This window comes from Xenopus laevis, chromosome 9_10L (assembly GCF_017654675.1).
Source record: "Xenopus laevis strain J_2021 chromosome 9_10L, Xenopus_laevis_v10.1, whole genome shotgun sequence".
Classification (NCBI taxonomy): Eukaryota; Metazoa; Chordata; class Amphibia; order Anura; family Pipidae; genus Xenopus; species Xenopus laevis.
In genome coordinates, this window is record NC_054387.1 from 78,988,819 (window position 1) to 79,206,967 (window position 218,149).

Sequence of the window (218,149 nt, forward strand, 5' to 3'; positions counted from 1 at the left end):
TGACTCTTTAACAGATTATAAATCTGTTCAGACATATCCTCTGTAGACTCTGAGACAATATTGTAGGCAATATTGTTCTTAGTTTTGGTTTTAGGTTCAAACCAACGCTTTAGTAGATTTACATGATATACTTTACTGGTTGATTTTTTACCTGGAGTTTCAATTTCAAAGTCAACAGGACCAGTTTGACGAAGGACCTTATATGGACCTTGCCACTTAGCCAATAGTTTATTCTCACAGCTAGGAAGCAGGAGTAAGACTTGATCACCAACTCTAATGGTCTTATTCCTGGCATGCTGATTATACCATTTTTTCTGATTTGTTTGTGCCTTCTCAACATTTTCATGTGCTACTTTTACCAAGATCTGCAACCTCTCTCTCATTTGTAACACATAATCAATAACATTTTTCTGATGACCAGATTTATCTTCCCACACTTCTTTTATAACATCTAGAAGACCTCTGGGACGTCTACCATACAAGAGTTCAAAGGGACTAAAACCAGTTGACTCTTGTGGCACTTCTCGATATGCAAATAATAGAAATGGCAACCATTTATCCCATTGTTTTGGATCATTATGCACAAATTTCTTAAGCATTTTCTTTAAAGTCTGATTATACCTTTCTACAAGGCCATCTGTTTGTGGGTGGTATGGGGTTGTTCTAAGTGGCTTAATACCCAAAAGTTGGTACACTTCTGACAGTAAGGTAGATGTAAAATTGCTACCTTGATCAGTAAGGATATGTTTTGGTAGCCCAACTCTACTAAACACATTCAAAATCTCTTCAGCAACCCTTTTAGCTGTAACTGTTCTCATTGGTATTGCCTCAGGATACCTTGTGCAGTAATCCACTATTGTAAGAATAAACCGGTTACCTTTTGAGCTTTTCTCCAATGGACCAATTATATCCATGGCAACAGTATTAAATGGCTCATCAATTATGGGTAGTGGTACCAAGGTAGCTTTAGGGGGTACAGAAGCAGTGTACTGGCATTCTGGACAAGAACGGCAATGAGCTATAACATGGTCATATACCCCTGGCCAGTAGAACCGATAAAGGATTCTAGCTAAGGTTTTCTTGTAACCTAAATGACCAGCTATGGGAATATTATGAGCCAAACTCACTATTTGCTCTGTAAATTTTTTAGGTACCACCAACTGTTCTACACGTTCTCCTGTCTTGGGATGAACACATACCCTATACAGTTTTTCATCTTGGACTAGATAATAGGGTGGCACAAGTCCCTTTTCATCTGCTTTACAGTTCTTTAAACCCTGCTGATATAAAGATTTTAAACCAGCATCTTGTTTTTGTTCTAAAGCAATATCAGTGTCCCATAGTCCGATACTTATATAGTCACCTGTATCCTTGGCAGGATTCATCACAAGTTTCTTCCTATGGACATTAACTTGCTGTGCTGGGAGAGTCTGTCTCTTTGGGGAGGGTGATACCACAATATCCTCATGAAAAGGAAAAATATGTCCCAAGGCATCGTTGGGATCTTCTTCCTTTTTCTCTTGTGATCTGGTTGTCACAGCACAGAGTTGTTCTTCACCTTTCAATAAGTCATCAAACCCAGGAGCGGTTCTCCCAAGTATAACTGGAACTTGAAGATTAGGAATAACAGCAGCTTCTACTGTGAAGATCTTTTCCTGAACTTGTAAATCAATGTGTGACCTTGGGTAGGTTTTTGTGTCACCATGCACACAAGTGATTGGAATCTTTGGAAACACTTTCTTTTGAGTGACCAAATCAGCCTTTACCAAGCTGAGTTTACTTCCAGTATCCAACAAGGCATTTACAGGGTGTCCATTAAGTAGTGCCGGCATGGTGTAGTCACTGTAATCACAAAAAGAGGAGTGAGTTGAAGCCCTTTTAATCTTCTTGGGACAGAACTTGGCTATGTGTCCTCTTTTTGGCATTCAAAGCAAACCATTCCCATTAAATCAGATTTTGCTGGTGCCTTAGATTCCTGCTTTGCTATTTCACTTTGCACTTGTGGCTGCTGGAACCTCCTGGTATGTCTACCAGCATCTTTCTTGGCAAGTAGGTAGTCCTCAGACAATGAAATAGCTTTCTCAGCAGTTTTTGGTCTGTGTTTCTGCACCCATGAACCGACATCCTCTGGCAAAATTTTAACAAATTGTTCCATTACAATTGTCTCTGTAATTTGTTGATGGGTCTTCAGTTCTGGCTTCATCCATTTTATATACAGGTCTGTGAGACGAGTGAAGACTTCCCTTGGACTATCAGCAGCAGAGTATTTTAACTGACGGAATCTCTGCCTGTAAGTCTCCTCACTAATATTATAACGTCTTAGGATTGCCTCTTTCACCCGATCATATTGTGCTGCTTCATGGATCTCCATATTACTGTAGGCCATTTGGGCTTGGCCTGTAAGGTATGGAGCAAGCCTTACTACCCAATGTTCCTTTGGCCACATACAAGCAATTGCTACCCTCTCAAATGTTGTAAGGTAGGCCTCAATGTCATCTTCTTGAGTCATTTTTGTTAGCTTTGGGTCTTTCCAAGGAGACACTGCTACTTGTCGAGGAGGGACTACAGGTTGCTCTGGTCTCAGCATCTGGATCAGATCTTTCCAGCGTTCATCCTGTTTGTGCAATTCAGTCCGATACATCATTGTTTCCTCATGATGTCTCCTCTCAGCTTCAGCTTGCTGCACTGTCAGCCATTTCATCAACTCAGTAATACTCTCAGATAAAGTCTTTTCTGGAAGTGCAGGATCAATCTTTTCTGTGGCACCAGAAATAGTGGTTTTACTTTTCCTTGGAACAGCGCCCTCTAGTTCCACTTCTTTTTCAGATCCACTTGCCATTTTAGTCTGCTTTACTTTAGGTCTGGCACCTTGGCTCACAGCTTCTTTGCCTGCTACAGTACGCCAGGTACGGGTCTTGTACATAATTCCTCTAATTTTAAGTTGATGTATTTGGAGCAATACTCTTCATTAACCATCCCACTTCTGACACCATATGTGAGGCATGGGGACATTTTCTCAAAGAAAAATACTCTTCTTGATGAAAAAAAAAATCAGAGGTTTATTTAACTTTCCAGACCTCCATAAAAAACAATAAGAAACTTTTTGTTAACAGTTCAAAAACTTGCAAAGCAGACTGTTACACATAAAAAAAATGATTTCTGCATCATACAGCACCACTTGTTTAAGCCAGCACTTCCAACTTGTGCTTTACAAATGACTCCCCTGCTTTCTAATCACTCCAGCCTTTTATAGGAGTCAGAACTCCCAACATGCACTGCAGCATTCCCTTTAAATTCCAGGAAGTGCTGCTGGCCTGCCTCTTAAGAGGTGCAAGCCACCACACCAGGCTGTATCACAGGTAAAACTTTTAACTTCAAAGCTGCATTTGCAATCATGCTGTATTTTAAAATCCTTCACAATATAGTTACCACAAATTACATTTCCTATGCATATGTGTACATTGTAGCATTTATCTTACACATTTAAATGTAACACAATAGCAGTTAGGTTTTTTTAACACAAGCTAGTTAATTACATGCATGGTTCACAGGTGCTGTCAGATTTAGAGTAGAGAAAGGAAAGTGCATTAGGTGGCCAGCCTAATGGAGAAGAGGAAAAGTAACAGAAAGGAATACCATTCACCCAGCATAGGTCTGTCAGTCCATGTGAACACTTGCATTAAAACCAGTGTGACAGATTTTAGTACATATTATATACAATTTGAAGCTGTACCATTCACATCTCCACACCCGTAACCCAGGCATAAAATCTAAGTCAATAATATTTTGCCTTCCCCACTGCTATGCCTCAGGCACAGCAATTACTTTCAATTTCATTTCTGCACTTCCTAGATGCTCTTTGCCTCATTCCTCCTAAAATGCCTATAATTGTGAAGCCTGTGCATGGGCATAGATCTTCTTTTGGGGACAGCCAATTAGAGGAGTGTGTCTGGGCCATGTCCGACCCTGCTCCTTTCTAGCATATAGTTTGAGAAGCAAAATTAATCTAAAGATTTTTTATATTTCATGAAGGAAAAATCTACATTCCTGAAGAACTTCATCTTGAAGCACTTGAAGTACAAAAATATCCATGATTCCAAGTTAGTTGTCCTTGGGTCTCAGTCTACTTGGATTTTATCTCTGAACTTCCACCTTCTTTGGGATACTCAACTATTGTTACTAAAATGGCCCATTTTGCTGCTTTGTCTAAATTTCCATCTGCTTCTCAAACTGCTGAAGTTTTTATTAAAGAGTTTATTAGACTTTATGAACTTCCAGGCAAAGTTGTGTCTGACCACAATCCTCAATTCAGCTCATCTGACTAATTTTCCTGATCTTAATGATTCTCATGGTGTTTTGAACTCTACGCATCTTAGGCACCAACCTATGAGCTTTTATTTTCCAGAATCTCATCTTGACCATTACCTTATGCAGACTAACTCTGAATAAGTGGGGAAGTTGGACTACATTTTTTTTTTTAAAAGTTTTTATTTTTGCATTTTGCTTTTAACAGGAAAGGAAAGAAAGGAAAGAAAAGAAGAAGACATACAAGCATTGTTTTTGCCAGTGGAGCCAAATAATAAAAATACAACTTTATCTATTGTAATATCATTGTCATACCTTTGTTATACATTGCTATACATTAACATGTCTCTATTCAAATTAGGATTATCATACATTACTACCTGAACGGGTGCCCTCCATGTCTAGCCACATGCCCCAGATTGTATCAAATTTTTTTGGACAACCTCGGGCTATATAGGTCAGTTTTTGGCTAGGGAGGGTGTCATTTACCAATGCACACCAAAAGGCAAGGGTTGGAGGAGCAGTGGATTTCCACTGTAGCAGAATAGCCTTTTTTGCGTAGTAGAGCAGTTGGAGGTAGCAGAGCTTGACACCGGATCGAAGCCCTAAGTCATCAGCTATTCCTAAGAGACATAACAGTGGAGTCATAATAAACGGGACAGATAGAGTGCTGGAAATGTAGTGCAGAACTTCACCCCAAAATCTCTGGATAAGTGGACAACTCCAAAACACATGCATAAATGAACCAACCTCACGATTACATTTCACACACTGGTCCAAAGTCATTGGGTATATCTTTGCAAGTCTATACGGAGTAAGGTATACTCTGTTCAAAAATTTTATTTGTATGTATCTGTCCCTGATCGACATTGTGATGTCAGGAACCTGTTTGAGTGTGTCTACCCACATTTCCTCCTCCAGTTCAGGGATATCTCTAACCCATTTCACTCTCACTTTGGCCAAAGGGTCTGGGCAAGCCTGACACAAAATGTGATAGAACCAAGACGTTGGTTTCATAAGGTCTTCCCTACGCAGATATTTCTCCAACGTGGAGTCCACTAGTTCTATGGGCCTATTGGGAAATTGGGTCCTAAAGGCATGCCTTAATTGGAGATAGCGAAAAAACATAGAATTAGGTAGATTGTAGCCATCTTTAAGGGCCTGAAACAACTTAATATCTCCATTCTCCACAATATCCCTGAGGCATTTAATCCCTCGGCTGGCCCAGTTGGCGATGTCAGGTAGTGCACCGAAGTGTGGAAGAGATCTATTGCCCCACAGGGGTGTCCAACTGGACCACACCGGCCTCGCCTTATGAACATGTTTAAGTGCTTTTTTAAAAACCTCGACCACTGTAGCCATTGGGGTGGTGAGTGTATAGTATTCAGTAGGCCCCCTGTATAGCAGTTTGGCCAGGGCTTCGAAGGATCCGATTATCGTAGCTTCCAAGGTAGTAGAGGGGTTATCTGCTTGAGGTATGATCCACCAGCGTGAAAAAGTTAATTGACTAGCCAAAAAGTAAAGCTTAAGATTAGGAAGTGCCAGCCCCCCACCCCTCACCGGAACCTGGAGCATCTTAAAACTCAAGCGCGGGTGTTCTCCTGCCCATATGAACTTGCGTAATATTGTGTCTATTTGTTTAAACCAGTGACTCCTGGGTAATATCGGTGAGTTGTGAAAGACATACAGTATAAGAATTTGGGTAGAAACACCATTTTAAACAGGTTTATTCTTCCCGGGGGGGAGAGAGGCAGCTGTTGCCAAACATCTGTCCTGGCTGTTAAAGCTGCAACTATTGGGGTCAGGTTATGCTCCTCAATTTTTTTGCAGTCTAAGTGAATTGTCATTCCTAGATATTTAAAGGTCTGTGTCACCCGTAGGCTGCTTATTTGTGAAGATGAACCCGCGGGTAGCGGATCAATTGGGAATATAACTGATTTGGTCCGGTTAATGCAGAGGCCAGAGAACTCCCCAAATTTTTCAATTACTCTCAGTGCTGCCTCCAGAGCCCTGTGAGGGTTAGCTAAATAGAGTAGCATATCATCTGCATATAAAGATATTTTCTCTACAGTTTTTCCGTAGGGCAAATAGCAACGGGGAGAGAGGACAGCCTTGTCTAGTCCCTCTCTCAGGTTGTATAGTATCAGTAAGTAGGCCATTAACCAGAACTCTTGCTCTAGGGTTGTGATATAATGCTCGTACCCAGCCCAGAAACCGCTGTCCAAATCCAAACCTGTTTAAAATTTCCCATAAATAGGTCCAGGAGACTGTATCAAAAGCCTTTGCAGTATCTAGTGACACCACTACTCTGCTTCTACTATTATCATGTTCTAAGGCCAAGTTATTGTACAGTCTTCGAACATTTATATCCGTGGCTTTATTTGGCATAAATCCGGTCTGGTCTGGGTGTACGAGTTCTGTTATGACCCGTTTGATTCTGTTTGTACTTTTGCAAATAATTTAGCATCGCAATTTAGCAGGGAGATGGGGCGATATGAGTCGCAACTGTCCGGTGGTTTTCCTGTCTTAGGTATTATTACTATATGAGCCATATAGCACGATTCTGGGAGGGGAAGGGCTTGAGAAGTCCTATTAAAGAGAGTACAGAGTTTAGGAGTCAGAGTTTTGGAGTGGGCTTTATACCACTCGGCTGGAATGCCATCTGGGCCAGGTGACCGTCCAGCAGGCATGTCAGCGATAGCATTCTCTATCTCCTCTACTTTTATATTGCCCTCTAGATCATCTAACATTTGTTGGCTATGGTGTGGAAATGGTATCTTGTCTAGGTAGGAACTGAGATGTTGAGTAGGGGGTGATGGGGGAGCTGTGTAGATACTTTGGTAGAACTGTCGAAATCGGTTTGCTAGTGGTATCTTATCAGTAATCTCCACCCCGTCTTCTCCCCTAACCCCATATATAACTGTATGTGGGGTATCCCCTTTGGCTAGTAGGGCTAGCAGTTTCCCGTTCTTGTCACCCTTGTCAAACCATGACGCTTTCCGGTATACCTCTTTCTGGGATGCTTTTTCAGTAAGCAGCAGGTTTAAGTGTCTTTGCGCTGCTGCCAGGTCCTGTTTGGTTATGTCAGAGGGGTGTATAATCAAACTCTGCTCTAAGGAAGCTAGATCGGTCCTAGCGGTAGAAATGTTAGCCTCATGTTCTCTCCTAGCAGCTGAGATTAAAGAGATATATGTGCCTCTTGTGTGGGCTTTACATGCATCCCAGACTATGTCTTCAGAGGCAGTCCCTGTATTGTCCTGCCAGTAGGACTCTAATAGTGGGGAGTACTTCTCTGCAACTTTAGAATTGGAGATCCACTTAGGGGGAAGTCTCCATAGTCGTGAAGTGGTATCCTTGCCTGCTAACATTAGTATTACCGGGGCATGATCTGAACATACTCGGGTGGAGAAATGGATTTTCTCTAGGACTTGCAGTACGTCAGCACTGACTAAGATGAGGTCTATTCTGGATAGTGCCGAGGAGGAGATAGTATAGCAAGAAAACTGCTGAAGATGAGTGTTTCTCCATCTCCAGGTGTCTATGAGGCCAGCTGCCTGAATCCATTGCGCGAAAACTGTAGAGTCGCTCGCTATGGGCCTAAGTCTATCCATACTAGGGTCCAGGACCATGTTAAAATCCCCAGCCCATATCATGGGGAAGTTACCTAACATGGCAACTTTTTCCAGTATCTCATTGAGGATCTGAATGTCTGCAGGTGGCGGAAGGTATACATTCACAAATATATATGTGGTACCATCTACTTGTCCTTTAAGTATTAGGAACCTACCTACTCTATCTGTGATTAGGCGCTCAAATTTGAAGTTGAGGGGTTTTCTGATCATAATGGCAACACCTCTAGAGTGGTATACATTACTAATCCAAAACCTTTTCAGAGCCCTAACTCTCTGTCCCACTAGGTGTGTTTCTTGTAACAGGATAAGGTCTGCTCTCGACTCGACCGTATCTGCTCTAGAACTACTGACCGTTTAATTTAATCATTTAGACCCCTTACATTCCATGACAGTAAAGTAAACTGCTGTTGTACCGCCATTATCATTTGTGTATTTGTGAATGTGAAGGGCAGCTCGGGAACCATAGCCTTATTATGAAAGTCACATGTAAAGACGTTAGGCGTATAGGGATAGGCCTTGCGCCCCAGGGCAACCCTCTTGCCCCTGCTGCACAGCATATAGTTATACAATACCCATAAACATTGCATATCCGGCTTCAACCTGGCGAAGAAAAGAAAGCTAGAAAGACATAAACATCAAAATACCCCATAGCCTTGTCCCCCCACCCAGTATCCTCCCCCCAACTTGGAGATACATTATTCCCAAACAAACACTAGCCCCAAGAGAACGTGGAACTTTCTCAGAACAAACAGGACCAAGATGTGTCAATAGAGTGAAACCAAAATTTACTTTACGTGAAAACAGTCAAGTGTTCCATGCTAGTAAAGTATCAGCCTTTGCCGGTCGTGGAATCTCATGCGAGGTCTCCATCAACAGGTGAACTTGCAATTAGCGAGATGGGGATTTCCGGGTTCTAGCCTCCAGCCAAGCAAGAGCCTCTTCTGGTCTTATGAAGAAGTGTGAGCGATCCTTTTCTTGGACCCAAAGTTTAGCTGGAAACATCATCACATAAGGTAGGTTTTGCAGTCGCAGTTTTTTTTTTTGACCTCGGTGAATCTCTGGCGCTGTTTGCGGACTTCTATCGAAAAATCAAACTTTTGCATTCTCATGCAGTATTTCTTGCTTTTTGCGAGCCTCATCCAGCACTTTGTCGCGGTCCCTGTAGTTGAGCAGGCGTGCTATAAGAGGGCGCGGTGGGGCCCCCAGGTGGAGGTGGTCGAGCAGGGATTCTGTGAGCGCGCTCCACTATGAACGTGGATGAGAAGGTGTCTCTGCCCAATTTTTCCCTTAGCCAGTTCTCTACAAACATCTCAGGAGAGTTGCCCTCTGCTCTTTCTGGTAGGCCCACCAACCGAATGTTGTTCCTGCGGAGTCTGTTTTCCATGTCATCCGCCTTTGCCTCCAAGGCTTGGATTTTATGCGCCATGTCAGTAATACTATTGGGTATAGGCGCCACCGTGTCCTCTACGGTGCTAATTCGCCTCTCCGCTTCTGCAGTGCGGTCTCTTATTTTCTGCACGTCATGTTTAAGCAGGACAAAATCTGATTTTAATTCATCAATTTTCCCTACAGTAATGACATGGTTATTGCTTATCAGAGCCACCAGCTCTGCCATAGTGGGTTGAGGTGATTGGTGCAGTGTTTCTGTATCCGTATTATTAACTGGTGAGGGTACTGACGTTTCATTTGACCCCTCATGTGTACTGGGGTAGCCTTCCTCCGGTGCTGGGCTGTCCAGCGGATCCCTGGCATACTTGCCGCTGTTGCCGCAATAGATCTGCGCTCTGACCCCGCTGCCGAGTCCCCCTGCTGTTGAGAGGGGTGATGCGCTCTGTGTGTGCAGGCAGCGAGGCGGCGCCATCTTGGATGTCGGAGGTGGAGGCCACAGTCCCTTGCTTAGTGCCGACTGCACGGTTTTTCCCCATCCTGCTGTCTAATAATGCACCGGACTAGTGCAGGTGTGAGATGCGGGTCGGCCCGCTTATTATTTTGCCGGCTTTACAGGGTAAGTGGCTAGTTGATCCAGAGGAAGCCAAAAACCCAATCTGAAGCCTCTTTAATTTGCCTCAGAGGGGAAAAAAATTCCTTTCTGACTCCAAAATGGCAATCGGACTAGTCGCTGGATCAACTTATGTATCAACTTCCATAAGCGTGTATTGACTCACTTGCTAAAAAGCCATCCAATCCCTTTTTTAAAGCTAATTCACAGCTCTCACTGTAAAAAACCCCTTCCGAATATTTAGGCGGAACCACTTTTCTTCTAATTGGAATGGGTGACCTTGTGTCAGCTGGAAAAACTTACTGGTAAATAAAGCATTTGACAGATTATTATATGATCTCCTTATGTATTTATACATAGTTATCATATCACCCCTTAAGCGCCTCTTCTCCAGCATGAACATCCCCAATTTGGCCAGTCTTTCCTCATAGCTAAGATTTTCCATACCTTTTACCAGCTTAGTTGCCCTTCTCTGTACCCTCCCTAATTCAGCAATGTCCTGTTTGAGCATTGGAGACCAAAACTGCATAGCATATTCTAGATGGGGCCGTACCAGTGCTCTATAAAGTGTAAGAATGACTCCTCCTCCATTGAATCTATGCCCCTTTTAATACAGCTCAAGACTTTATTTGTCCTTGATGCTGCTGACTGGCGTTGCTTGCTACAGCCAAGTTTATCATCTACAAGGACTCCAAGGTCCTTTTCCATAATGGATTTGCCTAGTGCATTCCCATTATGGGTATAAGTGGCTTGGATATCTTTACATCCCAGATGCATGACTTTACATTTATCAACATTGAAGCCACTTAGCTGCCCAGATTGCCAGTTTGTCAAGAACCTGTTGCAAGGACACCCATCCTGGATGGAATTAAGTAGGCTGGATAGTTTTGTATAATCTGCAAACACTTTTACATTACTTACAATACCCTCCCCTAAGTCATTAATGAACAAGTTAAATAAAAGTGGACCCAATACCAAGCCCTGAGGTACCCCACTAAGAACCTTACTCCAAGCAGAGAATGTACCATTAACAACCACCCACTGTAGCCAGATTCCTATCCATGTGCAAACAACTTTATAAAAGGAGAGCTAAACCCTTAATAAAAAAAAAACCCACCTCCCTACCCTACACAGTACCCCCTCCCTGCTTCTCACCAGCCTAGCTGTTACCCCTGGTAAATGCCCCTAACTCTTTACTTACCCCTCTGTGCAGATTCAGGGCATCAGAGTTCATGGGCGTCATCTTCTTCTCTTCGGTAATATTTGGGTCTTCTTCCAGTACTTCGGCAATTTCTGGCAATTTCGGCACATGCGTAGTTGGCAAAAACCTGAAGACTGCTCCAACTGCACATGCGCCGATACGGCACTTACTGCCCCCGCACTTACTTACCTCATCATAAAAAGCAATCTATTTGTCTGACATGACCTATCCTTCATAAAGCCATGCTGATTGCTGCTCATAATGCCGTTCAATAGGACAAAATTTTGAATGTGATCCCTTAGCAAGCCACCACAGATGTCAAACTAACTGGCCTAAAATAATTATAATAATTGTATTCTCCCTATCACATTATTCTCCCTTAGCATCAACACAGCTCCTTATGCACTTTGCCTAATCATTATATTCATAAACATATTGAGGGCTCACCCTCAATATCTCTGTAGGCCTCAATTAACAGCACATCCTCCTATCACTTTGTACTCATTCTCTTGGTTAATCATCATAATAATACTATATGCAATAGCATTGGGTCTGATATTTTTGGCTGTCTTGACTTTTTTTTTCTCTGCTCAATTTCCAATACACATGCTCCTGTTCTTGGTCGAAGTCTGCTTCTTATGCATAATGTGCAATCATTGCTAGCTCATATCTGCAACATTACTATTTTTCCAGAGAATTAAACTATAAAAAAAAATTATGTTTAAAACTGAATTGTGCTAAGTGAAACTTATATTAGCCATGTCTATGAATTATGAATGTAAACTGTCATCACTATGTTTTAGTATGGCTCACTGCCCAAGTCTCTGTCGTCATGTGCTCTAATCTAAACTAACACTAATAAAGTGCCAAGCCATAAACTTGTCATCTGGGCATATACAAACCTGCACCTGCTTGGGCAATGATGACTAACATGTCCACGAGAAGGAATTTCATATATGAATGGAATGCCGATTGCCCTGTCCAAAACCCCAGTGTTAGGACCATATTAACCAGCAAGAAAGAAAAAATTGCCTATATACTTGTCAGATTTGCAGTAGTGAGGGGACAACAGCACAAGTACAGTATGATTAACTGCATCATCAACAGTGCCATGGGCAGCACCAAAACCTATAATTGTGACAATACATTCGGATGTCTGCCCCATGAACATTCGATGGTGCTTTCTGCAACTACCATGTTGACCACAGGTAATGGGGAATCAGGGTTCAATTTCGGAGAGGAAGCCTGAGAAACTGCCACATCCAAGGAAGGCAGCAGGTGCGCAAATTACCCACTCAGAACCTTCTGTGAATAAATATGAGCTGCGCAAACTTTATAAATGACCCCCTGTATGTCCTGCGTGTTTATGTTTTGTATGTGTTTGTATTTTGTGTTTAGTGTCTGTGTTTGGGTTTAGTGTGTATTCTGTGTGTGTGTTTTGCATGTTTTTGTGTGTTTTGTGCATTTTGTATGTATGTGTTTTGTGTATGTGTATGTTTATTCTGTGTGTAATTTGTATGCGTTTTTGCGTGTTCTGTGTGTGTATTGTGTGTGTGCTGGCTGGTTGGGGCATTTGGGGTAGTAGTAATGGCTAAAGATTCAAACCACCCAGCAATAAATATCATACAAGTATGAAAGTGGATACTCTGAATGAGAACGCCTTTGGAAGTCTGCTGTTTATTGCTGGGTGGTATGTATCTTTATGGCCTTGATTAACATTGTCATCATTAGGGATGGGCAAATTTTTTCGCCTTGTTTCGCCGTGGAAATGATGCCCATAGACTTGTAGGGTGGCCTGCGTAAAAAAAAAAGATGAGCGGCAAAAACATTTCGCCGCGTGACATTTTTTTTCACATCCATAGACTTTAATGGCCGTTGGCGACAATTCGCCAGCGCCGAATTTTTGGCGAAATGAAACAGGTCAAATTCACCCATCCCTAGTCATCATATACTAAATTATATATATTGTAATATATATTGTAATGTTTGTTTCATATGAATCTTTACTAAAGAATTTTTAATTGCAGTACCACCTGCCTTTTTGTGCTTGATTAGTGTTCAAGATCATACTATGTACCTCACTTTATGCAGCCAGGCTCATTGTGGGGGCAGCTGGCGCATTATTGTTGAAATGAAGAAGCCGCAGTAAAATTTGGTAACTGTTTCGACTCATGATGGCAGAGAAGAAAGGGAACCCCAATAGACGTCTATGGTGTTGGCTTTTACGAGCCCCATTGCTAAGGTGAGTGCCCAAAACCATCAATAAGCTTTGTCTTTTGAGCAATATACTTCTCAGCATATAAACTGATGTAAAGAACCAACTAAATCCTCTAGGATGGCCTCTGTCACAAATAAATGGAAGAAATCTAGAAGGTCAAAGTCAACAGTGTCAGCCTTATCTCCAGGGACTCCAGTAATAGGGGAAATTTAGGGGGCAGAGTTACCAAGAGGCCCCCACACAGGCTCTCCGCCAGTTGCAGCAGACTCCTCTGCCACTGCTTCCCAGGGACTTCTGGGGCACTCCGTGTGCTACTGCTACCTCTACCTTCTGATGCATAAGTAGACAAGTCAGTTTATAGGTCACACGGCACATACTCCAATGAAGTTTAATAATGCGGATTCAAACTAGAGGCCTCTGCAGCTTTGCAATGCCTTCTTGCCATCATGGCCTCCCCAAGAAAGAAAAAACATAAAACAATATATTTCAATTGCAGAATGAACTACAGGTGGTATGGCATATGTGTCTGTGTGTAGCAGTGTGAAAACCTGTTACAGTCAGGCAGGATCATCTACCAATGCAAGTAGGCCTCTGGGAAGCAGCAGGAGAGCCCCAAGATGCAGAGGGTGCAGAGAGGAGTGGGGGAGGAGCAGGTAAGTAAAGTTTTATATAGGGTAAACAGAAAACTGCAGCAGGATTATAGCCTGGCACCTGGTCCCCATTGGCTGCAGATGTGTCAATCAGGTTCTGAACCCGGATGTGACGTGATCCAGACGGGATGCAGCTTGTGACATACATCACTTTGAGGTTACAGCCTGACTCCTGGTCCCCATTGGCTGCAGATGTGTCAGTCAGATTCTAAACCCAGATGTGACCGTACCCAGACTTGACGCAGCTTGTAACATACACAGCCTCACATTTACAGTGTGGCTCCCAGTCCAATTGGCTTCAGGGGTGTCAGTCAGGTTCCTAACCTGGACGTAACGTGGATTATAATAAATGCCACTGAAGGCAGATGGTGCATTATTGATGTGATCATAAATTTTACAATCTATTGTTAAAAAGGTAAAAAGTAGCAATAAAAATAAACCTGTAGCCTCACAGAGCAAAAGTTTAGTCCAGGGCTGTCCCTTGTGTGGCCCCACACCTACCTGCTGTGTTTTTTTACCATGTTGAAGATTTAAATGGTATAACTACAAAGATTAACTGGCCCCTGCATTGTTTAAACCTCAAATTCAGACTAATCCCCTGTATTGTTCACACCTGTGATCCCCCTGCATTGTTCACACTTGTGATACCTCCTAAAATCCTGTACTGTTCACACCTAAAACCCAGACTGAAACTGCCTACATTGTTCACCTGTTCACACTTTATACAAAATGCTAATGGGGCACCAGCACCGTGTCACTGTATGTAGTACATATTAGACTGGTCCTGATAGGTTTCCTTGTCTCTTGCTCGGTTCTGCCTTCCCTATGCTCCCTGTGTGTTCCCTGCTCTGCCTGTGTGTGACATAATCTGCCTGTGTGTGCCCTGCTCTGCCTGTGAAACATAAGCCTGGTATTTTTTCTAGGGGTTGGTTAGTATTTGAAAATAAATTATTGTTAGGGGCCCCTAAGGTGTTTAATAGTGTGATGGGGTGCTGTGTTATCCACAGGGGAAGAGGAGGTAGATGGATTTAAGGGTATGTCTTAATATGACAACTTTTTTCACATATGAGTGATGCGTGATATCCCTGCAGTGAGCACCAAGCATTTGGTTTTTTGGTGTGATACTACAATTAATGTGAATATGGTCTTGTGGTAACATGGGTGTGGTTTAAAGTGCGTGTGGTTTAAATACAGGGAGTGGTCAACACTGGTTTCCATTATTGGCCCTCCACCATGTAGGCCAGAAAAATTTCGGCCCTCGATAACACAGAAGTTGGACAGCACTGGTTTAGTCTAATGCTAGCAGGAGAGGACATTCAGATGTGTGCAAATCCTATGCAAGCCTCCAAGTGAAGCACTGGTGATAGTGGCAGGATAATGACACAAGGGGAGGCATGGTGCCATGAAGAGAGTTGAGCAGTGACATTAATGGGCAGACCGGCATGATCTACAGCCAACAAAGCACACACCAGGCTTCATGTTCTTTATTCATGCTTGAGCTCGAACTAGTCAGTGGCTGACTCAGGATATGGTTCATAAAGCTATACTAAAAATGAATGTGAAAGGGACCAGAGCAAGATGGCATACATCCTCAGGTACTAAGAGAGCTTAGTTCAGTTCAGCCTCTATTTCCGATGTTCTCAGATTCTCTTTCATCTGCAAAGCAGATGTCCTTCCTATACTTAAAAAGGGATTAAGATCTCAGCCTGGCAATTAAGTTTGACATCCATGGTGGGCAAACCATTTGAAAGCTTGTAAAGGGATCACATTCAATATTCTGTCCTGGTAAATGGCATTATGAGCAGCAATCAGCATGGCTTTATGAAGGATAGGTCATGTCAGACAAATTTGATTGCTTTTAATGATGAGGTAAGATTCTAGACAGTGGGGGATCAGTAGATTTGATCTATTTGGATTTTGCCAAAGCGTTTGATACAGTGCCCCACAAATGACTGCTTTCTAAACAAAGTGCTGTTGGGCTTAAGTTGTTTGCACATGGATAGGAAAATGGCTACAGGATCGGGAACAGAGGGTGGTTGTTACTGGTACATTCTCTACTTGGAGTTAGGTTCTTAGTGGGGTCCCTCAGGGCTCTGTATTGGGTCCACTTTTATTTAACTTATTCATTAATGACTTAGGGAAGGGTATTATTATAGTAATGTATATCCAGCCCAATTAGTTCCATCCAGGGTGTGGCATTCTTGCAGCAGGATCTTGACAAACTAAGTGGCAGATTTAATGTAGATAAATGTAAAGTCATGCACCTTGGTTGTAAAAATACTCAAGCCACTTAATGGGATTGTACTAGGCAAATCCATATTGGAAAATGACCTTGGAACCCTTGTAGATAATAAATTTGTCTGTAGCAAGCAATGCCAGTCAGAAGCTCCAAGGTCAAAGAAGGCCTTAGGCTGTATTAAAAAGGGCATATATTCTAGGGAGGAGGGGTTATTCTTTAACTGTACAGAGCACTGGTAAGGCCCCATCTAGGGTAAAAAGTAGTGTAGGACCACGCACACCCTATAGAAGTTGAGAGACGCCTGGTGCACAATGGTAGAGGCTCGGCAACCTCACAGCAGGATACAAGTCAGCGACATCCAATGGCACACAGGTCTACAGGAATTCTTCCAAAAATTCTTTATTTACGGATTGCAAATGCAACATTTCGGGGAACAAAAATCCCCTTTTGGATGTCGCTGACTTAAGGCCCCATCTAGAACATGCTGTACAGTTTTGGTCTCCAGTGCTGAAACGGGACATTATTGAATTAGAGAGGGTGCAGAGAAGGGCAACTATGCTGGTAAAAGGTATGGAAAATTTTAACTATGAGGAAAGACTGGTCAAGTTGGGGTTGTTCACGCTGGAGAAAAGGAGCTTAAGGGGTGATATGATAACTATGTATAAATATGTAAGGGGGTCATATAATAATCTCTCTAATGCTTTATTTACCAGTAGGTCCTTCCACCTGATAAGGGGGCACCCATTCCTGATTAGAAGGGGTTCCGGCTAAATATTCAAAGGTTTTTTTTTACAGTGAGAGCTGTGAAGATGTGGAATTCTCTCCCTGAATCAGTCGTAAAGGCTGATACATGAGAAAGCTTTAAGATGGGGTTGGGCGGCTTTTTAGCAAGTGAGGGAATACAGGGTTATGGAAGATAGCTCATAGTACAAGTTGATCCAGGGACTGGTCCGATTATCATATTGGAGTCAGGAAGGATTTTTCCCCCCCTCTAAGGCAAATTGCAGAGGTTTCCTTCCTCTGGATCAACTAGCAGTTAGGCAGGTTATAGATAGACTAAAAAGGTTGACGTGTCTTATTTCAATCTAACTTACTATGTTACATTACACATACATGAACCTGGTGCTCTGAATATCTAATTAAAGCGGCTGTCCATTCAAATAATGAAAAAAAAGTTTTGTGCACTTTGAAAGAACACATATTTCTAAAGAACTTTAATTTTTTTTTCATTAAAGATGTAATTCATCTTTAAACTAACTTTCAGAGGCCAATTCATACATTTTCTTGTTTTAATAGGGCAAATCAGTACTGCCAATTCCCTATTTATAATCGTATCTCTTAGTTTCTGTTGAGGTCTGACTTGAGTCAGAAATAATGAATTTAACCAGTGATTTTTCCAAAGAGGAAGTGAAAGCACCCCACAGAGACTAGATCTTAAATCTATAGTTACACGTTATTCTCTCCTCTAACCACCACTATAATACATTCAAGTTGGGGATAAGTGATATATATTGCGGCCTCAACCGTGGTAATTACTATTATATATAATTAATTTGGGATTATTAATTTTCCCTTGTACTATAGTGTCACTTGTATGATTTCCTTAAGAGAAACCAACGAGGATTCTCTAATATTAAAGTGCAGTGCTTATAAGTGAAAAATCCAAATTAATTATGATCAAAGTTCATCTATATAAAATGCAGTGCAATAAATACCCCTATAATAAATATACCCGATTAAAATACAAATGGTAGTAGGAGAATAAATAATTCATGTAACCAGCACCAATATGAGATACAATTGATACCATTTGCTCCAGTTCATGGAAATAGATTGGAAAATGGAAGAGAAAGAGTTGTGAAGTTGTCCCAAAGTTTAACTACCTGTATTTTTTCTATCAAGGGACATCACAAAGCAAAGGCAGGCAGGATAACCATGACTGTGGTCTCGATAGTTAACACTAATCTATGCTTGGATAAGAGGCTATCTACAGCTAAAAAAACACAAATCAAGGCCCGTTGTAAATTCAGTGCAGAAAGGAGAAAGGTTAGAGCTGATCAATGGATAATACAAAGGCCCCCCTGAACAAGACTGGTTTTAAAGCTCGGTCTTGTAATTTAAATAAAACAATTTTTCCTTAGATTAGTTAAAATTAGACGCCTTTTTCTTGGTGCCCGGTCTAAATTTAACTAATCTAAGGAAATTGAAATTCTTTGGAAAATGGCAGCTGACTTCTCCTATCAGTGAATGAAGAAGTGGCAGCGGAGAATTGCAGTGGGTGAGTCTAGAGCATTGCTTTATTTTCTCCCAAAAACAAACTAATGCTCTCAGATAACTCATTATGTGCAGCTAGAGCTGGAGGTGCTGTCTCATGGTGCTCATGGCATAGTGTTCACAGGGGGCATTTCAAAAATTTCCAGATTTCCAAATGACAGACTCTATTAGACTGCACCTCTTATGGGGGGGGTCAATTTTTCTTTGATAGGATTCCTTTAAGGCCTAGTCTATAGCAAGTGTAAAATATAGAATATTGCAATTGCAATACATTCTAACATTAAAATTAACCATTGGTTTTACCAGCCAGACTCTAAAGTACTGAACAGGTGGCAACATTATCGCCGGGACTTACTTGCTACATTTGGAAAATGACTCCAGTGAAGTAAATCATAGATTTACATTGCTGTTAGCTGTTCTACCCTCAGCTGACAAGAACAAAGCTAAATGCTGAATGGTTGCTATCAGTTAGTCCACAGGGACAAAGTTGCCTACTCTTTACAACTAAACCCCAATGACTCTTCCCCTGTTAAATAGCTGAAACGTATTTCCAAAGTGTAAAAATGAGATCTGATGTACTAATACACACTGCAGTACAATAGTTCATAGTCCTGTGCGGAACCAATTTCTAAGACCCGGACCCGACCCCGCAACTCGAACTGCAACCCGAATATTTACCCACTTTGAACCACTACCCGACCCAGACCCGCAACTGCCTTATCTTCAACCTGACCCGCAACCCGCCGACCACCATCAAACCGGAAGTGATATCATCAAACGTGGCCGATAGTCGAGCGGGACAGAAGCGCGCTATGTGATGTAAGAAAGCTGTGCCGGAAGTCAGATGGGAGGGGGAGATGAGTGGAGGGAAAGCTGCAGTAGGAAGAGACCCGCAACCCAACCCGCGTCACGCATCTTTACCCGCACCTGAAAAGCCTACCCTCATTCCGCAGGGTATCCCCTATTTTTGCGGGTACACGACTCGCTGCAGGACTTCATTGCACTGGAGTCCTAGGTGAGATTGTGTATGTTCTCCTTGTGTATAGCTTTTCTCTGGGTACTCTGGTTCTCTCCCACACTTCAGTCTCATACAGTTTGCACATTTACACACGTGTGTCACATCAGATCACATAAAATTAGGCTTCCCCGAAACTGCAGTTACAGTGAGCACTTATAAATGAGTCAAAATGCTTTTGTACATTGTACAGCAGCAGGTGAGGGTTTAGATTACCATTCAAGGCAATTCTGAGCATCCATCAGCCACACTAGCAACAGCTCAGTCTCCCATTGAGAGACTTTACTATATGACCTCTAGGAAACATGGCCGCTATGTCAATCCTGCACATCTCCAGCTGTTACTAAACTACAATTCCCAGAATTCATGACGCTACAAAGCACATCCCCTGACTGCGACTGATCCAAGTTCTCCAGCCACAGTGACTAAATGAAAAGGATAATTGACCCGTTAATTCTGAAAGCGTATTCACTATTGTACTCACAATTAGCATTCACAATCCCTGCACTATATAATGTCAGAACAATGCGCAGGTACATAGTGACAAGCAGTCTGTGAGTACAGCAGCAGCAGCAGGATCATGTGACACAAAGGTCACTCAGTAGTAAACGCTGTGACCTCAGCCAGTCACCGCTCGACTCGCTACAATAGCTGTCAATAAAGCTGTTACAAAGTGACCTTGAGTGGATTCTCCGCCCTCCTTTCGAGTCTTCTTTATAAAGAGCGTTGTGCGCTTGCGTGCTGTCCTCCGTTCAATTCGACCTCTGGTGCCGGTAAGAGGAGGGTTGCGAGCAGGCCCCCGGGCATCACTAATCCGCCGCCATCCGTAACAGTTCGGTATTTTAACAAGACACCCTTCCTGTTTACCTGCCAGGGGGCCTGAGGCTTTCTTTTGCCTTTTGTATTTCGCGCGAGGGTTCCACCATTTTCCTGTTTTCTCATCGCTTTTCTCCATTTTCTCACTGCAGAGGGGCTTTGACAGACTTCTGAGCCGATACCCTCCCGAGGAACACTCACTCACATACAACATGTATGCCTGCGCGAAGTTCGTCTCCACACCCTCCCTGGTGAGTAACCCCTCGTCCTTGTCTAACGCGGCCTGTGCCGCCCGGCAGGGGAGTCCTAGGGCCTAGTTGCAGAGATCCGGCCCTTCTAGGTCAAAGCCAATGTCCTTTGACAGCCGCTTCCGCCCTGGAATCTTTCCGCGTTATCCACGTTGGTATTTCAGCGCTGCTTTTATACTGGTGACTTTTCCTATTCAGAATTCGCTCTTTATTAATGTACAGGCAACATTTTCATTGACCTTTAAAACTCTGCAGTCCAAGGGCACACACAGGCCTCCATTCAAACGCTGCGGATCTCATTAAGCGCCCTAAAGAATCTCGAGCTCTGCAAGAATAAACTCATTATTCACTATTTTGCTTTTTTTTTTATCATTCTAATAGACTGCATTGCAGTGATTTCTTGCAGACCAACACCTAGTTGGGAGTACAAAGCATTGTAGCACCAAGGATAGCAATAATGTATATGTAGCTATTTTGTAACTATTATCCAGCCCAGCTTTTAGTTTTAGTGGTAATGTTAATGGTTAAAAGGTAACCAATGCCCAAACTTGAAAACCTGACTGCCTTCCTGTTCCTTGCCATTTAACTTCTTTATTTATGACCAATGCCTATGTTTACTGTGTATAAGATCTCTTTATTTAGTCCTTGTGTTTTCAAAAAAAAAAAAACTATTCATAACTGCTAGAAGCTGTTGGTGGTAGTGATGTAAATGTTGTATATTTGCCTTGCTAGATCCGAGCTGGGTCCAGAGCTCTCTACAGACCAATTTCTGCATCAGTGTTGTCTCGGCCAGAGGTCCGAACTGGAGAGGTAATTGACTTGATGCTACACTTTTTTTCATAAGCAGTTTGACTTCTTTCACCTTCAGAGTCTTAACACTTGACACTTTAATGATATCATTTACTTCCCATTTAAATGTAAGCTTCAGTCTCTATTCCTTATCTATATTCTTCTTTCATTAGTTGACTGCTTTAAAGTAACTTTTTGTACATTAATTTAATGCCAGTTAACTAACCAATAGACTGGTTTGCCAGCTATAGCCCATAAATGTTAAAGAATGAGCATAAATGGAAGGTTTAATCTAAAGGTTTTAAACATGCAATTTATGTTAACTAAATGTTGGTGTGAATGGAAGTCAGAAAAACTTGAAGGGTTTAGCTTGTGAATTTCTGACATACCATGAACTTGAAGGGCACCCTGAATCCATGGCGGACTAGGTTAAACCAAGGGCATGTATATTTTTCCCATTTCATGATATAAAATGTATGTTAAACCAAAAGTACCTTGTTGAAGGCAAGTATTTATTTATTTTCCAGGCAAATGCCACACTCCTCAGTGGAACTCCAAACCCCTTCACACAGTTGGCGCTGAGGGAATTCCAGACCAGTGCAATCAGCAGGGACATTGATACTGCTGCAAAGTTTATTGGTGCTGGTGCTGCCACAGTCGGAGTGGCTGGCTCTGGTGCTGGTATTGGAACCGTTTTCGGCAGCCTCATTATTGGTTATGCCAGGTAATGTCTTCATCATTGAATAATTAATTTTGTTTTCTTGTTCTCAATTCAGTGAAGGCAATGATTATGCCTCCCGAATAGGTTTGCAGCCAGCTACCTTACCCTTGTTTCTATGAACATGGATCAGCTCCCAGTGGGTTAGTCTACAAGCCTTTTGGTAGCCTTGCTGTAAAAAATCAGTGCTGCTTGATCCCTCCTATAGCAGCTGTTTGGGCCAGAAGCCCAAATACCCTTGGCAAATAAAGCATACCAGGTTTTGGGTCAAAACTGTCGACATCCTATCTGTTCATTATCCCAAAAATCTGACACCACTGCATCAGTCTTTTTGAAAGTTTAACATGACCTAGTAATGCGCCAGTCTACTTCATTTCATGGAAAGTTCTATGCAGAAGCCTTCATAATATGTACCATAAAGAAAACTCATGCATTTACATAGTACTTGAATTTTCTATTGTGGATACATTTGTTTACAAATATTTCTATAATTTAGCTAATCCTGCAGCTTCATATGGAAATGTTGTACACTTTAGTCTTTACCCTAAAGCATGAAGTCCTTGAAAAACTAACTTTGTAAGTGATGCAAGTAACTGACCAATTAATGTGTTGTCTGCTTTGCCAAAAAGGACATTTTTCAATCTGTCCTTGTGACTCGCGTGAAATCATTCTGATTAAATTTCTATGCCCATATGTTTCTGAACTAAAACTACCAGCAAACTTCCATCCCTGATTATATATTGATCTCTTGAGCTGCCCCACAGGCATATCTGGGGTCTAAACTTTAACTGTGCAGTAGTCAAAACTGTGGCAACTGTTTAGATCAGTAGCTGTTTTTTTTTTTTTTTTTTTTTTTTTTTATATTCACTAGTTCAATTGAACTGCAGTGGGCTAATGAGGTCATAGTGGCAGATTTATTGAGATTGCATTTTGTGCATGGACCAGCCAATTTCTTAACTAATGGAAACATGCAAGACTGTAAGCAAAGCCCTAGTACTTGTGGCAAGGCACCCATTACTACCAAACGGTTAGTTTTAGCCAATAGCAGCTCTGCTAACACCCTTTTTTTTTTAAAATAACTCCAGAGGTATACAAGGCAAAATATGCCTGAGCTTCCAGCTGGGCCACTCACTGCATTGTTCCACCATAGGGGGCCAGCTTCACACTTTGGGGACAACAGCCTTTGGTCCATAGCACATGTGGCATCTACTGCTCTATATGGTTATGGTAGGCTGTTTTGACTTAATTTTTTCTGAGCTAAATAGTGGTCAAAATTGCCCTCTGCCCGTTACTGTTGGTAATGTGATTTTTAATCAAACACTGATTTGGGCCTCTGAAATTAACAGGCAAGATACTCCTTGCATGGTAGATCTAGTACATAGATAATCCCACTGCAAACAAAAGTCACAACAAAGATTTAAGGGAGTTGTATACTGTAATTTGCCATTTATTATTTATCTGGGTTACTATTCACTTTAGGGTTTAAAAGAAAAAAGTCTATTATATGTGCTAATAAATTTTAGACTGGTTTGTAAAGTCCAAAAGTGTTCACAGCTAATCTAGCTTTGATTTCAGCAGGAGCCCTCTTTAGCCAACTGCAGGCTGGTTTGCCCCATTTGGTTTACCCTTATGTTTGAAGAATGTGTTCTTGCGTTGAAGTTGTACTAATACAAATATAGAAGTTGCACATACTAAAGATCAACCTTTTTTTTTTTTTTTTTTTCTCTACCCTACTAGAAATCCATCACTGAAACAGCAGTTGTTCTCTTATGCTATCCTGGGATTTGCCCTGTCTGAGGCTATGGGTCTCTTCTGTTTGATGGTTGCTTTCCTGATCTTGTTTGCCATGTGAATGAAGAAACGGTCAGCGTTTGAGAAATCGACTGTAATAAATATTTTATTGTGGCTCCCACGGAATGTTGTCGTCGTGGAAATGTACAATATTTCCAAAGTCCTTTCATTAAAAATAGTAAAACTTTAAATATACTACAAAGTTTGTACTGTTTTTGTGACTTCACTTATCTTGTCCCTAGGAAGTTACATAATTCTGTAAAAATATACATATTTAGGGTTAATTCCAAGAAGCACTTTTTGAAATGTCCTGCCACTTGAAATGCATTAAAGAGTCCTGATAGCTAACTGGTTCTGTGGAATTCTTTGCTAAAGTGTTCAAGCCTAAAATTGAGTGTTGCACACAATTGCAGCACAAATGTGTAATTGGGGGTTTTCTTTAGTAGTGATGGGGCCCTAGAACTAGATATATAAAGCAGGTTGGTTTGTACTGCTGTTCATGGTTTACCATATACAAGCATGTCTCTGGGGCACTTTTCAAGTTGAAACATTTCATCAAGTGACCCTAAGGATGGTCCTTAACTAAAATTTGTCTGACAGGCTGCAGTCTCTTGCTCCACTGTGATAGAGGGAGTGTTGTTCACTTTATTTAAATTCTTTGCTGTAGACAGTCCTGGCATATTTAACTATAAGGGGGTGGTAGTAAGTTCTGCCTGCATTACTTCAGGTCTATGCTAATCGGGGAAACTGCTAAGCTTGCTTGATGACCACAAGCTACTTGGGTAACTACTGAAATAAAATAATGCTGTGATTTGGGGCTTCATTGTGTGCCAACTACCCAAAAAAGCATTGAGCTGGAGCTTTTTTTTTTCTCTATAAAAAGATTGCGTAAAACTCTGCTTAAATAAACCATTTTCATAAAAAAAATTTTAGTATGGGCCTAGGGTAATCCTACATCGAAAATTCTCATTTTAAAAAAAAATAAGGGCTGTCCCCTGAGATCCTAGGATTCACGGTGCACACAAACAGACCAAACAAACTGTTAGGTCACATGAGCCAATTAACGGACAGAGTTCTGTCTTGTTGCCACACTTCTTATTCCACTTCTTTCTGTTAAGAATTGTAGTATTTCTGGTCAGGTGATCTCTGAAGCAGCACACAGAACATCATGAAATGGTGGTTCAAGGCAAAAGATGTAAAGACCATATTTACTTAAAAAAATATATATATATATACACACCAGATTGGTGAGATTCTTTAATATGCCACTTAATTTGATATAAACTCTGTTGCTTAAGTATTCATTTTGGGGGTTATAGTTAGTTTTCCTTTAAATTTTGTCTAGGACAATTCCCACTGACTTCTACATGAACTCGCTAACTTTTTTTTGATGCCAAAGCTGTTCAAGTTAGAATTTATGAGCTTTAGCACAAAAAACTTGAACACTGATAAATTGGCCCCTTAGTGTTAAAAGGTAAGTTAATGCCAAGAAACCTTTTAAGGGGCCCATTACTAGCAATCAAATTTAGTTTTTTTTTCCATGGATCTCAAAAAATGTGGTATTTTCACTTTTTTTTATTTTTAGAACGTGTAAAAACCCACAAAAACATCTAATACAAAACAATGTCAAGTAAAAGTTGTCGAGGTCCTATAGAAGTCAAATGGAGCTGTGCTGATCCTATTGGACCGCTTTAAAACAATTTTGGACTTTTAAAGGATTTCAGATTTTTTTTTCCGCTTGGAATTGTCCTAAAAACTTGAGGTTGGAGGTATTCAGGTTTTTTTTGATTGTTCAGTGTAATTTTAGTGAGTTTAGTTGTGGTTTCAAAAACCACTAAGATCCAACCTTGGATAAATAGTCCTCCAATACATTCTTGTACAAATGTTGAATGCTCCCATATCACTAAAAGCTGGGATTTAGTTAAATAAAGCAATACAAGTGTTTAAAAAATAGAGGGCACTCAGCATCAAATCTTTGCTCAAGGCCCTACTAATTTGTAGTTAGACTGCTAAACAAAGTACAGAACTTTCAGACCTCCAAAGGTTTCTTCAAGGCAAAAATAAATAAAATGACTGTGATGCTCCACACGGTGCAAGACTAAGGCAAAAAGGTTTCAGTTCTTTTGCGGAGGCAAATGCTCATTTCCAACTTTAGGTACATTTAATGTTGTAGAATGGTTTCCCATGATGTGCAGCAAATGGTGCAAGTGACCCAAATATCAGGGATCACGGTTCTAATTGCAGAACAACCCACTGGACTCATTTATTTGGTGACAATCTCTTTAACCCCAGGGATACATTACAGCTACGTGGAAGCTTACTGAGTTAAATGAAAAGCCAGCAGGATCTTCGTCGAATGCTGTGAAAAGAAATATAAAATTGCATGTGGTTCAGAAACTGCAGAAAAAATAAATTTCTTTAGAGACCGTGGGCAAGTTCTACCAACACAATGTCATGCTCAAGTATTTACTTTTATTTACATTATAAAAGGAATTATTATTCCACCTGAAATAATACCTGGTATGTTTGTACAATATTAGAAGGAGCTTTTAGGCCATTTGATTGTGGAAGACAAAGGAAGATGCCGAAAATCGGTGAACTAGAAGCTCAGAGATTCACCCTGCTTTCTTCTAATCTCAAGTGATGCCCTCTACTGTTGAATAACAGTGCATAATAATGGAGAGCTCAACCCACCATACAGCTTACACTTATGGAAGTGTTGGGTGCTTGTCCAGAAGACCCTTGTAGTGGGGTCAGTATGAAAATAAAAAAATCCAGTAGAACCAATAAATTGAGCAATGTAAAGTGATTTAATCAGTCCTATACATATGCACAAAGTGTAAAGTTTCTGGCCCCTCCAGGCCCTTTATGAAGCCTTGACACATACTGAATTAAACATACTGTATGGATTTAATTGTTCTGCAAAATTATGTGCCACCTGCAAATGCAGAAACATTGTTTTTCACCCCCCCTCCCTTTCTAAAATACAGAAAATATTTATAGTAATGTTATAATTGCTGTGATTCTATCCACTTACACCCAAGTACAAGCACATTCCCCCATTCTGGATTGATTTTCAGTTTCTGTTGCCCAAAGAAAACTTTTAGGAACCTTTATGAGAAAAGGTAGGATATGTAGCTCACGCTAACATACTGTGCATTTTACAACCTTTCTGTTTGTGATTTGTGCACTTTGGAGATTTGACTTTTCCAACTAAGATGGGTTTCTAATGTAAATAAGCATACACTACACACTTTTAATCAGTGTCACGGTCAAGGTCACAGCATGTCTAAGTAAGGAGCATTATATCACTGTCAGTAAAAGCTGTATGTTAATGTTATTAACTGTACTGTACTGTACTGAAAATAGTTTATGTCTAAGCATTGCACTTTCACCTTCTTTGTTGGCATTAAACGTTAAAGATAACCATATTCCTATCAATTAGGACCCACCATCAGAGGCTGGAACAATGAGATGATGCTCTAATACATATTAGAAAAATCCTTTACATATAGATGCATAATATGTAATACAATAAATTTAATGTTTCTATAAAATAGAAGTTTACAAGAATGATTCTATAGAGCAAAAATGAAATGCTTATTGCCATACTATATGTTTAGAGTGTGTGTGGTTCTTTCTCAAGTTTGAAAAGCAAAGTGAATTAACATACTAAAGGAGGTTTATATGCAACCAGGGCAGTCATCAGGGGGACAGGGGGGACAGTCTTTCCAGGGCCCAGCAGAATTTAAGGTTAAAGGGAGTGTGAAAGCTGAAGCATCAAAGAGCCCAATGGGCGAAGCCCTGAAGCTCCAAAGACCCAAAGCCGCAAACAGAGCCGAAGCTGGGAAAAGACCCGAAGCCAAGAAAGGAGCCGAAAGCCATTGACGAAAACCGAAGAACTGCCATCACCAAGGACAAGGAGGAAAAACCTAAGGTAAGTTCCGCTGAACACCAATTTTTTTTAATTAAACCATTTAAAAAATATATATATTTTCTATGGGGCCCCTGACCATCAATGGTGTTTTTAACTTGTAAGGACGGGACCTGGCCACCATTTTTTAAATTTTCTATGGGGCCCCTGACCACCAATGGTATTTTTAACTTGTAAGGGGGGAAGCCTGGCCACCAATTTTTTTTTAACTTGTAGGGGGGACCCTGGTCACCAATGGGCTCTTTTAACTTGTAGGGGGCCCTGGTCACCATTGAAGTTTTTTCATCACTATTGAAGTTTTTTAACTTTTATGGGGGGGTCCCTGACCATCAGTTGTTTTTTTTAACTTGTAGGGGCTGGCCACCAATGGGTTTTTAGTGTTCATGTTTTAGTGCCCATGTTTGTGTGACTTTTTTACTGTGTTGGTGGGCAGGGTGCAGAACTTTTTGTCGTATGGGGCCCCTGTGAATTGTGATGTGGTATAACCACATCCCACTAAAGGCCAGGGGGGGCATTTAGGGAAAAATTCGACCATGAATTCTAATGGTGCCAATGACAGCTAATACTGTTGGGCCAATGGGGTGCCATTTGGTGAGCATGTCCAGTTTAGTCTGAATGTAGGATCCAGACAGCACACAGCTCTTACAGGGGGTCACTTGGGGACATCAATGTGTATTGAGTTACAGAGGGTTCTGGTTTGTTTGCCCACCTAGTAGGGGTCAATTCCCTGGGGATAACAGGAATCCTGGCTGGCTTAACAACATTAAACCCATAGACCAAAGGTTATTAGTTACATACCATATGGTGCACCGGTGCAGAGGGTGCTATTGAAATACATTTAAGAATTGACATATTATAGAATTTCCCCTCAAGATGAAAAGTTTTTTTTATCACATAACATCATAAGTACAAGTTCCTTTAGTGTAAGTTCAACAAACATTTAGTCCATTAGAAGAGTCCCATTATTGCAAAAGTTCTTTAGGTGAATAAAGTCCAAGTAAAATGTTTAATTCATACACTAAAAAAGTAAAAAGCTAAAAAAAGTAGTCAGGGGATACTATTAGTATTGTATACATTTTATTTTCCAAGACTTATTCAGACCATTTAGATAAACTACTTATTTACATAATCCAAAACATTTCTCGCTATTTTAAATTTAGTTATGTGTTTCCACCTTTAAGTGGTACCTGTACATCTTCTAACCATTTCTATTAGCTCAGGTTGCGATCTATTTATGAGAAGTGTCTTGCTACAGAAGTATTGGTATATGTATCTTTTTTATGATTATGTATAATTCCGTGGTTTTCTTTACTTAACCAGGTTTCACAAGTAATGTAAACATTTAATTGTATAGTGGTGCCATGTAGTGGGAGGTGAATTTTGTCCCCTTTGATAATGGATGCAACAAGACTTTACAATGCATTACACTGCTTTAAAACTTGTAGTGTGTCAATAAACTCATTGAGTGATATCACTCCCTCCCTTTCCCCGCAGCACCCGAATGGGAAGGTAACCAGATAGCAGCTCCCTAACACAAGCTCCCTGGCAGATATAAGAACAGCACTCAATAGTAAAAATCCAGGTCCCACTGCGATACCTTCAGTTACATTGAGTAGGAGAAAAAAATACACTTGTTGGTTCAGGCATTAAATTTTATATGGTAGACTGAATTATTTGCACTGTAAACAGTGGAATTTAGAAATAAAAACGACACCAAAAAATCATGACAGAAAGTCAAATTTCAGGCAAAAGGGTCAGGACAGGCAGAAAAGCAGCATAGTCAGAATTAAGCAGAAGGGTGAGGAACCAAGAATCAGTCAGGAGTATAATTAAATACACCCAGAAACTCACTGTAGTAAGACCTATATTCAGGCATTGAACCCAGGCCTCTGGCATGCAATTTTTAATTTTCACACCGATGATGCGGTGTGATGATTCCATGAGTTGGCGCATCACTATGTGGTAAAGACCCCTAGAGGCAGATTTACTAAGGGTCGAATTTCGAAGTTAAAAAAACTTCGAAATTCGACCCTTGAATTGAAATCCTTCAACTTCGAATATTGAAGTCGAAGGATTTTTAACGTATTCGAATGATCGAATAGAAATTGTACGATCGAACGATTCAAACGATTTTTGGCGATCGATCGAAAGATTTCTATTCGACCAAAAAAAACTTAGAAAAGTGCTGTGGAAGGTCCCCATAGGCTAACATTGCACTTCGGTAGCTTAAATTTGGCGAAGTACATAGAATAGTCGAACGATTTTTAGTTCGAATTGTTCGAGTCGAAGGTCGTAGTAGCCTATTCGATGGTCGAAGTACCCAAAAGATTACTTCGAAATTCAAACTTTTTTAACTTCGGAAATTCACTTGAGCTTAGTAAATCTGCCCCCTAGTGTTTTATACCCAAGTTGTTATTTTGCTGTACAACCGTATCAGACAAATTGATCTAATATCTGCTTGTACACTGATGTAAGATACCACCAATATTTTGTGTGACTTTATAAACTCTATTGTGTAAACATTTTTCCATTAAACCCCTATTAGAGCTTCAGTGGCAGAAAAGATCAGTAGATGTACATTGCATTGGTACTATATTTATCCTGCTACCATGTGTTATGGGGTATTATATCAAAAATTTAGCCTTACCTGAAATTTTCCTTTTCTATAGTCCGAAAGGCAGCACATCACAATTGGGTAATAGATTCCATTCCCCCTGATAGGACAGAATAACAAACAAGCTTAATTAACCCCTATAAGAGTCACCTCCTCCCTCCAGGCATCAGAGTTCATTTAGCTTCTTAAATAAAAACACACCACAACTTTAAATTTATCGGGAGGGATTATTGTGCTGCCTTTTGGACTAAAGAAAAGGAAAATTTCAGGTAAGACTAAATTTTTGATTTTCTTTACGTCCTACAGGCAGCACATCACAATTGAGATTTAGCAACCTAAACACAGGGAGGGATCATTATTTCTCAGCCAAGGCCGATACCCAAACTGTACTGCTAAAGGCTTCTTCCTGAGAGGCTGCTATGTCAAGCTTGTAGAACTTTGCAAAAGTATGTACATTACTCCAAGAGGCTGCTCTGCAGATATCTCAAATATGCACTTGTGATCTTTCTGCCCAAGAAGCGGACACTATCCTTGAATGTGCTTTTAACTCTGCTGGAGGTTTCCTCCCTGCCATATAAGCTTTTCTATCCAAAGGATCTTTAAATGGTGACTCTTCCACAGGAATTGTTGTTCTTTTTAGAAAGTCTTGCGATCAAAACATCCACCTGAAGTGGCTCCTCCCAGGGTGCCTCCTTAGCATCTATAGGAAACATCAATTAGAATCTTTTTATTAATTTGGGTGTCTTTTCCACCTGAAATAAAACTGTTCCTTAGATTTGTGTTGTACTGATGAGGAAGAATCACTATCAGCAACTGAATCAAGATCCTAAACTAGATTACAAATCTCTAGAATGTCAGCAGGTGACATACGTGTATTAATATTTGATCTGACTTCATCAAAATATTTTGACAACAGTTTCTTGAATCAGCTAACAAACTGTTCCGTGTTATTTACTGGGTCCCCACTTGAAATACATGATTCACAATTTGACTGAGAATAATCTTCAGGCAATGGCTGATAACATCCTGAACAAATATTATATCTGGATTTTCTCTTTCTTTTCCTGGAAGATCTTTCTCCAGACACCTAAAATATATGAAAAGTGAGCATAAGTACACATATTAACTTTGTAAATGTGACCCCAGTAAATCTGTTACACATAGTACCTTTAGCAGCCTAATCACAGTCTAGCAGCTTCCGCAACAGGAACGGACACACAAATGGCAAATGCTGCAAAATACCTGCTTAAGGTAAACCCCACCCTTAGCTGTGAGTTTCCTGGAAATATCTTAAACTCCTCATACTCACCATATTTTGCATGCATGTTGTATGAATGATACTCCCTAACCAGTACCAGTTTTATACTGGTAAAGATAATAGAATGCAGGACAGCCTAGGAAAGGTAACAGCAATGATAATTTGCAATCATTTGAATATCACATTATAACAGATTTCTAAGCACTCGTTTGAAATGGTAAACTGCAGATGCAATACCATTAAAATATAACTGTAAAGGAGTAATAGGATATTTGCAACCCCTATACCTTTGTAATATAGACAATAAAATGCAAAGTTTCCTGAATACATTGCCCTTGTACTCTACAAGGTCATGATTTAATGGTGGTGAACTGCAGTGCCGTATAAAAACTAATGCAGTGTAATGGACAAGGTACCACTAGCTACAATCTACACCTGCATACCTCGCATGCTGAGGGATTATAACTACATTATATTAATAACCCCTTAACTAGAACATTAGTAAAAGTACAGCTCTGTATTCTGTATGTTTGGATCTATATGTCACTTAAAGCTAGTCACTTACAACTGGGTAGTTGTATCATTAGAATAAGACACAGCATTATCTATCTAGTATCCATATACTTTGGAATTAACAGATAACCTGCCAAACCCTGCATCCATAGGTGTAATACAGTTAGTATTGATATACTTAGCTATTGAGCATAGTCAAGATAACCTACAGAGTACACCGATAGAAACACGGAAAAAGCCACAAACACAGTACAAATACTTCAGAAGTTGGGATGTGATAGTAGCTGGATTGACCTAGAGAGATACTAAGTAGTTGTAGAAGGAAATAAAAAGACCTGAAGCACCATGTTAATATGGTGCATAAACCAAAAAATTCAGAATATCCATCATGAAACTATTTTCACCGCTGTAATGCCATAGCAATGAACTGCCGAAAATGTTTACTTTTAACATTTTACATAGCTATTGTAATAGTGCTCATGTCTGCAGAAATTGCAATGTGGTAAACACATTGTATTTCTTGAGGGCCCTTTGTATTCATCTGCTTAAATGCTGTCAACTGTAAATATTGCAATATGCTAATATATCGAATTGCACAATACAAATAATTCAGCACCTTGAATGGTTATATGATAACTTTGGTTGCAACCTAACTTGTAGTATAGTAAAAGTGAACTGCAGTAGTGCACATAAGATCCGTAAATTGAATGTCTACCTTATGATGGACAGGTTACATGCAGATGCCATAGTAAGGCAACAAGTGAAGTAAAGGGTGCCCTTAGTATATTGCAAGGGTATGTTAGTAAAACTGAATGGTTATATCATGATAATACTGATGTTTGCAGACATATAGTTGTATGAACTGCAGAACTTCAACTGGCCTCGCAATCAGGTTACTAGTGAGGACTCCGCATTGCCTAAGGGAGTTTTTCCTGCCTCCCCAAAGTGACCCACGCTGGCGTGGTTACTTCTACGGCCTTCAAGCTATCAAGCCTGGATCTTCAGCCTTCCGGCCATCTTCTATGTCCTATCCTGGAAGGACAGAAAAAAACACTGATGCCTGTAGGGATGAGGTGACTCTTATAGGGGTTAATTAAGCTTGTTTGTTATTCTGTCCTATCAGGGGGAATGGAATCCTTTTACCCAATTGTGATGTGCTGCCTGTAGGACGTAAAGAAAAAATGGATTTCACCTGCTTTGTGTAGTTCTCACTTATATTCATTTGGCAATATATTTATGCATGTTTTGAAAGAGGCAGGGTTGCCAGGTTGGCGGTATTATAACCAAATTGGGCCACTGTTAAAAGTTACTGGCGGGTTGTAAAAGTCCAAACCCACTAGGGTTGGCACCTTTTCCGGAAAAAAAATTATTAATAACATTGGGATCAACAATCATTTTTACTGGCAATGCTTGTAAAATACCGGTCAGGTGGCAACCCTAAAACCCACCAATGTACAGAATTTGGCTAGTTTTGGAAGTTGCCTTAGGTTTGGATTTTAAAAACCAGCCCAATTTCCCAGCCCAGCTTTCCTGCTCTTATTATCTGTGCCTTTTAATTTAATTTAAAAAATCTCCTTATTCCCCTCCAACACTGGCAGTTTCAGTTTAGACACAGATATTCATTCCCGAGTCTGCCTGCTGTTAGTTTGGGGGACTTGGGGGAGTGAGGCCCATCACCTCCAGTTCTGTGCAGCCCTCCCCTCCGGACTCCAGCTCAATTTGTTTCAGTGTATAAATTGGGCTATTTTTAAAATGTCTTTTGGTTATTTTTTTAAGTATTTGGCTGATTTTGAAACGTAAACCTGGCAATCCTGGTTAAGAGGTATTATACATGAATTTGTCACTCTCCAGGAGAGAGGGGACTTAGATTTACAATATCTCTTAAAATGAGGAGTTTATATGTTATTCCAGGTTTTAAGCAGCATTCCATATGTAAAGCTATAGCATTCAAAGACTACAACACTGACAAAAAGACACGATAGGTAAGAAAGACTTCCGGCACAAGCTCCGCCTGACCGCAGCGAACACCTATAGCGCCATCTTTAGTCTTGGTGCCAGAATTTGATTCGATGACGCCATCCAGTTTCTTGCGGGTCCGTGTCCCGCCCTTAGCCCCTCCCCAGCAGCAAGCGCCGCAGATACCAGCAGAACCAACTTCCCACCGTCTGTCTGTCAATAGAGATATCGCGATAGCTGACAAAAGCTGGTGGGACTTGGCCCTGAGTGAGGTTCAGCCCTTCTAGGGGGTAAGTTTTGTAAGCACTGGAGGATTGAAGCGCTCTCAGCCTTGCGGCACTGGTTGCCACGGTAGGACTGGGGTTGGGAATGTGGAAGACGGGCAGAATGCCAAGGCTTGTTATGGCAGTGACCGCTCTGCTTGCCTGTGTCCTGTAACATGGCGCCGCCGTAGGACGGACTCTGAATGAGTACTGGATACTGAGGTCCTGCTGGTGCTGATAGACAAACAAGGAAGACGCCTAATCACTCGAGCACAAGTACTGGCCAGGTAGGAAGGAGGTGAGGTCGTTGTGAGCAGAAGCTGCAAAACCAGCAAGCCTTCCCTCAGGCTGCCATAATGTCTGGTTACCAAGGCAGCAGCATCCTCCTCCTCCTGCACATAGAGCCCTGGACCAGATCTCTCGCCTCTCAACGCCTCGTATCAGTGCCCATATTGCCTCACTGTGCTCCATGCATATGTCCTATCCTTTAATTCATACATATGGATATATATATATATATATATATATATATATATATATATATATATATATATATATATACTCCTTACTTAACATTAAAGGTCCATTCTACATAGACTTAAACAAGAGACATAAACTGTATGTCTGCTGAGACATTTGACATTTTAGAAAGGCACAAGCCTGTTAATTTAGGAAGGTTGGGGATTTATCTGGGGGTGGAACTTGTAAAAATAAGTTTATGTCCTCCTACCAGCAGCACTCTGGCTCTTGTTACATAGTTAAGTTGGGTTGAAAAACGACCAAAGTTCAACCCCTGCAAAAAACCCCAGTCCACATATATACTCACACTAATACCCACCTATCTATACACTTACATATATTAAATATATAAATCAATACCTATACTAACTAACGATAGATCTTAAGATCACAATAGTGTTGGATATTATGCTTGTTGAAAAATACTCACTGCCCTCATTATAAAGTACCATCTACACTGCTTCAAATGAAAGTTCTGTTCCTCTAGTCCGGTGATCCCCAACCAGTAGCTCATGAGCAACATCTTGCTCCCAGTGGCCTCGAAGCAGGTGATTATTTTTCAATTTCCGACTTGGAGGCAAGTTTTTGTTGCATAAAAAACAGGTGCACTGCCAAACAGAGCCTCCTGTAGGCTGCCAGTCCACATAGGTGCTACCAAATAGCCAATCACAACCCTTATTTGGCATCCCCAGGAACATTTTTCATTCTTGTGTTGCTCCCCAACTTTTTATACACCTGAATGTTGTTCCCAGGTGAAAAAGGTTGGGGACCTCTGCACTAGTCTATAGGGTGGTATCACTTTCTTTTATCTTTTTTTTTTAAGAAGAAGATCATCCCCATTTATCTGTCTATAATGTCCTTTAATGTGCTTTTAAAGAGTAGTCATGACCCCCTTGTAAGTGCCTTTTCTCCAAAGAAAACAACCCTAACAGTCTACCCTCATAGTTTAATCTTCCATCCCTTTTATCAGTTTAGTTGCATATCACTGCACTCTCTCCAGCACATGATTATACATCTTAAGGACTGGAGCCCAAAACTGCATATTCAAGGTTAGGCCTTACCAGGGACCTATAAAGAGACAAAATTATGTTTTTCATCCCTCTAGTTAGTGTCCTTTTTATGCCAGACAGAGCTTTAGTGGCCACAGAATAACACTGCCTGGAATTACTCAGCATGTTATCCCCAGATTCTTCCCAAATAAGGATACTCCCGATATACTACCATTTAGTTTATAACCAGGATATATGTTATTTCTACCAGTACACATAACCTTGCACTTATCAACATTGAATCACATTTGCCAGTGTGCTGCCTAGTTTAGTCAAATTGCACTTGCAAAATGACAGCATCCTTCATAGAACTTATAGCTTTGCACAATGAATGATCTTCACCAAAAATAGAAACAGTACTTTCAATGCCCACCACATTAATAAACAAGTTAGAAAGCAAAGGTTCAAGGACAGACCCTAGGGGTACTTTACTAACAACACTGGTTCAATAAGAAAATGTTCCATTTACTCCTCTTTGTAATCTATCCTTCAGCCAGTTCTCTATCAAAGTGCTTATATCATATTCCATGTCAATATGCCTTAATTTTTCAAGTAACCGTCTGTGTGGTGCTGTATGAAACGCTTTGACAAAGTCTGAGTAATTAGAACAACAATTTCCAGCATCACAACAGTCTGGCTGTTGAACTGTTCCAAAAAATGCTACTGATCGTAACTCGAAAAAAGGAAAATGGAGGAAAAAAACAAAAAAAATATATAGTGCAGTGTTTTTTTATAAAATTACACCTCAAGGTGATTCCATTTACACAATTATCAGTGTAATATTCTCTACCTCAGACCTTTAGTGCAGGTGAAATTAGTTTCATATATACTCAAACACCATCAGAACCACTTTTATAAGGTATCACTGGGTTGAAGAACGGTAGTTAGAGAAAAGAAAGAATATTGACTTGCTTCTTTCAAACAGCATATTGTTCTACCTTATATAGAGACATTCTTAAAATGAGTAGTTTACCTTTAAAATAATCATTGTATAGCTAGACAGTTGGTCTTCCGATTTTTTCAGCTGCTCTCTAGGTTGGAGCAGGTATGTGGCTGCTTGGGCCCAATTTATGTAGAACTACAGGCCTCTAAAAAAAGGAGGTATTAAAAAGTAACAATAATACAGAGCAAACATTTGGCTGCTGTGGTCACTGACCCTTATTTGAAAGCTGGAGAAAGTAGAAGGCCAATAACCCAAAACTATAGAAAATAAAAAAAAAGAAAATCTGACAGCATGTGCACTTATACACATACTGATCAAACTTAACAACTAGATTTGGGAATCCATTCTTTAATACGTATTGTTTGGGAGCGTCATGCTGCATATGGGGCTGGCATGGGTACAGGGTTCAAACCATTTTAAATTTGTTGCAATTTGGGGCCCACTTTCTAGCAGTTGATGATTTTGCAACAGTGTATTAAAGGGGTTGTTCACTTTTGAGTTAACTTTTAGTACGATGTAGAGAGTGAAAGTCTGAGACAATTTGCAATTGGTTTTCATTTTCTATTATTTGTGGTTTTTGAATCATTAATATTTTTATCCAGCGTGTTTCTAGGTTGCTATTTGAGGAATCTGGTTGCTATGGTCCAAATTATCCTAGCAACCATGCATTGAATTCAATAAGAGACTGGAATATGAATAGAAGAGGTTCACAAATCTTTATCAAATATTATGGTGATCCCTCACTCACTGTGTTTAGGGTATCTCCGACAGAGTAGCAGCCCGTCCAGCCACAAATCTTCCAAATCAGCATTCAAATAAACTCTGGAGAACCACAGCAAATTCAGTGTATCTTTATTTTTCCACACTAGTGTGGAAAAATAAAGATACACTGAATTTGCTGTGGTTCTCTAGAGTTTATTTGAATGATGAAAAGAAGAGGGTCTGAATACAAAGTTGAGTAATAAAAAGTAGCAATAACAATACATGTGTAGCCTTCCAGAGCATTTGTTTTTTTAGATGAGATCAGTAACCCCCATTTGAAAGCTGGAAAGAGTCAGAAAAAAAGTCAAGTAAAAAAACCATAAAAAATAAATAGCAAAGACCAATTGAAAAGTTGCTTAGAACTGGCCTTTCTATAACCTACTAAAAGTTAACTGAAAGGTGACCAACAGCCACCAATCAGACCTCTGCTTTCTGTCTCTAACTTACAGTCGACTATTAAAAATGAATAACTGATTGGTTGCTATGCTAGTCTAAAATTGCCTAGTTTGAGTAATTGAGTCTCAGCATAAATAAAGTCCAGCTACAGCTACTTTCACACATTTCTTGTGTCTCTAAGGAGCTAAAGGTGTTAAAGTAACGAAAGTCACTTTTAGCATCTCTGTTAAAAATAGCTGGGCACATGATTTCTGTTTTTGTTAAAAAAGGCATCTGTGAATCGAAAGAGAGCAAAATGGGTGCTTAATCTATGATATAACAGGGTCTGTTTGGCTCACATAGCTGTAACTCCTCATTACATACACACTACTAAGGCATAGAGGAGGGGCAGGCAATATTTGATTGACAGCTGAGATTTTTAAATTTTTACAACAGCTATAAATTCTTAATTAAAAATAAATAATTTGGGTTTCATGTTTAATATGAAAAGGACATTTATTATACAGCTTTTTATGTCTGGGTGACAGACCAAGATGAAGAAGTTAAAGTGGACCTACCACTTGTCTGTAGTTGCCTTAATACTCCCTTTTCTACTTTTTGTGAATAGATACATAAAAGTATGGTTTTAGCTGTTCTACAGTCTTTAGGAACCACTCCTTCCAATAGTGCTCAGTGAAGTAGTCTAAGTACTATGTAGTGACTAAGCAGGGCTGGAACTAGGGGGGGGGCAGAAGAAGCATGTGCCAAGCGCACAACAGTGAGGGGCGTATTGGAGCCTTTGGCACCCACAATCTTAGGCTTGGTCTGTATAGCGTATTAGTGTTTTTAAATCCCTTATATCCTTTGATCACAGAGTGACTGCAGTCGTAATTTATTCATGCAAGGCCTGTTATCGTTAGTGATTAAGCGAAGTATGTGTTCTGCATCTGTTTAACATGGTGAAATTTGTATTAAAGAGATATTCGAGGTAAACAATATTTAGATAAACCTAACAACAATGAACATTGAACTGTACTGTAATTTAGTAGAAAATGTCACCTGCACACTTCTTCCACCCTTGATGTTTTAGTTCCCTCAGGGTTTGCAGGAAGGTAGGAGTTGGCCCCGAAACCTTGACTCAGCTTTACTAGTCACTCTGTACTAGTACAATAAATTGGCACAAGTGACTACAGAATCCCAGTGAGTGCAGTTCCTATCTGTGCTGCAAATCCTGCTGTACTGTAGTTAAAACACACCAATAATAACTTTTGCCTTCAATCTTCTACCATTTTAATTCTAATTTTTAAGCACACATTTTTTTAAAAAGTTCTATCTCTTTTTATGCTTGCATATTGGAATGTATTCTTTAGTAATCCCATTTGTGGTCTCATTTAAAATAATGAGAAAAGCGCTTATTACAAACGGTGCTGGTTGTCACTGCAAGCTTCTAATTCAAATTGTTCTTAAAGGGGCTGTTCACTTTCCAAACACTTTTTCAGTTGAGTAGTTTTCAGATTTTCCAGAAAGACTTTTTTCAATTACTTTCCTTTTTTTTTTTTAAGTTTCTTCCAAAAAGTTTAAAGTTGAATGTTCCTGTGTCTGGTGTTTGAGTCACAGTAGCTCAGTAATTCAGGCGCAGACTCTAAATGGTTACAATTTTGCAACATGTAGTTGATACATTTCTCAGCAGCATCTCTGGAGTATTAGCAACTATTGTATCAATTCTAACAGCTGCCTTTAAGGAAACTAAGGGATTCTGCCCAGCGGGACAAAGATAAGAAATGTATCAACTAAATGTGTCAATTTAGAACAGTTTAGGGAGTCGGCGACACCTTTCCCCCCCAGCATCTTTAGAAAGGTGAAAAATTATTTACACTTCAATATTAGAACGGTCACACATAGAAAATAGAAAGTAACTGGAAAAAGTCTTTATTTCTGGTGAACTTTCTGAAACCAACTGAACTGAAAAAAGTGTTGGAAGATGAACAACCCCTTTAAATAAAGATAGACAATAGACAAATATTCTATTATAAACATACTGAGAGTATGGCCATTAAAATGCACATATCTCATATAAGCAGGACTAAGCCTTGTGTTGTTTGGCTCTGCATGCTGCTTTCAAAGTCACCAAGGACAATGTTAGGAAAATTGAGCGGATTTTTTTGGAAATGTTTTTAGATATATAATGTGCCAGGTTTGATTCCGTTGTGCTCCAAAATTTAAATAATGGTTTAAAAGCTGTACAGAAATATGTCTTTCTTACGATACATATTATTTCTGACTGATATTATTTTAATGCATATACTTCCAAGTATTTTGTACATTTAGATCACAGCTTGTTTTTATCAGCTGGGCATATTGTTAACAGTAGGACGTAAAGATGTGCAAAATACAGGCAAATACTGCAAGTTTCAGAAACCAGAGCTTGGGTAAAAATTCAACTTTTAGCAATACAACAACTTAGCACCAGTTCAAAGCAAATACCAGAGTTGCTTAAAGGGACATCTCACCTTTACAAATCTACCTTTTTTTAAATAGAACACCACTAATAATTACTTTTTTCTGCTGCTTTCAATCTTCTACCGTTTTTTTTAATTCTAATTTTTAAGCCCACATATGTTTCATTATACCCATCTACTGCTTCTCAGGACAGTTGACATTTCAGTTGTTGTTCTGTGTTGCTGAAAGCTTCCACAAGACTATTTGATTCATAAAAAATGAAAATCTTGTTTCAGGGCCTTGTTCTTTAACAAGGTTTTGTTCATTTAAAAATTAACAATAGGAGCAGCCAAGTAATCCAGGTGGCTGAATTCTAACTTGTTACAATTCAATGTATTAGTTGATACATTTCTCAGCAGCTGAAACCCCTACTTTTCCAGCTTTCTGAGCTTGTCACAGAGTAACTGTTAGATACATTTGTATCTCGCATTTCTTTGATACTGCTGAGAACTGTAGCAACTAATGTTCATAGTGGATGTTGAGGTTATGTATAAGCTCATGCCAAACACTGTGAACTTCCAGGAGTAAATATAATTTTTTTTCTATGAGCTTTCTGGGACCAGTTCCCCACCCCCTTAGGTTTAAAGTGTAATGCAGCATGTCCTTCACCTTGTTCTATTGTGAAGTGGTAGATTCTGCTTTCCATAATGGGTTGTACACAAATTCTCTGCAAAGCATAACAGGCCCTTGCTGAATAGACTGTTGGGGGTTTGTACAGCTACATCAGTTGTGCCAAAACTAAGCTGATCCCTGCTAGGTAATCTTTAGACAAGCATCTGATAATGAAAAGGGGAGCTCACAAATATTCTGCAATTGGATTTTTAACACTTTTACCAAAAGTCATGCTTCTCCACCCAAAAGATAAGTAAATAAATGCCCTGGGTTCAAATGAAGCATGACAATTCCAGGCAGAGCTCATAATATCTGTCAGCAAGGAGCTAGATGTAGCTTGAGTTAGAACAGAAATTAATTCTACTTTACAGTTCTATGTTTATTATATGTACCCCACACCGAAGCACAGGAGATAGGTATGTGTTTATATGTGCAAGTACTCTTATGTACAAACAATGGGTGAAACCCTTTCATTACGATTATCCTTATCCTCCTTTAGCCAAAGCACAGAATAAATCATGAGAAAAAAAATAATTATATATATATATATATATATATATATATATATTTTTTTTTTTTTTTTTTAAGTTATTAAGCTTCATTTATTTGTCTTTATAGTATAATTTTTATGTTACTCATCACTTATCGAGACAAAAACAAGCAGAACAGTATATTTTCGACCCTAGTATACTCCACTGTATCACTATCCGTTGCTTAAAGGAACAATAACAATAATAATATGTAGTGTTGCCCTGCATTGGTAAAACTGGTCTGCTTCAGAAACACTACTGTAGTTCATATAAACAAGCTGCTGTGTAGCAATGGCAGAAATTGAAAAAAGGCTATATGGCACAGGTTAAATAGTGGATAACAGATAACATTATGTTCTACAGAGCTTATCTGCTATCTGCTGTGTAACTTGAGCCTTTTTTTCCTTTGAATGGCTGCACCTATTGCTAGTGTAGAAAGAAGTGCTAATCCACACTACATTGCTTGGAATTGCACCTATTGCTACACAACAGCTTATTTTTTAATAAACAATAGTAGTGTTTCTGAGGCAAACACAGCAGTTTTACCAGTGCAGGTCAACACTGCATTATATTTTTATTACTTTAAAACACTTTTATTTTTTGATGTCACTGTTCCTTTAAGTCCTGGTGTGTGTTAGTAACAGCACCAGACTCAAAATACAGCCCCAGCCCAATTATTTGATTTTGCTAAAACAACTTCTCAGGATCTTTATGCAAATAATATGGCTTTGACTAGAATCACTCTGTTTTCATCTGATTTATGCGCATTTAAGGCAAAAAGCTCTATTTTGTAAGATGCCGTTTTTATGTAATGTTAATTTTATGTCATGGCAAGTTTTCCAAACAGTAAAGATGTGCAATGCATGTGTCAGACACACTTTAATGAAGTGGTAAGAAGTATGTAACTCTGAATACCTACATGACCAATGCAAATACGTTTATTAGTACAATTTTGTAATGCTTAAAGGCTTATAAGTCTTGCAGAAAGCTGTGTGTAACTTATCATTTAGCTTTGCCTTGAATTTTCTCAGTTCTAGGACCCAAAGCTTCATTGCAGATCTAACAATAATTTCTGGTGGTCTGTGTGCAGCTCCATAGATATTTTTTTGAATTCATGACTGGAGGGATTAACTGCATTGCTCAAAGCAACAAATGTATAAACAATGCAGTGTTGGTCCTCCTGCTGTTTGGTTACAGTGTAATGATGGTAAGCCCACTAGACACACTAATCTCCCCTTTTATCAGGAATTAGACTGCAGATGTTGTTATAACATAGGGACATTTTTGGGAACTGCAGACTTGCCGACATTACACTATAATCAAACAGCAGGAGTGCCTGCAAAGCATTGTTTGTGTTTGGCCCTATAAGGAAGGTATTTAATCCACCCTGCACTAAAAAAGAGCATAGAGCCTTCATTAAATGGGATATAAAGGCTTTAAACCATTTCTATTAATTAATTATTTTTTTTATTCTAAGCACCAGTTTAGGAGCTTTGTTACATCTTTGTCCCAGAGGAGGCTAGGCATTAAGGCTAAAGGGATCTGAAGATTTACAACAGAGATTGGAGGAAGGCAATGGAAGATAAAGATGTATAGAGAAGAAAGGAAATATTACAGTAGTGTACTGAGACAATAACTGGAAGTAAAAGGAAATGAGTGTGGTATTTCAATAGAGAACGTATAACTGAAGCAATGGGGTGAATAAGTTGGAGACAATTATTTTGTTAGGAAATGTTGCGCTTTATCAGTTTGTTTATTCACCTAACATGCACAGAGTATAGATTATCTAAATTCTCTTTCTGTACTTATAGGCAATACAAGGACCTGAGGAATATGAGTGATGACAAACCTTTTGTATGCACTGCCCCCGGATGTGGCCAGGTATTTATACACTCATCAAAACAAGACTATATCGTATTTAGCTGTTTCCAAAATTTTATAGTGTAGTTATAAATCAACTCACACAGCAGAACTATGCATGTTATATGAATTTTGAAATTGATATAAGGTGTATTCCTTCCTTAAAACTGTATTTCTGTGTAATCTTCAATCTACCTCGTAATGATTCAAGCATTTTCTGTGTCTCCCAAACACAAATTTATAGTTAACATAGGCAGTGCTGTAGCATTAGCCTGTGTAACTTGTATGATGTATATGACTTAAAAACAATAGCTTTGTTCTTATAGTAGTATATGCACTTGAAAAATGTTATCTGTGACCAGTTCCATTTGATTAGTTGTCGTTTTTTTTAATATGGACATTAACTACTGAAAAATAACTTAACAAAAATGAAAAAGCTTATAATAATTGTATTTTTACCCACAGAGGTTTACTAATGAGGACCATTTGGCTGTACATAAGCATAAACATGAGATGACACTTAAGTTTGGACCTGCTCGGAATGACAGTGTAATAGTTGCAGGTTAGTGAACATGAATAGAAGCTGTTGATATCAACTCAAGTACTTAGTATTTTTGCACAGGAAATAAAATTGATAAGGTTTACATTACAACAACAGAAATTTTTATTTCTTTAAGTGATGGAAAATAGGGATTTTGCTTCGCCTGTCTGTTCCCTCTTAATATTCTTCCCCCTCATTTTTCCATTTTTTATAATAATTTTGACCTTCTGACTCCTCTATCTGTATTTTCCCCTTGTCCGCACATTGCTCTCTTTTTCTCTCTCGCTTCTACAAAACCTTTCCTTTTATCGCAAAGAGGCATATTTAACAAGCATTGTAAAAAAAAAATGCAGTTTTGCTACACTATGGGGGTTATTTAAGTCCAAATGGCAGTCCAAATGGCAAAAAATCGAAAAATTCAAGTTTTTTTTTATTTTTTTTACTATAATATCCAAATTTTTACTGGAATTCTTTTTTTTCCTGAATTTATTAAACCCAGAGGGTGCTAAAAGTCAGAATAACAAAGTACTCCAACTTAGAGTTCATGTAAAAGTCAATGGGAGAAGTCACGAAGATATACTGATTTTGCTGGGTTGCATGCAATAATCCGACGATTTCGTGGTTTTCGGGCGTCAAATCCGAAAAATTCATACAATTCGAAATTTCCGCAATTTTTTCACGTTTTTTCCCGCACAGTAAATTTTCAGAAAAATGTATTGATAAATAATGGGGAGTAGTTTTCAGAAAATAATGAGATATTTTTGGATTTTGATAAATAACCCCCTATGTATTTATCAAGCTGTGTACTGGATGTGAAGTGGAGTGTATTCTGGTATAAAAATTACACTGCTTTTTAAATCACTTTTTACTCAAGAATTTCTTCTTTCCCTAAACTTGTTCTCAGATTAAATCTAAATAGATTTAAATAAAGTGTGGGATCTCTTATCCAGAAACCTGTTATCCAGAATGCTCAGAATCACAGAAAAGCTGTCTCTCATAGACTCAATTTTATCCAAATAATCAAAAATTTTAAAAATTATTTATTTTTTCTCTGTAATACTAAAAGAGTACCTTGTACTTGATCCAAACAAATATGTAATTAATCCTTATTGGAAACAAAACCAGCTTATTGGGCTTATTTATTTACTAGTAGACTTAAGGAATGAAGATCCAAATTATGATATACGTTCAGGATAACCCCAGGTCCCAAGCATTCTGGATAACAGGTCCCATACCTGTACATACCTTCATATAAATCAACACTCGTATCTTTGTAATGGGTTCTGAATGCTTATTTTAAAATGGTGATGAGTAAAGGTAATAACCCAGTGTGATAAATATCGCCACCACTTTTTACACCCTTTTTAGGTATAAAATATTTTGCACAGTTTGCTAAATAGGCCCAAAGTGTGTAGATACTATTCAAATGCTTGGAAAACAAACATATTCGGACAAGGACCAACACAGCTAATAATAATTTAAATATACTTTCTTTGCTACAGGTACACCACAACACTTCTTTTTTCATTTTGTTGTTTAATCTTGCTAAAGTAATGTTGCTTGGCCATCTGTGTATTGGAGTAAACAGAATTGCACACATCTGTTTGTTGTCTTCACTTCCCAGGTTTAATTACATAACAATCTTTAAACATTAAGTAAGAAAGCTGGTCAGTGTTATTAAAAATTCCATGAGCTGGCATAGAGAATTTGATAGCTTCTTATTATGAAAAAGTATTAAGGTATGGAATGAATTATCTGCAATATTGGACCCTGAGTTCCTTCACATTAGGGGTTTTTCTATTATTTAGAACAGCATTGCTATAACAAGATATACTGAATCTATGTGATATGCAATAGTATTTTTTTATACTAGTTTATAGTTGACGTTATTATTTATGTAATTACTGTATTTTCATACATTTTATTAGAACTTTTCATCCATTTAACATTTTCCTGGATTTTACACCATTTTTTTCTGGTCCCCTGGAAAATGTAAAACGGGGGTTCTACATTATATCATACATTTTATTAGAACTTTTCAGCCATCTTTCAATGGTCCTGTAGTTCTGTAGGGTCATTATGCAAAATGCATGGCAATTTAGGAAGGCTGAGAATATAAATAACAGCATGCAAAAAATAGTTTCTCATCATATGTTCTGCAAATTTTTTGTCACTTAGATCAAACACCAACGCCGACTCGTTTTTTAAAGAATTGTGAAGAAGTTGGTTTGTTTAATGAACTAGCAAGTCCATTTGAAACTGACTTCAAAAAGGCCTCTGATTATGACATAAAGAAGGTAGGTTATATAGAAATTCTGCTCTCGTACAATTACATATATGTAAATATCAGCTGAAGGGCTCATTTATAAACAATTGTACAAAGTTAGAAACCAACAATTGAACAAAGTTAGAAACCATGAGAGAGATCTAATTCTCACTGGCGTTTTTTTACATAAATGTTTTTTCAAAAAATAATAATAATAATAATAATAATAATAAAAAAAAAGCTTTCCAGGTTTTCTTTGCATTGGCTGAACCCAGCTTACAATAATGAATCAGCCCAAGATTAAGTTAAATATTCAAAACTATTTTTTTGTAATAAGTTATTGAAACCATTGCTCTTCCAAAAAGCTATAAAAGATGCACATTGTAAATACTTCACACAGTAGCTTAAATGTGTTGATGGTTTAACAAGTAGGGATGACACCAAATATAGAATTTAGTCAAATTCCATCATTTCTTGGAAAGAAATAGATTTATCTGAATGCTTAATAGTCAGCCAAACTGGATCAAAACTCATGGAGCTGATTTATGGAAGATAAAAATCCTGAAGGATACCCAGAATTTTGAACTGCTTATAGATTTAGGAAAACTTTCATGACTGTCCAGAAAATTTTCCTTATCCAGGAAAGTTTAAAAAAAATTGACACGTTCACATTCTGACGCACTAATGCAAATCCCATGTGGGATTTAGACAATTATTTTTCCATTGTTGCTGCAAATTGTTTTAAAAATGTTGTTTTAAACATGTGGCATGCATCTCTGCTGCTCATAATAAATTAATAACAGTTTATAAATCAATCTCCATTTGACTGTGAACAGCTGATGGTGAAAAAGTCTCTTTCACAAATTATGCAGTTTTATCTCTCAATTTTATACACCGTTTTGTATTTTCAAATTAGAATTTGGATTAGGTAACATAGTAAATAAGTAAGGTTGAAAAAAGACAGATGTCCATCAAGTTCACCTTTTATTTATTTATTTTTTTATCTGCCTAACTGCTAGTTGATCCAGATGAAGGCAAAAAACCCATCTGAAGCCTCTCCAATTTGCCTCAGAGGGGGAAAAATTCCTTCCTGACGCCAAAATGGCAAACGGACTAGTCCCTGGATCAACTTGTACTATGAGCTATCTCCCATAACCCTGTATTCCCTCATTTGCAAAAAAAAAGCTATCCAACCCCTTCTTAAAGCTATCTAATGTATCAGCCTTTACAACTGATTCAGGGAGAGAATTCCACATCTTCACAGCTCTCACTGTAAAAAACCCCTTCCGAATATTTAGTCGGAACCTCTTTTCTTCTAATGGGAATGGGCGACCTTGTATTCAGACAAGTATTTGTGGTGTATTTGGTTTTCTTCCAAATAGGATGGATTCATACATGCTGTATTATAAGTTACTAAATATAGTTATTAGAAAAGATACACATTTTAAAAATACATCTTAGTTTATAATAAACGCTCAACTCGAATGTTTGCTTATTTATGAAAAAACTCAATTGAATGCATTCGGGAGAAAAAACTCAAATACCTCAAATTTATCGAGTTACTGTATAGGGTAAAACCCATGAATACCTCCAGTTTTGAGCATAAACCACCGTTAATTATGAAGGCAAAAAAACCTCTTCATATGATTCAAGGGACATCTGCCATTGACTTCTACATGACATCGACAGGTTTTAGCTGGAGTATTTTCGGATTTGGGGCACAATAAATCTTGAAACATTCAAGTATTTCTTTTATTCCAAAACATTTGAGTTTATAGGGGAACTGCCCTTGAAAAACTTTTTAGGAAAAACACAACTTGACCTTTAATAAATAACCCCCTAAATGTGTTACAATGGCATTTAATTGATATTGAACTAGTCATTGTGCTGTAAAGTGCTCAGCTATTTCTTAAATACATACATTTGTTTAAATAAACTGAATGTGTGTGTGTGTAAACAGAAATATGCAGACACCATTTTCTGTGTACACAATCAACTGCATCTCATACTTATAAAATATATCTCTTAAATAAATAGTATTTGTGCTACAATATCTATCAAACACTTGTTTTTTTTTTAACTTGATCCTAAGACATTTTAATTGGTAAAAATTCAGCTGGATGAAATCACTACTAAAATCTGATTTTGATGCAGCGTTAACAGCCCATTTTAAAATGCACAAATGATGAAATGCACAGAATTTCTTGTTTTTGTCGACTTAGGATGCTACACAAAAAAATGAGTCTGAAATGTATTTATATTTTGGGTTTCTTTAACAAATCAACAAATGTTCTTGTAATTTTATTTCAGCTGCCCTTAGATTTGTCTCCTCTTGTAACACCGGTTATACGGAGCAAAATTGAGGAGCCGGTTATCGTAGAAACAACGCATCAAGACAGTCCATTACCTCACCCAGAGTCTACCACAAGTGATGAAAAGGTGTGAATGTGTCTGAAAATCAGTTTGATGTAAATGTTATTCTAAGCAACTTTTCTAATATTCATTAATTACATATTTTCACTGGTAATAAAATGTATTACATTTCTGCTTCTGTCCAGCTAATTAACAGCCCTGTGAAGAAGCATGCTGATTTTTACAAATTTTTCAAGAGACAGAACCAGCAGTGCATAAAAAGACAGACAAGTAACTTTAAAAACCACTTAAAATATTTAATGCATGTTTAGTCAAAAGTTGCGTAGAATGAAATTACATTAAACAACATTTTATTTTTGGGTTTATATCCTCTTTATTGTGTATGAAACGGCTTTAAAAGTAAATAATCTCAGAGCAGTAGAATGAGAAATATATAATAAAATAACAGACTCCGGTAGGGGTTCAGAGCTGAACTTTTTTGTTTTGTGCAAAATATGTTAACGTTCTTCATTATTTACAATATGCCGTTCTCCATGTATCTGTGTTGATTGCCATCTGTGTCATTTCTGGCATTAAAGGAATGTACAATGCAACAACAAATTCATATTTAGTCTATTTCTCAACCTCCAGCTGGGTGTTTTCTGAATCACATTTGAAATTTAGTAGCACCTTATATGTACTGAAGTTTTATATGCATCCTTAACCCTTCTCTTCATGTTTTACTGCCACACGCTACTTCAAGCCAAGCTTAATGTTATCGCAAAATAAGTTCAAAAATATGTTTCTTTCTGGTTATCTTGTCCCTATCATTTGACAAAATGGTAAAGTAAACATCTTCATATATTTCTGTGGTCTGTGCCTTGTGTCAGACTTGGGCCCACAGGACACTTTGTTCGCCACTACCAGTCCCAAAGTGGCAATTTTAAGATACTGGCAAATGCCATAGGGACTGCTGTAAGATGCAATAGACAGTGGGGATGCACTGAATCCAAATGCTTGGCCAAACCTAATCCAAAAAATCATGTGACTTCACACAAACAAGGAAATCAATTTTTTTTACTGTTACCTTAATTTACATATGCAAATTAGGGTTTGGATTCAGTTCGGGATTCGGCTGAATCTTAACAAAGGATTTGGCCGAATCCTAAAATAGTGGATTTGGTGCATCAATTTATTGGGGGGGCTTTTTGGGTATCTGTGTACCAGGAAAATTAACCTCAGACAAAATGCACCTCTCTACCTGTCATCACTCGGAATGATACTGAATGACAAGCACAGTGCACAGTGCAGTTACAGGCAGATGTCACTGCCCTATTTGCAGCACACATGGTGCCTTCAATTCTGCTATATTCGGGTCAGGTTGAGGGGGTGTTTTTTTTTTTATCCACTTTTGTTCTCTGCCAGAGGCCAGTGGAAGACAAAACTCCCTGAGTACCATAAGCCTTAAATGATAAGCAAGCTTTCAGAATGATCTCAAAAATATTTTCATGAGTGAAAGTTTGTCTTTTAAATTCCTATCTTCTAATCAAGTATCTCCTGCTGTTTTGCAAGTATCAAATATTAAGATTGTGTTATTAGAAATACATATGGGGCCATATTAACAGACTTATTTAATTTTGTAGGAAGTGCCATTGCCCGCCGCACAACCAATATCTACCATTGTACGCCCTGCGTCTCTTCAGGTTCCTAATGTGCTGCTTACAAATACAGATTCAAGTGTCATTATTCAACCAGCAATACCTTCACCAACATCCAGCACTGTAATCACGCAAGCCCCTCCCGCTAACAGACCAATAGCGTAAGTATACCATAGTGTTGCTTTGTAATTACAATACAAACTACCCAAGCCATGTGTAACTCTGTGGTACCCAGCAGGTTTTACAATAATGGTTTGTAACCAAAGTCAGACTTTGTGCACTATTATGTAGAATATGATTTAGGTCAGTGGTTGCCAGCTAAGAATACCGGGAGCCCTTTCAAAATTGCAGAGCTTTGGGAATCACCAGTTACTAATGGTCTTTTTGCAGCCCTTGGCACGACAGACTAACATGAATAAAAGAACAAAAGTTAAAAATAAAACTAAATAAGCAGACTTGTAAGATGTCTGTAGCAGGCTAGAGAAATGAGGATAGCCTGTAATAGAAATGTGGAATAAATGCTGGAAAACCTCTGATTCTCCCAAAGGAAAGATGGGTCTGCGAGAGGAAACTAGCAAAACACACAGCATTGCTTTTATAACATCCTGTGTAAAATAAGACCCTTTTTTTGTGCTTCTTCAGCAAATCAAATTATAAAACAGACTGTATGTTTATGCCAAAAGAGAATTGAAATATTTACTTTGGTTGTAAAAGACAAGTTTTCAACTGCTCAGCTTTTTGTTATATATCCCAGAATAAGTGACACATGCAAACACAGATGCGTGCATTTATAAATATTTTATTATATAAATGTTGCTAATGAATGTATATACCATAGAGATTAAAAGCACCCATGTTTAGGGCAGCATCCATATAAGGGGATGGGGGGCAGCTGGGTTACCAAGTGTGCAGGGCCTAGGATATTGAGTACTACTGCAGATGTGTATTAGTCACACATCACACCCAACATGCATGTGACAAGTCCTGGCCATTCTCGTGCCAGGAAGTATGTCTTTCTTGAATAAAGATTGTATACTAACCAAGCAAGCCATAGAAAGTGGCATAACAGTCCTGTGTCCTAATACAACAAAAAACATAACTTTCCTATTAACAATTTTCCTATTAATAAATAGATCATTTTGGATGTGAAGTAAGGTTCAAAATTAATCACAAAGTAACTGCTCACAGAACTGATCTCATTGGTAGATTTCATGGAAATATGGACGAGATCAGTCTACAGGTCTGTTATATATGTGCTACTTGCAGGTGTGCCTAACATTTATTGATAGAGTGTACACCAAAGTGTGTTATTTAAAATACTAATACTTGTTTGCCTGAAAGGCTATTTATGGCAGTTAATTAAATAGATTTTTCTCCAAGAAAAACAGGTGAGATGAAGTACTGTCCGTTATCGAGCACTCTGAGTTGTACTGTATTTCTGCTCCCTGATATGGCAGGCATGTAGTTTAAGGAGCTGTAGGAGTTCTAACACGTTTCTATTTGGGCCATACATTTTTAGAGATTTATTAAGGGTTGAATAGTAAATTCAAATTTTCGAATATTTTTTTGGTGTTAAAATTCACACATTGTGTATATGTAATGTAAATTTTAATGTGAGATTTTTCACACTTGAACCATAGAAACAGTTCTAATTCAAATATTCGCCAACTAAAACCTTCATTTACTAGTCAATGGCAGAGATCCTTTCAACCATTTGAATATGTTAATTGCCTTCCTGACATTAGAGTTTTTTTTCATAGGGGAAACTGAATTTGAATTTGATTAGAATTTTTGGGTCTGTACTATTCGATCAGACTATTGAATTTTTTCTTAAATAACCTCCCATTCCAATTTTGAGTACCGGTATATTCGAATTTATTAGAGTAAAAAAAAAATTCACATTAATTTGAAATTCAACCTTTGATAAATCTGTTGTTCTATAACAAATATGTAACAGTACAATGATATGTTATACTAGATTTTTCAACAAAAAACAAGATTTTCTTTCAAAAGGTTACAATTCTAGCTTTATGTGTGCTGGCTGTGACATAGATTCATTTTTTGAAAGGAAACGTATATTTGATCACTTTCTGGATGTGCGAAGTCTGTGGTCTTGTTTTAAAGGTTAGCATCCCTGCTTTTTTTCTATCCTCAGACCAGTTCCAGCTCCTTTTCCTCTATTGTTACATCTTCCTAATGGACAAACCATGCCTGTTGCTATTCCTGCCTCAATCACAAATTCCAATGTACACATACCTGCTTCAGTCCCAGTAAGTTTGTATGTGTGTGAATATTCCATATTCCTAGTAGTGTTATTGTGCTGATCAACCAGTCTTCAGTGTATGCCATTTCATTTCTGTTGTTCATCACAGACTAACATTGATGTTTTCCAGTTCTTTTTTCCCCCAAAGAGACTGATTTTTGTTTGTTAATACATTAAAATCTGTTCATTTAACTATCCATCAACACTACTTTGTACAACATTCGAGCTATTTGTACCTTGTGTTGTATTAAGTACTGTAATGGGGACAATTTGTCTTAGTTTTGAAAAATGTAGCATAGGAGTTTAGTCTTATTTTGCTTTATGGCTCAGTGCAACATCAGTGACCCATGTTTATAGTATTTAATTTATTATATTTCAATTTCTGCTGTCGAGAGATTTTAAGGACACTGTCATGCCGGTCCATTAAGGCGTTCATTGATACCCCCAGGCACAAGCACTTATATGTGCAGACAAAACAACAGAACTAGATATATGTATTTTAAAATAGCCTAACACAACTAACACATTAAAACACAGAATTGATAATGATTCATGTATGGGATCTATTATTAGGAAACCTGTTATCCAGGAAGCTCTAAAATATGGCACAAATCTCAATTTTTTTCGGCATCTCAAACCTGTCGAGGTTGCATAAAAATCAATGGGAACTGTCCCATTGATTTTTGGTTGTGTCTGGGGTTTCATGCAATTTCCTGAGTTTTCGGGGAAAATTCATGAAAAAATCGTGAAAATCAGAGCTTTTCTCGCAAAGGTAATTTTCGGGATAATGTAATAATAAATAAGTGTTAAAAACCTTAGGCTGAGATGAGTTTGTAGCAGTCGATATAAAGCCGAGATAAATTCGGACCTTGATAAATAGCCCCCAAAGTGTTCCCTTAACCTCACACTTTTATCAAGCTGGTTTACGATTTTACCCAGTTTACTGGATTACAACATTTGAGGTTAGCATGTATTTAATGCATACCTTTCCTGCTTGGAAAACCAAAATATCAGAACCCTTTGCCAATTGATCTTGCAGTCCATTGGAAATTCAATTAACTTTACTCCAACAACCTGCTCCCTGATTTAAATTCCATTACAGTACATTATAAAAAATATCTGTTTTATTAACAGGCGTTCTCTCGTTTACCCCTAGAAGCCAGTAGACTATCGCATAGCCTACCCTCTATTATTAAAATGTAACGCCCTGTGTCTCTCTGTAACCTTTGCCTATTAGCAAACTCAGAATTAAAAATCTGCACAACAACTAGATGGCCGCAGGATGGACATCCCTGAGCTAGGGTTTCAGAATATGATCTTGCTTGCTGCTAATTGTTTCTGGGTCAGAATAGGTAGAATGATGTAGACATAGTGTTAGATGTCAGCATTAGTCTAGCAAACGAATTCCCAGGTGTAGCACTTTTACTCTGGCTTCCTTAAAGAACAATGCCCTGGTTTTGTGCATTTGTTCCACTGTTTAGGGATGATTTATGCATACCCATTTGCAGCAGCTCAATGCGATAAATAGTTACATCGCAGAAATACTGGAGGAATATTTTACACAGTATTTTCAAATTGCTGTACACAAAATACTTTTTATTCTGCTTCTTTTAAAATGCATAACAGCATCCTACAGTACCAAGTACTGTAGCTATTTTTACTAAGCGTCTGTAAACGGTTTAAATTAAAAAAACAAGGAAACTTACTCCCTCTTCTGGGTGTTGGAGGAAGTACACCATTGCAAATTAAATTTTCGTAACACCATAGTATTTTAATCCCTTGGTTTTTTTTTTGTTTTGTTTTTTTTGGTACACATTATCTCCCAAAGATGAAAATTATTAAACTGAATCCATATGCAAATTGTAAACTGCCAGACTTTCTAGCTGGCTTTGGAACTGTTTAGACACTTGCCACTGTCATTCACCCATATGTAATAAACATGCATAAGTAAATCTCACTGGCGCTGCATTGAGAACTTGTACAATATATTCAATCAGAAATAAACATTAATGTGGTGTTAATATTTAGCACAATATAGCCCCAGTTTACATTAGTTATCATTTGAAGATGACACTGCAGTTAGAGTTAGAGCGAACAATGGTTGTAGAATTTTGCTCAGTGGTAGGTGAAACATAACTGCACTTATTTTTACTACCACTTTCAACTCCAAGTTTCTGTTAAATGCGCTGTTCTTGGTAGGAATTGCCCCACAGTAACGACTATGGCAATGTAATATCGCAAAATCACCTGTGTGAATGATCACATTCTGAATGTACCGCATGCAGCAGAATGTCACCTTCATGTTATAGTTGTAATATAGTTGTATTGCAGTCACCAAGCAGATTGTCAGCATGTTGTGTGTATATATTTGCAGCAATGCAATACATTTTGTAACAATCCTTTTTATTTTGCATTTTATTTTACATGCAGTGCATGCGGTTATGTTAAGACTTTTCCGTTCTGCACAGGTTTATAAAACTAATTCTGTTTTACGCACAGCTCGTTAGACCAGTCACCGTGGTGCCTACTATACCAGGGATCCCAGGTCCTGCTTCCCCACAGCCTGTCCAGTCTGAGGCAAAACTGGTAAATATACTGAACATATGCTTTTTGGAAAACTGCTTGCATATAGGCAAATCAAGGCTATGCCATATGACAGGAAATACATCTTAAATAGTCAATTCATGGGCAAGTCAACCCCCAAAATAAAAATTGGCTTATAAAAGAAAACATAATTTTAAGCAACTTTACAAAATACATTCATTACAACATTTCTATGATTTTAAAGTTATTTATAACTATTGCTATTGAAAGCAGTGTTTGTCATATTCTCTGCTCTGATGCCTCAGACTGTTTATACAATGTAAGACAATGCAGCTGATTAACAGACCTGTCTTTGCTGGGGAACTAAGACTTTAGCTTTAAACATTGTTTAAAAAGTAACAAGCAGGAGTTAAGATAATGCTGCTTTCAATAGCAATAACTTTAAAATAACAATAACTTTAAAAGCACTAATTTGTTTTAATAAATGTATGTTGGAAAGTTGTTTAAAATTATGTTTTCTTGTATAAGGTAAACTTTTATTTTGGGGCTGCCTTGCCCTTTAAGTTAAACCCACACTAAAATTATTTTTATTCTATGTACGGGGTGTGATGTACTGTAGGGAAAGTCTTTAATGTACTATAGAAGGCAGGAGGAGGCTGCTGTACTGTATTGCATGAGGCACTAGAAACTTCATGATAGACAGTGCGGCCCCTGGAATACTGATGTGTGTTGCATAACGAGTAGCCTTCCTAGACATATAAATCACCATCTGCTTATGGTTATGTGAAAGAAAATATGGGTGACACAATGGGAGATTATTTGTTGGTTTCAGTGTGTCAGTTTTTTACATTTAGGAGTGATTCATGAAAGCAGATGTAGCACTTTGAGTTGGGCAGTGAGAGACAATTAGACATTGGTGAATTTGTCTGAAGTGTGCATATGCTTTCCTTCCTCCTTTAATTATGTTTACCTTTACATTTTTAACAAAACATCTAGAAATACAATATGGAGACTGGGTTATGTGCATATTCCTACTTATTTATATAATGCAGAGCAACCATATTATTCCTTATTAAAGCAACCCCATAATTATCATTCATCAGTGCTTGCTGAGAAATTCATTTTAAAATAAAGAAGTACCCTTAATTTACTACCCAAGACAACTAGATATACTTTACAGACAGTAAAGCATGATCTCACAAGTAGAAGCAACCAAAGTTTATATGAGACATAAGCCAAATAGGCCAAGTTCCAAGTATGCAAGTCTGTTTGTAGAGGATCAATAGGTCAATCTGGCATTCTGAAAATGGGATTTTAAACCAGTCTGATGGATATCAGAGGGGCATATGCTGCCTGTTTGACCACATACACAGTCCAAGAGGTTGCTGGTAGCTAAATACCATGTATGGTCATCTTTAATATTACAAAGTCAGAAGCAGTAGATTTCAGACATTATCTATGCCCACTTAAGATAAGGGGTTCAACTTGTGCTACTATTGGTACCATCTTTCTATATCATATTCACTTACAGAAACACAAGAAAACATGTAGCACTCAAATAATTCAGAATAACCAGCCAAATATATTATTTCAGACTTCATCTGGCTGCATGGCTGGGTCTGCTTTAGTGGCCTAATAGGCTAAAAATGAACGACCAAGCAGAAAAGGAACATTAAAAAAAAACCCTCAGCACCTGTGCAGATAAATAATGTAAAAATAATATCCACAGTTATTCCTTTATATAAAGCACAATAAATCAAATAAATATGTGTTGTGTCCCTTTATGAATGCATGGGTATTCTGCAACAGGAGCAGGTCTACAAACTCAAGGTATACTTTAGCAGCAAGCCAGCAGATGCACTTTGCACTGGCAAAAGCTCAAAACACTGGCTGTGAATGTCAGTAGGGATCACTGGGTAAATTATATTTAAATATTTGTCTTAAAAAAAATGTATGGGACCTGTTATCCAGACTGCTCGGGACCTGGGGTTTTCCGGATAACGGATCTTTCCGTAGTTTGGACCTTCATGCCTTAAGTCATGTAAACATTAAATAAACTGAATAAATTGGTTCTGCTTCCAATAAGGATTCATTATATCTTAGTTTGGATAAATTACAAGCTACTGTAATTGAAAAAGGAAATAATTATATTTTGGTTATTTATATAAAATAGAGTCTATGGGAGACAGCCTTTCCGTAATTCGGAGCTTTCTGGATAACGGGTTTCCGGATAAGGGATCCTTAATCTGTGTGTATGTACACACACACACACACACACACACACACACACACACACACACACACACACACACACACACACACACACACACACACACACACACACACACACACACACACACACACACACACACACACACACACACACACACACACACACACACACACACACACACACACACACACACACACACACACACACACACACACACACACACATATTATATATAGATTGCCCACACACACACTTATTATATATAGATTGCCAGCTTGGTGGTCCTTCAGATAGAGGGTTACAGGTTGGACTTCTGTGTTAATTAAATTCTTATTGAGTAAAAGCTTCAGCAGATTATTTAGGTTAATTGGTATTCTGTACAACACTTTGCAACCATGACAGCCCTGGAGTGCCACGTCTGTATTGGCATGCCTGAATCGCTGAATGATTCAGTATCCTGCAGTTCCCTCATAGAAACATGTACACTTCGACATAGTCATATATAAACGCAATCACTTGATACCGGAGTGTTCTAGTTAAACTAACTAAAAGAGCTCACGGGGGAGGGGAAGCAATGAGGAGAACATTAAATGAAGTTCTGCCCTGTGGGATTCACCATGCACAGACTTTTTGTGACAAACTGTGAATTATATTTATGCGTAGTGTGAAACCAGTAGGTTTTCTGCAGGAGACTTCTGTTGAGAGCTGACAGAGGGCAGCTTGGCAAGTGTTCAGAAAGCTCTATTAACTTGGTTAAGCCCGGCATGGAACCTTGTGTTCAGCAGAATTCTTCTGACCTGCCTCTCTGCATGCCAAGCTCATCAGCAAACACCTAATGAGCCCCCCTCTACACAGACCCAATCCCTACCTACTTCAATTGCATATGTTCTCTGGGGAGGAGAGACAAGATTTCATGAGGACTGATGATGCTGCAAAGACCACAATAATGATAATTAACTTGCTGAATTTAGAAGATTATGCTGTTAATTAGTTGCAAAATAAAGATAAGTAATAGAGCAGCAGATGGTCGGATAACACCCAGGAGAAGGAGGGTTATTACTCTGATGAGTTTTTGTGGCAGATATGAAATATGAATCTGACTTTTTCGTAAGTTGTTCCTAGAGAATATTACCTTGTTTCTGTAAGCTCATGATGGAGTGACCTATCCCTACCAAATTTTGACAGATGTGAGAGGTTTTTGTTTTCAAGGGTATGCAAGCTACACATTTGAGGCAAAAAAGTGTATTTTGTGTTTTGCAAAGTGTTTGTTAATTCTGTCTTTTTAAAAAATTACAAAGCATAGTTAGATTTTTGTTAAGGTAAAATATCTCTTCTGAATATTTATTATCCAGTACTTCCTCTCCGGAATAATTTTTATACAGTTCTAACTCTATATACATCCTACATGAAGCATGGCTCCAAGCTATTAATTGGTTTAATATAATTTATTGTACATGTGCACACGTCAAGAGACTATGGGGTTTATTTATTAAAGTCCGAATAGCAAAAAACGAAAAATTTGTGGGGGTTTTTTCACTATAAAATCATAATTTTTAGTGGACAAGAAAAAAACCTCGAAATTTTCGGGATTTTTTTATACCCTGAAGATGGAAAAAGTCCAAATCCAAAAATCCGGCAAATTCGTACAATCTGAATTTTTCATTTTTCTTTCCCGCACAGGAAATTTTTGGGAAAATGTATTAATAAATAAGAGGGGAAAACCCGTGCGGTAGTTTTCAAAATAATAATAAGAAATTTCGGACGTTGATAAATGGGCCTCTATATGTGGAAACTGGGGGTTATGTTATAAAAGGTGGGTTGGAGTACTGTAACCGTAAAGCAACAACTTTCTTCTAAAAATCTCTCACCTTATGTCACCTTATGTTCTGTACTGATCATCTTTTTAGAGCAGGGACCCCACTCATGTTACTTACTTTATTGATATGACATCTTTTTATACCTTTGTTAAGTTTTGTTTCCATTCTGCCATACACCTTCAAATGAAATATGGTTTAATGTGTTGTGGGTCTGGTTTGCTTTACCTGTTACAATATCTTAAAAAAAAGATTATGATTAATAATGATTTATTTATTAATCTGCAGAGCTGTATTATAGAAAGGTTTATGCATTACTCATATAAAGTTAACCTGCATGTATGGCTGGAGTGTGAGTGGAAACCCATGCAGAAAACAGGAAGATCATACAGATTCTTTGCTATTGTCCCAGACTGGAGTCAAACTCAAGAGCCAATAGAAGTGCTAATCACTGACCTATCATGCTGCTTCCAAGCCATAATACAAGTTTAGTTATTAAAAATTGATACCGAACATAGCTGAAGTTTTGATAGCAAGCACTCCCAGCACTACCAGGTGCCTCTTACATGTCATGTAAATCTACATACACTTACTTAAGCTAATGGCTCAGTGTTCATTGAGCTTCTGGGGCTCATTTTCTAATGGTGAGTCAGAAAGGGACTGTTGGCAGCTGCCAGATAAACACCTTTAAATGAATTAAGGGACTCGGGAAAGTTCCAGCTTGTTATTTTTAGCTGAAAAGAAACAAGGCAAGAAGTTAGATCGTACTGCTAGCTAGCTAGCTACACTTTTGATTTCTGTAATAAGACAAGAACATTGGTGGCACTATAAGTCGATGATTGCCCATATAACTTGCAAGCATTTGTAGATAGTACATTTTTTTATTTATTGTTAACTAGGGATGCACATTGTGCCTGGCACAACTAAATCCTAATTTGCATATGCAAATTAGGGTCTGGAAGGGAAATCACGTAACTTTTCGTCACAAAACAAGGATGTAAAAATGTTTTTTCCATGTTTTCCATTCCAGTATGAAAATTAGGTTTGGTGTTCTGTTGACTCTTTCATGAAAGATTCGGGGGTTCAGCCGAATCCCAAATAGTGGATTCAGTGCATCCCTATTGTTAACATAACTTACGCATGTACGCACAAGCATTTCACCCTGCGTTCCCCTGCTCCCAATTCTCCTGTGTTTGGCTGCAGGGGAGCACAGGACTAAATGCAGCCTAGTCTGTCTTACAACCCTGTACTGACATAGGTGCATCCAAGCACCAAAACAGGTGGACCTTTTAAAGGAGAACTAAAGCCTCACTAACTAAAGAAATAGGGTAGAAATGTAGTTCATTATGTTTTGGGCTTCTGTACCAGCCCAAGGCAAACACAGTCCTTTAGCAGGGAAGATCTTTGTATCGAAAGATGCCCCAGTAGCTCCCCATCTTCTTTTCTGCTGATTCACTGCACATGTTCTGTGCTGCTGTCACAATATATAGTACACATAGAATATAAATGTCACAATATAAAGCTGATTAGTAATTAATACAGACAATTACTACATGGCAGCACAGAAACCAGTGCAATTAACATCAGACTTTAATAAACATAATTTGCGACAACCCCTAAGCTTAACTTTTCAACAGCTGATCAGAGCCTACTGAGCATGTGAGTGTCGCAGACTTTCCAAGATGGTGACCCCTGTGACAAATATGAAGTCCTGGATCATTGCTGCTATTGAGAATCTGAAATTTTAGGCTGGTGCATTAAGTTCCATATATAAAATATGGCATTTTATAGCCACATTAATTTTTATGGTTTAGTTCTCCTTTAAAGGAGGACTAAACCCTTAATTTAAAAAAAAACCCTACTCCCCTACCCTACATAGACTCCCCTCCCTCCCAGCCTAGCTGTTGCCCCTGGTAAGTGCCCCTAACTCTTTACTTACCCCTCGGTGCAGATTCAGGGCATCTGCGTTCACAAGCGCCATCTTCTTCTCTTTGGGAAGAGAGCAGCGCATGCACAGTTGGAGCAATCTTATGTTTCGAGACAACTGTGCATGCACCGAAAGTCACAAAAATTGCCGAAGCGCCAGAAGAAGACCCGAAGAAAAGAGGATGGCGCAGTAAAGAGTTTGGGGCATTCAACAGGAGTAACAGCTAGGCTGGGGGGTAGGGTTTTTTTTAATTAAGGGTTTAGTTCTCCTTTAAGGGTGAAGGGAAGTCTTAATCTCCTGGGGGTGCCAAATGTTAGTTACCCCCTAGTGATTGTAATCACTTACCTGATACCCTGGGCTGGTGCTCCTTTTAGAAGAAAATTGCCCTAGCCCAGGGTACTTTAGAGCGAGCACCACGGATCAATTGTCTTCCTGCTTCTTTCTTTAAAAGAAAAAAAAACATGTGCAGTGAAGTGAAAATCCCAACATTTTTTACTCTGCTTGCATGCGTAAGCTTGGGGGTATTTAAGAAAGAAAACGCGAAAGAAGAGGGTTGTTTTCTGCTAACAGGGGTGCTTACCTGATACATGATATCAGGTAAGTGATTATAATTTAGACTTCCCTTCACCCCCAGTGTACAAAAATAATTCAGTCATCCAAAAGTCATAATCCAGACATGCGTCTGTCTAACTTTGTCCAGTTCACAATAAAACCACTACAGTGGTCCTGAATATGCCTTGCATACTGATATGCGTTTCTCTTGGGGCATATCTAATGAGTTTTGTAGAGTGAACACAACAGAACTATGCCTGGCTGAGTTAATATAAGATTATATAGCGCTGTCTGGTCAACCCCTAATTGGCATTGTAAGGGAGCCTCAGGAAGAAAATATGAACTGAAACCTTTCCATTTTAAAAATACAGCACATAACATGAACTTAATGACCATTTACAAGATTAATGTTTCTTCCTAACACAAAAAAACCTGCGTGTCAGCTAATAAAAATAATGAGCAAAAGGTCACAGATAACAGCTTAACCTCCATACAGCATCTCTGGTCTGTGTGCCTGCTCCTAGCAATCCTACAATTACAGGTGAACCTTTGCACGATTACATTTAAAGGGCTTCACGCTATCATTTAAAATTACAAACATTCACTGTATTAAAGAACTGTATAAATATTGATGTGGTAAACATGTTTACATCCAATCAGTTTATACTAGATCCCCTTTAAGGGATATAGCAGATTTAAAGGGGCTGTATAAAAACTTATGGGCAATTTTAGAACTATATTAAGCACCAAAAACGTAAAAATTACGGTATATAAAAGTTCATGTAGAAGTTGTCCAAGGCAAAATATAAGCAATATTTTTCGATTGGAGTTTTTCAGAGAGTATGTAGACCCACTAAAAGTGATGGCTAGAATAGGCATTCAATGTATTTGAGTTTTTTCCATTATTTTATTAGGTCATGTTTTTTAAAAAAAAATTAATAAATAAGCAAACATTCGAATTTGCTAAAATTTCAAGTTTATTTGAATTGAGAAAAAAACAAAGTTCATTTTTGATAAATAAGCCTCTAAGTCACAATTTCTTAAAGAAAGCTGCTGAGTTTTATAGACGTCAATGGCAATTATCTCCAAAGATGTCACACTCCGCTATTTTATAAATATATACTTTTTAAGTTTAATGAAAGTCGAAATTTTCTGCCTCGTTGAAAATGAATGGAACAATGTTATTTTAGTTTGTGTGCAACCTTTTTTCAAGACAAACTACTACTATTCTGTCCCAGTTTTTTCATAAATATAGTATTGCTTAAGAGTAAAAAAAACATAAATAATTAGGGTTACCTCCGTAGTTACAGTATATGTTTCTTATACTAGTGCATTACTCTAAGCAACAAAGCACACTTTTTTATGTTAAGACTTCCTTCACATTATTATTATAGTTCCTCACTTCTTCTGGGCTTTATAAGATTATACATGATTCACATCAGTCTCTTCCTCAGTAGAGTTTACAATCTGATATCTCTGTCACTATCACACGTAGTATTAGATTATATCAGGAGCTAACTAAACTGCCTGTATGATTTTGTTGTGTGAAAAGAAAGTGAAGTAACCAGAGGAAACCCGCAAAGACAAAGAAAAATCATACAAACTCCTTGCATATAGTAGACTGGAATTTAACCTAGGATCCCTGCACTGCAATGTAGCAATGCTAACCACCCTACAGAACTAGGCTTGACTAATGACACAAACACTAGTTTAAAAACCAGGCAGTTCTGCTAAAACTGTTACCTTGATTGTTTTTGTTGTTAACGCTACAGATCAACTTGGAAATAAAACAAATGTATAGAAAATTTTGTGTGTGTGCCATAAATATGAGGCGTTTGCCATACTGTATTTATGTCTGTTTAGTAATTATTTAACCTTTTAAATGCCACAGATCGTAGAATCTACGTTCTGTGGCAAAGGTACTTGAAATGCCACAGAACGTAGATTCTACGTTCTGCAGCATTTCCTGTTTCAGGAGCGGAGGAGCGGCTGTTAGAGCCGCTCGCTCCGTTCCTGCTCGATCCCCTGCCCCTAGGCAACGAGCAGAGCAGGGGATCGAGTGGCCCCTGGGGCGCGATCGCCCAGGGGCCCAAAAACAGCAGCAGGCACGTGTTACTTACGTGTCCTGCTGCTGCAGCCTGCACCGGATCGTCGATCTCCGCCCCCACAGCACACAGACAGGAACCACGAGGCAGATGTCTTCCAGGGGCTCTTCCTGATCGCCTGCAACAGTCTCCAGCGATTTTTTCAGGTTAGTGCAACAATTACACACACAAACACACCAACACACACTTATTACAGTAATACACACTTAGATTCACACTTACACACACTTACACATACATTTTTGGGGATTGGGGGGGTCACTTACACTCACTGCACTTACACACATGTGCACACGCACACACGCGCACATAACATGTAATTTACCATTTGTACACACGCACACGCACATACATGGCATTGTGGCCTTTTTTTTTTTTTCTTATCGCATCGTTTCTTTTTTGGCTGAAAAAAATGTTTTATTGCCATTACGCATAGCGTATTCGCTAACCGTACTGTGCAATACCTTTTGTATGTTATTTCGGTGATTATATTGCAATTTTGGGTATTTTGGTGCATTTTTAGCCATTTTATTGAATTTTTAGCCATTTTATTGCATTTTCAGCTCTGCATATATTGTGTTCACTTTTTTCTAGCCGTATAACCTGTTTGGCCCATCTAAAATATTCAAACTGTGATTCTGACAGCTGATAACACTAGTCTGGAAAAAAAACATTGATTTTTGTGGTTTTATTGGATTTTTTTTGCATTTCACCCTTTACTGCCTTATTTTGTTTTGCCTTGTAAATTTTATCTACTATATATCCATTTGGGGGTCTCTGTGCGCCACATAGTTTGGTATATCTATGCATTTTGGGCATCAAAGTGTTCAGTAGACCTCTGGCGTTCATATTTAGGATGTTTTATGCTGATACGTTACGAAATGTGGGGCATATAATGGGGTAAAATTCAAGCTTTCTGACAATTTTCAGAAATTTGATAAAAACCGTTATGTTCAGCATTGCTTTGCAGTTTGGCAGTTTGCAGTAGAAACACTTATTTACCCATATTGGATTCGTCAGAATGTGTACTTTCTGAAAATATATGGTTTTCTGGGGTCTTTGTACTGTTAGGGGGGTCTAATGTCGCATAATACACACACCAGGTGCTTATATTGCAGCAGCCAGCGCGTCAGCTGTGAAAATGTATATACACTATTGTCATTTGGGGGTCTCTGTGCGCCACATAGTTTGGTATATCTATGCATATTGGGCATCAAAGTGTTCAGTAGACCCCTGGCGTTCATATTTAGGATGTTTTATGCTGATAAGTTACGAAATGTGGGGCATATAATGGGGTAAAATTCAAGCTTTGTGACGATTTTCAGAAATTTGATAAAAACGGTTACGTTCAGCATTGATTTGCAGTCTGGCAGTTTGCAGTAGAAACACTTATTTACCCATATTGGATTCGTCAGAATGTGTACTTTCTGAAAATATATGGTTTTCTGGGGTCTCTGTACTTTTAGGGGGGTCTAATGTCGCATAATACACACACCAGGTGCTCATATTGCAGCAGCCAGCGCGTCAGCCGTGAAAATGTATATACACTATTGTCATTTGGGGGTCTCTGTGCGCCACATAGTTTAGTATATCTATGCAAATTGGGCATCAAAGTGTTCAGTAGACCCCTGGCGTTCATATTTAGGATGTTTTATGCTGATACGTTACGAAATGTGTGGCATATAATGGGGTAAAATTCAAGCTTTCTGACAATTTTCAGAAATTTGATAAAAACCGTTATGTTCAGCATTGCTTTGCAGTTTGGCAGTTTGCAGTAGAAACACTTATTTACCCATATTGGATTCGTCAGAATGTGTACTTTCTGAAAATATATGGTTTTCTGGGGTCTTTGTACTGTTAGGGGGGTCTAATGTCGCATAATACACACACCAGGTGCTTATATTGCAGCAGCCAGCGCGTCAGCTGTGAAAATGTATATACACTATTGTCATTTGGGGGTCTCTGTGCGCCACATAGTTTGGTATATCTATGCATATTGGGCATCAAAGTGTTCAGTAGACCCCTGGCGTTCATATTTAGGATGTTTTATGCTGATAAGTTACGAAATGTGGGGCATATAATGGGGTAAAATTCAAGCTTTGTGACGATTTTCAGAAATTTGATAAAAACGGTTACGTTCAGCATTGATTTGCAGTCTGGCAGTTTGCAGTAGAAACACTTATTTACCCATATTGGATTCGTCAGAATGTGTACTTTCTGAAAATATATGGTTTTCTGGGGTCTCTGTACTTTTAGGGGGGTCTAATGTCGCATAATACACACACCAGGTGCTCATATTGCAGCAGCCAGCGCGTCAGCCGTGAAAATGTATATACACTATTGTCATTTGGGGGTCTCTGTGCGCCACATAGTTTAGTATATCTATGCAAATTGGGCATCAAAGTGTTCAGTAGACCCCTGGCGTTCATATTTAGGATGTTTTATGCTGATACGTTACGAAATGTGTGGCATATAATGGGGTAAAATTCAAGCTTTCTGACAATTTTCAGAAATTTGATAAAAACCGTTATGTTCAGCATTGCTTTGCAGTTTGGCAGTTTGCAGTAGAAACACTTATTTACCCATATTGGATTCGTCAGAATGTGTACTTTCTGAAAATATATGGTTTTCTGGGGTCTCTGTACTGTTAGGGGGGTCTAATGTCGCATAATACACACACCAGGTGCTTATATTGCAGCTGCCAGTGCGTCAGCCGTGAAAATGTATATACACTATTGTCATTTGGGGGTCTCTGTGCGCCACATAGTTTGGTATATCTATGCATACTGGGCATCAAAGTGTTCAGTAGACCCCTGGCGTTCATATTTGGGATGTTTTATGCTGATAAGTTACGAAATGTGGGGCATATAATGGGGTAAAATTCAAGCTTTGTGACGATTTTCAGAAATTTGATAAAAACCGTTACGTTCAGCATTGCTTTGCAGTTTGGCAGTTTGCAGTAGGAACACATATTTACCCATATTGGATTCGTCAGAATGTGTACTTTCTGAAAATATATGGTTTTCTGGGGTCTCTGTACTGTTAGGGGGGTCTAATGTCGCATATTACACACACCAGGTGCTCATATTGCAGCAACCAGCGCGCGTCAGCCGTGAAAATGTATATACACTATTGTCATTTGGTGGTCTCTGTGCGCCACATAGTTTGGTATATCTATGCATATTGGGCATCAAAGTGTTTAGTAGACCCCTGGCGTTCATATTTAGGATGTTTTATGCTGATAAGTTACGAAATGTGGGGCATATAATGGGGTAAAATTCAAGCTTTGTGACGATTTTCAGAAATTTGATAAAAACCGTTATGTTCAGCATTGCTTTTCAGTTTGGCAGTTTGCAGTAGAAACACTTATTTACCCATATTGGATTCGTCAGAATCTGTACTTTCTGAAAATATATGGTTTTCTGGGGTCTCTGTACTGTTAGGTGGTCTAATGTCGCATAATACACACACCGAGTGGTTATATTGCAGCAGCCAGCGCGTCAGCCGTGAAAATGTCTATACATATTGTCATTTGGGGGTCTCTGTGCGCCACATAGTTTGGTATATCTATGCATATTGGGCATCAAACTGTTTAGTAGACCCCTATGTTTATATTTAGGATGCTTTATGCTGGTAATGATACATGGACAATACGATGCTGGAAAGTTGAAGCTTTGAGGCAATTTCCAGATATTTCACCAAAACCGCCAAATTTGGCAAAGCCTTGCGACTCAGTAGTTTGGAGCAGAAAGGCATGGGTACCCATTTTAGATTCCGTAGAATGTGTACTTTCCAAAAATATATGGGTTTGGGGGGTAAACATATATTTCTGTGTTTTTACCCCGCAAAAATGCAGTCAATGTGTTGATTTTTCATTAGCTGAAGTTACCCACGGGACTGTTTGTATGCGCTAACTTCATTTTGGGGCCTCTAAATGCCAGATACTTTGGTAAACTTATGAACAATGGCCACCAAAATGTTCAGAGGAACCCTGGCAATCATATTTAGGGTGCTTTTTCTTAGTACGTAATGACACATGGGTGATATGGTGCTGGGAAGTTGAAGCTTTGAGGCAATTTTCAGATATTTCACCAAAACCGGCAACTTTGGGAAAGCCTTGCGACTCGGTAGTTTGGAGCAATAAGGCATGGGTACCCATTTTAGATTCTGTAGAATGTGTACTTTCCAAAAATGTATGGGTTTGGGGGGTAAACATATATTTCTGTGTTTTTACCCCACAAAAATGCAGTCAATGTGTTGATCTTTCATTAGCTGAAGTTACCCACAGGACTATTTGTATGCGCTAACTTCATTTTGGGGCCTCTAAATGCCAGATACTTTGGTAAACCTATGAACAATGGCCACCAAACTGTTCGGAGGAACCCTGGCAATCATATTTAGGGTGCTTTTTCTTGGTGCATAACGATACATGGGTGATATGGTGCTGGGAAGTTGAAGCTTTGAGGCAATTTTCATATATTTCACCAAAACCGACAAATGTGGGAAAGCCTTGCGACTCAGTAGTTTGGAGCAGAAAGGCATGGGTACCCATTTTAGATTCTGTAGAATGTGTACTTTCCAAAAATGTATGGGTTTGGGGGGTAAACATATATTTCTGTGTTTTTACCCCACAAAAATGCAGTCAATGTGTTGATTTTTCATTAGCTGAAGTTACCCACGGGACTGTTTGTATGCGCTAACTTCATTTTGGGGCCTCTAAATGCCAGATACTTTGGTAAACTTATGAACAATGGCCACCAAAATGTTCAGAGGAACCCTGGCAATCATATTTAGGGTGCTTTTTCTTAGTACGTAATGACACATGGGTGATATGGTGCTGGGAAGTTGAAGCTTTGAGGCAATTTTCAGATATTTCACCAAAACCGACAACTTTGGGAAAGCCTTGCGACTCAGTAGTTTGGAGCAGAAAGGCATGGGTACCCATTTTAGATTCAGTAGAATGTGTACTTTCCAAAAATATATGGGTTTGGGGGGTAAACATATATTTCTGTGTTTTTACCCCACAAAAATGCAGTCAATGTGTTGATTTTTCATTAGATGAAGTTACCCACGGGACTGTTTGTATGCGCTAACTTCATTTTGGGGCCTCTAAATGCCAGATACTTTGGTAAACTTATGAACAATGGCCATCAAAATGTTCAGAGGAACCCTGGCAATCATATTTAGGGTGCTTTTTCTTAGTACGTAATGACACATGGGTGATATGGTGCTGGGAAGTTGAAGCTTTGAGGCAATTTTCAGATATTTCACCAAAACCGACAACTTTGGGAAAGCCTTGCGACTCAGTAGTTTGGAGCAGAAAGGCATGGGTACCCATTTTAGATTCAGTAGAATGTGTACTTTCCAAAAATATATGGGTTTGGGGGGTAAACATATATTTCTGTGTTTTTACCCCACAAAAATGCAGTCAATGTGTTGATTTTTCATTAGATGAAGTTACCCACAGGACTATTTGTATACGCTAACTTCATTTTGAGGCCTCTAAATGCCAGATACTTTGGTAAACCTATGAACAATGGCCACCAAATTGTTTGGAGGAACCCTGGCAATCATATTTAGGGTGCTTTTTCTTGGTGCGTAACGATACATGGGTGATATGGTGCTGGGAAGTTGAAGCTTTGAGGCAATTTTCAGATATTTCACCAAAACCGACAATTTTGGGAAAGCCTTGCGACTCAGTAGTTTGGAGCAGAAAGGCATGGGTACCCATTTTAGATTCGGTAGAATGTGTACTTTCCAAAAATATATGGGTTTTGGGGGGTAAACATATATTTCTGTGTTTTTACCCCACAAAAATGCAGTCAATGTGTTGATCTTTCATTAGCTGAAGTTACCCACGGGACTGTTTGTATGCGCTAACTTCATTTTGGGGCCTCTAAATGCCAGATACTTTGGTAAACTTATGAACAATGACCACCAAAATGTTCAGAGGAACCCTGGCAATCATATTTAGGGTGCTTTTTCTTAGTACGTAATGATACATGGGCGATATGGTGCTGGGAAGTTGAAGGTTTGAGGCAATTTTCAGATATTTCACCAAAACCGACAATTTTGGGAAAGCCTTGCGACTCAGTAGTTTGGAGCAGAAAGGCATGGGTACCCATTTTAGATTCAGTAGAATGTGTACTTTCCAAAAATATATGGGTTTGGGGGGTAAACATATATTTCTGTGTTTTTACCCCACAAAAAATGCAGTCAATGTGTTGATTTCTCAGTAGCTGAAGTAAAGTCCTGATCAATTTGGATGTGCTAACTTCATATTGGTGTCTCTAAATGCCAGATACTTTGGTAAACCTATGCATAATGGGTATCAAACTGTTCAGTGGACCCCTGGCAATCATATTTCAGGTGCTTTTTCTTGGTACCTAATATAGTTTGGGATATGCGGAGCAGCAAAATAAAACCTTTGAAATGATTTTTCAGAATTTTGAATTTTTTTTTGAAAAACCGCTATTTTCAGACAAGCTTTTATGTTTGGTAGTTGGGAGTAGAGAGACATAGTTACCCATTTTGTAATCGGCAGAATGTGTACTTTTCAAAAATGTATGGTTTTCTGGGGTAAACCTACGGTTTCAGGATTTTTTGCCTTGGAATCTAAAGCATGCCGTTTTCTGCCTTAGTGCTTTCAAAATTCGGTAATATACTGCCGGGAGTTTTTGCTGTACAGAAATCCTAAATCTCCCTAAAACTATACATATCTGGTATTGGCACGTTCGAGAGACATAAGGCTTTCCAAATCAGTTGGATTTTCATCCCTAAAATGAAATATTTTTCTGGTATAAATTGATATACGATGAAAAATGGTAATTTTTCATTTTTTTTTGGTATTTAGCACTATAAATTTTTTTGCACAGGTGGAAATACATGAAAACTCCGGCAGATTTAGAAAGCTCAGTTTCTACCGAAAAAAACAATGTATAGTTTTCCTAGGTAAACTATAGGTTTCCCCTCAGAAAATGCCCCTAAAGTGAGAGAGCACAAAATGTTTCAAAAACGGCTGGCATTTCGCGTAACCAAAATGTGAAATTCTGCTGGCACTTAAAGGGTTAATCAGTTGTGTAATAAGAACATAGTTTGATGCCAGTGTGCTTGAAAAGCTTAATGCTTATACCTTAGCCATAATCTTAAAAACAAAATTTGTATATGTGAAAAAAGAGGTTCTTTTTCAGTTTACCGAAACCGTTGTATACTGGTAATGAATGTTCCTGCTGTATGTTTATTTTTTGTTTGTGTTTTTTCTCTCTTTTAATCAGAGACTTAAAGCTGCTTTGACTCAGCAGCAGAATCCTCAGGTAACAAACGGTGATGCAACAAAAGGACAAGGCAGCGGAACTGCAAGAAGTCGGCCAGAGGAGGTTCAGCTTCAATCACTGCAGCAGCCTGCAACATCCACTACAGAAACACCGGTATGGGAAAAAGATTCTCCAGTGCTGTATTTGTTCTTTCTCATAGACTGACATTAAAGTTAATAGCATAACCCTATACCTAAAAATTGATATTGATACATAAAGTTTATGTACACCTTTTTCATATGATTTAACTGGCAACCAGAAGGTGCTAGTAAAAGTGTAGGTTAGGCATATTCTCTATTGGTCTATTGCCACCAGCAAGGAAACAGCAGTGCTACTACCCATTGACGGGAGTGAAACAACTATCTTTAGGAGGAACTGGAGAAAAGCAGGCCAGAAATACCCTGCTACACATTTGGATGCCAATATTTGCCTGTACCATCTGTGTCAAGTAGTTTCCATTAAAGCCAATAAGAAGCAGAACAACTTTTGCCTAAATATATTGGCTTAGAAAATGCCTTGTCTGACAGAAGCCTAATGGTGGGAAATTCATAAAGATTAGAGACAAGTATTAACACCTGCATCATATATGAGAAACTAGTAGCCTTTTTATACAAAAAAGGCTTATTTATTAGACTAACCCGAAAAAGCCTAATAAAACAAAAAACATTGATGCTCGGCTTCTTTTCTGATAAGGTGAAATATTATGGTAAATATAAAACAGGTATTGGACCGGTTATCCAGAATGCTCGGGATCTGGGAGTTTCCGGATAACGGATCTTTCTGTAATTTGTAATTCATACCTAATCTACTAGAAAATCATGTAAACATTAAATAAACCCAATAGGCCTTTGCTTCCAATAAGGATTAATTATATCTTAGTTTGGATCAAGTACAATGTACTGTTTTATTATTACAGAGAAAAAGGAAATCGTTTTTTAAACTTTTGGATTGTTGGATTTTAATGGAGTCTATGGAAGACCTTTCTGTAATCTGGAGCTTTCTGGATAATGGTATTCTGGATAACGGACCCCATACCTGTATTTATATATTAGAAAAGGAATGCTACTTAAAAAGTGCCCAATATTTAAGCAGAACTTCTCCACTTTTAGTTTTTTCTTTAGAAAAATTGTATTGAATTTTATAAAAGAAAAAAAATGTTACCTTGTACTTTATTGTTCATGCCTTCTTTTAGGTTCGGCAGATTTTCAGGAAACGTGAAATAGCTGTCCTTGCAACTGGCTTTTTATGTCTTATAATTTACACAAAACAAATCACTAGAACTGGTTTGTCTCCTTTTCTGTTTTTAATTGAATCTTTATTAAATTCAAATTGATTCAAATAAAGTGAACAAAAATTTAAGCAATTATCAGAAAGCTTTTATTTCTCTGTCATCTAAGACAAGTCAGTTTCTAATTCTAATCGGTTTAAAATGTCAGCATTGTAAGAATAACTGTACCCTGTGCTAAATGTCACATTTAATCCAAGACTATGAATTCCTCCTAAGCCTTTTTTAAAATTTTATCAGCAGTCTGTTGTCACAGCAAATTACATAAATATAATTCCCAAATATACAATTTCATCTAAAGACTGCCAATATAAGAGCAGTATAATAACATTTGTATATGGCTAAATTGTAGTTACCCTTTTACAGCAACAATATTGGCTTGGCTTCTCTGCCCCTTTTTTTTTTTTTTTGCTTGAGATTAAAACTTGAAATTGCTCTATATGGGGAAGTATCCATGGTATTATCATGTCAATACAATTTTAATCTTTTGCATAGGATACATAAATATATAAAATTGCTGAAAGATGTAGAAATTGGGGAGCTCAACCCACTGTATATACGCCTAAGTAGGCACCAGGTGCCAATACTGGAATAGCCCTACTTTGTATCAGTATACAGCTGCGACTATACAGTAACATACTGAAAAGGTGCTACCGGATTTTTGCAATTCGTGAAAACTGCTTCTTCATGGGGACTTTTCATGCGTAAATCATTTTTCGAAAAGTATATTTGATTGCTGCGGGAATAAATATAGCAGAATTACCCCTTGCATCTAATTTTCTGTAAATGTATGTTTTGCCATGTACTTTGCTATTTAAGACAAAGGTGTGCTATTTCAATAAAGTTGTTAAAAAGTAAAGCAAGTTAAAACATTGGTTGAAAATCAACAGTGTAATAATGTTCCCGTGTGACTTAAGAAACACCTCTAAACTTGAAGAGGTGGACTTTCTAAACATCTTTGTTTGTTGCAGGCTTCCCCTGTTCCCCCCGCTCCACAAACTCAAAGCACAGGGGGGCGCCGGAGAAAAGCAGCAAGCGATGACCCAGATGAAAAAAGGAGGAAGTTTTTAGAACGGAACCGCGCAGCTGCTTCGAGGTGCAGGCAGAAGCGAAAAGTTTGGGTGCAGTCTCTAGAAAAGAAAGCCGAGGACCTTGGTTCTTTCAATGGGCAGCTACAGGTACATTCACTTTGGTCATTAAAAGTTGAATTTTAACAACGACAGAGAATGTTCTCTTACATTAATTTGTATAAGGTCCTTTTGCAGGTGACTTTTAAATGTTTATTATTTTTTATAACCTGTATAAAACACATAATAATGTAGATATTAAATATGTTTTCCATACTGTTTGTTTCTTATAGCGAATATACACTTTTTTTTTAAGTTGAGACTTAATTAGGATTTTAATTGTGCAATTAGGTTGGCCTATAACCCAGCTGTATAACAGTACCTGGTTCCTGATTTTGCATTTTCCAGCATGTTTAAGTCATTCGGTAATTGGTTACTATGGGTTTAAACGAATCAACTATGCCACACGGGGTTAAGTAAAATGCATATTTACAATTATGTGTACAATCTAGCATTATGCACAGCAGTTTTCACTATATTATAAAAATGACCATATACAGAATAGCCTTTAATTATTTAAAAATGTTCTGGTTCCTTTGGAAGCAACCAGACAGTCCGTGATCGCAATGCGTGGTAGCAATGTAATCATTTCAGTGGTGTGCAGATATTCTGCATTCTTCTGTCTTTTTCAAAACTTTTTTGTGGTTAGAGGATTACTATGATAATTTGATCCATTCGACAGAATAAGAAATAAGATGCATCTTATTTCCAGGCATCACCAATGAAGAAATAACATTTACAAATATATATACATGAGTAAATTCACATAAATTGATTTGTTGCCTTATTTTGTAGTAATTAAAATGTGGTGGTTTATTGTGTTTATTACAAGAAGCATATTATTGTCTTGGAAACACACATCATAATGCCCCAAAGGAAGGTAATCATGCTTTGTGAAAACAATCTTGCACCCATCTCTGTTTATTTACCTGGAATGCAAACAAGGAAATCCAAAGCCTGGCATTTTCATTTATTTTTTTAACAGACGGATTTCTTATATCAGCCTTCTGTATTTTTAAAAATAGTTATTTGAATATGAAGATTTTCAATTCTTATTCTAAGTATTCTAGTTAAAGAGTAAAGCAGTTCTTTGTTAGTTGTTGTGGATGGTTAATTCATTATTAATATTTATTTCATATAAAAAGGACAGCTTTGCTAGTGCTGCCCAAATTCTTCTTTCTTTTTTGTTATGTTCCCAAATATAAAAATAAAAGAAAGCTATGTAATTATAAAGAGTTGTCATAACATTTCTAATTTGCAGAGAGGTTTAGAAAATATTAAAGGGCAAGTCAATCCCAAAATAAAAATGTGCTTAATAAAAGAAAACATAATTCTAAGCAACTTTGCAATATGCATTCATTAAAAAATTTCTATGGTTTTTAAGTTATGTGTGTGCATGTGTATTACATATGTTATATGTAATGCTACTAAAAGCAGTGTTTGTCTTTCCGTTTTTACTCTCTGCCCTGATGGCTCAGACTGTTGATACATTGTAAGGCAGCTGATTAACAGACCTGATTTTGCTGGGGAGCCAAGACTTTTGCAACATTGTTTAAAAAGTAACAACCAGGTGAATGCTGCTTTCCATAGCAATTGTTTTTACAAATAACTTTAAAAGAACTGACAAGGTATTGGAAAGTTTCTTAGAATTATGTTTTCTTTTATTGGGCATCTTTTTATTTTGGGTTGACTTGCCCATTAATATGGGCCTAACATTTCTGTTTTCTAGTGATTGGAGGTCCTTCAGCCAAAAGATTTTTTTTTGTTCTGAGGAAACTTTTGAATATATATTGTATAATAGTGTTCATTAACTTTAAAGTTCTTTGTAATTGCAAAGCATTATCTGCCTGAATTATATTTTCTTGCAGTTAAAGGGGTACAATACAAAAATTGCAAATTATGTATTGTTCATTTTAGTGTTGCTGCCGTTTAATCTTGCTGCACCACAGAGTGTCAGTAATTCAGTGTCAGTGAAGTGAACGGTGAACAAAGTGGAAGCTCTATTAATTACTGTAAATCATTTCTAAAATCAGGCTGGTTGCGCCTGTATTGCACCAGTTTTGTCTTAATTAATTGCCCGATAAATCTGCAGATTGTGGTCAAAGTTGTGAAATAAAAACAAGTAATGACTATATTACATTTTGCGCATTTTTTCAAAAAGTAGAATAGTAAAGTGAAAGGGTTCACAAATGGGATTTGATTAGCAGAGCATGGTATTAAAAAAATAATTTTATACGTAGTATTTTTGTGACCACTGACAGATGGCTGGCCTATATTCTATACAATTAATACTCTCCTTGTTTTACTAGTTATTTGTTTTGTTGTGATTTCAAAGATACCGTACAAACTTTAAAATGCCAAACATTTTTATTAATCGGAATTCAGTTCAACTATCATTCTCTAGTCACTCTAATAAACATAGGCATGCATTGACGCTCTTATGGAAACATATAGTACACATAGCATTATATGTTTTAAATGTGTTGTCTGCCCAATAAATAATATTTTGCTGTGCTGTATATATCTTTTATAGCATTGTCATCAGCCTTATGATCTCATTTATATGACTGAAGATAAGAAAGTCTCATGGTTTATTAGTATGAGAAGTGTATGTAGGCTGTACATCAGGTTATAAGCTTCCCATCACAGTACACAGTACAAAATTATGAAATACAACATATACAACCCTTGTTGAACAGCGAGAATTTCCCTTGGTTGAGGGGTTTGCAAAGTTTGAATGCAACAAATTGCTCTTTTCTTTCATACATAAAAACCATATAATACTCATGGTGTCAAAAAGGAACTTTGAACCCCAGCAACAAGAAAGAAAAAAAAAAATCTTTTTGTTCTTCATTAAGTGAAGTTCATTTTGCCATTTGGCTCTGACTTCTTAAGATTAGGGGAAAAAAACATCTATGCAGATAAACTCTAGACAGACATCGCTGCGCCAATCACTTACGCCTTGGGAGACTCAAGGAAGCACAGGACTTTCTTTTTTATTATTTATTTAAAACCTGTGGTTTTGAGGCATAGCAAACCTTAAGGAGAGAAACAGACAAGCTGGTGCCAATAAAAAACAATCTAGCACAATATGGAAATCGTGTAAAAGCCATATGGCTACTTAAGAGCTCTATTAGTATTAACACTTTCATTCCTGCCAAAGGATGCTCACATTTATTGTTTCTGTTGTTTTTCCATTTGCTGTATAGGAATATAATTCAAAATGTTGGTTCCGCTCAGTCCCTAACTTGAGATACCTTGCTTTATATCAGTGCATCAGGAAAGCATAGGACTAGAAAGCACTAAAATCCTTAAAGTATGGAAAAGTAAATACTGTACTAAATAAATAACAGTGAGACCTTAAAATGGTCCTATAAATGCAAGGGGGATCAGCAAGCTCCAAGGCACCTCCACGATCATAGCAATGCTTCCTCTTTACAAAGGCACTATTTTTATTCATACTGTGTAAGTGCTCTATTTTGGAAATAATACGTGAAATATAATTTTATTGTACATAAGGGCTTCAAATGCACACTTATATCTGTCACTTGATGTACGAAAAAGACAAATATATAGGGAAAAATGTACCGCTTATTGTAAAATATAAGAATATTATATGTCACAGAGGAGTTGTTTTACCATATAAAGACACAGGTGTTATCCAAGGTGATTTCTAATATGCTCATATTTTAGCACAGGGAGTAATTATTTGTTATACTACACAAGTTTCAATGGGTCAAGTGACACAAATGACATATCACTAAGCACAGGTTATAAATGAGGGCATCACTAAGCACTGTTTCTAATGATAAAATGACTCTTGTGCATTATAGGAAATATAATTTCCTCCACATAGACATCTGTGCTTGAGGCACCTGAGCTAACCTCCATGTCATAGTCAGGCCTTGTCAATCAATAGACGACATGCACAGGGATTGTTTTAGGAGTGGAAAGTAGGTAAACATTAAGCAATGCATTACCATCTAGAAAATTACAGATGGTCAATTTTAAACTACTGGCTTCTTTTTATTTAACATGTCACAGACTGCTTTAAGCGAATCAGTCTTGCCTCTTTTATAGAGCTTAATTTCTGGATATACTTTATATAAATGTGATATAATTCACAAGTACCTGCAGTATAATCAGCATAACCAATGAAAGGTATTTTGCTTTCTGTGATGTCAGACAGTGACAAATATGGTATTCCCATCCCTGCTGCTTCAACGACATAAAACACAGTCCCTAAATGATACTGGCTAAGGTCTCACACCACCCTTGCCCCAGATTTAATAATAACAGACACCCATTTTATACTGTGTCAGAGCCAACACACATTTAGTAGTGTATAAAAGTAAAAGGAATAGAACATTAAGCTTACATGAATTCTAATTAGCAACTAATGCACTGACATAAAGTCTGCAAAACCAAATGTGTATTTTCTAGTGGCTTTGTACCTTTAAATGAATCGTGGCAGTAACTAGTAATATCCTACATACCTGGTGATTGTCCACTGTAGGATTGTAGTTTAATTGAAGTTAAAGCTTGGTTATGTGAGCTGTTAAAGGAACAGTAACGTCAAAAAATAAAAGTGTTTTAAAGTAATGAAAATAAAATGCACTGTTGCCCTGCACTGGTAAAACTGTTGTGTTTGCTTAAGAAACACTACTACAGCAGATAGCAAATAAGCTGTCTGTCTGTCTAATGGTGTTATCTGTTATCCATTAGTTAACCTGTGCCATATAGCCATTTTTCAATTTCCGCCATTGCTCCACAGCAGCTTGTTTATATGAACTATAGTAGTGTTTCTGAAGCAAACACAGCAGTTTTACCAGTGCAGGGCAACACTACATGATATTTTCATTACTTTAAAACACTTTAATTTTTTGGTGTTACTGTTCCTTTAACTGAAATTCTCATGTATGGAGAAATGTAGTGTTAAGACGTATGGCCAGTAAATTATTTGAGACAAACTCGGTATTCCACTTATGATACAAAAAACCTTGTATGTGTTTGCTGTTTGTGTTTACCTGTGGATTCAATTTATACTGATTTAGGACACTGCACACTATCAATTTTACATCCACTGATTTTAAGTTTTCCCTAATTTGACATATATATGATGCATAATACATTTCCCTGATTTTACATTTTCCTGGATTTTACATCATTTTTTTCTATTCCCCTGAAAAACATAAATGGGGGTCTACTGTATATTATCATAAATATTTGTGTACTTGTGCTTAGCCTGTCATACTTGTAGTTTTCGGTTGTAAACAAAATACTGTTAACAAGTGTTAAGAAGTGTGGGCATTGCATTTAAATATATAATATAAATAAAAATGTGGTGTAAAATGTTGGATATACAAACAGGAAAAAAGGAACGCAAACTGTGTTTGTATTATGCTTCCACTATTAAGGGATTTTAATCTTGAAAACTATGGTTTAATATTGTGTAGGCTGCAGACCCCTAAGATCATTTGTGTTTGTTACTTATTTGTATGTGGTTTCTGAATAATTTAATTTGTCACCACTGCCAGGTTTGTATATTCAACTGCTCTGTGGTTGCTAAGGGGTTAATTACAAAAGATTAATAATAGACAAGAAAAAGAAAGAAAAACAGCAATATAGAAGACTAAAAATAAAAACAGAAACTTCACACACTAATGTTTGGTAGGTCACATTTTCAGCTGCAGGCTATAAATATACAGAATAGGAAGCCTATTAATTCATACGTAGTGAGTAATGAAGACTATCCGTACTAAATGTTTCATGTAAATGTGAACTCCCCCTTTAATAGGCTAAAGGAATTATAATTTACATTATTTATGTGACATTTTGTAAGTGCATAAAGGTGTTCAATACATCAAAGTTGATCCGGTAAGATATCAGAGCAGCGAGCCAGCTTAGACTTTTGTGAGGTTTCAGGGGCATAAGTGAGATCATGAGAAAACTAGGAGACAATGCTGCACAGCACTTTTTATCACCTGTGGGAAAACAAGATCCTCCCAGACGAAAACCTGCCCCAAAATACCTTCTAATACAGTAACATTACAATCATGGCATTCTAATCAGTTGATTGCATGTAGTATGCAAAATATTCAACTCTTTAGGATAATACAAGTTTATTATTAGTCTGTAGGAAGATATTTTCGGGCATTTTGTTGCATTCAGGGAGCACAGTTTCCCCGTGGGATGACAAAACACCTCTTTTGCTATTGCCTTTATACAGTATACTGGCCCTTTATATTACATGGCCCTGCCTACATGCCCAAAATATTTACAAAATACCAGAGATGGTGGGAGAGGTGTACGAAAGTAAGGAATTGTATGACATTTGTTTGTATAGATGGTACATTCCGAAAAGAGTGTAGCAGTAGAGAATTCGCCTTGACTTTAATTTTGGTATATATGGCATGGTAATAGTCAGTTAGCACTGCCATCAGCTTGCATGCTGTAGAAATGGGTGGTGTATACAAATTATATATTCGCATAAAACCACCTTGATTAAATGCAAGCTAAGGATTTATCTCCCTCCTCCACTCTATGAAGGGTTAAAATGGCCACGTTGGCGGCGATTTGAGAAGAACAAAATTTCTTTCAGTCTGCCAGCAGCGGAAACCATTGGCTGTGAAGAACAAAATGACTTGCAAAGAAAATTGAATGTCAAAGAAATAATTAAACCGTTCTTTATGTGAGCACATTAATCAATCCTGCGCTTTCCTTAATAACTCTTCACTTGACGTGCTGGCAAAGCTGATCAGCATAGTGGGCAGTAATGACCCATGATTACTTTTACGTTGCATTTAATAGTAAAAGTAATAAGTTTGGAAGGCTGCCTTTAGCATGGCAATTTAGGCCACAAAAAAGTTTCAGTAGCAGCCACATTTAGCTCTGGAAGATGTTACATCCTTATCATACATTATTAGGACTGTTCATATAATAAACGGTTGAAAACTGCATTCATATACTTCTTAGCCACAGCCAAAGAAAAACTGAAACAGTGGATTTAAAACAAACTATATATACTGTTTACTGTACCAGTATTCCTACCCAAATGTATATAAAATACATTTGAATTATTAATCTAATGTCACATGGGGTAGGTTTACCACTACTGCATTCACACAAAAAAATTAGGTTGGGCAGAAAGCTCATGCAATGGGGTCCTCTGGTCACCACTATATGTGCGTCAGGTACCATATTTACAAGTTGAGGATTCAATTCTGGATTTGACCAAATCCTACTTCTTTTTGCACTTAACCATTGTTTTGGGGGAGGAAAATCTGTAAACCGAGCTCCACGCTCTTTGTTTATTGTAAGCTCTATGGGGCCGAGACTTCCATCCTCTTTACCTTTGACATTTAGCTCTTAATCTTTATTGTACTTTGTATTATTGTACTTTGTATTTATCATTAATTTTTATTATTCTGCTGTACAGTGCTGTGTACATACGTTGCACTTTACAACTAAAAATATACAGTACATATGCATGCAGCACATTTACATTACCAGGGCAAAAAATCATGACCATGGCTGCACACCCTTTAGAAACATAGTACAGGTATTGGATCTGTTATCCGGAAACCCATTATCCAGAAAACTCTGGAGATCTAAATTATGGAAAGATCCATTATCCAGAAAACCTCATGTCCCAAGCATTCTGGGTGACAGTTCTGATACCTGTAGTGGTTAAGCACTGGGTTATACGATATCCATTAAGATTGAAAAATGTAAAGGAAAACGTAATGTCCCTTCAGAGTATTCAGTTCAGTTACTCTTATAAAGACAAACAGCATACATTACATGCATACATAATATAGTTATAGGATCTATTATCCAGAATGGGACTTGGGGTTTCCAAGGGGTTATTAAACAGCATCTTGTACTTGATGGTAACTAAGATGGATAAATTTGTATTGGTGGCAAAACAATCGCATTGGGAGTATTTAATGTTTAAATGATTTTGTAGGTGACTTAAAAGTATGGTGATCCAAATTACAGAAAGATCCCTTATCCAGAAAACCCCAGGTCCCAAAAATTTTAAATAACAGGTCCCATACCTACTATGGAGTAAGTCTGAATTTGAGGTTGGGGGGGGGAGGCCTGTTCGGGGCTACTGGAAACACCCCTGCATGTACAAATTTCTCACAGTAATTTATTGATTACATTGACAATACAAATAACTATATGGTGACATATGCAAGCTTAAGTCATATATACATTTAGCTCGAGTGAAGGATTCGAATTAAAAAAACTTCGAATTTCGAAGTATTTTTTGGGTACTTCGACCATCGAATTGGTTAAATTCGATCGAATTCGAACGATTCGAAGTAAAAATCGTTCGACTATTCGACCATTCGATAATCGAAGTACTGTCTCTTTAAAAAATACTTCGACCACCTACTTCGGTAGATAAAACCTACCGAAGTCAATGTTAGCCTATGGGGAAGGTCCCCATAGGCTTGCCTGTGATTTTTTGATCGAAGGATATTCGACTCTTGATGAATCGGCCCCTTACTGTCATTTGTGAATTAGTAGGTAGAAAGACTTCACAAAATTCACCCTATAGCTATTTTTTTTGTATTACATTTAAATGTATTATATAAAAAAACATGCATTATATGTATGGGATCCGTTATCCGGAAACCCATTATCTAGAAAGCTCTGAATTAAGGAAAAGCCATCTCCCATAGATTTCATTATAATCAACTAATCCAAATTTGTAATTTTAATTTTTGATTTTCTCTGTAATAATAGAACAGTGAGTGCCTTGTACCTGATCCCAACTAAGATATAATGTATCCTGATTGGAAGCAAAACCAGCCTATTGGGTTTATTTAATGTTTACATGATTTTCTGGTAGACTTGAGGTATGAAGATCCAAACTATGGAAATATCCGTTATCTGGAAAACCCCAGGTCCCGAGCATTCTGGAATCTGGATAACAGGTTCCATACCTGTATAAGATTAGATATGAACTGACAGCATCCTGTTGGTTGTTTGTCTACGAGTTGTTACAAACCGTGAGGACGGATTTATCAAAATTCGAATTCATGAAAAAAAAAAAAAAGCTAGCTTATTTAAGCAAGAAAAAGGGCAACACAATATTCCCAGTGAGAAAAAATCTCGATTTATTATTAATTTATGAAAATCTCAGCTATTTTAATAAACTGTGTAAATAAAGTTATTAGATAATATTCCCACTGGCTTTTATATATATATATATATATATATATATATATATATATATATAAAATATATATATATATACACACACACACACACACACACACTTTTTCTGGTGACTTTTCGAAGGATTCAAGGATCAATACTTTTCACGTCCGTGTTTCTCGAATCGAGAAAAAAAACACCAACTAGATTTTTCATAAATTAGCCCCATAGAGTTTGTGTATGAAAGAACTAGGAGCATGGATTAGTTTTTGGCCTAAGTTCTTGTTTGGATGTATTGATCGTGCAAGCTGCTTCATAGATTTTAGAGGAGCACACAAGGCCTAACCTATACCTATAATTCAGCAGATTTATATGAATTCCAAATATAAGGCTGATTGAACACAGGGAAGTGCACATTAATAGCCATAATCCTTGTTATTATTCCTTCATGAAAGCCTTTGCTACAACAGTGCTGTGCAGAATATTGTAAAATGTATAAAACTACCTTATTTCTCCCTAGTTTTGGCTTGCAGTGTGGTCGTTTTAATTAGGAAAATGTCCCTGCAATTACTAATCTAACAGAAAACAATGGGTTCCTTTAAGAGAAATTTGTTTTAGCAGGCTTCCAAATGCATTACATTATATATAAAAGGTACAAGTCTCCAATAAAGCAAATGTCTTCTGCTGTGTAAGGGTGGGAGACTAATCTCCTGAGCAAATCCCTTCCTGGGGCCATTTGCAGCAGTGCATGTGGGGGTCCATTGACTCGAGAGGGGAGCAGTGTTTCTCTGTCTGCCGTGGGAGGTAAAAATTATAGGGGGGATAAAATGTCATCTGCAAGCTTAATTGTCTGCTTCTTAAGCAGAGGGTATAGACAGGGTGACAGACAGGGGAACCATTTCCATACATTTCTTTGGTAGGGATCTGTAAACTCCAGGGTGCTCTGTGATTTGCTTTTGTTCATGACTGTGGCTTGGATCATTTAATGCTACACAAGTAGCAGCAACCCCATACAAAAGCATCAGAATATACATCGTCAGGTAATGAATAAATCTGTTATTTAGGGCAACAATTGTGTTCTGTGTATCACCCCATTTAGCCTTTTCATTTAAGTATAAACAAGCTTTAAAGTTCTTTCTATACATTTCCTTACTAGTCTGACTTACAGACAGAAAGCTTTGCTCTCCATTTTATTTGCATGTTGCCAAGAGAAGTAGGGAAATTATAAGCCGTATCCAAATAACAATAGTGTGAACACAATATAATATTGAGATAAAATCACTGGGTACTTTTGTTCGTGCATTCATAAATTTTAATTATTTTCAAACACACCGTTCAGTCTCTGCAGTCTGTTTCGCTTTCTATGGTTAGTGTCATCTCCTGTAATGATTTACCTTCAGTTTGCAGCCAGTTTTCAACAGCTCATAAACATTTTATTTGAAAATTAACCCATTGGAGCTGTGCCATATTTGCCCTATTAAAAATACCTTTCCTTTGAAATTCCCTGTAATAATTGCATACCAGGGTATGTTGTGCAGGCCCATAAGGTGTTAACCAGCATGGAATTTATTGGTGGTTAGTTAGACATTCTCAGAATTACTAGTTATTAAACCTACAGTAAGACATTCTGAAGAAAGACCCAACAGTTTACTGCCCTAAACCCTCTAGCTGCCTTCCTGTATCACACTGATGGCTGCCTATGTTGGGGCCTGGAATCTCCAAAATATGTAGGGCCACATATAGTATAGTATTTCTGTAGATAGGTAGTGTAAAAGACATACTTCTTTATAAAGTAAACAGCGGACAAAGGCATTCAGAGGCACATTTATCAAGGGTCGAATTTCGAATTCATGTGAGTTTTTTTTAAACTCCCATAAATTCGAAATTCGACATTCAACTAGTTTAAATTTATTAATAAAATCGATGTATTTATTTATTTAAAACTCGAACGAATTTAAATGACCTGGAAACTTGAATTGAATTATAAAAACTCGATTTGAATTTAAAATACTTGATTTGAGTAAAAAAAACAGGAAGGAAGGCTACAAACATCACAAATTGATCCCTGGACCACTCCCATTGACTTATACAGTAATTCGGCAGATTTTAGGTGGTGAATAGTCTAATTAGAGTTCTTAAAGGGCCAGAGTATGATAAATCTCTAAATTCGAATTTGACGTAAAACTTGAATCGAGTATGGATAATTCACGATTCGAATTTGATAGTTTTGACCTAAAAAAATTTGAATTTTCACTTCGACCCTTAATAAATTTGCCCTTGCTTTCCATTGAGGGCTTTAATGACAGAAACATTAATGAGAGATTCTTAGACTAGGGCTAAAAATCTAAACTAGCCCTAATGCCCAAGTATCTTTTCTCAAAAAGAACCAAAAGTTTACTTCTTTTTACAGTGTCTATATACAGTAGTGTCTAAGATTTCTGCTTTCTGGCACTTGAGGAAGTACGTGAGCAGCACATTGGTGCAATACTTAGCGCTTCTGCTATCTACAAGGATTTTGTTTGTTCTACCCGTGCTTGGGGGGATTTTCAGGTACTCCAGTGTCCTCCCACACACAAAAACATACAGGCAGGTTAATTTTTGCCTGATAAAATTGACGTAGTGTGAGTGATTGTAATAGTGACTTTAGAGTGTAAGTGTCTTTGGGGCAGGGACTGATGTAAATGATCTCTCTAAAGCACTGCAGAATATGTTGGAGAGGAATAACAATAATAAAGTACACTAATATGAAGGCGACAGTACAGTTTGTGCTCTCTCTCTACACATACTATATTTTATATAGCTGCGCTTATAATATACATGTTTTTAAAATGTATCACAAAATGCGTAGTTTAGTTGCTATCTTTAAGCACATAGCCCACTACTGTTATTGCTTTGCAATGAACTTTGAGGATTTGTTCCAGTTGGTTCTAAACAGAAAGTTTCCCCTTTACCTCCAGAATGAAGTCACCCTGCTGAGAAATGAAGTGGCGCAGCTGAAACAGCTTCTTCTGGCTCATAAAGATTGCCCTGTAACCGCGATGCAGAAGAAATCTGGCTATCATAGTGAGTAATGTTCCATTACCCATGGCCTTGGGCTACATCAGTGAAATACTGCCAAAATGAACCGTGCTACCATTAATATCGGAGTCACACACACACACACATACACACTCTCTTAGTGTTTAAAATAAAATAATGAAAATAAGGCAAGGTTATTGCTGGATAAGCTAGAAGCGTATTTAATAAAATTATTTTCCACATTCCACTATGAAAAATTAATCTCACCGCACATGATTAAATTCAATGCAGGCTTGTGCAGCATGGCAGGAAACATTTGGGATTTTTAAAAAAAGATTTGTTAGAATGAGAACCATCCCTTAACAAGTGCAATTACAACATCTCTGTATGTTTATTGTATGTACCTAGTGCAGTGGGCAACTTTACCGCTGCCAAAATATCCACTGGATAAAATGTATAGTGACAAAGAGTGGAAGTGGGGTCTGTTATATTTATACCTCTTCTATGGACTTTAACCCTTCCTAGCAATCAGTCACATATTTAATAGTTTCCTAGCTTATGCCTTATTTTCGTTAATTTATTTTCCTGTCCTAACTATGTAAAAATTTGTTTAATTAGGCTGCACCGGTAAGAAAATCAAGTGTGAATTTCAAAAAGTTTTAGGATATGTTTACAGTCTTATACATAACTACTATCTGGAATGTTTAGCATAAACAAATGGTATTTCTGTAATTTGGAGCACCATGCCGTAAATCTGCTTAAAAATATGAACAGAAATATACTGCAGCCAACATGGGTTTATGTTATCTTATTCTTATAGTCAAGTAATAATGTATTGTTTTAATACTACAGAAAAAAAGTAAACCATTTTATTTGCTTAAATAGGACTCTGAGAAATAGCATTTCCATATTTTAGAACTTTTCTGGATAATTGGCTTCAAGATAATTGATCCAGTAACTGTATATTAAGGTGTCAGGTGACTGTTGCCATATTCACAAATGAAATTAGTGCAGAGACCTGCTACCAACCTGTGCAATATGTCTCTCTCTCTCTCTCTCTCTCTCTGTCTCTCTCTGTAGGTGTTGTTTTTCTAAATTAAGCCCCCAACAATTGCATTGTGTTAATTTTAGGTATTGGGAGTTAACAATGCAGTGGGTTAGAGCTCAGCATTGCCCCTAGAACTAGGGGTAGGCAGAAGAGGCGCATGGCTAGGGCACTGCAGTGGGATGGAAATTCGTAATTCCCCACTCTCATTACCAAGAATGTGTGGTGGGAGGGACGGGATCCAGGGCACCTTACCTAGGGTGCCCTTCCAGTTTAGGCTGGCACTGCTGCCCCTGAGCTCTAACATCCCATTGTACAGAATACCAGTTCAACTGCTCTAACAATTGACACATTGTTTGAAGCACAACATGTTTTGTTAAATGCATTAGTCCATTAAAGGTTTCCTGTGAAGAAACTGACCATAAGGATTTCCAAATATATTTGCTTCTCTGTTAATGTTATATTCAAGGAGTGGATAAAAAAATTGTAGAAGCTATGTTTATTAATAACTTGTAACGCCATTTACCTCTTTGGCATTTTGTTAATTGGGCTTTTTCTCCTGCTCCCTTTCTTTTTTTGGCCATAATATACAGTATATCAAGCAGCTGCCGCTGTAGAATAAATGGCCAATTTTGTCCCTGGTACACAAATTTGTAACAAATAACAAAGCTGGGATTGCATTAGGCAGCATTCATAATATATAACAGCAGCTTTCTCCTTTATGATTTAATGATATTCCAGGATATTTGTAAATGTGAAGATTGTTTCTGCCATATGCAGCCACTTCATTTTAATTTGCCAGTGTCAGTAATTCCGGAGGATAAAGAAACATTTTGAATTGCATGCAAACAGTTCCTCAGGTGCTTGCGATAAAACTTAATAGCTTCCATCTTTACTTGCAGTCATTCTAAGCTGTTTTATCAGAGCAGGCAATATTTTTTAATTTAAAAGAATTGAGAAGTAAATGCAACTTTCTATCGCTATATATATTTAGAGCGCTGATTTTGTCATTTCTGAGCTGATAAATCTTACTCTGTGGATGCAAAGGCATTTGACAGGGTAGAGAATAACATTTTACAGTAAATTGGAAGAGCATTGGCATATGCTGGAGATAGGTATTAGCAATGATTGCTGCATGGATGAGGTTATTATCCTTCTCATCTGATAAACCCACACAATGGAGAATGAATGCTTCCAGGAATAAGAAGAGCATGTATTGTTACACAAAAACATCTTTAATTTACCCCCCCCCCCCTTTCTGTGTACTTATGACACAATAAATTACATTAAATGTGCTTTATAGGGCTCTGCAGCAGTATGTGATGTCACGTTATCCGGTTATTACCACATACAATCTCCTGACTTTTCATCTGGCTAAATCCCAAATGTATGTTTCCTTTATTTTCTTTATCATAAGTGGCATTTTGCCGTGACTGGTATCTCCGACATGACTCGTTTTTGCAATTTAGATATTCATTTGTAACAAGGATGCTCATTTTAAATATGGAAAGAAGTATGAATTTAAATTGAAGTCCTCCCTGAATTAACCATAAATCTAGTGGTAAGTCGAATAAACTGGACTTTTTTAAAAGAGAGCTAAAGCCTAACAAAAAATATGGCTAGAAATGGTCATTTTACATTGACCTCACTTATACCAGCCCAGAGGTTTAACAACTCTATAGCAGTAATAATTTATGAATCCCCCTCTTGGATCCTGTTAGGCCCTCTTGTACACGCCAGTAAAACTGCACATGCACAGTATGCTCTGTGCAGCTATATACAAGCTAAGGTTAGGGGGTCATAAAAACATTTGCAGAAAGTGAGGTTGAGATATAAAAAAAATTATATAATATATATATCGGATTCAGTTCGGGATTCGACCAAATCCAGGTGCCTGACTGAACCGAAACAAGGAAGTCTAAAAAGTTTTACTCTTATTTTTACTCTCTTTCCCCCTCTTTTCCTTCATTTACATATGCAAATATTATATATATTATATAGTGTGAGTGGGTCCCTAAGCTCAGGTAACTAACAGCAGCCTAGATCATGTGCAGGGAATCAGCAGAAAAAAGAAGATGGGGAGCTACTGAAGGCATGGGCTGTGGTTGCCTTAGTTGAGCTTACAGATATGCAATCAGCATAATTATTAGCCATGGAAATTAATGAAACGAGGTGAGGTATGAAAATGACCTGGAGGTAAAAAGTAAAATTAATCTCACAGGTTTAAATACTTGGAAAATACTTAACCACGGATTCACTGAGTAATTCTATTGGATGAGCAGTGAAACATCCCCAAGGCTGAAGTCAGACTTGCGTATACACGGTGTAGTAAGTTCATTATACATTACACCAATGCTTTGGCTTAGTTGGTAACATTGATAGATACAGGCAAAAATACAGACATTATATAAAATATATTATATAATATATATATTAAATATATATATATATACACACACACACACACAGAAGAAGGCTCGCACTCACAGGTCTTACGAAGAATGTAGAGGTGTTTATTAATCAAAAAATAGCTAATGTTTATATATATATATATATATATGTATAAATATATATGTATTTACCCATACTTTCTGCAAAGGAACATATTTTAGGGCTTTAATTTAATATCTATTACATAAAAAAACACCATTGCATTGATATATTTTCATTGTCTGATTAATAAAAATGACTAAATTAATAGTCAGATTTAGTGCAAGGTGTTTGAGATTTTTTGCACACCGAGCTCATTTAATGTGTGAATCCCTGGAACAGCTGGTGGTATTTAGACTAAATATTGCTTATTCTCCAGGGTGCACATCATTAGAGTCAGGTGCTGCAATTATCAGTTGCTTCACTTAATGGATAAGCAGACGCACGAGGATGAAAACTCATTTTTATTTGCAGCGGAAGAATTTCAGGATTTGTGTCTGTACCAGTTTTAATTAATGTGAAATGAAGATTGTTTGCACGTGAAATTGCCCCGGACAGCAAGTCTATCCGTTCATCTACGCATAAGGCAATTTATAGCTTAGTAAATGAGCAGCGAGCCTTGCTGTAAATAAATAAAAGCACCTTGTATTATTTAAATGGGAAAACTTTGAAGTTAACAATGCATTGGTTACTTCTAAGAGAAGTTTGTTGTGTTGGGATACCAAAAAAAAAAAAACAAATCTCCAATCAGCGGCATTTGCTGTGTTCCGCACAACCTTCCGTTGCTGGCAGCCAGGCCCTGCCCATTGCCACATCACCACATTTTCAGGCTGGAAGCATTCGAAAAGGGAAGAGAAGCAGCGTATACAAATATCTGTTCATATCCTCTAAACCCTCCACGTTGGAGTTTTTTTGAGCATCATACATATACTTGTCACCAGACAGCAGCTTTAATACTGTGACCAAAACCTGCTTAGTTGTGCCAGAAAAAAACTAATTTTTGCATAATGTAGTTAAGATGCTTGGAAAGAAATTGTTGTTGTGTTTTTTTTTTTTTGTCTTGGGGAACGTGTTTCCATGTATTTGCTCCTGGCTAGAAAGCAATCGTTTTCTCCAGCTTTATGGATGGAATTATAGACAAGAGTCAGAATCTGAGAAGCATTCTTTCTAAGCTCATTTTGGGATGAGTTAACCTTTATCTCGGGTTATTTGCCCCCCCACACACACACACCTTTAGAGGATCCTGAAATTACTAGACAAAGCTATACATTCCTAAAACATGATGAGGTGCACAGTCTTGTAACCTTATAGCTTTTGTTGATATCAAAGGGGGTCATTTATGAATGCAAGGACAGTCCGTTTCCCATTTATTAAAGGTACTTGGTCAAAATGTGCTTCTTGCACTTCTGTATACTTGTGCTTGCCGCCACTGCCTGCCTCCTGTTACCAGCTGAGTGGAGCTACCACCAGCTCCAATCCAGGCAGTAGCTCCAGAGTCGCACCTAAAGAATCAGGCACACGCCACTTTCACACAAAACACCAGATATTATGCCAACTGGGAAATGTTCAGTGCAATTGCATCTGATTTACTTTGAAGTACAAGCACAATTGTGTTAACTTTGACTTACGGCCCAAATTGTGTCAAGCACAACTCCCCCTGCTAAGCACAATGATACTGGAATTCTGGGGAAAATGCCCATTGCATGTTCATTGCATTGCAGAAATGCACTTTGTCTCAGATTTACATACCAACATTCTCTTTTGGCTTCATCCAAGAGTGGGGATGGGCACATTTTGCAACAATACAGAGGCTGGTAGCATCCACAAGACAAACCAATTGATGTTTATATACCTGTTGAGCAATAGCAGGCACCTAGCTAATGAAATCAATGTACATCCTATATTTCACCTTGCTTGTTCTTTCCTTTAATGTAACAGATGCTGAAAAAGATGAGAGCTCAGAAGATCTCTCAGTGCCTAGCAGCCCTCAGATGGAAGCGATACAGCACAGCTCAGTCAGCACTTCCAATGGAGTCAGCTCAACGTCTATGGCAGAAGCAATAGCCACATCAGTTCTCACCCAGATGGCAGACCAGAGTACAGAACCAGCAGTCTCTGAAGTTGTAATGACTCCGCCTCCTGCCCAGTCATCAGGAAGTTGATCAAAACATCTTTGTAGCACTAGGTCTTAGTAGTCACCAATGACTTTAGGGGGGCAAACCATTGGAAGGCCAATCTTTATTTTGAAGGTTGCAAAAGCCTAAAAAAATGTTTTGTTTTTTGTTTTTCTTTTTGTGTTTTTTTTAATTTAACAATAACCACTGAAGAGCGGGTCCTACTCTTGTCCAGAAAGATTATTCTTCTTTTTGGATAAAGTATGCACTGGTCTCTTTCCCTAAACTCACAGTTGCAGGAGACAATGTATGGCAATGTGATCCTCTTGTTTTAGGAGATATCACATTGACTTTTTTGAATCTCATTGTAGAGGTTGTGCTATGAATGCATCGTGACATTTATACCAAAGTTCTGCATAGTCCCTTGTGACCTTCTCGACAAGGTCATAATGCACTAGGCAGGAGAGAAGAAAGATCTTTTTGCTTTTAATATTTTTGCCTTTATTTTGCACATTTGAAGGAGGAGACTCTTGGGGGGAGAATTTCCTATAAATTATATATATATTTGTTTTGTGTTTCGTTTAATTTTCTTATGTTTGTTTGAAACTGCACAAGTTATACAATTTCATAAACTTCCTACAGATCGGTCACCTCACTTCAAAACTGTAATATACCGAAAAGGAAACACGTTTGCTTTTTATTTGCAAAAAATGTAGTAAAAGTGCAATTCTTTCATTTTAGTGCTTTATTTGGGCGTGCCTACCTAAAATAGTGAAAACCCATACTGTGCAGTGTTAGTTGGCTAGTACTGAGTAGAATAGGTTTTTGAACTTTTGCATATTTATGTGCTTCACTAGTGTCCCAATCTGCTGTTTACCATGAGGGACGACTGCCAGTAAAGCCTAAAAATAATTAAAAAAACCCATCATACAAACGCCAACATCGGACAACTCAAAACATATTTTTGTCATTGTATTTGCGAGCTACCTTGTACTTAACTATTGTGTAAGCAGCGTCATATTTCAGTAGCAAAATTTTGATACCTTTCTTGTGAAGAAACAAATCAGTATATATATATATATATCTTGCAAAGGTTAATATAATGTGAGTGTGCGTCCAGGGTAGCGGATTGGTGAAAATGGATCAGTAGGGGGCGAGAATGGATCAGTAGTTTTCCAGCAAACTATTTTGAATGTTTTAAAGATGCCTTCAATGTTCCGCTGGTTTATAGCAGATTGTGGGTTATACAATAAAAATGTGTGTGTTATTTGATAACTAACATTCCATGATGTTTATGAGAGTGGAGCTGATTGTAGGGTACACATTCTCACTATCCACTTGTCTGCAGGATATTGAATCTTCTCAATGTGCCATTGTCTATTCTGATTCAAAATGCAATATTTCAAGTAGTTTCACTATAGTAAATCAAGTGTTTACATGGTTGTAGTACCACATCTCTTTTACAGGATTTAAAAGCTTATTTGCAACAACGGTCATTTTTTTTTTTTTGTTTCCCCGTCTATAACCCCAAACACTCACAAATTACTTATCAAATAAATATATATATTTTAAGCTAAATGAAATAATTTATTGGGTATTTTAGACTGAATAAAAAAAAGTAAAAAAAAAAAATAAAGTCCATCCGTCATGTTCTATGAAGCTGTCAGTAGACAAATTAATCAGAAATGATCTTATTTGAAGACAATGCACTACATTTTCTTTTTTACAATCCCTGACAGTGATATTCAGCACATTTTTCGGGGGTTAAACACGGATGTGGTACAAAATGTGAATTCTGCAGGAAAGCGTTGGCTTTGTGTTAAACGGGGGTCTGCAATTAACACATCATTAGAAGGAAAAATAATGCAAAGAATGTTTGTTTTTATTTATACATTTCAATGTTTTTTAAATTCTGAAATTTCAACTTGTAAATGAATCTCGTGACTTGTAAGTATGAAGAGAAAATGTTCATGGTGAATGATTAATGATTATGTTATATAAAAAAAATGGAAATGTGTTCAGCCAATGTACGAAACTGAATGGTTATACAATCTCCAGTCTGTATGTCACACTTTAGGTCTTTGGATTTAGCATTTCACAGACTGTTTCATCTCCAGTACAGTTTGCATGAGGAAATCATGTATGAAATAAAATCTATTATTTAACTTTGTTTATTTTGTTGGCTTGCAGATTCTCGTTCTTTTCTTGAAAGGATGACTGATTTCTATGTCCTGGAAGAAAACATATAAATATTTAAGAAAGTGATTTCTTACTTGTAGGATGTATTATTACACATATATGACAGGTGACTTTTTAATCATATTTTAGTTACAATATCTAGAGGTTCATGTTTCATGTTAACAATTCAGCTAATATTACCCAGGGTATTAATGGTGAACACACAATAACATGGACTAGAAAAAGCACTTTTTATAGTGAAGATCTTACCATCATCTTTCAGCACGATTTCCCCATTCTTTCTAAATGCATAATCTTGTTGCTGCAAAGCTAGAGATAGTCAAACAAAAGCTTTCATAGCAAGCAACCATGTTGGGTGACACCTAGCTCACTCATTATGGGCATTCATGTGATGTAGGGGTGGTGGATGTGCCCCTGAACTTATGTCACATGCATGCACATAATGAGTAAGCTGGGGGCAATTGCCTATTATGTACATTCTCTACTACTGTTTCCCCACCATATTGTGGGGTCTATTTGTCTGCACCTCTGGTTAGGGAAACATTTTTTGGTGGAATGTGTCCTTTAATCCATAAGTTCTGCAGTAACTGTATGCACATGATATTTTTCCTCCATATTAATTTTATCTGAAAAAACACTTTTTCAACATTAGCTCAATGAATAGGGCTTGTACTTGAACATATTTTATTTTTTGTGCTTTAATTCAGAAAGATGTTTTGGTTTTTTTGTACACTCAACAGGGTCACATTCCATCTCTTGTTTGTTATGAGCACACTCAGCTGTGTTCTGAGAAGCCACTGTATAATAAGTTGTTTATTGTCACAAAGCCTAACAGGCTCTATGTGGGGACATGGAGGGGGTTTGTTTAACTATATTATATTAGATATCACTAGACTATTGATTTGTTTTGTAGGAATCAGGAAGAAGAAGGTGGCTTTGGTATTAGAATACAAAAAGTATGTTCAGCACAAGTACTCGTTGCACTCATGTTGAAAAGGGGAGTTTTTCTGGATTGGGCATCTGGGCACCTGCTATACCTCTCTGTGTTTGTCCACTAAGTGTCAGGGGTGAAGACATGAAACTTGATAAGGATATAGGGGCAGGTGTCCTATTTGGCCACCCACACGCTAGATATTGATTGGAAAGGCAGCCCCTTACATAGGACTGTAATCTACAATGAAGAATCACACTCTAAACACAGAAATATCCTATCATTACTGCAGGCAGCAATTACTCTAAAGTTTCTAATTCAACATAGATTCCCCTTGATTGCAAATGTGATTTATAAGCCATTCCACTATAATGAGCTTAAGGTATGAACACGCTGGAAAACTGTTGAACCTGCAAACGTCTGTGAAATTATATCTCCAGAAAGACTTTATCAGGAGGTTCGGCTAACAATTTCCAAATAAACAAAGAGAAAATATGCTACAGACAAAAGCCAGCAGGGAAATGTACCCAGTTAAAGCACAGTGTCTATGCTGGGCCTAAGGTATTGGTTGCAATCAGTACATGGTTCAAAAAAGGGGACATTGGCTCTGGTATATATACATATAAGTTCTATGGGCCTATTTTGAGTGTCCTCTCTGAGATGTACCCCTGGTGCAATGTCCTTCTAGATATCAGCTTCTGTAGTAAAGTGAACTATTATAAATATTAAGTAGATTGTAGACTACAATGGCATAGAAAGAATAAAGTTGGACTTTTCCAAATGTCTGTTACTTTTTAAAGATAACGTAGCAGAATCAATTCTAAGAATCAGCTGATTTTTTATTCTTTCCCATTTCAGAATGTGTTTGCTATCAGCCATCATGTATTTGATGTCTAAGCAATGCCCTAACTGTATTAATGGAAATTTACATATTTATATGATCTGGCAGCAAAAATTTATAAAAATCTTTACATAATTTTGAATATGCCAGAGTGGCTGCTGTAAGATGCCAAAGACTATTTATTGGTCTGTGGGGGTTGTTTGGGCTTATATGTACTTGAAATGCCAGGGCCTATTTTGAATTTCAGTCCAGGCCTGCTTCTACATCTACCGCTAGTTTGAACATAAGAGTCAAAGGACCTGCGCCAGAGAACTTGCCAAGAAATGTGCCAAAGGGTTAGAAGCATATAAGAATATCTCCAAACAGATGAGCGCTGTCCAACAATGCTGCAGTTCTTTAAACGAAAAATATTTTCTTTCCTCAAATTGCCTCCAAAAACAAATCAAGGCTTACTCTTCAGAATGGGCTCAAGGTATTAAAATTTTACACCAATTTTAGGTATAAATTGGGGTGCAGATGCAGAGAACTCCTCTCTAGTATACACTAAATATAGCCTAATCTAGAGGTTTCATCTTTTTGTCTTAACTCTGTCCAAGAAAGCACCCACATCCCACAGGCAGAGAGTCCTTAGCTTCAAGCCATTGGTCTGTAGAGACTAACCAGGCACAGGTCAGAGAAAGTATGATAAACTGCACTTTCTAACTTTGCATGTGTCCCCGACGAAGACCCTATTTTAAAGGTTTAAAACGCATTTAGGGGCCGATGCATCAAGGGTCGAATATCGAGGGTTAATTAACCCTCGATATTCAACTGGGGAATGAAAAGCCGACTTCGAATGTCGAAGTCGAAGGATTTTGCGCAAAAAGTTCGATCGAAGGAATAATCCATCGATCGAATGATTAAATCCTTTGAATCGAACGATTCGAAGGATTTTAATACAACGATCGATGGATTATCCTTCGACCAAAAAAACTTAGCCAAGCCTATGGGGACCTTCCCCATAGGCTAACATTGGGTTTGGTAGCTTTTAGGTGGCGAACTAGGGGGTCGAAGTTTTTTCTTAAAGAGACAGTACTTCGACTATCGAATGGTCGAATAGTCGAACGATTTTTAGTTCGAGTCGAAGTAGCCCATTCGATGGTCAAAGAAGCCCAAAAAACACTTCGAAATTCGAAGTTTTTTGACTTTGAATCCTTCACTTGAGCTTGGTGAATTGGCCCCTAAGTGTTTATCATCTATATTGTATATTTTTTTGCTAGTTCATTGTACTTGGCATGATAAACAATGGGATGACAAGTAAGCAATGGAGTCAATGTTCGGTTTCGCTGAAAAATAAAGATCACCGTATTTTGTAATCTAGGTAAAAAAACAAAACAAATTATTGATATGCAAAATACCAAACATATTGAAGTGCATTTCACTAGTCTATCCACTAGGTGCCAATCATAACGCGCATTCCATTGTGTTGCTATACCAAATATACCATAGCAACCGTGCATTTTACTAAAATACACATTTTCTATTTTCTAGTGTAAATGTTATATATTTTATGCATACATATATATATGTGTGTGTATAATTATAGTTACATTTAAAATTAAGTTAAATTAATTTTGCTATTCATAATTTCTAGGGGACCACATTCAGGATTTACCACCTCTGGGATGGCAGGAAAGAAGGCAACCTGTACCCCACAGATGTGGATGACTTCCTGGGAAGGGTCTGGATAGTGAGCATTTATATCAGAGCTATCCAACTTCCAGCCTTGGGCTATAGTTCAGTAACAGCTGGAGAGCTGAAGGTTGGATTATAAATATTGGGGCCACACACATACTTTTTTGCCCCAGGCTCTGTCCCCACTAAGGACAAGCCCTGCATGAGCGCAGTGATTGACTTGTACAGAATTCTTACAGTCATGTCTTCTTACATCCATTGTGAATCTGCATGTCTGACATATGATCAACAATAGTTCTAACTATATTAGAATATAGATACATCTTCATGGCTAGCACTTACTGTATGTACGATTCAGCAAGAGGCAGGGAAGACACAGTGAAGCTTAGCACAACTATACGTAAATGCAAGCACCCTGTATGAAGTCAATAAGCACAATATATTCCTTCATTTTAGCACACTTACAGGTGTGTATGTAACACTTCAAGCCTTGTAAGTGAACAGAGGCCATACCTTTTATTTAATCTCCCCTGCAGACTTACTGGCACTTCCAGGGTGCTATCAATTGTCCTTCTGCAAGTCAGAGCCAACTCACAATGCCTGCCTGGTACTGTCCTGGTCTGTGGCGAGACTTTCCTAGAAATTGCCTTCATTACAAAATGTATTAAGGCATAAAAGCATTTTAAAACTGATGTGGTTATACAATTCTGGAAATCTCCTTTCAGTCTTTCTATGCGTTATAATGCCACCTCAAAGCCAACAAACTAAATGCTTTAATATTATTTTGTTTTAAAAAAAATTGCAAAAATGACACTTTTGTACAAGAAAAACATGAGAAAATATTTTGACATTTGTACTATGACACTTCACGAATACACAATTTGCCCTTTAGAACATTATTTTAATTTTAAAGTACATTATTCTAAAATATATGTACATGGATATTAGTGATACCATCGCTGAATAGCTATTTCAAGCATGCATTTGTTTTTTAGGCTTGCTGTATCTTAAAAATTAACATAAGTTTGAGTAAAGTGCCATCTAGTGGCAATAGAGTAAAGTTTTTGTGATTTGGTCAACATCGGGTAGGATTCACAGACAGGTAACCCTCGACAAATACAAGAGATCCTCTGCACATTATCAATATATTAAGGACACTGAGACATTTTGTGCCTTAAACTACTAAAAATGCCTTACAGGGATTTTTTGTCCAAATATTGCAATATATTTAAGCTGGCCAACTACGTCAAAGTCATTCCTGGTATGGCCAGTCCAGCTATATTCAGGTGACTTCAGTGATGGCTAATAAAAGGGCAATCATGTTTGGGAGTTTTAATCTTGAAAGCAGCAAGTTAGTTGCAGGTAAAACTTAGTCCCTGTGTAAAATGTATAATGTAGTTGGCCAGCTTAAATATATTGCAATATATGGACAAATAATCCCTGTTTTGTTCAAAGGGTAAGTTTAGTAGCTGTATGCACAAAATATCCTTAATATATTTATAATGTGCAGAGGACTCTTGTATGTGTCTATATGTATTTTGTGGTCACAGCCTCATTGCACCCCAGCCTAATGGTTTTAAAAAATAATGGTGAGCACAACTTTCCCTTGTTTGTTATAGTTTATACAGGAGCAGTGACCAGCTCTATGTTGTAGCTCCCACCCTTCCCAGCTATAGTCAGGTGATCCCACTGGTGTCTAATAAAAGGGCAGCCAAGTGTGGAGGTTTACTTTGAAAGCAGCAAGTAAGTTGCAGGTAAAACTTAGTTCAATGCATACAGTAGTTTGTGGAAAAACTTAGTCCCTTTGTAAAATGTATAATGAAGGAATAGAATTCTTAATGAATCAGATGAAAATTAAGCGTAGGACTGGCCAGATATGGGATGACTTTGGCGTACCTGTATATACTCAAGTATGAGCCGAGTTTTTCAGCATCCAAAATGTGCTGAAAAAGTCTACCTCGGCTTATACTCGAGTCAGTGAAGCTGAGATTGCAGTCACTTTTAATCATTCCTATACCAACAGTTCGCTTGGAGAGAGACTGCAATATCACACAGCGCCCTCTGTTGGTTATATGAAAGAATAACAGTGTGCCATCTGTTGGTTATATGAAAGAATAACAGTGACTGCAATATCACACAGCACCATCTGTTGGTTATATGAAAGTATAACAGTGCGCCCTCTGTTGGTTATATGAAAAAATAACAGTGACTGCAATATCACACAGCGCCCTCTGTTGGTTATATGAAAGAATAACAGTGACTGCAATATCACACAGTGCCATCTGTTGGTTATATGAAAGATTAACAGTGATGGCAATATCACACAGTGCCATCTGTTGGTTATATGAAAGATTAACAGTGATGGCAATATCACACAGCGCCCTCTGTTGGTTATATGAAAGATTAACAGTGATGGCAATATCACACAGCGCCCTCTGTTGGTTATATGAAAGAATAACAGTGACTGCAATATCACACAGCGCCCTCTGTTGGTTATATGAAGGATTAACAGTGATGGCAATATCACACAGCGCCCTCTGTTGGTTATATGAAAGAATAACAGTGATGGCAATATAACACAGCGCCCTCTGTTGGTTATATGAAAGAATAACAGTGACTGCAATATCACACAGCGCCCTCTGTTGGTTATACGAAAGTTTAACAGTGATGGCAATATCACACAGCACCCTCTGCACATGGTAGTGGGACAGTGGGACAATGCACACAGTAATCCGTTTGGCAATTCTCTGTCACCATCAACGTTGCAAAGAAGTCCGGTTGATCGCTGGGGGGGGTCGCTTTGGCGGAATGTGCGCTGCTGGGAGACAGGGCTATAGTTGTGTCTAGGCTTATACTAGAGTCAATAAGTTTTCGTAGGTAAAATTAGGTACCTCGGCTTATACTCGGGTCGGCTTATACTCGAGTATATACGGTAGTTGGCCAGCTTAAATATATTGCAATATATGGACAAACAATCCCTGTTTTGTTTAAAGGGTAAGGCATTTTTAGAAGCAGTATGCACAAAAAGTCTCTGTCTCAAATATATTGATAATGGGTTGAGTGCAGAGTAACTTCTATTCTCTTTGTCTATGTGAATTTTGTAGTCACAGCCTCATTGCACCACTACCTAATGGTTTTAAAAATAAGTGGTGAGAACAACTTGTTTGTTATACCTCACCATTCCTTATAATGTCAATAAAATGGTTCCACCTGTCACACTCAAATATTCCTGTTGCACATTTTGGGGGTTATTTATCAAAGGTCAAGTTTGTGAGGTTTGTGAGTTTCTACCTCCAATAAACTCACAACTTGAATGTTTGCTTGTTTATGAAAAAACCCTGAATGGAAAAATTTGAATACTTCCAATTGATCGAGTTTTCATGCAAAAACCACGAAAAAACGATAAAATAATGAAGGCAAAAAACATCTTCAAATGGTTCAAGGGATTTCTGCCATTGACTTCTACATGACCTTTGACAGGTTTTAGCTGGAGTATTTTCAGATTCTGGCTTTTAGCAGTTTGGGGGCATAAAAATCTTGAACAATTCAATTTTTTTTCCTGAAAAATTCCAGTTTTTAGTGATACTACCCTCTAATTTTTCGGGAAAACACAACTCAACGTATAATAAATAACCCCCTTTATGTGTTGCTGTGAATTGCTGGTTATATCTGCGTTGCACATTGGGATTTATGACAGAAGAAAGAGAATGAGAGCATGCTTGGAGAATAGAAAGAAAGTCAAATTAGGCCTGAGGTATAAATAATCCTTTCCATGCTGGGCTAAATGCCTCTTGTGTCCACTCCGTACATGTTCTGGACATTTTTAGCTTGAACATTAGAACAGCATATACAGTAGATAACACCACAAATAGGTCCCAATGCAACAATGACACAATAAAGTGTGGATGTTTAATCATTAGACACAGCTCATTCAGCAAAGGTACCACTACATGATACAATTACATTCTTTTGAATTCCATGTTTCCTATTATTATTATTATTATTATTATTATTAACATGTATTTTTATATAGAGCCAACATATTGCGTAGCACTGTAAAGTAAATGTGATTATACAACTAAATCACATGAATTGTATACATAGAACATATGGAGTTACATACATCACAATCAATACAGGTACAAAAAGGTGAGGAAGGCCCTATGTTCCTACTATGTGGCAACAGTCTGGGGAAGTTTCTTTCCTGTTTCAGCAGCTATTCTTTTTTGTTTAACCCCCTCCACTCAATAATTCCTATACAGAATTGGTTTGCAGATATGGGCAAGGTTGTAGGCTTGACCATGACCTTGAACCACCCAAACCCTGACCTCCCACATCAACCAGGCCCCTGACAACATACTTTTTGCCACAATGGCAGCCATGGAGTTGGGAATGAAAGAACTTGACTAGACAGCAGTGAGCCCTGACCTCAACCCAACTGAACACTGTGGGCTTGAACTGGAACTGACTGTAAGCCAGACCTAATCCACCACCTAACCACATCAGAATAAATGAAAGCAGTCTCCTTCCAAAAATGTTCCAGCATCTAGTGGAAAGCTTTCCCTGGGGAGTAAAGGTTAAAGGCTGTTAAGCAGCAAGGAGAGTACTAACTGCATATTATTACCCTTGGGATGCATGCACAAAAGTCAAGCAAAATGTAAAATATTATTGAAGTTAAACTGGAGTTAAAAGAATGGCAAATTCACAGAACCCTTAATCTATTTTGTGAATGTGGCTGTTTGAGTCATTCCAGTTAACCACTTTATTACATTTAAAATACCAAAATGCTCCATATAAATCTGCATTGCAATTGAAGGCTTTTTTATTATTAACAAAATTTTGCTGAAATTAAAACATCAGATTCAGAAAGATGGAGCTACAGGAGAAAGTGAACTTATCTGATACCCGAGCCAGTGCACCAAAAATGTCACCAGCCGAGGTTCTTCTCAGCGAGCACCATGGTGCAATCCTAATTCTTCTTTCTTTACACAGGTGTTCATGCACAGTAGAGCAAATAACCAAACTTTAACAAAAGAGCTGGCTTTACTCTACTCTACTGAACATGCTTCAGCCCCAGGGTAGTGAAAAAGAAGAAGTGATGAGAAGAACCTCTGGTGCCCGGGTGCTGGTTCAAAATACATACATAATGAATAGCCAATAACTGCACTCACAAGTCTTGCTCATGGTGAAAAAACAAAAAAGTTTATTGCATATACAATTATTACAATTATCACTAGTAATAAACTTTTTTTTTTCACCATGAGCAAGACCTGTGAGTTCAGTTATTGCCTATTCGTTATGTGTATATATATATATATATATATATATATATATATATATATATATATATATATATATATATATATATATATATATAGTTATTCGGAAACCCTTTATCCAGAAAGCATCTCCCATAGACTCCATTTAATCCATATAATTCATATTTTTAAAAATGATTTTCCTTTTCTCTGTAATAATAAAACAGTACTTTGTACTTGATCCCAACTAATAATTTTTGACCATGCCCATTTTATGGTCACATCCCCTATTTTACAAAATTTGGCAGGTTATGAAAGTTTGAACACATTTCTGGGAGTTATAATGTTTTAGGTGTTTTAACAGTTTTGCTAATGAAAATGAATTGAACTTTAAACTGTGAATCTCAGTTCTCCCACGAGACCTGCTTATCTTAAATAGTTACAATAATTTATTTGCTTGTCTTAAATTGTTACAAAAGTATCCAAGTGCAGCTGTTTAAGTTTCAGAAACTTTGTATCCTTTTCTCGAGTCAGTGCAGGAGATTAAGAGACAGTCGGGACATTTCAGTAAGAAACCCAAGGACTGCAGGCTGAGCTGTCAAAATCAGGACTGTCCCGCAGAAAATTGTACAGTTGGATGACAGCAGTCCAGAAGATTGCTTCAAACAACTTATTTATTGAACAATTGGCAGTAAATCTTGGTCATAGTATTCAGGCAGCACAGTATCTTCAGGTACCTTTAAGGCAAACTGTGGAAAACCTTCACACATTGAAGAATTGCAAGTAGATCCTTCCTAGAGGCAGTATAGCCTGTCTTGGTGATTCGCCCCAACACTAGGGACCCCATGGGGTATCTTGCTCCTTGTCACTTTCCCTGCTCCTGCTCTCACCCACTCATGTCCCTATCTGGCAGCTTGTCTGTCCAGGGTCCACCAGGGCTGCCACCTGGGGGCCCCCGCCCCAGCCACAAGTGCCACTAACCCCCCAACGTTGCACTTCCAGTAATAAATCTTAGCAAGGTTTTCACCTGCATTCACAACTTGTGTGCCAGTGTGCCTTTTTCTTAGCCACTAACCCCCAGCCAGGAGAAGTAGCAGACTTGGGCCGATGGAGTGTTCCACTGGCCCAGTCCAACCCTGTTACTGAAGGATCCCTAGAATGTTGCTCTGCTGCTCTCTTGCCTTCCCTATTGTTTGGATGAACTTTTCCCACCTCTTTGATGAGACCTTCCAGCCCTACTGCCATACTGCCCACCACCTTTCCATACACTTTCATTATCTACCATACCATTCATTTCATGACACACACACTGGTAGAATTCATGTAATTCCAAAGATCCCAATGATATTGGAAACAGGGTCATTTTAGATATACCCCAATATTCCCAGACTATTGTCAGTTTGAGCAATGTTCATGACCTGGCCACCTTTTAGCTTCACTCCTTTTTGGGTCAGTGATTTAGGGCTGCTATTCAAAATATGCAGACTTGTCCCTTCAGGAGTTGTCCATATTTATATCCCTGTCTGGACAAGTAAGGGGTATAGTGTGGCATCACAGCACATGGAATAAGTCACCAGAATCTAGAAGTTAATGTCTCTCAGTATGGGGGAATCCAAGGGGGTGGGTGGCCTGATATCAGTGAGGATATTGTCATCTGAAGGAGGATGAACATACCTGATATAGGTATTAGTCCATTCTAAGCACATACCAGCAATAGCGGGGACAGATTTATTGAATGGTGAAAACAATGTCTTCATATTTTCACTAGGTATGCACCTACTCCAGGGTTTGTTTTGGGTTTTGGTTAAATCCTATTCAACGGAGACGAAGACTCAGTATACTAAAGAGGGCTACGCTTCACGCTAGATAAGCAAGTGACTGATTTCCACTGAAGGTTTTAGCTTCTATTTGAATGTGGGCAGATTCACGATCGTTTACTGGCGATTGCCTTTTGCAAAAGTAAACATAGGGACATAACCATTGGTTAATATATGTGAGATCTTGCAGCCTACACGACAAAGATATAACCAAAGTCATATATCGTTTACTATTGACAATAAGATCATTCACGCAGCACCGACTAAATCTGCCTGTGTAGGGCCACTTTAGAAAGACGATGTTTGTGAGTGTGTATGTCATTTTGGTGGCTGTTAAGAGTCTATTTAGGGATTTTAAAATACAATGGCTTACTTATTCTTTAAAGGGGAAGTCCACGCCAAAGCTGATTTTGTATTATGAAAGAAAGTGTAATTCTAAGTATTATTACACATTTTATGACACTAACAGCACAATTATTACAGTAGGCCAGGAATCAAATCTTCGGTGCTTCCTGGAGTACTTCAGCAGCACTTAAAAAGAGAACTAAAACTTCCAGAATCCATTGGAAAATGTTGCCAGTTATAGTTAAAGCCAGCTTTTCAAAAACTGGGGAGCCATGCTCACCTCCTCAAGGTAGCATACATAAACAAACATTAAGGAATTATTCTAGCTAGCTCAATTTATTCACGCTTAGGCTGGCCATACACGGGCAGATTAAAGCTGCCAATATTGGTCCTTCAGGGCAGAGACACATGGTTAGATTCAGGGAGATTAGTCGCCCTACGACAATTATCCTTTTGTTCGGGTCGACAAATATCCCTGAACAGCCTTCCCCTGCCTTCCCGCCGGCTAGAATGTAAACCCCCGGCAGGATGCCACTCGGAGAGCTTCGTTTTCCGAAGTCGACTGAAGTTTCCTAGTGAGGCAACTTCGGAAAAGGAAGCGAGCCGAGTGCCATCCCGTCGGCTAGGGGAAGGCAGTTCAGGGAGATTAGTCATCCAGAAGAAGAGGAGATTTGTCACTGGGCGACTAATCTTCCTTAATCTGACCGTGTCTCTGCCCTTAGACCAATTCTGCAGTTTATCTGAAAGTGTATGGCAGATAATCGATATCTTGGGAGGTTTGAATTTTTCTGGCAATCGAGGACTGCACCGGCTACTTGATTTCTCTTCTTATAGGGAAATCTGCTCTTGTTCACTTTGAAAAGGGAGAAGAATTTGTAGTTTGGAATGTTAAGCTTTATTGGCTGCATTTTGAAAATAAATGTATGTCCAGTAGATGGTGCTCTGCATACAGGAATCAAGATAACATATACATAGTTTATATAGCGACTCTAGTCTGCAAACTGTATTAGAATGTACTCCAGCCACTAATCACAAATGTTAAATTATTATTACTCTACTGAGATTCAATAAATGTCAACGAAAGTGGATATTCTACATTTTGGAATGGCTCATAGTACTTACTCTCATTTCCACCTTCAGCAGTTACAGGGTGCAAGTTTAAGCAGAATAATGGGCATCCTTTCTACCCTCAGTCTATGCACTTGCTTTCCTAGGCTGGTGGTTACGAAAAGGGTACTATCTCTTTGGGGGAGTTGGCCCCGCCTTGACTTCCAGATTGATAGCTCAATATGTTTAATCTGCATTGACCCTAAACCTCATAAACTGAACTGATTATTGGCCTCCAGATTAAATTCAATCAGCCTGAGTTGCCCCATTACTTAACTACTGACCATTATTGTGGTGAACTTGGCAAATGGGCAGAACTTGCAGTGCTTATCTTGTGCTCCTAGTGTGCCATATTGGGATCTATCCCTTATACCAGCAATCCTCATTGATGGGGTTTTCTAGTTTAATTTGTGTTCCATGGGCTCAGGACCAACATCCTTGCTTATCCTGGAGGTAGCTCATTGCCTTGCTTCTATGTACTGGGGGGGGGGGTCACTTGATATAGACTTCAATAGTGGAGGAGTCCTATCTCTTCTGTTTCCTGGGCCCCAGGAAAACAATGTACTGATTCTGCATCCTATATTTTTCAAAGAGAACTGGTATACAGAAGTCAGAGGTATAATAGTACTTGAAGTGCAAAAAAATCAAAAGAGCTTGAGCAAGAAATTAGCAGATTCTGGAAGGGATGTCAAGATTGCTCAGAGACTGCCAGCAATGGGATCACTGAGTATTCAACATTAAATAATAGCTACTAAATATACTACTGTCGATTATAATCTATTATAAAAACATTGTCTTTTGGTTTTTTAATTTACGTTTTACAGTTCACAAAAATAATAATAATAATCAACATTTTACAAGTAATGAATAATGTTTCAATCGTCACTGGGGCTTGCCATAGGCACGTGGAGTAAGTAGGATGTTCATCTGTAAAACAACCCACAAAGCCTGGACCAAATAAATTATATTAGGCATAAAACTATAGAAAAGAAGAGCACTGATGGCTCTCGTAATCCTGAGCATATAACTGTCAGAACAAACAGACTGGCAGTGGAGCAAGCAGGGGAGCTACTGTCATGAGGCCAGTTAAGTAACTCAGCTCAGGTCAGTGGTAGCAGCTTGCACTCTTGAATACCACTGCAGCCTGGTGGGAAGCAGCAGCATTAAAAATGCCCTCTACAGTATGTGCGATTCACCAATCTTATGTTATGGACATTTTATCTACTGCTACCATCTAGCATAAAACAGCAGCCGATAAAGCTCTCCTGTCCTCTCCACGTGCCAGGACTCCTAATACTATGTAATGGAAAGCCCTCTTGCAGGCACACATGGAGTGGTAAGAGCTGCACCTCTGCTCCAGAACTTTGTACCACTGGAGTATTTTGTTCCATGTTGTGTCAACCAAGTACCAGTGAACAGAAAACATGTCATTAGCCTAAGCAGTGGTGTCCAACTTACAGCCTGCGGGCAACATCTGGCCCACCCTCCCCCCCCGTTGTGTTGCCCCTTGCATTAGTGTGGCTACTGCTTACCTTGTGTGTTGTTTAGAAGGCATCAGTACTGATATTAAATGGCTTCTACATTGTTCACACCTGTAAGATCCTGCATTGTTCACACCTGTACGCAGATTGCATTCTTCACATCTCATACTCGGATTGTAAGTATCTGTTCACACCTCTTTACTCTGCCTGCCCTTCTCTGCCTGTGTGTGTGCAATACTCTACCTCCCTTACCTTGCCTGTGTGCCATACTATGCCTGCCCTGCTCTGTCTGTGTGTGCCATATTCTTCCTGCCGTACTCTGTCTGCCCTATACTCAGGGGAGTTTCCTCCTCATGCACCGCTTCTAGCGTTGGAGGGTCAAGGGAGGGCCGCATCGCTAGTGCAGGGAGCGATATTGCCCCCGATGCACTAGCAGAGCCGAATTTCCATTTTAAAAAGCAAAGGCAGCTTTTTGCCGCCCCTTGTAACTGGCCGATCAGTGCCCACTGAGTCAAGGTTCTCACATTGACTCATGGCAGGAGCGGCCCTGCCTATACTGCCTGTGTGTGCCATATTCTTCCTATCCTACTCTGGCTGTGTGTGCCATATTCTTCCTGCCCTACTCTGCCTGTGTGTGCTATATTCTTCCTACCCTAATCTGCCTGTGTGTGCCATATTCTTCTTGCCTTACGCTGCCTGTGTGTGCCATACTCTGCCTGCCAAATGCTCCTTGTGTGTGCCATACTCTGCCTGTCTTATGCTGCCTGTGTATGCCATACTATGCTTGGCCTGCACTGTCTGTGTGTGTCTTTAAGGAACAGTTCACTGTAAAAATAAAAACTGACTGGATATCTAACATAACAGAACAGAACACTACTTCTTGCTTTTCAGCTCTCTAGCTCTGAGTTAGTCAGCGATATGAAGGGGGGACACATGAGACATAACTGTTCAGTGAGTTTGCAATTGATCCTTAGCATTTAGCTCGGATTCAAAAGCAACAGGTATGACCCATGTTGGACCCCCTTAAGTCTCTGATTGGTTAGGGCTTGGTAACCAAGGTAACCAATCAGTGAAAACCAAGAGAGCTGAAAAGCAGGAAGTAGTGTTCTGGCTGTTATGTTAGACATCCACTCCAGCCTTTCTACATTAACTAACTATATTAGAATTTTTTTTTATTTTGCACAGCCTATCTATTTACCCAGTTTTTATTTTTATACTGAACAATTCCTTTAATATGCCTGCCCTACACTGTCCATGTGTGCCATACTCTGCCTGTCCTATGCTGTCTGTGGGAGGTGAGCCTGATGGGATTTTGCTCTGGGTATTTACCCCTAAAGTTCATCCCCTAGAACAGGATTTATACTCTCCTCGGGCAACAGGATTACATTCTCCCCATGGTAGCCAACCCAACATATATTATAACATATAATATACCCCATAATATAATGCTTTTATACTGATCATGGAAATCCTTGGTGAGTTAATACATATAATGAAAGTATATAACATTTGCTACAAAGTGCCATATATGGCCAATGTATGTTTATATACTGCTCCCCTTTGATGCTTAGGAGCAAATTCCCTTTCTTGCCCAGCCTGTAGTTTGGCATACCTAGAATATGGTGCCAGTGCTACATACAAGTGTGACCTTACTCAGCCCATCAAGGGAGAAGGAGCAAGGATTTCCTGTTACCAGGGTGGTGAATATAAATAAAAGAAAGGGGGTTTCCCCACTGCAGAAAAACTGGTGTGTGTGGATCCATAATTGTTGAATTGCTGTTGCTGAGGGGCCTTGTCGGGTCGGCGGATAACCAGCACCACTAGAGCAGCGAAAGTGAGTAAATTTCCGGGTGTGCGGTGTAATCACTACAACACAGACAGCTGCCAGCCTGACCGCAGCCTCTGTCTGAGGAGCTGTAGCTGGTCATGTGGGGGGGAGCAAGATGGAAGGTTGCAGTGTAGTGATGTGCGGGTAAGGGTTTTCCTGACCCGCACCCGACCCTAACCCTGCTCCAACCCGCGCCCGCCCGCACACACGCTTCCGGGGTCCTTTTATACACCCGTCCCGCCGATGGCATCACAATGACATCACAAAAGGGGCGGGGCAAGCAGACGCAAGACTATAAAACCGGAACCTGGGAGTCGGAAGCCGGCATTTGAAGGGGGCAGGAGAAGAGCTCAACACGCACCCGTGAGGAGCAGTGCGAGGTCGACCCGAACCCGCCCGACCCGTCAGCCCGCACATCACTAATGCAGTGTGAGTTGCACAATCCAGTTTCACCCATTCAGAGAGCGAGCGATGTTTTAGGACATCCTCGCTAGAAATGCAAGAATGCCATGGAATATCACACAGGTTCTACCTCCGCTCTGTCTTACTTTTGGAGCCATTGTCACAGAAATCTGTGATCTCAACCCTCCTCCCTCATTTACAAGCTGTCCTTAGTTCCCTTTTCTGACAAAATCCTTGTTAGCGTGCAAATTCAATGAGTAATTAAACCTTTATTTAAACACAACCCCAATACTAAATGTAACTAGTCCCAGGTCCTTGTCTGTAAATTTATGATTTAATTTATGTTGGAATCATTAAATTTTGCAGTTTGTAAAGCTGGCCATAGATGTTAGGACTTTAAAAGGTCTTTTCGTTATAGTAAGATCAAGCTTATCTTAAAGCACTGCGTATCTTGACAGCGCTATATAAATAAATGATGATGATGATGATCTTAAAATGATCGTTTAAATGTACGATTTGTCCATCAACTAAAAAGCAATGTTGTCTAGTTGAAGCCAGGAAAACTGTGGGTAGCTGCCTGCTTGGCCCTGCAAACAATTAGACAGTCCTGGTCTTTTTTTTCCATCATTGGTGATATAATGCCAGTAAGACGTTTGTGCGATGATTTCTGGAAGATATGTTTGTCCTTTGATCATTTTCCTGGTTTATAGTTTGGCATATATACCAAGGCATTTATTTGAAAGTTTGTATTGTAAGGTATCTGAGAGGTATAGGGAGTGAGCGTATCTATATTTTCCAGGTTTCAAAGAGTTTTTGGGAATATTGTTCTCTTTTTGATATTGCTTCTAGCCAATCCATATGGAGTATGTGATGTAATTTCTGTTTTGTTAGTGTAATAGATGGAGTGTCAGTTGAAAGCCATTGGTGTAAAATCGTTTTACTAGCTGCTGCTGCCATTCTCATTGCCAATTGTTTTTCAGATTTTGTTAAGTGATTATAGTGAGTGGTATCGCTAAATAGCACCCGTTATTTGTGGCTGGATTGGTTTTCCGGCAATCTGTGTCCAATAAGTTATAACCTCTTTCCAAAATATTTTCCTTTGACGGATTTGTCAGATCACACAAGAATTGGTCGCTCGGGAGAGGAAAATATTTGGCCACCTTAAGGACAGAGACACATGGTTAGATTAGTCGCCCGGCGACAAATCTCTTCATCTTCGGGGTGACTAATCTCCCCTGCCTTCCCGCCGGCTAGAATGAAAATCACAGATGGGATGTGGCACAGTGTCGGACTGGGACACCGGGGGCTCACCCAAAAACCTTAGACCAGGGGACCACTCTCAGTACTAATATTCTTCATCTCCTCAATCAACCTCTATTCTCCTAGTCTGTTTTCTTTACATACTATAATCTATTATTCCATCTATTTAGCCTCTTTGTTCTCATAGAAATAGGGAATGGCCATGAAATAGGCCAAATGTTTAGCAGCATGAGGGCCCACTGACACCTTGGCCCACCTGGAGTTTTCCTGGTATCCTGGTGGGCCAGTCCGACACTGGGATGGCAATGGGAATGCTTCGTTTTCCCACATTTCCTCGTGAGGCAACTTTGGGCGACTTTAGAAAACGAAGCTCTCCGAGTGCCATCCCGCCGGCAATTTTCATTCTAGCCAGCGGGAAGGCAATTCGGGGAGATTAGTCAACCCGAAAAAGAGGAGATTTCTTCTTGGGCGACTAATCTCCCGGAATGTGATTGTGTGTCTCTGCCCTAATGGTGTGTTTCATAGACCATTTACTAAATTAAACTTGGAATATTTGCAATTAAAATTAAGCATGCATAAAGTAATTAATTTACAGATATGGACATGGGACTTATTACATTTAATATTGGGGATGTTTTCAAATTAAAGATTAATAGGATTTCTGTTGAAATCATTTAATTCACAAGCTAACAAGGATTTTGTGAGAAAAGAGAACGGATAGCTGAGGGAGGAGAGAGAGAGAGGAGGGGTGATGACTGAGGGAGGATGTCTGGGGGAGGAGGGAGGATGTCTGATAACTGAGGGAGGAGGGCTGAGATGAGAGCGGAGATTTCTGTGCCAACGGACTCTAAAAGTGAGAAAGAGCGGAGGTACAACCTGTGTGATATACCATTGCACGCTCGCATTTCTAGCGAGGATGTCCTAAAATGGTTTCCATATCCGTATGTCAGTGACACAGCCGGATTCCCCCCACGCCGGCCCCTTCCATTCTCCCTATACTTGTTCCTTCATAGATGAGTCCCTGTCCCCTTTCCTTGTGCACAGCCGCCCAGCCTGGAGACTAGCACTACATGCCGCCCGGGGGCTTCACTCTCCTGTGTCACTTTCATCTCTGCAGTGGTCACCAGTCAATGCTGTGAGCCTCCAATAGCCGAGCATTCCCCAAGGAGAAGCTACGAAACAAGGCTGCCATGGCTCTCACTTTATTCGGTGAGTAATATAGCAATTGCCAGCCTCTCTCTCATTTCTTTCTGTAAACAACGTGTCAAGGTGCGAAACGACATTTCCCACAATCCATTGTTCATGCCCAGGGTTGAATGTTCCATGTGACTCTGTTTTGATTATTAGTGTATTTGTCCCTCAGAGAGACCCTTCTCCATTGTTACCTTGCAAGGCACAGCCTATGGGCGTGTGCGGCTCAGCCTATCTCCCACTACTCCCATATACTCTACTCACGATGTGTATATATATATATATATATATATATATATATATATATATATATATATATATATATATATATATATATATATATATATATTATATATATATATATATATATATATATATATATATATATATATATATATATATATATATATATATATATATTGGAAGTTGTGCCCTTTAATGTTCTTGTGCCTCTTTATCATAGGGAACAAGTATAGTTGATGTACTGGCTATTTGCAAACTGCATATTATAGCCGTGTCTTAGAGCAGTGCAGCCTGGAGAGGCATGTGATTGGTAGAAGAAGCAGGAGCCATAAGCAAATCAAGCACCTTATTGGTAAAGCAGTGTTTACTAACACCAGTGCAGCTAGCTATCACAACCAATCAGATGTTTAAACCAGAGGCCTGATAAAAACAAATGGCTGCTAATGGTAACTGCACTAGGGCAAATAAAATGTAGCACCTGTGTTAGCCAATTGGCCTCCAGATCTTTTAGAGTGCTACATTTCTAGGCTTCTAGTGAAGCTTTTCTGACTGGCATCACTCTGAATGCTGTGATATTACTAGGCCCCTGGTGCTCATAGGTCAGCGCTTACAGATGCATGGCGCATATAGTACATATGGAAACACACAGAGGCAGTGTTGGACTGGCCCACTCGGATACCAGGAAAACTCCCGGTGGGCCCAGGTGTCAGTGGGCCCTCATGCTGCTAACCATTTAGCCTACTCCATGGCCATTCCCTGTTTCTATGAGAACAAATAGGCTAAATAGATGGATTACTATTTTATAGAATGTATAACTAAAAGAGACTAGGAGAATAGAGGTTGAATGAGGAGAGGAAGAATAATAGTACTGAGAGTGGGCCCCTGGTCTAAATTTTCTTGGCGGGCCCCTGGTCTAAGGTGCCCCTAGTGTCCCAGTCCGACAATGCACAGAGGCATCTTGTTATACAACAAAAGCTTGGCCATCCTTTGGCCAATGCTCTGCTACAATTTATTTCTTTAACTTTAGAACCTAGCATAAGTAATTTCTCCTCCAGATCTGCTGGCTTCTGATACATTGTTTCTGGGGTCAGAACCAGAAGCGCAGAGAAATGAAACAGCCAAATGATGCTTTCATTCACAATTACATTAAAAACACTGCGTTTTTATACTATTATATGTTGGAAATATAATAGTAATAATAGGAGTTGTTATGAAGCATTCCCTATAGCCTCCGTTTTATAGACAGTCATGTAATCGCTTTGATAGTTTATACATATTATTCATATGTTTAGCATAACCGATCATGTGATGTTAATTGATTGTTTCTGTTGAGTCCCACTCTGCTTCTCAGCAATTCTAAATTTATTTGACTTATAAGATCCATCCAGCTCAATTTAGATAGTGGGGTATTGGCCCATTATAACAAACATATATATATATATATATATATATATATATATATATATATATATATATATATATATATATATATATATATATATATATATATATATATATATATATATATATATATATATTTGTCTATATGTATTGGCCCATTAGCCAGACTGGGTCCCTGCAGCTCATGGATGATGTCTATGCACAAACAAAATCAGAAGTTAATGTTTAGTGAGCACAGTTGCACTTAATCTCACTCAGTATTGCTGGCAGGGCTTGAGCATGTGCCACAGTAAAAAAGTCAAATGGCATCTGACAGAGATGCCCATTGCATGTGCCCTATAGAGGACAGCATGTGACCACTACAGCTTTTAGTATACATCAGCTTTGGTGCGACTGCTAAAGCTTTGCTGGCTTTAATTTTAGTGACTTGGGTCAGTCTTTTGTAGCAGGAAAGTTACAAGTGTATATTGTGCAACTCATTGTAATATACACGAAAAGAAGTAACAAAAGACATGAAGAAAATAGCAGTAATTTGAGAAAGAGTTCTATGACTAAACCCTCATTCATCTCTCTTATCTGTCCATATGTCTTTGTACTTATAACCACTCAGCCAGACATGCAGAGTAAAATAAACAGATGGTCTATGTACATGGGCCTGAAGCACTACGTTCAGCAGAGCATTTTCTGATAAAGAGGGTGGCCATCTTAAAACTATAATTTCTCTAATTCAACACCCAGACCTCACACATTTGAAAAATCCCTTCCAGATTTACAGAGGTAAAGCTACAGATATTTTACATATATTTACATGTACAGGTATGGGACCTGTTATCCAGAATGCTCACAACCTGGGTCTCTCCGGATAATGAATCTTTCCGTAATTTGGATCTTCATACCTTAAAGGGGTTGTTTACCTTCCAAACACTTTTTTCAAATCAGTTGTTTTTAGATTGTTTCCCAGAAATAATGACTTTTTTCAATTACTTTCCATTATTTATTTTTTAAGTTTTTTGCAAAATCTAAGTTTAAGGGCTCTTACTCATAAGCGTTTTTACCTGTGCTCCCCTGCGTTCCGTTTTTCGGCGTTCAGCCGCAGGGGAGCGCAGGAATAGATGCATTTCATTATTTAAAATGGGGCTGTACTCACACAGGCGCGTGTAGGCACCGAACGCAGGTTGAGACACAACATGCTGCATTTGTCCTGCGTTCGGCGCCTACACGCGCCTGTGTGAGTACAGCCCCATTTTAAATAATGAAATGTGTCTATTCCTGCACTCCCCTGCGGCTGAACGCCAAAAAACGGAACACAGGGGAGCGCAGGTAAAAACGCTCATGAGTAAGAGCCCTTAAGGTGAATGTTTGTGTCTCTCATTTAGTTGATACATTTCTCAGCAGCATCTCTGGAGCATTAGCAACACTTGTATCAATTCTAACAGCTGCCTGTAATGAAACCCAGAGATTCTGCTCAGCAGGGACAAAGATAAGAAATGTATCAACTAAATGTATCAATTTATAACAGTTTACAGAATCGGCGACCCCCTCCCAGAGCTGCTTCAGAAGGAGTAAAATTACACTTTACACTTCAATATTAGAAAAACCGTCACACATAGAAAATAGAAAGTCATTGGAAAAAGTTGTTATTTCTGGTGATCTATCTGAACACAACTAGTTGTTTGAAGGTGAACAACCACTTTAGGTCTACTAGAAAATCACGTATGAAATCAACATGAAATAGATCCAATAGGCTGGTTTTGCTTCTAATAAGGATTAATTATATCTTAGTTGGGATCAAGTAAAAGCTACTGTTTTATTTTTCTTTCAGTTTTAATGATATAAGCAGTTTTACACTGTTGACATCAAGAACAGAAGCAAGAAAGTCACATTACTGATATAAGAAGTGTTGTACTGATGCTTCTCTGCTCAGTTCTAATGCTTGTGTCACAGTGAGTGATAGAACAGAGCAAAACACAAATTGCCCCTCTGTTGTAATCACATGGACCTTTTGCTGTGTCTCCAAGGCAACCAAGTAGTGTTAGGCTGCTGGGAAATATATATGGCGATAACAATTGCTGTGGTTCTTTGGGGGCTTCATTAGTGATATCCTAGCAGTTCTTCCCTGTGCCTACCTTATTTACTCATTTTTCATTGCCCCCCATTGACATAGACTTTATATTAGAACATAGTTAGAATTTTTGATCTAATCTATAATTTCTTAGTGACATTTTTGTTTCCCATAATCAGAGCTCTTAGAGTAGCTAGATCAATTCTACAGATGCACAAACCTTGAGCTGCGGCTGAAGACGGGTCTTATTTTTTTTCATTCCCTAGCTGCCTTAATTTCTTTTTTTGTGTCTGTTTCCTTCACATTTCCTTTTCTGCCCTGTGGCAATATAACAAGGGGTGGGTTAGTGAAAGTCTTAAACAGCATTCAAATTACAGGAAGGGATGTGCTGAGTTTGCTGAAAAGCTAACAAACACCAAAAGCCATGGGGAGAAGGAAATAATCACTAGTCCAATCTGAATGCTTCCTGTGCTTGCAGCTCTTGTTCTGCCAGCGACTCCCTTGGGTACAAGGCTGCAGTATTTAATATGATATTAGCACAAGGGCCCTCCAGCTCTTGCTTATTACATTGCCAGTGGGGATTGGAGTGCTGGGTTTTTAATACAAATCCATTTTAGAGTACAGACCCTAATGAGCAAGGGCCCTTATTTAGCTCTTGTAACAGTCAGAATTTATATATACTTTGTATGTTTCATATATATGCCCTTCTGTTGTACAGCACTGCAGAATATGCTGGCTCTTCATAAGTACTATTTATAAAGCCTTCTCCATAGCATATTCCTAATTATACATTTAACATAAAGCAGTCTTTACCTTAAAGGGCTATAGTAAACCATGCTAATAATTACTACAGGGGAATAGCTATGCAGGCACCAACTATGTTCAAGCTATAGGCAATTTAGGGTGTTCTGCAGCAGCTATGTCTGTATAGTTCAGCCTCAGATGTTATGTAACATCCATACCCCAAATAATGTAAGACTAGATTGACTAAGAGACATTGGGATGCATGTGGCCTGATAATAAAGGCACATTCGAACGACATTGAGAAGAAAAAAGAGGAGGCAACAACACTAGGCACAACAACTGAGGAAAGCTGCTATCAAAAGCTGTTGTTAAACTGCAATTTACAGCATTACAGACTGGTAAAAGCCTGGGCCATCATTGGGGGGACAGATGTCGTTACTCTGAAGCGACGTGTATGTTTTCTTACTGGCAAATTACAATATTGCCAGTGTGAAAGCATTTTTAGGAAATGAGTCACCAGTGGTAGAGCAGATGTATTGGGGGCAACTTATCTCCACATTTACCATCACCTTTACATTCAATCTGCTGTCCTAGCAAACCCCAACTTATTGCTAGCTGATCTTTTGTGTAGCCGTTACAAGGGGTGTGGTCCCTACGTGATTGTGTACTTGGGTGGGGAAGACTTTTGATGGCAGCCCTAAGGGCAGAGACACACGCTCAGATTCGGGGAGATTTGTCGCCCCCAGCAACAAAACTCCTCTTCTTCGGGGTGAGTAATCTCCCCAAACTGCCTCCCTCATGGCTAGAATATAAATTGCCCACAGGGTGGCACTCGCCACCGTTTTCCGAAGTCGCCCGAGGTTGCCTCACGAGGAGACTTCGGACGACTTTGAAACGAATCGCTCCGAGTGCCATCCTGCCGGCGATTTCGATTCTAGCTGGCAGGAGGCAGTTCTGGGAGATTACCTGCCATGAAGAAAAGGCGATTTGTTGCCAGGCAACTAAATCTCCCAGAATCTGAGCGTGTGTCTCTGCCCTAAAATCTGCCAGAAAATTCTGTAAATTTTAGTTTTAAAACAGCTGGGGGTGTAACAATTTTGTCAACTGTTCCAAGCTTTATCGCTGGGTCACTCTGAGGAGGAAAGTGTGGCTTCAGGGAGAGATCCACCACGTAAAACTGTACAAAATCTGCTCAGTCTGCTCCACCAGACTGGTCCTGGAATGGAGACCTCTGTGTCACCTGTCCAAAAATTGTACAGAAATCTTTTGGGCAAGTTTGAAAATCCCATTGTGCCAGGATTGCAGTTGTGTATTTATGAGGTCCTTGCCCAATAAATCTCCATATGCAAACAATATGATCTGATCATTGCTCACGCCAACCCAACGATTGTATCTGATAGATTTGGCCCAGTGCATGGATAGCCAAATTGGGCAAATATCAAGCAGATCTTAAGTGTGTGGCCATAGACGTACAGATAATATAGTACAAAACAAATTTTCGTACGCTATTCGGTGCATGTATGGTGGGAAATGAGTCAACCGATAATGGCAGAAGACTTGGATATCGGTCGGCTCGTTGATCGGGTGCCTTTGAAGGCTGAATCGTCAGATACAGGTAGAATTCTATTGTTTCTACTTGTATAGCTGATGATTCAGCTTTACACGTGTGTATTGAAATGAGCAGTCTTTCTTGGAAAGCTCTTTTCCAAGAAAGATCATATTTGTTACGTTTATGGCCACCTTTAGGGCAGATTAACCAAATCTTATGGTGTTCTGTAAACAGGAGAGGAAGGGAGTGGGTACTTGCAGTTCTGTTGGGCATAGATAGTTTTTAAAGTTGCAAGGGCCTGAAAATATATATGGCGGTTTTGTGTCTTCCTTGCCAATTTCATGCCATGAGTGGGATGCAACAATCATTCTTGTCGTGACCCATGTGCTGGGTGAAGTTTGTGTACATAAAGACTTACTACACAATCTCAATATTTGCCCTTGGATAGGGCCAAGCCACAGTGATACTGCTTTACAGATGCAGCTGCTGGCTCAATCACGTGGCGCTGCATATTCCTGGAGTTACATCATTGCATATAAAAAAACAGACCCTTTGGCAATTTCCTTATATGCTGGGTGATCTAAATGATCACTAATCACAAATTTTTATTGAAATGGAAATATAATCATTTAATAATAAAATTTAAAAATCTGATATTGTAGACATACATCTAAAACCTTACTTCATTTGATTTGGCTTTAGATATTTGTTTTGGTTTATGACTTTTGGAGGCACTAGGACGCTACTTTTAACATGATGGAATAAAGTTACTACTTTTAACCTCAATTGCCATGGCTGCAGGAGTGCGTGCATATTCATTTTCGAGGATTTGTTTCGCCTAAAGCTACGGGTTCGGGGCACGGCACCCCGGCCACTTGACAAACTTGGTGAGTGACAAGCATTGCTGAATATCTACCATTTTTGAAATAAAGTGTTCTTCTTCAAGTGAAGGGCCTGGGGTTTGGACACCCAGGTCACCCCTTTCCACTCGGTGAGAATTACCTAGTGGTTGCTTGCTTTTTTGTTGGTGTTTGTTGTTTATTTGCTTTTTGCCTTTTTTATTTGATGTGTTTAAGTATCCAACAACATTAAAGCAAGTTTATAATGGAGGTTGTTAATTAGTTAGTCCATTTAGAGATTGGAGCCAGCCACCTGTTTTTGTGTATTCGAATTTCAAATTCGTATAATTTTTTTTGTAGCTAAAATAAATTTGATTTTCCTCGAAATTCAATTGGGGGTTATTTATTAAAAAATCTAATATCTTAAACTCGGACAAATTTTACCGACCCGAAAAATAGAATCTAATTTGAATCGAATTTGACCAAGTGTGAATCAAGTTTTTTCTCCGAAAAAAACCTCGAAAGTCAGGAAGGCTACTTACATTTTCAAATTGGTCACTGCCACTGGAACCCTACCATTGACTTATAAATGAATTCAGCAGGTTTTAGGTGGCGAATAGTAGAATTTTAATTCTTAACGGGAGTCTCGAAAATCAAATTTGAATTCTTTAAAAAATTCTAAATGAGTTTGAATAATTCACTAGTCGAATTTGACAGTTAAGACCAATGAAAAAAATGTGAAAATTCGAATTTTCTATTTAACCCTTAATAAATATGACCCTTAGTTTCTATAACATTTATTTAAATAACTCCAGGTCACTATATGGCTAGTATGCACTATATGGCTAGTATGAGACTGGGGGTTGCTCTACTGTGTTTAATGGAGAAGGTGCTAATGATTATTATTATAGTTGATATGCACCAGCATATACTTCACTATTGCAGAAAGCTAACCAGTTCAGCAGCTGCTCAGTCATTGGCCCAAATTTGGCATCTCACATGTCAGCAGTCTGACCACATAGGGACCCATGCAGAATGGACAGTGCCTGAATAGCTTCAAGCAGATATTGACTGGGCTGGTAATTTCTCCCATCCACAAGGAATGGTTAAGAAAGGCAAAGTAGTCCGTTTTGTGCTGGGGCACCGTATATGCCGGTGGATAAGGCAAATGCCCAGAGCAGGTGACTTACTGTATTAGAAATGGGGCCAACAATGCATGGGGCAATGCCTGCAGGCTATTATAACAGTAAATTATAACAGTTATTATAACAGTAAATGCATATATGTACCATGAACTTGAACTCATATTAGGCATCATAAAGTATTTCTATAGCACCATCGTACATACAATACTTGTAAGGGGAACACTGACAAGGAGCTCGCCCAACCAGGTGAGGGGTGAGGGAAAAGTTTTCTTTTAACAAAGAAAATAAAGATGATTTTTTAACTGAGGAAACAGGGCTTCCTTTGCTCCTCAAATACTGTTTTGCTATTGTATAGCACCAGCATGTTATACATAGCTTTACCAAGAAATGGTATTAACAGGACCTTAGAAAAAAAGGGATATAATAGAACTCGTTTATGTCCAATACTGCTTTTGCCCAAATTTTCCTGCAATCTATTTTGTCTAAAACCCCATTCATTAAAGGGTGCTCTTTACATTTCCATATAATTGTTCTTGGCTTCACTCAGTTCTCTTTGCCTCCTGTTCTAAATTGAGCACAGTTGCACTTATAAATGCAGGGGAACATTGGAGCTACGCCACCTCCAGCTCAGTTGGTAACACCAGGGTTCTCTCACTCCCTGCATCAATAGGCACAACAAACTTGTGTCTAATGAATCAAGGACACGCATGCACAAGACTCTCAACCAGGCAACAACTTTCAGTTCAACTACATCAAATTTACAGAAAAGTGCAATTGCATTATTTATGGTGCATCAGCCACTGTTGCGACATTCATTTTTTATTTTTGTCTTGAAAAAATAGTCAAAGACCACTAGAGGGCACTGAGCAACCAACAAAGCTTGCAGTGTATGCTTCAGAAGTTGTCACTGGATATGTTATCAGTTTTTACAAAGATTTTATAAACTTAAGCTTCAAAAATAAATGTAATGTTTAGGTTCAAATGACCCTAGCAACCATGCGAGGCTGGAATATGAACAGGAGAGGGTCTGAATATAAAGATGAGTAATAAAAAGTAGCAATAACAATACATTTGTAGCCTTACAGAGCATTTGTTTTCAGCATTTGAAAGCTGGAAAGAGTCAGAAGAAGAAACTATAAAAAAAGAAATAACGAAGTCCAATTCTATAACATACTAAAAGTTAACTTAAAAGTGAACTACCCCTTTAACAATTGGGCTGATTCTGACTGCTGACTACTCCACAGTATGTTGGTTGTATATGGTTGTATATGAGATGGAAATGGTGCCATTCCTGCTCATTATTTGACTACTTAGTTAATAATTTCATTCTAATGGTGCTCTCTTGGGCCTACTGGATATTTTCTAGGATTCCCTGTGAATTGAGTCATCTGTATCCATAGTACCTTTTCATTCGATGTTTGGTGGACACATAGAAAGACAGCAGGCTTAGAGTCCTGCCCTGGTCTAATCTGGTGGTCTATTAGCCTGACTTGAAACTCACATTTTTAACTTCTTGATAACCAACCCTGCCTAGAAACACCAAAATAGTGTGGGAACCAAATCTGTAATGGCCCAGTAAATCACTTTTTATGGTATTTGGGGGCAGTAACTTTTGAATGAAGTGTCTGTCTGCAACAGAACCCAGGCCAACACACACAGGGGAAGGTAGTGGAAAATGAGTCCTAGTCCTGCTGCTCATTGGGATCCTGCAATAAATTGGAGCAGAAGCTCAGTTTACAGGTCAGAGGAACCATTAAGTGCATGTGAGTGCAGCTGGAAAGAAGCATTTGCCTCTATTCCCCTGCCATTTAGTAAAACAGCAGATTGTCCTATTCCATAATATTTATATACAGTCCTACTACACCTTTTGCTTCAGATGCTTTTAGCTGTGTGTCACCAAAAAAATGGAATTTGTTGAGGGGTATGGGATGTTTGTGTGCTCCCTATGTTGGTTTTCTCCCCACACTCAAATGTACAAGCAACATAATTGGCTTCTGACAAAGATTGACCAAAGTGAATATGAATGTAAGAGGGACTTAGATCGTAAACTCCACTGGGGCAGGGGCTAATGTGAATGATGTATAATCTCTGTAAAACCTCATGTATCATTAAAGGGTAACGAGCAAATCTGAAGAATAGCACCATCTAGAGTTCAGTAGTGATATGTGCCATTTAGTTAAAATTCGTGGAATTTCTTAGTTCATCATCATCGTGATCATTTATTTATAAAGCGCCGACAAGATACGCAGTGCTTTACCTTGGTTATAACAAACAGGGAATAAATAGTGGATGACAAACAAGGGTTTACAAAGTACTATAGGATTAGAGGGCCCTACAAATTAGAGTTTCCAAACTAAAGATTAGGGTACAATTGAGACATTAGGATTTTAGTTGAGGCCAGCAATATGTCAGATTTGTTTCTACCTGTATATCTGACAATTCAGCTCAATATTTGCAGAAAAGATTGTATTTTTTACATTTATGGCCACCTTTAGTATGTCACATCTCCTCCTGTTTTCCTTTTCTTCCCCTTCCCTTTAAACTCCTCTTTTGTGCTTTCCACCTTGGCCTCTTTTATACAAGTTCGCAGCAATGTGCCAATTAGAGGTGCTCTGCTAAAAATACATTCTGATGCGTGTCTTGCCATCGGCTCTGACATTCATTTATAAAACTCATTTAAAGACAGTATGCTTACCCTTAAAATAGGCCTACTCCATGGAAAAGAACTTATGTCTTGTTAACAACACTTCACTTTGTTTCCTCTTACTGGCATGGTGGTAGGAATATTCCTTCATTGTGAAAGGACATTTCTTAATTCACGGAATGCTGTACACAAAGCTTTAGTGAAAAGATAAATATCTTCAATAAAAAGAACTGCCATAAATGAGAAGTTCTTTAAGGCAAATGGGTTACAATGTCAAGTCAAGGGGCTTTTCAGGGGTCCCCAGCTCCAGGCATGATGGGTGCTCACTCAGACACATGCACAGGTGTTGATTTGGGGAAACTGGGGTCCTGAGCAGCTGCTGGACATTTATCACATAGGCATTGCTGTCACCGTAGTCCTGTTTTACTGGTCAGCTTTAAATATAAAAGCAAATGTGAGCATTGATTTATTTATAAGATGGGATAATTATTTTTTCAATCATTCATGAGTTAATATCATGCTACATATAATAGTTACAGTCTTCATGCTCTAATACCCAACAGGTTATATGTCTATTATGGTACAGTAGAATATTAATGGAATGATGCTATGGAATAACTAGTACATACGTACTGGGGTTCACTTGCTTTTCTGTTACAGTTATCAGTGTCAAGTGTTATTCCATGGAACACACTTCTCCATACTGGCCAGGCAGAAGCCATACCTCATGGCTGAGCAGACTTTTACTTTGTGTTGAATTGTATTTATCTTATTTTATTCTCATTGTACCCAAGGCATCAGGCCTTTTCAAATTCTCTTGGGCAGGTTGGCAGGTAATTAAATTACTGTGTCCCATGATAGACAATATCAGCAGTACTAGGGTATTTACATATACAGGCACACACATCATTTTGCAGTCCCTATAATGTCGTTTCTGTAGCAGTGTTCTCACCCAATTTAGTCAGGTCATTGCCAGGCTGTTTTACCCTAACCTCTTGGCTCTGCTCCACCCCTACATTGTGCATAAAACAAACATTTTCATATAGAAACCAGTAGGACTCTGCTCTGTATTTACTGAAGTGCGTAGTTTTATCAACATTTAAACTGCACGCTGGCAAATGTCTCACAGCCAGTGAGTGCCCTGCAAAGGGTACAAAAATGCCTCCAGTGGCTCCCATTGACTTAAAAAAATCTAATTCCAGATTGGGCTGAAACTCAGTCTGCCAAGTATGAAACCTTATCTAGTTTTAACCCCTGTGGTATTAACCTAAATTGAATACGTCTGAGAGTGCCTGTGCTGATACTTTTCACCTTGAAATCTCTAATTTTGTGAAGTTTTCAGTGGGTTGGAAAGCAACATGTGCCATCAGAAGTTAGTCAAAGCTCTTATTTGCCAAAGCAGGTTAGAATAGCAGTTCAACTGTGATCCTGTTTTTTAGTTTGTAAATAATTATCTTTTAAAGCAATGTAATTAATATATTAGTGCTTATTTCTCTTATAGACAACGACGAATACCGGCCTCCTGTATGGAAATCATACTGTAAGTATCCAGCAGTGTCCATGTAGAACTTTATACTATTTTGTTCTGAAATAATCTCTGTACGATTTTTATCTTCTCACCTTTAAGTGCTTTGCAGCTCATATTATCATATGTCTAAGCTGGTAAAGGAAAGTGAGGTGCACAGCAAAAAAGGACACTCATTGTTGAGGAGACAATAGCGAGACTAGAGAGTCACTGTATATATAGCAGTATTCCGCTAGGATTCCATCATAAAGTGTATAAAAATGGAAAATTTCAGTGCTAATTATCTCAGCAATGTTATACAAAAGTAGCACATTTTGTCAAGCCATTTTGTATTGCCGTTTGGTTTTCTCCGCTTGCTTGTCAGCAGATATCCCTAAAAATAAAAAAAACCCAGGCATAGCATATTGGATGGTACGCAAACTGGATTATTGAATTTCCACTTCTTTTTCTGTTATACTGGAGTTGTGGACTCCTCAGGGAGTGCATGGCCTGATGGTAAGAGCTCTTACAGATGATCGTTTTTAGCTGTGTTCCCCTGCGTTTCAGTTTCATGCGTTCAGCCGCAGTGGATTGCAGTAGTAGACGCACTGAATTACTGAATTATTTTCAATGGGGCTGTACACAGACGCATGTAAGCGCCAAGCGTTGGGACGCAGCATATTGCATTTTTCCTGTGTTCAGCGCTTACATGCGTCTGTGTGAGTACAGCTCCATCGAAAAGAATTCAGTGCGGCTACTCCTGCGCTCCCCTGCAGCTGAACGCATGAAACCGGAACGCAGGGGAGCACAGCTAAAAACGCTCGTCTGCAAGAGCGCTTAAAGTCAGATTAAAATATGAGTTCTGTCATACACTGGTCCTTGACAAAAAAAACTTACTTTATTGTATTGACTTATGTTTATGAACTCTCTTGTCATAAAAGCTATCTGCATATATATGTATGTGTTTTATTCTAGTGTATCAGCTGCAGCAAGAGGCTCCTCACCCCCGGAGAATTACTTGTACTCGAGAGGTAAGTATCCTGCATCAAACTATATCCTTTTAGGAGCTTTGCTTTGGGGAATTGCATTTTTTTCACCAAGAATAATATTTATTTTTCAATAGTTACAAAACTGCATCATGCATGTTATAGACTGTAAGTGTAAGGTAGTAATACAGCTCTATTAGTGGTCGGTCTACCCACTGTGACAGACCGCTCCCTAAGGCTGATTGGACACACAGCATATATTAGATTTCTGAAAATCTCACAAAAGCCCCACCTTCACCTGCCATTAATTTAATTGCAAAAGATTTTTCAGACCTAAATGCTCACTAAGGGCTAAATTACACAGGATATTTTGTAGGATGGTGTTAGATGGACAGATAGCATCCTACAAATCGGATGCAGTTTTATGGGTCACAATATAATGGGATTTATACAAAAATCTGATGTGTAGTAAACTACATAGAAGATTTGCCATCTTACACTACATGCCTGTCGGACGGAAGCACAGTATACTACGTCTTAATCCCAAGAGATAAAAAAAAAAATCTCATTGAAATACGCTCAGGGGCAGATTTATCAAGGGTCAAATTTTGAAGTAGAAAAAACTTCGAAATTCGACCATGGAATAGAATCCTCCGACATCGAATGATTCAAACGATTTTATCATATGATCGTACAATTTTCCCAAAAAAATCCTTCGACTTAAAAAAACTTAGCAAAACACATAGGAGGTCCCCCATAGGCTAAACAGCAATTCGGCAGGTTTAAATTGGTGAAGTATTGAAGTCGAAGTTTTTTTAAAGCGACAGTACTTCGATTATCGAATGGTTGAATAATCGAACGATTTTTACTTTGAATCAAAGCCGAAGTAAATTCAAAGTCGTAGTATCCTATTCGATAGTCGAAGTATCCAAAAAATTACTTTGAATTTCGAATTTTTTTACTTCGAAAATTAAAAGTCGAATTCACTTCGACCCTTGATAAATCTGCTCCTTACTGTTGAATGTAAACAAATGAACAAAATACCCCATCTGACTTTATATGACCCGACATTGCATTACACTAATGGGGGATCAGATTTTGTAGCATCCTATAAACCTCATAGTGTTGCGTGGCGTTGCATGGTGCCTCATGACAAGATCAGATAAAAAATCTCACCCACAAAATCTGATCATAATCTCTTGTGTACTTTAGCCCTGAGGCAGCTTCCTTCCCCAATGCTATCACGCTGGAGCGGTTTAAATATAGGCTTGGTGATAAATCTATCTGCCAAGAATCAAATTGCACTCTGCATGAATTCTGATGCTAATAACTCATATGCATTAGGTGGGGTAAAAAGAGCTGCTAAACCCAGATACGGCATATTCAGTGTATAGTAAAGCTGATTTCCATATGAAGGAACTGTATGTTGCAGTCACCTGTGCTGTGTGTCCCTTTATATCCTGTGCTTGTATATGTCCTTCTGTAGTTCTATAAAACTATCTGTCAATGCTAACAGTAGTGGAAAAATACACTTATCAGAACCAGGACATCAAACGATTGGGCAATAGTTTCCAGCAAAAAAAAAAATCAGATGACATTTCCTGCTCTCATATGTTACTGGTCATTTACATTTTGCGCACATGCTAAACGTGGGTGGTTTTTTATAACAGATTTACGCAATACTAAAACATCAATCTGTGGCTTGCTACAAATTACAAACATCATGGCACATTGCACTCAGATTTTAAACATTGCACTAGTTTTTTTGCACTGTCCATGGCTTTGTGAGGACAAAATCTTGTTACAGTAAGGGTGTCGCATAAAAACGTCAAACTTTGGACTTGTGTAACTGTACATGTGTCTTCACTTGCATTTGTATCTGCAAATCTGTTGCATTATTGTCCTTCTGGCTAAATGTTTCAACACAGATGATTTTTCCTCAATTCATTTTACTGGATGCATCTGTGATTTTTGTTGCTTGGTGATGCAGAAAGCCAGAGAGTAGGTGTACTGCAGAGCCAATTCAGGAAGAATATAAGCAACCCATTAAATAGTAAAAGAGGACACATTTATATTTATTCATGCACAGGGGCAAAATAGACATTCAGTCCATTCAGCTAAAAGGAATTTGAGATTATATTGTGATGTCTTCCTTGTCTGTTACTGTTTCCCTACATGTATTTTTGATCTCTTTAAAGTGCTTTGTACATAATTGGTACTATAGAGATACTTACATAACTCATGTAATGTAGAACTTCACTGCATGGCTATGTGAAAAGGAACTAGTGCTTTTAAAGTGTAAAGGGGCAGTAAAGGGACATTTTTACTATAGTACATAAAACATAGAAAGCTATAAAAATAGCACTTGTTATAGAGCCTGCTTGGCCTCTTCTAACCACTGTTTGATCTTCAAAATAAGAGATTACTCTTAAGGTTGCTGGAATAGTTTGTTACACTTGGCTGTAAAGTTTGCCACAGATGCACTGACAATATTCGGTGCGTGTATGGTGAGAGACGAGCTAACCAATATCGGCAGAAGACTTGGATATCAGTTGGCTCGTTGATCGGGCTGGCCAGTATATTTTGTTTGGGTACCTTTGAAGGTACCTGAACATTGGCCATCTTTAGTGCTGAATCCTCAGATACAGGTAGAATTCTATTATTTCTCGCTGTATATATCATGATTCAGCTCTACACATGTGTATTGAAACAAACAATCTTTTCCAGGAAAGATTGTTATTGTAACGTCTTTGGTCACCTTAAATCTAGGCAGGACATAAGGAGAAAGCCTGCAGTGTTCTGTGTTTTACCTGCTGACCGTATTCATGCTGGATACGGCAGCCTGCTTCTGCTGGAAGCTACATTAGATAGGTTAGAAAGCTTGGTGATTTGTGTGGCTTTGTTCTAAAAGTTGTAGTAATTGCGTAAGAAATAATCTGCTATATGGTACTTGTGTAATGAGGAATATAATAACTTAATTAAGTGAATTCTAGGATAACTGCTGACCGTATAGTGCTTATTTATGGAGCACTGAGAGACTTTCCAGATTCCAGACTCTGTGTCTTTCCAGCTATGATATATTTTGGTTTCACTTCCAGTTACTATAAAAAGAATAGTTAGAGATAACAATATCTTTAGTAACAATGGGGATTTGGGGACATTTCCACCGGGGACATTACCACTTCATTCCTCACTACCAGATTCATCTGACACAGTCTGTCATGAACTGTAATATTAATATCCATTTTGGGATCTATTTTTAGTTTACACAATAGATAAATGTTGTTTAATGTCATGTTTTCCAGCCTGTTTATTTTAGCTTAATAGAAAGGTTGGGGGACAGAATGCAGGCAATCAGAATAGCTTTTATGTTTAAACCAAGATCTGTTGAAGTAAATGTCTTAACACTTTCCCAACTTCTTATTGAGATTATCTTTTGTCTTTAGGTGTTAAAAAGACCAAAGTACTACGGAAGAGAGTAAGTAACGCATTCTAGTCTAGTCTGTAAGAGCTGTTTCAGCTCTATACCTTCTTGGCTTCTCCTGACTTTCTATCTCTTTATTTCTGTCCTCGTACCCCACTTTTTTCTAACTTCCCTTCTTTCACTCACCATGTCTTATTTTGCTCCTTCCTTTGTTAATTTGCTCTTCAACCCCAATTCTCAAATCCTTCTCAAGTTCTGAGACATGTTTCTTTTCTACCCAGTAACACACTTGATGGTTAAAAGTCACAAAGGCTGAACTAGGACTAGTAATTCACAGCAAGAAATCATCAAATAGCATTTATTTGTAAGCAACATATAACTGGTTGTTATGGTTAATGTGTTACTAGATCTGATGCACAATTATGACTTTTATTACATTACCCTAGCCACACTATTCCCTGGCAATGCTTTAAAACCCAGAGGGAAATCCTTGACCTATACATTATTTCATGGGATTCAAAATTTTAGGAGCAAAACTAGGTATCCTTTCTAAGATTCCCTATGCTTTACATTAAATTGAGGAGAGAGAACTATTCCTCACTCAATGATTTTCAAGTAACAACATTTCAGAAGGTCCTTATCCAGCAACAACTGATTTTTTTCCCACAAGAGCCACATGCTTCTCTAAAATATATACAACATGCTAGCAATTACAACATCCTGTGAGACAATCTCCCATGGTGCCCCTGGATTCATAGTGAGACCTCTTGAAATTGATTAGAGAAGATATCAGTAAACACTTTATCAGTTATATAACATAAAGTAGACAAGACCAGCAAACCTAACAACTGGAGATAGTTTCCGTTAAATAGACCTAGTTTCAATGGTTTACATTTCTTTCACCAAAAAGGTTAAAATCATTATTCAATATTGAAGTTAAAATCAGAACAATGTCAGATTTCAAATCCAAATTATAAGTGAGTTGCAATAAATTATCAAATACTAGTGCTTTTCATTTGATGTTATAGATTTTTTGGTATGATTTCAAGAGAGGAAACAGACCAATTGTTAAGTGGGGCAGAAGGAAGTTATCTCATTCGTGAGAGTCAGAGGCAACCTGGAACATACACTTTAGCACTGAGGTGAGTAAAAAAGCTTAAAGTGAGCTGAGCTGTAACCAAGTCTGGGAGGTAAGCACTATCAATGTGAATTTAGTAATTTTACAAAGAATTGAGTTCAAGCTTCTGCTTAACACTTAAATTGTGAGGTCCTCTCCTCCCTATAGGGACTTCTGCCCAGGCTTCCCTTACAGCTGAACGCAAATCATATACAAGAGGCAGGTCCTATGTCAAACTTGCTCTTCAAGTGCTTTGTTGCTTGCACAAAACATTTCACTGGCAGATTAAGTCTGCCACAGCCATACTCTTCTCTAAATGATTTGAATCTTGTCATTTGCTCTTACAGTATATTGTATTGATTGTGCATCAATCCTTTAGTCATGCCCTATGAAAGAAACTGTATCTCTTTTTACAACAGCAGTTGTTGGTGTGTTAGTTAGTCAGTCTTCATTCCAACTCACCCACAAATTTCTCTATATAAGACCTTAATGCTAAGGTTGTAGGAGTATCTGGAAGAGTAAATAGGCATTCTCAAATCTAAATTAACCCATATTTTGGTATCATAATCATAATTTGTCAGCTTATCAGATAAACGTTGGCTAGAGTTCAGTTTGATCCAATCCTTTAACAACAGCCTTTTCTCTTGTAAATTTGTATCAGTCTCATGGGTCTCTTCAGTCCTAAAATTTTCTGCTGGTCAAGTACAGATTTAATAAAATGTAGTGTAAACTGTTCCTATCTAAGTGCTTTTGCAGCAAGTAAATTTATAAAGTGCTATGCCAGTTCAGGTAATTTTTTTAAATAATAAACACGCTGATGAGATTTTCTTTTATGATAAAAGAATAAAATTATATTCAAGGACATGACAATTCTGCTGAGCTTGAGCAATGTTTTTCATTCAGTGAAACCTTTATTTATGACTTGCTGAACAACATGTCTTTTCACTTAATAACTTTTTATTTCTTAGCATTACTCACGGCTTTAAATACCTCAGCAAACTGCGTTGCAGACCTTATTCATTGTCATGTCCAAAACGCTAATGGTCAACTGTTCACTGAGCATCTCAGCTGGAATTTCCACCTCTCACTATATTAGTATTTGTGGACTGTAAGCAAATCTTTCACTGAAAGCCATACACAGTTGCTGAAGTCAACCAGCTTATGGCTATGGTCTGATAAAGATTGATGGGCAATGGATGTTGCTATGTTCTCAGTATACTTTATATTGCATTGTTAAAATAAATATAAAGTGGAACCCTGCATTTTATGATGTCTCTACAACCATGGGGCAAATTGTCATCACTTGTCAGTCTCCATGAAGCACATACATAAATCTGTGAAAACAAACAAGAAATGTAAAAAGCAGTATTCATGTGAAACCATGGACAAACAAACTGCTGTTTTCTATCTGTAGTTAAATAAGGGAAATGGGAAGCACTACTTACTCTCTTCAGGTGTTGTACATGGTGGTGCTGTTCCTTAGATGTACTGCCAAGTCATCACTTAGCAAAGTATTCACAGGAAAAACAAGCACTTCACCACTTCTTGCTGTGCAATTATTCCTTTATTTAAGCCAGTTTTTCCACTCCTTCTTAAATAAAGGAAAAATTGCACAGCAAGAAGTGGTGAAGTTCTTGCCTCTGAATACTTTTCTATCTGTAGTCAAACATAAAGCCACTGTTGCATAGGTAGCTTAGACCCTGTTCTGACAATGGGTCACTGCTGCTAGTCTAAGTAATAATAATGATGCAGCTTATAGTTATAAAGAGAGAGAGAGAGAGTGAGTCAGAACAAAATTTGAAAATATTTTTTTTATACAGTTTAAAAGGGAATTTAAAAAGGAACAGTGAGATTAAAGCCCCATAGTTAGTTTGCTGGTTGGTTGCTAGGGTCAGTAACCGGACAGGAAAAAGCAATATAAGGAAGGCTGGAAATTTCAATCAACCGCCGTCCACATCAACATCAGTGTACACAAGCACAGTATCTGCCTCTCCATGTACACATGGGCTGGATTTTGTCATAAAAGGATGTTGTGTCTGTCAGTGCACACTGATAAAGTGTGGAAAGCAGCTGGTTTGAGTTTTCAATAAATCCCATCAGCTGAGGACCACATTTATGGCACTGCTTAGACCTGATCATCAGCCTGGAGCTGCTTTGGCCAAGCACATGGGTGGCCAAATCATATATGGCCAGTTTAAGTAAAGTTCCATCTATAACATACTTAAAGTTGTCTAAAGGCTACCATCCCCATTTAAGGGTTAAACTTGATGAGCAGTTGTCTTTTGTCATCCCAAAGTATCTATGCATGTAATTTTCTACTGCCATCATTTCTGAGCAAGTAACTGGAGTCTTGATTTGCAGAACGAAATGAGCTTTGTATAAATATATGTTTCTGTTACAACTCACGTCAGATGCATGGCGTCTCTATTGCTCGGCCTTAACCAGCGTTTATCTCAAATTACACACAGTTCTTGTGAAAGTAGGCAAAGCAAATTAGATATAATCACTTCTTTACAAAAGTTTAATTGCTTAATTACATGTGCGTATTCTACATGGCTTAATTAGTTGGACATTTTAAAAAAGAAAATCCCTCTTATAAATGTAGTGAAGATCCCATAGAAGGCAGTTTAACTGCAACTCCCTCAGAATGCTATCATTATTTTACTCATTCAAACACAGAGTCACAAATTGACCAAATCTCCTCTTAATTGCTTTAAATATCAATTTTGTCAGCAATTAAAACTGAATCATATGGTACAGCTGTTGGCATGAGATTCAGACCTGATGTTAGTTTAAATACTGTGGGGGAGGGGTTTAAAACATTGAACGTGGGTTTTCCAGATAATGGGTTTTTCTGTTATTTGGATCACCATACCTACTAAAAAATAATTTAAACATTAAAAAAATCCAGTAGGATTGTTGTGCCACCAATGTGACTTCATGCAGCTTAGTTACCATCAAGTACAAGGTATTGTTATAGAAAAAAGGAAATAATGTTTAAAAATGTGAATTATTTGATAAAAATTTAGTCTATGAAAGATGGCATTCGTGAAATTTTGAGCAAATCCAAATAGTAAAACATCCATATATTATTTAATTATAAATATATAGTGCAATATGGACTTGCACTATACATACATGATTATAATATGCAGATGTTTTACTATTTGGATTTGCTTGAATAATGAAGGTGGGGGGATCAACTCACATCTGGAGCTATTATGACTAAAGTTCTTTTAATTGGTGTACTAACTGTTTGAATTATATATGAGGGGATGGCATTGGATATACAGTTTGGTTAATTAATGATGGAATTTTTATATAAATAGCCCCCCCATTCTATTATGCTATTCATTTCATGAATAATTTGAATAAAGGTACCCTTCTGTAATCATCTTATTACACTGGAAGGCAATGTAAAACATAATGTTCTGGTTTGCAAAGGGTAATCAGGCAAACATGGCAGTGTCTCCTCCTTTTGGTGTACCCTTTCTGTACTAAAGTGTCGGTGTTGCCTTTTAATGTTACAGTACCTTCTGTTCTCTGTGCTTATAAAATGATTAGAGAATTCTTAGGTTACCATGGTTTCTAACATTACAAGGCTATACTGTGACAAAGATAAGGCATAATAATATTCAAACTCAATCACATTTACTGGGTCTGTATTGTATTGCTTCACCTCCCAGCTGAGCTGTTTGTTTACAGGTACTGTTTTTTTTGAAAGGGTTATTACTTCTGGTTTTGGCTCTCACCATGGGAAGAGTAGTGTGGGGTGTTATAATGTTAGAGAGGGTTGCCGTTAGTGCCACCCCATCATGCGATCAATGAGCAAACTATAGAAAGTGACCATACTGTGTATTTCCTCTCGTGGCATGGTATCCGCCCAGCCCATGGTCTTGAGCGGTATTGATTAAAAATTTAATAATGCACTGGTAGAAGTTGAAGGGGTGGTTCACCTCTATAATAATATTTGTATTTGGCTTTCTCTGCCCTGAACAAGCATTTTTCCAATATACATGCATTACCAAAAATAAATGATTAATATCAACCATCAAATATTCAATGGACTGCAATAAGTCTTTTTAAATATATTTCTCATTAATAGCCACTTCTCAGCCCTCCTAAGCGTGTCTTTTATCATATGTAGTTTGGGCACTGTCTGCTTCAAGCTCTGACACACGTCCCCATGCCTCTTCAGTCATCTTCAGTCATTGATTTCTATTCACTGGACTGCATCAGTACTTGAAACAGGTAGTGCCAAAACTACTTGTAATGAAAGACGGACTTTGGAGGACTGAGAAGGGGTGTTGGCGATCTCCTGTATCAGAAAAATTGTTGAAAAGGCTTATTGCGGTCCATTGAATATTTGCAGGTTGATATCTCCTAATCCATTTATTTTTGGCAATGCATGGGTATTGGAAAATGCTTGTTTAGTGCAGAGAAAGGTTTTGAAGGTGAACCCACCCCTTAATTGAGCAGAAAATTCTCTAACCTGGAGCTAGCCCTTAAAAAGCTGGACTGTTTTTTTTTTCATGTTTTGCTTTGCTTCTAACTTGTTTTATGCCCCTGCCATTTTTATTTATTTAGGGTTATTTAGTTCACTTATAACCAAAATTAATTGAGAAATTTAGCTACCTGCCCTGCTAAATGCATGACTACAGATTCCCATGGGGATGAATCAAGATGCAAATCCTAATCAGTGCGACTAGTTGTAGATTGTCACAGCTGCTGGGATTCATGGTGTGAACTGAGCAATGTGATTGTCCTTAAAGTACATTGAGAGACACTGTTCTAGTTCCACTGCCCAGTGAACAAATTTGCACCAATGCAGTAACCCATGGTAACTCATGCCCATACATGGGCAGATTTAAGCTGCCGATTCGGGTTCTTAAGACAGATTCAGCAGCTTATCTGCCTGTGTATGGGGTCCTCCGTCAGGCCTCCCCAATCGATATCTGGCCAGAAATCGTGCAGATCTTGGCTCATTGATGCGGCCCTCGATCTGACTTTTCGTATCCCCTTCATTATAATGTGATGAAGATGAAGATTTACCCAGTGCTAGTTAATCAACCTGACTGTGTTTAAATTCTGAGGAGGAGTAGCATTCCATGAGACCCCATTATTTTCACAGGTGACACATATGCACTGTTTTTACAATTTGGTAGGTGAGTCTGAACATCTGTGCAATTGTTAGAGATCCCCTAGTCTGCCTAAATAACTAAAATAACTACTGGAGGACCCATTTTGTCAGTTACCACTTCAATTTTTGCTGCTGCACATAGTAAGTATTTGCCCTCATAGGTGCTTTCTTAATACTGTAAAACTTTAGTAGAATGTGTTTAAACCAGAAAGGTATGCTGCTGTCCTTGAGTGCTAATACAAGTATATCAAATGGTTTGGCCTGGGAGACATCTTTCGGATTGCTGGGAAAGTTGGGAAGTTCATTGCCCTCTGCCCTTGTGCATAGCTACATGCTTGCTCACATTATGGTAACGTCTGTAAGCCTAATTACTTCTATTAGATAGTGATGAGGGGCCTGACACATTGGACTGATTTGGAATTTGTTCTTGCTTAACGCTTCCAATTGCAGATAAGAAGTCTTACCCTTTACACAGTGGCCCATCTGTTTCCCCTGACCCTTGTGTGACTGCAGCGGAAATGTTGTAAATATGGAATTGATTGTGGGCTGTCTGCTTGCTAGCTCATAGGATAGTCTCTGCCAAAACAGAAACCATCTGATCTGGTGGAAAATGAATTTGTGTTACAGGTATGGGACCTGTTATCCAGAATGCTTGGGACCAGAGGTTTTCTGGATAAGGGTTCTTTCCGTAATTTGGATATTCATACCTTAAGTCTATTAGAAAATCATGTAAACATTAAATAACCCAATAGCCTGGTTTCTCTTCCAATAATGAATAATTATATCTTTGTTTGGATCCAGTACAAGATACTGTTTTATTGTTACATAATAAAGGGAAATTTCCGTAATCCTGAGCTTTCTGAATAATGGGTTTCCAGATAAGGGATCCCACACCTGTATTGTGAAAGGAATTTTATCTGCAGACTAGTTCAAGCATAAATATACTCCATCTCCTCTTAGAATCTCATGGCTGACTATTCTGTTATCACACTATGGGGCAGATGAATGAAGGGTCGAATATCGAGGGTTAATTAACCCTCGATATTCGACTAGGAACTAAAATCGTTCGACTTCGAATATCGAAGTCGAAGGATTTAGCGCAAATCCTGCGATCGAACGATCAAAGGATTATTCCTTCGATCGAACGATTAAATCCTTCGAATCAAACGATTCGAAGGATTTTAATCCAACGATCGAAGGAATATCCTTCGATCAAAAAAACATAGGCAAGCCTATGGGGCCTTCCCCATAGGCTAACATTGACTTCGGTAGCTTTTAGCTGCCGAAGTAGGGGGTCGAAGTTTTTCTTAAAGAGACAGTACTTCGACTATCGAATAGTCGAACGATTTTTAGTTCGAATCATTCGATTCGAAGTCGTAGTCGAAGGTCGAAGTAGCCCATTCGATGGTTGAAGTAGCCCAAAAAACACTTCGAAATTCGAAGTTTTTTTAATTCGAATCCTTCACTCGAGCTTCATGAATCGGCCCCTATATGATGCACATGCTCTTTTTCAGCAGAAATGCAATAAATAGGGCATGTTCTGAACATATATTTCTATTAACAAATATCTATGGTTTTTGTTGTTTCTTGCACAAAGCAGGGCAAAATCTGAATTGAAGACACATTGTACTTAGTGTTTGCATGAGCTCAATCAAACCTCCAGTCCACTGAGGACTGTATAAGAACTCTGTATAAGGACCTGCTGCTTCTCTCACCACTTTCTATCAGGCTACAACTGGGGGGGGGGGGGTAGGAATTCTTAATTATACAGCACCAACCTGTTTCACATTGCATTACAGAGATTGTAAATCATTTAAAGGAAAACTATACCCCCCAAACAATGTAAGTCTCTATAAAAATACTGAGAAAAACTCTATGGGGCAAATTTACTAAAGGGAGAAGTGACTAAGTAGGGACGTCAAGTTAGTAATTTGCCGATTTACTAAAGGTTGCTGGCGTAACATCGCTAGCAAAGGAGATAGACTCTAGCAGTACTTCACTCCCTAACGGCTGGCGAATTTGCATTCTGGCAAATGGACGTAACTATGCAAATTCACTAAGATGTGGATTTTACTGAATGTTACCTCTTGCAACAGACTTGCCTTTGCCACCTCAGACCAGGCGAAGTGCAATAGAGTAGATAGGAGTTCCTAAAAAAATATGTTTTTCTTAATTTTTCTAAGTTCCAAAAACGCTAGCGTCTTTTCCTTTTTCAGGGTGATAGGCTGAAAAAGAGCGCAAATTTTTTTTGGGGTAAGCGGCTTCCTCCCTACATTTCCTAACATATGGCACATAAACTATACACTGGACTTATGTGTAGGGCAATATAACAACTTTATTTTATTTTACTAAGGTTTCCTGGGCTTGTGTAGTGTAATGTACAACATATACGTCCATTGAACTTTAACTTCCCACCTTATTCAGATAAGGCAACACTAGCACAACTTTGCTTCGCTTGGCGCAGTAACGCTAGAGTAACTTCGCCATCATTCCGCGGCCCTGGACGCAACTTCGGATTTTAGTGAATTAGCGTTGGCCTGGCGAATCTACTCCTGGCGAAGTGTTGCACTGTAAGCGAAGCCGTCGCTGATGAATTTTTGGAGGTTAGTGAATTTGTCCCATTGAGAGCTGTAGCATTTTCTCCCACAAACTATCATAGATACTTAAATAGACAGCATGGGTTCCATTGGCAATAAGAGACAGCAGGACAGTCTGTTCAGAAAGCTTTGGCAGTGCAGAACAGTTATGAATTTAGAATTCGCAATTCTAAAGCTAGGACCAGACTATGTTTCTCAGGCCCTGTTTTAGTTGCCCTGATGCTCCCCCTTGCCTTTTCAAGTGCGGGGCTGATTTAGTTGCAAAATGTTGCGTTCCCGCAACAAAATCTGCCTGAAACCATACTTCCGGGGGGGGGGAGGCAGACCAGGAGCCGAAGGCATGGATCCACCATCGTCTGGACCTGGCCTTAAAGTTACTGGTAGTAGCCTATCAACAATTAGCTTTGATCATTACATTGCCATTGGTTACTGCACTAAGACAGTTTAACATTAATCATAGTAAATTAGCCCCATATTGTTACTGCTTTCTATAGCCAGGCAAAACCTGTTCTCTGGTCAGTGTTGGACTGGCCCACCGGGATACCAGGAAAACTCCCGGTGGGCCCAGGTGTCAGTGGGCCCTCTTGCTTCTAACCATTTAGCTGATTTCATGGTCATTAACTATTACTTATGGGGAAATATGCTTAATAATGGAAGAATATAGGAAGTAGATATAAGAAGAATATAAGTAGATCCCAGTCCGACACTGTCTCTGGTTAATGATAATGCAGCCATTGGAGGACAGTTTGTCTTCAAAGTCCTTGGATAAGGTTAGCTCATAAGTGAATCTGTTCCCATTCATATGAATAAGCACAACAAGGCTCCCCATGGAGAATAATCCTGCTTATATATAGTGCACTATTTCCATTTAACTGATGATGTTAAAGGAGATATATTGTTCCAAAAACAAGAATGTGCCAGAACATAGAAATTTGTAAGCAGAGGTCCTACCAAAAACACTTCAGCAGAATTTTCATTAATAATGCCCAGATTTTTGTACTAGATGTGGTTAAAGTGCACGTAGGCGTGACAGGTGATCCTCCTCTGAAAAAAGCTTGCTTAACCACCATAATGCTCCGATTGACCTGACATTTCCCATAGGTCAGTGGTTGTCCACTGGTTTTGTCCAAACCTCTTTCTATTCTCCCCTAACTGACCTTCAGGCTGAACCCCCTGAACTGCTCTCTTGTTGGACCAGTCTCATAGTTTTGGACCACTGCTATAGATTTATATGAGAAACTGTTACAGGTTGAGAGGAAGGTTTTTGACTGTTGCTACAGTTGAGCATAAACATGCCAATACAGTCTTCAGCTGAATGGATTGTCTAACCTGCCTAATTGGCTCCATTTTTTAAACAAACGATTTGTCATGGTTTTTTTTTTGTATGCTAACACGTGTAGAAAGGCAGCCAAAAATATATGCCGAAGCTAGCTGGGGTTGTAGGCTGCCATTACTGGAGACACAGTCAAAAGCCTTCCAATGGCTTTTCTTGCAGCAGGAACACATGCACTTTGAATTGCTCTTCTCCTGTATTATGGACGGTTCAGCATTAACATATCAACACACAGTGGCCCAATTAGCTAGAGGCAGTTAATAGCTAAATATAACCAACCAAACATATGTTTTCCATGTTACATAACTGTTCTATATAATTACTTTATCATTCCATGCTCGAATGCCATTTTTAGAAAGGTCAGATCCAAACAACAGCAATGAAAGAGATAATGGCCTTAGTCTATGTTGTTAATTCATTGCATTAGGAGAGGTTCTCAGAAATGTCCTTTTTATAGCAGGCAGCCCACAGAGGGACTTTTTTTTTATCAAACACCAAAGGGTTTGTGCTTGGAATGCAGCCAGAAATACAGAATACTTGATCCCTTGTACTGTTCAGTCCATTTGTTGCTGTGGTTCGGCTCGAGATTTTGCTGCACAATAATTGCTGGCATTGTAGCCAACAGGACCCATGAGATACATGGCAGCCCCATACCACATCTCTCTATTGATAAACTACAAAAGAGGAGTTTGTCAGGGCTGTGCTGGGATTATTGAGAGTGAAATGAAAATATCAAATGTACTGTAGATTTTTTTTCCTGTAGTATTCCCACCAATGTAGTGCTGTGCTTTAAACAAGTGTGCTTTTACTTTGTCTGTTGCTAGGCTGCTTTCATCAACCATATAACACATTTTTTACATTATTTCTGCTTACAGAAAAGATCTTGTTTCTCCTCTTTCTCAAACATATAAAATGCCTTTTCCTCTTTCTCTGAGGCAGATTTGGGAACCAGACCAGGAACTTTAGGCTCTACTCTGATGGGAAACACTTTGTCGGAGAGAAAAGGTTCGAGTCCATTCATGACTTGGTGACTGATGGCTTGATTACACTCTACATTGAGACTAAGGCAGCGGAATATATTGCCAAGATGACGATAAATCCCATTTATGAACATATAGGATACACAACTCTAAACAGAGAGCCAGCACAGAAAAAGCAAATGCCTGCCCTGAGAGAGGCACATGTGGAAAAAGACTGTCCAGTAGAAGATGGCTTATCAGAGAAAAGGGTAAGTAATTCAATATCTAAACAACCCTTTTTAATCATTAGCAACATTAATTGTATGTAATTGTACATTGCAGTGGAATAACTAGATATTACTGGGCCCCACAGCAAATTATTTTTCAGGCCCCCAAAATGTCTAGAGGCTGACCTGTTTTACCTATTGAAATTGTATATGAATTAGGGCCTCATGGGACCCCTATATCTCCTGGGCCTCCTGCAGCTGCAGGGTCTGCTTCCTCTGTAGTTACACCCTTGGTACTAAACTACCTATCTGCTAATCACTCTGTTGAGCAATGTGATTTATAAAAGTGCCCATGCCAGCCCTGTTGTGACTTTGTAGGAGGATCTGGGGGAACAGGAAGCTATAATTCTTCTATGATATGTTACCAGACATGCCAGCTCTCATTGATATTTATGTGTCACACTGTTTCACCCCACCATCACTTGGCCACCCACAAACACCCCAGTCCTCCACCCCCTGTAATTAACATTGTAAATAATGTTAATCCCTGCCATTGACAGGACCTTAAATGCACCTACATATACCTTAGAAACAGGCAGTGCTAGGGGCACAAAACATGGGCAGGTAAATAATATAGTTTGGGCATAACAGAGTATGACTAAGTCAAGCCTTAAATACAAAAACTTGGGCTTTGTAGTATCTTTTCTACAAAAACATTGTTCAGATTTCAGATTAGGAGCCAAGATACTACACTATTGTATAAACACCCAGATGGTTTTATTTCACTCCTTATAGTCACGCTCCCTTAATTACCTGGAAACTTGTTTTAACGTGAAATTAATTAGACATTTAAAGCAAGTGATCTCTCTCACCGGAGACATTTTATTGCCCTTAAAACACTTTTGTGAGTGATTATAATGATGCTAATGGTTTAATCTTACTTAACCCAAGCTCCTAAGAGCCATGCTATAGTATATAAACCATGGACATTCCTTTCATACCCGATAAGTCATTTTGTTAAGTGCAAGCTAGTTTTATCTTCCCTTATACTGAACTCTAGCAAATCATTTATGTGCTTCAGTAGCAAAATGTTAGAGTTAGAAAATTGGCCTCATAATTTCTTAGTGCTGCTCAGCAGAGACCAAGTCATAATATAATCCTTTTTGTGATTACATGACTGATATAATAATTTATCATTTTATAAACCAGCAATGACAATTGTTGCTGTGGGACAGGTCTCAGATGCTTTTGCGGAGAGTTATATATTACTTCATTATGCAAAAAATATTTTTGGGTGGGACAATTAAAATAGGTTGAACAATAAAAATCTTTACTAGTAATAAATCTTCTCTTAGTGGTTATTGGTGTCAGTCACCCTTGCAGCTAAATAGTATTTTAAATTGGGCCAGCTCATTCTTGACAGAATGACTAGGCCTTCAGCAGAAAGGGATTTCCCTGGTCCATAGCAATTCAAAGTTACAGATATAGATTGATCACCTATTAGGTTTTATCAGTCTGTTTAGTGTGTTGTTTATCACCCAGGATATACTCAGAGCCTGCAGTGTAACTCCTTCCAGCATTATTTAGAAGTAAGGTTGCTTGGTACAAGGGGGGGGGGCAACTTTTACCTTAGGTGGGCTGCTGTTTCATCTTGACCAACCTAGCTATATTCCCCGAAAGGAAGGGGCAACCACCTACTATAAGGAGACGCTTTAGACCCCCTCTGAACTGATAAAGATAATACGGAGAAACAGAGCTTAACACTGCTGTTACATCGATACTGATATGTTATTTGACATGTTATTTTTTCCCCAAATTGTGTCAACCCAGGTACTATGGAGAATTGTACTACATTCCTGTGTTATATACCCCAAAGTTAACTGCCCACGGGCAACCACACCCCTGTTTACAATGTTATGGGAAGAAAACCTGCCAAGTTTTAAGGTCAGGTCAGGTGGGATGGGAAGTATGGGATGTTATAGGGTTAATGTCTATTTGTTGTCATGGTTGCTGCATATTTACCTCCAATACTGTGTTATGATGTATATGTTGATGTATTTACTAAGTTTCTCCACCCCTCCAACAATGCCCCAAATTGACACTCATGGGGGGCCCACTTAGATGCCTTTCTTGGAACATCAGGGGCCTGAACTCTAAGTTCAAGAGAGCCTTAATGTTTGACTACATAAAAAAACATGTCCCTGATGTCCTCTTCTTGCAAGAAACACATCTCGTGGGCCAAAGACTCATGGCACTTAAGAGGCAATGGGTGGCTCACACCTACCATTCCACCTTTTCCTCCCACGCCCGGGGTACCTCCATACTGGTCCGCAAAGGGGTGCAATTTGAGCTGATAGACTTGGTCACTGACCACTATGGCCGATTCGTGCTTATGGCGTGCACGATAGCAAACCAAAGTATAACCATAGTTAATATCTATATGCCCCCACCATTTGACAGTACCTTACTGGATACCATAATGGGAAAGATAGCAAATTTTCCACCATCTCCAATGCTCCTGATGGGAGATTTCAATGCCTTAGTAAACCCTTTAATAGACAGACTGAACCCGGGTCCACACACTACACCAAAATTCTCTCGCTGGGTCCAGGCCATGAACCTCACTGACATCTGGCGCTGGAAAAACCCATCTAAACGAGAGTATTCATGTTTTTCGGCCACCTACAATACCCTTTCCCGTATTGATCTGGCCTTGGCCACAGCAGATCTATTACCCCTGGTGGTTACGGTAGAATACCTGCCTAGAGCGATATCTGACCACTCACCCCTATTGGTGCAGCTCAACTTCACCCCAGGACCTGGCGAACGCCTTTGGTGACTCAGCCCATTGTGGCTTTCACAGCCAAATGTTGCAGAGGCGAATGAGGCTGCCCTTACAGAATATTGGGAACTTAATAACGGCACTGCATCCTCCGGTATTGTATGGGAGGCTTGTAAAGCCACAATGAGAGGTGCACTAACCACAGCAATTAAAGGGGCTAGAATGGAGGCAGCAAGGGAGTTGGAGGAAAGGCAGAGGGTGTCAGCTGAGGCAGAAAGACACTACATAGAAAAAGTGGGGCCTGACACGCTCGGTGCCCTCAGAGCAGCACAAAATGCTGTAGAAGAAGCTAGAATCAAAGTGACCCAAAAGAGGCTGTTATATGCTACCCAGAGAACATTCGACAAAGGGGAAAAGAATGGGAAAATCCTAGCTTATCTTTCCAGGTCCCAAACCCCAATCAATACTATCCCCAAAATTGTCTCCCCCTCAGGTGTAATGGTCACGAACCCCTCCCAAATAGCTAACTCCTTTGCCGAGTACTATCAAGACTTATATGCCTCCAATGTCAATTACACAGCAGCTCAATTAACGGCCTATCTTGATGCTATACCTTTTCCCCAGCTTACACCCCACTCGGTCACCTCCTTAAATGCACCCATTACCCTAGTGGAGGTGCAGGACGCAATTGCCTCCCTCCACCACAACAAGACTCCCGGCCCAGATGGCCTCCCCTCAAACTGGTATAAAACTTCCAGGGAACTCCTCTCCCCCTGGCTACATAAAACCCTAATGGATGCCACAGAGGAGAATCAGCTCCCCCCCCTCATTTAACGAGGCTCTGATAGTGGTGATTCCAAAAGACGGGAAGAATCCTCTTAATTGCGGATCCTATAGGCCTATCTCCCTTCTCAATACGGATGCCAAGGTGTTTGCGAAAGTACTGGCCACTAGGCTTAAACAGGTGATAGGAGAAATTATAGAACCAGACCAAACTAGATTCATGCCGAGTAGATCTACCAATCTCAATATTCGCAGGCTATTCACAAACATACATGCAAAACATAGTAATCAAGGATCACGTATCATAGTGTCCCTAGATGCGGCTAAGGCCTTTGATTCTGTTGAATGGGTATACCTTTGGGGGATATTGAAGAGATTTGGTCTGGGGGACCAATTTATCCAATGGGTGAAGCTACTATACAAGCAACCAACAGCAAGAGTAAGATCCAATGGCTGCTTATCATCAATTTTCAACCTGTACAGAGGCACTCGACAAGGGTGCCCCCTATCACCGCTTCTCTTTGCCATAGCGATAGAGCCCCTGGCAATCCTGATTCGACAGGCCAAGAATATCACGGGGCTCCTATTGGGGAGATTGGAGGAACGCATATCCCTATACACCAATGACATACTATTATACCTGGAAAACCCGGATGACTCCTTACAGGCGGTCCTGCAAATAGTGGTCCGATTTGGTCAATTCTCAGGTCTAAGGATCAACTGGGGGAAATCCAGCATTTTCCCTATTGACAAGGACACTGACCCCAACTCATTCCCCCCCACCCGTCTAGTCTGGGTGGACTCATTCAAATATCTGGGTGTCAATATACATAGAAGCCTTGATGCCTTCATACCCTTCAACCTAGAGCCAATTCTGCTCACCATGACAGAGAAATTGAAGGTGTGGGTGAACCTTCCCATATCAATTTGGGGTAGGATCAATCTCCTAAAAATGGTATTCCTTCCTAAATTCCTCTATATCTTTCATCATCCCCCGTACATTCTGCACATCTATAGACCCCACGCAAACAGACTTTCTCTGGGCAAATAAATCCCCCAGATTTGCTAGAGCCAAACTACGAGCTTCGGTCAGGGAGGGGGGTCTAGGCCTCCCACACTGGTATTTCTACTCCCTGGCTGCTCAGATCTACTATATACACTGGTGGTTTAACCCAGACCCAAACAATCCGAACTTCCCCTTCCAGGCCACTCTGGCAAGCTCCATAGAGTCGCTTGCCTGCATCCCATTCCGCAAGCTCTGCGACATTCACACAGACCATCCAGTTATAATAACACCCTTCAAAGCATGGATGACAGTACTCAAAATCTTTAAGTTAAAGTCTCCCCTTCTCTCACCAAACCTACCACTATGGGGAAACTCTTTTCTCCCGCACCTGCAGAGCATAGTGGAATATAAAATCAGGCCACAATGGGGCATACGGACACTGGGGAATTTGCTCGTGGATGGGAAAATTCTCCCCAGGACCGCGATAAAACATACTCAAACTCACCAGGTCCTCCCCTGGTTCTCCTACTTTCAACTGAGACAAGCTCTGCAAACACAACTGCAGGGGAACAATACTCCCCTTACAATTACAAAAATAGAATCAACCCTAAGGGCTCCCTCAACTAAGAAACTAGTCACCATACTATACGCATGTCTCCACTCTACTGTCAAATCCCCATTCAATACAGCAGGGGCCATCTGGACTAGGGACATCCCAGATCTGGAGGAGGATGATTGGGAAGAGGCAACGGATAGGGCCTATGATTACCTGGTATCTACCAAAGACAAGTTAATCCAATTCAAAATTCTACATAGACTCCATCTAACCCCAACCCTGCTGTTCCGCATGAACAGACGCGAATCATCCCAATGCCCCAAGTGCAGCATGGCAGAAGCAAATTATTTGCATCTCATTTGGTCATGCCCTATAATTCAAGCATTCTGGTCACAAGTCCTAACTTATATTCAGGGGAAAACAACACTCCCCAAAATAGTGACTCCCAAGGTATGTCTTTTGGGAGTAATAGATGAAGTCGCACCAAGGGCAGCAATGAGAATTCTATATCGCACTCTACTGTTCTATGCAAGGAAATGTGTTCTCCTGAATTGGATGTCCCCCCAGCCCCCTACACTCCAAGGCTGGCTTAACCTCATAAGGATAACACTCCCGCTGATACAACTTACCTATGCGGCGAGAGGGTGCCCCCAGAAATATGAAGTGGTATGGCGGGGCTGGTTAGATGCCACAGAGCAATTATGACCTCCAGTAATGCTAAGCCAATAATATCCGTCTACAGTTAAGGGTTTTTCTTTTTTGTTTTTTTTTTCCCCAGCGGGGAGCATTACTTAAGGGCCCGAGAGTCTGACCCAAAAGAGGTCAATATTTCAATGGATGGGAAACTGAATAGATACACGTGTCATTGAGATTGAACTGATAAAGAAAGCAACCATGAAAATCGTATTGTAATGTTTATTGTTGTGTTGTTTAAAATGCAAAATAAAAAAAGGTTGCTTGGTGAGGATTGCATATCATGGGTGCACCAAGTCCTTAATTAAAGGGTTAATATACACCAGTGCCCAGCAACAGACTAATAATTAGGCCTTGTACTTTCAAATTTCAATACAATCCATATCTATTTTCATATGCTAATATAAAAGTTAGGTACACTTTCCAGTTATTCCTTGCTGTGACTGGTAAATAAATGTTTGACCCATTTTCATGGGAAGCATTTGTTTATGAGAATGGTTTAATTTTATCATGAAGTTTCCAAAACCCAGTTCTGTCTACACATCTTGTGTGGCAGGAGAATTCACCTGCCTATAAATTATTCTTATTCATTAAGACAGGGGTCCCCAACCTTTTTTACTCGTGAGCCACATTTAAATGTAAAAAGAGTTGGAGAGCAACACAAGCATGAGAAAGTCCACGGGGATGTCAAATAAAGCCTTTGATTGGCTGTTTGGTAGCCCCTATATGGACTGGCAGCCTACAGGAGAGTCTGTTTGGCAGTACACCTGGTTTTTATACAACCAAAACTTGCCTCCAAGCCTGGAATTCAAAAATAAGCTCCTGCTTTGAGGCCACTGGGAGCAACATCCAAGGGGTTGGAGAGCAACATGTTGCTCGCGAGCTACTGGTTGGGGACCACTGCATTAAGAGATAAATTGTGTTATCTTTACTCTCCACTAGCTACTCCCTGTCAGAACCTAGCAGCTCACAAAAGTTACTTGCATTCTTCCTTCTAAATTTCTCATATCTCTTTATAATTTGATTGTGTTTATTTAACACCAATACTTTTGGGCTCACTGAGCTTTTAGCCTTGACAATGTTCTAAGGGATCATATCAGTGGTCAAACTATCTTCCCAGACCCCCCAAAGCCTCTTCCTATTTATATGAATGGGAAACTCACTACCTATGGCAGAAGGTGCTACTAGAACACTCAGTTCATATGAATGGAAAGTGACTGTTGTTAAAGGAATGGTTCAGTGTAAAAATAAAAAACTGGGTAAATAGATAGGCTGTGCAAAATAAAAATGGGTGTATAACGTAATAGCCAGAACACTACTTCCTGCTTTGCAGCTCTCTTGGTTTACATTGACTGGTTACCCTGGTTACCAGGCAGTAACCAATCAGACACTTGAGGGGGGCCACATGGGTCATATCTGTTGCTTTTGAATCTGAGCTGAATGCTGAAGATCAATTGCAAACTCACTGAACAGATATGTACCATGTGGCCCCCCTTCAAGTCGCTGACTAGCTCAGAGTTATAGAGTTGAAAAGCAGGAAGTAGTGTTCTGGCTATTATGTTACACATCCAGTCACTCCAACCTTTATACATTACATTTTTGCCCAACTAACTGTATTAGAAACATTTATTTTGCACAGCCTATCTAATTACACAGTTTTTATTTTCACATTGAACTGTTCCTTTAAAGACAGGTGTTTTAAAGTCCAACATATGGTCATAGCCCCACCTTACATTATAACATGGTTAAAGAAATATGGAAACACTGGTGTATCAGCCATTTAGCAATTGTTCCAAGAATATCTAGGAAAGCAAAGAAGCGTTCTTCACATATGTCATTCTGTTTAACCTTCAAGCACATCTTCCAGAAAAAATAGGCCTTCTTCCCAAATTTCATCTTAAATGGCCTTTAGGCTGGGCCCTTCCAACCATGGCTCTGGGTTTACTAGTTTGGGAACCACAGGACTAAATACTGACACATTACTAAAAAAAAAATCCACAGGAACATGTCAGTATTATTGGGGAGTTTAGGCATGATCAATATTTTTCTGGTTACAAATGCTCCAAGGCTGCCCCAGTCCAGCAGTACCTGCAATTCAGGACTTTGATCCATTGCTAAACAGAAAAATGTTTATGCCTAAACTCCTAGTAATATTGACACATTCCTATGGATTTTATAGGAACGTGCCAGTACTTCTTTAAAACAAGTCTTTCACACCCTCCCTGCTATAAAAGTATATATATAGGTAAGAAAAGAGATTTCATCATCATTAAGGGGCCCATTTATTAAACCTTGATTTTTTTTTCTGGTCGAGGTTTTTAATGGAAAACGCTAATTTTTTTGTGGAAAAATAAAAACTTTTTTTACGATTTTTGAGATTTATTATACCCCAAGCTGCTAAACACCTGTTGAGGTTATGTAGAAGTCAATAGCAGATGTCCCTGAAGTTGTATTTTGACATGGTGATCTGCATTGGATAAACCAACAAAGTCAGGGTTTTCGTCTGATAATCCGAAAAGTAGAGTTTTTGCAGCTAAAATGCAACATAATCAAATTTTCGGAGCATTAATTGTACAATATGAATTGACACTCGGTTTTATTGCAGAATTTTTTTGAGAAAAATTATTGATAAATGAGTTCAATTCATGGAAGGGAGTTCAGTCGACTTTGTTTTCATAAAAAACTGATATTAATTTGAGTGTTAGTAAATTACCTCCTTAAAGTGCACCTATCAGGGGAAAAATTGTTTCTCCCACAAGAGGTGCGGGCTAGTAGAGCCTGCACTCCAGTTAGTAAAAACGATACTATTTTTTGAAAAAACAAGTATTCCCTGATAGATGTCCTTTAGAGTTGTGGGAGTAGTGACTTGTTGATTTGTTCCCTTAATCTACTGTTTTAAAAGTAAGTTTATTTTTTGATAGGGACTTAATTTACTTCAATCTTGCGATTTGTAACAATGTATCATAGTTATTAAAAGTGTCTTGTGACCTCACATCCAAAACGTAAAGTCTAATCCTACTAGAAGCATTTGTGGTATTCAGATTCAGTGGAAGATACAGATGCTAAGGGAATGGACTGTTACTTTTTCCTTTTGGAGCTAAGCATATAAACTCTGTATGTGCGTGTGTTTGTATGTATATGTATATATACAGAATATAAATACTGTCCTTTCCTTCCTACTGTCTGTTTATAGACTTAAGTCCCAATGAACCTCCAAGTGATATTGATTTAAAGTGCAAATCAGACGGTAACATATGGAGAGCTTTGGGCCAGAAGGGAGTGGGTGGTATACTGGTAGTTTAATTATCTACCTCGCAATGACCAAACATGGAGTCATTTTAGATTCCCTGATTAGCTCAAGAAATACATAGATTTTTGTGATTAAAGCAATAGGCAATTCATTAATACCCATATTCATGTTGAACAAGAGGGTATACTGTTCTTTTAATGTACAATGATGTTAGTGCAGCAGGGATTTCTGTCACTTCCAGGTGTTTTTAAAGCTCTCTAAACACAGGTCATTTTTTGGGATATCTGACCCATTAGCCGAATCCTGCAGACATTACCTTGCCTTAAAGGGTTCGCCTTTAAGTTAACTTTTAATATGTTATAGAATCTCCAATACTAAGGAACTTTTCAATTGGTCTTCATTATATAATTTTTATAGTTTTTGAATTATTTGCCTCCCTCTTCTGACTCTTTCCAGATTTCAAATGGGCGTCACTCACCCCTACAAATGCTCCTTAAAGCTACACATTTAGGGGCATATTTATCAAGGGTCGAATTTCGAAGTGAAAAAACTTTGAAATTTGAATTCAAAAAGAGGAACCGAAATTAAGTTGAAGTTTTTTTTTGGTCGAATAGGTCCATTTTCCATCGAATAAGTCTGTATTCAGCCGAATTCGAATCGTACGAATCAAAGGAATATCGCATTTGTATATTCTTTATTTTCAAAAAAGCAAAGAAATCATTGCAGGGCATATAAGTACAAGGAAATGCAGTATGATAACACATGAGGAAACAATACAGACATCAGGTTCAGCAAGTCTAAAGCAAATTCCAGTGAGAGCACATTTCCGTCAGTACGAATAAGCATCTGTAATAAGCCATCAATCAAACCAAAAAACATAATAATAAAAGAAAAAAGAAAAAATGGAGAAAGGAAAGAATGAGAGAAGAGAAGAAGAAAGGGAGAAGGAAAAGTCACTTGGTCACTCGCCCAACCATCAACAAGATGCTATCGACAAACAGAATAGCAAAGTAGACACAGAATAAGACAGTCCATAAAATCAAGCAAGCTCCTAGTCCATGTGTGGCTATTTTCAGCGATTTTGCTCCAGGTAAAGTACCCAAGGAGACCATGTACCCACAAAGGCCTCTTGCGTCATGTAGAAATAACTGAGTAACTCCTCCATCCGCATGATGTTACCCATTTCACAGATCCATTCAGCTATGGTCGGGGGAGTAACAGATTTCCAGTGGCGGGGGATAACAGATCTGGCTGCACCTAAGCAAAACCCAATTAACGATTTTTTATATTTCGTAGCAGAACCTGGTAGGATAGACAACAAACCCACAGCCGGTGTTGGCTGCCAATCTAATCCGGTTAATTTACCCGTTATATGAAATACAGAGGCCCAAAACGGCTGTAGGCTAGTGCAAGACCACCAAATATGTGTAGGAGAACCAGTTTCCCTATTGCACCTCCAACAAAGATTTGAAACAGTAGGGTAAATTGCATGCAGAATATCAGGACATCTGTACCACCTGGATAATATTTTATAATTAGTTTCCTGAGTTTTGCACGCAATGGAGAATTTATGTGTCAAGAAAAAACTATTTTCCCACTGCTGCCTCGTAAATAGTGTTTGCAACTCATTTTCCCACTTAACCGTATATTTAGGTAACACATTATCCAATCCAGGATCAGGTAAATTGTATAACACAGATATTGCATGCTGCACTGGTGAGTCTTGAGAGCATAGCATTTCAAAAGGAGAAGATGACAAATTGCGAGGCCAAGAACTCAACCGCTTCTTTAGCCAGTGTTGGAGCTGTGTATATTTTAATCGCAAAAGGAAAGTGTCAGCCTCTAGAGGGCATAGGGTCGGCAAAGAGATAAGCTTTTGGTTCTGTAAAACTTGAGAACAATAAAGACTCTCATTATATCTCCTCCCCAAGAAGAGACCTCGGGTCATACCTGGAGGAAAATCAGGGTTTCCTATTATAGGGGAAAGAGGACCATTACGTACAATAAGAGATGGTGATACTTTAAGGAATTGATCAGCTTGCAAGAGAGTATCCCTACATATCTTGGGAAGTGTGCTAGCATCAGGGCGCAATAAGGGATTTAACCACCATAAGGCCTGTAACGGTCTATCCAATAATGATTGTTCGATCTGAATCCATTGTTTAGTCCCATGGTGGTGGAACCACTCTAGAATCCTATTAAGTACAGTAGCCCTGAAATACTTTCTCAAACAGGGAAGACTTAAACCTCCACGCGATTTATGTCGTTCTAAGATATTTTTACTGATCCTGGGTTTCTTGCCCTCCCACACAAAATCAATAAAAGCAGATTGCAATCTATCAAAAAAACATTTAGGAGGTCGGATGGGTATGGTTTGGAAACAATAAAGAATTCTCGGCAATACATTCATTTTTATTGTGTTGATACGCCCAAACCAGGAGATGTGAAGAGGTCTCCAATGTATAAGATCTTTTTTGATTTGGGTAAGCAAGGGTTCATGGTTAAGTTGGTAAAGCTTATCTAGATCTGCCGAGACATTGACACCCAAATATTTTATTGATGTCGCCCTCCAGCGGAATGGGTAGTTGGACTGCAGTACACGTTGCATATTGGCTGGTAAAGAAACATTCAATGCCTCAGACTTATCCATATTAATTTTAAAATTACTAAAATCCCCATAGGTCTTAAATTCTGACATCAATACTGGAAGAGATACAATCGGATTGGATATAAAGGTCAACAGGTCATCTGCGTACAAAGCCAATTTATGTGCTTTCCCTTTTATAGCGATACCAGTAATGTTTGGGTTATTTCTAATTGCTACAGCCAAGTGTTCCATAACTAAAGCGTATAATAACGGGGACAGGGGGCATCCCTGTCGCGTCCCATTGTGTATTTTCACTGGTTCCGACAGTGTCCCATTTACCCTGATTCTAGCTTGGGGGGTCGAATAAAGTGCCATAATTCGTTGTTTAGCCTTGGGCCCCAATCCGATTTGCGACAGAGTTTCTTGCAGGAAGGTCCAATTGACTCTGTCAAACGCTTTCTCAGCATCAGTAGACAGAGCCAATATAGGGACCCCCTGACGCTGCGCAATATCCATGATTGTAATAACTTTCAAAGTATTGTCTTTGGCTTCTCGGCCCGGAACAAAACCAACCTGATCCGAGTGAATAAGATATGGAAGGTGAATCTGAAGTCGCTCTGCGAGTATCTTGGCATAGAGCTTAGTATCTACATTTAAAAGTGATATAGGCCGGTAACTCGAACAGGCCAAAGGGTCCTTCCCGGGTTTATGAATCAGAGAGATATGAGCATCCAGCATAGTCATGGGGGTTCTAAGAGGAGAATCAAAATTATTGAAAGCAGAGAGTAAAAAATCTGAAATATCATCCTGTACCGTCTTATAAAAGAGGGCAGTTAGCCCATCTGGGCCCGGTGCTTTCCCTGATTTGACATGTTTCATAGTTTGTAACAATTCTATCATAGTTATCGGGTCCTCCAAGGCATCAATATCAGTCTGCTTTAGACAAGGGAGCGCAGTTCGCTGAATATAATCCTTCAATTTGACTACAAATTGTTTATCCGTATGCTGTAAAGGGTTCTGAATGTTATATAAATCCGCATAGTATTTTTGTAATGCAGTGGCAATTTCCTGCGTTTTGAACACCACCTTGTCATTACGGGTTTTTATAGCTGAAATAAAGGAGTTGTTCATTTTCTGCTTAAGAGCACGTGCTAGAGCTTTCCCAGGTTTATTGCCATGTTCATAAAAATAACATTTAGATTTCTGCAAACCATAAATCGACTTCTTATGTAATTCAGCTTTTAATAATTCCCTAGCATTAATAAGCTCCCTTTGAACATTGTCAGATAAAGAGGTTTTATGCAACAATTCCAATTTCGATATGCTAGAACATAGATCAGATATACGTTTAGATCTAGCTCTTTTCAGTCTAGTGCCATGCTTTATAAAGATGCCTCGGAGGACCGCTTTAAGAGCTTCCCATTTTGTCACCGGGTGGGTAGTATCAGTTTTATGTATGTCCCTAAAACAGGCAATTTCAGTCTTGATTTCATTTACACAATCCGTGTCTCTGAGCAAGGATTCGTTTAACCTCCATGACCATGCTTTACGCTCTAATGAGGGGATAACGACAGTCAGAAATATGGGTGCATGATCCGAAAGCAACTGAATGCCTATACTGCAGTCCACCACCCAATCCAGAGCAAAGTGCGACACAAACAAATAATCAATCCTGCTATAAGTCTGGTGCACTTGCGAAAAATAGGAGTAGTCCCTATCAGTGGGGTGACAAATTCGCCAAGTATCCATCAACCGGTTAGTGTAGAGTTGAGATTTTATATTTTTAATTGTGCTAAAGGGTACACAGGATTTCCCAGTCGATGTATCAACCCTAGGATCTAGAGAGACATTGAAGTCACCACCCATGACAAGTACCCCCTCAGAAAAACCATCAAGTCGGGTCAATAAACTCTCCATAAATTTATGCTGGCTGTGATTTGGCGCATAAGCATTAATCAGCGTCAAAATCTGGCCTGAGATATTAACTTTAATGCAAAGGTACCGTCCCCTGGGATCCACGATCGAATCTATTACCGAAAAATTAAGATTTTTATGGAAAGCAATTGTCACTCCTTTACTTTTAGAATCAGGGTTATCGCTGAAGAACCATGTTTGATAATACCTATTTGTAAATTGTGGCCTGTGACCCGACTTGAAGTGAGTTTCCTGTAACATTGTTATCATAACTTTTTGTTTATGCAAACCTGTCAATATTTGCGACCTCTTTGTTGGAGAATTAAAGCCACGGACATTGTAGGAGCAAATCTTAACGTCAGACATAGTTAGATAGATATGCATTCATGTAGACAGAGCAGTGACCAAGTGACTGAAAGAGAGGAATAGGCATTAACATCAAAAACAATGTTTTCCCAAAACATTTTAACTGTTTGAAAAAATGAACCAAACCATCAATAAAAAAGCAAATAGTAAAGGCAAACCTTACATAAATCTCGGATGGTTCAAATACCCTATGTGGGGGAGTAGGGTATAGTATGGACTGCGACATTAAGATGGTTATAGAAATGTGGCAGCAACCTAGCCGGGCTAGTGCAACAGAGTAACACAAGAAAAATGCAACATTAATATGTAATGCTTCTGGACCCTTAGAGTGTCAGACAAGCATGGTACTTGAAAAAATAGTAAGTACGTTCAAATGGAACAAAGAGTCACATAACGCTTTCAGGAAGTTACCACTCTTTTCTTGGTCGGAGTACTGGGGCCACTTCGCGGTGTATGTTCTCTGACTGGGCGATTCTTTGAAGTAGCAGAGTTGCTCCGTTGATCAGCGGTAGACATGAGCCATTCCCAGGAGTGCCAATTCGGGACCGAAATCTGTGGAAGGTCCAGGTGTTGCAGGAAAGTGGGGACATCCCTAGGAGCCCTGATAGTAATCGGCTTACCATTTCTCAAAACAGACAGGGCAAAAGGGAATCCCCATTTATAGCGTATGTCCCGTTCTTTAAGAAGATCCAGTACAGGTTTAAGAGCTCTCCTCTGACGTAGGGTATTCCTGGAAAGATCTTGGAATAGCCTCACTTTGGCATTAGCAAAGTCGATCTCATTTTTGTTTCTGGCTTTCAGCATGATGGCCTCTTTCACCTTATAAAAGTGGACTCTACAAATAACATCACGTGGAGAATCAGATAAAAGATCTTTCGGCCTCAATTCTCTATGAACTCTGTCCAGTATAATAGATTTCTCAGGTTGTTCGCCCAAAAGCATATTAAACAGGGCAATTATTGCAGTAGAAAGTTCTTGTTGGCCTACCGACTCAGGAAGGCCTTTGACCCTAATATTATTCCGTCTAGATCGGTTTTCTTGATCATCCAAAAGAGTCTGCAGATGGCAAAAGCGGGCCTCATATTGAGTGATCGTCACATCCATTTGAGCGATGTGCTCTGAGTTAGTGAGAACTGACGTCTCCAATTGAGAATATTTCTCCCCGACGTCAGACAATTTACCATGCAGGGCGGCAATCTCTATCTTTAATGCAGATTCAGTATCATGAACAAGCATCTCAATATCTCTCCGAGATGGTAATGAGAGAATATGTGCCCTTAATTCCCAATCCATCTGCGTGGTAGCGGTATCATTGTTAGTGGGCGGCATGCGCTGTCCTAGACCGCCATTTTGAGGTGACTGCTGTGACGCAGTTTGCTGTGGCTGGGGAAATACAGGCTCGGAGGCTGGTTCAGGCCTAGAGGCCAAAATGACCCCTTTATCCGATGGAGGATTAATGGAAGCCATTGCAGTAGGGGGAGATAGAGACAGTTGCCAATCCTCCCCACTCTCCCAGTGCGGGGAGGCCGCTGTAGGTACGGCAGTGACGGGGTCAACGGCAGTTACAGGATCAACAGAAGGTAAGGGCACTATACCTGCCGCCATATCCGATTCTGCTGGACAGTCAGTGCTCGTCTCGGGGTCCTCTGGGGAATCAGGCAGATCCTTTCCCATGTGCGTCAATGTCAAAGATGGCGCCTCGTCGGGCGAACCCTCGCGGACATCTGAGCAAGATACAGACCGTCTTTGAAAAAATCTCGTCAAACGAGTTGTCTGAGCAATCTCCAGGTCATCAGGACTCTTCCGACCTCTTTTATTCTTGCCCATAGCGAAATACAGGTCCAAAAGCAAGCTCAAAGCTGACTCTGTGCACGGAGCTCAAACAGCTAACGTCTGCTCGCGGCCATAGCCAAACCACGCCCCCGGAATATCGCATTTGATTGAATTCAATTCGAAGTTTTTCCCAGAAAAAAACTTCAATTTTTCAAAGTTCACCAATTGACTCCAAACAGGTCCTAGAGGTCCCCCATAGGCTAAAACAGCAATTCGGCAGATTTTAGATGTCGAATGGTCGAAGTCGAATTTTTAAAGAGACAGTACAAATTTTTTTCAAATTCTAATCGAATTTGGACTATTCCCTAGCCTAGTTGAAGTACTCAAAAAATAGCTCAAAATTCAAATTTTTTTCATTCTAAAATTCACCTCGACCTTTGATAAATCTGCCCCTTATTGTTATTGTTACTTTGTATGACTCATCTTTCTATTTACACCCTCTTCCATTCATATTCCAGTCTTTTATTTAAAACAATGCAAAGTTGCTAGGGTAATCTGGACCCTAGCAACCAGACGACATTGAAATTGCAAACTGGAGATCTGCAGAATAAAAAACTAAATTACTCAAAAAACAAATAATAAACAATTTGTCTAATAATATTACTCTCTATGTCATACTAAAAGTTAACTCAAAGGAGAACAACCCCTTTAAACAGAGACATTATGATCAATAAATTCACACTGCTCCAGTTACCTAAAATATGTGGACATGGGATTTTCTGGATAAGAATGTTTTCTGCAGTATGCTTAAAAATGCTTTTTATTTAAACATTGAAAACATAATATGATTTTGGTTACCATCAAGTACAAGGTGCTGTCTTCTTATTAAATGAAAAAGCAAATGATTCCATGAAAACGGGCTCTGTGGGAAATGGCATTGTTGCATTTCATATTGTTCTGGATAAGAGAACAGCTGTCTGTCTGTACTTGCAATATGCTACATCATGAAATAGTGATTTTTTAGTAACATCAACAGGGCCACAATGCTGGTGCGGGTGGGCTTGATTAAGTTGTTACAGCACAGTTTAGGCACGTTGCGTTGTCCATCTTCGCAAAATGGCCTCTTAAAGAAAAAAAGTGAAATCTAAAAAGTTCTTGGAGTGAATTTTTTGTGATGTGTGGCTTAGAGAAAACACGAGTGTTGCTGTCCTGTGTGTGCACAACTGAATCATGTCTTTGTCCTCTAGCAATGATACTGTCATTCTGGATGGCAAGGTGACATGCTAGTTATTTTCAGGAATCCCTGGGGTATATGCTATTCTTGTATGAGTGGAAGCAGGGCATGAATGAAGGAATGTTATAATAGTTAAAATGGTATTGATAACTCTAAACTAATGACAGCGATGGATTTCTGACATAAAATTATCCCAAAGTAATGCTGAGTTTAGTTTAAGCTAAAGATTGTGCCTGTCCTTTTGTGTGGCACTCTAAATCATTTGGATCACTGGCACACTGTGTATTACATTGCATTGACAGTAATGCAAAGCAGCATGTGTAACTACCCTGCACCCACACATATCCCTTATACAAACTTTAGGTGCATGTGTTCTGAAAAGAGATCTGGGAACATTCTGGAGCATTTCCCATTGGAAAATACCCATAGTGAGGCACATGGGGCTACTGTTGCTCAGCACTTACCATAGCTAACAATCAGGAGCAACCCAAGATAGTTACAGGGGTTTTTAATGTTTTTTGTTCAGTGAGGATGAGATCAATAGGCAGTCACTCACCCTCATTCAGTAACTGAAGGACTCCAAATTGCCCATGGCCCATATTAATAATAATTATTTGGGCTGCATTGGTTCAGGACCCCTTAGCTCATAGATAATGCCTTGAATCATTTTTAGTAGCAGACACATTCAACTATTTTCAGGGTAGATGTTGGCCAATTTGCATTTAACCTCTTATTTATCTAGTGGGCCAAGAGTGTATCGAGAGGGGAGGGGTTAGTCATTTCCAAGTTAGAGCCTGGCCACCCTTTCTCCAGAGCAAAGTTTTATGATGACACCAAATTATCTGTCTAGACTCTTGACACACAGCAATAAAGTGGGATCACATTGCTGTCTCTCTAAACTGCCTACAAACGGGCCACCTTATTAGAACTTTGATATTGCCCAGCCCTGTCTCTCTATCTATCCCATCCCATTAATATCTTCTAAAAGAACTATACCATCAACTTCTGCTTTGCTTACCCTTTAGTGTATGGCGGATAATTCAATGCTTGGCCGAGTGAAGATATTTGACTCAGCTTGCCTTTCATGTTTTTAAAAGCACACTATTAAAAGGGTGGTTCACCTTTAAATTAACTTTTAGGGGCAGATGCATCAAGGGTTGAATATCGAGGGTTAATCAACCCTCGATATTCGACTGGGAATGAAAATTCTTAGACTTCGAACATCGAAGGATTTTGCGCAAATACTTTGATCGAACGATCGAAGGAATGATCGTTTGATCAAACAATTAAATCCTTCGAATCGAACGATTCGAAGGATTTTAATCCAACGATCGAAGGATTATCCTTCGGCCAAAAAAACTTAGCCAAGCCTATGGGGACCTTCCCCATAGGCTAACATTGGGTTCGGTAGCTTTTAGGTGGCGAACTAGGGGGTCGAAGTTTTTTCTTAAAGAGACAGTACTTCGACTATCGAATGGTCGAATAGTCGAACGATTTTTAGTTCGAATCCTTCGATTCGAAGTCGTAGTCGAAGGTCGAAGTAGCCCATTCGATGGTCGAAGTAGCCCAAAAAACACTTCGAAATTCGAAGTTTCCTTCACTCGAAGTTAATGAATTGGCCCCTTAGTATGTTACTTTTACAGAATGATATTCTTCAATATTCAATATTTCTTTTTTTTATTTATCTTATTCTTCTGACTCTTTCCAACCTTCATATAGGGGTCACTAAAAAACAAATGCTCTAAAAAACAAATACTATGTAAAGCTACAAATTTACTTCTTTGTTTAAATCAATGCATGGTTGCCAGGGTAATTTGGACCTTAGGCTAAATAACTAAAAAAAAAACACAAATAATAAAAAATAAAAAACAATTTAAGATTTTCTCAGAATATCACTCTCTACATTATAATAAAAGTTAACTCAAAGGTAAACAAACCTTTTAAATAGAGGTGGACCAGATCATGAGCAATAATTCACTTCTTCCAATCATTTTAATTTTTGAACTTCAACAAAATGAGACCGTTTATTTTCAGTAGGGCTGCAGAGATTTGGGAAGAATACATTTAGGAGGCTAGGTAGCAAACAGCTTCAGCCTTTCCTAAACGTTTTAACTGGAAATGTTTCTTTTAATAAAGGTGTTTCCTCTCATCACTCATGTATCGTAAATAACCATAGTCTGCGGTGCCGAGACAGGAAATAACCCCTAGTGAATCAGATGTGATACTGGAGGGATCACAAGAGAGACAAAAGTCAATGCTATTACGGAAGGTCCCATGGTTTATTTCGTCACAGATTTCAGTGCTGATTAATAATTGAAAAGTTCCTAGTAAGTGCTAGACTGCTGAATTGTTTTGTATGTGGGCAGATTCAAGCAGACCTATTTCCTAGTTGGAAAATCCCAAACCACGCACGCTTTAAGGCAAGAACTTTGTTTTTGCTGTTTTTTTAAAAGACTAAAAACAAAGCATTTTTTAAACCATAAGTCCCCTGCACAGGCCACACTCCCTATCTAACAAAAGGGTTCCCTGCTTCCCAATATCTACACCCAAAGGTAATAGGAGAGGAAGGTCTAACAAACCTAGCAGAATCCTCACCGGAGGATTAATAAGCATCATTTAGGCAACTCACCCAGGAGGACTTGGGTCCTCCGTCTAACTAGTTAACCTTTGATAATATGTTGCAAAAGGATGGGAGTTGTGGGTCCTGAGTAGAACAAATCTCAACCACACTCCCCACAGTAAAGGTGGCCATAGACACACCAAAAATATCATACAAAAAAATTTTCATACGATATTCAGTTTGTGTACGGTGGGAGACAAGCCAACCGATATCAGCAGAAGACTTGGATATCGGTCGGCTCGTCAATCGGCTGGCTGGAAAATTATAATTGGGTTATTTTAAAGGCACCTCAATCGATACAGGTAGAATTCTATTGTTTCTACCTGTATATCTGACGATTCAGCTCTAGACTTGTGTAATCCTTCTTGGAAAGATCTTTTCCAGGAAAGATTGTAATTGTAATATCTATGGCCACAAGTTGTGTGTACCTTTCACCCTTGGACATATAGCAATTCCTCAATCACAGTAAATTATACAAATAGGAGCTGCACACATTAATAATAATGAGGGTGGTTAACCTCTATGTGTAAGAGCCCTTGGACATTGGCACCAGTGGAAAAGGAGATTATTTTATTCAACCAGTGAGAAAGGGATTTAAAGCACTATCTTTAAGTTCAAGCAAAGGTTTATAAACCTTTAAATATTTATTAAAATGAGTCGTAGGAGTAATGTGTACATTAGCTTTGATTCTCCTTTAACTCATGGGTAAACAGGATATTTCGCTTTACATACAAAATGTTGTTTTGATAATGCAGTTTGTATATAGTAGTAAGTACTTTGAAAAAAAACTGTTTATATATAAAAAAGCATACATTTTAGCCAACAATGTATCCTTTAATAATGAAACATATTAAAAAATATATTTTTAAACACAAAAAACTGTAATGGCTTTTCTAAAAATAAGGAAGCAATATATGTACTGACTTTGGGGTTATCCAGATGAACCCACACACCGGTGAGCCATATATAGGAGTTTATGTCTCATAACATGTAATCATAGGCTTATAGATACATTGAACATACTCAATATTTAAAAAGATGTGGGAATGGTTATCATTGTGTGTGGTGCAGCCCTCACAGATGTTAACTCTTCATTTGTTAAGCTGGCCATAGATGTTGAGATTTTTAAAAGATCAGATCCTCATCATGAGACCACGATTTTCTCGGAACGATCGTACGAATTTACCATCAACTAAAAAGACCAATTTTCCAGGAAAACAAAGGGGAGCTGCCTGCTTGGCCCTGCAAACATAGATAGATTGCACTGGGACCGACAAAGATTTTTTTGACCTGGCCGATCAAATTTGACAGATGTCGGCCGAAAAATCATAAGATGTTCGATCATTCGAATCCCACTAACCACACGATAATTTCGAAGGATTGGTCGGACTTCGCTAAAATCGGTCATTCGGCAAGAAGAATCGTCGCGTCTATGGGGAGCTTTACTGTTACTACAGTGAGTCTTCTGTCAAACAAACCTATTAAAGGGGTTGTTCACAATTTGCAATTGGTTTTCATTTTTTATTATTTGTGGTTTTTGAATTATTTACCAGCTCTCCCGTCTGTAATTTTAGAATTCTGGTTGCCAGGGTCAAAATTACCCTAGCAACCATGCATTGATTTGAATAACAGGCTGGAATATGAATAGGAGAGGGGACTGAATTGAAAGATGAGTGATAAAAAGTAATAATAACAATAGCATTTGTTTTTAGATGGGGTCAGTGACCCCCATTTGAAAGCTGGAAAGAGTCAGAAGAAGAAGGCAGATAATTCACAAACAAGCTTAGAATTAGCCATTCTAAAACATACAAAAAATTAACTTAAAGGTAAACCACCCCTTTAACTTTAAAATACACTTTCCAGTCATTCATTAAAATATAAAGTGCATTCTCCTAATAGTAAGTTGGTTCCATTGTAGGTATTTCTTACAACACCATGTCATTGTATACAGAAGCTGCAAAGACGAAGCACAATAATACGGATATTTCAATTAGCCACATACAGTAATAAGTGGAATTTTTTTTGGCAGGCACGGAGTCACAGTGAAATGATGTACTTTGCCATTTGCTAATATTTTCGTGGAACTGCGGCAAAATTTGGCCCCATTGTACTTTACCCCCCCCTCCCAAAAAATGCTGGAAAATGCTCATTGACCTCAATGTATTCTGCATGGAAAAAAAAAACTCAAACATTTTTGACAGATTCACTTATCACTGCCACATACCTTTATCCCAGTCTTGACCAGATAATTGTTTATTCACTAAATGCAAAATTAACATTCCGAATATCAGATTAATTAATTTATTGACACCTTTTATGAAATATTTATTTGACTTCCATACACAGTTTATTTTCCATGCCACCACCTTGACTCTGAGCCCCCACCCTATAAATACCTCAAATCTGCATAAAAAGGAGGGACTGACATTGTTCCTGCCCATAGGACAGTCTTATCATTTGATTCTGCCATATGGAACAACAAATTGCACTGATAACATTCTACTGGTCAGTGTGCCATACAAGGAAAGCTGGATAGTCTTTCCACAAACACAGAGCAGTAGCATTTTTATGGACAGACTAAGATTCAATTGGATCACAAGATGCTTAGTCCAAATTGCCTGGAATTGGTAATTTCACATAAAAGCATCTCACTGTGTATATTGCATTGCTCCTTTTATTTGTACTATGAGTCCATCAAGATGTTTTTGCTTTCTTGGTAAACTAGAAACTGTTAATCCCTTTGTGTTGTCATAGAAGCACCTTTAGTCTTGTGTTTCATTGGATTTATACAGCTGGAGCAAGCAAATACAAAGGGAACATTACAGTGTTCAGGTTTCAGTTGGTACTGGCAGATAACCGTGTAGAAAGGACAATAATGAATAAAGGCGAGGCTTTACATATACAGTAGCCAATGTTATTCCTCAGTCTCCTTTCTCATATGCTTGTGAGATTATATGATCCGTGACCTCTGGTGAATATCATTCATATTCATGAACTGGCACATGGCCACCAATGTCCTGCAGGCTAGGTGCAGCATCTTTATCCTCGGCACAACAAACAAAAATAAACAAGCCTGACTCAGAAGATAAGAGAGGAAGAGAGTCTGGGTGCTCTGCATAAGGACTGTTGTACCAGTATAACTGTTGGTTGGCTATCTTTAGCTAACTGAAGATATTGAATTGTTTTGTGTAGGGTGTATATTGTAATTCTATGTAAACACAAATGGAGCCTTGTATGCATGACTTTGCTCCTCAGACATACTCACATTGTGCTTGTTGCAAGAATCTTCCAAAAAAGTGCTACCAATCCAACTATTACTGTTATATTCCCAAAGAACCAGTAACACTGAGAAAACTGTACAGGTGTGTAAATCACATTTTTACACTGGTTTGTTTTCCTGCCACTTTTATTACCTTACCTAACATGGTACCACAGCTTCATTTGTTTCTTTACAAACATAATAGAGCCATCATTTTTTCACTCCTAAGACAGCTCTCGTCTTCTCTCAAGTTACAAACTGGAAGCTTAGAAAAAATCCATAAATATTTATATTCACAATTTAAGTAAAGTTGTGTAGGAGCCAGCTAATTGAAATTGCCAGAAAGACCAAAAAAAATAAAATGATGACATGCATTAATGCATATTTTTAACTTAGTATAAAACCCAGCTCCACTTTATACAATATGTTTGCCTTTGGCTTTTTGATTCATGAGACCAGATTTATGCATTTCAACTTTGTCCCCATTTTTGAAAAAAAAAATTACCATGGGGATGATTCTTCAGCAAAGCTAAATTTCTTCCTATAACCAGACCCTCATAATAATGATTTCATTTTTTAATCTGGACTGTAGTGTAGTGTGGTCATTTCTTTGCCTCTCTCTCTTTCTCTCTCGCAACAATTCTATATTTCGTTATTTTTTTTAATTATGTGTCTTGAATTATTTGTCATGCACTTATTTTTATAGACATCTCTTCAGTAATGTGTACTCTCAATTTAGACACTGATTTGTAATCAGGGGTTTACAATTCTACAAGTACAGATATGGTTTTTTTTTAGATCGTATTGTTTGTGTGTAAATCATGGAGAATATTATGTTATATCTAGGGAGGGAGACATTCTTAGAATGTACTTAAAACTCCTTAGCAAACAGGAAGGTCCTATCAGAAAGACAAATGCCTGGATAATGGAAAGTCTTACAAACCTAATCACTGCTGTGATATTCTTAGAACAATAGATTGTTTACATATATTCCTATATGCAATATTTCAAGAAATAGTAAAACAGAATTATTAATAGGATGTTTTTTCCTTTAATACAAAATTAGCCATTTTTGCACTACATGGTTCCAGTAACTGGTGTTTATACCAATATTTTAACACCATGTTTCCATTCAAATTCTTTTCTGGTATGCAATGATTACCCAGAAACCGCAACAATCAGAGAAGATGCATATATATATATATATATATATATATATATATACAGTATATATAAATGAAATGTTTAATATTTTCCATCCTGCGCTTTTCCCTTATGGTCTCTTATGTAACAATACCTAAAATTCTTTCACCTTTCCTGTATCTTCTCCTTATTTTTGTTTTATCTCCATCCTTTTATCTTTTTTATTGCCTTCTCCATCCCTTCTTCCAGACTTTTTAATTCTTTTATTTTCAGTCCTTTCTGACTCTTTACCTAACTCTCTCCTTCTTTGCTGTTTGCTTGTCTTTGGAATCTATTTAGCATGCATATGTTGCTGTGTGCATCCTTGAGTGGTTATACTGTTTATTTTGATGAACCAAATATATTCAATGTCTTCATTGGGTGTAATCCTCTAGAATAGATCAACATTTTTTGGGCAGTAGTTTAAATGCATTTCAATGTGTTCCCCTACATTGCTAAGGGCTAGAAACATACAACTTAAGCTACAATAGCGACATTCTGTATATGAGTTGTAATGATAGAATATTCTTTATACAGAATACTATAAGTGCCCAGTTACAGATTACTTGAATTCCTTCATAACTGAACCATGTGCACTTTGGAAATTTTAAAGGGATCCTGTCATCGGAAAACATGTTTTTTTCAAAACGCATCAGTTAATAGTGCTACTCCAGCAGAATTCTGCACTGAAATCCATTTCTCAAAAGAGCAAACAGATTTTTTTTTATATTAAATTTTGAAATCTGACATGGGGCTAGACATTTTGTCAATTTCCCAGCTGCCCTTGGTCATGTGACTTGTGCCTGCATTTTAGGAGAGAAATGCTTTCTGGCAGGCTGCTGTTTTTGGTTCTCAATGTAACTGAATGTGTCTCAGTGGGACATGGGTTTTTACTATTGAGTGTTGTTCTTAGATCTACCAGGCAGCTGTTATCTTGTGTTAGGGAGCCGTTATCTGGTTACCTTCCTATTGTTCTTTTATTTGGCTGCTGGGGGAAAAAAGGGAGGGGGGTGATATCACTCCAACTTGCAGTACAGCAGTAAAGAGTGATTGAAGTTTATCAGAGCACAAGTCACATGACTTGGGGCAGCTGGGAAATTTACAATATGTCTAGCCCCATGTCAGATTTCAAAATTAAATATAAAAAATTTGTTTGCTCTTTTGAGAAATGGATTTCAGTGCAGAATTCTGCTGGAGCAGCACTATTAACTGATTCATTTTGAAAAAAAAATTTTTTCCCATGACAGTATCCCTTTAAGGAAATAGTTGTCTACAGACAACTAAATCAGTTAGAAGATTGTCTTCAAAATTCTTATATAAGTAACTCATTTTGAGTGAATGAATTTTAGTCTGACATACAGAATATTAACTGAAGTGTTTAGATAACTGCTGCATACAATGGTGCCTTTGTTCTGCCTACAGACACTTTACTGTACTCTGACAGCCACGAGGTTTGTAATGCCTAGTGCTTTTAGAGCTTCCACTGTTAGTGAACTGAACCTAAGGAGCCACTTAGCAGACATGTTTGTGCAACACGAAGCATTATGATGATTATGTAACACGTATGTTTTGCTCATGGGATATTCAGGTCTTAATCATTAAAAAAGAATGTTTAATAATAAAAAATATCCATTATACGAGACATATATTCATGTATTTGCTATAAATCCGTTAATTCCGTCATATATTATATATTCTATTTATTTTAGACATTACTACATATTTAAATAAATGTTATTTTTGGAAATGAAACACACAATAAAAGAACTGAGAGCACTTCTTTTCTGAGGCAAATACAACTATACATTGGCTGGTGCTGCTTCAGTATTCACTAACCAGTATCTCTGCCCTTCTAAGCATTTTTGGTGACATAAAGCCATGCATCTTGTTCCAGACAGGAGCCAGACAAGTGACTTTCCTGCAGTGTTAAAACCCTTAATCGAAATTTAAACTGGGCACAGCAATGACAATCCGCAACAAAGGTGCAGCATCTGAGCTGTATTTGCAAATTGGGTTTTTAAACCACAGCCAGAATATCAGCCTATAGGGTGTTCCATGAACATAGGAAATTTCTAAGGATTCCTATTGTTTAACCTTCCTTTTAAAAGGAAATATAGCCTATTTGTGATAACATCATACAGCAAAATTTGTTGGAAATTTGGAAATGTGTCTAACTTCCCAAGAAAGCAAAGTCATTTTTAATTTTTGCTTTGAGTAAGAAATTAAATAGTAACCACCGAACTGCTGGGTTTTTATTCATGTGTGTTTTTTTCACACCCTCCAATGTACAGGCCAGCCTCGTTAAAAATTAATTGTACGTGGTGTCCATCCTTAGAAACCATGCTGATTCACGCATTAAAGTGACAAATGGGAACCTTACATCATTAAGTTATTGATTTCTAAGCATTATTGACTGCTACTGTAAAATTGTATTGCTGCCTGTGATTGATAGTATTATCCCATACAGCAAGGTAGTACTTATGCTAAGGTTTTTCCTTTGTTTGACCTACCTACATCTTGTGATTAGAAAGAGAAACAGCATGTCCCATGTAAGATTGCACTATTGATCCATCTACATAGATGTTCCCTCACATATTTGTATTTGCAATAGATAAATGTTGATAGTACCTAAGACTTCTTGCATTGCTCCCATAAGTGACCTTTTTTTTTACCTTGGCAATTGAGATCTTTGAGCTGCTCGCCACTGTTCAATAGAAAGCGTGAACAAGACATATATCTTTATTTTACCATACACTGTTGCTATGAGGGATATCTCAGTTCAAAGAATATTCTTTTCAACTGAAAGCTCCATCTTCTGAAAAAAGATGATGTCTAGATCTTTGAAGCACAAAGAAGATGATAGCCTTCTGTCTGCTTAGAGTGAAAAAAACAGCTTTGCATATCAAAGTCAAACTGTTCTTTATCCATATAATGGAATTTAAGGGGCTGTTGAAGGACTCCTGGCATATAACTGGACCTCTTCTGGAGTACTAGAAACATGCCTATGCAAGTCGAAACCCATTCAATCATTAAAGTTACCCACTGCTAGGGTTGCCACCTTTTTTGGAAAAAAATACCGGCCTTTCTATATATTTAGATTTTTTTCCCTATTAATAACATTGGGTTCAAGTGTCATTTTTATCGGTCAGGCTGGTAAAATACCGGCCAGGTGGCAACCCTACCCACTGCTCACATCCTAATGACAAGCCAGTTGTGCCCAAGCCTGTGATTTTAAGCATAAGGCAGATAACTTTACAGCTATACATTGGAAGGGTAGAGATGTGAGTACAAATTCAGGGATTTTGTATTTTTTGTAATGTGGAAGCAATCAAATGCAATGTATAATGGGTGCTTCATGTAATGCACTAGTGTTGGATGTCAAGTTTTTCCTTGTGGCCAATCACTAATGACCAACAAAATTGCACAATAGTCAGTCAGAACTGGAGAGGGACAGACAGTTGAAAATTAGAGAAATATTTGATCACATCATTCAACATGGATTCAAATTAAGGTATACAAGAAGCAAGTGACTTTCACCCGAATCATGATTTATTCAGAATAGTGAGCCTGTTTTAGATGTGTTCTCAGTGGTGCAATTATGCAGTATGCAAATTGTGCTTAATTGTAAGGAGTCAACCACAGGGGTGTTGTGTATATATGAAGTGATGAGATGCAGGGAAGTATGCCTTCAGGGGCTAGTTGAATACAGAGGAATGCACTTGATAAAGGGGGTTGATCCCCTGAAACGTTGTGCAGAGATCCAAATAAATCACAAAGTTGAAGCACATTTTGTGCTATGTGTGTGCCATCTGAATCTTCTTGGTTACTGCTGTACACATGAAACTGTTGAGCAGCAAAGTTCCCAGATAGAGCACCACTGAAACGTGACCCACAGAGTTCGGATTTTATTAAAGTACATTGAATACAGAGGAATGGTCTTTTCTAAAATACAGCAAGATAAAGTTTTGCTCTGTGAGTTTACGTCAGTAAGAGGGGTATTTTGTTTAAGTAAAGCTGGCCATAGATGTTGAGATTTTTAAAAGATCCGATCCTCATCGTGAGACACGGTTATCTTGGAACGATCGTACGATCGTACGAATTGACCATCAACTAAAAAGACCAATTTGCCAGGAAAACAAAGGGGAGCTGCCTGCTTGGCCCTGCAAACATAGATAGATTGCACTGGGACCGATAAAGATTTTTTGACCTGGCCGATCAATTTCCCAACAGATGTCGGCCGAAAAATCGTAAGATGTACGATCGTTCGTATCCCACTAACCGCACGATAATTTCGAAGGATTGGTCGGACTTCTCAAAAATTGGTTGTTGAGCAAGAAGAATCGTCGCGTCTATGGGGAGCATAAATTTGTAAGCTGGCAGATTTGCCCCATGCTGTCTCAGGTTGGCTGGGACGCACAAGCCTCATCCATCTAGACTGACAGACATCTAATTTGCAGTAGGAAGTCACAAAAGGTTTCCTTACAAGAACGTTTGGTTACCTTTCGTGAATCACCTCCTCTTGCCAATAGTGTTCTGGGGTTGATTCATTTTAAGATTCAATAGGGGAATTTAGGTTTGCATTTCTGAATATACTGCAGGCACCTGGCAAGTTAAGTAGATCAAGCAATACAATACATCTAGACCCACTTGTTGAATGCGAGTTGAAAGAGCATTATGGGTAAAGTATCATGTACTTAATGGCCATGTTGAATGCAATTTACAAGATGCAAAAATGAATCCACAATGACTATAAATCAACCACTGCCATTCTCTTTGACCAAAAAAAACTTGAAATCACTAAAAATGACATGTTAACTTACTGTACAGTTATTTCACTCCCCACCACCAACATATGCAGCTGAAGACAGCAGAAGGGTCAGTCTAGTCAAATATTTACTGTACAATAACAACGGCCGTTGGTTACCTTTGTTCTACAATTCCCAGCAAATATTACTTTTTCTGAGGTTTTTCCATTCTGCTGAAAAAGGAAACACAATAAAGTGGAATAGGGGAGCTAAGCAAGAGTCTATTAGTCATCCATTGCTCATTATCTTCCCACCAACAGGCATGATTGTTTGTCTTTGATTAACCAGTTCCTCTAAAGGAGTCTCTGCAGCCCTGCCTCCTGTCATGCACAGTTCTTCCCTGAATTGGTTAAGAAATGAGAAATTCTTGTGTAGGGGGGACTGGGGGCGGGAGGCAGAGTGGATGAATACATAAGAGCTGCTCTTCTGTTTCATTGGTTAGATTTCCTCTGATTGTGACCTGTGTAGAACAGCGTGACTACTAAACCTACATTTCCCCTCCTCGCTCACTAAGCTGATTTCTTCTGACTTTGAGCCTCCATGGGATCAGTGCTACACTGGGCAGACTTCTTGTAATGATTAAGGGCGCTGGGTTTTTTGAAAACTAGATTTAAATGGAAGAAAAAGGAATTTACCCTATTTTAAATGACCCAGACACCCATTTGTGTTTTTATTTCCAAGGACTTTTTCAGGATCTGAATCCCTTTGATACAAACCTGGTTTTCTGTTCAAGGCACACTTGATTCGCTGAACTTCTATTTATTCTACAAATAATTGTATTTATTTTTTTTTGCAAAAGCGGTTTATTTTTTCCTGTTAATAAACTTTCCAGACATAAGTGTAAAGAAACAAAAAAAATTAAATCAAAATGCCATCAAGAGAGTCCCAGACAGGCTTTAAGAATAGCAAATCAGCGGTACGAGTTAAAAAGCATGAGAGCCAGCAGCAGGATCTGCTGGTCACTGCTCTTGGGATGAAGCTGAGCTCTCAAAAAGCATCTGCGACATTGTGGCAACCTCTGAAACTATTTGCTTATTCACAGTTAACCTCTCTTGTACGAAGAGCGACATTAAAGGAGAATGAGCAGATTCCCAAGTATGAGAAAGTTCATAATTTCAAGGTAAGACTTGTTTGCTTTATGCTGCATGTTCATGCTAATGACTGCTATTACTGTGCCCTTTATAAAGTATTCATTTGCCATTGTACATTTCTATTACATGTCCCTGTATACATTTGCTTGCAGTTATTTTCTGTTGTGAATAGAGAAACTGTGTGGAATAGGTAACCAAGTATGAACCATCCAGTTTACATACACTATCTAAAGTACAGGGATGGGATCTATTATCTGGAATACATTGGACATGGGGTTTTCCAGATGAGGAATCTATCTGTAATTTGAAGCTCTGTTCCTTAAAGCCACTAAACATTTAACATTACATAAATAGCGCTATATAAAATAAAAATATACATACATATTGTTTTTGCTGCCAATATGGATTCATGCAGCTTAGTTATCATCAAGTACCAGGTACTGTTATATCATTACAGAGATAAAAAGGAAATCAATTCGGAACCTTAACAGGATTCTATGGGAAATGGCTTTGCCATGTGTTGGAGCTTTATGGATAACTGGTTTCCAGATAATGGATCCCATACCTGCACAGTCATTGTATTACTTCTTATCTGTATAAGAGGCATGGGAACTATTATCCAGAAACCTATTAATGCCTCCGAATGAATAATCTATGACTATCAATTCTGATCCATTTGACAGGCCAGTTTAATTGAATTGATCTTGACTCCATATTTATCATTGTCTGAGCTTTTCATGATTTACATGTATCTAATTCCCAAAACAAGGAACAGCCTGAAAGGTTGCATCCCATGAAAGGTTAGGGGCAATCATTATTTTGAAAGTTTTCTTTCCAGGTAATGTGTTCACTGTCCGTATTGATTAAATTAAAGTTTTGAAACACCCTTTCCTAGCTGATCCATCTGACTAAAGCTGGCCATAGATGTTAAAGCTGGCCATAGACGCAAAGATCTGACCATACGAATCAAGGATTCGTACGATTTTCGGGCCAGCTTTAGATCCATTCAAAATGATTTTGTTCAGGAGCGATCCAATTTCGTCCGAATCACTATTTTGCATTATAAATCCCCAAATAATTATGGATCGATCATAATGAATCTTTCCGTAATGATCATTGATAAGCATTGTCATTATTTTTGTGGCTTCATTACTGAGCTGTTTCCTGGTTTTCCTCTTGTAAATACAGTATTTGTGATGCAAGGGAGAATTTCCTAATGAATCATTTCCTAACTGATTGAATAGAGCTCTTCCACACATGGTTTGCTTTCCCCTGTGGTTTCCTCAGATACACCTGTGGATTTGGGGGGATATTGATTGGAAAGGTTTATTCTCCTTTCGGGATGTTATTTTCATTCTTTGCTAATTAATCATTTTCAGCAACCAATGCAATTGCTATACTATTGACTTGTATTGGATAGTAAATTGACTTCTTAGCACTGCATTACTTTCTCTTAAGCTGGCCATAGATGCAAAGATCCGATCGTACGAATCATCGTACGATCGGACTTTCCCATCTCCCGACCCGCCACTAACCATTCAGAGCAAAGTCTTACTAGTCAGATTAGTTAAAGAACAGATCAGCAATGTTCTGCCCCTGACAGCAATCGTACGATATCTATGTCCAACCAAAGCTAGTCTCCCACTGAAAATCGTACGATTGGCAATACACGCAGAGATATTATCGGCAGCCGACAGAAATTTTCTAACCTGTCCGATCAACCAAACGACCGATCTCCGCCGGACTAAAAATGTCGGGACTCTCCACACACGTTCCGAAAATCGTACGAATCCTCGATTCGTACGATCAGATCTTTGCGTCTATGGCCAGCTTTACTCTTGTGCATCACATGCAAATATTGCTATGATTGAGATCTCAGAGCAGGGAATAGCCTCCTGCATCACTTTAACCCTAGCACACGGGTGCCAGATTGTTGACCTGAATCTTCCAAGGGATGCAAGAAATGCAAAATTTTAAATAAAAACAAGAAGCTTTACAGTCATAGGAAAGTGCCACATCCAATTCCCTTTTTATAGTAATTGTCTGTATTTATTGAACATAATTATATCTGTTTAGCTTTTGTACAGGGCCTTTGGAAATAAGCCCTGCATGGCAAGTTACTCTAAAGACAAGGACATTTCAACTATAATTTACACTGACAACCTCTGAGGTCATTAGACTTATGACACAATAGAATGGAACTCCTTGCTTATTTATTAAAGAATGCTTTGAGCAAAGTTCATGGCTGTTTTATAGAGCAAACAAAAATGTAGTTTTTGTCACTCTGCTGGTATAGGATTGATGCCAGGAAGACAGCTAGAGTCTGACACCTTAGCACTGGGTTCATGGAACAAGCCTATACATGTGTTTGTCACTGTGGTTTTTTCCCAGATTGACAGTTGTCACTGGAAATTAATGTTAATCCAGATGTATTGGGATTTGGGCATAACGGATCTTTCTGTAATTTGTAGGGATGCACAGAATACAGGATTCAGTTCAGGATTCAGCCTTTTTCAGCAAGATGCGGATTCGGATAACTCCTTTGACCTAGCCGAACTGAATCCTAATTTGCATATGTAAATTAGGAGCAGGTAGGGAAATCACGTGACTTTTCATCACAAAATAAGAATTTTTTCCACTTTTTCCTTTCCTGACCCTAATTTGCATATGCAAATTAGTATTCGGTTCGGTATTCGCCGAATCTTTCATCAAGGATTCGGGTGGATCCCAAATAATGGATTTGGTGCATCCCTAGTAATTAGGGATGCACCGAATCCACTATTTGGGATTCTGCGGAATCCTTGGTAAAAGATTCGGCTGAATATTTGCACATGCAAATTAGGGGCAAGAAAGGAAAAAGTGGAAAAAAAAATCGTCACCGGATTTCCCTACCCACCACTAATTTACGTATGCAAATAAGGATTCGGTTCAGCCAGGCACAAGGATTCAGTCCGATTCCTGCTGAAAAAGGCCGAATCCTGGATTCGGTGCATCCCTATTAGTAATTTGTATCTTCATACCTTAAGTCACTAGAACATCATTTAAACAGTAGGCTGGTTTTGCTTCCAAAAAGGATTAATTATATCTTAGATTGGATCAAATACAAGGTACTGTTTTATTATTAAAGAGAAAAAGGAAGAATCCTGGATTCGGTGCATCCCTACTAGTAATTTGTATCTTCATACCTTAAGTCACTAGAACATCATTTAAACAGTAGGCTGGTTTTGCTTCCAAAAAGGATTAATTATATCTTAGATTGGATCAAGTACAAGGTACTGTTTTATTATTACAGAGAAAAAGGAAATCATTTTTAAAAATCTGGATTATTTGGATAAAATGGAGTCTATGTGAGATGACCTTCCTGTAATTCGGAGCATTCTGGATAACAGATCCCATACCTGTAACAAGTTGAATTTCACTTTATAGGTCTTAATTTATGATAAAGGGAAACTGATGCTTTGTGAGATTGGAATTAACGTGGACAATGTCCATAAGAAAAAAGTCTGGAGTGAGTGTTATACTGTGGGCACTTTCCAGAAATATTAGTATCTTGAGGCAAGATTTTTTCAGCAACAATTTTGCCATTTTCTCTCATGGACGTATTTTTGTCAACGTGACATCGTTCATCATTCAGATAAAGCTGCTTTGGTAAAAAAAAAACCTTTTTGGTTCAGGCTAGAATAATTTACTTCAGGCACATTAAACGCCTCAAAATACCTTGAGCTAAGGATTCTGGGAACTTGCTACAGCTACAGTGACAAATTGAGTGGCCTCTGTGCGAAACCCAAGATTCATTAAAACTGGTTTAATTCAAGCTCTTGTTTTATTTGCTGTCTCTCTCCAACCCTCCCATATGACTTTGTTGTGTTCGGCTGCTGGTCACAAACCTATTATGTGCCACAGTGCTTATCTAATGAAGATACTGAAAGCCTTAGGCACATATAGTCAATACACACCATGCCAATAGAGCAAGATTGAAAGCCTATGGGGAGATATTCCGCAAGATCACAATGTCACTAAGATGAACAATGCATTTATGGCTCATTTATTCCAATTATCCTTTTTTAAGGGCTAGTTTTTTCTTGTTTCATTTGTATTTATTTAGAAGCACTTCCGAATAAAAGGAAATTCTTCACTGTAGCTTCATCTGACTTATTGTGGCCCACTTATCTTTTATGTTCACAGGTACACACATTCAGGGGCCCTCACTGGTGTGAGTACTGTGCCAACTTCATGTGGGGACTCATCGCTCAGGGTGTCAAATGCGCAGGTATTTCTCTATCCTTCTGCACAAGCCAGAAGTCTGTTTTTATTGCCATATTACATATTGTTGTTGTTCTTGAAAACTGCTTTAAAGAGATACTGACACCAGAAATGAAAACTTTGTTTGTTTTTTTTTTACAATCTTACTATCTTAACATTGTATTTGCATGAGCGTTAGAATTTTGCCATAAAAGTATCTGTATCTATTGCTTTTATCTGACCTATCCAAATGTGAGGGGGCTGCCATACTTGCGCAGTAGTCTGTTAGTGTTTGAAACTGTCAGGTTAATGGACAGATTGGCAAAACCGACAGTTTTAGAAACTTTTTAACAATTACTTACAAAACCTATAAAACACATGACATATAGGTAACTTTTAGGGAGTTATTTACTAAACCTCGAATTTTTTATGATCCAGCTTTTTTTTGCCAAAAACTTAATTTTTTGTGTGAAAAAAAACTCTTTTTTTTAAAATTTATTATACCCAGATGCTGCAAAAAGCCCAAATCTGAAAATCCCCCATCTCAGACCTGTTGAGGTCCTGTATTAGTCAATGGGAGAGGCACTTATCCCAACTTTTTCAGGGTTCTGGAGCAAAAACTCAAAAAAAATCGAGCAATCTGGGAAACAAACCTAAAAAAACTCTTACAAAACAAGTTTTCGCTCAATTTTATCGAGTCTTTTTACGTTTTTTTTTATTATTAATAAATAGGCTAAAATTGGGAATGGGAGTTTGGTTGTGTTTTTTTTTTATTAAATATGAGATAAATTTGCATTTTAGTCAATAATTAGTACATAAATATTTGAAAAGTGTTTTTTTTTAGGGTAAGGACACATTGGCAGATTCAGGTAGCTTAGTCGCCCCAGCGACAAATCTCCTCTTCTTCGGAACGACAATTTCCCGTAACTGCCTTCCCGCTGGCTAGTATGAAAAATCGCCAGCGGATGGCACTCGCGGCGCTTCATTTCCAAAGTTGCCTCATGAGGAAACTTCGGGCGACTGCGGAAAACTAAGTGCTGCGATTGCCATCTAATGGCGATTTTTCATTCTAGCTGGCGGGAAGGTTGGGGAAGTTCAACTATGGCTCTCGCACACCCTTAGTAAATTAAAGTAATGACACCTGGTGCACGAAGGTAGAGGATCGGTCGCCTCACAAACAGTCCAGCAGAAAGAATCTCAAGGCACACAGGATAATTGCAAGCAAGCTGCCTTGCGTGTTTATTGCGAAGTGCATCGTTTCGGGGTCACTCCCCTTTCTCAAGCAGGGGCGTGACCCCGAAACGTTGCACTTCGCAATAAACACGCAAGGCAGCTTGCTTGCAATTATCCTGTGTGCCTTGGGATTCTTTCTGCGGGAAGGTTGGGGAAGGTAGTTTGGGGAGATTGTTGCCCCGAAGAAGAGGAGATTTGTCGACAGGGCAACTAATCTCCCCGTATCTGCCCATGTGCCCTTACCCTTAGCGTCAATATCACTTCAATATCACATCATTGATCCAAGGAAGAGAATAGGTTACAGTTGCCATTATACCCAGGCTGGTTGTCTGTTACTTGTTTAGTTAAAAAATGGCAACCAGAGAGAGATTATGTAACCTTACTTTGTGGTTCTCAATCCTTCTTTTCAGAATTGCTCACTATTAAGGACTAATTTGAGTTTGGGGTGTATTTTCGTATCTGTGCTACGTGTGATTAAGCATAGACAAAATAACAGCCAAAGTCAAACGTGTGTTTTCAGGTCAGGATTCTGCAGTACTCCAGTATGCACATCTTGGCCTGTACTAGAGGCAGCGTTCTCCCAAGCCATTTGAGTTCTGTTGTTTTGTGTCTGTGAAACAGGTATTTGATCTGCAAGTGAAATCAGACACTACCATCTTGTGTCATCTGAATGGACAAGTAACCTAGAGGCATATCCACCCTGACCCCAAAGCTGTTGCTGTTAGAGCAGTGGTCCCCAACCAGTAGCTCGTGAGCAACATGTTGCTCTCCAACCCCTTGAATGTTGCTCCCAGTGCCCTTAAAGCAGGTGCTTATTTTTTAATTCCTGGCTTGGAGGCAAGTTTAAATTGCATAAGAACCCCAGGTGTTCTGCCAAACAGAGCCTCAATGTAGGTTGACAATCCACATTTGGGCTACCAAATGGCCAATCACAGCCCTTATTTGGCACCCCAAGAACATTTTTCATGCTAGTGTTGCTCCCCAACTCCTTTTACTTCTGAATGTTGCTCACTGGTTGGAAAGGTTGGGGATCCCTGCTGTTAGAGGAAACAATGGCATCTGCTAACTTGTCAATTAAATTAGAGTTGACTTAATTAGGGATGGAATCTCCTCTCTGAAAGGATCATATGCTGCAGGGAGTTGAAAGTTATTTTGGCGAGTAGGTAGACCTCAGTGTTCCACATCTGCCCTATGAAACTGTGCCATAGATGAACATCTGCTAATAATGAGTGTACGGCCACAGTAATTCTTTTTCAAATCACTAGGCCCAGTCCAACAGTTAATTCAGAGAATTGTAGTTCAGCCACAACTGGATACCTATAGTTTGTCAGTGGAAGCTGAAATATATTACAATGAGTTTTGACTTACAGATATTCCTATGCAAGTTTATACTTAGAGGTAGGTGCTAATGTGCTAAGCTATCACTGCATAGGAAATTACAGGGTGAATAAAACAGCAAAAAACTGTAGGAGTAGAAGCCTGCTCATTGGGGGGCATACAGGCTCATTAAAAGAAGAGCACAACAAGAGAGTATCAAAGTCTTATTTAGGCAGGAATCAGGAGAGGTGATACTGCACAGCGATAAGAAAGTCTGGTAATATGTACATTCCTTATTATGGTACATGTGTGCAATATATAACAGGCATCATGTGTGGCCCATGTTACTGGAATTCTGCAGCTGAGACCCATGTGCAAGTCCATGTGTTCCATGTAGGGCAAAGGAAGGACAGTGCACAGATAGGCTCTTTCTCCTCCAGAATGGATTAAAGGCCTAGTAACACAGCGTGTCCCTGAGAGGAGAACAAAGGGAAATCTTCATGTGTGGCATCAGCATATGTTGCAGATCAAACACTTCTTTGTGGTCATGGCAGATACAATCTAGTTTCACTTAAGCCCACCACCTGTGTGTACATTACAGAAATGTGCATTGGCTTTTCTCCTGTCTGGGATCAGATTATAAATACTACCTGGTGCTTTTCATTAACAGTATGAAAAAAGGAAGTAGAAAAGGGTGTTAATGCTAGTTAAAAGTGAAAGATTGGGTCAGCCTGTACAGATTCCTTTTATCTGTTGCTGTAGAGTAGGGATCCCCAACCATTTTTAACCCATGAGCCACATACAATTGTAAAAGAAGCTGGAGAGCAACATAACAATGTGAAAGTTCTTGGGGTGCCAAATATGAGATGTGATTGGCTATTTGGTAGCCTCTATATGGACTGGCAGCCTACAGGAGTTTCTGTTTGTCAGTACATCTGGTTTTAATGCAACCAAAACTTGCCCCAAGACTGGAATTCAAAAAGAAGCCCTTGCTATGAGGCCACTGGGAGCAATATGGAAGGGGTTGGTGAGCAACATGTTGCTCGCGAGCCGAGCCGCTGGTTGGGGATCACTGCTGTAGAGCAACGGCGCAGGATTTGGCCACAAATGGATTTTAATTCACCCACAGGCAGGCCAGGACTGGCAATCTGTGGATTTTGGCAAATGGCAGAAGGTTTGCTGTAAGATGCCATAGACAGTAACTATTTATTTGACCAATGGGGGGGCTGTTTGGGCTTCTGTGTACTTGAAATACCAGAGCCTATTTTGAATCACATTCCAGACCTGCCTTATTTGTATGAAATTATGTGTGTGTAATTGACCCTTTATGTGTGTGTGTAATTGTTTCTTTTTGGGAGTGAAAGGCACACCATTACTTTACATTACTGTGGAACAGAGAAACAAATCCTCTTGACAGAGTTTCTAGCATTCTGGTTAATGGAATTCTAGGTTACTGATCCATGTAGACTGCACTGAGCAAATGTTTAAAATGCTGCATGGCGCCCAAATCAGTTCTTTCTCTAGGAATAAACAAACTTTGGCATTTGTGGTGTGGTAGAACTACATCTCTCAGTATATACTGTATCTACTGTTCTGCAACCTCTGCAACACCAAAGGCTTGTTACTGCTGTCGGCTGATATTTTAGACAGGCAACACAACTTAAAAGGGTGTAAGGCATAGATCCATATTTATTAAGGCCTTGAAATTCTTCGAGTTTGTGGCAAACTTTATTTTCACCCTTTGAAAAATATTCCCAAAGATATTTACTTGTAAGAATCAGCAGCTGGGCACACCAAGGCCAAGTCCTCTTTAGATGGTCCACTGCCCCCGTGCTCTTTTATGTGCACTTTTATTCTGAAATGGAATCTCTTACTATGCAATAAGCACTAATCAGAGGAATGCTGGGAGAATTATTAGCATGTAGTTTATTAATATCTGGGTAGCATTGGTGCGCACAGGAACCATCTGCTGCCCCATGAAGCATCAGCTGTTTGTTGCAAATATGTTCATGTGGGCACATTATATTCTTTGGGCTGTTCATACGTGTATTGCAAATGTTCATCTTTAACTTGACGTTTTTAGGTCAGCATCCTGAGAAGAACTCTGCTGCTGTTGTAGGAACAATTCATTCTGCTGAGTAACACAGAAAAAGGGAGATTTTTCAGGCACAGAGAGTGCCTGTCCCATATTCCTGACAATGGAAGAATTTAGTATTGGTCCCAGAGAGATTAAGGGACTTGTTAAACAAGAATAGCCATCATTATAGCCCTCTTATATCCAGTGGGTGACTACACATACATATTTACACCCCACTATGGCGATTATTAGAACTTTATTGCCATTATTTGAAAAGAATAAAAAATATTTTTAAACTGCAATAACCCCCAGAATAAATGTAGGGGGTCATGTACCCACCCCCATATACCTCTAAAGTGACATATGATTCCCTTATTCTGTTGTAAGGCACACCTGGTGTAGGGATGTGCTGACTAAAGGTGGCCATACACAGGCAGATAAAGCTATGGTCGTCTGGACCGATTTGACAGCTTATCTGCCCGTGTATGGGGGCTTCCAACAGGTCTTCCCGATCGATATCTGGCCACGATATCGATTGGGAAGGTTTGATTTTTAACCGACCGACCCTTCGGAGCCCATTGGCGCATCGTAATTCGATTGTTCGGCCATACGGCCGAACGTTCGAATTACCCCCGATATAGCCATGCTGTTAGTGGCATATCGGGGAAAGATCCGCTCGTTTGGCGATGTCGCCAAACGAGCGGATCTTTGAGTCTATGGCCACCTTAAGCTGACCATACACAGGTTTGCTCACTTGCTGAGGTTGCCAAATGAGTGGGTCTTTGCTTGATTTGGCCACCGACATGCAGGGCTAAATTGGACTGACCATGAATCGTTTAGCCCCCAGATAAGATCTCAATATGTGCTTATGTTCAGGCCCAGACTGGCAATCTGTAGATTCTTGGAAATGCCACGGGGCTACTGTAATATGCCTTAGACAGTCACTATTTATCAGGCTGCTGGGGAGCTGTTTTGGCCTCTGTGCAATTGATATGCCAGGGCCTATTTTGAATTCGAGTTCAGGCCTGTCTATCTATGCTGAATTGTGGGGGGAGGCCAAATCCGCACACCATTGTGTTTTCTGGATTATCTCATGCAGTGCAGATATAACACCCATAGGCGTGCCTTTCTCATAGCTTTAAGAGCACACTAGATAACAGATCTCAAGTGGCCTTGTCACATATGTCATGGAAAGTGTGGCGTACCTTAAGCCATCTCAAGTATTTTGTTTTGCTTTATTGGAGATGATAAGTGTTTGCTGTGGTGTGTGCTACCTTGTGTGTTTGTCACTCCTCACCTCTGAGCCAGGCAGCATTTCTGTAAAACCCCTCCAGCTTTTGTTAACATACAGCTCCAAGTATTGGTATAGTGAAAGTCATAGTTTAGTAACAACCGACTAAATGATGATGTAAAGCCAGTAGCTCAAGAAAGCAGGCCAACAAATTACTGTATATTTGGATAATTTCTTCCAGCAATACCTGACATCCTTTGCCTGAAGGTAATAACTGGAGTGCCATAGGTTGCCCATTTTGTGGCAGATGGAGGCCCAGTGGAATTCCTGATCTGCCCTAATATGCTCCGATTAATGTAAGGTCTCATTCTACACTTACACTCAGCCTCTTATACATATAACTGAATCCTCCCACTTATGTAACACCCTTTTATTAACACTCAAACATGTAGGGGCAGATTTATCAAAATGTGAGATTAGAACTCACCACGGAAAAACCCACTCTCTTTCTATTCATTCCTGTGGGATTTTTATCAATAGACATGATTTTTAAAATCCCATAGGAATGAATAGAAAGCGAGTTTTTCTGTGGTGAGTTCTAATCTCACATTTCGATAAATCTGCCCCGAGTGGTTATAAAGAGGCATTACATAAGTGGAAGGCTTTAGTAATATGTATAAGAGACTGTGTGCAAGTGTAGAATGAGACCTCATTCTAAATTATTTTAGTTCTTGTGATGTAGAACACTAACCAAAACTGAGGCCATTATTTATTTTAGACTTGCACAGAGTCTCCTATAAATATAGCTGAAGCCTCCTAAACATGTTTAAGGAGATGTATTTCAGTTAGAGAACCTGTAAACTATTCTGTTCCTGCAGGAGAAACTCACTGGATGGTGCAGCCTTTATACACAGTATCCTCAGGGAACCTTTCATAGTTTCTGGGGGGGGTTTCTCTCTGCAACTCTTCCCAGAGAAAATAACAAAGGGAGAAACACAAGGGATTGTGATCAGGTGTTGGACGGTGGAGTATTTGAAATGGCTTCTCAGCCTATTCCTCTTGTTTACTCAACACTTAACTCTAATGTTTTGCCTTGTGTCTCCTCCTTTTGTCAATTCTTTGCCAGCTTTGTACCAGTTGTATTTCTCCACATGCAGCAGCCGCTAAGACCTGCTCTTTGTTAACTGCAATGATCCAGCAGAGGTTTTTATTTCCTGCCCAGCATTCAGTTACTAATCTCTGGTTTATTTTACAGACTGTGGATTGAATGTTCACAAGCAGTGTTCCAAGATGGTTCCAAATGACTGCAAGCCGGACTTAAAGCATGTAAAGAAAGTTTACAGTTGTGACCTGACCACATTGGTAAAAGCACACAACACTAAAAGGCCAATGGTTGTCGATATGTGTATTAGAGAAATAGAGTCTAGAGGTAAGACTTATTGCGGCCAGAAGCTTGCTAGGGCCTGGGATTAATGATTAGGGTTAATATTTTCATGTTTTGTATAGAGGGCATTTTCTTCAATGTCAGCCCAGGAAGCTGATTATTATAGTACAAGAACAAGAGCAAATAAGTATGTTCCAAACGAGCAGGATTCTTGGCACATACGTTTAGGCATTGCAAGTGCCAAGGAGATGGGCTTTGTAGAGTTTGCAATGTGCTCATGGGAAATAGTTTACTGGTGTGCCATTTATCAATCAGGGTCAGTGATGAGGACTAATGGCAAGGTTCCACATGCAGATAAAACTGAATGGCAAATTAATTTTGCTAACCAGTTAATTGTTTAAAATCTGCAGGGATTCTATTCTGGGCCACTCAAGTGATGTCCAATATAATTTGACCTGAATACCCATCCTCTTGCATATTGAATAGAAATTATATTGTGCAATGCATCTGCAAATCTCAGGGGAAGGTGTCCACATATAATGTGATGTGTGGCTGGGGATGGAGAGCAAAAATAAAACTGAAGGATACTATAAGTCAAGGTAACCTCTAAGCGTGAGGACCCTGTCACACTATAGTGAGCTATTACTGTTTCATTGTGGGATAATAGGGAAACTGGGTTTGTTGTCAAGGGGTAATTTTACCTAACTGATACTCCTTTATTATAAGCAATCCTAAGCATGGACAGATCCCTGCATCGCACAAGTTGCATGACTAGGGGCACCTGGGAAACTGACAACATGTCTAGCCACATGTCAGATTTAAAAGTTAAATATAAAAAAATCTGTTTGTGAAAAGCAGATTTAAATTTAGGATTCTGCTGGAGAAGTGCTATTAATTGATGCATTTTGAAAAAAACATGTTTCCAGTGAGAGTATCTCTTTTAGGCACAAGAACTGTTTATTATGTATTGCATGCCCAAAATGGTGGTACTGTAAAAGAACATAGGTGGCATATATAACCATCAATCCAACATACATAAATGGTGAAAAGTATATAAGTTGCAAGCATCTGTGTAAAAGTATAAATATATTGGTATATGCTGTATGCCCAAATGTCTGACCACAGGCACAGTGAAGGGGGGATAGAGGTCCTAGCTAGCTTTAGGCTACCCAATTGCAACCAGTGTGCTTACAACCCACCCAAGTCCCTATCTAACTTCAGCCTTGCGGTTCAGACTGAGTGGTGGTTAGCAAACAATTATCAAAGAAGGGTTGAAACTTGTTAGCCAATACACACAGAATTCCTAATTGCCAAGAAACTCTGTTTAAAATTAAGCTAGAAAGTGCCTGACACGTTTCGATTCACAGATGTTTTGTCAAAGGCTTTTGTTATTGTTTAATTCAGGGGCACAACACGTACTTGGCAGTACAGTGCCAATTGTCCTATATTGATTTTGTGATATTCCTTTATTACAGGTCTCTCGTCAGAAGGATTGTACAGAGTATCAGGTTTTACTGATCTAATTGAAGATGCCAAAATGGCTTTTGACAGAGGTAGGAAAACCTTTCATTCACTCTATTGTGGCATTTTCATTACATCTACTCAAATGGCAAATTGCCTTATTTTACACAAACCCTGTATATAAAATGACATGGAAGCACTGCTCAGCTAGTCTGGTTCCTCTCAATATTAGTGCATTAGTGCTTTATTAAACATAAAGGACATCAACCTTTAACCTTAAGCAAATACAGTGCTTTATCACCCCATCCCAAACACTAATAGCACAGGGACTTCAAAACATTCAGACTCCATATTGAAATGTCCTGTCTGGGCATTAGCATATGTAAGTAGAAGTGTGACTGTATGTAATGAACTATACTACTAGGTGAAGATTCATTAAACCTACACTAACTAGGATGTGATGGAACCAAATTTATGTATGCCCAAAGGTACATTTGTTTTTGGATTTTACCATTAAAATGTCTTACAAATTATACCAAGACTTTCAGCCACCATATCACATCAGTGTATACCATATGTACTGATTCAATGTATATTTCCTTGCTACAGATGGGGAGAAGGCTGATATTTCTGTGAATGTATATGAAGATATCAACATTATAACCGGTGCCTTGAAACTATATTTTAGGGAACTACCAATCCCAATCATTACATACGATGCCTACCCAAAATTCCTAGAGTCTGCAAGTAAGTATATATTCTATATTCACTACAACCCTGATTAGAAATGCACACTATTCACAAACCCTTAATACATCCACTTAACCCTATCAAATATGTAAATCTTTAGGTGTACTGACCAACTCCAAGATTCACTATTACTGTCCATGTCAGTTTAGTATGAAAAACCATCCATATGACTCATTTGCTCTGCTTTTGCCACGTCAGCACATTCGCAATAGCATTTCTGCTGAATATATTTATAATGAATGATCGTAGAGTGCAAGCCTAAGTTTTGTAGAAAATACGGAAAGGGAACTGGAATGGGCTCAAGGGTTTCTGCAGTTTAATGGCTAGACTAATTAGCTCTGGCCATTCTGCATCAAATCTCTACAGATATTTCGATTTTGAAATAAAAAAGACTTGTTTTGGGGCTTATAATACACAACAGTAAGGCTGCATTTTTCACATGATGTGCCCCCTCAAGTGGTGAATGAGAATATCACATCGGAAAACAATTATATGCCTTTGCATTTGTAGTGTGTGCTATTCAGTTGATCAAATTAGTTAAAGGGGTGGTTCACCTTCAAGTTTACTTTTAGTTTGTTATAGAATGTAGATTCAAACTTTCCAACTTGATCCATAACTTGTTTAAGAATTTTATTAGGCTCTTCAACAATTGATGGAGTAGCCACCTACAAATCTATAACATATGTAACAAAAACAAACTGTAGAGCCTTTTCAAAGTTTTGGTGTAGATCATTTACTAAATTACTACATGTTTCAGACCACACAGGTCCTTCCTCTGTGAAAATTACAAACAGTCAAAAGAAAGGTGACCTTTTAAAGCAGGTACTTTCCCATAATTCCCTAAGTGAGTCCTCCGCTCCATCTAGTGGCCAAAGGACTGATGGCAAAAGGCAGAATTACCAAAGGATACAATCAACCAAAACACCATAATGTAGTTTTTTGTAGTACAGAAAGCTACATTATGATGTTTTGTTGGATAGATTGTATAATAGGAATTATGGGAAGGTCACCTTTCTTTTGACCTGTGTGGTCCGAAACATGTAGTAATTTAGTAAATCTACACCAAAACTTTGAAAAGGCTCTCCAATTGGTTTTTGCTACGTGTTATAGAATGGCCAATTCTAAGCAACGTTTTCAATGGGTCTTCATTATTTATTTATTTTTTATATATTTATTCGTTTTTTGAATGAAATGTCTTCTTCTTCCGACTCTCTCTGGCTTTCAAATGCGGGGTCATTTAAAAAAAAATGCTCTGAAAGGCTACACATACTGTATATTGTTACTGATACTTTTTATTACTCATCTTTCTGGTGAGGTCCCCTCATATTCATATTCCAGCCTCTCATTTAAATCAGTGCATGGTTGCTAGGGTGATTTGGATCCTAGCAAGCAGATAGCACTGAAAATGATCTTATCCTTATAGAATGGTGAGCCACATGTGAACAGAAACTAGAAACAGGAGTTAGTAAATATATACTTGACCCCTGTATCATAAGCTGATATTACACAAACCTTAAAGAGAGCTGATCACATTCAGAAATGAACTGATCACCCTGCGGACATACGGAACAGTCACTTTTCTATAGTTCTGCTGGTTTAGGCTGAGATCGGAGCAGCAGGAAGTAAAGAAGAGCTGCAGCCAATGCAACATACTCTGGCAAATTGGTGCTTTGGCTAATGAAATGCTCAAAAACCTGCCTGATCGACAAACTGTCCTAAAGGAAACAAAAACAAAATTTCATTCTAAGGAAACTGGCTACTAGTCAGACATTTTTTGAGGATTTTTGAGTGAGAAACAGATTTGCAGAGGACACCAAAACTCTTCATGTGTATAGTGGCCAACAAGCCTGGCCTATAACTTGGATGAAGTTTTGTTTCCATTAGAATGACTGATTTTGGCCAGTAGAGCACCTGCGATTCGTTATGCAATATAATTAGAAATACAACCTTCAGTATTATATTCATTTAACTTAATCTGTTTGTATATTTGTTCTGACAGAAGCTCCAGATCCTGATGCACAACTAGAAACCCTTCATGACGCATTGAAGCTGCTCCCTCCAGCTCACTGTGAAACACTACGCTATCTCATGGCCCATTTGAAAAGGTACATTTCTCTAATCTGTGCACTATTTATACTCATAAACATACACTGTTACATATATAGCCATTCTGTGGTGCAGTTACTGTAGGGGGCATGAAGAAATCACACACACACACTGATTATTAGAAGAGATTCAATTCTTTCAGTCAGTGTATGATGTGAGCTCAGTGTCAGTCTGTGCATGTACAGCACACATATAGCCTTTTACTGATTGAAATCAAATGCTTTTGATGGGATTCTTTTTCTGGTTCTTCTTTTGTGGTTCTGCCTTATAATTATAGTTCTAGCCAAGTTTTCCTTTTGGTCATTTAGAGGCCCGTTAATTATATATTTATGCCACATCCATTCCTGCAGTGGTTTTACAATGCACCAGTGGAAGGTTGTGGTACTTGACCACTTGGCATGACAGTTGTTGTCACACAGCATGACTGGGATATATAGATCTGATGGAGAGATGTCATGGAGCTGCAGAGCCCTGCCTGGGTTAGGGTTGCCACCTTTTCTGGAAAGAAATACCGGCCTTCCTATATATTTATCATGTATCCCTACTAATAACATTGGGATCAGCCATCATTTTTACCGGCCTGGCCGGTAAAATACCGGCCAGGTGGTAACCCTAGCCTGGGTGTGCCTGCCCAGCATTCCTAGTGATTATATGTCTCCTGTCCCAACCCCCTGCTCACAAGAAACCAAGCAGCCACTTAAAAGCTTATAGGTTACTTTTTTATAGTCAAAAGCCACTGCCAGTGATTGTTGTAATAAAGGGTGTTCACTGTACAAATACAGAGTGTTGTGACTCCCTAAATCCATTTGGTTAGTGTTGTGTAGCTCTTTATCACTCAAGGCCACAGTATGTTAAAGACTTATCTTGCTCTAATTAAAATGGAAATGTGACACATTATATCACCACTGAAATGTCAGACATAGGACATCATGGTCTTGAAAAACAAAAACTGTCAGGGGTCTGTCCTGCTGTTGTACATGGTTCCTCCAGGCAACTGTTGGACTGAAGTGAATTGGTGCCTTACCAACATGTCATGTGACGTTCATATTAATTAATGAGACAGCAGTAAGAAATGAAGAAGGGTGATCCATCATTGTGTCGCTGTAGGGGGTGCTTGGGATTTGTTTGCTATAACTGGAATGCCCTTCACATAGGTCGCTCTAATCCCATGCACTTTGTGTTGTTGCAGGGTAACCCTACATGAGAAGGACAATTTAATGAGTGCAGAGAACCTTGGTATAGTGTTCGGCCCAACTCTCATGCGAGCCCCGGAACAAGATGCCATGGCTGCACTGAATGATATCCGTTATCAAAGGCTAGTGGTGGAGATGCTGATCAAGAATGAAGACATTCTATTTTAAATATCAGGAAGAAATCATTTGTGAGATGAATGTTATGTTGTTAATAATAATGTTAATAAATAATGTTAATAAATGAAGGATAGTTTTGCAACATAGTGAGCAGTTCGCTACCAGGCGAATCCCTAATTTCCTACGTGTACAGCATACAGAAACGACAGGCTTCTTGTTGTGGCAATCAGATGTATATTGTAGCAGTAAGCTTCTGTAATATTACTGCATTGTGTTTACAGTGTAACCACTTTCACATGATTGCATGACTCTCCGTTTTTGTCGGGGATTTCCTTGAAAAACAAATACTATCTAGAAAAAAAGCCTCTTCCCAAGCAGGTAGTGAATGTATCATGGCATGTCTCCCCCCCCCTGTGCAACTTGGTCTTTTTGTTCCACCCAATCAGATTACCACGTTGAGTTGATCTCATGAATAACATCTGTTCTGTTCATTTCACTTCTTTTTCTTGCTTTGTGTTTTCTTTTTGCCAAGTTTGTGTATGGTTTGGAAGAGGAAACCTGGGAGTTCTGAATGTTTTATTCCTTTTCAGTGTGGTGCTTGTGATTTAAAATGGCAACAACAATTATTATTTTTTTAATTGTATTTTTGTATTTTTCAACCAGCATGTATGTATTAATTTATTAAATCTAGGTTTTAGAAACCTTTTCTTCTGTGTCTTATTTAGTGGTAAGTAAGAGACTTGGTCTGTTATAGAAGCAACACTTGTACCGGGGGACCTAGGAAATGTCTCCAAAAAAGCCTCCATTTACACTATAAATGATCAAATAGCAATTCAGAACTTTGTAAGTAGAAGATCTTCAGATCACCATTCTGTAAGCATGGTTTTGTTGTTTCCATAAACTATATAGGGTATATCTTGGCATATTTCTCCTGTTGTTCTGGTGGGTCAGTTAGACTGTACTAAATGCATAATGCATTCTTTCCTGTTCGGCTGGATAATAACTCCTTGCATAAAGCAATGTCTATACAGAATGGGTTTGATGGAAGTGGAAGAACTTGACTGGTCTGCACTGAGTCCTGACTTCTTCCCAACTGGACTCCTATGGGATGAACTGGAATGCTGACTGTGAGCCAGGCCTGATCCCCAATATCAGTGACCAACCTCACTAATACTCTTGGTTGACTGGAAGTAAATTCCTCAAACAATATTCCAACCTGCAATGGGAAGCCTTCTCAGAAGAGTAGAGGCTAAAGGTGCCTCTGCCTGCTAAAAACTGAATTGTGAAATGAATAGTCCCTCCTTGACTAATACGTGGCCATATTGTCTAATATTACCAGTTGGGCATTACCTTCCTGTAAAAGTGCTGGTCAAACTGCCATCAGTTCTCTCCAATTCAAGAGCCACTTGCTCTTGTCAGACAATCGGGGGAAGCCAATCACATGATATATGAATGCAGCTAGTCTCTGGAGTTGTTAATGGAAACATTGAAGGAGATGAAGTGTTAGCAAGAGTCATCGGGCTGTGTCATACTCACTAGAAACGCAGATTGTGGTTCCTGGTTTGAGACAAGAACGAACACTGGATACAGATGGGTCTTATACAGGTGGGCTGGAAGCAAGTTGCCAAGAGATTGGCAGGAACAGAATTATATTTCCCACAGGGTCACAGAGAGGAGATCACAAACATACCCATGGATATTACATGATGGAGTCAGACAGGCCAAGATTCAAACACTAGATAACTTGCTGGAACTATTGCTGGAACTATTGTTGGAACACCCTAGTTCTAACACGCAAACCTGTTTGCTCAGATAATAAGCAAGTAGTGAAGAAAACACTAAAAAGCTTGAAGCTGATTGGACATGGCCCAGAATACGATTAACTACAGTCCTGACTGAATTAAAATGCGTAAAACACTCACAATGATTCAAAAGGCGTGCCCCCTCCCCAATGCACTTTGTTGGAAACGTCCTATTCTATTGGTTTTGTGGGCACATCTACATCTTCAATTATTTAATTGTTCCACCTATTGTTCATTGTTTGCAAGTTAAGGCAGGTGCTGCTGCAGAAGTTTTTCACTTGGAGCTTTGTTCTCTGGAAGGAACATATTGAAATTCATTGAATCCAGGGCCATGTCAAGAAAATGTAATGTTTGTGCCAGAACTAGGCATGTCTCATCAAAAAAGCATAACCCAGCCTTGTTCTTAAATAAAATGCAGGGCTTGTCCTTTAAAACCTTGCTTTTCTCCTTAAGTTGTCCAGATACACCAAATGTTCTATTCAAGTCTGGGGAAAACCCATAGTTGCAAAATCTGTAAAATGTTATATTCTCTGCTGGCATCTATACACTGATCTGCTGCCCTCTGTCGCTTGTATGTGTGTATGGGATTTGCTAGCTACTATGACCTAGTACTAGCTACACGTAATTTGTGGAAAAAAAACATTTTCCAGAAAGCTCCAAATAATGGGAAGGCCAAGATGCCTTTATCTTAATTGTTTGATTACAGTTGGTGGGAAAGAATTTGCAGGAGATTAGTAGCCCATGGTAAACTGTAATGTGAAGGCAGCGCACTCCTGCGTGTCCGAATTAGTCTTAATCAAACATAGTGTCTGAGGTCTGACTTGTTTCGTGCTAGAACACTTCCTCAGAGACCTCGAGGAAGTGTTCTATCACGAAACGCGTCAGACCTCAGACACTATGTTTGATTAATACTACGTTGAAATAAAGTGTATGATTTTACTTTTTGTCTGGAGGCGAGCGATTTTTTCAGACAACCAGGAGTGCGCTGCCTTCACATTACAGTTTGGCTGTCAGCGTTCCCCCTAGTGACGGACTTGGGCGGCTGCACCCGGGTCACAACGTTTGGAGGGTAAGATACCACTTTTCTTTATCTTGTCTTAATGTCGAGGAATGTTATAGAAGTCCATTGGTAAAAGCTTAAGAGCAGGGTCCAGGACAGTGGGCACCCGAGCCACCCAACATTTATGGTGAGCGAGACATGACTCGTAACAATGATTAATGATTGGTATCGGAACCCGTAAAACATTTAATTTTTTAAAAGAGGCTTAAGCCGGTAACAGTGCCAGGGCTCTTTTTCTCCCTGAAATCTGTGGATATATTGGTTAAATAGTAGCCCACGGTAGCCAAGATTGTGGGCGTCTAATCCCCTTTATCTGCCTGTACCAATAACCTATAATCCTGGTTGAGTTTGGCATACCATATCTAAAATATTCAAATGCTGAGGGGTCACTGTTTGGCAGCTACTGGTTAGCCCCCACATCAGAAAAGAGTGAACAGGGAACACCAGCAAAAAAAAAAAAAAGCTTATCTTTTATTACATAACTTAATAATGCAAGCAAAAAAAAAATCCAGCGTGTTTCAACCCCCCAAAATGGGATCTTCTTCAGGGGCACATACAAAATTAATAATTGCAGCCACTGAACTCTTTCCACATTGTCATAACTTTCCCTTAGTAGGATATTGAATCGGTAGTTAACATGTCCCCAAAATGCAAATTTGTAGTGTGCTGGTGTCATTATCCAAAATATTCACATTTTGTGTGTAATCAATACCAAAAAAAGTGTAAATTCCTGACATCTATTAAAGTGTACAATAACATCAAAGTGCTCATGTAAAAGATGTAATTTTCCTAGGCCATATTTCTGCTTTTCTCCTTATTCCATTCTTGTTTTCTCCTATATTGTATAGTATCAAATTTCTCTTTCCAAATAACTTTATTGATCTATTTTTTGATGATGGTCGAGGTCTACGATTGTCATCCAAGAAGTCTTCTAAGGGCTTTGATCCGCAGATTCTTGCAGATAAAAAGGGAAAGGAGGAGCAAGAACACAGTATCCAACACTGAAGACTCAAAATCTGATCTTCAAAAACTGAAATGATGATTCCCAGCACTCCAAGCATCTGTTATCTTACATATAGAGAGAATTCTCATTTTATTCATCATTATAGATAAAGGACAAACTTGTTTAGTGCTGGAAAACTCTGCTTTAAGCTTCCAGCTCCAGTTACAGGAACAAAATACAGGGAACCAGATTTATAAAGAACGGCTGGGATTATCATTGGAGGATTCTTGATTCTTGAGTATCTTCAGATCCTCTTGGTTTACTTTGGTAATCTTCAGAGCTTCCAGCGCATGTGCAGTAGGCATGAATACAAGACTGGCCCCAACTGCGCATGTGAGAAAAAGCTCAGTGTCGGGACTTACACGAGAAATCCGAAGATACTGAAATGGTGCCCATGAGCTCCGCTGCACTACTCTGCATGACCATGCCAATGTTAATGCCAGGGCCATTTTTTTAACGTAAGGTACTATAAAGGGAGAAAGGGGTGCTAATGGAGGGAAGGGCATGGGGGTTTTCGCTTAACGGGGAATTAGTTCTCCCTTAACCCTTTAGCTGACAATTTCAGCCTTTCCAGGTTGGTGTGGCACCACAGGGTTCCAGGAGCCATCTGGTGAGAAGCCAGCAGCCCAGCCTCTCCGTTCATGCCAGGGGATGCCCCTATTTGTATGTCCCCAGGATTAGGAATCAGCCATGGGTACCCAGGAAGCCTCGAAAATAGCTGAAGTCCCGAAGCGGCAAAAAAAACAGAAGTCACGAAAGGAGGCGAAGTTGAAGTCCTGAAGCCATGAGTTCAATTTTACTGAACACCAATTTGTGTTTTTTTTTTAATCCCCTGACCACCAATGTATTATTTTAATATTCTATAGGCCCTTGCCACCAATGTTTTTTTTAAAAAGATATTTTTTGGCCCTGACCATCAATAGCTTTTTATAACTTGTGCGTGTGGGGGGGTTACTTTTTTAGCGCTGATGTCTGTGTGGTCTTTTAACTGTGGGCGTCCGGGTGCCTCGAAAATTTTGTTGTACAGGGCCTCGTGATTTCGAATGGCGGCCCTGGGTGCATGTCTCTATTATAAGAAATAAAACTTTTAAGATAAAAATGTATTGATTATGCCACATGTATAAGAAAGTGGGATATTTATTTAAATGTAAATGTATATCAATGTAAATAGATCAGACAATATTCACTGTGGTCAGCAGGTGGTATTAATTCTTAAAGGGGATCCGTCACCCGAAAAAATATTCCAAATCCTATTTTATTGCGTTAGTCAAGCAAAATGAACTTTAATCATACTATATAATTTTTGTCTGGGAACTCATAATTATAGCAAGGAGGCAGGAGCCATTTTGTGGACACTGTTATTAAAGGAACAGTTCAGTGTAAAAATAAAAACAAGGTAAATAGATAGGCTGTGCAAAATAATAAATGTTAGTTAGGCAAAAATATAATGTATAAATGCTGGAGGGACAGGATGTCTAACATAATAGCCAGAACACTACTTCCTGCTTTTCAGCTCTCTAACTCTGAGTTAGTCAGCGACTCACTGTTCAGTGAGTTTGTAAGTGATCCTCAGCATTCAGCTCAGATTCAAGAGCAACAGTTATGACCCACGTGCCTTCCCCTTAGGTTGGAGGGAGCCTACAGGTACTGCAGTGAGGCAGTGTGGGAAGTTTGTGCAGTGTAGTGCTGTACACAACAGTGATGTAGGGGGAATGTTAGTGGCTGGCCCCCTTAGTGGCTCATGGCACTCTGCTAGTGTATTATTGCCTATAGGTGGCACTGGAGACTTCATGATGAGACATGAATGAGAGTGTATAGGTGGGAAGGGGAAGTGTTTATTAGACGTACTTGCATATGAGAGAGAAGAGCAAACACCAGTCTGTACAGTTGCCAACCCTGTGAAAGCTGCTACAATAAAGTTTGTGCTTTGGTTCATTGCACCAGTGTGTAACATGTCTGCTTTTCATCTAAAGGCCTAAGTATCCAGTGATGACAGTCTACCAGCCATGAGTGGCCCCATTAAACACACCTTTTAAACAGTTTTTCTTTTGTTACATTTATTTTAATTTTTGTAATCTCATGTTGTTCCACTTTATTCCCACAGTGCTGCGTAGGAGGCGTAGGCTTTGTTCCTGGTTATCCCACACAGTGTGGAGACTTCACCAGCTATGACTGGGAAGGTTATGGGGCGCACAAAGGGTGGAGTGCTAGCAAGGAAATTACAGAGGCTACCATACTGCTATTCTACCGCTGAATTACTTGCAAGACACATCCTCTAATATGACTTGGCTGAAAAGTGAACTGAAATAAAACTGTGCCTTGATATGAATCAGTCTCGTTGCCTTAGTAGATCACATGAATGGCATCATAACATCATCACAAATATTACTGCTCTCATTTATATCATTGTTTGGGGGACCTGAGTCCTGGTCTGTGGGATTGAGGGGGTTTGTGCTAACATACAGTATATACTGATTTTGAAAAACGAGATGCAGTTGCCTTCTTTTTAAGGCATCTCAACATCAGACAATTTTTGTAATGTCATTGAAAGAGAGAAGGCAACCAGGAGACCTTAGTGGGTACAAGAGTACACCCCTAAGCACGCATGCAGAGAGTGCTTCCATGTTGGGGTCTAGCTGTGATCTGCACCATGCACCAAAAATCTGATGTAGGGTGCAGAGTGCTATATAAGGGCCAGCCCTTTCCTTACTCCCTGCTATATGACAGGTACTAAGTACAGGGTCCCATAGTACTCTGCATCTGCTGCCCCTCCCTAACTTCAGCATCTAAATGATGTTCAGATTAAAATATAAGTAAGCCTTTTATTTTAAAATCCCCTACAATTACTTTAAATGGCCCCCAGAATAACATGCCTTTCTCCCTCCATTTATTTCCATTTCATTTCCCTGTTAGAGCAACAGAACTGCAAATATTTTAGCTACTTCCTTGTCTGGCTACTTCCTTTAGCTACTTCCTTCTCTCTCCGACAATGAAGACCTCAAAGAGGTGCCTACTGGGTATGCTCACTGCCTCTTCTCCAATGGAAATCAATGAGGCATGCCCAGTATCTTTCCATCAGCTCTTATGAGCGCAGGTCAGAGCACATGGACCCGTGTCTCCGCCAAGAATATATTGCTCCCTCTGTTTAGCATTGGTGTATTTATGAGAAGCAGAGGGTCTTTGATTGTGTAGCCAGTGCATGGGCATTAAGTTCCCCATTCTGGCACATAAACACGATTTTGGGGTGATACAAAACTTGCCTTAAAGGGATTCTGTCATGATGTTTATGGTTTACTTTTATTTCTAAATTACACTGTTTACATTACAAATAATTCTCTCTACCATTTAAAATGTTATTCTTGAACCAACTAGTGTATGTTTTACCTGTAGTGTGGGTGTGACGGCAGCCATCCCAGTGCATTGTGCCTGATTCTGAACTTTGAGACGGAGCCAGCACTTCAGAATGGAACTGCTTTGAGATAGCTATTGTTTCTCCCCTTCTCATTATACTGTACTTTAATATGACCCAAGCCCCACCTAGTGGTAGACATGAGAATGCTACCCAAACAGGAAAAAGCAGGGACTGCATGAGTCTTATTATTATTATTATTATTAACATGTATTTATATAGCGCCAACATATTGCATAGCACTGTAAAGTAAATGTGATTATACAAATAAATCACATGAATTATATACATAGAACATATGGAGTTACATACATCACACAGGAGGGGTGCAGCCCTTGCAAAGTCTTGAATGCGAACATGTGAGGAGGTAATGAGAGAAGAGTTAAATAGCAGGTCAGTAGAGGAGCGTAGTAAGCGGTTGGGTGAGTATATAGAGATGAGTTCAGAGATGTAGGGTGGGGCAGAGTTTGAATGTCAGGGTCATTAATTTGAATTTGATTCTGAAAGGTAACGGAAGCCAGTGCAGGGATTGACAGAATGGCGAGGCAGAGGAGGAGCAGTTGCTGAGGTGTATGAGCCTCGCAGCAGTGTTCATTATGGACTGGAGAGGTGACAGTCTCTGGAGGGGAAGACCAATTAAAAGAGAGTTACAGTAGTCTAGACGTGATATGATGAGAGAATGAATAAGAATTTTGGCAGCATCTTGGGTGATAAATGATCGTATTTTGGATATGTTCCTTAGGTGGAAGTGACATGATTTAATAAGTGACTGGATATGAGGAGTGAATGACAGGGCAAAATCTAGGATAACCCCAAGGCACCGGGCCTGGGGAGAGGGGGTGATAGTGGAATTGTTAGCTATGATGGATACTTCGGGGATGTTACTGGTGTTAGTTGGAGGAAAGAGAACCATTTCAGTTTTAGAGAGGTTTCATTTAAGGTAGCGTTGCGACATCCAGGTAGAGATAGCGGACAGGCAGGAGGAGACGGGAGTTAGGAGTTCTGGGTTGAGATCAGGAGATGAGAGATTGATCTGAGTATCGTCAGCATACGTTTTAAAATAGACTAACTGAAATGACTAATTAGAAAAGCCTCTTACCAAATGGGTTGTGGATGTAATGCAGCATGTTTTTCCCTGTCCATGAAAGCCGGGGCCGACCGGGTTTTTTCCTGGTGTCCTACCAGCCCAGTAGACACTGCTGTGCTAATTCTCAGCCGTCAGATAAATGCAGGTCGAGAATCAGCCTCAACACAGTGCCGAATTCCTCTCCCTGTGCCTGCACCCTACCCTACTTGCAGCAATTCTTCTATCTTTATGGTAGGAAGCATTAAATGTTCTCTCTAAACTGGCATCCAGGTACAAACATTGCTCTGGGCTCCTTTACAGGAGCTACAATTTGGGAATTACTGACCTATACTAAAACATGATATTTTAAATATATTCTTGTAAAACACCTTTGGGACTGAAACTGAATAGTCATGACTAAATAGTACATGATGATTGCATATAGACAAAAGAAAGTATTCAGAAAAAAAGTTCATAAGGTGATGACGAGGCATCATCTCATGATTATAATATGATACTCAGAATGATATTCTGAGACAATTTGCAATTGGTTTCATTTTTTAGTACTGAAGGTTTTTGAGTTATTAAGTTTTTGAGTTATTAAGCTTTTTATTTGCATCTTAACCAATCTGGTAACTAGGGTCCAAATTACCCTAGTAACCATGCAATGATTTGAATAAGAGACTGGAATATGAACAGGAGAGGTCTGAATAGAAGGAGCAGTAATAAAAAGTAACAATGACAATACATTTGAAGCCTTACAGAGCATTTGTTTTTAGAAGGGGTCAGTGACGCCCATTTGAAAGCTGCAAAGAGTCAGAAGAAAAAGGCAAATAACTATAAAACTATAGAAAATAAATAATGACAATCAATTGAAAAGTTGCTTAGAATTGGTTGTTCAATACAAATGTTTTCACCTTCCCACCCCATAATTTGCATATGCAAATTAGGGTTCGGATTCAGCCGAATCTTTTGCAAAGGATTCAGGGGGTTTGGCTGAATCCAAAATAGTGCATTCGGTGCATTCCCATTTTGGAGTTATTTCGTTTTTATTCAGCAGCTCTCCAATTTGCAATTTTAGCAATCTGGTTACTAGGGTCCAAATTACCCTAGCAACCATACACTGATTTTAGTAAGCGAAAGGAAAATGAATAGGAGAGGCCTGAATAGAAAGATAAGTAATAAAAAGTAGCAATATTAGTAAATGTGTAGCCTTATGGAAAATGTGTTTTTAGATGGGGTTAATGACCCCCCACCACCACCATTTGAAAGCTTGAAAGGCTCACAAGGCAAATAATGCAAAAAAAAAATGAAGACCAATTGAAAAGTTGCTAGCCATTCTATAACATATGAAGTGGTGACTTAAAGGGGAACTACCCCCTTTAATGTCACAACAGTAACCATAGCACGAGATAACTAATTGCTGGGGTCAACAAAGCCTATAATCCCTGTGTCACCCTCTAGCCTACTCAGCTCACCCTATACATCTAATTAATGGGCCCAAAATGGAGGATTATAGCAAATGCGCCCTCAGACGAGTAAAAGTATTCCATTTTAGCTATTTCCCATAAAAAGAACGGACACTAGCAGCAAGCGAGTAAGAGAGAGATGTGTGCTGTTGCTATAAATAATACAGGCTATGGGATGTGTGGCAGATCAGTGGATACATCCATGAATACAACAGGCGATGCATTAACACATGAGCAAATAAACGTCATACGTCATATTTTGTTACTATTAGAATTAACGTACTCTATCCGGATATGGCGTAGCACGATGCTCCTCCGCCTGCAGGGGGCGCTAATAAGGAACAGCCAATGGACATTCTGAGTATCGCTGGGCTTGTGGCGTTGCCGGAAGCTGTGTAAGTAAACACTCGTATTCCAATTGGAGCGCAAACACTTCTCTTGTTATCGCTATTTGGTCAGTCATGGAAGACAGCAGCGGATTCCGCCCCTCGGTGGGCAATTTGGACGACCCCCCGAACAGCAGGGTATTCTTGGTGGTCAGCAAATATGCGACAGAGGACTTGATCAGGGAAAGGTTCTCCGATTTCGGCGAAATCCAGGACATTTGGGTGGTCAAAGACAAGCAGACAAAGGAGTCTAAAGGGATCGCGTTTGTCAAGTACTCCAAGTCTTCGCAGGCTTGTAGGGCAATGGAAGAGATGCACGGCCGGTGCCTTAGTGAGAGCACCAAACCCATAAAGGTAAGCGCTGCAGAGGCAAAGGTGGGGTTTTCTAGGTCCTTGCTATACAGGCTTCTTATATAGACTATACAGAGTGTGTGCACCTGGTGCGGTGTCAGGGGCTTATATGTGCTACAGCTAAACTGGGATAAGCACCGCTTAGCTCAGCTCAAAGTCAGATTTTGACTAAACCCTTATTACTGATTCACATAGCATCTGCTATAGATTATGTGCACTGTAGTAATTCAGAGGCCAAATCCTTGTTTAGGTGTTCATTGCACAGTCAAGAGGTTCTTCAAATCACAGAGATGTTGAAGATGAAGAGCTAACAAGAATTTTTGTAATGATTCCAAAGTCATACACGGAAGAAGATGTAAAGCAAAAATTTAAGGTATATAATCATTCATTCTCACTGTGTTTCTGCTGAATAGACTACCGACACTTTATAGAACAAATCTACCTTTAACAACCAGTTAAGCTAGTCTGTTTGGTGCTCTCCTCATTATCCGTATAAATGTATGTTACTAATGACAGTGTGCTGAGGACTTAATACTGTTTTCAATTGATCTGTAGGAATATGGACACATCGAGTATTGCTTAATTATTAAAAATAAGAGTACCGGTGAAAGTAAGGGTTTGGCATATGTGAGATTCCTGAAGCCCTCTCAGGCTGCTTTGGCTATCGAAAACTGTGACAGAAGTAAGTGCTACTTTATATATTTAATTATTAAAGAAATGCCATGTTTCCCTAAGCTTCAGAATGAGAACGCTGTTAAAAAAAACATCATGCAACCTTCTGTCTTCAATTTATTTTAGCACATTAAATGTGCTAGAATTCTTTTAGGCATTTGCTTAGAAAGGAGCACTGTTTTTGTAGCCAAAATATACTCCTGATGGTAAATTCTATCCCTAATAGTGTGTGTTTTTGTAGGCTTTAAGGCAATTTTGGCTGAGCCTAAGAACAAAGGTGGAAGTGGTGGAGGTGTCACAGAGAACGACTACCACAGCAGCGCAAGGCAAGAAGCATTGATACAGCATGACCACACTGCTGCTGCCACTGTGTTTTCTTATGGTCAGTATTCTCGTTTGGATAATGTGTATGGGTGTTGGCTGGAGGATTCTGGAATATTAGGCCTGATTAGGAAGAGGGAGCGAGGTACTGCAATTACATGGGCACTTAAGCCAGTCATACTAACTGCTTCTTCAAGCCTACTTGCATTGCTCTATATTTTAACTCCGATACAAGTGTAAACACTCATCGTTTAGCTATTACAGTTAGCTTATTCTATTTGAATAATAATGTGAATCATAGTAGACTGGATGCTAAAGTTAAAGGCAACTGGGTCAATTTGGATTTATTGACACCTCAAGGTTTTGTAGTTCCATGGGTAGTGAACAAAATGCTCTAAATCACCCCTCAGTGTTGAACTTAAAATGCCCTGTGGAGTTTCATGTGGGTGATTATCATTGCCTGCATGAAATTGCACTGTGAAAGGAGTAGGAGTAGTAGATTTTAAGCATTTTGACCTCTGAACTGCAAAACACCTGGGTCGACAGAATGCTCTAAATAGGCCCATGTAAAACCGTAAACGTATTAACTTCTTTTTAATGTTTTTTGCTTTACAGAGTATGATTATTCATCTTACGACAAAAATGCAGATGCCAGAACACAGGAGACCATATCCAAGAGGCTCATCGTTGTTTCAAGACTTCCAATGATTCAGGAGCAAGTGCACAATTTATTTGATCTGATTCCTGGTCTTGAATATTGTGAGGTCCAGCGAGATCCATATAACAGCTTTGGTAAAAATTTTATTAGGTTCTTATTGTAATCACATGGTGAAAAGCTGTGGTGTTTGTATGGATGCACCAAATCCACTTTTTGAGATTCGGCCTGATTCTCCATATTTCACAGTTTGGTCTAATCCTGAACCAATTTCTAACCTTAATATTAGGGATGCACCGAATCCAGGATTTGGTTCGGGATTCAGCCAGGATTTGGCCTTTTTCAGCAGGATTCAGATTCAGCCAAATCCTTCTGCCTGGCTGAACCAAATCCTAATTTGCATATGCAAATTAGTGGCGGGGAGGGAAATCTTGTGACTTTTTATCACAAAACAAGGAAGTAAGGAAGTTTTTCCCTTCCCACCCCTAATTTGCATATGCAAATTAGGATTCGGTTCGATATTCAGCCGAATCTTTTGCGGAAGATTCCGGGGATTCGGACAAATCCAAAATAGTGGATTCGGTGCATCCCTACTTACTATGTATAAGCAAACTAGGATAAGGAAGGGGTAAAAAAAAGTCTGCATGTGTAGCACATTAAAAAATGTTTAGGTCACTTGACCTAAAGTTTTTAGATTTGTTTCAGCCAGGCACTGAGATTTTACCAAGTCCTTCTGTAAAAGGCTTAGAGTGTTAATTGTTTATCTGTTCTTCTTAGAACATTTTATAATTTGAGATAAATGGGGAGCTAATAAATAACTTGAAAATGTTCTGTGCATAAAAATATTCTGCCTGTGCAACTGTGTTTTCTGTTTTTGCTAGGCCATGCTATTGTGCAATACCAGAACATATCATCTGCTATATATGCCAAGTACAAGCTGCATGGCTTTGAGTATCCTCCTGGAAATCGTCTTGGAGTCACTTACTTAAATGATGGTGGAGATGGCTCTGAGTAAGTGCATTGGGTTTTTTCAGTGTTGAATGCTTACATTGAGATATAAATGTTAGGACTGTCCAAGTATAGTCCCTTTCTGAAATTTTTAAGGCCGCAAGTTTGCTTAAGGACTCCTCCATATAAAACCAGGATTGGCATGCTACAATACATGATTGTCCCACTTAACCACGCTGCTATAGATTCCTAATTGGGACAGGAAATTACTATTATAATGACACTTCTTAGTCCCATTGTTTATATGTCTCTTTTTATTAAATTTGAAAGTTGAAATAGCAACTCATTGAATTTTTGGGACAAAGGGGACAAGTTGTGTCCATTCATGTCAGTGACGGGAGGCCTTGGGGGTGTTGGCTAGCTAAAATATGCCATCAGAGAAATGCTACATTTGTCTGTAGTCTAAAGGTAACAAAATCTTTCAAAAGAGAGAACACTATCATCATCATTTATTTATATAGCGCTGTCAAGATACGCAGTGCTTTACTGCAGTTATAGCAAACAGGGAATAAATGGTGGATAACAGACAAGGATTACAGAGTACAATAGGGTTAGAAGGACCTAGAGATTAGAGTTTACAAACTAAAAGGTTAGGGTACAATTGAGACATTAGGATTATATAAACATTATATTATATAAACACTATCACATTACATTTAAAGAGGTGGTTCACCTTTAAGTTAACTTTTAGTATGTTATAGAATGGCCAATGCTAATCAACTTTATTGTTAACTTTTTCTAATAGATTTTTTAATTTGCCTTCTTCTGACTTTCAAAAGCTAAAAAACAAATGCTCTGTAAGGCTACATATTTATTGTTATTGCTAATTGTTTATTATTCATCTTGACGCCTAGCAGCCAGATTGCAGAAATTGCAAACTGGAGAGCTGCTAAATAATTAAAAGTCCATAAATAATAAAAAATGAAAACCTTTTGCAAATGGTCTCAGAATACTACTTTTCTATGTCATACTAAAAGTTAACTCAAAGGTGAACAACCCCTTTAAGTACTGGTTTATATTTTTAATTAATGCATTTCCTGAATACATGCTTTTTTAAGGTTGGCCATATAATGTTCATATAATGTATTTTCTCAATGTTCAGACTTCTTCGAAAAATGGCTTCACAGATGGTGGCTGCTCAGGTCAGTTCAATGGTATGGGGCTCTTCGCAGCATTATCCTACAGCACCGGTGTGTATAATATCACTTTTTTTAAAAATTTTACTCACTTCGTTTTAGTTAAAAGTTTGTCCAAGAAAAGCACAGTATGTTCCAGCATCCTTTCTACATAAAATATGTGTTTTATGTGCTCAGATCTGGTTATTTCTTAAAGCACAAGGGTGGTCCAAACTTAAATGAGAAAGTAACTTCAGGTGTGTTGCCATTCACCATTAAAGGACCAGTAACATCAAAAAAAAATGTTTAACAATTCGTAAGACAAATTAAACTTTTAAAAAGCAACGCCTTTATTAAGAAATAACTTCCTCTTCGGAAAAGGCGACCATCCATACTGCATCGATCGATTTCTCCTCCCTGGCTATTCACTGGCAGGCATCCTCCTCCCGGTGTCCAGCAGCAGCAGTGTCTCAGGCTCTTCACTCCTTCCCCGTGGATCGGCTTCCCTCCTCCGCTCACCTCCCTCTCTGTCTTCCCTACTCTCAGAGAGAGACATGCGGCGCCTGATTACAACCCAGGCAGAACAGAAAGGTGCACGTTACAGGCGTCCAGCAGCAGCAGTGTCACAGGCTCTCCTCTTCACCGTGCATCAGCAGCGATAGGGTTAATCCCAGGCCAGTTCCCACGTGGGAGGGGAGGGCTCAGACAAGGGTCGCTCACTGAAGGAGAGGAGAGCCTGTAACGTGCGCCTTTCTGTTCTGCCTGGGTTGTAATCCGGCGCCGCATGTCTCTCTGTCTGAGAGTAAGGGAGGAGGGAAGACAGAGAGGGAGGTGAGGAGAGCGGAGGAGGGAAGCTGATGCATGGGGAAGGAGAGAAGAGCCTGAGACACTGCTGCTGCAGGGAGGAGGATGCCTGCCAGTGAATAGCCAGGGAGGAGAAATTGATCGCTGCAGTATGGATGGTCGCCTTTTCGCCGTTTCTGAAGAGGACAGGAAGTGGACTCTCTGTAAGTTATTTCTTAATAAAGGCTTTGCTTTTTAAAAGTTTAATTTGTCTTGGTGTTTATTTTTCGTTGTGCACTAACAAATTTTTAAACATTTTTTTTGATGTTACTGGTCCTTTAATGCTTCTTTAATCTTTACTGTGCATTTAGATCTAGTTGACATCTCCCTCACCCTACTCTGGGTATATAACATGCACAGTGTTACACACACACATGCTCATTGTACCAAAGCCAGCCCCCCAAACTGAATAATTTTAGCCTTTGACAATATCAAGGCCCTTGTATACTGCCCTATCTTCCACTGTTTCAGAGACTTAAATTAATTTGTTCAGTATAAAAATAAAAAACTGGTTAAATGGATAAGCTGTGCAAAATAAAAAAATGTTTCTAATATAGTTAGGCAAAAATGTAATGTATAAAGGCTGGAGTGACTGGATGTGTAACATAATAGCCAGAACACTACTTCCTGCTTTTCAGCTCTCTTGGTTTCCACTGCAGTAACCAATTAGTGACTTTAGGGTGGGGGACACATGGGTCATATCTGTTGCTTTTGAATCTGAGCTGAATGCTGAGGATCAATTGCAAACTCACTGAACAGCTATGTCCAATATGGCCCCCCTTCAAGTCGCTGACTAACTCAGTTATAGAGCTGAAAAGCAGGAAGTTGGATTTTGCTTTATGACAGAAGGTACTCTCCTTAGTTAACAGTAGTTTACTTGAGTTAAGATGCATATGTTTGTCTGCAGCCTTTTGAACGAGCATATGGCTCCCCTGTTACATCTCAGCTCCAGACTGACGCTGCTCTTCCATCAATCAAAAAGAAAGCTCCAAGTGATGCACAGTCAAAGGAAAGGCTATTTATTGTGTTCAACCCCCATCCATTACCTTTGGATATAATGGAAGATGCTTTCTGGTAATGTATAAGTATTTGCAGGCTTTTGTCACTGGTATTCATTATTTTTTTAATGGTGCCCAGCACTGCAGATTGTATTTGTTTTCTGTGTCTTTAGAGAATGCTTATGACAAGCAATATCCCAGACCTAGGGACATGCATGTCTACTGAATCTGTTTCTTTGTTTTCTCTCTCCATAAGTCGTTTTGGAAATCTTATTGAAGTGTATATTGTACCGGGGAAAAATGTTGGCTATGCCAGATATGCTGATGTCTCCAGTGCCAACGATGCTATTGCAGTTTTACATGGGAAGATGGTAAATGGTGTAAAGCTGAAAGTGATGCAGGCAGATTCTCCCAGAGATGAGTCCAACAAGAGACAGAGGACCTATTGAACTTGTTTATATCAGGTAAGTGCTTTGAGCCAGAAAGGTTAAAAAAAACACTTACAGGGCCCTACTTCATATAGAGTTTATCTGGTTAATGGTGAACGGTTGCTATTATATGTAGTATAATAAACTGTAGTGAATGAGAACTAAAGCTTATCTAAAAAATGAAGGCAGAAATAGTGTACATCACGATTTGAGCTTCTATACCATGCCTCCAAAGATGCCCCATCTTCTTTTCTGCTAATTCACTGCACATGCTCTGTGCTGCTGTCAGCACCTAAGCTTAGAGACCAACGCACAGTATACTAAATATATATAACATACATGTCACAATATAAGGCTAATTTGTAAATAATTCCGATTATCAGTACATTTGTCTTAGTAGCTGATGCAACTGAGTTGATTATTTATTCAGATGCAGAAAACATTTTCTCTGCTGCCAAGTAATGTCAGTCTGCACATTTCTGTGCGTTTTGCCGACAGCTTGGAAAGTCAGTGTGGCTTTGTGTAAGTACATGACCACTGCTTCTACTAAACATTTACAGGGCTACAGCATTATGGCAGCTCCCTATCAGAATGCAAATACAGATTTGCCAATGCTTTTATACTTCATTATGTACCACATAGGGATCCCCTAGGAGGCAACTCCAGAGTTTGACAACCACCATCTTGGAAGACCCTGTAACTTTAACGTGCTTCACTGCCCGGTAAAAACAAATAGGACATGACAGTGAAGCCTCTACGACAAATGGCGACAATATTCCTCATAATACCAGCACTAATTCAGATGTGACTTGTTAATTTTATATTGGTTTTATTGATAAGTAATTACATAATGGGCACTGTTGCTCTGTGCTAGTAAAACTGGTACATTTGCTTCAAATCACTGCTACTACTTTATATAAATACGCTGCTATGTAGCCATGGGTCTACTGAAATAGTTTTAAGGGCAAGGGCACACAGAGTGTAGGCTCTGCTGCTCTCACCCTGCATGTTTTTGAGAAAAAGCAGATCCGCTTTATGCCCCTGGTCCATTCATCTGAGCTGCTTCTGCTTGCGTGTAGTCACATACAGCAGAGGTCAACCCGTAGATGCCTCCTTTTCACGTATTTGGGTTCACTTCCGCTCTGCATCTCAATTGAGATGGATCATGGAGTGGATCCACTTCAGGCTGAGAGCAGCAAAGCCCACGCTCAATGTCCCCTTGCCATAAATGTCACAGGTAAAATAACAGATACGCTTTGTAGAATACGAGTTTAGTTCTCGCACATAGATCTAAACCAGTTTTAATCTATTGGATGTATCTGCTATGTAACCTGTGCCTTTTTTGGGATACTAGACTGGAAGTGAAATTAAATTAAGGTCACGTTGGGAGAAAAATAATGCCTGAGGAGCTGATTTACCAACATTATTTGTAATTATTCATAAATATTTGTAAAATGCCAACATATTTCTAAGCGTTGTACATAAATGGGTTTATACAGTAAATCACACAAAAAACGCCAATAACTAGTACAAATGTAAAGAATGCCCAAATCGGCTTACAATCTAACAGGAGACAGGATTGAGACATAAGGGGGCAGATTTATCAAGGTTCGAATTTCGAGGGTTAATAAACCCTCAAATTCGACCCTCGAAGTAAAATTCTTCGAATATGGAATTCGAAGGATTTTAGCACAAATACTTCGAACGATTGATTAAAAATCAAAACGATTTGAATTATTTTAATCGATCGATCGAACGATTTTTATTAGATCATAAAAAACGTAGAAAAGTGCTGGGGAAGGTCCCCATAGGCTAACATTGAACCTCGGTAGGTTTAAAATGCTGAAGTATGTAGTCAAAGTGTTTTTTAAAGAGACAGACGACTATCGAATGGTGGAATAGTCGAATGATTTTTAGTTCGAATCGTTTGAGTCAAAGGTCGTAGTAGCCTATTCGATGGTCGAAGTACCCAAAAAATACTTTGAAATTCAACGTTTTTTTTCATTCGAATCCTTCACTCGAGCTTAGTAAATGTTCCCCAAGGTGTGAAAATGGGCAAAATCAGAGTTGAGCAAGGTGAGAGATGTGGAATTGAGTATTGCAATTTGCAGTATGTAGTTCATGCTGAAGCAATGCTTGTTACACCTATAGTTCTGGAGTAGTTGTTATAAAGTAACATAGCGGGGGTCATTTATAAACAATGGGCAAATTTGCACCTGGGCAGTAATCCATAGCAACCAATCAGTGATTAGCTTTTATCAGCCAGCTGCAGGTTAAGCACTGAATGCAATCATTTTATTGGTTGCCATGGGTTACTGCCCAGGTGCAAATTTGCTCAGTGTTTATAAATGACCCCCAGTAAATTAGGTTGAAAAAAACACATGTCCATCAAGTATAACCTTTAAGAAAAAAAAAATAAATAAATAAATAAATATATATATATATATATATATATATATATATATATATATATATATATATATATATATATATATATATATCTCTATATATATCTCTCTATATATATATCTCTATATATATCTCTATCTGCCTAACTTCTAGTTGATCCAGAGGAAGGCAAAACATCTTGTTTGAAACCTCCTCAATTTGAGGTTGAAAAATCATTCTTTGGAGACACAGATCATCCCTGATGTGGTTGCCTTGGGCTGGTACAGAAGCCCAAAACATAATATACAACATTTCTAGCTACTTCTTTGGTTAAAGGACAAGTAACACTAAACAATTTTTAAGTAAAAAATCCATTCCTCCCTACTCCAATAATACTGCTATCCTGGACAAAGTTAACTCTCTTTAATATTTAATACATAAATAGTGCAACAAAATCTCACTTCCAGTTTGTTTTAAAAAGGCTATATGGCGATCTGCACTTACGTGCGCGCTCCAATGTCCTGCTAGCAGGCTTCTTTCTAAAACCGCAAGTTAAAACCGTAAGTTACTGGGGCAGCTGCTGTTCACTCGGTGATTTTTATTCGCTTGTCTCCTACTCTGTCGAGCTTGGTAGCTGCTCACTCCTCTCCTCCCCTCCACTCTCCTTTCCCAGCTACCTTGTTCCCCACATGGAGTTGCACACTGCAGAGCAGCCACAGCATCACATATCACATAGCGACCCACTGGAAATTAATGGGGCAGCTGCTGTTCAGCTCTCTCTTGAAGCTGCTGACTGGCATTTCATGCTACAGCCAAGTTTATCTACAAGGACTCCAAGGTCCTTTTCCATAATGTATTTGCCTAGTGCAGTCTCATTAATGGTATGTGTCTTGGATATTTTTACATCCCAGGTGCATGACTTTAAGTTTATCAACTTCAGTGTTATCTGCCACTTAGCCACCCAGATTGCCAGTTCTCTGCTGCTGGAAGGATGCTGCATCCTGGATGGTATTCTCTAGTGTTAAAAATGACATCTTGCTGGTATTTAAGTGGCTAGCTACAAAAAAACAGTTCCTTGACCTGGAGGACAATATTGCTGGTTAATGTATCCAGCCCCATTTTTATTCTCCCAGCCTGGTTGATTCTAGCCCTGCTCCAACCAAATCCAGCATCCCCTGATCCACCAGTCCAAACACCTGCTCTACCAGTGCAAACCCGTGCTCTGCTTCAGTCATTGTGCCCATTATGTAACCACCTGCCTTACACAATGCCTGTGTCCACCCTATTTAGATGAGGAACAAGTCTGTCCTTGACATATTGATCAGTTTGGCAGTATCTTTTTTCTGGCACTAATTAGCATTATGCTGAGATTCATTTGCAACTAGAGTGATCTAGAAATGTATTAGTCCTCAAAGAGAAAAGAAAATGTATTAATTGGTCATTTTTGTACACAAAGGTGCATTCTTACCTGTGCATATAATGTTGCACTGAATTAATACAACTTAAGTAATTTTAAAGGTCAGATTCTGAAGACATGCATGTCTCACATAGCTTGTATGCCTTGCTGTGTGATATGACTTTACATGCGGTCCGCACTACCTAGTCTAACACCCGTATATTGGGGTCATCCTATAATAATACAAGACTTTCTGCTGCCGCATCATGTACTTTATTCATGGGCATTTGTGTTCATTTGTATATAAAGCCATAGTGCAAACCTCTGCTAGATCGAACACACCCTGAAGAGGCTGACTTGCTTTAAAATAGGGGTCCTATTTAAAGAAGAAAGGCCAGATTGTGGCTATGTTGTTGCTGCATCACAAACAACAATAGCTATGACCTGTGCATTTAGACTGAGATCTGAGTGTGCCAGACACCAGCGCTTGCAGCGTGGCTACTATGTGTCCCCTATTCATAGAATAGGAGTCCTTGAAAAAGGTTTGTGTTTTCCATGTAAAAAATATGTCACATATTAACATTTCTTAAACTGTTCTTTTGGAAACTGACTGTATTGTCATTCCGGAAACTAGAAGACCAGATCAACATTTCGGGGGGGGGGTTCAACCTCCCTTCATCCTGATGAAGGGAGGTGGAACCCCCCAAAACGTTGATCTTTGTGGTGAAATATTAATATAAAGAGGGGCCCCTTCCCCGACTGCAGATATATAGTGTGTGTGCTGACCCATGAATTTACTGCTATTACTGAGGGACCTTGCCGGGGTCTACGGAGGACCAGCACCATCATTGCAGCAAAAGTAAAGTGGCGGGTGAGCGGTAGATATAACACAGTATTAGAAGACCAGAGACACATTATAAATGTATATTTACACATTATATATGGGTGCTTCAAATAGCAGAAATTTTAAACACTACTGAGGCTCCAAAATAATAATAATAAGAATTATAAAGCCTTTGGCATAGGAAATCATTTCAACAGGATGAGGGGAGTTTTGGGGCAACCAATACATTGACTCATAATATACATATGGGCTAATGCATTTGGTGAATGGTAATACAGTATGGAATCTCTTATCCGGAAACCTATTATCCATAAACCTCTAAATCACAGGAAGGCCATCCCCCATAGTCATTATAAGCAAATAATTCAGATGTGGTTTTTAACTATTACTAAAACAGTACTTTTTACTTGAACTAAAGTGCATGGTTTCATATTGGCGGCAAAACTATTGGGTTTATTTAATGTTTGTTTTTAGTAAATTGAAGGCAAGTGATCCAAATTACAGAAAAAAAGCCCTTATGCGGCAAACCTCAGGTCCCAGATAACATCCCGGATAATAGATCCCATACCTGTAAGTGCTGATAGATAACTATTGTTCATAACTGTATTGTGCTCTTTCTACAGAACAGAGACTAAGTTATGACATGACCCTCAGCTGACTGACAGAAACCTGACTGGAGACAGCTTTTATGTAATGATTTAGTAAAATGTGTGTTAAAAAAAAATACCAGGAAGAAAAAGTAACGTGGTCTACATTTAAGAATCTTTTTTTTTTTTTTTTTTTAAATATAATTATTATTATTATTATGAAATAAGCAAGTGGCAATGTTTAACAGTCCTTCAGATTTTTTTTTTTATTGTTGAGGTTATGCATAATGTGTACATTATTGCTTTGAATAAACTTTTTTCCTGAATTAATGAACTTATGTGTATTTTGTTTTCTTTTATTTAAAGGGCACCTGCTGTTGGGCAAAAATATTATCCCCCAACCAAAGGTCCGGGCTAATCGTGCCTGCACTCTGGTCGGAGATATTGCCCCCGCCAGCGCTAGGACACCTGCACCAGGAGGGAGTGCCTGGTGCTGCTTTAGTCTATATTCACATGGGAGAACCTGTGCTTTAACAATGCAACATGACAAACTGCCCAAACCAGGAAGTTATTACAGTCAATGTCACAGGAGCAGTCTGTCTCAAATGAACAAGGCATGTCTGTGTTTGAGTGAAAAGTTTAGTTATGTGTAAACAATGCCAATAACAAGCTAGTCATGGCATTTGCTCATTATGCATGTGCCCCAAAATGGCCGCTCGCAGTGGGAGCTCCCTCCCGATGCGTGTGACCTAGCGCTGGGGGGGGCAGTTTAAAAAAAAAACGACTGTTACCCCCCAACTAGAGTGCGGGCTTTATTAATATTTTTGCCCAACAGGTGCCCTTTAAGAGGGTGGTTTATAAAGACAACTGTCTGAGATTGCGATGCATCATCATGTAGATTTCTGTCTACTTAAGGCATTGTTTACACATACTGTAACTAAACTTTTCACTCAAACACAGACATGCCTTGTTCATTAGAGACAGACTGCTCCTGTGACATTGTCTGTAATAACTTCCTGGTTTTGGCAGTTTGTCATGTTGCATTGTTAAAGCACAGGCTCTCCCATGTGAATATAGACTAAAGCAATACCCAACATCTAGACCTGCCAGAATCACTGACACTATAAGAAACCAAGAAAAAAAAACTTTCCAATACTCCACACCCTTGTTTCCTGCAATGCCTTTATTAAACATTAATTTCCTAAAATAGATACTTTTTGCTCTCCAAAATAAAAAGTTCACCTTTAAGTTAAAGAGCCTCTTGTTCAACATGAGCTTGTTAATAAAGGGGAAGGAAACCTCGTCGGCGCTAACCCCCCTCCCGTGTATTGCCCCCCCCTCCCTCCTCCCCCCTGGCCTACCCCTCCCGCTGGGCAAATGCCCCTAACTTGTTACTTACCCTTCTGCGCAGGTCCAGTCCAGGGAGTTCACAGCCGACATCTTCCACGCGATCTTCTTCCTCCTTTGACCGGCGCATGCGCAGTAGGATCGTTTCGCCGGTACGATCTACTGCGCATGCGCATGACTTTTGGCGCATGCGCAGTAGATCCGTACCGGCGAAATGCTCCTACTGCGCATGCGCCAAAACGCCGGTCAAAGGAGGAAGATCGCGTGGAAGAAGATGTCGCCTGTGAACTCCCTGGACTGGACCTGCGCAGAAGGGTAAGTAACAAGTTTGGGGCATTTGCCCAGCGGGAGGGGTAGGCCAGGGGGGAGGAGGGGGGGGGGCAACACACGGGAGGGGGGTTAGCGCCGACGAGGTTTCCTTCCCCTATAAGTAGGGCTTGTTACATAGTTAAATTGGGTTGAAAAAAGACAAAGTCCATCAAGTTCAACCCCTCCAAATGAAAACCCAGCATCCACACACACCCCTCCCTACTTTTAATTAAAATTCTATATACCCATACCTATATTAACTATAGAGTTTAGTATCACAATAGCCTTTAATATTATGTCTGTCCAAAAAATCATCCAAGCCATTCTTAAAGGCATTAACTGAATCAGCCATCACAACATCACCCGGCAGTGCATTCCACAACCTCACTGTCCTGACTGTGAAGAACCCTCTACGTTGCTTCAAATGAAAGTTCTTTTCTTCTAGTCTAAAGGGGTGGCCTCTGGTACGGTGATCCTCTTTATGGGTAAAAAGGTCCCCTGCTATTTGTCTATAATGTCCTCTAATGTACTTGTAAAGTGTAATCATGTCCCCTCGCAAGTGCCTTTTTTCCAGAGAAAACAACCCCAACCTTGACAGTCTACCCTCATAATTTAAGTCTTCCGTCCCTCTAACCAATTTAGTTGCACGTCTCTGCACTCTCTCCAGCTCATTTATATCCCTCTTAAGGACTGGAGTCCAAAACTGAACTGCATACTCCAGATGAGGCCTTACCAGGGACCTATAAAGAGGCATAATTATGTTTTCATCCCTTGAGTTAATGCCCTTTTTTATGCAAGACAGAACTTTATTTGCTTTAGTAGCCACAGAATGACACTGCCCAGAATTAGACAACGTGTTATCTACAAAGACCCCTAGATCCTTTTCATTTAAGGAAACTCCCAACACATTGCCATTTAGTGTATAACTTGCATTTATATTATTTTTGCCAAAGTGCATAACCTTGCATTTATCAACATTGAACCTCATTTTCCAGTTTGCTGCCCAGTTTTCCAGTTTAGACAGATCACTTTGCTAAGTGGCAGCATCCTGCATGGAACCTATAGTTCTGCACAATTTAGTATCATCTGCAAAAATAGAAACAGTACTTTCAATGCCCACCTCCAGGTCATTAATAAACAAGTTGAAAAGCAAGGGACCTAGTACAGAGCCCTGCGGTACTCCACTAACAACACTGGTCCAATTAGAAAATGTTCCATTTACCACCACTCTTTCTAGTCTATCTTTTAGCCAGTTCGCTATCCAGGTACAAATACTATGTTCCAGGCCAACATTCCTTAATTTAACCAGTAACCTTTTGTGTGGCACTGTATCAAATGCTTTAGCAAAGTCTAAGTAAATCACATCCACTGCCATCCCAGAATCGAGGTCTCTACTTACATTCTCGTAAAAAGAAATTAAGTTAGTCTGGCAAGATCTATTACGCATAAAACCATGCTGGCACAAACTCATAGTATTATGATTTGCTATGAAGTCCAGTATCTTATCCTTTATTAACCCTTCGAAAAGCTTTCCTAATACTGACGTCAGACTAACTGGCCTATAGTTTTGAGGCTGAGAACGGGATCCTTTTTTGAATAGAGGCACCACATTAGCAATTCGCCAGTCTCTTGGCACAATACCAGATCTCAATGAATCCTGAAAAATTAAGTAAAGAGGTTTGGCAATCACAGAGCTAAGCTCGCTAATTACCCTGGGATGAATACCATCTGGCCCTGGACCTTTGTTAATCTTAACCTGTTCAAGCAAACACGCTTTTTGCCTGTTGTTTTAACACTTAAGCGCCAGCAGAATTTCGCATTTCATTTGCACTCAGTGCCAGATGTTTTACAACATTTTGTGGTCTCTCGTTTTTAAGGGCATTTCCTGAGTTTTTGTGTATTTCCACTTCTGGAACAAGATTTAGAGCTCTAAAAATGAAAAAAATAAATAAATAAACCTTACAAATTGCTATTTTTCACAATATAGGAATTTATGCCTGAAAAATATTTTATTTTATGCACAAAAACACAACTGATTTGGAAAGCCTCATCTTCTATTTATAAAAATTCCCAGCGCTAAATTACAGAATTTCAAAGCACAACAGTAGAATATGGCGTACTTTGGATTCCAAAGCCAATAAATCCTGAAACAGTGGGTTTACCCCCAGGAAACCATATATTTTAAAAGTACATGTCGAATCCAAAATGGTAACCATGTCTTTCTGAACTTAGTGGTTTCTATAAAAATGTATGAAAATTCAATGATCTCGACAATTTTCCAAGCTACAATTACTCCAGATCCATGGGCAGCGTTATTTGGTAGATGCTTGCAACTTTCCAGGAACCACAATAAACTAGCAACCCAAATCTGCTCAGCTACAAGATGTGTCCCAGCCTCAATGTGGAAGGGCCCTGGCCTACACCAATCAGCATGGAAGGGAAAATTTGGTGGATTGCGGCTAATGAAAAAATCACCTACCGGTACTTACTGAAAGATAAGATGGACAAATATGAGTTAATATGGAGTCCCCGGATTAATAAAGGTAACCCCACATAAAATGTTTGTATCTCACTGACTATGCTATAGCTATAATCTTAATTCTTGTAAAGTAGCCAGTAAGAATGACACAGTGACAACTGAAATTTTATGCAAAATGTTACCATTTTATATTATTTTATTGTATGTTATGACACAGTATTACATTTTATTGCTGTTCATTAGCATTTTGTGCAAAATATTGAACTTGAATAAACAATGTTTTAAAAAAAAAAAAATTATGAAAATTTGGAAAAATCGCCTCGACTTTTGTTTGTATCTCCCACATAGCATTTGGTACCAAAAGAAAAAAAAAAGATCCTATAGACTAAAACAGCAATTCAGCAGGTTTAAGGTGTCGAATAGTCAAATTCAAAATTGAATTTTTAAAGGACCAGTACATAAAAAATATAAAAAAATAAATAAATAAACCTTACAAATTGCTATTTTTCACAATATAGGAATTTATATATAATTTATTACATTTTATTGCTGTTCATTAGCATTTTGTGCAAAATATTGAACTTGAATAAACAATGTTTTAAAAAAAAAAATTATGAAAATTTGGAAAAATCGCCTCGACTTTTGTTTGTATCTCCCACATAGCATTTGGTACCAAAAGAAAAAAAAAAGATCCTATAGACTAAAACAGCAATTCAGCAGGTTTAAGGTGTCGAATAGTCAAATTCAAAATTGAATTTTTAAAGGACCAGTACATGATACATTTTGAAAATCAAATTACATTTTTTTTTTAAAAAAACTCGAATCGAGTTATAACTATTCCCTAATCAAATTCCACTTGAAACTCAAAAATTCGAATTTTCACTTCGACCCTTGATTAATCTGCCCCTATATGTTTGGAAAGAACACATTCAGCTAAATCCAAAATGGGTAACCACGTCTTTCTACTCCAAACTACTGAGTCACAATGCTTTCCCAAAATTGTCGGTTGTGATGAAAATCGCCTCAAAGCTTCCATTTTCCAGCATATTATTTCCCTCGTAGCATTAGGTGTCAAGAGAAAACATCCAAAATACGAATGCCAGGGTTCCACTGAACAGGTGGTGCCCATTGTGCATAGGAGTATCTGATGTTTAGAGACCCCAAAATGAATTTCGCACATACACATTTTCCTAAAAGTCACTTCAACAACTAGAATAATCATCACATTTACTGCATTTTTTGCAGGTTAAAAACACAAAAAAGTTGACCCCTTTACAAGTCGCTCCTCCACTCCCCAACCTGGAAGTCCTGCTGATCGTTGAATCTACAATCTGTGGTACTTGAGCCCCTTTAATGAGACAAAAACATGCTAAATGCTAATGCTAAACAGGGAGACTGTAGTTTAGCAGTGCCCATACATTACTAATGAGAGGTCTACTTTTAGTGATGTTGTTCCATTATGATCTATATCCATAAAAGCATTGTTAGCATTCTGTTGAATGGAAACTATTACTTTAATACTGGTTTATGGAAAAATGTATATTACTATATTTAACAAACAACTTTTTCTTATGTAACCTTAACATAATACATATCCGAATGAAAACTATGAAATAGGACAGTGATATAGACAAGCTTGTCTTGAGATCTACCGATCACCAGCCAAAGGTCCACTGGTAGATCCCGATCTACTTTTTTGGCACCCCTGCTGTAGTTACTCCATTTTTTAATCCTTGCATAGAAGATAAATTACGAAAGAACTGATAATGAACTGTTAATCCCCTTGCACATACCTCCCAACTGTCCTGTTTTTTGCGGGGGATGTTGACAGCACAGCCCACAGTCCCAGATTGTTACTGAAATGTCCTGAGTTTCTCTTTGATTCCCTGCACTGATGCAAGAAAAAGATGCAAAGTTCATAAAACTTAATTAAATAAGAGGCTTTTTGGCCCAAAATACTCGGCTGCTGCATTTAGATAAAATTGGAAATATTTAGGATAAGCAAAGATACAATTGTAACAATTTAAGATATCTCACAGCTTAGGGTAAGGGCACACCTGGCAATTCGGGGAGATTTAGTCACCTGGCGACTAATCTCCCCGAACGGCTTCCCCCTGTCTTCCGCCGGCTATAATGAAAAATTGCCTGCGGCATGGCAGACGTGACGCCTCGTATTCCGTAGTCGCCCGAAGTTTCCTCATGACTTCGGAATCGGAAGCGCCGCGTGTGCCATGCCACAGGCGATTTTTCATTATAGACGGGGAAGCCGTTCGGGGAGATTAGTCGGCAGGCGACTAAGTCTCCCCCAAATCAGCAGTTGTGCCCTTACCCTAAAGGGCAATTCACCTTCATTAGCAAAACTGTAATAAACACATAAAACATGGCCCTAAAACCCCCAGAAATGTGTTCAAACCTAAAATAACCTGCCAAATTTGGTTCAGTGGATGTGTTATTTAGGGAGTGTGGTGCTACACACGGCAGAACTCATTGTCCCTCATTCTGATTTTCAATTGCTGGGAGGTATGCCTTGCATAATAGACTCCTGCTAACACACTAGTGGCAAAAACGAATGAAAGGAAGGGGCTGTACTGGTAATCTAAATATCTGCTCCACAAGGACTAAACATGGAGTGGCTACTGTTTCCTTGTTTTGTTCAAGGAACAACAAAAAACATGATTTATTTGCTTATTTGAAACAATAGGCAATATTAATGTTCTGTGCAAACAAGTTAATGTTGATCAAGGGGGTATACTGACTCTCTTTAATTGTAGTATGTTATAGAATATCTTAGCAATGTTTCAAGTGGCTTTCACTTGTTTTTAAAATAACATTGGAATTATTTCTGCCTCTTTCAGCTTCCACTGACTGGCAGCAAAAAAAAACTATTCCTCTGTGAGGTTATTGTAGCTTGTGTTTATTTTTTAAATTTTACCCGAGAAACCGGATAGCTAATTAAATTCCAAACTGTAAACCTGGTCCCACAACACCAGCTACTTAACCAAGAAAGCCCAACAGCGCCTCTACTTCCTGCGCAAGCTGAGGAAATCCCATCTCCCACCATCCATACTCAAAACCTTCTACAGAGGGACTATCGAGAGCATCCTGAGCAGCTGTATCACTGTCTGGCCTGGGAACTGCACTGTCATGGAGCGCAAGACCCTACAGAGGATATTGAAGACAGCAGAAAGATTATAAGTGTCTCTCTTCCATCACGGACATTTACACCACTTGCTGCATCCATAAAGCCACCAGCATTGTGGCTGATCCAACACACCCCTCACACTCACTGTTCACACTCCTGACATCTGGAAAAAGGTACCAAAGCATTAGGGACCTCACTACCAGACTGTGTTACAGTTTATTTCCTCAAGCCTTAAGGCTCCTGAATACTCAGGGACCGGACAGATCTCTCTCTCACACACACACACTCCATCTGACCTTACTATATACCACAACGTTACACAGCCACTGTACACCATTGTATAAATAAATAGCCATTGGATACAATTGTTCTCTCTATGAGCACATCTGTACTTTATCATGTTCTTTATCATGTTCTTACTACTATCATATCACAATGATACACCCATCATGTCTGAAGTTTATCATTATTTACTTAACATATTACATCTGCTGAGTGTGCACTGTCTTGTCCTGTCCCTGCACTGTGCTGTCCTGTCTTGCAGGAGTTGCATATTTTTGCACTTTTTGTCTATGTTGTGTGTAGCACCATGGTCCTAGAGGAACATTGTTTCGTTTCACTGTGTACTGTACAAAGGTATATGGATAAAATGACAATAAACTCACTCTTGATGAACAAAATGCTAAATAATAAAAAAAAAACGGAAAATGTAAAAATGAAGACCAATTGAATATTATTATAATTGAATATTATTGTCTACATTATACTAAAAGTTAATATAAAGGTCAGTTATTTATTACCAGATTAAAGAGAATGTTCCACTAAGAATCACTCTGAATCAGTCAGCTGACTTATCTAACATATTGATTACTGAGGAGTCCACACAGAGAGTTTGGTGCACATCAGGTGGTGATTGATGTCATGGGCAGTGGCCACTATCATTCTTTAGTCTTCTACTCATGGAGGAAAAGTGGCTGGTACTGGAAGCCCTAGGCAAGAAAAACCTCAATGAAGAAGGAGCCTGGGGCTAAAGGTGGCCATACATGGGCCCTTTCAAGTTGGCAGCTTCTTTTCCTATGTATGGGGGCCTGCCCAACCAATATCTGACAGAAAATTGTTGAAATATCTTTTGATCAGGTTAGAAAATTCTGTAGGACGAAGACTGCATTGGCATGTTAATCTGGTCCTCTCCTGATGAGACTGCATTTTCCCATATTGGAAGCTGACCATTGGCCAGGGTGCCAAACAATCAATCATATAGCAATATATTTCATAGAGCCATTGTTTAAATCAGTGTGTTCCACAGCATTTTTATAGGGAATAATTAAAAGATATGAGAATATTCCTGGACATTGCTGTGTGTACAAGAAGTGTTTTGCTTATAAATAGAATATATTTTCTTTTTAATTAAAACAGTGAACGTTTGGTCCTTTGGTTAAACGGAGAAACTCTCACAAAAATGTTGAAAAATTATCTATGTTGGTATTATGCTATCAGAGAAATGCGAAGATTCAGTTTTGAGTTTTGGAATAATCCATATAGAGCCTTAAAGGCTTTAAGTTAGTGTTTCCAAGCTCTCATGGATTCAAGTTATGTCATAAATAAAATATATGGTATTAGTCACTCGCTGCTGAATTCTGAAATAGACAAACGCAACCCTTGAGTGATGCAGCAAACAAAAGCTTTCAGGTAAAAACTTACACAAATTCATTCACTTTGTTGGGTTACAGCAGAGCAGAAGTTATGTACATTTTTAAGTTTAAGCCCCCCTTAAAAGTACAAACTTTAGCAAAGTTCCCCTTTGCAGGTCCAACTTTTGGTCAAGACCCCCTTAGCTCACCATTCAGTCATAGTTATAAAGCATTCAAATATAAAGAATAGCAAATTCTTATTGACTCCTAATCTCACCCTGAGCTTTGAGCTGGGCTTTCAGGTGTAATAGAAGAGCAAGTGGCCTGTTTCTCCAGTTCTCCCATTAACTGGTCTGTTAACACTGGTAACTGCTGCTAAATTTGTAATCCCTACTTGTTTCCCCATCCTGCATCCAATTCCCTCTCTCTGCTCTGTCCCCTGTGCCCCCCAAACCCTGCCTACTCACCAAATCTGATGCACTTTGTCCATTCATAGCCCAGTCCCGGTATGACCATAAATAAACGGTGCCAACCCTAGTGCAGACATATCAATTCACATTTATTTTTGGCATTCTCCATAATTAAAGCTCCCCTTAGCCAATCACAACTGACAACCAAACCTAAATTGCCTGCTCTATTAAATATCTGAAAATTGCCTCAAAGCTTCAACTTCTTAGCACCATATCGCCCATGTATCGTTACGCACCAAGATAAAGCACCCTAAATATGATTGCCAGGGTTCCTCCAAACAGTTTGGTGGCCATTGTTCCTAGGTTTACCAAAGTATCTGGCATTTAGAGGCCCCAAAATGAAGTTAGCGCATACAAACAGTCCCGTGGG

At 38.9% G+C, this 218,149-nt stretch overlaps 4 protein-coding genes across 14 annotated transcripts; all 4 read left to right on the top strand.

Annotated features, from left to right (window-relative positions):
• The first annotated feature begins 20,102 nt into the window (after positions 1-20,102).
• On the top strand, positions 20,103-24,243 carry atp5mc3.L (ATP synthase membrane subunit c locus 3 L homeolog). Of its 4 annotated transcripts, XR_001933163.1 has the most exons (6): positions 20,103-20,306; positions 20,502-20,600; positions 21,330-21,407; positions 21,914-22,110; positions 23,842-24,025; positions 24,056-24,243. XR_001933163.1 is itself a non-coding variant. In XM_018235936.1 (5 exons), exons 2-5 carry the CDS (start codon positions 20,562-20,564, stop codon positions 23,954-23,956), a joined length of 429 nt encoding a protein of 142 aa, XP_018091425.1. In that variant the 5' UTR covers positions 20,103-20,306; positions 20,502-20,561; the 3' UTR covers positions 23,957-24,243. The 4 variants fall into 4 exon arrangements, 3 of the variants coding, with proteins under 3 accessions (XP_018091425.1, XP_018091426.1, XP_018091427.1); XM_018235936.1 differs by having other exon boundaries at positions 23,842-24,243; XM_018235937.2 differs by having other exon boundaries at positions 20,229-20,365; positions 23,842-24,243.
• Positions 24,244-34,300: 10,057 nt separating this feature from the next.
• atf2.L (activating transcription factor 2 L homeolog) lies at positions 34,301-93,510 on the top strand. 4 transcript variants are annotated; one of them, XM_018235939.2, is made up of 12 exons: positions 34,301-34,460; positions 43,534-43,603; positions 44,048-44,144; positions 46,302-46,420; positions 48,700-48,828; positions 50,385-50,560; positions 52,555-52,669; positions 55,162-55,248; positions 71,112-71,264; positions 73,407-73,613; positions 85,691-85,796; positions 91,165-93,510. In XM_018235939.2, exons 2-12 carry the CDS (start codon positions 43,556-43,558, stop codon positions 91,386-91,388), a joined length of 1,461 nt encoding a protein of 486 aa, XP_018091428.1. In that variant the 5' UTR covers positions 34,301-34,460; positions 43,534-43,555; the 3' UTR covers positions 91,389-93,510. The 4 variants fall into 4 exon arrangements, with proteins under 4 accessions (XP_018091428.1, XP_018091429.1, XP_041431989.1 ...); XM_018235940.1 differs by lacking the exon at positions 34,301-34,460 and adding an exon at positions 34,467-34,720; XM_041576055.1 differs by lacking the exon at positions 34,301-34,460 and adding an exon at positions 34,501-34,521.
• A 17,758-nt stretch (positions 93,511-111,268) lies between these two features.
• Positions 111,269-187,305, top strand: chn1.L (chimerin 1 L homeolog). Of its 3 annotated transcripts, XM_018234088.2 has the most exons (14): positions 111,269-111,692; positions 123,803-123,841; positions 124,781-124,836; positions 128,238-128,269; positions 129,244-129,357; positions 139,342-139,630; positions 169,441-169,518; positions 173,675-173,759; positions 180,845-181,018; positions 182,449-182,526; positions 183,044-183,181; positions 185,184-185,289; positions 186,480-186,680; positions 186,711-187,305. In XM_018234088.2, exons 1-13 carry the CDS (start codon positions 111,674-111,676, stop codon positions 186,649-186,651), a joined length of 1,380 nt encoding a protein of 459 aa, XP_018089577.1. In that variant the 5' UTR covers positions 111,269-111,673; the 3' UTR covers positions 186,652-186,680; positions 186,711-187,305.
• Positions 187,306-196,726: 9,421 nt separating this feature from the next.
• rbm45.L (RNA binding motif protein 45 L homeolog) lies at positions 196,727-208,588 on the top strand. Of its 3 annotated transcripts, none has more exons than XM_041575849.1 (10): positions 196,727-197,149; positions 197,397-197,519; positions 197,702-197,828; positions 198,060-198,200; positions 198,755-198,931; positions 199,676-199,805; positions 200,905-200,944; positions 202,668-202,834; positions 203,015-203,222; positions 208,438-208,588. In XM_041575849.1, exons 1-9 carry the CDS (start codon positions 196,871-196,873, stop codon positions 203,205-203,207), a joined length of 1,377 nt encoding a protein of 458 aa, XP_041431783.1. In that variant the 5' UTR covers positions 196,727-196,870; the 3' UTR covers positions 203,208-203,222; positions 208,438-208,588. The 3 variants fall into 3 exon arrangements, with proteins under 3 accessions (XP_041431783.1, XP_041431784.1, XP_041431782.1); XM_041575848.1 differs by having other exon boundaries at positions 196,731-197,149; positions 200,905-200,992; XM_041575850.1 differs by lacking the exon at positions 197,397-197,519 and having other exon boundaries at positions 196,728-197,149; positions 200,905-200,992.
• The last annotated feature ends 9,561 nt before the right edge of the window (positions 208,589-218,149 follow it).

What these genes read in the sequence shown, in the direction of transcription:
- atp5mc3.L (XM_018235936.1), top strand. Translation starts at nt 20,562, where the DNA reads ATGTATGCCTGCGCGAAGTTCGTCTCCACACCCTCCCTG. An exon ending in TCGTCTCCACACCCTCCCTG is followed by an intron (nt 20,601 to 21,329) that starts GTGAGTAACCCC and finishes TTGCCTTGCTAG; the next exon opens with ATCCGAGCTGGGTCCAGAGC. An exon ending in CTCATTATTGGTTATGCCAG is followed by an intron (nt 22,111 to 23,841) that starts GTAATGTCTTCA and finishes CTACCCTACTAG; the next exon opens with AAATCCATCACTGAAACAGC.
- atf2.L (XM_041576054.1), top strand. An exon ending in CCCGCTAACAGACCAATAGC is followed by an intron (nt 50,561 to 52,554) that starts GTAAGTATACCA and finishes TTCTATCCTCAG; the next exon opens with ACCAGTTCCAGCTCCTTTTC. An exon ending in CATCCACTACAGAAACACCG is followed by an intron (nt 71,265 to 73,406) that starts GTATGGGAAAAA and finishes TGTTTGTTGCAG; the next exon opens with GCTTCCCCTGTTCCCCCCGC.
- chn1.L (XM_018234088.2), top strand. An exon ending in GAATTACTTGTACTCGAGAG is followed by an intron (nt 124,837 to 128,237) that starts GTAAGTATCCTG and finishes TTTTGTCTTTAG; the next exon opens with GTGTTAAAAAGACCAAAGTA. An exon ending in ATGGCTTATCAGAGAAAAGG is followed by an intron (nt 139,631 to 169,440) that starts GTAAGTAATTCA and finishes GCTTATTCACAG; the next exon opens with TTAACCTCTCTTGTACGAAG.
- rbm45.L (XM_041575848.1), top strand. Translation starts at nt 196,871, where the DNA reads ATGGAAGACAGCAGCGGATTCCGCCCCTCGGTGGGCAATTTGGACGAC. An exon ending in AGAGCACCAAACCCATAAAG is followed by an intron (nt 197,150 to 197,396) that starts GTAAGCGCTGCA and finishes ATCCTTGTTTAG; the next exon opens with GTGTTCATTGCACAGTCAAG. An exon ending in AGATCCATATAACAGCTTTG is followed by an intron (nt 198,932 to 199,675) that starts GTAAAAATTTTA and finishes TGTTTTTGCTAG; the next exon opens with GCCATGCTATTGTGCAATAC.